This window comes from Lissotriton vulgaris, chromosome 4_1, assembly GCF_964263255.1.
Source record: "Lissotriton vulgaris chromosome 4_1, aLisVul1.2, whole genome shotgun sequence".
NCBI lineage: Eukaryota > Metazoa > Chordata > Amphibia > Caudata > Salamandridae > Lissotriton > Lissotriton vulgaris.
Genome location: NC_141691.1, coordinates 536,618,028 through 536,906,385, shown reverse-complemented (window position 1 = coordinate 536,906,385; position 288,358 = coordinate 536,618,028). Strand labels below are relative to the sequence as shown.

Sequence of the window (288,358 nt, the reverse complement as noted above, 5' to 3'; positions counted from 1 at the left end):
AGATAAGGAATAGCATAATAGGAGCCTTCGGTCTTGCCATAAAATTGTGACTGCCTGTCCTGGTGACAACATGGCGGTCATAGCGGAATGCTGAGACCAGTGGGTCGGCCAGCGGTTTGTAAAGGCATCCGGACGTGGCAGCAGTGTATTGAGGAAAACTGCTCTCGTCTGGTTGTCACCGCGCTGGCTGTGATTTGCTACCCTGAATTAAAGGTGTGTGCTGCAGCGTATTTGCAGACCTGCCACCGCGTGGCCTGGGGCTCTGGGAACGAGTGGAGGCTCTGCCGTCTCACTCCGTGGGGGGTCTGACTGGTGGCTGCGCGGCTGGCGAACTTCACCTTCATCCTTGCTCCGATCTCTTTGCGGCACGGCGTGAGGTGGGACGTTTTGGACTGTCTGCCAGTCTCTGCTGTCCTGGTGCAGAGACAAGACCGATGTGAGTAGGAGTTGCGGGCCGTGCCAGTGAGTATCATCGGCAGCGCATACTGGCTAAGTGTGGCCGGACTGCTGCGGGACATATTCTGCTGCTTTCTTCCTTCTATTGTTAAATAATGCACATTGGTCTGCCTGTTGCAGTGTTTACATTGGCAGAGTAACCGACGTGTCTGCCGCTTTGCTACTGCGACTTGAGGGCCTCAGGGTGCTGATACTGGCGCGAACGACACTGCTGCAGGAAGAAAAAAATGCCAGCTGCTAGCCCAGGGAGAGTGCGTCGGCTCATGTGCACATGGCCGAGGGAAGAGAGTGTTTAAAGCATTGTGATTGCTAACGATCCTGAGTGCGGACAGTACACCTCCTCAATTTCCATCGTTTTACACGTTCCAGTGCACCTGAGCAGTACGCATTGGAAATCTGGAGTGCAATTGCTGTACAGTTGGTGAGGGGCTGCCTCCAAGCGCGGTGCAGTGCAAAAATTAGCGGTGCAAGCCACTCTTGGGTTGTGTGATTGTGGAGTGGTGTGAGAGTGGGGTTGTTCTGTGGAGTACCAGGCAAGACAGCAACTATGTCTTTGACACCACTCCATGTGGGGATCACTGTTGGGGTCTTCCCTGCTAATGTCCAGGAAACACAGTGGGCATTGTGAGTGGATACTGTTCTTGTGATTGACCATGGGCAAGCCAGAAAAGCAACAGCAGGCCAAGCTACCCATCTAAGCTAAATGGCAGAAAAAGTCACAGATGCAGGATGCTTTGGATACCGAAACAGACCTAGAGACGGGCAGCAGTGCCAAACTAGAACACATGATGCTTGCCATGCAACAAAGTCTCCATACAATTGATAGTAAAATCGATCATTTAGGCAAAGTGTCCAATATCCACCATGAATATCATTCATCATCTAACAATCAAATGAGAAAGGATCACTTGTCCTGCTTTAACTTGGGTTTGCAGGTAGCATACTTCTGTCCCAATAAAAACCCCTCATGCATGTGTCTGTTGTTAAGCGAAAGCGGTATATCTTAATTCTCCGCCCCTTTAGACGCGTGAGTGCATAATCATTGGGTTGGTGGTTATGCAACCTCCACCAGGAGGAAAACCCTTTGGTTACAGCAGTAGTGATTAGTGATAGGGAAGTGCAGTGCTGTGAAATGGTAAAAAGGCGTGTCTACCCTGTGTTCCAAAACTTTAATCAAACAGGGTGCGAGACTATATTAAAATTAAGGTGTGTGTATTGAGACAGTTGAGGTATCTCACACACTAGTATTCATTGTTTTAAAAAGGTTGGCACATTTCAGCCCTAAGTCGCCAACATGGGTCAAGTGGGCTTTCTTCAGGACCAAAGTGAAGTGCAGAAAAAGAGACCAAGGGCGTCTCCGTGATAGTGATAACACTAGAACATGATTATATGTTCAAATGTAGTGGTTGGAGGGATCTGTTATTCCTTCTCTGTTAATGGTCCCGTAGGTACCTGTAATGAATAGAAAGACGTGGGTTTTTGGGGGGGTTCTGTGTGTAGGACAAACAAAAACATAGAGCTACTAATGCTAAAAAATGCTGTACTCTTTTGTATAGCAACCGGAAGATGGCAATACTTTTCATGGCACACAACTCTGTCTTTTAAGGTCAACTCACTCATACCTTTCGCAAAAGCACTGGTGTATCAGTCTAATTGGCAAATTTCACACTCATTCTTCAACCGTTTAGAACAGTAAGTTTCTTATGGATATATTTACTCCAAGGATGTAGGCAAACGTGTCTCCCTTTGGAGTAGGAAATCACTGTGAGATTCAGTATGCGTGTTTAACTAAGGAGCTAAAGATATGTCTCCTCTAGTTGAGAATGCATACAGCTTTTTGCTATTCCTCTATTCTAAAGAGTTCTGTTAATGTTTCTAAAAATCGGCTTTTACGCGCTTAGCACATTGAATGATAAAGCCCTTCACCTCCGGTATACAAAATGCCTGTATTCTTTAGTCCGATACTCACTATTTTTTTATGAAAAAAAATGGCCGCGTAATTTAGGACCATGAATTCACCCTCGTTAAACCCACAATGGCGTTTTACCTTATGTAAATCCGTGGCGTGCTGTCCACGGTGCACTCAATGGTCTTACTGTAAAGTATTGAACCTTTTAACAAATGCCCCTTCTCAAATTGTTTATTTGCAGGAGGGTCCTAAGACCTTCGAGTGCACCGTGGACAGCACGCCACGGATTTACATAAGGTAAAACGCCATTGTGGGTTTAACGAGGTGTAAGGGCTTTATCATTCAATGTGCTAAGTGCGTAAAAGCCGATTTTTGCTCATGGTTGACGAAGTATAGGGTCATACTGTGCAGGTAATGCAACGTCAAGAAAAACGTGCGTAGGTTGTGTGACGTTGCGCGCCCGGGAATGAAACCCGACTGGTCGGGCAACGCTACCAAGGGCAAAAGAGGATGCAACCTGTTAGCAATTAATTTGGCCAGTATTTTAACGTCAACATTAATTAACGAGAGGGGCCTGTAAGAGTCCAATTCGTCTTCCGATTTGCCCGGCTTTAGCACCATGACTATCATGGCCTCTCGCATCGAGGCGGGTAATTGCCCAGCCTCCAGTGCTTCCTCAAATACCGCCAGTACCTTAGGAGCTAGCTCCTCCACGTAAGCCTTGTAAAAAGCTGTGGTAAGGCCATCCGCGCCAGGGGCTTTGTCAAGTGGCAAACTCCTGATAACCTGGGCTACATCGTCAGCGGATATCGGGAGGTCCATATTTGTCCAGTACATGCCGTTAAGCCAGGCTAGGCTAATGGAATCGAGAAAGGACTCCTTTCCTTCCGGGCAAGCACTCTGGGTGGCGGTATACAGGGTAAAATAAAAGCCCCAAAAAACCTGTAAGATCTCCCTCTGGCCTCTGACTACAACACCAGCCGTGTCATGTATCTCGTGTATGTAGGTTTCAGTTCTAGATGGTCTGACCATAGCTGCTAGGGTGTGCCCCGGTCTATCCCCCTCCCCATACCTTCTGGCTTCTGCATATTTGCAGAGGAATTTAAGCTCCCATTGTGCCATTTCAGCGTATTCTAACAATTTATCCTTAAGCAGGCCAGCAGTTGTGCGGTCTCCCCCATTGTAGTATTGCGTCTCAATGGTTTTGATGTCAGACTCCAGGGACGCCAGTGTACCACGAATAGCCTTTAACACCCCCGCTTGACGAGCTATGCATTTATCACTGATTACTACTTTAAAGGCCTCCAATAAGGTGCCCTCTGTATCGACAGACCCTGTGTTAATCTGAAAGTAGTCCTCAATGTCATGTCGTATCTCCTCCTTGAAGGCTTCATCTAGTAGGGCATGTGGAGTGATATCTGCAACAGGCAAGGGACATGATCCGACAGGGATTTTGGCAGGTGCTTGACCGCCAAAGTGCAGATGGCCATGTCCCTGGACAGGAGCCAAAAGTCTAAGCGGGACCATGCATTGTGGTGATCTGAGATACAGGTACCTTCCCTCAATGATTTGTGTCTACTTCTCCAGATATCTACCAGGTCCCCTTCAGCTATTATTTCCTCCAGGGCCGCGGTGGCCGCGGGGTACAGGGTCCTGGCCGTGCCTTTCCTGTCTACCACATCACCAAGTATGGCATTAAAGTCTCCTCCCCATATAATCGAGTCACAGCCAGATGCTCTAATTCAGGACCATTTATCAGTGAAGAAATCAGGTGAGTCAGTCATATGGCTGAGTAAGCATGTCCCCATCTAGCGTGGCGGAGTCTGGGGGACTGCATGCTGTTTAAATGTGTTTCTTGTAAGATTCATATGGAGCTGAATTTAGGTAGCTTCAACAGTAAGCGTGCAGCTGCATTCTGTAAAATCTGCAGTTTGTGTATGACACTTTTTTGGCCCCAAGGTATAATGAGTTACAATAGTCGATTTTCGACAAGATCAATGCAGTGACTACCCTTTTCCTGAGAGACATCGGAATAAAGGGAAGAATTTTCCTAAGAATCTTAATCATATAGAAACAGGAAGACGTAATACTATTTACCTGTTTAGACAGGGAAGGCTGGTCATCTACTATAATCCACAGGTTCTTTACCTTTCCTACGGAACTAGGGCAGAGTCCTGCGAAGTCCGGCCATCAGGTTGTATTCCAGAGAGAGGAATCCCCTCCAAAGGTTAACACCTCCGTCTTTCCAGTGTTAAGCTTGAAACAATTACTCTGCATCCAATTGATGATATGGGCCATGCATGATTTAAAGCGAGATGGCAATATGTGTATAGTCTGCATAACAGATTGCTGTGAAGCCAAAGGAGCGAATAAGCTTTGCCAGTGGGGCTACATATATATTAAACAGGGTGGGCAAAAGTGCCGACCCCTGAGGTACTTCACATGGTATAAGAAAGGAAGGGGATTTGTGTTCATCTAAAATCACTGTTTGTTGTCTGTCTGCCAAGTATGTTTTAATGGTATCTGCTCCCTATCTATGATTCCTATTTCTGCAAACAGTTGAAGAAGTAAATGGTGGTCTACCTTATCAAACGCTGCAGATAAATCAAGCAATATCAGTATTGCCTTACTGCCCTGATCCAATTGTGTACATATGCTTTCAGTAGCTGCAATCAAACCAGTCTCAGTACTATGGCGTGATCTAAAACCATGTTGTGCTTGATCTAATATGTCGTGGATTTCTATAAATTTTACTAGCCTTTGTTGATTGCTTTTTCCAGCACTTTAGAAGGAAACTGTAAAGAGGTGATGGGACGAAAGTTCGCTACTTCAGTTGGATCCATGTTAGGCTTCTTCAGGATAAGTTTTATCAATGAATTTTTCCAATGCGTCGGAAAATGCCCTTGTTCTAGAATATTGTTGAAGAGTGGTGTCAGGACCTTAGCAATAACTTCTGGGGCCATATAAAAGACTGTAGCGGGGCATGGATTCAAGGGTGACCCTGAATGCATTGTCAGGATAAGATTTTCCACTTTCTCCTGAGTGAGTTGACTGAACTTTTCTAAGACTGTTTGATTGTTAAGAATGTCCTGTTTACGTTCAGTTAATCTCGGCTCGTTTATGTTGGTGGAGAATTCGTCGTAAACTTTTACGACTTTTTCTCGGAAAAAGTTTGCAAGTTGAACACAGAACTTTTTAGTAGATTTATAATGTATAGTGTTGGCAAATTCAGAAAGCCTGTGGACTGTTTTAAACAGTTCTCGGGAGGTATTTTTAGCAGCCATGTTTTTTTCCATAAAATACTTAGATTTAGCCTTATTTATAGCTTCCGTATATTTGGCTATGGCTGCCCCAAAGAGCTTTTTATCTTTTTCCGAACATTCTTTCCTCCAAAGCCTTTCTTTGGCATGTACAGCTATGGCATAGAATCTGATAGCATCGACCCAGGGCACACTATAACATCTACATAATAAAATCATAGCCATGTACCCAACTGAAATGTGACTGACAGGTAAGAACCAAACATCTTCACCCTTCCCACCCCCACCCACTCCAACCCCCCAATTAGGTTGGGAATTACCCCCCCAAATGCAACCCATAGAGCATTGAACATCAAAGTTGGGAGCCTTCCCTTGGAGGCGAAGCAATACCGGCAAACTACCTTGCATTGCACAAGGTGGTCGGAAGGTCTAAGGAGACCTCAGCACTCCCCAAACTATAACGATATAGGAAAACAAGGAGGGACTGTATGTGAATTAGACGTTGGACCTCTCTAAAGAGAACAGATAGTCAATTGTGGTCCATTGAATGGGAGTCAAGACATGGAACACACAATGATCATACGATACCCAGGTCAGTCATTGTCACTCAGAGCGCCGCCTCCGCTGCCGCCTGCTTCTTCTTGGTTGGCTTCCCCCCACATGTTTTGCAAATTTGAGTGCTGATTTGGCATCCGTGAAGAAATGAGGCCTCCCATCCACAGACACCTTCAGCTTCGCAGGGTACAGTAGAGAATAGGGGATCTGTGCCTGTAGTAAGATGCGCTTTGCAAGGAGGAATTATCGCCGTGCCGCCTGCACCGCTGGTGTAAAATAGGGTATTTCCCTTGTGCGTGATTTGGCCCTTCTCTCTAGCTAATCACAGGATGAGATCTCTGTCTTGATAGTTCAGTAGTTTGGCAATGATGGGCCTTGGCGCCATCTCCACAGAAGGCCTCGGACCCAGCGACCTGTGCACCCTTTCCACCACACACAGCGCAGAGAGATGTGGAGTAGGTCCGTGATAAATGTTTCCATCTTAGTGATGGCGGTCGTCTCCGGTATTCCTGTGACGCTTAGGTTATTGCGTCTCGACCTAGCCTCCAAGTCCTAATTTTTGGCGCGTATGATACCTACGATCTTATCCATTTGAAGCAGTTGCTCCTTAGTCTCAACTTGGAATTCATGACATTCTGTATGACGGTTCTCAAGCATATAAAGGTAATACAAACCTTTTAAAAAAGCCTATGATAAAATTTTTAGAAATGTTTACCGTGAAATAGATGAACTATGAAGTTGTTAAGAAACTGGATATTTTAAGTGAACACATTTTTATAGTATTTCGGTTAGGACAGGTCTGCCCTAAGAATGTCTGCTGCTATTGCTACCTACTTGAAGAAATGTTTTAAACTGTGAATTTTATAAATGGTGTTGTGTAATGTTTTATCTGTATACTTTTGAATTGTTTAAAGACTAAAGTCTAAATAAACATAATCTTGACTTGACTTGAAATGTGGGAGTATTTTGATTCCCCAGGATTTTAGTTGGACCTCTTCTGCTAAAATCCTCCTCACTGTTACCTCTCAGAGCTAGGTTGTCTTGGTTGTTTCTCTGCTTGAGAATTCTTTGATGGTTTTAAACTCTATTCTTTTGAGATCTGATGAGCTTATATCCGCCAAGCTGCTGATTGACTGATATAAGTGCAAGATGTTCCCTCTATTGAGGATATTCCCGCAGCCTCTGGACTTGAATTTAGGAATGAATAAGATTGATCAACTTTTTAGTTGTATGTTATTGATGGTTGGAAGTTTGGCCTGACCGGCCTGGCCCTCTTGGGGGTGGAGATTGGAAAAGCTAGCTTCTGACTGATATAAGTGCAAGATGTTCCCTCTATTGAGGATATCCCCGCAGCCTCTGGACTTGAATTTAGGAATGAATAAGATTCCAAGGGCTTCCCTGGCAGTGGAAGGAGCTTTGTTTGTGGAAGGTGAGTGTGCCTGTGTATTGTTGATTGAGATGGGGGGGTAGCTGTTGCTTGTGGTCTTCGCACTTGTATCCACTGGGTTGTCGGTTAACTTGGGCAATTCCCCTTCAGCCCTTCCTGACTCGAGTTGTGCCCCCCCCCAAGGATTTGGCTGTGACCAATTGACATGGTTTGTTGTCAACTTTTGGGTTCAGTTGTTTGGATGTTGGTCTATCAAATGGGCTATTTGTCCTTCACCCTGCTCTTTATAATTGGAAGTAGTCCATTAGATTCTTCTTCTTCTTTCTTTCTTTCCTCCTCTGCTTGTGGATGTGCTTCAGGTCCTCCTTTTGTAGACCGTGTTCAGATCTTGCTGTTCAGTTCCGTGTGTTATTGATTGTACACCTTCCAGTTGCTGGAGGTGATGACTTAGTTCTAGGTCTCAGTTTGGTTCTTTCGCTTTACAGTTTTTGTTGAGTCCTTCAGCCCTGATTTTCTCATTGGGGAGATCTTCTGTTGTATTAGCTGTGCTTGTCCATCTGTAACTTAAACAAGTAAGGGTCCTCGTGCCACTATGAGAATCCTTAGGAGGGTTTTTTTTCCATTTCTTGTTTTTGTTGACACTGTTCTGCCGGTTGATCCTTCTGTATTACCATGTATTTGGGCCTCTTGAGCTGTTATGCTTGTTGTGTTCGATAGTTTCTTAATGTCTCCCAAAAGCTCCCCCCTCACTGCTAGGAGAGTGGACAGTTTGTCTACTATGGCAAAGCAAGTACAATGAGTTTGCATTAACTGTGTTTCTTCCTGTGCCCTTTGGATCTAATTGGTCATATCTGATAGTCTGTGATCGATGTTTGTGATGTGGGAGGCCACTGAATTAAGGATGATTCGTTAAATATCTATCTTGTGAGAATGGTAATGCATTGATTTGATAGATAGTGTTCAATAAATAAGACCAGAGCTCTTCTATATCTAACCAATTCACTTCTTTGGTACGGTTTTGATGGACGAGGTTAGCCTCAGTCTGCCTTGAGACCGAGATGTGTGCAAGATCATGACAGTCTTGTTTGGGCATTATGTGAGCCTCAATATTGGCTGTTCCTGTGTTGAAGTCCTCCTCTCCTCCCAATTCTTGTGTCCTGATGTAGCCTACTAGGCAATATGGGGATGGATTGAGTGCTGTTCCGAGAGTGCCGGAATTTATGTAATTCGTAGTCTTTGGGTTGTGACGCTTTATTCCTATGTTGTCTTCGCCCTGTGATTTCCCTGCCCCATCGGTGCTGATTGGGGTGCACGGAATGACCTGATCGGTTTCTGAATGGAATAACCTTGTTCCCGTGCAACCTGTGCATCTAGTGGCATCTAGTTTTTGTTCCTCTTTATGGGGATGTTATGTTATGTATGTAAAACAATTTATACCGCGCACGTACACCGAGACGGTTTCTTGGCGCTCAAAACAGACATAACAAACTGAGGCAGGGAGCATTACTCAAAGGCCAGCTTAAAAAGGTGAGTTTTCAGGGTTTTACGGAACAAATCATAAGTAGGGCAGTGACGAAAGGGCACAGGAAGGGAATTCCAAAAAGTGGGGCCAAGAAAGGAGAACCGGAGGCCACCGTGTTTTTTTCGGCGAATCGGTGGAATGCAAAGAAGATTGTCAGCAGAGGATCGAAGGTTACGGGATGGGAGGTATCGCCTGAATTTGGAGGAAATGAACTCGGGGGCGTGATTGTGAAGGGACTTGAATACGGTGCAGCCAAGTTTGAAGGAGCACCGTTTGGCCACAGGGAGCCAGTGAAGGTTCTTCAGGAGTGGGGAGACATGCTGGTGTTTAGGTTGACGAAACACCAGGCGGGCCGCCTGGTTCTGGATTAGCTGAAGTTTTTGAAGCTGGTAGGCGGGGATACCCGCATACAAGATGTTAGAAAAGTCCACCCTGGAAATGACCAGGGCCAAGATGGTAAGAATGAGTGCCTCTCTGGTTAAGAATCTGCAGATCTTGCGAATCCTGCGCAGCTGGAAGAAGCAGGATGATGTGACTGCAGAGATCTGAGATTTCATAGATAAATCCTCCGAGATTATCACTCCGAGACTTTTCACGGGACTGACTGGACGAGGGGGGACGCCAAGGGAAGATGGCCAAAAGTTGTCATTCCAGGGGTTAGTGGAGCCGCCCACCAGAACGAGTTCCGTTTTGGACGGATTCAACTTAAGTTGGCTATGAGCCATCCAATCAGAAATATGTAACATTGTAGTTTGGATGTTAAGACCGGAGGTAAGGGAAGTGTCCAGGGGAAAGATCAATTGCAGATCATCTGCATAATTGTAAATGGTGGCGGGGGAGTGACGAAGGGACGCCAGAAGTGGTTGCATATATAAATTAAAAAGAAGCGGGGAGAGGGCTGAACCTTGGGGGACACCACAGGTGAGGGGAGAGAAAGGGGCGGAGAAAGTAGAGAGGTGAACAGCCTGGGAGCGGCCGTGTAAGAAAGAGCGAACCCACTCAAGGGCGGTCCCACGGATGCCGGCGTTGTTGACACGGTCGATCAAGATGGTGTGATCGACCGTGTCAAAAGCCGCCGACAGATCTAGCAAGACAAGAGCCTGGGGGATGTTATTGTCGGCGCCAGTTCTAAGAGTGTCCATCACTGCAGCAATCACCATCTCTGTAGAATGTAGTGGGCGAAAGCCAGCCTGATGAGGGTCCAAGAAGGAGGAAGTTTCCATAAAGGAGCTGAGGCACTTGGTTACATATGTCTCCAAGATCTTTCCCAAAAAGGGGAGGAGAGAGATAGGTCGGTAGTTACTCATCACAAGAGGGTCTGCGCTAGGCTTCTTCAGGATAGGTAACACAATGGCCTGCTTAAAAGCCTCAGGAACAACCCCTGATGTCAGCGAAGAGTTGAGAAGAGCCAGGGCAGGATCAGGGCAGCGCCCAAAGATTTCTTTAAAGATGTGAGGAGGGCAGCAATCCCTAGGGGAGCCAGAGCTAACTTTGTGGAGGAGGCTATGAAATTCCGTGGTAGAAATGGGAGGAAAGGTATGGAAGGTCTGAGCATTCTCAGAAGGGAGAGGGAAAGAGTTGGAGGAAGTAGGCGGGAGAATGTTATTTTTAATAGTAGAAATCTTGTCTAGAAAAAATGAGTTGAGCTCATCGCACAGAGCCTGGGTGGGAGCAGGCGGGAGGGTGATACGATCAGGGAGGGAGAGCTCATTGACGATAGAGAAGATGTCCTTAACTTTTGAAGCCGACTCCAGGATCCTGCATGAGAAGTAGGAGGTCTTGGCCACAAGGATAGAAGATTTGTATTTATTTAATAGAGTGATGAATTCAATCTTGAGTACGGGGTCGTACTTCTGGCGCCAGCGGCGTTCAGCCTGGCGGAGGGCCAGCTTATCAAGTTTGAGCTGGTCCGAGAACCAACGCTGAGCGTCGTGGGGGCGGGAGATTTTAATGGGCTTTGAAGGGGCTACAACATCAACAGCTGCCTTCAGCCAACGCTCGAGAGTAGAAGCTTGGAGGGAAACAGATTCAAGAACAGGAGGGGTTGAAGCTGCCAGGAGCGAATGGAGAGTAGTCATGTTGGCATTCTTCCAATTACGGGCCATGGTGCCAGCAGGGCGCAGAGGACGATGAAAACTGGGCAGGTTGACCGAAAAGGAAACAAGATAATGGTCGGACCAGGTGCAGGGGGTGACCAGGGGGGGCGAAGAGTCAAGATTAGCCAACCAGACCTGGTCAAGTATGTGACCCTTGCAGAGAGTGGGAGTGAAGATCAGCTGCTGATAATTCAGGCTGGTAAGAGTTTCTGTAAACAGTTCTGACAGTCGACTCTCTTGGGGATCAGAAGGCCAATAATTAAAATCACCCAAAATAAGAATTTTGGAGTGGTTTATGAGGAGCTGGGAAAGGAGTTCCCCAACTGACAAAGCAAAGGAGGGCATATAAGTGGGGGGTCTGTACATGACAACACAGGCAAGGGAGGTGGAGGGTGAGCGAAGCAGAATGACAAGGGTTTGGGAGTGAGGGATAGGGGTGCAATCTAGCATGGAAAAGACGTGTTCTTTGCGGATGATAGCCGCAACCCCGCCGCCAACTTGCCCTCCGGGGCGATTGACATGCAGGATGTAGTAGCCGTTGGGGAGAGCGGCGAGAATATCGGGTACAGAGTCTTCCGTCAGCCAGGTCTCTGACAGGAAGAGAATGTCTGCCTTAGTGTCATCTAATAGGTGGAAAATCTCGAGTTGATGTTTCACCATAGAGCGCGTATTAAGGTAAAGGATATTGAGGGTAGTGATAGAGGGAGTGGGGGAAAGGAAATCAGAAGGAACGGGATCAGGCGAGGAAGGCGGGGAAGGAAGCGCCGAGCAGGGGGAGTTAGAAATACTGCAATCATCAGCCCTCCTGACGGCCTCAGGGGGCAGCGGAACAAGGTGTTGTAGAGAGCATAGGTCAGCTGAAGAGTAGCGGAGCGTGGGGGCAGGGTGAGATACCGCTGGGCGCGACCCGGCGCGGACGGGCGCAGACGGGCAGGACTTTGGCTTGACTTCGGCGCGACGTCGGCGCTCCCGCTGCGCTCGTCCGCTGCGCTTCCGCCATTCCGGCATTTTATGTGGGAGGGGCGTTTAACCACTAGCCCGCTGACCTGCACTGTGTAAGGCAGGGCGGAAGTGGGGAAATGAGGCGGGTCAAAGGCGCTCTGCAAGCGACCCTCCGCACAAGCGGCACTCAGCCGAGGCGGACCGGGGTCTGGAGCGTGATTGAATCAGGTAGGCAGCACTCGCTAAGCGCGAGAATGGTAAAGCACTGAAGCGTGATAGAATTACAAAACACAATTTTAAAACACACGAAGCAAATGTAAAAAAAGCGGAGAGCCGCTTTGAAAGCTATTAGTCAGCTTAGCAAATTTAATAAAATGAGGCGAGTAGTCTGCACAGCCTGGGTCGCTGTGTCTGTCAATGGGGGCCCACGAGGCACAAGGATTTATACAAGATGATCAACAACCACTAGCCCGCTGACCTGCACTGTGTAAGGCAGGGCGGAAGTGGGGAAATGAGGCGGGTCAAAGGCGCTCTGCAAGCGACCCTCCGCACAAGCGGCACTCAGCCGAGGCGGACCGGGGTCTGGAGCGTGATTGAATCAGGTAGGCAGCACTCGCTAAGCGCGAGAATGGTAAAGCACTGAAGCGTGATAGAATTACAAAACACAATTTTAAAACACACGAAGCAAATGTAAAAAAAGCGGAGAGCCGCTTTGAAAGCTATTAGTCAGCTTAGCAAATTTAATAAAATGAGGCGAGTAGTCTGCACAGCCTGGGTCGCTGTGTCTGTCAATGGGGGCCCACGAGGCACAAGGATTTATACAAGATGATCAACAACCACTAGCCCGCTGACCTGCACTGTGTAAGGCAGGGCGGAAGTGGGGAAATGAGGCGGGTCAAAGGCGCTCTGCAAGCGACCCTCCGCACAAGCGGCACTCAGCCGAGGCGGACCGGGGTCTGGAGCGTGATTGAATCAGGTAGGCAGCACTCGCTAAGCGCGAGAATGGTAAAGCACTGAAGCGTGATAGAATTACAAAACACAATTTTAAAACACACGAAGCAAATGTAAAAAAAGCGGAGAGCCGCTTTGAAAGCTATTAGTCAGCTTAGCAAATTTAATAAAATGAGGCGAGTAGTCTGCACAGCCTGGGTCGCTGTGTCTGTGTCTGGGATATCGATGCTTTCTATCTTAGAGCCATATACAATGCTGAATAGACCCCATTGTTGGTTGTGGAAGAACCAGTGGAAATGGGTGTGATCATATTAGCTTTCTGCATTTTTGGGAGTTTTATGGGGTGGAAGTTGCTCTTCTTGGCAATACTGTAATAGTAGGTTCGAGCGGTGTACCTATGCCTGGCTCAGGCAGGGTGAAGATGTCTTCTGTTATTTGCCAGTTTTTTTCTGGGGTGTGCGTCCTTGTGGGGGATGCTTGCAGGGATGTACAGTCTCTCTTGATTGGGCGTCATTTGTTTTCTTTTGGGCTGACCATCCTTGATAGCCATCTGAGCTTTTGAAGGATTTGCCTGAATTCTCTCCCTATTCCATTCCTGGTTCTATCAGCTCTATTTTTTTACTTTTATGTCTGCTGCCACTGGACATAGAGGGGAAGGGAGAACATTTAAACTTTTGTTGCTGGAGCAAAGTGCGACCCCCACCTTCCACAATGAGAATTTAGTGTAGATCTTAAGCTGTTGGCTGCTTCTTGCCCCTCCAGTCCACTTTACCAGCCTCTGATGATAGTATGCGCTGTATTCCATCATTTTTTTCTCATTATTAGAGACCTTGTTGATGACTTTGCTCTTATTTTTTCATTTGCAGAGTATGGATGTGAACGACCATCTCTCCTTTCTAGATCTCACCTCTCTGCAGCCCGAAAGACTCTTTAAGATTTTTGGTTGCCCTTATGTATTAGATGGTGTGCCTTTCTTTACTCTGTTTGTCTGCCGGCCTTACCGGCCTCCTGATGCAATAAAGGCTAAGGTGTGATGTGCCGAAGCCGTGCTGCGCCATTTTGGGGATAGAGGCTTTTGCTCTCCCTGCCTCTACCTGCCTCTCTCTGGCTTCGCTTAGTCAGTAGAAGAGTGGAGCTGGGGCTCTGCTTCAGCTCAGCTCTGCTTCTGTGCAGTTCATTGTGTCCCTTCATTTTCTGCTGCCCCAATTGGTTGGTCAGTGTATAGGATTAAGCTGTAGGGGGTAGTGGGTTCAGCTGTCCTGAGCACTGAGCAAGGCTCACTGGGGCACCACAAGCGGCACTCAGACCTAGTTGGACAACCTCTGGGGAGCCTCCCAGGGCACACACTTGGTGGCAGCTAGGTAAGGCTGCCACGCTCACACTCCCCCACTTGCCTCAATGCCTTAATGCCGCACACAAATGGGTCTGCTCAAGCCCTGAGCCCTGACCACTTTGTCCGGGCGTGGCCCTCCTGGCTAAGGGGGCCAGGAGCCCAGGAGCCGGAAGGTAGAAAAGCAGAGGCAAAGCTGAGGCAAAAGCATATCAGCATAACGAGCAAGCTCCTACCGGCATGGGCCCAGAACTCCACAAGCCTCCCCCTCTCTAGTCGACCACATTGCAGTGTTATAAGGGTTGTACTCCGATCTTACAAAAGTGTTGCGGCTGGCAGGTGGCCGAAGCAACAGGCGGCAGATGGCAAGCGTCAAGCCACAAATAGTAAACAGCAAACAGCAGACACCAAGCAGCAGCTGCAGATCACAGCAGGCTATACGGGCTGTGCACCGGACAGCAGCAGAAAGTAGCTCCTCCCCTTCCTGGGCATCCAAGGTCTACCGCAAGACAGACTATAGGCACACAAGTGGAAGGGCAGAAAAATGTAAACTTTCTAAAATTGGAAGTTACTATATTGTAATTTCAAAATTGGCTTTATCATTAAAGAGGGCCTTTCATTACAATTCCAAAGACACCAAACATAACATAGCTACCAGCTCCCATTAGGAAATTATGCCTAATAATGTAATAATGAATCCCAAATGGTATCCCATGAGACGGGTAGGCATCCCAGAAATAAAAATACTAATTTAGTAGTTAGTTTTTAATACCAGGACATGTAAAACATAAAAGGCCAAGTTCCCCTTTTAATTGCACAGCACCCTGTTCAATGGGCTGCCTAAGGCCTACCTTACTCTTGACTTATATGTAATAAAAGGGGAGTGCAAGGCTTGACAAGTGGTTTTTAATGCAAAGTCAACATGGCAGTTTGAAGTTGCATTCAGGTTACAGTGGCACCTTTGATATGCTTTAAGGTGCTACTTAAGAGGGTGGCACAAAATATCCTGCAGGCATACTGGAAGCATTTAATTTAAAGGCCCTAGGTATATGGCATACCACTATACAAGGGACTCATACGTAAATTAAATATGCTAATCGAGTATAAGCCAATTTAACTATGGTTTGTGGGACTGAGTACAAGCACTTTACTGGTTAGCTGTGGTAAAATCCTACAGTCAACACAAACAAATTCAGCACAAATTGGAGGGCAAACACAAAACATTTGGGGGTGATCATGCAGATGGGGCCTGGTCCAACAGTGGTGTTTGATGTAATGATTGTGCCTTCTCATATCTCCCTGCCGACAAGTTCTTTTCCCCTTAAACTATCTGGGCAGCACCACAACATCTTACAGTACACTGGTGACACAGTGATACTTGACAGAACAGCTATTGATTTCCGAAGGAAGTTAAACCATTTAACTGATTACTCTGCACGCCATAACCTAAGCCTAAATAATGTAAACACTAAAGTGATCATCTTCGTTCAGAATATTCTCAAGAAGGGTAACTGATACCTCAACAACTCAAAGCTAAAATGGATTCTTAAAAACAAATACGTAGAAATATGGCTGAACGATGAGAGAGCTCACAAAAGTCAACTATAATCCATAAAACCACAGCTATGGCCCTGAATATAACTTTTTTAAAGCTAACAAACAAGATGTCGGGCACATCACTTAACCCTTTTTACAGCTTGTCGTGAGTAAAGTCATTCCAACATCCATCCTTGGCCAAACAATCTACCATTTAAAATGTGCTAAATGTTGAGATATTTACTGCATTACTTATGAAAACGCAGCACAGTTGGATGTTAATCAGCACATATGAAACCAATGAATCACAAAAGCTTTGGGCCATCCACTCATCCTTAAAAAGAAAAGATTATTAATTGGAATAGGATTCTGTGCAACACCTCTGAGGCTTCATCACTATGACTATCGGAGCGTTGGAAAAGAGGACGCATGCTGGTTATGCAAAAATTAAAGAGAATCATTACTTCGCATCATCTGCATTTGCAAAAAATTGGTTGGCCCATGACGAAAATACCTGTGGCATCCTTTAATGCTGTTAACGATTAAGAACTGTGAGGCTACAGTGAGAGCATGCCTGGGTGGACAGAGCCCCAGATGACTAGCGGCTTTTTAAAATTGCTTGACTTTGATTTATCCGAGGTCAAATTGTCTGATGTGTTTAAAGAGACGTACTTTGCTTTTGAGTCCTTTTATAGGGCTCATATATTTTTTATGGAATTTTGTAAAGATGTTCAACTGCATTGCAATGCAATGATTTTAAATAACTGTCCAATGAAAAACGCTGAAAGGCATTGTGTTTCTCATGTCCAGTCAATTTTGCTCTCCCATAGCAATCACTGTATATGAGATGTGTCCAATTGCTATTTGTGAACAGAGCTACCAAGTAGCCAACATGTCCTGGGCGACACCTTCAATTAGTGTTGACATTTTTAGCCAATACTATTTTGTATACTAGAATCTTTTAGTTTATGCTCACAATTTTAAGATTGAAATTGCAGGTTTCAGAATGCAATATACTAGACAGACTTGCAGATGTTGGTGATTCTATGTGCACATATGAGAATAATAAGTAATTGGGACAAACAATAATAGAATTGCATATCAAGAAGTTTTGCGCATATTGAGTGCAGAAATAACAAATACGCGTAGCAGGTTATGAAGCAATAATGTTATTTTCTAGCAAATGATGCCCATTTTCTCCTGGAAAATACAATGTTTTATTTTTTTGAAAACGTAAAGTAGGCATTAAAAGCTTAAATGTAACATATAAGTATGCTTCTGTCTATAGTTGGTGAGAATATGTTTGCAACAAAATAGAAGTACAAAATTACCATCACAAATGTATTTAAAAAATGCGACTAAAGCAGATTCAGAGAAGAGTTTTGGCAGATGTGCACTTGTGAAAAATCAAAATGGCATTACTCAGAGTGAAGAGGGCCAAAGAATAAATTGACTGAACCATTACTCCGTGCTGTATTCTGGGGTAAGTGCCCTAAAAGTGACAATGCCACCAAAACAACCAATGGATGAACAGCGCGGACCGCAAGCACTTATACTTTTGTTTATACCTAAAGCTATTTGTCGGCCAGACCCGAATCAATCTTAGAAAAAATGGTGGACTAGGCTAGCTCTGAAACCAAACCAGTGGCCGATCTGAAGGCCAGACAAGCTTTTGTTTCTCCACTGTGATGAAATGACTTCAGCAGTATTTATATATGTGTTTTGTGAGTGGCAAAGACATCATACATTCAACTTCTAAAAAAGTGGATTCTTTTTTTGGAGTGGGTGACTAACCATCTCATGGAATAATCATAACCCCTGTCAGGGTGCACCCCAAATATCACAAAATGAACTTAAACTCGAGACTCTATTAACTAAGGCACATGCTACTTAAGGTCATGTGTAAAACATTTTTACTGTAGTAAAACAACAATAAAGTAAAAACACCAAACAATAATAAGCACTGGTAAATGCATTAGGTTTCGCCGATGTGATTAATAATAAGCAGTTTTTTTGTTGTAAGTTGTAGCTTCCTGAGTGGCTGTACAATGTAAGGTACAGAAAACCTGCTAAAGTGTTTTGACTTGTTTATGTGCAAAAAGGCAATATAGTGTGCTGTTACTAGTGGTATAGTGCGGGTAAGTAATAATTTTTAAAAATTAAATGAAAGAGGGAAATAATATAATTACTTGATGTAATAGTAATATTATGTGTTTAGACGAGTTCTGACAACTTTTCTGTCTGGTGTCATTGCACCTGCTTCCGCATGAATAGGAAATACCGCAAACGATGTAAGGCTAAGGCATCTGCTTTACACAACTAAGTAACAAAAAATGCATTCCAGCTTACTGTTAGAAGCTGCCTGCCTTTTCCGTCAGAATAGATCTTACCTTGACAGTAAATGGCACATAAACCGTGTGAACAGCCTTAGTGGATGTAGTATAAAAGCATGCTGCCAGGGAAATAAAAACATTTTTTAACACAAAGTGGGAATGAACACAGTAATTCAGCAATGGGAACTGTTAAGAGCCCCCTTTTAAGATATTTTAAATTCAAGAGATTTCTCAAGCACAGTGCAAGTGCTGTGAAGGTGAAACCTAGAAATAAAGTCAAATGTAATGATCAATATGACACTAAAATGACAAATATCCAATAAGGGGAATCGGAAATATGACTTTTTAAAGTTTTAAGTGAAACCAGTGCAAACATCACTAAGTGCCGGTGATAGTCTATTGACACATTATACCGAGACCTAAATGCCCTTTGAGCACAACAGCAATGGATCCCGATGCTGGCTACACCAGGCAGGACTGCTTAGTCATAGATTTTACCTTCAGACTTAGCGTGTGACTTACACCTTACTGGATGGGTTACTTCGTCACAAATGTAACAGATATCCTGTCCGCTGTATTACAAATGCATTATATTCTATGGCCCTTGCAATTCTGCGTATGGGATATCTGCCATATTTGTGACACAATATCCCATCTGCCATGATATAAATCAGACCCTTAGTCTGCAAAATGGAAGGAAAATTCATTCAGTGGTGCGAATCAGCAGACAGTATTCAGTGAAGTTGATGCAAAGTCAGATAGCTATTGGTTTAGGCAGGAAAAGATTAGAGCTGAAAACATAATATTTCCCACCTGTCTAGGTTCAAACATCCCCAGATACCTTTTGTGCCTTCAGAGGGTCAAGATGTTCTCATTGGCAATTAGACAGTGACCTGGAGGTCCTTTAGTTACAGATGGGCAATGCAGCAGTCTGTATCTCATGAGGGCTTCACAAAGTCAGATACCTTCTCACTGAGAGTCAAGGAAGACAGATTTGCTCCTGCAGGTAAACTCCAGATTGTGCCTTTGCCTGATCACCTCTTGTGGTTGGTACCAATCCTCCAGCCTATAGAAGTCGGAATTTATTCCAAGACCAAAAACTTTGCATGAGTAAGTCCCTTTTTCCTCAACTCTTCACCTAAGGCTCACAGACTTCTAGAGAGCTTTTATTACTTTAGGGTTTGATCCAGCACAGAGCTCGAGCAGGATTCAGTGCTGGTCCATTTGGGACTGGACAACGGGGAATCAAGAAAAAGGGCAGCTGCCTGGGTCCTCTTCTTTGTTTTAGGTACAATAGAGAGCATATCCAGTACTTCAGCATTCCCCACACGTTACAGCAAGAAGGCCCTAGTCCTAACCTGATCCTTCACAGGTCCCAAAAGAGTGATGAGAAGGGTTCCTTAAGGTGTCACATTTAAAGTTTGCACTAGCCAGTAGGTGGGGGTTACACCTGGTTGCTCCCTAATCAATGGAGTAAAAGTTCTCAGGGGTAACTCTAATCACTTTCACAGCCTTACCTGTTTGCACTTGTAAGAAATTGGGCTATTAGTTGTGAAGCATGTGCATCCTTCACAAGTAGTAGGTCCACAATTGTCTTATTACCGGGATCCAAGTACCCCATCGCAGCACTTGACTCTCTCAGGGTTGTAAAGCAGCTGTTAGGAACACAGCCCCACCGCATCACCACTTTAGCACGAATTAGTGACAATATCTTTAAAAACAACAGATACAATTGTTCTATTGGCAGAGGTAGATAAATTTGCATAAGACACAACGCCTCTCCACAAACCCTGGAAAATATGCTGGAAATCAAATTGGAAAGTAGACTGACTTTTACTGCTCAGATGAATTCTGTGGTATCCTCAAGATTTTGTTTACTTTATCTACTTAAAAAAAATTGCTTCAGTCCCTCTTTTCTGAGCCACAACATTGCACCATGTTTAATGCTTTTATCTCAATTAGGTAGGACTTTGCCAGTGTTCTTTTTCTGGGCCTTCTGCATCCTGTTGGACATACTTTAAGTAATACAAAATCTGACAGACTTGTTTGCGTTCTTAAGAAGTATGACTCTGTGTCTGATGTTTTGAGTCATCTTCCAGTCTCACAAAAGTTATTGTTTAACCCCTTCAGTGCTGATGACGGCCGGGAGCAGTCATGGCACACAGTGCTCATGTGCTGATGAAGGCTCCTGGCCGTCATGGTCCCCACTCACGGGGAAAGGGCTGGTGCTCCCCCGCGGGTGTCCGATCTCCGTGATTCAAGTTGGGAAGGCCGCCGAAGACCTTCCCCTGCCTCCCCCACCGCCCCCCTGCCACGTCATCAGTGACGTCAGCGTGCGAGCCACGCTGACGTCATTTGCTGTTTACTTTCTGTTTCCCCAAAATGGTGGCTGCCATTTGTTTGCAGCGCGTTGGGTAAAACGGGTGAGTGTGATCACCGAGGAGAAACGATTCAAACAGAAGAGGCATCGTGGAAAAGCAAAGGGTGCAGCAGGAATGCCCACTAGACCCAGAGATTTTTTTTTGTTTGTTGTTGTTTGTTTTCTGTTTGGGGGAGCAGCCCCTTGGGCAAGGGTCGCTCCCCAAGGGGTGCAATTATTTTTACGGTGTCCGCCCCCCGGGGGGGTCATGGTATATATTTTTTTATTTTCTGGCTGCCTGGACCACTGATTTTGGCGCATATGGGGAGTGGCCCCTTGGGCAAGGGTCACTCCCCTTCGGGGGCATGTTTTTGGCTGTCTGCCCCCATAGGGGACAGATCAAGCAATTTTTTACGTTTTTGTAGGGCCCACTAGGCCACCAGGGATGTTTGTAAGAAGAGTGACCCCTTGGGCAAGGGTTACTCTCCATTTTGGGCTATTACGCAACATATTTGGCCCAGTAGACCACCAGGGATGTGTGATCACCGAGGAGAAGCGAGCATCTGGGTAAAACAAAGGGTGCAGCAGGAATGCCCACTAGACCCAGGGATTTTTTGTTTTTTTTTGTGTTTTCTGTTTGGGGGCGCGGCCCCTTGGGCAAGGGTCGCTCCCCAAGGGGTGCAATTATTTTTATGGTGTCCACCCCCCCGGCGGGGGCAGGGTATATATTTTTTATTTTCTGGCTGCCTGGACCACTGATTTTGGCGCATATGGGGAGTGGCCCCTTGGGCAAGGGTCACTCCCCTTCGGGGGCATGTTTTTGGCTGTCTGCCCCGATGGGGGGAAGATCAAGCTGTTTTATATGTTTTTGTAGGGCCCACTAGGCCACCAGTGATGTTTGTAAGGAGAGTGACCCCTTGGGCAAGGGTCACTCTCCATTCGGCTCACTAGACCACCAGGGATGTGTGTGGGAAGCGGCCCCTTGGGCAAGGGTCGTTCCCCAAGGGGTGCAATTAATTTTACGGTGTCCGCCCCCCCCCCCGGGGGGACAGGGTATATATTTCTTTATTTTCTGGCTCACTGGACCACTGATTTTAACGCAAATGGGGAGTGCCCCTTGAGCAAGGGTCACTCCCCTTTGGGCATGTTTTTGGCTGTCTGCCCCCATGGGGGCAGATCAAGCCATTTGTAACGTTTATGTAGGGCCCACTAGGCCACCAGGGATGTTTGTAAGGAGAGTAACCCCTTGGGCAAGGGTCACTCTCCAATGGGGGCTATTAGGCACCATATTTGGCCCAGTAGACCACCAGGGATGTGTGTGGGGAGGGGCCCCTTGGGCAAGGGTCGCTCCCTAAGGGATGCAATTTATTTTATGGTGTCTGCCCCCCCTCGGGGGGCAGGTTATATATTTCTTTATTTACTGGCCCACTGGACCACCAATGTAGGCGTATATGGGGAGTGGCCCCTTGGGCAAGGGTGACTCTCCTTTGGGGGCATGTTTTTGGCTGTCTGCCCCCATGGGGGTCAGATCAAGCCGTTTTTTTTTGTTTTTGTAGGGCCCACTAGGCCACCAGGGATTTTTGTAAGGAGAGTGACCCCTTGGGCAAGGGTCACTCTCCATTGGGGGCTATTACACACCACATTTGGCCAACTAGACCACCAGGGATGTGTGCGGGGAGCGGCCCCTTGGGCAAGGGTCGCTCCCCAAGGGATGCAATTCATTTTATGTTGTTCGCCCTCCCCTGGGGGGGGGGAGGTTAAATATTTATTTATTTACTGGACCACCAATGTAGCCATGTGTGGGGAGTGGCCCCTTGGGAAATTGTCACTTTCCGTTGGGGGCCCTCTCGCACCATATTTGGCCCACTAGACCACCAGGGATGTGTGTGGGGAGCGGCCCCTTCAGCATAGGGTCGCTCCCCAAGGGGTGCAATTTATTTTGGCATTGTCTGCCCCCCCGGGGGTGGGGCAGATTGAATGTTTGGTAATGTTTTGGCCCACTGGACCACCAATGAAGCCATGTGTGGGGGGTGGCCTCAAGGGCAAGGGTTGCTCCCCTTTTACAGGGGTGAATATTTTATTTATAATCTTAGGCCCACCTACCCCTTAGCTTAGCTGGTGTATTGTGTGTTGACTGGTGCAATATTTGAATATGTGATTGTAATGTTTTTTCTTCTCCTTTTTATTGTAGTGTAAAGCTTGTGATTCCAGTTTGCGGTTTCGCTGTGGTTGTTCTGCAGTTTTGCGTATTTGCATTTATTTGGTAAGAAAAACATTTTTGTAGGGTTTACTCCAAATGAGTATTATTGTTATGCGTAAATGCATTTTTTTGTAAGTGCTGTCATAATGGCTGTATTTCTGTTTGTGTTCTGAGCATGAAATTCTTTGCGATGTGTTTTGCGTTGTCTTATATGTGTGTTTTTTTTTCTTTTTAAGTGGGATATTGTTGATCCTTTCTGTGTCTGTGCAGAGTAGGTGGTGCTGAGTGTAGCTGCTTCTGTCAAGTGAGTGGTATAGTGTTGGAGTATATAGGGCTTTGAGATAAAGCAACATTGTGTTTATTTCTTTTTTTTCAAAGGATTTGTTGTTCACGTGTTTGACAAGTTACCTTTTTTAGTTAGCATTATGGCTAGCCATAGAATGACTGCTCAGCAGGTGATTGGTTTGCTTCTTGATTCTTCCTCTGAGCAGGATTATGAGGCTGACAGTGCGTCTGAGGGAGAGGAGGGAGGGGAAGATTCAGGCAGTGAGTTTTCTCTCCACATGGAATCATCGGATGATGACTCCACTCTCAGTGCAGACGAAGTGCCTGTTTTAGAGGAGGAGATTGATGTGCGGATGGTGCAAGAGACATCTGGATTGCTGCCTGGGGCTGCAAGCCTTCCCATTGGAAGTGCTGGACTCTGGGTTGATCCAAACATGGTGCAGCCGTTGTTGTCTGACTTTACTGGCTATGCAGGGTGTAGAGTAGATTGTGAACATTTGTTGCGTATACCGTTTTTTCAGTTGTTCATGGATTAAGTATATTTCCACATTTGTTGATTTTAATAACATTTTGTGCTCTGATAGCTACGTATTCGATCCTAGCTGTCTCTGGGTTTTTGGGGACACTCTCATGCGCAGCCGAGCCAGCGCTGCCGTAGGGAGGGCCAAAACTTTGCCGCCATCACCACCCACGAGACAATAGGCCACGCCCCTTTCATGAAGCCACACCCCCTCTCGGAACTACATAGTGCCACGCTGAACAACGAGCCGGCGCTGACATACAGCTACTCCTGAGGCAGAAGCCGGGGGTGATGTTCCTTACTGTACTAATCTTTTAATCCTTGCTCATTTTGCACTTTGCTTGATTTTAAAAACAAAGCCTTGCATATTTCCACATTTGTTGATTTTAATAACATTTTGTGCTCTGATAGCTACATAGTCGATCCTAGCTGTCTCTGGGTTTTTGGGGACACTCTCCTGCGCAGCCGAGCCAGCGCTGCCGTAGGGAGGGCCAAAACTTTGCCGCCATCAACACCCACGAGACAATAGGCCACGCCCCTTTCACGAAGCCACGCCCCCTCTTACTCCCCATAACAATGCTCACTCCTCAGAAGCGCAGCGGACGAGCGCAGCGGGTGCGCCCTCAGCACGCCGAAGACACGCCAAAGACAAGCCCGTCTGTGCCCGTCTGCGCCCGTCTGTGCCCGTCCGGGCCAGGACGGGGCACGGGGCAGAAGACTATGCTTCACCTACTCATATTAGGCTGGTAAGATCCCATAGTCAACTAAGAGCGCTACGCCCGATCACTAACACTAGGTGTACAACGCTCGAATTCCATAAAACTGGAGTTACCTCCTGCCCAAACTGCAACCTTACCCTTACCATTCGCCAACCTTATCCTGACGCTGCAAAGAGGCACAGGAAACGCAAACAGCGTCACGTTGACGTTGAGGCACAAGAATTCTTACTTTACAGTGCTAACTGCCGCTCACTACCCAAACACAAATTAGACATCTTTAACCTCCAACTGGAAGATAAACCTAGCGCTCTCTTCCTGACAGAAACGTGGCTACACAAGAGTGCTGGCCCAGACGTTGCTACTGCCCTTCCCGCCAACTATGCAATCATCAGGATAGATAGAAATAAACAACTAGGTGGCGGAATTGCAATCATTTTCAATAGAGACTTGAAATGTACGTTAGAATCAGCCGACATCCCTGACTGCGAAGCCGGCTCTTTTAAATTATCATTGAACCCGAACTTTACGATGTCTGGCCTATTGATATCAAATCTAGCCAATTATATCACCCCGTACTATATAGCCTCTAAAAACTTCTCACTTATCGGGGACCTTAATTTACATCTTGACGACCCCTCTATCTCCTTCTGCTCTAATTTGTTAGAGGATCTGACGGCCCTCAACCTGACCTTAGCCAACTCTGGACCTGCCCATAAAGCGGGCCATTTACTAGATCCCATTATTTCTAATATCAACGAGTTAAAATGGCACGATACCATCCCCATTTGCTGGTCTGACCACTATCTAGTAAAATTTAGCATCGATCTCCCACCTACTACCATTATGCAATCTGTTTTTTCAGCTACGTCCAGGAAAAACTGGAAATTACTGGACATGGCGAAACTCAACGCAGCACTCCACGAAAACCCTCCTACGAAAGGTCACAACATGGATAGCTTAGCAGTAGCTACCCAAAAATGGATCAGTGATGCCGCTGATCACTGCTTACCCACCCTTCATATCAAAGGAAACCTACACCGTCACTCTGCCCCATGGTTTAATGACCTTTTGAAAACTGAAAAATCTAAATGCAAGGCACTTGAGCATCAATGGCAAAAAGACTACGCCCCTGATGCAAAAAAGACCTACCATGCAGCGAGAAATCTATACCACACTGCTTGTGCGAAAGCGCGAGCTCTGTTTGTCTCAAACACCATCATGGAAGCTACCAATAAGCCGAAAACTCTGTTTAATAAAGTTAAAGAACTCGCAGGTGCACAAACCACAGCTACGGCTCCCCCTCTTAACACTCTCCAATGCCAAGATCTAGCCTGTTTCTTCACCGAAAAAATTGATAAAATCATCAGGGACATTAAAACTAACAACAATGAACCACCCCCTTTAGCCGACACGGAATATGCTCCCTCTTGTGAGAATACCTTGAACTTGGCCTCCCATCACGGTTAACATACTGAAAACCATTTTTACGACCATCAAATCCGGTTCCCCCAGGGGCCCGATTCCTATCAAAGTAATTAAACAACTGGATGATCGCTCCCTGGAAATCATTGTGGACACGCTCAATTCCTCGTTAGAACTTTCCACAGTTCCGGCCCTCTGGAAACACGCCATGATAATGCCACTGTTAAAGAAGCCCACAGCAAATCCAGAACTTCCGGCAAATTATAGACCCATATCTTTGCTCCCTGCTTTCGCCAAATGCTTAGAGAGACACGTCCACTCAGTCTTATCCACCTTTGCGGAAAACAACTCGCTCTTTGACCCTTTGCAATCAGGTTTTCAGGCTGGGTTCTCGACAGAAACCACCCTCCTAGGAGTTACAGAACATATCCGGAACCTCCTTGATAATGGTCAAACGGTCACGCTCGTGCTCTTAGACCTGAGCGCGGCCTTTGACACCATATCCCACGAAACACTCATCAAGGCGTTATACAGAAACGGTGTCCGTGGGAAAGCGCTCGAATGGATCCGGTCCTTCTTGGCTCAACGGACATTCCAAATTACATCCTCCTTGGCCTGCTCCGACACTTTCAAAGCCCCGCACGGAGTGCCACAGGGATCTATCTTGAGCCCTCTGTTTTTTAATCTTTACCTCAGACCCCTGGCCGACCTAGCGGAAAGATCCGGACTTACCCTCATGACCTATGCTGATGATTCCCAAATTATTTTCTCCCTATCAGAATCTTGCCCATCTCCGTCTCTCCTCAAAATAGGGCTTCAAAACATCCTGAATTGGATGACAAGAAATCAACTAAAGCTTAATGGAGACAAAACAGAGATTCTTCTCTTAGGGAAACAACGAGATCTCCGGAACCCCTCACACTGGCCCAACCAAATGGGCAATCTTCCCACCCCAGTTACTCAAGTACGTAATTTGGGAGTCATCATGGATAGCTCCCTCTCCATGAACCAACAGGCCAGCAAAGTTGATGGCCTATGCCTTACCATCATCAAATGGCTGAGGAAAATCCTCTGGATGCTGCCTTCCTCCACTCAAAAAACCGTAGTCATTGCCCTCATAACATCACGGCTTGACTACGGCAATATTCTGTACCTTGGTTCCAACAAAGCTGTAGTCAGTAGACTACAGCTTGTCCAAAACGCAGCTGTTCGACTATTGTGCAGAATCCCCAAAAATTTGGGAGTCTCGAGCTACCGCCGTGAACTCCACTGGCTTAGGGTAGAAAGCAGAATCCGTTTCAAAGCCCTGAACTACATGTTCAAAATCAAAGCTGGTACTGCACCCAAATACCTTCTAGCGTTGGCTCATCCTTACACTCCCAAGCGAAACCTTTGATCACAACCAGCTGCCAACTTCTGCGTACCAAGATTCAAACTGGCAAAAATGGGAGGCAGGTCTTTTGCCCACCTTGGACCATCCCTCTGGAATGCACTCCCTCCCTTCATTCGAAAGGAGGAAAACCATGCTAGGTTTAGAAGGCACGTAAAGACTTGGCTTTTCGAACAATAACTAGAATAGCCAGAAATTCCTTGCCCTCATTTTGCTCTGTCTCGGCGCCGGGAAACCCTTTTTAGGTAGCTGTTGCGCCTTACAAATGTAAAAAATAAATAAATAAATTTATGCATTTTTGGCAGAGATTGTTGAGCAGACTAATTTGTATGCGGAACAGTTTTTGACGGACAACAGCGCAAGACTTGGGGCCCACTCTAGAGCTACCCGGTGGACTCCCACAAATCTGGATGAGATGAAGAGGTTTTTGGGTTTGACTTTTTAGATGGGCTTGATAAGGAAGCCTTCCCTGGCTTCATTGGTCTTGCAGTCCCTTGATGGCAACGTCTATATTTTCTGCAGTTATGAGTTGTGATCGGTATTTACCTTTGCTTTGGATGCAGCATTTTGTTGATAATTCTTTGGCGTTGCCACAAGATCACCCTGACTGTGACCGCCATTTTAAGATTCGGCCTTTTATTGATCATTTTGTAGATTGATTTTTAGAGATCTATACTCCAGGCAAAGAAATATCTATTGATGAGTCTTTGGTCCTGTTCAAGGGCCGTTTGCTTTTTAGGCAGTACATTGGTAGCAAGAGGGCATGTTATGGAATTAAGCTCTATATGTTGTCTGAGAGTAGGACAGGATATGTCTGTAATTTACGGGTGTACACTGGTAAGGATTCCACTATTGACCCCCCTGGTTGTCCGTCCACTTTTGGACGGTCTGAGAAAATTGTGTGGGATCTTGCTAGACTGTTTAACAAAGGCCATCATTTGTACCTTGATAACGTCTACACTGGTTTGCCATTGTTTAAGGAGTTGTTCAAAGTGGACACTTTTTCCTGTGGCACAATCCTCTCTAACCGTACATGTTTTGCAAAAGAGCTTGCTTGCAAAAAGCTTCAGAGGGGACAATGCAGTGCCTTGCGGTGTGATGAACTGCTAGCTGTAAAAGTTGTCGACAGGAGGGATGTGTACATGCTGACTACCATGGAGAAGTGTGGCTCACTGGTTAGAGGAGTCATACCCTGAAGTGACTCCAGCGGATCCAGAACGCCTCGGCCAGACTCATCCTCGACATCCCACGACACAGCCACATCTCCGGACATCTGGGAGACCTGCATTGGCTCCCCATCAACAAAAGAATCACCTTCCGTCTCCTCACCCACGCACACAAAGCCCTACACGATCAAGGCCCGAGCTACCTCAACAACCGCATCAACTTCTACGCTCCCAAACGCCACCTCCGATCAGCCAGTCACGCCCTCGCCACCGTTCCCCGCATCTGAAGAACGACTACAGGAGGAAGGTCCTTCTCCTACCTGGCCGACAAAACCTGGAACTCCCTCCTGACCGATCTGCGCCTGACCCAAGACCACCTCTCCTTCAGGAAGAAACTCAAGACCTGGCTGTTCGAGCAGTAGCAGCACCCCCCCCCCCCCCCCCAAGCACCTTGAGACCCTCCGGGTAAGTAGTGCGCTCTATAAATGTCTTTGATTGATTGATTGAAGCAGAGGTCAGACCCGGGACCAGGGTTCAATTCCCGACGTGGCAGGGTCTTGAGCCCAATTGTCCACGGACTCGATAATTCTTGCTTCGGTGCCCACTCTACTCACGGGTTCACACTCTGCGACTCTGGACATTATGCTTGCTTTAATCTCCACAACGGCCCCCCACGGCGGGATGCCTGGCTTTCACCTTGGGGATGCCCAGTACGGGTTATCTCACAGGGAAAAGCCAAGACGGGTTCCCAAGGCAAGCGCCGAGATGCCCTAGGGTAAGTCGAGCGCTATATAAGAATACACATACATACATACATCCATGATGAAAGTACTACATCTCTGCCTGTTTGGGGTCAGGTTGCTGAAGTGCATAAACCTGTGTGCATTGTAGACTACTATAAGCACATGGGTGGTGTTGACAGAGTAGATCAGAAGTTAGAACCTTACACTGCTATTCGTAAGTCTTACATTTGGTATTAGAAGTTGGCCATCCATCTTTTAAATTTAGCAACTTTTAATGCTTTTGTTGTGTTCAAGGGGTGTTCTCCTGCGTCAATGTTGACTTTTGTTAAGTTTCAGGAGTTTGTGATAGGCAGCCTTGTTGTTGTGGAACAGGCACATGTGCCTAGAGTCGGAGTGGTGGAGGAAGTGGCTAGATTGCGAGATCACCACTTTCCTGATTACATTCCTTCCACGCCCAAAAAAAACAATCCCTGTAAGAGATGTAAAGTCTGCTATCGAAGAGATGTGTGGAAGGATACTCATATGCACTGTCCCGATTGTCCTTCTCATCCTGGGCTGTGTGTGCCCAGATGTTTCAGAATATATCACACTCAAAAGAAATTTTGGGAGCTACCGTGAGTCTAATGGTCTACTGCCTGATTTGTATGTTTTTTTTATTGGTAAGTCAGTTTCACCTGTGGCATTAGTATTTTGTTTTTTAGTTTCCGCTGTTTGTAGTTGTATTTTTGTATCTAGTTCCAAATGATTTGTAATTTCTTTCTTTGTTTTAAAAAAATTAATTTGGCGATGTGCGTGGACTGGTGTTTGGCTGGCGGCATGCAAGAACTAGTGTTTGGCTGGCAGTGTGCATGGACTTGTGTTTGGCTGGTAGTGTGTGTGGACTCGCGCTTGGCTGGCGGTGTGTGTAGACTGGAGCTTGGCTGGCGGTGTGCGTGGACTGTTGCTTGGCAGGTGGTGTGCGTGGACTGGTGCTTGGCTAGCGGTGTGCGTGGACTGGTGCTTGGCTGGCGGTGTGTATGGAGTGGTGCTTGGCTGGTGGTATGTTTGGAGTGGCGCTTGGCTGGTGGTGTGCATGGATTGGGGCTTGGCTGGCAGAGTGTGTGGATTGGTGCTAGGCTGACGATGTGCATGGCCTGGTGCTTGGATGGTGGTGTGGGTGGACTGGCGCTCGGCTGGCGGTATGGGAGTAGTTTCTTTCTGTTGGTCACTACACACGCTGCTAGCTGAGCACCACTCCACGCAGTCCATCACTTTGTATAGTTGCTGTGTCTGAAATGTGGGTGTGTGAAAGTGATGGGCCCTTGAATGCCGCTGTCTGCTGGTATGAGTGTTGTAAGTGTATAGGCCCACGACTGGCGGTGTGAATGTTTTGTATGTGTCACACGTATGAAAGGTGTATGAATGGTTTGTAAAGAGGTTGGTGCCTTGACGTGGCTTTACAGCTCACGAGCTGTGAGTCAATCGTTCAGTTTCTCATTCTTTCAATTATTAACAGTTCATTTAATTTTTGTGAAATGACTCGCTAATACAATTGCATATACTGAATCATCACTCACCCTAGTGCCAAATCCAACCAGTAGTATGTGTGTGTGTGCTTGAGGATTAGATGGCTGTGCAGTAATATTTGTCTTTTTTCTCTTTCTGAAGCAGGGTGTATCTTGTCCATTTTTGTGAATATTGTAATGTGTTGTATTTGCTCCCGGATGGTTTGCATGGTCTTGTGTGTATCAGGTATGAAAGGTGCGTGAAAGGCCTGTAAAACGGTTGGTGCCTTGTCGTGGCTTTACAGCTCCCAAGTATGAAGTCACTGGTTCGGTTCTTAAGCATTTAAATAATGACAGAGCATTTCATTTGTGTGAAATCTCTTGTTAAATAAATGCTATGTACTGAACCATCACTCGCCCTCGTCCCAAATCCAACCAGTATGTGTGTGTGTTTGAGGAATAGATAGCTGTGCTGGAATTTTTTTACTTTTGAGTGCCTCTGTTAAGGTGTACATTCCAGCTAAGAATAACCTACTAAATGTAGATATTATTGTTAAACCATGGGAGTATATGGTGATGTCTCTCTTGTGAATTCTAAGTAAATTTTTTATCCACAATGTCCTGCAAACTTGAAAATGTCTGTCACAATTTTCATGCAATATTGTCCCAAAAATTTTACGCAGTAGAACTGAACACATAATTAAGTCAAAACAATTTGATTTTGCAAGGGAGGTCACCTGGGTTTTTTGCCACGTCCTCGACGGCCATCTAGGTAAACCTACTAACCCACACATTTCTGAAAAGTAGATACCCGGGGGCTTCCAAGGAGGTATGGCTTGCGTGGATCCTATAACGTTCCTTTACCCAGAATCCCTTGCAAACCTCAATTTTAGCTGGAAAAAATCATTTTTTTCACACATTTTTGTGTGGGAAAGCGTGGCATCATTGGGCTCGCACAAATTTTCTCCCAACCAGCGTTCCCCGGGTCTCCTGATAAAAATGGCACCTCACTTGCGTGGGTGGCTCAAGGACCCGCAACAGGCAAAGGCCCAAAACCTAATGAGGCGACATCAAAATTACCTATCACATACCAAACTTCTTTTGTAAGGGGGTTTCCATGAGATTTTGGCCCGGGTCTCGGCGGCCATCTAGGGAAACCTACATAACCCACACATTCCTGCAAAGTAGACACGTGGGTACTTCCAAGGAGCTATGGCTTGCGTGAATCCTCCAACGTTCCTTTACCCAGAATCCATTGCAAACATCAATTTTAGCTGAAAAAGTCAGTTTTTTCACACATTTTTGTGTGGGAATGCGTGGCATCACTGGGCTCACACAAATTTCCTCCCAACCAGCGTTCCCCCGGGTCTCCTTATAAAAATGGCACCTCACTTGCGTGGGTGGCTCAAGGACCCGCAACAGGCAAAGGCCCAAAACCTAATGAGGCGACATCAAAATTACCTATCTGTAACACAGCGGGGTCGACACGAAGCATTGACTGTAATCAATATACGAATAGACAATTGTTAAACACTACCTCTCCCTCTCCACAGAACGTTGAAACGGAGGTAGACCCGCAATCCACACACTGGCCCTTTAACTCAGAATGGGTCTCGGAATGGGAGGAGTCTCGTCAGGACACGGAAACCTCATATGCTGGTACGGACGAATCAAGGGTGTGCTTGTTCACCCAGAACGAAGAAGGAGACGCGGAGGAGGACGGAAGCGGAGCGGAGCTAAGAAAGGATTTGGATGCGGAGGACGAACGGAGCGAGGAGAAAGAAGACGAGACCAGTGCAGTCCGAAGGGAGACCGGGTCCGAGGGAAGACCACCGAGAGACGGAGCCGAGGACGCAAAAGCGGAGACGCCAGGAGGCCACCGACACCACGAGCCGCCCAGCCATGCACCCGGGGGAGGTGTATGGCTTAACCAGGTGCGTGATAAGTTGAGGGGTTGGGTCGCTCGTAAGTTTGCAACGTCGGACTGAACCCGGGAACCCTAACTCCTTGGTGTGTTTCTTCCCTACCCCGAGCACAAACCCCTTCACCTCGGCAGCGTAAGAGCAGTGTGCTTCACGTGTGTTTGGTCCCGCACTCCCTTCCCTGTGATAACAAAAACAGAACGGGTACTGATACACCGTTTTCTTGCCTCTTCTCTTTCCGGTAATTGACGAGCACCACGGAAGTCGACGGAGACATCCCTCGGCGGACACCCGACCGGGGACGCAAATCAACCCCCCCCGATTCAGGCAACAGGAAAGGAGCGCGGAGCCGTTCTCCCCGACTTTCACGGACTATTAGAAAGAAAAGCTCAGATACTCTGTACAGTAAAATAAAACCGAGAACAACCCGAATCAGTGTATTGCCTATCCTTCCCCAGCCTGCTACAGTGGTGGAGAATGCGGGCATAGGCACCATCTGCGGAGTCAAGATGGAGACCGTGGTAGATCAGTTAGTTAAGGGTCAAGGACGAATTGAGTGGGTGCTAGAACAACACCTAGTATCTGCACAAGCCGACAGAGAGATACTAAAGAAAGCCATTGAGGAGAAACAACCATGGGTAGACCCAGTACAGAGGAGTGGGACAACAGAGAGAACCCTAACCCATGGAGCACCGGCTGTGTCCCTGCAAAAATATAGACAAGGAGAAGACCCCGACGCTTTTTTATTAAATTTCGAGAGGGCCGCAAGGGCCTGTGGTTGGCCAGTGGCAAAATGGCCATTCTTTTTGGCACCTCTCTTAGGGGGAGAGGCCCAGGCGGCGTACCAAGTGGCAAATCCAAGAGGAGACACCACCTATGTTGAAATTAAAAAAATAATCCTAGACCATTTGGGATTAGACCCCGAGGCATATCGCCTAAAATTCAGAAAAGAGAGAGGTGCAGTAGGGGAAAATCCCCAAACTCTATTCGTGAGATTAAAAATGGCAGCAGATAAATGGCTGACCCCCACGACCAGCACGAAAGAAGAAATACTGGACCGAATATACTTAGAACAATTTCTTGAGGCCCTTCCATATGCGACTCAAAAGTGGCTTCGCCAACATAACGATTTAACAACCACCCAAGCAGTGGAGATGGCCTCATCATTTACCCGGGCTCAACCTAAAAATTTTCCGTTTGAGATGGAAAAGAAGGGAGTGGGACGACTAGAGAAGCCGGCAGTACGGGGAAAAGAGACCACCCGTCCCCGTACGTGGAGGACTGAGAACATAACCATCCCAGGGCCACAATGCTTCGACTGTGGTCAATGGGGACACATTGCCCGGATGTGCCCCAAGAAAAGGAATGAGGAGGAGCCCATGGAGGTCGGGTACCTCCCCAGGGCGGTACTATTTTCAGCAGAGATGGGAGGCTCTTTCAGAGTAAGTGTTAACGTCAATGGTCATTCGTTATCAGCTTTGTTGGATTCAGGCTGCCGACAGTCGGTAGTACAATCCCCCTACGTCAGGACAGGGCAATATGTTCCCCAGGGGATAGTAAACATTAAATGTGTTCATGGGGATATCCGACCATACCCCATTGCTGACATTGTACTTGAACAGACTGGGGCACCCCCACAAACGGTAAGGGTAGGAGTAATGTCCAACCTCCCCGAAGATATAATAATTGGGACCGATAACCCTAGCTTCTTGAACATGTTTAAGGATAAACTCAAAACAGTGTGCCACACAAGGGGGGGGGGGGTAATACCCTAATGGAACGTACGCCTAGACTTAGCCTCCAAGTTGTGAAGTTGTCTAATAACGCAACGTCCCCCACTAAAGGTTCAGCAAGAGCAGCGGGTTATGACCTCTACAGTGCATATGATGATGTGGTTCCTGCCAAAGGGAAGTCGCTTATCAAAACAGACCTACAAGTAGCAGTCCCTCCCGGGTGCTATGGGAGAATTGCTCCACGATCAGGCATAGCAGCAAAGCATTTTATTGATGTAGGGGCTGGTGTTATTGACGAGGATTATAGAGGTAACGTTGCCATCCTACTGTTTAATTTTGGTACAGAACCCTTCCAAGTAAGAAAAGGAGATAGAGTGGCACAATTAATTTGTGAACGCATAGCTGAAACCAGGCTGGAGGTGCTCCGCCAGCTTGACGACACAGAAAGAGGCGCTAAGGGTTTTGGCTCGTCAGGGTCACGTCCACAGACTGCGAATTCGCTCCTGACACAGGATCCTTGGGTTATGGATAGAAGCTTTAAATTTGCGCAAATCAGTGATCCCACGCTGCTCAACGCATGGGAACAAGCACATCAGAGGGATGAAAACTCGAAAATTTTTCCAGGGTTCATTATCGATAATGACCTGTTGTATCGAATAAGTGGTGAGGGTCAGCCTGCACAACTATTGGTGCCTGTCTCCTTCAGAGAACAGGTCCTTTTTTTCGCTCACAGCCATCTCATCGCTGGGCACTCCGGCGCTGAGAAGACCACCCAAAACATCCTCAGGCAATTTTTTTGGCCCGGCATTTATAAGGATACCGAATCTTACTGCAAGTCCTGTGAAATTTGCCAAATGAAGAATATGGTTAGACCACAGGCTGTTCCTTTGCAACCTTTACCTGTCATTGGCAAACCTTTTGAGAGGGTTGGCATGGACCTTATCGGTCCTCTGCCTAAAACTAAAAAGAGGTTCCGACACATTTTAGTTGTGGTTGACTATGCCACACGCTTTCCCGAGGCTTTTCCGTTGTCCGTGGCCAATTCCAGACAGGTCGGGGACAAAATGATTGAGCTGTTTAGTCGGGTGGGGTTTCTGAAGGAGATTTTAACCGACCAGGGCACGCCTTTTGTGTCGAAATTAATGAAGGAGATTTGTGCCACCTTGGACGTCCACCAGATCCGTACGTCAGTTTACCATCCTCAGACGGACGGACTGGTGGAACGATACAACCGGACCATAAAATCCACCCTTCGTAAAATGATGGAGGTTAGTGGAGAAGATTGGGACCGGATGTTGCCTTTGGCACTTTACGCCATTAGGGCTCAGAGACAGAGTAGTCTGGGAGTGTCTGCCTTTGAAATGCTCTATGGCCGACAACCACGGTCGTTACTGGAAATGACCCGGGATGCCTGGATTAATGAACAGGGGGAGGAGGCAAAAGCTACTCTTGAGTACGCCAGGGACCTGAAGGCTAAACTGGCTAAATTGAGGGAATTGGCGTTGGACCATCTGGAGCTTAATCAACATAGACAGCAAACTAGTTACAACAAAGGGAAAAAATGGAGACATCTGGAAATAGGGGACTGGGCTTTGGTGCTGCTCCCATCCTCGTCCCACAAATTTAGGGCAGAGTGGATGGGCCCTTTTAAGGTGGTCGGGGTCATTGGCAGTACTAGTTATCAATTGCAGGTAACGGCACGAAAAAGGCAGTCTTATCACATAAATTTGCTGAAAAAGTGGTTAGGCCCTCCTCCTGTGGACGTCCATGTGACTAACACGTCAGGGGGTGGAGGTTCTACTATTGACATGCTTGTTCATAGTGAAGAACTCAAAGCCCGCCAACAGGAAGAATTGAGGGGGACTCTAGAGATTTATGGGGATGTTTTTTCCAACAAACCAGGGAGGACCTCACTAGCGGAACATTGTATTGATACCCCACCCAACAAAAAGGTCAGAATTAAACCTTACAGAGTCCCCGAAGCCAGAAGAGCGGCGATTAAGGCTGAAGTTGATGAAATGCTGCGATTGGGGGTGATTAGGCCATCGAAAAGCGATTGGTCTAGCCCCATTGTAATGGTCCCTAAACCCGATGGCAGCCGAAGGTTTTGCATGGACTTTCGGGCCCTTAATGACATTTCACTCTTCGACGCATATCCCATCCCTAGGGTGGACGAGTTGATTGAGCGACTAGGTCAGGCCAAATACATTTCTACCCTGGACTTAACAAAAGGGTATTGGCAGGTGCCTCTCTGACCCGAAGACATAAAAAAAACGGCGTTCTCTACAGAGGAGGGTCATTTTGAGTTCACGGTCCTTCCATTTGGCCTTCACGGGGCGCCTGCCACCTTTCAGCGCCTCATGAACACCGTTCTCGCAGGATTGTCGGATTTTACATCGGCTTACCTGGATGACATTGTCATTTACAGTCCGGATTGGCAGTCTCATCTACGACACCTGTCTGTGGTGCTAAAGGCGCTTCGGGAGGCTGGCCTCACTGTCAATGCTAAGAAGTGCAAACTAGCTTTTCACAAAGTTAAATACCTTGGATATGTCTTGGGACATGGCTTGATAGAACCTCAAATCGAGAAGGTTAGGGCCATTGCTGACACCCCATTCCCATCCACAAGACGGGAATTGCGTTCCTTTTTGGGCCTGGTGGGCTACTACAGACGCTTTATCCCACAGTTTGCGGACATTGCCGCCCCTCTAACTGACGCGCTGAAAAACGCCGGGCGAGCATCTTCACCTGTGCATCCCACCGTGCCGATGCATTTAGAGTTCTGAAGTCGGTGATTACCTCCACACCAGTTTTGGCTTCCCCTGATTTCACTCGGCCCTTCTCATTGCACACTGATGCTTCGGACTATGGGATTGGGGCGGTGCTCTCCCAGACCGGTCACGATGGCCTAGATCACCCAATTTTATATGTCAGCCGGAAACTGTTTCCTCGGGAATTAAAATATGCAACCGTCGAGAAGGAATGCCTGGCAATTAAATGGGCCATTGATAAACTGGCATATTACCTGGAAGGCCGGCGGTTTGAACTGTTTACAGACCACGCTCCCTTACTATGGATGGCACGCAATAAAGCTAATAATGCGAGAGTTTTGCGGTGGTTCCTCTCACTGCAACCATACTCCTTTTCCATCCATCACCGAAAAGGCTGTGACAATATTGGGGCAGACTTCTTATTCCGTCATCCACTCCCCGATCGTGAGTGTCCGGAGGGGGAGGTGTGTAACACAGCGGGGTCGACACGAAGCATTGACTGTAATCAATATACGAATAGACAATTGTTAAACACTACCTCTCCCTCTCCACAGAACGTTGAAACGGAGGTAGACCCGCAATCCACACACTGGCCCTTTAACTCAGAATGGGTCTCGGAATGGGAGGAGTCTCGTCAGGACACGGAAACCTCATATGCTGGTACGGACGAATCAAGGGTGTGCTTGTTCACCCAGAACGAAGAAGGAGACGCGGAGGAGGACGGAAGCGGAGCGGAGCTAAGAAAGGATTTGGATGCGGAGGACGAACGGAGCGAGGAGAAAGAAGACGAGACCAGTGCAGTCCGAAGGGAGACCGGGTCCGAGGGAAGACCACCGAGAGACGGAGCCGAGGACGCGAAAGCGGAGACGCCAGGAGGCCACCGACACCACGAGCCGCCCAGCCATACACCCGGGGGAGGTGTATGGCTTAACCAGGTGCGTGATAAGTTGAGGGGTTGGGTCGCTCGTAAGTTTGCAACGTCGGACTGAACCCGGGAACCCTAACTCCTTGGTGTGTTTCTTCCCTACCCCGAGCACAAACCCCTTCACCTCGGCAGCGTAAGAGCAGTGTGCTTCACGTGTGTTTGGTCCCTCACTCCCTTCCCTGTGATAACAAAAACAGAACGGGTACTGATACACCGTTTTCTTGCCTCTTCTCTTTCCGGTAATTGACGAGCACCACGGAAGTCGACGGAGACATCCCTCGGCGGACACCCGACCGGGGACGCATTCAGGTAACAGGAAAGGAGCGCGGAGCCGTTCTCCCCGACTTTCACGGACTATTAGAAAGAAAAGCTCAGATACTCTGTACAGTAAAATAAAACCGAGAACAACCCGAATCAGTGTATTGCCTATCCTTCCCCAGCCTGCTACACTATCACATACCAAACTTCTTTTGCAAGGGGGTTTCCATGAGATTTTGGCCCGGGTCTCGGCGGCCATCTAAGGAAACCTACATAACCCACACATTCCTGCAAAGTAGACACGTGGGGCGGGACTTCCAAGGAGCTATGGCTTGCGTGAATCCTCCAACGTTCCTTTACCCAGAATCCCTTGCAAACATCAATTTTAGCTGAAAAAATCAGTTTTCACACATTTTTGAGTGGGAATGCGTGGCATCACTGGGCTCACACAAATTTCCTCCCAACCAGCGTTCCCCCGGGTCTCCTTAAAAAAATGGCACCTCACTTGTGTGGGTGGCTCAAGGACCCGCAACAGGCAAGGGCCCAAAACCTAATGAGGCGACATCAAAATTACCTATCTCAAACCAACCTGGTTTTGCAAGGGGGTTCCCATGAGTTTTTGGCCATGGGGCTCGGTGGCCATCTAGGGAAACCTACCTAACCCACACATTTCTGGAAACTAGCCACCCAAGGGAGTCCAGCGAGGTATGGCTTGCGTGGGTCCCTCATCATTCTCCTACCCAGAATCCACTGCAAACATCAAACTTTGCTAAAAAATTCCCTTTTTTCTTACATTTCTGTGTGGTAAAGTTGTGGAATCTGCATGGATCCTCAAATTTCCTCTCACCCAGTGTTTCCCCAGGTCTCCCGATAAAAATGACACCTCACTTGCGTGGGTATGCATAGTGGCTGCAACAGGAAAAGGCCCAAATCGTACGGTGGAGACTTAGTAATTACCTATAGCAAAACTACCATTTTTTTAGGGGGGGGCATCTGTGTTTTTTTCCCCATGCTTGGGGGCCATCTTGGAAATCTACCAAAGCCAAACAGTTTTGAAAACTAGACACCCGGGGGAGTCCATCGAGGTATGGCATGCCTGGGTCCCCCCACGTTTTCCTACCCAGAATACCCTGCAAACCTTAAAATTAGGTTAAAAAAACACTTTTCCATACATTTTTGCGTGGGATCTCCGTGCCGGCACAAATGTCCTACCACCCAGCGTTCCTCTTGTTCTCCCGAGTAAAATGATATGTCAATTGTGTGGATGGGCCAAAGGCCTGTGACTAGGATGACCCCAAAACAGTAGAATTCTCAGTGCTTTCTTGTGAAGGGTGCGGGCTATGCGGTGCAGCAAGACAAGACTTTATTCACCTGATTTGCATCTGCCCGGCTCTCATACAGGAACGTCGGAACTGGTTGAAAGCCAAGTTCAAGCAGTTTGGAATACGTACCTGTAGGTCTGCGATTATACAAATATTATGCACCGCAGACCCGCAATTCATTTGTAGATCAATCAAATTTATTGAGTATTTTGGGAAAAAGCAAAGAACATTGGCAAAACCTTGAACTTGGAATTGTTATTTTTTACTCCAGAAAGACACTTGCTTTTACGCCCAATTTTAACTTTTATCATTTCACATTAGTGTAAATTCTCAGTGTGTTTTTAGCATATTATCATATTTGTATCTTTGTAATGGTTTTAATTAACTATACAATAAAGTACTCATTCATTCATTCAGTGCTTTCTTGTAAATACCGAACCCTACAATTTTTTAAAAATACAATTTTTTCAAAATACATTTTTAGCCTGTTCTGCTTTGGCCCACCCACACAAGTGACGTGTGGGTCCTTGAGCCACACACGCAAGTGAGGTAAGTGAGGTACCATTTTTTTGGGAGACCTGGGAGAACGCTGGGTGGGTGGAAATTTGTTGATCCACGCAGATTCCAGAACTTTCCACTACAGAAATGTGAGGAAAATGCATTTTTTTTGTCACTTTTTTAGCTTTGCAAGGCATTCTGGGTAACAGAACATGGTGGGAGGCAGTCGAGTCACCCCATCCTGTATTCCCCTGGGTTCTACTTTTCAAAAATGTATAGGTTTGCTAGGTTTCCCTAGGTGCCGGCAGAGCTGGATTCAAAAACTACAAGTAGGCACTTTGCCAAAAAAGGGCCAGTTTTCACTGCGAAATTGAGGTGCGACCACGTTGTGTTTTGCGCCGTTTCCTGTTGTAGGCACTAGGCAGGTGAGGTACCATTTTTCTCATAAGACTTTGGGGAACGCGGGATGTGTGGAAATTTGTTGATCCACGCAGATTCCAGAATTTTCCACCAAAGAAATGTGGGTAAAATGCAATTTTTTCCCAATTTTTTAGGTTTGCAAGGGATTCTGGGTAACAGAACCTGGTGGGAGGCAGTCGAGTGACTAGTGTCTAGTTTTCTAAAATGTATAGCTTTGCTAGGATTCCCTAGGTGCCGGCAGAGCTATGGTTCAAAAACTACAGGTAGGCACTTTTCCGGCAGAGCTAGGGTTCAAAAACTACAGGTAGACACTTTGCCTAAAAAGGGACAGTTTTCACTGCAAAATTGAGGTGCGACCACGTTGCGTTTTGCGCCGTTTCCTGTCGCAGTCACAAGATAGACCCAGGCAAGTGAGGTGCCATTTTTCTCATATGACTTTGGGGAACAGGAAGTGTGTGGAAATTTGTTGATCCAGGCAGATTCCAGAACTTTCCACCACGCAAATGTGAGGATAATGCGTTTTTTCCCACTTTTTTAGATTTGCAAGGGATTATGGGTAACAGAACCTGATGGGAGGCAGTCGAGTCACCCTATCCTGAATTCTCCCACTCACAGGCACTAGGCAGACCCAGGAACTTGAGGTACCATTTTTCTTATAATACTTTGGGGAAAGCGGGGTGGGTGGCAATGTGTTGATCGACGCAGATTCCAGAACTTTCCACCACAGAAATGTGAGGAAAATGTGTTTTTCCCCCAATTATTTAGGTTTGCAAGGGATTCTGGGTAACAGAACCTAGGGGGAGGCAGTTGATTCACCCCATCCTGAATTCCTCTGGGTGTCTAGTTTTCAAAAATGTATGGGTTTGCTAGGTTTCTCTAGGTGCCGGCAGAGCTAGGGTTAATAAACTACAGGTAGGCACTTTGCCAAAAAAGGGCCAGTTTTCACTGCGAAATTGAGGTGCGACCACGTTTCGTTTTGCGCCGTTTCCTGTCGCAGGCACTAGGCAGACCCAGGCAAGTGAGGTACCATTTTTCTCATAAGACTTTGGGGAATGCGGGGTGGGTGAACATTTGTTGATCCAAGCAGATTCCAGAACTTTCCACCACACAAATGTGAGGCAAATTTGTTTTTTCCCCAATTTTTTAGGTTTGCGAGGGATTATTGGTAACAAAACCTGGTGGGAGGCAGTCGAGTCACCCCATCCTGAATTCCCCTGGGTGTCTAAGTTTAAAAAATGCATAGGTTTGCTATGTTTCCCATAGCTAGGGTTAAAAAATCTACGGTAGGCACTTTGCCAAAAAAGAGCCAGTTTTCACTGTGAAATTGAGGTGCTACCATGTTGTGTTTTGTGCTGTTTCTTGTTGCTGGCACTAGGCAGACCCAGGCAAGTGAGGTACCATTTTTGTCATAAGACTTTGGGGAACGCAGTGTGAGTGGAAATTTGTTGATCCACGCAGATTCCAGAACTTTCCACCACGGGAATTTCTGGAAAATTCTTTTTTTTTGTCAATTATTTAGGTTTGCAAGGAATTCTGGGTAACAGAACCTGGTGGGAGGCAATCGAGTCACCCCATCTTGAATTTCCCTGGGTGTCTAGTTTTCAAACATGTAAAGGTTTGCTAGGTTTCCCTAGGTGCCGGCAGAGCTAGGGTTCACAAACTACAGGTAGGCACTTTGACAAAAAAGGGCCAGTTTTCACTGCGAAATTGAAGTGCTACCACGTTGCGTTTTGTGCCGTTTCCTGTCGCAAGCACTAGGCACACCCAGGCAAGTGAGGGACCATTTTTCTCATAAGACTTTGGGGAACGCGGAGTGGGTGGAAATTCGTTGATCCGCATAGATTGCAGGACTTTCCACCACAGAAATGTTTGGAAAATGCTTTTTTGTGTCAATTGTTTAGGTTTGCAATGAATTCTGGGTAACAGAACCTGGTGGGAGGCATTTGAGTCACCCCATCCTGATTTCCCCTATATGTCTAGTTTTCAAAAATGTATAGGTTTGCTATGTTTCCCTATGTGCCGGCCGAGCTAGGGGACAAAAGCTACAGATAGGCACTCTGCCAAAAAACTGTCATTTTTTTGTGCGAAATTGAGGTGCGACCACCTTTCGTTTTGCGCCGTTTCCTGTCGCAGGAACAGGGCCAACCCACACAAGTGAGGTACCATTTTTATCGGGAGACCTAGGGTAATTCATATTTGTAAAGCAACTGATATTCCTGTTGAGTTTGGTGCATTTCTGCCTTCCAAATGAAAGACATTTTGAAAAATGACCAATATTTCTCATGCTAGTATGAGTATTCCCAATTTTGAAAATGTGCAAATATGTACTGTTTCTAAACTCTATAATTTGTACCCAATTCAGAAATACATAGGTGCATTTCTTACAGATTTTCCCATGTATACATTTTCAAAGAATAATTGCTCTAAACCCGGTACGTAATAAAATTCCATTGCAAGTTGCTGCACAGTTTTTGGCTCTGGGTTCGTCGGGTTCTTGGTGAACCTACAAGTCCTATATATCCCCACAACCAGCAAATGTAACGGTATATTGCTTGCATAGAGTTGTTATAATTAAAAGAAGTTACAGGTGAAAACGCTGACACAAAAGGCTGTTTTTTTCAACTAATTTTAATTTTTTCCTATATTTAACTGTTAGTCTCTATAAAGAAACCATCATCTATTTAAACAAATGACCCCTTTCTAAATTCTGAATTTTGTCTACCTTAATAAAATGTATAGTTTTCCAGGATCCATTATTGCTTTCATACTCATTTATACCATTAACTGGAAGGAGGTTGGAAGCACTACAAATAGCAAAAATAGGCTATGTCCCAGAAAACTGCCAAAACTGTGTGAAAAATGTTGGTTCTCTGACAAAAGACTATAATTCCCTAAAAACTGGGAAAGTGGTGATTTCAGCCCTTTTTTGATAACATTTGCAGGGAAAACCCCAGATGCCTTCCTTTGCAGTCCGTTTTTCCAATTTTTCTGAAAAAAACAAACATTTTACTGTATTTTGCTTAATCTATGGGACCCCTCCAAAAGTAATCCACAAACCCTGGGCACCTTTAGAAGTCACATGATGTTGGAAGAAAAGGACCCAAACTTGGTGTGGATACCTTATGTGGTCAAAAAGGTACAGGGGCCAAAGCGCGCACTACCCAAAATCACCAAAAAAAGGTTTAGCACAGGAGGGGAAAAGGCCTAGCAGCGAAGGGGTTAAAATCCTTTGTATGTACCACTGAGGTGTGATTCTTCACCAGTCTAAGCTACTCTTGCTATTTGAAAAATACTTTCAAGGTGATCCAGTTCTCTTGTTTTAATCTAAGATCCTTTTGCTGGATCCCAAATATAGATGTTGCCAGTGTTAACCAATGAGTTCTGACAACAATCTGCCTCACTTCCCAGAGTGTGTCCCTGTCTGTACTAATTAGTCTTTTCCAGACAGGGTGAAACACTGGAGGGAAAGGAGAATGGAGGAGGGAGGGTTAGGGAGAGAGAGAGAGAGAGAGAGAGAGAGAGAGAGAGAGAAAAAGAGAGCAAGAGAGAGAGAGAGAGAGAAAGAAGCAACGTGTCCAACTCTTTTTTGGCATGGTTCTCTCAAGTATTAATCAATAACTTAATCAAGAGTTTGTACTGCACAACTTTTCAACCATGAGGGTCTCAAGGTGTGGGGGAAAGGAGGGGAGCAGATCTGTTTAAGTGCTGGGGTCATTCAAATAGCCAGGTCTTGAGGTAATTCCTGAACTGAGGTAGCCTGGAGATAGTCTGAGGTAAAGGGATGTGGTGTTCCATGCTCTGTTCCATCCAAGGTGCGCGCATGGGCAGGCAGCATGCACCTAAATCTCCTGGAGCGTGCATTGTAAATTACAAAGCGCACACAGGCAACTGAGGACCGTCGTGCCGCCGCTTTAAAAATCCATGCGGTTCAAAAACGGTCAGATTGTGACCCTTTTGGTAAGTAATCACGTCAAACGCTGCAATGAACATAATTACTTTAACAAAGGCACACAATCTGCCCTGCTGTTGTGCCGTATTAACAAATGAAGGGAAGCAAGTCTAAAAGCATGTAGTGCTTGTAGACTTGCTGCATTTCATTTGTGAATGGCAGACCAAGCAAGCAGGGACAGAGAGCCGGAATGGGTATCTCGAAGCAGAGGGTTGTTAGGGTGAAAGCATGGTTGCAGGCCCATTTGAGGTCTGTAGGTGGTGGCCTGTTTTTCGTAGCTGCAAAGACTAAAGTGGTGGGTTTTTGAAGACATAGGCGGGACCTGTAGAATGACAAGACCTGAGGATATGACTAGACTGGGAAGTCAGGAAACCAAGGGGAGAGGCCCTGGCCATGGTCTGCCTAGCCAAGCGAAGCAGGGGACATAAATAGATAAAATTGAATGTCCGAAGAAGATGAAGGAATTGTTTTATAGTCCAGTCAGTTAGCAATCAAAGCATGAAAGACAACCAAGCGGCAATGGGTGCCATGGGAATCAAGTGAGCTCCAATAAGAGTCTGTGAAAATTCTACTGAGGCCCTCGGTCTGCCCACAGAGGCTCCCATGGTGTACTACACATGGTCTTGTGGGCAGCCATTTCTGGAGCCCAGTGATGAGCACGGATGACATGTCACTGCATAACCTCTGTCTTGATACGCAGTGCTGCACTATGGTCTGGGAACTTTCAGTGGGTCATTTTCACTCAATGACTAGTTTGGCAACAATAAAAACAAGAAGTTGGGTTCATGTCCTCGCGCACAGGCGACTTGCTGCACACAGTTGCACACATGACAACATTTTAGGACAGTGACGTGGGAGATTTACAGTAAAAATCGGGATTATTACAGAAACGGAAGTCGATTTTTGTTGATAACATAATATTTTGATTGAAGGCAAACCTTTACATACATTGGAATCTAAGCTCATCTTGTCATAATGCCGTCATTCCAATTTTAGTGGCACGATTTGGCTAATACATATTTACTTTTTATTAACTAAATTAAGAATGTGCGTTCTTTATTCTTTTGGCTGTATTTTTAATTGTTAGTGATTCCACATTCAGCGTCTAACCCAAAATGAACTCTTGAGAGGTTGTGACTCAATGGGCCGCGTCACTCATGACATAATGTTCTAAATGACAGTGAATACATTTGCGGGAATGCCATGGCCCGGGACTGTCTGTATTAATGTAATTAGCCCCAGCTGTCTCTAAAAAGGACTAATCTGTGGGCTATGTCAGGAATATTTAGGCAGTCATTTTCCTTGACCATAGATACACCAGAGAGGACCTGGCATCATGCATATTAAATATAGCTGTCACTTAATGAAACACAGTCACTTACCTTCGGCCATAATTTTTCTGATTAATACCCTTTCTACCTGCAGATTGCTCACCTTTGAATCTCCCAGTTGCCAGGCTGATTCTGGGAACATCTGACTTCACCAGTAGGAGGCACTCTATCTCAACACCAAAAATGGAGTCATAGGGATGCTACTGGAGCCTACCCTCAACCGCAACATCTGTTCTCATCAGTGTTTAAGTGCGTCTCTCAAAATTGAGACAAATCATTTCTACAAGGAAATGGGTGCAGTGCTGTAAACTAAACTGCCATTTTTTATGCATTTCTTCTGAAAATTGGGTGGGAGGGTGGGTGGAAATCATTGAAGAATCTGCAGGTATGTAAAAGATCAATACCAAAGGTAAGTACCTTTTTTATTCTTATGGATATATCTGTCGGCAGATTCCTCAGCTTATAACATGCAACCTCCAAGAAATAACCGGGCAGGTGGGTCTGAAACAAATTTAAAAAAGAAAGTCCAGCAGGATTGAGCGGGTGAAGTAGCCATCCCCTCATAATCCAAACTAGTGTTGGGCAAAGTGTGGAGGGAGGTCCCTGTGGCTGCCATACAGATGTGTTCCACTGGCACTCCTCGAGCTAAAGCTGCACTGGAAGCCTTTAACTGGTGGAAGGAGGCTTGTAGCCTATTAGGTTGTTTCTTCTTGCCAAGGTGTAGGAGATCCTGGTGCACATTTTTCCTTTTACACCGCCTTGCCTTTTTGATGCCTGTGTACCTCAGGTATGTTGGAATGTTTTTTTTGTGTGTGTTAGGCATGCCAGATGACAACAAACGGAAGGCAGGCATGGTGGGATTTCATGCACATTTTCACCCAGAGTGCCCCATCAAGAGGGCCATTGATTTCATCTTCCCTTGTAATAGGGTATCTATGCACATGGGTCCTTCTTTCGGATTACCTACTCCACACAAAAGACAGCACCTACCAATTATCTGGTTACTACCCTACCTTAACTCACACTTTTAGTTCTTGCAAGAAGAGAGAGTAGTAGTCTCTTTGCTCCTGCTCCTTGGTGCAGAACTTTGTGCTGCCGGGTTACGATATCCGCTTCACAGGTCTGTACCTTCCGGTCTTGGCTCTCTGGGTATCTGAGGATCTCTGTAGTTCCATACAGCGAAGAACACCCCATTAAGAGGCACCGATGATCATCAAGGTGAACCCTTCTATAGAGCTCTGTGCATCTTTTTTTCTTGGCTGTGATTTTGGCGACACCACCAGTAACTTTCAAATTGAGGTTTAATAAATTAATCTATGAGCCAGGCATGAACCCCTACCTTGTTCAGTTGAAGTCACCTAAGATTCATTCAACCATCTACATTTGTAAGAAAGAAACACATATTGCTTTATTGGTTCTGTGAACTGTATACTTATGCAGCTATTTGTGTTGCTGGTGTGTGACATGAAATTCATACTCTATCTGCCAATGATGTCACTGGAGAATACATTACTACTTAGAAGTGGGTTACTTAAGCAGAATTCCTATTTTCTTTATTTCTATGCTTCAGTGATATATATTAGAACCGCTCGTTTATTTGGACTAAATAGTCACCCGTTACATTATTTCAGTTAAAAGGTGCGCACTTTGATAAAACAAAATATTTATAGCTTACACATTATAAAATAGCTTCTTTGTACTCTAAAGGAAAAGAGGAATGTTAAACACCCCGAGGCCTCCGAAATAAACAATAACATTTTAAATCAACTGAAACACAGGCCTAGTATTAAATTCCTGCTGACAGTGGAGTCCACAGATTTTTACTAACGTTGTGCCGGTGCAGGTGTAGCCAGAAAAGTGCAGCACCCCACTATCATTTCCGCTCCCAATGCTGGACCAACCCAAAGACTTTACCAGCAGGTATTCCTGATAAAACTGAATCAATTGTGACACTCAGTATTCAGTAATTCAGCATAGAAACCACAGATGTTCGATACAAAATATTACCATTGAGTTACATCAGAATGTGGACTGCAAATGTGTCCTTTCCTCATCCCATCTAGAGAGAGGTCACTGTTAGAGACAAGTGACCCTCCTTTTTTTCTATTTTTCACCCAAACTGAACCGTCAATACTTCCAAACTCTAAGAAAGGATATTTTGAATAGACTGTTTCTACACAAACTGGGGACCATTGCGAACCTGAACACTGCAACAGCCCATAAACAGGCTTGACCACTGCCGAGCACCATTTTTTTTGGCCCACTCTAAAGAAGCTGTCATCCGCTTGTTTGTGGATGACATGCCGGCGGAGGTGGACAGAGGCATTCCTTGAGCCCTCGTCCTCCTTGACCCAGCATTGGCCGGAGATGATGCACGGGTAGGGGGATTGTGATTGCAGTGGAGAGGGAAACAAATTAGATTAAAAAATAATCTCTTTAGAGTTGCTCTAAAGGGGCATTTCGCCTAAAAATCCCAAGATGCAAGAAAAAAAACATGGGTATCACATCCTTCTCTGTTCAAGCAGCCACACTTTGGAACTTTTTACCCCCCCAACATAAGATATCACCGACAACCACCTTATCTTCAGGAAACTACTCAAAAATTGGCTCTTCCCCACATAAGCACCAAACAGAAATTTACAGCATATCCCTCTGTATATAAGTATTTATTTTCACTATAGATATGTACCTATCTTGGTATATTGCTTTGATTAAAAACATGTAGAATATTTAAAAGCAAAACAATAAAAATCACCCTTGGTCTACATGTACTTGCTTCCATTGTGCATCTATGTACCTCCATGTACTTGGATCTGTGTGTCTGTTAGTTTTCTCCTGAAAAAGCATATCCAATGCACTACCCTACTTCACATCTTGTACCTTTATGAATATATTTAATCTCCATATATTTATCTCTTTTATGCATCTATTTGCTTTCAATGTACTTATGGATCTATATATTTTTAGCGCTTTCTTTTAATTTGGCATTTCCAATGCACTACCCTATTTCTCAGCCTATACCTCTCTTAATATATCTTCTAGCCCAACTTTCTGACTCATCTCAAACTACTTTCTACTACTCTTTCCAATGCACTACCCTATCTCTCACCCTATACATCTATCAATATATCCTCTACATCCACTTTCTCCTTTATCCCAAATCCCATACACTACTATGATCCCCAAAATAACCCTTTCTAGACTTTCTCCTATTATACCCCTCCTTGCATCATCTGACACCTCTTTTGTACTAAACCGATCCCCCAAAGCAAACCTCTCTAAACTCTTCCCTCTGCCTCTTCCCCTCCAAAACCCTTGTTTACTCATCCAAAAGCCTCCTCCTACTGCTATGATCTAAAAAAAAAAATATATATATATATATATATATATATATATATATATATATATATATATATATATATATATATATATATATATATATATATATATATATATATATTACTCTTCTATCCCTCCACCATCCTGTTCAATAAAAATAACAGACTTACATGTTTACTTTTCAAATTCCATATTCCACTATACTAACTCACCACTTATCCTTTATGAGTTCCAGAGTCGCGTGGTACTCACCAATAAAGCATTTTAACACTCCATCAGGGTTACAAGGGCTATTAAAACTGCAAAATGTTTTTTCCTTTTCCACCCCTCCCCTCCCCAACCCTTCTCAATCTAAATACCTAACTAACATATCCACGACTCAAATTAATTTCATGTATCACCATACTAATTCAACACTAATCCTTATGGGTTCCAGAGTAGCTTGCTACTCACCAAAAGAGCACTTCAAAACCCCATCAGGGGTAGCAAGCGATATATAAATACAAACCTCTTTTCCTCCTCTATCCTGCCACCTACCCTTCTTTATCCAAATAACTGAATACCTGAATAACATATCACCAATTAAATTAGTTCATATTTCACTATATCCAACATGTCCTCGCCCTATGAACAGAGCTCTTGTTGAGAATCATTAGTGAAATCTAATATTGGTAGCACTGTTGGAGTCCTGTGCTTTTATAAAGCCAAAGTGTACTTGCCTGTGTAACCAATTCATGTCATGGTGTGTCCAGAGATGGCCATCACTAATCTGCACCCACCTGGTGAAACACTCTAAAGACTTTGCAAGTGTACTCGCTTGTCGGAATGCATCTACCATGATGCCTAGGGCGACCCTGCTGGGAGGTGAAGCTGTGTGCTCCCACACCAATTTTTAACTTGAAGGCTCCCTCGAGCTGCAGTGGGCTGACGAGCTCATGGAGAGGCACCTGCGCGCCTGGAGAGATACTATGTTCCACGGATACGGCAGCCTGCTCAACAACCCCAAATAATGCCTAATCTCTGCTGATGACAGATAATAATCTAGAAAAACGTGTCCGGAGATGGCCAGCACTAATCTGCACTCACCTGGTGAAACACTCTAAAGACTTTGCAAGTGTACTCGCTTTTCGGACTGCATCTACCATGATGCTTAGGGCGACCCTGCTGGGAGGTGAAGCAGTGTGCTCCCACACCAATTTTCTACTTGAAGGCTCCCTCGAGCCGCTGTGGGCTGACGAGCTCTTGGAGAGGCACCTGCGCGCCTGGAGAGATACTACGTTCCACGGATATGGCAGCCTGCTCAGCAACCCCAAATATTGTCTAATCTCTGCAGATGACAGATAATAATCTAGAAACACGTGTCCAGAGATGGCCAGCACTAATCTGCACCCACCGGGTGAAACACTCCAAAGACTTTGCAAGTGTACTCGCTTGTCGGACTGCATCTACCATGATGCTTAGGGCGACCCTGCTGGGAGGTGAAGCAGTGTGCTACCACACCTATTTTCTACTTGAAGGCTTCCTTGAGCCGCTGTGGGCTGACAAGCTCGTGGAGAGGCACCGGCCCGCCTAGAGAGATACTACATTCCACAGATACGGCAGCCTGCTCAGCAACCCCAAATAATACCTAATCTCTGCTGATGACAGATAATAATCTAGAAACACGTGTCCAGAGATGGCCAGCACTAATCTGCACCCACCTGGTGAAACACTCTAAAGACTTTGCAAGTGTACTCGCTTGTCGGACTGCATTTACCATGATGCTTAGGGCGACCCTGCTGGGAGGTGAAGCAGCGAGCTCCCACACCAATTTTCCAGATGTCATGGTGTGTGTGTATGGAAATTGCAAACCTGCCTTAAGAGCCACCACGTGGCACTGTATGTGTGGAATGCACTGTATTTTCATTTATTTAGCAAAAGTTTGGAGTGATGTTGGCAGCAGTGCCTTGACCAACCCAAAACCATTTCAGTTAATGCCAGAGTGAAATACACACATTTTAATTATCTTCACCATACCTATCTCACCCCCTACAGACTGGTGTGCATGTACCCTACTGCCAGAGACATGTGTCCTGGATGCAGAGCCCAGGGAGCCACCTTTACCCACATGGTCTGAGCCTGCACCACCGTACAAGTATTCTGGTTAGAGGTGACTCTGGTTCTTACAGCGGCAGCAGATGCATTGGTGGAAGTTACCCCCCTCCACTTTCTTCTGGGAGTCACGAAATGTAATTTGACTCGTATGAATGTGAATAGATTCTTGGATCTTGCTCTGGGCTTGGCCAAACGAAAAATAGCCATGGCCTGAAAGGCGAAAACGGGCCCCAGGATTGACGCATGACTGTTGGACTTGAGGAGAGCACTGGTCTCAGGATGTATGAATCAGCAGAAGGCTGAGACAAGAGCATTGGCTCCTTCGAAACAAATCTCTGCGCAATGGTAGGAATATCTAACAGTAGTCGAAACAAAAAATGCAATGGGTGTCCTACCTGCCTGAACACATCTACATAGATGGTATCTCGGAGGGGTTACCTTCTCCTCCTGCCTGATTGCCCCCTTCCCCACTTCACCCTACCCTTCATGCTTGCCCTTTCTCCCCCTCTCGTAATAGTATTTATATTTACACAAACACATATATATATATATGTTTGTTATATTTATGCATGCTCTTTTCCTTGTGGTACACAACAGCACATGGCTCATCACACCCTTATGCCCAGAGACACTTTGCTTCCTATTGCACCAGACCGGTTTATTTATTTATTTCCTCTTACACTTTAATATTTGTTGTGTTTCTTCTGTGTGGATTCATAATTCATTACGCATATGTATGCAATATGTCGTAGAACTCAATTTATAGAGTGTTAACAGATTCTTCTGCTGGGAGGCTGATTGTAAACTGTTTATGTTTAATGGTGCTGCACTGCAGAGTGAAGCAGTGTGCTACGCCACCACAGTTGACCTGGAAATGTTATTTGGTTGAATGCTTCTTTACGCCCCTACCTGTGCCATTTGGTTACATCACAAATCTACAAAGTTAAAAATCTACCTTGATTGTTATGCAAATGTTTTGGATGATATTACATTGAAAAATTGAATAAGCATCATTTATGAAAAAAAAGTTTGGAGTGATGTTTGCACTGATATTTGTCACTGCACCCATAGGCACGGTCCGATTCTTGGTGCAAAAAGCATTTGCTGCAAGGCACAGAGACCCAACACTGCCGCACACTGGGGAAAAAAATTAGAGGGAACATTAAAGAAGGACTTTCCCCTGGTTCTGGTCAGTTGCCAGTGCGAGCTGGGTAGAGCAGAGGTATCTTTTTGGTGCGTGGAAGGAGAGGCGGCTGTTCAGGTATACTGGTCCGGCACTGAGAAAGGCCTTGTAAGCGTGGGTGAGGAGTTAGAAGATTATTCTTCTGTTTGCCGGGAGCCACTGGATTTCTTCGAGGTGTTGAGTGATATGGATGTGTTGAGGACCAGTCTGGCAGCACCTTTCTTGACATTCTGGATCTTGCAGAGGTTTTTCTGTGTAATTCCTGTGTCAAGTGCATTGCCTTAGCCGAGTCTGCTGCTGATGAGCACATGAGTGATGGTCTTACAGGATTTGGTGGGGATGCATCTGAGGGTCTTTTGCAGAAGGGGGAGGGTATTGAAACAGTGCCAAAGATACTGAGTTGATCAGGTAGCCCATAGTGAGCGATGCATCTAGTATGATGCAGAGGTTTAATTCTGGGCCTGTTGGGTGAGGGTAGTTCCTATCACAGAGGGCATGAGGTATTGTTCCATGTAGAGGGAAGGATTACAGGATGAGTACTTCTGTTTTGCCTAAGTTGAGTTTAACGTATCATCAATTGGTGGAGGGAGAGTGAGTAGAGATCCTTTCAATCTCCTTTCAATAATTATAAATCAATGTGGAAAGGATCACTGGTCCTGCATAACCAAGGTCTGCAGGTGGATCGGTAGGTGTCTCCCAAATAAAAGACCCTGATACACGTGTTTTTTCAGAGTCGTGCAGCGGTATATGATGTGTCCCCGCTTCTTGTAACACGTGTCCGTGCGTAATCCTTGGGTCAATTTTTGTTTGCACCCTCCGCCAGGAGGTTGCACAATTGGTTAAAACAGTAGTGATGGTGAATAAGTGAAATAGTGCTATAAAGGTGTTCTAAAATACCCGGACAGCCAGAGGTTCAACTTTAATATTTCTGGATTCGGGTAAAAGGTTAAGGCGTGTCGCTATGGAATTATTTAGGAATTCTAGCGCACTAATCATGTGAGGTTAAAAGTGGTCGACATGTTTCAGCCTTATCTGCCTATTGGTCAGTCAGCTTTCCTCAGGACCATAAAGTGATTAAGTGAAAAAAGGGAAAAGGTAAATTTGTAACCTGATTCGTTTTGTGGTAGTAGGTCACATTGTACCTGTAATAAAAGAAAAGGGAGATAGTGCAACCACATTTGTAGCGAATAAGTGGGGAAAGACACTTCAGCAATGTACAATGACATAGAGACACAGTTGAGAATTAAGAAGCATATTATTAAAAAACATATAATTAAAAACGAGTTGTGCAATACTAAACTCAGAGTCACATTCATATTAAGCGTCAACTTACTCATTCTCAAAATTCTATGCGGAATATTGTGATGTATAAATCCCAAAATTGTATTTAGGCGTCATGAGATCATTCCTTTATAGTGCCCTGATATTGAAAGCGCTATTTAATTTAATGTGCAATTCTATTGTTACATTGCCATGACGTCCAAGCCGCTAGTCAATTTTACTGTGTCATCACAATTATCTTAGACATTGGTATACTATGTAATACCTGTTCGAGTGTAGACTCTTACAATTATTTAAAAGTGCATGCATTCGTTATTAGACGGTACCAAGCACTCGTTCTACATGCATTTTGAAAACTGAACATGTGCATACTGCCGCTTATAGAATGTACCTCTACATTATGTAAGACCTGTCTCCTCGGGAACCAAGGCAGTTAGGAGGAGGCTTCACTGTTTTGGAGTGAGGAAAAAAAGGAAGATTAGTAAAGTTGTTTTAATACTTGCAGTTTACTCCATAACGAAAAGGACAATGTTCCTTGATACCTCTAGCCTTCAAACACCCGTTTGAAGAGTTACTCGAGTGTTTGTACTTATTAGTTGTGCTAAATTGTTATACCTAATTTTCAGATGAGAATTGTAATAATTTCTAGCTTGAAAATAGACACATGGAGTTTATGAGAATGTACTCTGTAAGCGCTCATTCGAAATTTTCTCATAATAACTCTTCAGTTTCCATTACTTTTCAATAAAAGAAGACAAGTTACACACTGGCGATTGATTCCGGGTCACCAAGGGCAGAGACAGCACAAGCACTTTTAACCTCACATGATTAGTGCGCTTGAATTCCTAAATAATTCCATAGCGACACGCCTTAACCTTTTACCCGAATCCAGAAATATTAAAGTTGAACCTCTGGCTGTCCGGGTATTTTAGAACACCTTTATTGCACTATTTCAATTATTCACCATCACTACTGTTTTAACCAATGGTACAACCTCCTGGCGGAGGGTGCAAACAAAAATTGACCCAAGGATTACGCACGGACACGTGTTACAAGAAGCGGGGACACATCATATACCGCTGCACGCCTCTGAAAAAACACGTGTATGAGGGTCTTTTATTTGGGAGACACCTACCGATCCACCTGCAGACCTTGGTTATGCAGGACCAGTGATCCTTTCCACATTGATTTATAATGAGTTGAGTTTAAGGCAGCTGTTTTATATCCAGGTGGTGACAGTTTTCATCACTTCTTGAAAGTTGTGCCTGCTGAAAGTGGATTCATTGGTGAGGGAGAGGATCATCTGTGTGTAGTCGGCGTAGGAGACAATGTTGATTCTTTGTTTCCTGATGATGCTTGCGAGATGAGCCATGTAGACCCTGTAGAGGGTAGGTCTGAGAGAGGAGCCCCGGGGCACTCCGCAGGTGGTCTTTGTCGGTTACGAGAAGTATGGTGGAAGTCTGACCTGTTGTGTTTTACCTGTGAGGAAGGATCAGATCCAGTCAAGGGCCTTGTCGTGGATGCCAGCATCATGGAGTCTAGTGGTTAGGATGCTGTGGGAGATGGTGTTGAATGCTGCTGAGAGGTCAAGGAGGATGAGGGCCGCGGTTTCACCCTGATCATGGAGGGAGCGGATGTTATCAGTGGTGGCAAGGAGGGCGGTCTCAGTGCATTCATGCAAGTGTTTGGGAAACATATCAGTAAGGAAAGAGAGTCAACTAAGCACAGCCACGCAACAATCGCAAAGCGGAGTCCAAGGAACAAGGTCAGTATAACTGGGAAAGTGGGTCAGAGAATCACATGGGTAAATCTGCAGTAAAACACTAGAGGTAAAATAGAATCAGAGCAGTAAGTTCAGAACAAACATGCCACAGGTCAAAGTGTTGGAGAGGAGGAAAGCCAGAGCTGTACAGAATCCAAACACCAGCTTAAGTTGCCAAGGAAGTCAAGGGAACCGAGGAACCATTCTGGGAAAAAAACAACAAAGGTGATGGACAGGAATGGTGAACGATCAGGGGACAGAGAACAGCCATTACAATAGGAAATTGCCAGTCATCATTTTAGAGCTTTCCTGAAGGTTAAATACTGCCTTCGCCTGCTGTTACCCAGAAGTCCAGACCTTAAACTCAGCAGACTGGCTTTTTGAGCCACCTTTGCCACTACAATAGAAGCACAGCTTCAAAGAGACAACATCTCCATCCTAATCAGTACTGATAGCAGTACATCCCCAGCATATTCAACTAAATGTTTCAAAACATGCCAAGTCTGCCTCTTACCCCTGACTTCTAATATTTTGTTTTCATAAAGCACTTCATTCACAGTTTTTGTGGTCTGTGTGTAAATAGAAGGTGATCATAAAGGGAAAAAATTGTGATCTTGATCCTTGCAGAGACTTGAGTTCATGACCTTCAGGTCAAACATCGGAAAAGAGCATTTGAGTCTCAGAAGTATCTCGCATACATGTGTGTTCAATTTATTATCCTTCAAACCTGAGTTATTTTAAGGAATGAACAACGTAGGCAATTGGCCAGGCCTCCAAATTTCAGGGCCCCCATGATAAATTGATAAATGTTTGCATAAAAATCAGATGTTTTCTTTTCAGTTTGGCAGCACCACATTTTCAAGCTGCAAAACCCTGCATTTTCAAGCAATTGGTTACAATTATATTACTTTTGCTCAGTAGCGAAGTGTTTAAGCGGTCCATCGTTTAAACCATCATTGGCTTTTGTTAAAGCGAAGCTCTTGCCAACTTTAGCTTATGCTACTGAAGTACAACATGGCAAGGAAGCAGCAGTCCTTCAGAGAATGCAAATCAAGGCATATAGAACAATTTTTGCTCTACCGGGAAATTCCTCTCCAGCGCAGATTCACCATTGAATTTGGTTTACTGCAACAACGTCTAGCAAAAATGTATGCGGCAATAAACCAATGGAACAAAATCTGTTTAAACTGCCAGAATCCGCTTAATAGCACCATTTTGGAAGCTCAAGAGAATAATTCACGATCGGTTTATCAAAAGTATTTGCAGTTATCAATAAAGTTAACAAAGGTTTTGGAGTTATGGAACCTGAATTTACCATTCACAACATTTCGACAACTAATCAATAAAGTAGCAAAAAGACACTCGTTAACGGAGGACAAAATTATATTCAGCAAGCGCTCTCATGCCTGGGTGGTACTGCAATCCTATACGATCTTACAACCAGCGACTTACTTGGACATAACGTACTCCATACATCTAAAAAGGAAATTGCTAGCAATACTTCTTGGGGCGCTAACGACTAATGCTGATCAACCCCTCTGGAAATATAGTGGTCCGTCGTCATGTACAATATGTGGTGATATGAAGCAGGGCTTTATTCACCTGATTTGTATGTGTCCTGCTTTAAAAATAAATTGTCTTTTATTGTTAAAAAATCCATTTAAAGAAAGGGGCATGCGCACCTGTAGGTCAGCTATACTAAAATGTCTTGATCCGCAAATTAATTGTAGATTGGTAAAGTTTTTATTTTTATATGAAAAATTAATTTGAACTTGTACTTTAAATGGTATTTTACTATAGAGATGAAACCTTTGATATTCTGTTTAATATTGTTTTATCTATTTGTAACTGGTTCTTCAGTGAAAAACCAATAAGTCTAACATGTATATACATTGGTGCTAATACTGTCTGGATATGATGTTATCAAAAGCTGTTTATTAATGGTAATAAAGATTTTATTATGTACAGCAAATTCTCCCCTGCAAACTGCTTAATTTTATTGGAATTGTAAGGGTTTAAATTAACTTAAACAATAACGACTTCTTCTTCTTTTCTTCTTCTTCTTACATTGTCAAATTATCTTTCTATTTCTCCTGCCTTACTTAACCCCACATATTCTACCCTACCCCTCCCTCTTTAGATATAATTCTCTCTACCTACCTCTACATCTCCATGGTTAGATCCTCAGAGAAAGTTAGAAATGTGCACTCTCAGATTTACATCAATGTACGAGTGTAGATTTGCAACTTTCCGGGACTCACAAACATTCCTAGAAATCCACATGGAAAGCTTCTACAAGCACCGATTTCCACATATATTCCAGGGAAGATGGCATTCCCATCCAGATAATATTCCATCTGTACAGAGTTCACCATTGCAAAAAGCTATGCTAAGTGGGTGGTGGATCCCCTGTGCAAACACACTTTTCGTTCCTTCTCACAGACAATATTGTTAGCCATGAAGAAACCCCTTTCCCCTTACCCCCACAAACTCAGGGGATCATTCATACCCCTTCCCACCCTGTCATGGTATTCCTGCCACTTGAAAAGTCTGGATAAATTAAGTTGTAGACTGGTTTAACTTATTCTGCGAAGCCTGGAATGTATGTTCTGCCAAAATGTAAGAATTCAAATATGGATTGAAGTTTCTTCAATGCGTTTGGTGGTTGTAAGACTGCACACTTTTCTAAGAAGTGTGTTGCAAGGCTTTTGCTTTCACTTCACAACTCCTTTAATCAGTACATTGCGGTGGGCAATCTTTAATTATTTTAAATTAAAATTGGAGCCCATGTGAACAAATCCCAGAACTATGTCATCTACTCTTCTCAAATGTTTAATTAGGTCATCACCTGTCAAATAATTGCCATCAACACACAACATTGCCTGATCCTCAAGTTCTTATAGAATGTCTGTAACTCTGGCTGAAAACAACCCAGGGCTGTTCTTATACCCCTGGGCCAAATGACAAAACTGCCATTGAGAACCCATGTGGAAAATGCTTCCTTCTTTCAGGTGCTATATTTTGGCAGAAAAATATCCGAGATATCTAATGTTGTTTTGAATTTATTACGCACTATTTCGTTCATTAGTACTTTGATGTGCGCATTTTGCGCTGTGAATGTTTGTGTAGCTGTATTTAGATGTCTATAATATAATTTTAGACAATATGAATGGTCAGGTTTCAAACAGAGGATGATTCATAGGAGAGGTGCACCTTTCTATTACACCTTGGTATTCAAGTTGTGTGAGAATCTCAAACTTATGTTTTAGCCTCATGTTTAATGGGGTATTGACTTTGAAGTTGTGGGGTTGACTTCAATGGTTTCTCATGATAAGGGAACCCGTCATATCTCCCCACATGGTTGCAGTATGATGCTAAAAACAGAGCTAATTCACACTCCTTGGCATATAAATACTTAACTGATTCTGGGACGAGGTCGGAAAAGGTAGGTAACATTTCCATTTCTCCCATAGGGCAATCCCTCATGAGTTCAAGTGCCTAATCCTTCTAAGCCCAAAAAATATTGTAGCTGAATGACAAGTTCTCCCAAAAGAGAACATTAATGTTTGGAGATGCGCCCCCCCCTCCAATTTGAGTTGCACCTCATACAAACGATGCAAAGCACTTACTGTGGTATCTGGTGTTTACACTTTCCATCAGGATATACTCAAAAAACAAGAGAAAGTCACTCTAGCCCAAAGTAAATTATGCTCTTTTTTCCTACCAGTCTGATATGTATTGAGAGAAAATAAAGAAATGTCCTTAAATAACCCTCACCCACCAGGGTTACCCCTTGGTGGCATGCTTCATCATAGGGTTCTTCCCATTTTGCTGCAGAATGGGGCGTGCTGCAACAGACGAGAACGTGAGAGCACTGATAGTGTTAGGATCTATCAGGTGAAAGAAAATAGGAGTAGGGGTGCTTATTGGAAACAAATGTATATATATATCTGGCTAGCAGCTATATAATATTTATTAGCACCTCTAGTCGATATGCCTAAAATAAGGAGAAAAAATAAACTCTATGGGTTCATGTCACTGGGTTTCTCTGGTGTCGATAGTGGCTGTGCCTTATTGGCAAGGCAGCATTAAGCCAATTAACGTGAATAATGCTGCCTTGTAAATAAGGCCCCCTTTCATGCTATGGTTAGCGTGAAAGGGGTGGGCAGTGGGTGTTGCAGTGGGCATTCCACAGCAACACCAATTTATTTTGACGCTATGTACAAGGATGGCATACATAGGAGACAGCAGCAACATTAAGATCAGGTAAAACCTGGTCTTAAGTTGGCGAAATGAGGAGAAGTGCACTATTACTCCTCGTTTTTGCTTTTTCCAAGTGTGCTACCTTGTGTAGCACACATGGAACCAGTTAAATGCCATAGATTGTTTATGTACAGGAAGGTGTCCCTGCCTGTACATAAACAATCCTTTAAAAAAAAATTGTGACTTTCATGTGTGCTGCATGAAGCAGCACACATTACAGTGACAGAATAGCATTTTAGGATTGTTTATGTGCAGGAAGGGACACCTTCCTTCACATAAACAATCCTCCCCTGCACACAGACACCCTTGTACAATTGTGCAAGGGTGTCTGTGTTGGCGCTAAGTTGCTAAATTTAGCTCCATGGCAGGGGGAAACGCAAGGCTACACCACATTCTTGTAAATATGGTACAGACTTGCATTTCATTGTACCTATCCCCCATAATGTCAAAATGATTGTAAATGCAAGTCCATAATGCCAAATAGCACAGGGGCGAGCCCCCGAGGACTTACTTCCTCAAGTCTGTACCCTCCCTCCCAAGGCTCGAAGGTGCCAGCGGGCAGAGACAGCCTACATTAAATAACTCTTGTCGGCTGACCACAGCAAGATGGCTGCTCACAGTGAAACAGCTGACTGGCTGAAAATCGAGACTTTATTTAAAAAAAGTGAAAAAGTTGAAAATTGAAATTGAAGAGCAATTGTTCTAAAATTTACATATAGCTTTTTTGGAAGTGCGTCAGGCCGAATGCTTTCTCTTTTTTTAAGCCTTAATTAATTCTGCAACTTCCTCTCTTGTAATCTCTTGAGTGAGCTCTTCTCTTTGTTCTTGAGATGCAGAGGAACTATTCTCATGTCCAATAAGATGTTAATCTGTTCTAATGTAGCTAAGCTCTCTTCAGAGTAAAGGTTATCAGAGAATTTTACAAACTCTTGTCTAATCTCTGTGTCCTCTGAACTACATGTAAGTTGATCTCCTCTTTGTATTTCTGCTACCCAGTTGCATGTTAATTCTGTTTTTTCTTTTTCAGGCTAGTAGCCTGCCACATCCTTCACCGTACTCATAATGTGAGAGTTTACTTGCCTCACATCTATCCCTAATAATTGCTTCTGGTATATCTGACAGATACTCTTTTTTGTTTTATTAGCATCTTCTATATTGGATATTTCCTGCTGGGTTTTCCTTTTAACTAATTCCTCTTTCAATGTTATTATTTCTCTTTCCAGCTGCTTGATGCGGGTCCTTAAGTTCTTATTTTTATATGCTGCAAGATGAATTATTTTCCCTTTTGTTAGAACTGGGGATCTCTAGTTGGCAGAGGTAGGTACCACTGTCCAAATAGGGAACCTTGCTTCTAGTCAGGGTAAGGAGGAACACTCTTTAAATAACCTCTGCTCACCCCCTTGGTAGCTTGGCACAAGCATTCAGGCTTATCCCAAAGCAATGTGTAAAGTATTTGTACCAACACTCACAGTACCATAGTGAAAACACCACAAACTGACTCCACAACAGTTTAGAAAAATAAAGGTGTTTCATCTAAACTACACAAGACCAAAAGAACAAAAATCCAACATACACAGTTCAAGAATATGGTTGCAAAAGAGTACTTAGGTTTAGCGATAAAATAATCCACAGTTGCGTCATGTTTTAGCTACAGTATCTTTGTTTAGCGATAAAAAGTTCCAAGCACAGAAGCTTTAGCAGTGAAAAACAAACGATGCGTTACTCCCGAGACCCTGGGGAGGCGTTAGCGACAATTCCGCTGGATTTAGCAGCGTGTAGCGACGAATCCGATCTGTATGGGGAGGAAGGGGATGACTTGTATGGATTCCGGTGTGTAGGTTCCGTAGGAAGTTTTCTCCGCCAAAGGCACGATGCGATGAATTTCGGGGCTTGCGACGACCTCCGGGGCGACGATGCGTGGTCCAGTGGCGATCTTCCTCTCGCAGCTCCTCAATGTGAAGGCTCTGCTACGATTCGCGCAGCGACGTGATGCGGTGATCTTCCTGCTAACAAAGGGTGCGACGTCTTCAGGACGATCTCGGTCTTCGTAGCTAAGGGAATTTTCTCGCTAGGCCGGGATTGCAATACATTTTCTGTAGCAAAGTCTCTCAAATCTTGGTTTCCAGCTTCCCAACACAGGTACAACTTCCAGAGGCACCACACATGGGCCACACTCTCCAGGAAGGACAGAACTCTCTCAGTAGGGTTCAGGGAAGCAGGGGGTGAAGTCCTTTTGTTCATGGGACTTTATAAAAGGGAGCCAGCTCTCTCTCAGGCCCTTGGAGATTCCTTCAAGCAAGGGGACACAGCAAAAACAAAGTCATTCCCCTCTCGATGGCAGCAAAGCAACAACAGGTCAGTCCAGCAGAGCAACAGCAGGACAGTCTTCCTTCTTCAGATTAAGCTTTCTCATTGGCAGAGGTTCGTTCTTGATTCCAGGATGATCTAATTTTCTGTAGTCAGGGGTCCTTTACTTAAACCCCTAAAAGTCTTTGTTCCCATTGTGCAGGAGGGTTCTGAGCCCGGTCTGAACCAGTTCTGAGTGTTCCTTGAGCACTTTGTTTTCCTGGCTTCTCCTTTTCTTTCACAGTGAGGGGCAGGGTCATCAGCTGCCCAGCAGGAGGTGGAGCCAGCATTGTGGAAGGCAGGCACAGCCCTATTCAGGCCCAGGTGCTATCTCCTTTCACCACTCAAGTTGCAAATGCAGTCATTCAGCCTAGGGCTGACTAAGCCAGCCTCCTGGGGAATCCCCAGCCCCTGTAACTCTCAAACCAGACAGTCAATTCACAAACAGGCCAAGGCACACAGAAAGATCAGACAAGAGAACAGCAAATTTCAAAAAGTGCTGTTCTAAAACACATGATTTAAAAACAACCTTTCCTAAAAGATGTGTTATTAAATTCAGGGATACTAGACTTTTATGTCCCATCTTGCTCCTATGGGATGATATGCTGTTAGCCACTGTGGCCAGCATCGCCGTTGATAGCATATGGGGCAAGATAGCCTTAACATAGTGAAAAACGAAAATGGCTGGAATTCACTACCAGAGCATATCACCTGCACAAATACATGCTCTACCTTTCACATACACTGCACCCTCCCCAGGGGGGTACCTTGGGCCTTCCATAGGGGTGACCAATATGCACAGAAAGGGAAGGGTTAGGCCTGGTCAGTGGGGACACTGACCAGGAGGACATGGCAGTTCACAGACTGCACACAGGCACTGTGGTGGCAGGCCTGAGACACCATTTTAGGGCAACTCATGTGAGTGGCACAATCAGTGCTGCAGGCCCACTAGTAACATTTATCATCACCAGCCCTGGCACACCCAGTGCACTTTACTAGGGACTTCTTGGTGATACAAATATGCCAATCATGTATATCCAATCACAATAACAATTTACACAGGGAGCACTTACACTCTGACACAGATCAGCAGTGGCAGAGTGTCCAAAGCATCTAAACCAGCTAAAACGAAATACAGCACAGCATCAAAAATACAGGAGGTAGAGGCAAAAAGATAGGGGGAAACCACACCAAAGATGCCAGGTCTAACACCTCTGATAAAAGGCTTTGTATGCATCCCATGCAATTTGTTTTGAGATCCCTTCTTTATTTAGCTGAAAGAATAGATCTGTCTCTTTTGTGAGTGATTCTATATGGGAGGAATACGTGAGAATAACTCTGTCTACTGTCCACCTTGAGCTGGATAGGGTGGATTTTAACAAGAGACGTAGTAAGACCGCCGAGATAGATGGACAGGTTATATGTTCTACCTTTTGGGTAATAGTTGTTAAGCTTCTATCTATCAGGAAAAAGTCTATCCTAGAAGAGGGTCCCAGTCTTTTGTTTGGAAATTTGAAACTATAGATCTATGGTTCTTATCTCCCTTATCTTTCCAAATATCTGTAATTGCTAGATCCTTAATGCATAAACTGTCCCACTCTCTCATTTTCAGTAAGTTAGGACTGTTCTTGACTGGGTGTCTATCCTCTTTCGGGTCTATTATTATATTGAAGTTGCCTCCCATTATTAGTGGTGACTGAGCTGTAAAAAGTTGGGAATATACCTTTTGAAGAGGCACCGGGTCATTCATATTGTGGCCATAGTATCCCACAATTCTATGAATTGTTGTATATCCTAACTTCCACTATCGCCTAACTTCCTTTTCTGTCCACTTCTGCTGAATCAATTTTCGCTTTCCTGGATTTTTTGAACAGGATCGCCACTCCCTTTGTGCAGCAATCTTTATTTGTGCATACACATGTATCCAGCCATTTCTGATATTTAAGTATTCTTACCCACTCTTCTTTTAACAGGTGTGTCTTTTGCAGTATTATTTCACTGTCAATTATTTTCAAGTATTCCCATATCTTCTGCCTTAGTTTTTTTATCCTAAGGCCATTTATATTCCAAGACAGAATAGTAACTCCCAGACGATCGATTCCTTCAGTAACATTTAAAGTGATCCCTGTGTTTCCTCTGGGATCTCTCAGGGGGCCCTTCCTCCTCTGTACTGCTTTTTATGGACTATTTTTAATTTGTATCCCTATTATGCTCCCCACCTTCTGCAATTTTAATTTTTGTGACATTTTTCTAAGTGACTCTTTTGCCTCTCCCCCCGCCTCCCCTCACCCCCCTCACCAACCTGGAGAAGCCTCCTCTTTCCTTTTTCTGGGCAAGATTCTGCCCTTTAGAGCTACTTACCCTACTGATGAGTTTATTTATTGTCTGTCCACCTTTTTAAGCATGGTCTTTTTGTTGTGCTTTTATGCGTTCTATAAAGCACTCAACCTCTTTCAGGTCTCTTATGTTATGCATCTTCTTCTCCCACAGAATTCTCAAGGAGACTGGGAAGCGCATGTGGACTGTTGTACCTAGAGATATCAATTGTAGCATGAGCTGACCCAGTTCCCATTGCCATTCTTGAGTTGTTTTGGAGATATCAGATCCAGTCATCTTTTGTGAAAGAACCTACCTTGAGGCCTTCATTTAAAATTCTATCTTTGAGGGTGTATGTTTTGAAGTTTATTAGAATTTTCCTCTGGTTTTATTTTTCCTTATTTTCCCTGTCCTAAATGGGTTGCGGTGTATTCTCTGGATGTTGTCTGGGAGGTTAACTGATTTGGCCAAGGGAATTATCTCCTCCAACTGTTTAAGTGTAAAACTTTTTAAATCCACCCCCTCGTGGCCTTCTAGAACATTGAGAATTCTGATATTATTCCTCTTGACTTGATTTTTCAGCGACTCCATTTTATGTCTGATATATTTTACTTTTGTCTTCAGCAGATTGATTTCCTTTTGGTTTACCTCCACTTTTCTATTCAGTGTATCCACTGCATTCTCTACCAGCGAAACTCTATTAGCATGTTGATCTTCTGGTCTAGGGCCTTGCACGCTTCCTGTATTCTTGTTTGGTTCTTTTCTGAAGTTGCAAAACTAGTCCTCATCTCTATCATCATTGTTTCCATTAACGTCTCAGTATTGGTTATCTGTGGTTGACTTTGATGTCAATCCAGTTGTTCTATAGATTATGAACAAAGTTTAATATATACCTTGTTCTCCAAACCTGGTTCCCGGTGCTCTATTGCCGATTGTGCCTGGTACCTGTTACTTTCCATTGTTTCTGGTGTTTCCTCTCTGGCCCCCTTTCTGCTCTGCATTGGGAGCCCTCTGTTTCTCCTGAACTTTAAAATAGGGCCTTAGGTAAGGTGTAACTTTCTGTTTATTACTTAGTCCAGGTCCAGGTGTTCCTTGTTTTGCTTGGCTTTCCCTGGACAGACGAGCTTGTGGTTGTCCTGATAAGTGAGCTTTTCTTTTTTTTGGTGCTTTTTGGGGCTTTATTAGTTCTAGTGGATTGTTCCTTCTGAAGCACTTGAGGCACTTTAACAAGAAGGTGTCTGATTCTGAAGCAGTAACAATTTTTCAGTCACCTGCCCCTGATCTGAGCCTAGGCTTATTATAGTGAAGGGGGGTGCAGGTTTTAATTTCCCACCCCCTGCAGAGCTCTCTGTTCCTGTCAATGTCCTGCCACATAGTGGGGATCCCAAGTCTTTGCTTCCCCCCACCCCTGAACCTGCAACTGATCACACGCACCCTCTCACTTACCCTTTTTTGTGGTGGTATTGCAGTCCTTGATATCCTCCTCTTTATTCCACAGCCGTGTATGTCTTTTTCTCACCTTCCTCGGTGTCAGGACGATAGCCGGGGTCCTTTCCTCTTGCAGCCAGAACCGGAGCTCTTCCCCGGAATGACACTCTTGTGGTGGCCCTCCTGGTGTTGCGGCATGCCGTAAATGCTTCTGCCCACACTCTGGCTGCCCTTACCACTCTAGGATGTGGGTCCACATTCATGCATAGTGTTTACCTCGTGAATCCTAGCTAACCTATCCTTCATCCTCCACTTCTGATCCTGCCATTTCTTTTTGCTGTTTGCTGCAGTGTATATCTCCAATTCCAAGTCATTCACCATGTTGGCTACCTCCTGTCATATGGCCATCCTCTCGATCCCATTGAGGGTATGTGGAGACACACCATGTTGTTCCCTGCAATAGTTTACTACGAATGTTGTCTCCTCCTTATTGAGATGTCTCTTCCTCTTGAGTGAGTTAACGTGGCATTCAGCTGTAGAAGTTGCCTGGATTCACAACATCTTGCAGCATAATGGGAAGAGGGCACAGCCCAGGATATAGCCTCTTTTTCTACACTACCGGTAGTAATGTGTGTCTAGTATGGGCTACTTTATTCAGGTAAATCCACTACCGTTGTATTTTTCAATTTTCAGTTCTACACAATACAGGCATTTATCTTCATCAGTACTGTGCAAGTTTGTTTGGCATGTTAATACCTAAAACTCATTTGTAACATTACTAGTATCATCCTTGAAGTTATTTTTTGAGTTATAAGTATCTTCACCCTCTCATGCAAGGGGGTGCATGTATACACTCCTATTGGTAGGAACATTCTCTTGCCACAACTACTGCATTGCATTTAGGAAGAATCTTATACCCAGGCATGGGCGTACATTTATATATGAGGAGATCTCCAAATGCAGAAATATCTTCAAGAATTTGGCATACATAGTTTGACGATCCTTTTCACATAAAAATATCTTTTGGGAGCTGTATGGTGGCTTAAAGAGAGCATAGCAAAATGCAACTGAGACCTACCATGTCTGTGAGGCTACAGAGGTCAACTGATGATATGATGTATAAAAATTTACACCGCCTTGTTCAGCCCCTGAATTAAATCTATTAGTAGTTAATATTTGGTATTGTGTGTATTCTGCTGCAGTCAGTTCAATTTATGGTGTCTATTTTCAGATGCTCTCTTTTGTCTGCTGTTCTGCAGATGTAATGTCTGTTTTTCAAAGCTTGTTGGTCTTACACAAAGTCTATTATTCATTGTCTGAGAAAGCAGCTTTTTTAATTCTAGTGCATGATGTTGCTACATCGTGTCCTAAGCTTCTCTCCTAGGTCAAGATGCTAACCTATACTAAATAATTTGGTTAATTTTCAACTCCACCAAGGATTGTTACTTTTTTAGTTTTATTTACAGTGGCATGCATAATCAATAGTGGGACCCATTGACCGAGCTGCACTCCTCCTTTCCCCACCTTGGAAGGTCCTGATTTTTTTTCTTGGTGGTATCGGAACTCCATTGCAACAGCAGTAGAGTGTCCGTACCTGACACCAGACAGTGATTCTCCTGCCTGATTTAAATGCTGGTGGACCTTTGGTTTAATCATTGCTGCTCTGCTCGGTCTCTGCCACAAACAAACCCTTTGTAGGCCCCACAGAGTAAGAGCCATCTGAGGTTGACCTCTAATTCTGCCTATCTAATTTAGAAGGCCTGAATTAGAGATCAGTTTTAATTACCTTTCACCACCAAGCAAGCATTTTAGTAAGGGTCAGTGAAAAATACTAAATGTATACCTCGCCTGGGAAGAGGGGGGAAGGTTTCCATGGTGAGGAGAGAATTATGGGCCAGATGTAGGTAAGTATATTTTACCGACTCATAAATACCGATTTTACAGATTCGGTATTTATGAATCGGTAAAATTGAAGGAGGGAGATTTAGGTAAATTCGGTATTTGAATTACCGAATCTGTAAAAATCGGTATTTACAGAATCGGTAAATACCGATTTGGAAATGCCCATTGATTCCTATGGGCCTTGAAGCCCATAGGAATCAATGGGCATTACCGAATCGGTATTTACTGATTCGGTAAATACCGAATCCTGCAAGAGTGCAGGGGGTGTCACTTTGACACCCTCTAGCACCCCAAATACAGGCATGTGTGCCATGTGGCACACAGACATGCCCTAAGGGCATGTCTGTCTGTCAGATGGAATAGGTGTGCATGCACAAATGCGCATGCACACCTGTATTCGGTATTGTACCACCCAATTGGATTGGGTGATAAAATACCGAATCTGTAAGGCCTTTGGGACTCAGAAGAGTCCCACCTACATCTGGCAGTTACCGAATTGGAAAAAATACTGAATCGGTATTTTACCGATTCGATAAATTTACCGAATAAGTAAAATAGGGCCCCTACATCACAAATACCCATTTACCGGTCGGTAACGGCCAAAATCGGCAGTTACCGGTCGGTAAATGGCCACCTACATCTGGCCCTATCTTCTTTATTTTAAAACAGAAAATCCTGCTTCATGATTTATTTATTTTTAATATAAAAAAGAAAGCATTATGCCGTACAGCTTCATCATGGTTGTCAGAGCAATGCATCAAACTAAAAAAAGCATTGACAAGAACCTCTGTGATGGCGGTTCCTGGCAATGCTTTAAAAAAAACGCAGGTTTGGAGATCATTTCATAACTGGGCAGGTGGAAGTGCCTTCAAGCAATGGAGTAAATTACTCTATTGTCCCGACTGCCAAACCTCTGCCTGCAAATTATAATTGCCCGCTAAATTAACAAAAGGAGGAACAGCTGTACAGGAATAATAATCAACGTTTGGACAGGAATGTTTCTTGCTGTAAATAAGCATGAACCCTGTTGTGAGTTCCTGGCTGCATATAAAATTGGCCTTTTTGCTTGCAACACACCAATCTAGCAGGTGTCATAAGGCCAAAGGCTGTTGTGTGAGTGTAAGGTCCAGAATTTTTTTTCATAGTCAGCAGAGGATTACTGTTTGACCCCTTTTTAAGTCACTTGGGGCCAGGTGTATGCAGGTAATCTTTTGCGATTATCAAATAGAGAATTTTTGCGATTCACTATTTGGTATTTGCAAACAACCATGTACAAATGTGTGCTTTACACATTTAGCGATTCCCAATGGGTTGCAAATTGAACTTCCTCATTAATATTCATGAAGTAGGTCTCGGTTTGTGACCCATTGGGAATCACAAAAATCACAGAAAAGATGGCCTGCTGGGGTCAGTGGACCACCATGTCTGTGATTGCTTTTCAATATCCACCATTTTTTGACTGGCACGCCTTTTGTTGATGGACTGGAGTAGATTTTGTAAGATTGTATATCCTGGAACAAAATGGTGCTGCATCATCTTTGAGTAGCTGACTCATATGCCCCAAAAGGTATTGGACAGATGCCGTTTATTTTACAAAAGGAAACTGTATATCACAAGAAATTGAATTATCAACAAACACACTTTGCAAACTTTTATGATGGAGTCTCACTGGCTCCAAATGCAATTTCTAGCATTTTTATATGTGACTCCAGCCTGTAAGCAGTAGGTGCAGTGCAGGTGCTCAAGGCATCAATGACAGTATCAGCCGTCAGTGAGCATACAGTAAGAGTTACAATGTTGTTCAAACAAGGATCGATTGGAAGCTTGCATTTATCAAACCCAGTGGAAGACCAAATTTGGTAGTCTTCTTGATAAAATGTGTATTAGTCACTACCAGGTCATTGTAATAGAAAATGAGCTACACATTCTTTGCAACTACATCCATTCTCAAGCTTTCCAAAAAATATGCAACCACATATCTACTCACAGTTATCTGTACCTACTTCCTTCTACTCAAACGTACCCACCCATGTATCTTTCTTTCCATCCAAAGACTTCATGCCTCCGTCTGCACACATCAATATTTTTATACTGATCCCCATGAATCCATCATCCACCTTCACCAATGTCTATGACCATTCATACCACGACCATTCAGGCAACAACCCCACTTGCAATAATTCAGCTATGCAGGTACAATCACCAGATATCACATTCACCAGTGTATGTACAATTACCATCAAGCCTTCTATCCACCCTTGTTTACCACCTCACAGTTATAAATCCAACAATTCACAATCAACCTCCATGTTTCCAAACATGTTTTCTGTGGTATGTGTGTGTGTACGTAAACATGGGCATTGTGTGTTCATATCAGTATATTTATCTGTGGGTCATATGACCAAGGAAATTCCCAATATCTTGTGAAACCTGATTTATCTAGAAGTTGGCTAGGATGCATTTTCTAAAAGCTGTGAGTTTGCCATGAAACTTTGATAAATGTGGGCAAAGAACTTTTGTACCAATTTATATGCTGCACCTGATGAAGCTAAGAGGAACAGGATCAGGTAAATACTACAGATTTAAAAGGAGTTTCAACATAGAGTAGCAATTTTGTCCTTCTTACAAACAAAGTTTATAATTTTAAATTTGTTTTAGCGGAATTTACCATTTAAATTTACAATTGTATTGTTGTGATGGCAACTGCATAATACACAGAATAGATTTTGACCTGAAGAGGTTTTTGTAATCTGATGCCCAAACCATATATTTTATTGTACAGCATCTCTTTCTTGAGATGCTCTTAATATTAAGAAATGTTCCTTGTAAAGCACTCATCTGCTCCATGGAGCAAAACAAAGATGTATCAAACCATTAAGTGACATACTTTATGGGAATATCTTGTTTTGCTATAATGTCAAGGTTTGCAGTTATTGCTTTTTCTAAAAACACACAGTGTTAGTATTACTCACTCTAACGGTACTCAATGTATCAACCTCAGAAGTGTTGCAGCCAATATATTACCTGACAGGATTTGAATGGGAATGGGTTATCTACTTATCACTCTAAATCAGCGGTTCTTAACATTTGGACTTCTGTGGACCACCACTGCACCTTTAGTAGAATCCGTGGATCCCCCACTGGGTCATTATTGGAAGCTGGGGTCCCCCAGTGTAAGCAATGTCCATGATTTGAAACTCAAACAATACGCAAAAATAATTACACGCCAAACAAATGCTCAAATATTTTGTTTATTTCACACTCCAATATAGAATATGTTTTTAAATGTTCGATTTTGCTTTTTCATTTGAATATTTATTATTCACTTGAATTTATTAATTTTAACATGGTTTCATTTTGTAAAACAGTCACAGATCTTGATCTTGTGGACCACCATGGGTCCTCGGACCACAGGTTAAGCACTACCACTCTAGATATCACTGTGGGGCACTTAATTCACTGAGAACGAAAGAGCATGAGTGCATTTGAACCAATTATTTATAGTCTTAATTTGCAATGTTTCTTATTTTGGTTATGTTGAGGGGAGGGGATTTTGATATTGTGGGATCTGATGATGCTGGCCAGTGGTGTCATGTAGATGTTGAACAGCATTGGGCTAAGAGAAGACCCTTGGGACAATACACAGATAGGATTTCTAGCTTCTGACATGCAGGGTGTGATTCTGACTTTCAGTGTTCTTCCTGTAAAGAAGAAGCGGATCGAAGCCTTGGTTGCCAGACTCATGAAGTCTTTTGTTCATGGTGGAGTGGGAGACCATGTTGAAAGTGGCTAAAAAGTTGAGCCAGAGGAGAGCCACTGTTTCTCCTTGCATGAAAAGCATCCTGATGTCATCTCTGGTTGCGATGAGTGTGGTTGCTAATCCAAGCATTTACTGCTACTTGTTGCCAGCCATCTAGGAAGGAGGACGTCGAGATGGAGGTTTTCAGGACATGGGTTAGTTTCCTGCTAATAGTTTGGGCGTCCATGTTGTAAATGTGGTGAGGGCATGGGTCATAGGTGATCCGGAGTGGATGGCTCTCATAATGCTTGTTGTGTCTTCCATGGTGATGATCTTCCAGGTGGACAGGATTCCTCTGGTGTGGTGTGTTGGTAGGCTGATGGAAAGACTGTGAGGGTCTGCTTGATGGTTGAAGTTGTGGTAAATGTTGGTATTTTGTCTCTGAAGTAGTCTGTTAATCTGTCACAGGGGTCCTGTGAGGGAGTGATGTTTTTTTATGAGGCAGAGTGTGAGATGAAATCTTTGACGATCACAAATATCTGCTTGTTGCTGTTGTTATATATGAGTTTGGCTAGGGCCTTACTTTTGGTTTCCTTGATCTGAGGATGGTATCGTCTTTGGGAAGCTAGGAAGGTATCATTGTTGGTCTCTGTTGTTCTGGTTCTCCATTTCGTCTCTAATCATTTGCAGTGTAATTTGGGGGCATATTATCAAGCCTGTGCGCTAAAATTATCGCCGCTTTATCGGACGAAAACGGCTGATAAAGCGGCGATTATGGGCTTGATAATATGCTCTGTGGAATTCCAATCGAAGCCCATGTTAGATGTCTTCACATCTAACATGTTCTTCGATTGGAATTCCATAGAGCATATTATCAAGCCCATTATCGCCGCTTTTTATCGGCCGTTTTCGGCCGATAAAGCGGCGATAATTTTAGCGCACAGGCTTGATAATATGCCCCTTGGTTGCTTGGAGTTCCTCTGAGTACCAGTTAACCTTCTTTCTGGCTCTTTTGTGCTGGCTGAGTTTGAAGGGTGCCAGTAAGCTGGTGCCATCTTGTAACTAATTGTTGAGTTGGGTGAGGAAAGCATTTATGTCTCCAGTTGGAATTGGTCTAGTCTTGCAAGGTACATGGACCCACTCTACTTCTGTGCTGCTGTTCCAGGTGCGGCTAGTCTGGCTGGTGTTGGTGGGCATCGTGAGGTGGTGGGTGATTATCTGGAAGTGAACAATGGAGTAGTTGGTCCAAGTAAAGGGTGTAGTAGCAGTAAACTCAACTCAATTGATGGTAGCAAAGACGGGGTTGAGGGTGTGTCTGGCAACTTATGTAGGATTGGTCACATGCTAGGTGAGTATGAGGATGCAAAGGCTCTTGAAAATGTTGTGACGCTGGGGTCGGTTGAGTCTTACAAGTTGAAGTTTTGTAGGCGCATGTAGAACTTGGAGTTCAAGGTGAGGGCAGTGACTCAGGGCCTGATTCACAGATGTAACTTAAGACAAATTCCTAAACTTACTAACATTTTGGTATTCACTGAAGGCTTTCCTAAATGCCTTCTGTGAATACAGAGAGTCTTAAAGTTAGGATTTTTCTCATGCTAGGAGCCCTAAAGTTAGGAGTCCTACTTTACTACTCCTAAACTGAGAAAAATCCTAATTTTTAGACTTTGGTTTCTTAGCCATATGATACTTTAAAATGGATAAAATATATACATACATATATACATTGGCTAAAAGGCTCAACTGGTGCTTCTAACTAAGCCTACCCCGGTGTACCTGACCTAAGCCTAATACTCGGGAAGGGACAAGTAAGTAGCGATGTTAAGTTAAGTTGGTTAAGATAATTTTGCCAAGAATCTGCATCAAGAATTCTCCTAAGGGTTTAGTCAGCTCCGTACCTTGGTAATAGAATGTGGGAGGTCTGGTATCTCTTTCCTCAGGACTCGAAATCCCAGCAACCCGCAAGGGTAGGCTGGAAACACCGGAGCTGGATTTTCTCGGCTGGAGAAAAAGACAGCGTCTCTCTCAGTGCGTCAAACAGGAGGGGCGGCTTCCGTGGGCACTCGCATCAGCTGGGCTCTCGGGCAAGTAGATGGCCGCTCTGCTCCAAACCACTGTGTTTTTGCTTAAGGCAACTGTTGGTATTTTATACCTGAAAGGTGCCGGGTTTGACGTAAGGTTCGACATAAGACACCACCCAGAACTAACAGTTCTTGCAGGACTTCAGGAGTTCTTGTTCAAATCAAAACAAAAGCAGGGCTGCTGGAGGCTTGGTTTGTTTAAAGAATGTGGTGTGCTTTTCTAGGAGTCGATAGGAGTAGACATGCTGTGCTTTGGATCGCATGGGCTATTACTGAATATGAATCTGATTCTTATGCCGTTGTCAGGACATTACTAATTATAACCTCACAAGGGCATAAATCGGGAATATCGAATTAGGGTCCTAGATAAGAACACGACAAAATGGCTTGCCTGCACTGCTGTTAAGTAGGTCCTGGGATGGGTGGGTGCGAGGCTACTGGGCAGGGCTCAGTGGAAGAGTGGGAGAGAAGGAGGGAAAGCACGGGAGGCACTGGTAAGGTGCAATTGGCGGAGGGAGGGGTGAGGGTGGTCGGAGGTTGGACAGGGAGAAAAGCACACAAGGCAAAATGGTAGAAAAAAAGAGAAACCAAAAGAGGCACAAAGGGTAATAAAATGGTAAGCAAAATGGACACAAAAAATAGAAAAGAGCAAGCAAAAGAGGATCAAAAGGGTGAAAAGTGAGCACAAAGATGTACAAAAAGTTGAAAGACAGAGGTTCAAGAGGTTCACAAGATGAGAGAGTTAAGCAAAAAGGGGCTCAAAAGGGAGAAAGAGATGGTGAGAATGTCAAAGAGAGAGTCAAGAGGTTAAAAAGGGTGAAGAAAGAAGCACAGAGAGGCACAGAGCTTTCAGCTGTACATCAATGATTTGTGGGGCTTTGCGTCCCTCTGCATCAGTTCTGAAGAAGCTCAAAGCTGAGTGGCAAGGCTTCAAAAGGCTTTGCTTTGCTCAGCTTCAGTTCTGATGAAACTCTCTTCTGGACAGTGAGGCTTTGCGGGGCTTTGCCATGCTCAGCTTTGGTTCCAATTAAGCTAGCAGTTGGACAGCAATGCTTTGTAGGGCTTCATATCACTCTGCATTGGTCCAAATGAAGCCCTCAGCTGGGTGGTGAGGCTTTGCGTGGCTTTGTGTCACTCTGTGTTGGAACTGGTACATCTTTCAGATGGGATGTGTGGAGCGGCCATGTGAGGGTTTGTGAGGCTCTGGTGAAGCCATTGATTTGGAGCTGCTCTACATTGTGAGGCTCTGATTCACTTTGCACTGGATCTGACATAACCTACAGTTAGTTAGGGAGGTGGTCTCTCTGATACCAGCCAGGGTACATGACCTGGGGAATATCTCCTGCGGATCAGGACTCACTCCAGCAGAGACCAGGCAGCACAGCTCAGGAAGGTCCAGTTGGTTCTGGTTACTGCAGGGCAGGCCTCTAAAAGGTTGTGGTGTCTCTGTAGGTCAAACAGGAGATCATTCAACTGACCCTTGTAGACATTCTGGGCACACTTGGATCAAGGCAAGAAAGTCTAATCTCCCCTCTCCAGAAAACAAGACAGTCCTTTACACAGCAGTGCAGTCATTCTGGCAGAGAGGCAGTCTTCCTGAATCCTCCACATGTCAGGGAACGTTATGATGAGTGGCTCTGGAGGTCCAATACCTATGCCTGGTGCTACCCTTTGTGTGGAGGAAGTCCCTGTCCCACACCCAAACCTGGTTCTAGAAAGGTCTTCCCCTTGTCAGTGCTCCAAACTGACTGGAGTGACAAAAGGCATGACAGGCCTTGAGTCAAGTTCTTTTGTGTGTTCTGTAGGCAAAGCTCTTTGATGAGTAATCAGGGCTGGTTACAGTGACTCCCCAGACATCCTGCCAGCATGGCTCATCTTGTCCACACATACGTCCCCTTCGTCTCACTGTCTTGAAGCAATACACAAACCCAAACAGCAGAGCAATTCACAGCCATGCAACCCAGGACACTGGCAGAAAGGCACAGTTGGCTTAGACAAGAAAATGGCAACTTTCTAAAAGTGGCATTTTCAGAATTGTGACTTAAAATCTGACTTTACGATTAAAGAGGTATTTAAATTACAATTTGTTTAAGTATAAAAAGAATATCTCCATCTGTGCACTCTATGAAATTAGAACGTATTAAATGTAATAAGGTAATCCTGTGTTAGTCAATTGGGAGAGTAGGACCATGCAATAGGGAAAAATTACTTTAGGAGGTTTTCATTGCCAGCACATGTATAACGTCTTTATGTACACATGGACTACTTTTTAACTACCATCCACCCTACTCTATGAACCTGTAGGGCCTACCTTACGGTTGACTTCTAATTATGAAAAAAGAAGTTTGGACAAAAGGTTTACTTTGTCAGGTCAAAATGGCAGTTTAAAACTGGATGCACAAGCTGCAATGGCAGGTCTGAGATACATTTTACAGTTCTTCGTTAGTGGGTGGCACAATGAGTGCTGCTGCCCATGAGTAGCATTTCATTTACAGGCACTGGCTACAGATAGTATCCTATATTAGGGACTTACAACTAAAATGAAATGTGCCAATTAGGTGTAGCACAATGTTACTATGTTTAAAGGAGAGAGTACAATCACTTTAGCACTGGTTAGCAGGAAAAGCGCACAAACTTCTAAAGCCCAAAAAAATATTCCAACAAACAGGAGGGGTGAAGGAAACAGGTTTGTGGAATACTGTGTCTAGGATATCAGGTCTAACAGAAGCTACTGGGGAAAAGAACTCCATCAAAAGGTATATGGTAGAAACCCAGCCAAACAATACTAGTAGTAACTTTACAGTTTCTGTTGAAGAGGCCTCTGACCCATCGTGTGAGGGGTTGGAGAATCATATATCCCACTGCTAGATGGGTATTCCTGCCTAGAATTGGGAAATACCATCCGGGTAGAGATATTTTCTGGGCATAAGTGGAAATCTATGTGTGCTGAGAACACAGCACATAGATTTGCCTTTGTGAATCCTGCTCATGATATTTAGTTGTCACAAACCAGAAGAAGGGATATACGCTTTCCAAAGCATGAGCTCATATGTTGGCTTTTGGGACTCGGAGTGAACAGTGATATGCAACTGGCTGGTGACCACTTCAGAAAAGGGATTACAACTATATTGGGCACATTGAATTACAAAGGAACAATATTCTTGAATTAAAAATTAAATATGGTACTAAAAACCACCACCTCACCCGGTGAAACTCAACTCACCCAAACTTCAGGACTTGCAAATACCCTTCCAAAAGCATATTTCTCTATTACCCACTCCAGAGAAACGTATCTCTTGCTTCTACCGAATGTAGCAAACAACTTGCATTGAATGCATCACTCCCTGTCTACCACGTACAACCTGCTCCTGAAAACCAGCATCACCTCTTGCTCTGGCATGCAAACCCTGGGACCACTGTCCACTACAATCCAATGTTCCCACTGCAAATAACTACCGCCATTACACATGTCCCCTTTCATCCATCCAGAACAGAAAACATAATATACAAAATGGAGAAAATGGCAGAAAAGGGCAAGATATTTTCATTTTTTTTTTTATTGAAATAGATCTGGTATTGACATAAATAAATACATTTCATCCATTCATATTTCTTTGCTAAAATCCATCCAGAATGAATAGTCCAGAGAAAGACAGTGTTTTACAGAGAAGAGAGATTAAAACAGAGGAAAAAAACACAAAAAAACAGCAAATTCATTAATCCAACTAGATCATATATCACCATCCCCTTGCTGGATCATGTCAAAATTATACCACATAAATTAACAGAGGATTGAGATTAAATAAGGGGAGTGACCCAGCCAGTAATTGGTCTCCAGGTAGCCTGCCCCCGCTCCCTCATCATTCTACCCCTGTGTGAATAAAGAGCGGATTCGATATTATACATCCCCAAAAGCCTGCCAGCCACATCTGATAAGACAGGGGTATTACGTCTTTCCAACCGGCAGCTAACAAAAGCGGGAAAACAGCTACACATATAAATATGAGAGCTTTGAGCTCCTTATTGAGGCCCAGGTTGCTGTTGGTTCCTGTTAAAAATGGGATTTCTGGTTGGCTAAGGCTTGCACCAAAGTCAGGCAGAAAACACCATTCTAAGTCAGGGCAAGGAAGTCACCCGCCAAGTTAACCCCTGCTCACCCTGGGTAGCTTGGCATGAGCAGTCAGGCTTATCTCAGAGGCGATGTGTAAGGCGTTTGCGCACGCACCCACCAGCAACAACATCCCAGGCCCCCCACAAAGGAACTCCACACAAGGTTATATAAAAATAGCCTTTGTATTATCAGAACACATCAGAATCATAATCACAGGATGTACATTGTGCCACGGGCAGAATTTACAGGCGATTATGTACATATAGGACCGGGCCACTGGACCACTGTCAGGATTAAGAACTTTAAGAACATAGCAATTGTAGCACACAACCAGTAACCACTGGTAAAAGGTAAGTACCACATGCGCAAACCTCGCGTTTGCACTCCCCACGCATCAGGAATTACCATGGACACACACATTCCCCATGCATTCCTATGGGAGGGCAGGCCAATCTCACACACGCACTCAGAGAGCGCACGCACTTTACACTGCGCCACATTGCTAAAGTGTGCAAAGACCAGAACTCATTATAATTATGTAACACTAAAAGGCAAAAAGTTCAGGGGTGAACCTGCCAGAAGGGCCAAGTCCAGCAGTTCCTATTACCATTAGGGTAGGGGATAGGTGGATCTTGACACCTAGCAGCCCCTCCCAAAATGTTTCGATCTCCCCCTTGAATACAGTCAACTTATCGCAGTAATAAAACATATGTAAAAGATTAGCTGGACACTCATGGCATCTTGGGCATTTGTCATCTTCTCTTTTACCCAAATCATACAGTTTGGCAGGGGTAAAATACAGATTAAATAGTGTCTTGTAGTGTTGGGCTTTCAGATTTGAAGACCGAAATACTCTATCGGCCAAGTGGAAAGATTTATATAGATCCACATCCGGATCAGCTAATTTGAGTTTGAGTTTGAGTTTAAAATTACTTATAGAGCGCACGTCTACCAGCGGTTTCTTGGCGCTACAGCTAACAGGATCCAGGGCTAGAAGGCTGGGGAAGCTGCAGGCGTATTATTCAAAGGACTTCGTGAACAAAAAGGTCTTCAGGTGTTTACGGAATAGTGGGTACAGAGTGATGGTACGAAGTTCAAGGGGAAGGGAGTTCCAGAGGGTCGGGGCAAGGGTGGCAAATTTTGAGCCTCCCCACTTCTTTCTCCGGTAGCGTGGGATGGTGAGGAGGGACTGGGAGGATGAGCGTAGTTCCCTGGTGGGAACGTATGGAACGATCTCGGAAGAGATGAACGCCGGTGCCAGGCCAAGTCGGGCCAAGAAGGTGATGGAGGCGAGCTTGAATTGGACCCTGGCTCGCACGGGGAGCCAGTGTAAAGATTTAAGAAGAGGGGTAGAGTGGTGAAATTTTGGAAGTTTGAAGGCCAGGCGGGCCGCCTGGTTTTGTATCTGCTGTAGGCGCAGCAAGCTATATGCAGGGATGCCGGCATATAGGGCGTTGCTGTAATCCAGGCGGGACACCACCATGGCCAGGATGATAAGCTTGAGAGCAGAGAAAGTGAAGAAACGAGACACCCTGCGTATAGTGCGCAGTGAAAGGAAAGAAGAATATACCACAGAGCTAACCTGGGAGTGAAGGGTGAGTTGAGAATTGAGTTTTATGCCTAGGGTTTTGACAGAGGAAGAGGGTACAGGAGAGGGGCCAAGAGAGGGGGGCCAGAAGAGAGAGGACCAGGGGCTGGATGAACCACCCGTCAACACCAGCTCGGTTTTGTCGGGGTTAAGTTTGAGGTGATTGTGGTTCATCCAGTCCCTGATATGGAGCATGACAGATTGAAAGTTTAGAACAGAAGAGGGGGAAGAGGATAGATTGAAAACATGCTGGAGGTCATCCGCATAATTAAATACGGCGACCTCCATCTGTTGGAGAGAAAAGATAAGAGGGGCGACATACAGATTGAACAGGAGGGGGGAAAGGGAAGGGCCTTGGGGAACCCCGCACTGGACTTTCCGGACGTCCGCTGTGAAGTCACCCAGGCGGACGGCCTGGGTGCGGTCGCTCAGGATGGAGGATAGCCAGACCAGAGCGGTCCCTCCGATCCCCGCCGCCTTGAAACGGGATAGCAAGATGGTGTGATCCACCGTGTCAAAGGCGGCTGAGAGATCGAGGAGCACTAGGGCCTGGCGCTGATTGGTATCCATACCCTCCCTGAGGTTGTCCAGAACCGAGATGACAACGGACTCCGTAGAGTGTGCGGGGCGGAAGCCGGCCTGGCGGGGGGCAAGAGCTCCATGCATCTCCACAAAGGAGCTCAGAGCGCAGGTGACATGGCACTCGAGCACCTTGGCCAAAAATGGCAAGAGGGAGATGGGGCGGAAATTGGCAGGGACAGAAGGGTCCGCCCCGGGTTTTTTCAGAACGGGCACAATAACCGCGGACTTCAAGGGGTTTGGAACTACGCCTTGAGCAAGAGAGCTATTGAGGAGGTGAAGGGCAGGTAACAAAGATATGGCGGAGAATGTGGGCCGGACAGGGGTCAAGCGGAGAACCAGATTTGACCAGAGGCACTAAGGAGGTCAGAGATTCCCTAGTGATGGGGGGAGGGTGGTGAGTTCACCCTTGGGAGGGGGACATTGGGGGTCAACAAAGGAGGGAGAAGGGGGAGGGATGTTGGCCTTGATGGTAGCAATTGTATGAATAAAGTAGTTGTTGAGGGAGTGGCAGAGTTCTTCGGACGGAGCGGGCTTAAGGGTTGTTCTGTCCGAGAACGCCAGGTTGTGGACGATCGTGAATATCTCCTTAGACTGGTTTTCCGCGGCTAAGATTTTGGAGGAGAAATATGATGTTTTGGCCTCCAAGATGTCTTTTTTATACTGGGTAAGGATGTTGGTATACTCCAGTTTTAGAGTGGGGCAATAGTTTCTCCTCCATGCCCGCTCCGCGCAGCGTACTTTTAGTTTGGTGGCTTTAAGCTCTTCGTTGAACCACCGGTTGGCGTCCTTCTCACGCTTGGAGGTGATGCGCTTGAGCGGGGCAACGGAATCGCGGCCAGAGGAGAGCCACTGGTCTATGGCCTCAACCTGGGAGAGAGTGGAGAGGCCCTGCAGGGAAGGAAGGGAGGAGGTAAGAAGGGAGGAGAGATTTTCGGGGTTAACTCGGCCCCATGATCGAACCCAGGTGTTTTTGGGGCGGGGGCTTAGCTGGGGGGTGAATAGGAAGGGAGAATGAAATCAGGTGGTGGTCAGACCATGAGCAAGGCGAAATGGAGAGAGATTCCACAGGGCAGTTCAGGGACCAGATCTGGTCAAGCGTATGACCTTTGATGTGGGTGGGGGAGTGAACATAGGATGTGAAGTTGAGGGATTGGAGGGTTTCGGAGAATTCATTAGAGGACGAACATTCAGCAGGGTCGGAGGGCCAGAAGTTGAAGTCGCCAAGAAGCAGAATGGAGGAGTTGTTGACTGTAATAGTGGCCAAGACTTCCAAGAAGTCAGGGAGAAACTGTAGAGGGGTTTGAGGAGGACTGTTGGTGAGAAAGCAGGTCAGGGGGGGAGAGGTGGAGGTGGTGCGAATCACCAGAAATTCGGTGGTCGCGATGTCAGGCAGGGATAGAATTTGAAAGGGAAGATCGGCACGTGCGATGACCGCCACGCCACCCCCGGCTCTGCCAGAAGGGCGGTCCGCCCTGAGGGCATAGTAAGTGGCCGGTAAGGTGGATAGTAGGGCGGGGAGGGAGTCATCGCAGAACCAGGTCTCCGTTAGGAAGAGAAGATCTGGGGCATGAAGATCCAGCAGGACCGAGAGTTCATGCGCATGGGCGACAGCGGACCGGGTGTTAAGATAAAAAGCCGTAAGGGCTTTGGGGGTTGATGGAGTAACGATGCTACAAGGCGAGAGAGTGGGGCCAACTGTAGGAAGGGGGATGTGAGGGGGGGTGGCGGGGGGAAGACCAAGGGAGGAAATGCAAGAGCAAGTGAAGGCCGTGATGGGCCAGGGTCTCTGGAGACTGCGTAGTTGGTCCGGGGTATAGGTGATGAGCGGGGCAGAGTGACGTGCCCCTTGCCCCGGACAGTCGCGTACGGGCGCAGACGGGCTTGCCTTAAGCGCGCCTTCGGCGCGCAATCGTCGCGCCCGCTGCGCTCGTCCGCTGTGCTTCCTACCAAGACACATGATTTATGTTGGATGGTCAGGGCGTTGGAGGGGGTGTGGCCAACAGAGGGGGCGTGTCTCGTGGCGCACCTCGCCCTCGGGAATGGCGACCAGGATGAGAAAAGTCGTTGCAGCGTGAGCCCGCTGTTTAAGGAGATGCCAGAGAGTGCAAGTAAGTCAGGTAGATTTTAAAAGCACAATGTCACAACAAATTTAGTTGCCCAGGTCATTTCGTTTTTTTCAAGGTCGTCATGTAGACTAGACACTAAATTACCATAGATCCTTTTAATTTTACATCCACCTCTTAACAGGTAGTCGATCATACTGATCTGATCACCTGGAGTAATCCGTGGACTGATGTTCTTTAGCAGACCAGAAATTCGCAGAAACTTAAAACCCTGACTTGATGGAATTCCAAATCTCTGCTGTATCTCTAAGAAGCTCAAGAGGTTATCTCCTTCATAGACGTGTCCTATTCTTTTGACCCCCTGTTGCTCCCATAATGCCCCCATCCTATCATTACTGATTTGTGGGAAAATGCTAGAATTCCATAAAGGTGTATAATGATTAATTTTAGGGATTACTAGCGTCTTTAGGATTCTTTTCCAGATTTCCCACAGACTATCAGAGACCTTGTAGCGCATCTTCTTATAATACCTCCTATTATTTTTAAATAGCAGGAGTCCCAGGGCCTCTCTGCCCAGCAACATTTCAATACAGATGGTATTTCTTGATTATCGTATCGAGTATCAGATATTTTCGACGCAGGCTTGAATAATATCACCATCTGGCTCAACAAGCAGGCCCATTGATAAAATCTAATACTAGGCAATGCCAGACCACCCCTTTGTTGTAGGAGTGACATAAATGTAATCTATCGTCTGACCTTATCGTACTGCCAGACAAAATTTATAAAAACTGACTCGATTGTTTTTGACATGGCTTCATCAATCAGATAGGGGATTGAGCGGAAGAGATAAAATATCTTGGACAGCATGGTCATTTTAAGTACATTTACTCTTCCTATTATAGAAAGGTGCAGGGCATCTATTCTCTTGAGATCTGTATTTATTGTTTTTATCAACGGATTAAAATGAGTTTTTACAATATCCGTTATTATGGAGCTAACCCTGACTCCCAGATAAACTGCTGAGTCTTGATACCTCTGATCCGCCCGTAGGATGTTTTTTTACATATTATCCGGGTTTTACTTTCATTTAGAAGGTAACCTGAGTTCCGACCAAACTCCTTAGCTATACCCGCTATCGGTACCATGGCTTTGTCAGGTTCTGGGGTGGTGATAGCGAGGTCATCCGCATACGCTAGCAGCTTGGTTTCGTAACTATTGCAAAGCATTGGTTTAATTTCCAAGTAATCTAATAGGTAACTTACCAGCGGATCTATATACATTGCAAAAAGAATGGGAGAACAGGGACACCCCTGACGCGTCCCCCTAGAGATACAGAATGGTTCAGAAGAGCCTCCCATTAATTGAATCCTAGCTTTCGGCTCGGAATAGATCGCCTTGATTGCTCCCGTAATGTTAGGGCCAAAGCCCCTTCGGTCCAAAATCCCCCACAGATACTTCCATGGAACACGGTCAAAGGCCTTTTCGGCATCTAGGAGGATCATGGCCATCCGTCCCTCTGTGGCAGCCTGGAAGTCAAATAACGAGCTAGCACGTCTAATATGGTCCGTGGTCCCACGGCCTGGGATGAACCCATGCTGCCACAGCGAAACCAAACGACCAATGAACCCCACAGCCTCTTGGCCAAGACCATTGCATATATCTTTGTGTCCGAGTTAATAAGGGATATTGGACGATAAGAGCCAGGTTTCTCCTTAGGTTTTCCATTTTTATGAAATACGACGATGTTTGTTTCTTTCCACGAGTGTGGTATCTCCCCAGAAAACATAATACCATTAAAAAGATTCAACAATATGGGAGCAATCTCATTCTGCAAACTTTTGTACACTTCGAGGGCTATTCTATCTGGCCCTGAGGCCTTCCCTGGTGCTAATTCCTGCAGTGCCTCGATCACCTCTTTTATATCTATATCCTCGTCAAGCCCCATTCTATCTACAGCGGGTAGCTGAGGACCGTCGTCTCTGAATTCTGAATCAGGGCAATTGAGTTGCATCTCTTCCGTGTTTAGCTTTTGATAGAATTTTCTAAACACCTTCATAATATCTTCTGGCTCTGTATAATTCTGGGTACCCTCTTCTATGTCAGTTATTACATTCCTATTAAAGCTCTGTCTTATTCTCAACGCTAAGAGTTTCCCTGCCTGTTCTCCTGTCTCATAGAGCCTACCCTTATGAGTCTGATAATCGTCTACCACTTTCTGTACTATCCCCTTACATAACTCTGCTTTTATGGCAAAGATCTTCTGCCAACTCTCAGTAGAGTCATTACCACAAATAATGTCCTCTATATGGCGTTCTTCACACTCAACCAGTTGGGCAGTTAATTTCTCCTTATCCTGGCGCTCTTTTTTTTTGAGTCTTGCGGAAAAACCTATAGTTTCTCCTACAGGGCAGCTTTAAATGCGTCCCAGAACCTATTTCTATTAGCACTATATTAGTTCATATCATAATATTCTATTGAACATTTCCTTAAGTGCTCTACTAATAATGGGTTGGCTGACAGCTTTTTCTCAAAGGTCCAGAGTGATTCCTAGCCGATATGCCAATATCATACTGCAGGATTAATGGGCTATGATCAGAAATGATTTTAGTAAGCTTTTTAATCCCAACCCTATTCAATTTCATAGAAGTTATTAGAAAATAGTCCAACTTAGTATATCTTGTATAGGGACATGAAAAATAGGTGTACCCATCCCTATTAGGCTCCTTGCTCCCCCAGACATCCACCAGCCCATGTGATTTTATTAACAAACTCAAGGCCGTCATAGATTGTGTTATTCGTCAGATCAGTAGAGATATTTAAATCTCCACATAAGATGATCAGCCTTGGCCAATTCATTAATTCTAGCTGCCAAAAATTAAAGACATCTTGGTCATCTTGGTTAGAGCCATAGATTGTACAAATTGTACATCCCATTTCAAGTTCTACCACTGCCCATCTCCCTAACCCATCTGTCAACTGGCGCCTAGCTTTAACCCCGATAGATTTAGCCAGTATTGCTACACCTCTGATTGTAGATGTCTGCGAAGAGCAGGCCAAGAGATCATAGCCCCTCAAACCCAATAGATGTTTTTTTGACCATGGGAGATGGGTCTCTTGCAGACATATCATATCAATCTGATTTGACCTGACAAAATAACTCAGGCTTTGCCTCTTCCTCCAGTCATTCAGACCCCCTATATTTATTGTACAAATTTTAATCATCTTCATATTCTAGTTAATTTCCTGCTAATTCGCCAAACCATATCTGGGTTAAATCCAAACAGCGGACAAAAACAGAAGCATCGCTATGGACAGAAAAAAAGGCATCACTGTATATAAAGCATACCAGGAATTTTTCTTTTTCTTCTCTTTTTTTCCCATTCCCTCCCCTCCCCTCAAACCCTCCTCCCCTCCCCATCCCCCCACCCAACACTCCCATCCCCTTAAATCCCTTACTCTACTGAGACGCTCAGAACTTGGTCTGGGCAGATGATGCGCGCAGCAGCAGCAAGCTGGAGCAGATAAATTCCTACTCTTAGATTCAACCCCTAAAATCCCATTATGACCATTACTTCATGGTAAACGAGTCACCCTACTACCTTAGCCTCCTGCTCACCCCTCCCTCCTTGCTCCTTCCTCCATTGAACCGTTAAAACCCTGACACAAGAAAGAAAACATGTGAGAAATGGAAGATGGAGAAACAAGAAAAATCACAACAAAACAGTGAGGACCCTTATTCCCAACACCCCCTGGATCTCATTACTCCTTCGGCACGTCTCTCATCGCAATTGACTTTTCTTATTTCTATTCAGTGTCCAAATAGTCTTTAGCTTTAATCTCCGAAGAGAAGTATCGGGTCTGTCCCTGGTGACTTACTTTGAGTTGCGCCGGATTAATGGAATAGTATTATCAGCTGCCTCAACCTCCAGCGTCTCTCCACTGTTGAGTGGCAGAAATCGAGACGGACGAAGAACAAGACCCCCTCGATTGACCTCCTTGCTTTTGGCCTGGCTTTCCCTGTTATAGTCTGTCTTAACAGGAAATTGGCCCGAAATATTAAAACTGCCCGGGGTTTGTCTCCTTCTTTAGCTTGTACTCGAGGTTTAAACGAAATGTGGTGGCCCTTTGGACCTCTGTCGCCCAGTTCATTCACTCAGCTCAGGGAAAGCAGACTTAAAAAGGTTGATTATGTATAATCTTCTGTCTTGTCCTTCAACCCCTTCAGGGATACCCAAGACTCTGAGGTTGTTCCTCCTCGGCCTGTTCTTGGATTCTTCCAACTTCCATTGGATGTCCCTGATTTGCGAGGTATGCAACTTGGCCTGGGCCATCGCGTTGGAAGCTTCTGCTTCCTTCTGCAACAATTCTCTCCTCCAGGTTTGATACTCTCTCTCCTATGTTAACACATACCTTAGAGTTTACCTTGTATCTTTCTCATCGCGGCCTGAGCTCTTCGGCTATCCTGACGTGTCTCCTTCCTATGAGAGAGGATAGCCTGATGTATCACTTCGAGGGTCAGTGGAGAGTCCCTAGTTTGGAGCTGGGGGATATCCGAACCTTGAGCTGACAGTAGGGTAGTAGAAGAATAATTCTACTTAAGGTCCCTCCCTCCATGACTCTGGCCAGCAGTTAATTTATGTTGTTTTAATCGTTATGGGGCGGTCCCCTTCATTTTCTTCTTCAGAGTCAGAGTCTAAGTTGCTGGTACCAGGAGAAGAGCTCTGATCTGACCATTCCCCCCATCTGAGAGTGAAAAAATAACAATTGCTAGGATATTTATCACCCTCGTGCGCATCTTTATCAGTGTGTACTACCTCTGTAGCCAGAGTCGTACTATTCATACTGTTCACTTCTTTTTCTATAATAACCGGCTGCTGCATTTCCTCATTGTGTGCTGGTTCATTTAGCCCCAGCATCACTTTGACTTAATCTTTATCTGCAGTCCCAGCACCAAATTGAACAGCAGATAGGGGGGTTGTTTTTTCCTTTGTTATATCATCACCAGCACCATTTTCACCATTATCACCATTGCCGTCATTCACTACTAACTGTCCATGATCCCCATCTATAACCAGGCCATCTGTTTGCAGAGCTGTTGAAACCGATAGAGGCATCCCTGGAGAGTCATGCACATTCGGGCTTACGCTCACCTCATTATCCTTTTCCTTTTGGCATTCCTCTCCCCATCTGGGTCTGTACTCATGCCTCTTTGCCCCGAGTAAGCATCTCCACTATAGACGCAGGCTGTAGTCGGGTCTTTGACGCAGTCTCGCCTTTTGAACGTCTCGCCAAGTTGGGCTAGGGAGTCTGCCCAGGGCCGGTCATCGTCCGGTCCTGTTGCTCTGGGACAGTGGCTGCCAGTGCTTCACCACGGATCCTGCGAGTCGCGGCGGCGCCCTTCGCACCAGCAGGGTTCACCTCGTTCTTCGGCATCATTCTTTCCCAACACTGAGAGCTCCCGGCGGCCAGGTGAGTCACCCACCTCAGGTACTGCAAAACCGCCCGCTCAATCAGCCGATGTCCGATACTCCACCGGGTCGGCCAGGGCGTGTTACAAACACTTCGTGACACCAGCATAGGGAGGAGGGGAGAGATTTTAATCCGCCTCAGCTCAGCTCACGGATGACTCGCGTATTTAGAAGTTAGAAGTTTCTCTCAGTAAATTGCCCCATAGCTTGCTGCTGCTGCTATTGACCTCCACGTGGTTGCCATCTTGCCTCAGGCGATAGGACTATCAGGGCAAGATATTTTCAAATGCAAGCTAATATTTGAAGTTTATCTCCAATAAATAAAAAAACATTTTAAATTGAGTTACCCTTCCGAATAAGTAGGAAATGTATTGTTAGACAAGCATGCAAGGAATGCAGCTGAGAAACTTGTCACAGACGCCTCACACATCTCAGTATACATGCTGGACCCTATTTTTATGTCCAACAACAGAGCCAAAACAACCATGTATCACAGCTTAACTGGACTAACCACTACAGTGTCCACTTCACCATCTCATCTACCAACACTGGCACCACGCCCCTTCAGCAGAACACGCAGAAACTGGAAAAAGGTATCAGAAGACCAGTGAAACAACTCTCTCAACTCCAACCTCCCAGACACAATACCAGACTCTAAACAGGCTGCTAAGAAATTCTCCCACTAGATCATAGAATCCACCGACATAATCACCCTGCCAAGCCAGACAAACCCAAAGCACTTGCCAGAAGATCCAGGTGGCTCTCTGAGGAGCTGAAATCCTCCACACACAACTGCCAGCAGCTAGAAAGCAAGTGGCATAATAGCTAAAAGAAAGTAGGCCATACCACCTTCAAAAGATCACTCAACCAGTACCACTGCATCTTGTGAGAAATAATGAAATACGCTTTAGCAGTACACATAGAAGCCACCACAACAAGGAGCTCTGCACCATTGTGAAGGAATTCTTAAAACCTGCAGCCACTGGGAATTATGTCACCCCCTCCCAAGAACTGTGTGACACCCTGCAGGACTTCTTCCACACAAGATCTCAGCCATCTACAGGAACTTCAAACCCGAACCCCTGCCACAGAAAGCATCAGTCCAGTCGCACCCATCAACACAAACCCTGAGTACCTGCTCACCCATTGGGACACTCTCATTAATAAAGCCTCAATGCCCATCATGAACTCCATGCACTCGGGTGCAACCACAGACCCATGTCCCCACCACATCTTCAACCTAGGTAGCAAGATGATTGGGACGAGCTCAAGAGTCCTGAACACATCCATCACCACTGCCTCCTTCCCTGAGGACTGGAAACACGCATAAGTGTTGTCCCCTCCTGAAGAAACAATCCGCTGACCAGACTGATCCAAAGAACTACTGGCCCATCTCACTGCTCCCCTTTCCGGCAAAGATTTTTGAAAAGGCAACCAACCAGCAAATCATTATACACTTGGAAGACCACAACCTTCTGGACCCCTTTCAGTCTGGATTCCGAGCATACCACAGCACCTTAACTGCCCTAATAGCAGCCACCGACGACATTAGGGCCCTCCTAGACTGCAGCAAATTAGCAGCACTCATCCCCCTAGACCTTTCAGCTGTCATCAACAATGTCTCCCACCCCATCATGATCAACTGATAGCACCAACTTGTATTCCAGGGAGACACCCTCAAATGGATTGCCTCATACCTCACTGAAAGAACCCAGAGAATCCATCTCCCACCAATCACCTCAGAATCCAAGGAGACAATATGCGGTGTCCCACAATGATCGTCCTTCAGCCCCACCTTCTTCAACACATACATGACCCCCTGGCCAACACCGTCCGATCGCACGGACACCACATCATCTCCAATGCTGATGACTTCCAGCTCATCTTCTCGCTGTCACGAGACTTCTCCACCATCAGAACCAACTTACCCAGATGTATGACAAATGTCAGTGACTAGATGAAGGAATACTGTTTCTAGCTCAACTTGGACAGGATTGAAGCTGTCATATTTCGTAACAAGACTTCGCCATGGAATGACACCGGATGCCTGCTGAACTCGGCCCTTTCCCCACCCCAACAGACCACACCCACAACCTCTGCAACATATTGGGCAGCAAGTTATCTATTTAGAAACAGGTAAATGCAGTCTCATCCATCTTCTTCCTCACCCTACGTATGCTCCATAAAATCTTCAGTTGGCTCTAAATTGACATCAGAAAGACCCTCACTCAAGCCGTTGTCACAGCAGGCTGGACTACGGTAACACTGTTTAAGTAGGAATCACGAAATGCCTTCCAAAAGACTACAGACAATACAAAACACAGATACAATACTTATCCCTGACCTCTAAAGATGGACTTACATCACCCGCACCTCAAGAAGCTACACTGGCTTCCGATCCAGATGAGATGCTAGTTCAAGATGCTGACCCATGCATACAAGTCCTGCTCAATGAAGGAACCGCATACCTCAACAAATAAATGACTTACACCAACCAATCAGACACCTGCAATTTACCTCCCTTTTCCTCGTAGACTGCCAATCCAACAATGGAGTATACTCCTTCTCTCACCACATGGCCAGAACCTAAAACAACCTCCACCTGCACCTTAGGAACAACATTTCACTCCAGGAATACAGAATAGGACTCAAGACAGGGTTGTTAAAATGAACAGAGCACTGCAAAGCAGCTAGCAACTCCAACACCTTGAGACCCTCAAGGGTGATTTGCCACACTTTATAATTCCTAATTTATTGATGGATTGATTGCGGAAGAGGCTCAGAAAATGTGGATTTCAATTACAAATTCACATTAGATATGTTGTCCCAATAATTCATATAGCTTAGTCTAAATTACCATTCTTTATTTACCTGAAGTTTCATACATATCGAAACTCTTGATATTGTTTTAATAAATGATACCATCACCCTCTAAGTTTCTGATGGAGTGTTTGTAGATTTCAGTACCGGTTTCTAGAATCACAGGTTCATAGTCATAGATAAGCTTGATGGATGATATAGGCAGTTCTGCCCTATGAATCTTATGATTGATTAAAAAAAGCTAGTCTTTAGAGATGACCCAGAAGTAACTGCTCCTCCTGATGCCCTGTATTAGACCATGAAGGTACTCAGATGTGTTTGGTCAGCCTTTCTTGAAGTGATCTACTAGCAGTACTCCAGGCATCTTAGGAATCTCTCTGAAAGATGCCACCAAAGATACAGCTCTAGCATTTTGCAAGTGTTTGGCCAGTCACCCAGTACATGATAACTCAGCTGAACATGGGCAAGCGGTGTCTAGGCTGTGTGCACTGAGCTACTTATTCTGCCACCAGTGTCACCGGGAATCATTAGGGGAGAGACCTGTCCCAGGTAGAGACAGATATAATTGGCAAAGAGAAAAGGCAAGGATCAGGTCAGTGTCTGTGAGCATTGCTTATCCTCTCAGTGTCAGGCTGGAGCCAATGGACACACTAGTCATTTCAGTTTTGGGACAATGTGTCAGTCCCCCTATGTCAGACTGGGGCACATCAGGATTCAAAAATAAAGTGTAAGATGCTTTTCATGTCAGGGTAGTGTTTCTGGCTTGGTTTGAGGGGGAGGATGGGTCCTCCACAAGGCAACACTGGGTCAGGATAGTGCAGAGCCTAAACATGGATTCAAGCTAGGGCCCAGCGCAAGCTCAGAGATGCCAGCAGGGGTAGAGCCAGTCTTACTGGGTCAACTGTATGGCAGGATGTTCAGTGCCATAGGGCTCACAGCAGCCTATGTGTTGCTGTGAGATGGAATATTTGATTGCAACAAATGTCTTGTGGGACTCACTTCCAATATTACCTCATGGGTAAATCCTAGGTATGTAACTCAATTAGGTTATGTTGTATATCAGTATCCCATTCAAATCTTATACAAGCATACATGAATACAGAACATGTTTCTCTAGTTTACAAAAAAACGTTGATTGCTTTTACAGATTACTATGCAATTTGTACAGTGTACAATTAGTGCAGACAATGCAGTGCTCCAACAGGGAACATACAAACATTGTTAAATTTTTTTTATTGGTGTCACATACTTCTCACCACTTTCTTCTATATCTATTACTCTGTCATTTTGTGCTTGTCAACTCTGGCATGCGCCCTGTTTATCCTTGTATTATATTCTAAATTCTGTATTACTGGGTGAACCTGTTGATTCTGTCCTGTGGCCAGTTGCTCCTGGACATTCACTTGAATGGACTTTTTTTGCCGTGCTGGAATAAATCAACTTCAACATTTCACTACTTGGACCTGGATTCATTTTAATATTGGTGACGAGTAGAAGAACCAATCTGTCATTTAGCAGCACAGGTACAGAGTGTTTTATTGGACCCATGGATTTAATTTCGAGTTTACTGCTGAATGGAAATACTTTCATGTACTGACTCAGTATATATACACTTCATCGTATTTTAATGCAGCTCTCCCTACATCCGTTATTATAGTTATTTATTCAATTTGTCTCAGCGTGTTGTGATTGCACCAGTGGCTGTTAATGTATGCACAAAGTGATTTGATTGCACCAGCGGCAGTTCGGAAACCTTAAACAGTGCTCACATTTATTACTAAGATTTTGCTCTTACAACCTTGTGTTTTGCCTTGGATATTGTGCACATTTCAAGATAATCAAGACATGTACTGTCATTCCGCTGTTGCAGGCATCTTTTAAAACTCAGCGTAATCCTCATTCATGGCTGCAATTCTCAAGTGCTCATTCTGCTTGTCACAGCTTTGTTTTTCGGACGTTACGAAAACAAGCTCTACTTCAACACGCACACTCAACGCTTGTCAACATCAAGTGCGCATTACGTCGGTGAAAGCCATTTTGGGTTGCTGTAGTTACCATATCAACATTCACTGAAGCTGAAACAGTAGCATTGCTCTGTTTTTAAATCAATTTCATAAAACAACAACGCATATATACTGCACACCTACAGTTTTGAAAAGTATTTCTTCCTCAAACAAACGAGTGGGACATTAATACAATTATCATAGTTTAAGTATCATAAGTTGTATATATATAGTCATATTTGTTTAGCAACAAAAGATTTTTGTTGATTTTAGTATTAGCAAAACATTATATTTTACCATAATATAATTAACCACAAAGCAATTTGATCCATCAGCAACATTTCTTCAACAAAAAGGAGATCCACCTATGCCGTGGACAAGGTGGAAAGAAGAATGTATTATGTACATAAAAGCTATAGATGGGGATTGTATGGGTTCTGAAAGGAAAAAGAGTATATTTTCACACTGTTTAGAATCTGAGGGACAAGTTTCTTTTCAGAACTTTACCTCAAATTGTTGCACCTATTGATGGAGGTGGGGATAACATGATTGTCTATACAGAAGCATTGATGAGAATGGAAAAGAGGTTCAAACCGGTCATGAGTACTGCATTGAATAGGTTTAAATTCAAAACTGGAGCAAAAAAAGAAGAAGAATCTTTTGATGACTTTTTAACCGCTTTAAGGGCACTATTGTTACACTGCAATTTTGGTACAATTACAGACAAAATTATAAGAGACCAAATAATTGTCCATGTTAAAAACAAGAAGATACAAGAGAAGTTATGGGTTATGGGTTATGGATGATCCAAGTTTTTTCTGAAGCAATTTCTGAAGCTAAAGCTTTAGAACAATCTGAGAAATGGATGGAATAGGTCAAACCGAATTCTCCCAAAACTGTTAAGGAAGAAGAGATTTGTGTTGTTAAATCCAAAATTGAGTTTAAGAATGAACATCATCAATCATTACCTCATAATAACACAAATTTTTAATTTAATAAGTTCAATTTGTCTCAGACTCATAAAAGAAATTATAATTTTTCTAATTACAATCTTAACATGTGTTATAGATGTGGTAATAGGTCTCATTTTGCTTCTTTTCCAGGATTTCCAGCTATTAATAGAGAATGCAAGAATTGTGCAAAGTTGGACATTTTAGCAGTATGTGTAGCGACAATAGGCATACATTTTCACAAGCACATGGAGCTGTGTCTTTATAAATCCAATAGAAATGATACCATTAAGGCTGATAATACATCTGATGTGAACAAAGGTTTTGTTGTGTCTATCGCTGATGGAGAATCTAATAATCAAATATCATCTCCAAAATGTGAATTTCTAATTTTAGGTGAACAATTGATGCTCATGGTGGGTTCTGGTTCACCATGGACAATCATCACACATCACTACTATGAAGAGAAATTAAGAAAGGTCATTAGTTATGACAAACTTCTACCCTCTGATATAATTGCAGAAAATGTTGACAAAACCAAAATAGAAGTTGATGGGTTCTTACATGTTGGATTACATTTCAAGAGTAGGTGTGCGTGTGGGAAATTATACATAACATAAAAAGGGGTGAATGTTTTAGGTTGGCGTGATCAGTGGAAACTAGGTGTGGTATTGAATCCTCATTCTTCTGAGCCAGTTTCTCTATGTGAAGAACATTTATTAAGTAGAGTTGCAATGATTAATAGTGGAGATAACAGTTTATGTGGAAGAGAAACCAAATTAATTTAAGTTTTGATAAAGTTTTTTGTGACAGGTTGGAGAAATTAAAACATTTCTCACACAAAATTGTATTGAAAGAGAACGTAGCTCCTGTTAAACAAAAAATCATAGGTGTTACAATCAACATTAGGAAAAAATTGAAGGAGATGTTAAAATATTTGTCTGATTAAGGAGTAATTGAAGCTAGTGAATCCTCTAAATGGGTTTCCCCATTGTTCTTGTTCGTAAACCTTACCAAAAACTTAAGAGTCTATGTGGACTTGAGGGCACTAAACTCAAATATTGTGATTGATTGTCACCCTCTACCCAATATTAATGAGGTAGTTAGCATGTTAGAGGGTGCACAGATATTTTCAACGCTAGACTTGCGATCAGCATACCACCAAATTGTATTGATGGAAGAATCGAAGAAATATACAGCATTTATTGCACTATTTAATTTGTGCCAATATACCAGGATGCCTTTTGTTTTAGCGTCAGTGTTTCAGAGGGTCATGTTTCACATTTGCAGGGATGTGGATGAATATGTCAAATGTTTCTAAGACGATATTTTGATATTTTCAAAAAATGAATCAGAACATATTCCACATTTAAATGAGGTTTGTAAGAGATTTGAGAGTCATGGACTCACTCTCAAGGCACACAAGTGTTAATTATTCAAACAGTTAGTTGAATATTTAGGACACACATTGTCGGTGGATGGGGTGATACCTAAAAAGTCTAATATTAATGCCATTGTTAAACTGCAACACCAGTCAACAAAGAACAACTCCTATCCTTTCCGGTATGAGTGAATACTCTAGCAAATTTGTAGAAAGTTTTGCTACTAAATTGGAACCGTTGGGAAAATTATTGAGACAGAATGTGAAATATGAATTGGAGGAAAAACAACAAAAAGCCTTTAAGTGCGTTAAAAAAATAAATCATACATGTCCCTACATTAAAACCATTCCATATAAAGAAAGAATGTATCATCTGGGTAGATGCAAGTTTATATGGCTTTGGAGGAGTTATTTCAGAGAGAGACGGTAAAGAAGAGTGGAATGTTGCCTTTGCGTCTCACATGTAAAGTGAGTGTGAGCGCAAATATGCAGTTATAGAGAAAGAACATCTTGCTTGTGTTTGGGCTGTTGAGCATTACAGACTCTATGTGTGGGGCAGTAAGTTCACTCTCAGAATGAATCATAAGCCATTAGTGAATATTTTATCTACAGGAGGCAATTGGGATTCTTCGGCTAGAACTGCTAGACTTACATTGAAATTGCAAGAATATAATTTCAAAACAGAGTATGTACCAGGAAAAAAAAGTCACAGATGATTTTCTTTCTCTGTTGCCATGCAACCTGGATATAGTATCTGCAGTCAAAGAATGTGATTTCATTGTTACCATTAATTAAGTGGTCCCTAAACAATTTCAAGGAATAACAGTAGAATCTTGGTGTAAGTATGAGCAATTGGATGACAGGTGGTGCGATTTGAAGAAGTGTATTATTGAAGGTTGGCGAAGGAGGATTTTGGTAAGGCCGGACTTGGTACCATTTGTTTATGTTTCAGGAGAGCTTTAATTAGAAGGAAGTTTAGTGTTTAAGTCTGGTAAATGCATTCTTTCAAAAGGTATGCAATATTTTATGCCTAATAATGCTCATAAAACCCATCCAGGTATATCATCTATGAAATTTGGTCAGAAGTTTTTTTTGGTGACCAGGCATAGATAAGTTCATTGATCGTGTGGTTAGAGAACGCAATGAATGTGTGTCTAGTGATAAGATGTTAAGTGTAAATGTTACTCCATTGAAAGTTGTCATGTGGCCTCAAGAACCATGGCAAACAGTTTGCTCTGGTCATAATAGATTACCATTCTAAGTGGCCAGAGGTAAAGTTTGTTCCAAAGGCCACCACAAATGCTGTTATTTGTTTTTTTAAAGAAGTTTTTCGCTTGTGAAGGTTGTCCTTCTACTCTAGTCATGGATAATGGTGTACAACTTACATCCATGGAAATGGAGGCATTTCTTAAAGATTGTGTTATAAAGCGTAAACTCACATCTCTGTATGAAGCACATGAGAATGGACAGGTAGAACACTTTAACAGGGTGCTCAAGACTTTTGTTAATGATTCTTTAAAATCTGGGAGTAGTTGAATGAGTTGTGTGTTAAGAGAACATTTGTGGAATTATCTCATTACACCTCATACCACAACTGAGGTAAGTCCTTTTAAACTCAAAGGAAGAGACCCTGTCCAGTGTGTGTCAATGGTGGTTCAAGAACAAATGTTAAAATAAATGTACAGATAAAGAATGTGTGCATAATACAGCAAAAAGAGTTGGAATGAACAGTTTAAAACTGCTAAATGGTATCAGCCAGGCTAGCTTGAATCCAGTGGCAAAGTTACCAAGGGACCCACATCTGGGTATACCCTGCCAACTTAGGGCGAACAAAGCAAAAACTGGGGGTGAGTGCTTGCATTGTTCAACACTCCGTCCATCATCCCCTTTGGTTTTACTTTGTTCGCCCTAAGTTGGCTGGGTATGCCCAGAAATGGGTCCCTTGCTCACTTTGCCACTGGATTCAAGCTAGCCTAGCTGAAGACTGCTGATTAGCCAGAAACCGGTTCCAGGATGCTTGCTTCCCTTCCAGCGAAGACATGGCTTTGCAGTTCGGGTTGGACTGTTCCCACGAGGCAAAGGGTCAGACTGATTTGCATATGGCAATGTCTGAACTGGGCTGGCGAAGTGAACTAAAGAATGATGATGTATTAAACCCAGATCAGTTGACTGTGGGTGAGTACTTCCAATGTTCAACACTCCATCCATCATACCCTTTGGTTTTGCTTTGTTTGCCCTAAGTTGACAGGGTATGCCCAGAGTGAGTTCCTTGCTCACTTTGCCACTGGATACAAGCTAAGCGTGGGCGTAAAATCCGTTTCACGGTGAATTTGCAGTTTTTTGACGATTTCGCGGTCCGCGAATCGTGCGAATGTACCCAATAATCCACAAATTCGCAAGCTACGAATTATTTTGCTTGGTCACGCTTGAAAAATACAATATCGCGCGCGCGGCGTTGTCTTACGGTGATTCTGAGTCCGCCGAGTTGTTTTTCTTCAGGTTTTGCGTGTGCGGCGCCATTATCGATCTTGCTGCGTGATTGCGTGAGAGTTTTTCGAACGCAACTACATTATCGCCGCTTGCCATCTTGCACGACAAGAGTTTGACAACGTGAGTATGTCATAAAAGCCCGCTACGGCGCGCAGCTGACTTCCGGCAGGAGATTCGAACAGCTCGCGTTCCCGAAATTGAAAAAATCGCAATTCTGCACAAGAAATCCACCGCAGGAAGCATGGACCTTGTGAAAATGATGATTTTGATCAGAATAACTCCTCAGATTGACATTTGACTGCACTTTTTGGTGCAAAAGTCCATTCTTTGGGGTGGGGTGGGAGGAATGAAGTGCCTCTGAGTCTCCAACTTCCTGTTCCTGTCCAGAAGGCTTCTCCCATTGCTTTGTGCATGTACTGGTCACTTTTCATTCGGCTGTTGAGCTGGAAGGATTACTTTCTGTGACTGCTGCTGGATTTGTATTTGAGGACTTTTTGGACTTTGGAGTTTGGATCACTTTGGACTTGAGATTTTACAAGTAAGTTGGTGTTGTTTGTTTGGGGCATTGCAATTGAGGCAACTACAGTTCTAAAACTTGTTTTCACAACTTTAACAAAATTTGTATTGTGGTGGGTAGCCACAGTATCCAGTAGGCCAAGGGTTAGTCATGGGTGCATGATACAACTGTTTCTGTGATTTGTTTTTTAACTTAATTCTCATTTATGTCATGGAATTTTAGCTCACTGTTATATGTTGTTTTTTTTTAAATTTTGGAGTGCCTGTAAAGCCTCACTAGCCAGTAGGCCCATGTGTAGTGAGTGGTGCATGGGCCTAGTCTTTCTGTGGGGTGTCTTGAATTTAAACATCATTGAGGGCATGGATGGCATGGGATTGTGGTGATTTTTGAGTATTTTTCGACTTTTTGGGGTGGTGTTGGGGCCTGGCCTTGTGGGTGGGGTCCATTTTGAGGCCTGGTGCAGGCAGGGCCTGGCCATGTGGTGGAGGTCAAGGAGCAATTTTTAAGCCAGGCAGTGTGCTCAGGCCTGCACCCCCTTTGCCTTGCTTTTTTCTACTATTATGCCCAGGGGTACTCAGTGGTGCATGGGCCTAGTCTTTCTCTGGGGTGTCTTGAATTTAAACATCATTCAGGGCATGGATGGCATGGGATTGTGGTGATTTTTGAGTGTTTTTCGACCTTTTGGGGTGGTGTTGGGGCCTGGCCATGTGGGTGGGGGCCATTTTGAGGCCTGGTATAGGCAGGGCCTGGCCATGTGGTGGGGGTCAAGGGGCCATTTTGAAGCCAGGCAGTGTGCTCAGGCCTGCACCAACTTTGCCTTGCTTTCAACCATTATGCCCAGGGGTACTCAGTGGTGCATGGGCCTAGTCTTTCTCTGGGGTGTCTGAATTTAAACATCATTGAGGGCATGGATGGCATGGGATTGTGGGGATTTTTGAGTGTTTTTTGACTTTTTGGGGTGGTGTTGGGGCCTGGCCATGTGGGTGGGAGCCGTTTTGAGGCCTGGGACAGGCAGGGCCTGGCCATGTGGTGGGGGTCAAGGGGTCATTTTGAAGCCAGGCAGTGTGCTCAGGCCTGCACCCACTATGCCTAGCTTTCAACCATTATGCCCAGGGGTACTCAGGGGTGCATGGGCCTAGTCTTTCTCTGGGGTGTATTAAATTTAAACATCATTGAGGGCATGGAGGGCATGGGATTGTGGTGATTTTTGAGTGTTTTTTGACTTTTTGGGATGGTGTTGGGGCCTGGCCATGTGGGTGGGGGCCATTTTGAGGCCTGGGACAGGCAGGGCCTGGCCATGTGGTGGGGGTCAAGGGGCCATTTTGAAGCCAGGCAGTGTGCTCAGGCCTGCACCCACTTTGCATTGCTTTCAACCATTATGCCCATGGGTACTGAGTGGTGCATGGGCCTAGTCGTTCTCTGGGGTGTCTTGAATTTAAACTTCATTGAGGGCATGGATGGCATGGGATTGTGGGAATTTTTGAGTGTTTTTCGACTTTTTGGGGTGTATAACTGATGTTCCTCTGGCTTCCATTGCTTTTAGGTGCACAAGAAAACCACCATTGCCAGGAGGAAGTACTGCAGCGGTGTGTGCAGAACAACGTCATGTGACGTCATGTGTGGCCACAGACAAGACAACTCTGCAACTCGTGCAACTGCTGCCTGCTGTTCTGACATCTCAAGAAGATGGCCCCAAAGAAAGTTGGCCGTAGCGCCTCAGCGAAAAAGTCGCCAGTGCTACTGCCAGTAAGAAGGAGCAGAAGAAGCAAGTGACACCACCTACCAAGGAGACTGGTGTGCCCACCAACACCTTTTTTGGGAAAAAAAACTACGCCTGCAGCAGCAGCTGTGTCCGCCGGGGCCCAAGCTGGAAGCAGCACCTCCGCTTCATTGGGCTCAGTGCCACCACGCCAAGTTAGGTCCAAGACCACCATGAGTGCTGCTGCGGCAGCCACTTTGGTTGTTGAATCACCATAGACCAGTGATCTGGGCTCATCACAAGAAAGTACCATCCAATCAACGCCGGGTGTAACTCAGCAGACGAGTGTTCAACAACCACAGCCACAAACACAGGTGCAACGTGTACAAGCGCAAGTACATGGGCAAGGAGAGGCGCAAGGAAAGGCGCATGGAGAGGTGCATGGAGAGGCACAAAGAGAGGCGCAAGTAGAGCTGCAAGGAGAGGTGCATGGACAGGTGCATGGAGAGGTGCAACTAGAGGTTCATGGAGCGGCACATCTGCCTACAACGCTTGTTCCTCCAGAAGTAGGGGCACTTCAGGAAATTGCTGTTCAAGAGGAGGTATTCGAGGAAGCCACTCCTCCTGATGATGATTATCCATTGTCTTCCAGATCCCAAGCAAGAAAAAGGTCAAGGAGGGATACTACAAGTTCTTCTTCAAACCCCCTTCCTTCTGATGATGTTGATGTTGATTGGAAGCCACCAATGCAGTTTGAGAGTGAGTCACCCCATGATGAGCCGACAAAGATAGCTAAGCCTAAAAGGAAGGCTCCCGCAAAGCTTCCACTTATGGGTGATGATGACGAACATGAAGTGGTATCTTCTGCTGCTGATGAACAGTCTGACGATGACCCAGTCATCACAGTCGTCACTCCAGCCCCAGCAGGCATGCAGCAGACAGAAATGTAAGCCCTAGCCGGAATGGCTGCTGAGCGGGATATGGGCGGCATGGCACTGGTACCACCAGCGTTAACTACAACACCAACACGACCTACAGTTTCCATCTTTTTTAGTCAGAAGGGCGAGCATGGACCTCCATCCAGCTCCACCTCAAGTAGTGGTGCTGTAAGAGAACAACAGAAATGAATTCAGCCACGCCCATCCTCCACTTCATCTGGCATTAAAAGTCAAAGTAGCACCTCCACCACCAGCATACATCACCAGTCCGCAGTTTAGGACTTCTTTACTGCTAGCACAAAGGCGGAAATCGTGGTTGTTTGTTCGATTTGTAAAACATCAGTTAGTCGGGGTAAGCTTGGTACCAACTATGGTACCGGAGGCCAGAAAGTTCATCTCAAGAAACACTACACTAACATTTGGGAAACACACATGGGGAACATCGAGGAAGTCAAAAGAAAAACAAATCCAAATGTATCCATTGATACTGAATCTGATGATGACGAGAATCTGATTGTGCAGGGGGGAAGTGAAGAAGTGACAGACATTTTTTCTGAAACACCCAGTACCTCTGGCAGCAGCACTGCAGTGGTATCGCCCACACTCTCTACCCCTGCAACATCTATGAGGCACACTAAGAGTGTTGGAGAGACACCAATGCGAAAAACTACATCAATGGGCCTAACTGGTTTGAAGAGGTCATCATCATCATCATCACGTAAAATTATCCAGCCCAACATTAGCGGAATGTCCTGGTCGGAGGCGCCATTTGAACGCAACCACCCAACGGTACGTCTGTATAATGCAAAGCTGGCTAAAATGCTAGCGCTGGACCTTCTCCTTTTTTCTTTTGTGGAAGGAGTGGGGTTTCTAGAATTAGTGGCAATAGTCTGCCCTAAATGGAAGGTTCCTAGCCAGTCCTATTTTGCCAGAGATGCAATTTCAGCACTACATCAAGATGTGCTGGGGCAGCTTTGCAGAAGAGTGCTGTTCACACTATCCACTTGACAACAGAATTGTGGACCAGTTGCCAAGCCCTTGATTACATGTGCATCACTACATACTGGGTGTCTTTTGCAGGGTCTTTTGCAGGGGTTAGAGACAAGTCAAGTGCAGTTGGAAACATGCAACGTTAGCCATGTTTGCCATGGAGAAAAGTCATACTGCAAAAAACATTTTAGATGAGTTTAACAGTAAGGTCTCTGAATGGCTGCAACCAAGAAATTGCATGGTTGGTTATGTTTCCACGGATAATGGCAGTAATATAGTTAAGGCCTTGCAGGACGGTGAATATTTCAGAGTGCCGTGTCTGGCGCACTGTATAAACCTGGTTGATCAAGATTTCCTGAAAAATGAAAACCAAGTCAAGAAGTTGCTGACCACCTGCTGAAGAATGTGCACACATTTCAGCCATTCTTTTAAAGCCCGGAAGGAGCTGAGGAGCAAAGTATGTGAATGCACGCAGGAAGAAGAGGACACCGACTTAGGTGACGGAAGTTCTTCTCTGTTACCTGACCTACTCCCGTCTCAAATCATGGAGTTGGAGGACGAGCTCTACTTCCCTGACACCGAGCCCTGAAAATGACTTACTTTTTTTCATCCTTATTCACTTTTATTCCTGTGTGTCTTTCTTTGTTTTGCAACTTTTACTACAACAACACTCTAATCACATAATCACAACAAGTTCATCAGCAGCACTGTCTTCATCTTATATTCTTTATTGATTTGAAGGGGCCGCAGTCTGCCTTCCTGAGGTTCACAAGTTCACAACTCAATCATGCTCCTTTATACTCTTCCTCCATACTCCCCCTATCCATTTCCCTCAAGGCAGATGGATGGATTACGACGAGTCCCCTCAAGTGGGACTGAAATTACTGACTGACTACATGCTTGCTAATTGCTGACAGAGTTACTTTTGATATTGACAGGAGAGGCTGCCCTGTGGGCCCTCACTTTCCAAAGAAGATGCGGACAAAAAGTAGAACAGGTAATGAATAATTAAGAAGATGGCATGCACTGGACAGCAATGGCTGTCTGGCTCTGATGAAACCAATTGCTGTTTGTTTTTTGTGCATGAAATGATGATTCATATGTCTTGTCCTAGTTATTATCTAATCTTTTATACAGTAAATGTGACTCATGTCAATCAACAACTTTCAATGTAACTCTGAAAATGAGTTTTTGCATTTTTGCTTTTTGCCTGTTTAGGGTTTTCTGCTTTTTTGCGGGTGGCTGTAGGGGTCTGGGGGCATAGCTCGGAAGGTCTAATATCGGAATCAAGTGTTTTGGACCAAATAGGAAGTGAAAAAGTTTTTACGTTTTTGTTCACTTGCCTGTCTTTGGGGTTCTGGTTGGGGAGCTTCTAGGTTTTTGTGGGTAGGTTTTTGGGTCTGGGAGCACTGCTGGCACAGTCTAATGTTGATTGCATTTGTTTTTCACGAAATCCATGGTAGAAAAGGGGAGTTAGGGCCTAGCTGCAGAGCGTATTTGGACTGAATTGAAGGTAGGCCCATTTTTGCTTTTTGCCTATTTGGGGTGTTCTGCTTTTTGGCGGGTGGCTGCAGGGGTCTGGGGGCATAGCTCGGAAGGTCTAATATCGGAATCAAGTGTTTTGAACCAAATCCATGGTGGCATTTTTTTTGCGTTTTTGCTCACTTGCCTGTCTTTGGGGTGCTGTTTGGGGGGCTTCCAGGTTTTTGTGGGTGGGTTTTGGGGTCTGGGAGCACTGCTGGCACAGTCTAATGTTGATTACATTTGTTTTTCAGGAAATCCATGGTGGAAAAGGGGAGTTAGGGCCTAGCTGCACAGCGTATTTGGACTGAATTTCAGGTAGGCCCGAAATTTGCTAAGTCTCACTTTTTGCGGTTTCGCTCTTTGTCTGTTTGGGGGGGTTAAACTTGTTTCCGCCTGGGTTGACGGGTCTGGGGGCATTGCTGTCAAGGTCTTATACCGGATAAAAGTGGTTTGGAGAAAATCGGAGGTGAAAAAGTTTTTCAATTTTCAGGCATTTTGCTCACTTTAGCGTTTTCGGGGGGCTGTTTCGGGGGTTCCTGGTGTTTGTGGGTGGGTTTTGGGGTCTTGGACCAACGCTGGGTATGGATACTTTTGATTGCAAGAGGTTTGAAGAAAATCCATGGTGGCAAAGTGGAGTCAAGGCCTAGTAAAAGAAAGCCTTTGACACTATTTTTAACTTAGGGCTTGTTAGGGTTAGCAGTATTGCATGTGTTTCGGGGAGTTCGAGATTTTGGCAACTGGGTTCTGGGGTCTACTCTTTGAGCACTTGTCAAGAAAGGTCTAATTATGGTTGCAAGTGGTTTGAAGAAAATCCATGGTGGGAAAGGGGGGATTTGGGCCTTCTTTACTTTCAAAGTACGTTTTGTCACCATTTTCCACTAGGCCTCAGACAGGTAGCAGTATCGCACGTTTTTTGTGAACTGATTATGGGTAATCTACATTTTAGCGTCGGTGTTTAAGGGTCTAAAAGCACTGCTGGGAAGGTCTAATTTTGTTCTAAAATCGTAGTTTACTCTACACCTAGCTTGAGGGGAAAGATCCGCAAAATTCGCCCATACTTATTTATCCTTCAAAAGGAGACTCAGAGTACGCCCTTTCGAAACTATTGTAATGTCGATTCTGAAACTGAAAGTGTGACTTTTTGCACTACACAGCTTACGTAACTTATATTTTTTTCTCAGTGGTGTTTTAATATCACTTTCTGTTTTTGCATCAACATTTACAGGGCGGCTTTCACCCTATGCAATGGAAAAAGGGATGAAGTCAGGCTTCACAGTAGCAACACAATTCAGCATCCGCCAGGCAGGCAGTGGACAGGGTGTCTTCTGGTCACCAACATTGATCGACGGAGCGTCAGATGGAACGGAGGAGTACCGCAAATAGGAGGAATGGCTTCATGCATGCAACTTCCCAAATTCAACAGGACAATTATAACAACATACAGTAACAGTATCCATTCATTTCTACTTATCTTTAAAGTAATGTTATTGCTGTGAACTTCTATGAGTGTGAATCTGCATTTCTTTTCTCTCTGCTTCTAAATTTGCTATGTTTTTGCAATGTTTAACAGTAATTTAATGTTCTAAGTGTTTATTCTCTCTGAGTGCAGAGAGGTAAGTGAAATGTTTGTTTATCACAATCAATGCCACAATGCTATCTACCAGAACCCATTACAAACCTACAGAGAAAAACAACTTGTTGGAAATTCTCAAGTTTCCACCCTAGACCACTGAGGGAGAACCTTCCCTATGGCCAGTATCTTCTGATACAGAGAAACTGCAGTGACATCAAGGACTACAAGATCCAAGCAACTGACCTCACCCAGAGATTAAAATCAAGAGGATATCCTGCTAAAACTCTGGAAAAAGGGAACAAACGTGCAAGGAATCAACCCCGAGAAGCCCTGTTAGAGGATACCATTAAAGAATCCAGAGACCTGCCACTTACATGTGTTACCACATATAGTTGCTTATGAGACTCAATGAAAAAATCAGTCAATAAACATTGGAAGATCATTACCAGTAACAACAAAACCTGGGAGAAACCACTCATTTCCTTCAAAAAGGGCAGGAGTTTAAAAGACTCCTTAGTACACACGGCCTAAAAAAAGACCCGTCCGTTCTTTCCAATGTGAGATCTGTCACTAGCGCTTGAGGTTTACCTCCAATAACTGGACACTACCCATGCTCAAACTGTAGTGTGTGCCATTTAACTTCCCACACCAAACAACTTGCCCTTGAACCAGGGAGAACTTTGATACAGAGAACACATACAAATTGTAATTCCACCAACGTGGTCTATCTTATCACTTGCCCCTGTCAGAAAAGATAAGTGGGAATTACCACTCGCAAAATAAAACAGCGAATTTGCGAACATCGCAGCAACATCAGATGCCGCAAAGTGACAACCAAAATGAGCGAACATTTCCTACAGCAAAACCACACTCCCAATGACCTCCACTGGACTAATATTGAACACATCTCGACTGACAGGAACACCACTAATGTCCTTTTCGAAAAAGAACAACGATGGGTGTACAGATTGGTTACACATCTAAATGGTGTACATGATTTGATTCCCTGGTCCTCTGTACTGAAACTTTAAACTACACTGAAACAGCCAAATGGCTGAATACTACCACACCCATACTAACTGATACTTTTCCTTGGACGTTTCTCTGCAAGCCAAAATCTTGTGCAATCCAATTAGACTCATTTCTAGAACACATGCACCCTTACGTATATACCATAGAGCTTAGCCTTCCATGTCTTCATACCAATGGCTCTTAAACATTTCTGACAACAAGTCCTTAATATTTTTGACAATAATGCCCAATCTGCATTTAACCATCTCCATTTCCATTAATTCATGATAGTTCCTTGACAGCATTTTTTCGCTCGTCATTTAACTTTCACTTAATGGAACCCATGTCTCATATATTTCTATTTTATTTCTCCATTTCAACCAGTGGAGTTTTTTACTATGTCCGTTCCCATTTAGTAACTTTATTTCTGCTCCTCTTCAATTGATAAAGTTTTTACTAACACCACACTCGAGTCGCACTAAGCTTGTGTTCCAAGCCTCAGTTTCACCATATTGGGTGATTGGATAACCCTCCGGTTACCATGCAGCTTGCATTCCAAGCCTCATTCTCGTTACCGCCTCCCTATTGGCTCACCCGCTACAGCATGGAACCTCCCCTCGCCGGTTCCTTTTTCTACCGATCTCCATTCCACGATCATCATCCACAAGGTCCGGTAGAGGGTGTTCCTAGGTGCTGAGCAGGTGCCAGGCGTTGCGGGAGTAAGATCCTTTACTCCTACCATCTTGAGCTAAGTATATTGCGATGCCTCGAGCATACTTTTCACACCACTTATGCCACATTTGTGATTTACTGTCCCCTCTACAGGGTGTGCCATTGTTGCCTCCACCCCCCTCCCGAGACCTATGGGGGTGGATCTTTTACCCAACAAGTGAGACAGCTTACCACTTGTTATTTTAACCAGCAGAGCTACCTTATAGTCTTTCATTGTAAATATTACAACTGGCCCTGCTTTTGCCTCATTGATCGCTAATCACGCGTGATGTTCTATAAGATTTACATGAACAAGCGGCCACTGTCCTTGGTCATAGTGCATGTCCACACGTCTGTCTGGTATCCAGACCAGTGTTTTTCCTGCACAACAGTACCTCCTATGACACTGTGGTCACGCATTTTGATTAGCCCTGAGCACAACAATACAGAGATCGTTTTCTGCAAAAAATTTGGCAGACAGATCTTACTAACTACATGTTTGTCTCTATATTTGTAAGTATGTCTTTCCTTCCAGACTATACAGGTTCCTCTCTATTTTGAGGTAAATCCCACACCTTGTTGGTTTGTTGTTTTTTGCACCTTTAAATTTTACACAATATTTTTACTTTGACGTCCTCTGGTAGGGTGGGACTTAGCGCGTCCATACCACTGAGGTACACTCCACATGGTCCTCAAGAAGCCCAGTAAACTACACATAACGGGCAGAAACATGTCGACCCCACTTTAAGTGGAAATATCCAAAACATTATTTGGTAATTTCCTACACATACCTTTTAACCATGTCAGGTTGACCACTGAATAAAGTTTTTGTGTGGTACACTACCTTGACATTCTTAACCCACTTTTTTTCACATCACTGTCTCGAAAAAACCCAGCTCCGTAGTATTCTGGCATTGTAGCACACCAGGGAGGCATTGGGCTTCTCCTGGTGAACCCGATGATGAAGCATGTCACCACCCAGGGTAGTGACTGAGGGCTTCCTTATAAACTCCAATGCAATGTATTAAGGTCCATCTTTTCTCTGCATTTGTGCTCACATATACTACATGCAACACTTTTTCTCGCTTAACACACAAAATATTTTCTAAAGGTATTCCACATAGAAATAGGGCCATGACAGTCATAGAGGCTGTAAAATAAACAAAGCATTACATTGTTAGCTATTGACGTACAATGTATTGTCAGATTATCATCTAGCAACTTTAAGCTAAACTGGCAGCAGGGGCTATCTATGTTTTCACTTTTTTCTGCATTCAATTTAGACATCAATTTAGGTGAATATAATAATGCAAATTTTGAGTTTTATTCATGATTGTACTATGTTACGGTCGACAACAGGTGTTTTTCATTTCACAGAACGACACTAATGGATCATCAGAGAAAAAAAAACTCAAGTCTTTAATACTTGTGCAATATAGTCTTAGCTCCAAGGTTGCAGAAACGATCCAGAGGATAAACACACAAGAAGCCCTGGAGTAGTTCTGAGAGGGCATGGTGGAAAAGACTATAGTCTGTGAAGACGGAGATACTCAGTCCTGTCAAGCACTTAGTCTAGTTCTGCCACTTGACTGAAGTTCGAAGAAGATCTTCAGGATTTAACTCAGGGAGTACAAGAGGGTCCGGAGCAGCTCTGTATCGGGGTTCAAGGATGAAGACGTCAAGGGAGCTGGTGCCACAGGAACCACAGGTTTGGATGCAAATGAAGGAGTCTGGAGCACTTCTTGGTTCTGGCAGGGGGTTGCAAGTGAGTGGGAAGGGTGAAGCTTGTCCTGCAGGGAGCAAGGTGGTTTGGTTTATGTACTCTTTAGAAGGCTCAATGCATGTAGCTAGATCACGTGGTGCATGTAGGGCACATGTCTGTATAGAGGGTTCTCAAACCTTGGGAAAAACACATGTTAGTAAACTCTGTTTGACCTTACAAAATGGGCAGGTGCAACTTGTTGATCACAACCAACAGGAAACAAATGTGTTGTTTTCACTTGAACGGGCATGATGGAAAACGACACCAAGGCCCCAGTAACACTTGGAGCAAGGCTTGCCATTGGCTTATTGGACCGTGGGGGAAGCATGCAGTGATTTGATGGAAAACCATACCAAGAACCTGGTAGCAGCAAGAGCAGTTAATCCATTGGTTCAAGTGCAATGGAATTATGGGTGCTGAAGAAACATCAGTAATAAGGGTGCCATGAAAGCATTGGTCATAAGGTTGGTAGAGAAACATCGGTTATGAGCGTGCTGGGAGAACATCGGTAAAGAGGATGCTGGGGAAATATCAGTGATGACAGCGCTGGGGGAACATCAGTTATGAGGGAGCTGGGGAAACATTGCTCATGAGGATGCTGGGGAAACATCAGTCATGAGGGTGTTGGGGGAACATACGCTATGAGGGTGCTGGGGGAACATCGGTCAGGAGGATGCTGGGGAAACAAAAATTATGATATTATAGCGTGCCATAAGGCGACATAGGGATAAAGCAACATGAGCCCTACACACTAGACCCCTATGCAGAGGGGCACAGGATGGGGTTGTGATGACAGAAAGGGAGCAGGATGGGACTGTGACAGCAATTATACACCACCCTCTAAGGTGGTAAAATAGCACTGATTGTGCTCTTCAACTAGTTTAGGCATCAATCCACCAAAAACTGTGGCATATATCATGTTTGAAATTAGCACTTGCAGTCCTAACGTCATATAGTACTCTCTTGCAAGAACGAAGCTCTGGTCCCGCAGATCACACACAGAGTGGCTTAATACTGGGAACTGATCTGCAGAGAGTACGTTTACATACTACTCACTAATGAGTAGAGCGTTCTTTCTAATGGCCAGAGAAGTAGTCTGTTGGGGATCTGCACAAATTGAAAATGCATCTATTGTTTCATTTTGAAAGCGCACAGTATCTTATTTTACGAGGCAATCCATTATGGTACATGTCATGTTTTTGTACAGAACATTTGTTTTTAAACTCTTTTACCCATATGTATTTTTGGATGTACAACTTCTAATAATGCATTTTGAAAAACACAAGCGTAGGACTGTAATTATAGTGAGCGCATACTTTTCCCTTTAATTGATGACAAAAACTCAATAAAACAGCGCAATTGGTTACTGCTGCACCTCATATCAAATATGAGTATACATTTACTTTGCACACTTCATACAGAAATATTAAAATCGTTTTGTTGCTTCTGTGCTACATTTATTGTGTTAAGCTACAAACATTCATCTTTAATAATGTTGGGACTATAAAACAAGTGAAGAACAAGTTGCTTTATCCTTCAGGAAGATTGCAAACTCTGGCAAGGTTTTTTCCAATCAGACATGGCGGCAGAAAACCCATGTGCATAAACGTCAAACCCACCTAATTAATGTAACGAGCTTTTTTGTTTAATAAGCATGAAATCGTCAGGTGAGGATATTCACTCTCCATTGGAAGGACATTTTTACATAGCTATTTCTGACAGCCCAGAGTTCGATGTTTTTGTCCGGAGATGAAAAAGCTTTTAAACTGCTTTCTCCTTGAAGGCGGCTGAAAAAGAATGTGTGAACGCACCCTTCACATTGTTAATGTGCAGGTCTGGCAGCGGTTGGCACAGAAGCCTGATGTCTCACTTGTTAGGCAGCTGTGCCTTATTATTTTGACCGTAAATGGAGGGGAGCAGCTGGAGGAGGAAATACACAACCTGTCTTTTCTGTGGACGCAGAATCAAAGACACGAGGTACATGCTGCTAACTAACGCTGCCACTCGCCTGTTCTGACGAATTCTCTGTTAGGAGGAATCTATGTGTCCTAAGGTTATTGATGTTTATCTGGGCATCTGGAAGGTAATTTTGATTCGTGAGTAATTTATGAAGCTGTCAACTGGGGAGGCATGGTGTTATGCAATCAAATAAAAATACAGTATTCATGTTCTTGCCCCAGAGCACAATAGGAAAGATCAACAAGGCACCCGGGGCCACATAAATCTGCAGCAGAAATGGGAAATTTTGCATATTGATTTCCATAGTTGAGAAGTGCAAATATGGTATTTACATGGCTCTCTGCTAAACTGCTCTGCTCTCCTGCAAATACCTGTTAACTGAACTCTTATGAGAGGTTTCCTTAGCTCAAAGATCACTACTGAAGTGTGAAATACACAAATTCGAATTTAGACAGCATTTCTCTCAACAACACAAAGCACAGCAGTCCCTCTAAACGTTTCTACTAAATAGCAGCCTTAGAAATAAGTACCATTTAGTGAAAATGAAATATTACAATTTTCTACAACATGGGACTATCAGTGTTAGAAATGGGGGTCTCTAGTTGGCAAAGGCTTGCACCTTTGTCCAAATAGGGTCCTGCCTTCCTAGTCAGGATAAGGGAGTTACACTCCCAAAATATGCTCTGCTGACCCCTTGGTAGCTTGGCACGAGCAGTCAGGCTTATCTTAGAGGCAGTGTGTAAAGCATTTGCACATAACCAACAGTAATACAGTGTAAAGACTCCACACCAGTTTATAAAAATATCCAAGATTTTTATATACTTAAGACAAGACCAAAAAAGCGTTAAAAATCCACTATACAGTACTTAAAAATCTTCAGTTGTCAAAATAACCATGAAAAACAGTTCCTTGATGTCGATAGCTCCATCTGGGGCTATCACGGTGTCTTGAGCAAACAAATCCAAACAGTTCTGGCTGACTGTGGCATCGTGGGCCAACTACGGTGTTGGGAAGACCCGTAAACAGTACCTTTTATAAATGCAGGGCATCGGCGACCTCTCGTTGAACTTCCGAAAGCACGGCGTCCACAGGCGTCGGTTCCAGAGGTAGGTGAAGGAGTCTCAGGCCCCCAAAGTCACATGTGTTGCAGGTTGAACGCCTCTCTGTTGAATTCAGGAGTGCTGGCATCGGCAGGTGTCAGGTGCTGCGGTGCAAAGTGAATGTGGTGCTTGACGCGGTGCTGGCAGGTCACGGTGCAAGAATCGTCATTGTAGTTGCTGAAGCGCTGTTGTCGGCTGACAAATTGGAGTCGATAGAACCGGCATCTGTAGGCCAAGGCTGCGCTGCGAGATCAGGGCGGTGCGTCATGTTACAAGCGGTGCCCCCAAACCACGGTGCAAGCAGCGGCACCGATTTCGGCATGGAGTGTCGTCGTCGGGGATACCAAGATGTCATCGTGAAGCGGGCCGGGGTGGAGTGTGTGCCCTCAGGTCATAGTGCAAGCAGCAGCTTGGTGGCAGTGTCAGCAGGCGTTGTCAGTGAGACTAGGGTCGTGGTGCGGCATTGAGGCAGTGCCCTTCATGGAGGGACACAGAGTCAGCAGTGGCATCCTGGACGGCATCAGGTTACTTTTTCTTCCGTTGCCACACAAAACACACAGTGACCAGTGCTGAGGGCGGAAGCACTTGAAGTTTTTGCTGTTCCTGAGACTTCTTGAACAGGGGGCAAGCTCTACCTCAAGCCCTTGGAAAAACTCACAAAAGAAGATTGCAGAAATTTCAATCCAGTCCTTTCACTGCCCAAGACAGAATCAGCCAGTGCGGGCCACCACAGCAAAGCACACAGCAAAGTGGTCGTTCCTCCTCAAAGCATCTCTAGTTCTTCTTCTTGGCAGTCTTCTTAGTCTCATGGCCTGGGGTTTGGGCCCTGTTAGAAATGGGGATCTCTATTGGCAGAGGTAGGTACCAAATATGGACCCTTGCTCTAGTCAGAGTAAGGGGGATACACACTTGGTAGCTTGGCACGAGCAGACATGCTTATCCCAAAGGCAATGTGTAAAGTATTTGTACAAAAACTCACATTAACAAAGTGAAAACACCACAAATGGACACCACATCAATTAGAACAATAAAATAATTTTATCTAAACTAAACAAGTCCAAAATGACAAAAATCCAACATACAAATACTCAGTAGAATGTCTTTAAAAAGGGATTTTGCAAAAATAAACTTGTAGATGATAAATGCGACACTTTAGTCTCAAAGTACCTGGGATGCGTAACGCAAAACAAATAAAAGGGGCGCAGAGAAGGCAATGCGTCAATTCTTCCTGCGCTCTGTTGCCTATGCGACAAGATGGTGCCTTGATGCGTTGCGGTGATCCGGTGCGATGCGACAAAATGGTGTCTCTGTTGCGATGCAACAATGTGGAGGCGATGCGTGCAAGCCCGCCTGCCGTGCGACGAACTCAGTGGTTTTCTGAGACGCAACAGGTCCTGCGACACGCTTTTCTGGTCATGCAACAATACCCTTGGTAATGGTGACACACTCCTCCAGTGTTGCGGTGGCGATCAGTGGTGGCGCGCTTCCTCAGGGAAGCGACGGCCCTTCGATACGCTTCGCAGTTGATGCGAAAGCACCCTCTGTGGCGGTGGCACGCTTCTCCAGTGATGCGATGGCGAACAGCGGCAGCCGCTTCACGCTTCCCACAGCAAAAAGGCCTCACGCACAGTTACTGGCCCTCCTGGCAGACTGGAACACCCAGCAAGGAAGTTCAGGGAAGCTGGTGGTGAAGTCCTTTTGTGCTTGGGACTTCAGAAACAGGAGGCCAGCTCTTTTCAGGCCCCTGGAAACTTTTCTTCAGATGGACAAAGCACACAGCAAAATCCTTCTTCAAGCAGGGGACACAGCACACAGCAAAGACCCTTGGTCCATTCCTCAGTAGAAACAGCAAATTGCAGGCCAACTCCAGACACACAGCAAGGGCAGCACTTCTCCTAAGCTGATCTTCTTTGGCAGGGATTCCTTTGATCACAAAGTAGTCTAAAGTTCAAGGGTTTTAGCTCTTATATTTATACCTCAAAGGTCTTTGTTCCCTATGTGTGAGGGGTCCTGGACATAGTCCAAATCAGTGCCGGGCGCACTCTGCCAGTGCATAACTACTTCTGTTGTCAGTGTGGGCCAGGGTCATCAGACGCACCACAGGAGGTGGAGCCAGCATTGTAGAAGGCAGGCACAGCCCTATTCAGGCCTAGGTCCTACTCCTCCCACCACTGCAGATAGGTCTATTCAGCCTATTCCTGACTCACCCAGACTCCTGAAGCCACCCCAGCCCCTGTCACTCTCAAACCAGACAGTCAATCCACAAACGGGCAGAGGAACACAGAAAGATTGAACAAGAATATAGCCACTTTCTAAGAGTGCTATTTTCAAACACAGAATTTAAAAAACATCCCTCTTAAAAGATCTGTTATTAAATTCTGAGTTCAGGGATACCGGACCCCAATTTTCCATCTCACTCCTATGGAAATATATGCAGGTAAACACGTTACACAGCATTTCCCATTCTGTCCTAAGGGCAAGATAGCCTTTCAATAGTGAAAAACGAAATTGGAAGTATTTCACTATCAGGACATGTTACCCAGACTAGTACATATCCTACCTTTCACATACACTGCACCCTACCCAGGGGGGTACTATGGGCCTACCATAGGGGTATCCAATGTGTAAGAAAAGGGAAGAGTCTGTTCTAGCCTGGCAAGTGGGTACACTGGCCAGGTCAACATGGCAGTTAGCAATCTGCGCACAGGCACTGCAGTGGCAGGCCTGAGACGTGTTTTCAGCACTACTCATTGGGGTGGCACAGTTAATGCTGCAAGCCCACTAGTAGCATTTAAATTACCAGCCCTAGCTCACTTGGTGCACTTTACTTGGGGCCTACTGGTAAAACAAATAAGTAGTAGTAGTAATTAATTTATTGTATAAGTTAATAAAAACCTTTACAAAAGGAAATTGTTCAAGATGAAAATTCATAAAAGAAATACACTACAATTTTATCATTTATTCAATCTATAAAAGAGGGTATGTGACAGGTTTGTCTAGCCCAGCGTTTCCTTTTCTGCAAGCTTGTGCCTTCCTCCGACTGAGTGTCTATTTCATCTAATCCGCTTGGGTTGGTCCCTAGTCCTAAACAGGTGATATAAAAACATGTATTTAATAAGAGCTTATATAATGCATTTATAAAAGTAGCATAATCAATAGTGTCATTTATCAGATTAAAGTCAATTATTATAATAGTGATGCTAGAGGTCTGTGGCCTTTCAAATGTCCAATTGTTTTCAATGTGATGAAAGGAAATTTTTTTGTGTCAGGCGTTTCTCCAGGAAATGAAGCCAATACCAGGGAATAGTGAGTCCTCGATTAGAGCTGTTTATGATACATCGGATCTCTTCAGTTTCGCCTCTACTGCCCCCATGAATTAGACAAACCGGCATTCCAGCTGTATGTCACCCCCTCCAAAGCAAGCCTTCACTGCTTACCTGCAGGTTCTTATCATCTTGATGTTAAAGATTGATTTAAAAAACAAACATCGTTCTGGGTCCAGACCGCAGCAGATACATAGAAGATGCGTGATGCTCTCTTCTGCTTTCCAGCACAAGCAGCACTTAGGTATTTTTGTGGATCGCTTCCATGGCGGCAGGTGTAGCAGGACAGGAAGAATTCCCAGTCGGAACTGGAGATATTTCTCTTTTAGTCTTCTGCTGGAGCCAGCACACAGATCCTTTTGCGGGCCAGGCTTTGCATAACTCTGCAGCATTCACCAGCCATGAGACCTTCCTCTGAGTGCTTCTTTGTCTTCCAGTGCTGAGAGCCTTTTTACTGTCTTATTTACCAAAGACTTAAAGCTGTTTAGCATTTCCGTAGTTGCCCAGCGCTCCTTCAGGCCTAGGCAGTTTATGGTTGCGGTCAGGTAATCTCTTGGGGTGCAGGCTTTGCTCGAGCTTATCCCTTTCCATAGATGGAAATTCAGTGAGCACTTATCAGCACTTCTAATCCTAAACCAGCATTTCACATAGGTGGCGTTTTGAGCTATTTTTTAAGACTATAGACCGATCTCCAGAGACATACTTTGGTAGACTGAAGATTATTCTTGTTGTTCTCATAACATTTTGTTCCAAAGTATCCTCATCTTTTCCCCTGAGGCTCTCGCTCCCGTAAGTGATGGCTGGTATTAACTTTGTTTGTAGAACTTGTAGTAAAGGAAAGAAACTTGGCCCTGCCGTTTTAAGTTTCAGAAATTTTAGAGCTACTGCAATGGAGTGTCCTCTCCTTTTTATGGCTTCTTTTTGTGGATTGAAAGTACCTTTCTCGTCAAGTATCATCCCTAAGTTATATTCCGTCATGACTTCCATGGGTGCACCTGCCAGATTCCACTGAAACCCATTTGTGTTCTTTTTCAGGTTGAAGCGCATAATCTTTGACTTGTCTAGGTTGATGGTTAAGCCGTAAGATGCTGCGTGATTGACAGTTGTTTTTAGCAAGTGCTAAATCCCGATTGGAGTTTGGCTAATTAGCACAACATCATTAGCATACAGTAGGTTAGAAAGTGACAACCCCCCTAGCCTGGGTGCCTGTGAGGTACTGTTGTTTAACTCTGATGTAAGGTCTTCCATAAACAGGTTAAAAAGCATGGTGGCCAAATCGCACCCGTGCTCCAGTCCATTGCAGTTGGTATTTTCCTTGACAGATAATCACTGGTTCCTATCTTTACTTGAACCCAAGTGTTGGTATGTTGGTGGATTCACTGCTTTAATAGCACTAATGGAATTTCCATCTTCGCTAGTTTAGCGCACAATTTATGCATGTTTATACTATCAAAAGCAGCAGAATAATCAGTGAAGCAGAAAAATAGGGGGGGATTTGCTGTTTTGGCGGCATCTATCAGTCGAGTCAGGGCAAGTAGATTTGTGATGGTCCCTTTGGAAAAGCCTGTCTGGTTGATGGGGATGAGGGCTATTTCATTTGCCCATGCTGTTAATTCGTCCAGAAGGAGACCAGCATAGTATTTTGCCTCAACATCAATTAGGGCAACACGTCTATAGCTGGTTGCTTTTTTCTTGTCTCTCTTCTTGTAAATTGGTGATATTATGGAGCCTTTCCAAGAATCAGGAATTCCGGACCCTTCTCCTATGATATTAAACACTGGTAATAATGCGGCCGCCCAATAGTTTGGTTCAGACTTGAATAGTATTAGGGGAATGCCTTTGGGGCCGGGTGCACCCTCTAGCCTACCTTTGGCTACTCGTGTTTTTTAATCTGCAGAATCGTGAAATGCAGATCTCTTGTTGAGCTCCTGTTTGAGTTTCCGTGGGGGTTCAGCTTGTCAGGCTGACTTGACTATGGTTGAGCTGTATCAGGGATTTCCCCATTTTGAGTTAAAGTTTTCCTGAAAGTGGCCTGCCCAAATTTTCTCTGTTGGGTGATAGTTGATACCCTGCATATTGCCATTACCTAGGCTATTTATTGTTCACCAAAATGTTGCGCTTAGATTTGTCTTTGAGTCAAACAAGAGCTTAGCCCAAACAGTATCTTCTGCTGTCCTTTTAGCTTGCCAGATCATTTTCTTCTTTGTTGCTTTTACCTGCGCAAGGGTTTTTTGTAAAGTTGTTTTGTTTCCCCTTTGTCTTAGCTTTCGTAAAGTTTTGTTTATTTCTTTGCTGAGTGTCTTCAAATTTGATATGTTGGAGATTGCTAGATGGTTATGTTTGTTTTTAGATTGCGATCTACAGTCTCGGTTTTGGGTGGTCCCTCTTCTTTTGGCAAATTGTTCCCCTCCTTATTTGGTCAATGTTTCCCAGCGGGCTTTCACATTGCTATGTTCCTCTGCTTGGTTTTCCCAGATATAATTAGCTATGGTTTGCAGTTTGTCTAGTTGGCTGGTTTTGCAGTTGAGCCTTCTGAAATTCACGGTGTAAACGATTGCTGAATCCTCCATTGGTAAGATTAGGGGCCTCCCCTTTATATGCATTGAGATTTCCTGGGGCTGGTGGTCGCTGTGCTCTTTTGTTCCAATCCTAAAACTAGAAATCCTACTAAACATTTGCAGAGTAACCAACATGTAGTCTATTGTAGAACTTGCCATTGCTTTATGGTAGGTTTCCAAAGGTGGTTGATCCTCCATAAAGCAACCATTTAATACTACAAGTCTCAAGTGTTCCATATCCTGTATAAAGTTCCTAGACTGGGCTGACAGTTTTATCTTTTTGCCCTGTTTTCGGATGGGAATCTTCCTTGCAGTAAGTTGTTCCTCCAGCACGTTGTCTCTTGTTTGTGATCCTAATAGATGCATGTTAAAATCACCGGCGAGTACAAGGTTAGTTGCTAGCTCTTCCGAGAGTAGCTTTGTTATTTCCGTGCCCACCATTTTAACTACTCTTGCTTCGTCTTGTGGGTGAATATAAACGTTTAGCACTATAATTTGTTGTTTAGCGTTGCCCTCCTCTAAGTCCAATGCAAGAATTTTGAGACTGTTTGCTGGGGTTAAAATTGAATTAAGTTCTCTTGTCCCCCTCATGGTGCTAATTGACGAATAGATAGAGAGGCCTCCCTTCAGGTGGCTAAATTTGGCTCCTTTGGTTGCTGGGAGGTGGTGAGTTTTGTAGCCAAGTAAGTGCTGAGGTTTTTCCAGCCACGTCTCCTGCATTAGAATTAAGTCAAAACCTTGGATATAGGAGAATAATTCTGTGCTCAATGCCTTGTTTCCTAGACCATTTTCATTCCAGTAGTATATTCGAAGTTGCGGGCCGCCCTCTGGGGCTTTGGTGGAGCTAAGTCAAGTGTCCTCTCCTTGTGAGTTTATTGTTCTAGCTAACCAGGTCCAGTCGTCCTGTGAGGGTTCTTCATCCTGGCTTTTCCTTTCTGATGAATGTATGTCCGTGCTCCGCACCCCTTTGAGAACTGATTGGACGCTCCTGGGATGTGGATACCCTGAATGAACGGGCCTGTTTCACATACGAGGGTCAGTTTAGCCTGGTTGTTGGTGTAAAAGTATTTCAATTCCCCATGCTTTTAATTGGGCACCCTCGGCGAGGATCCTCCTTGCTGTTTCCTCTGATTCCCAGTTTGCCTTGGTCATCTCTCTTCTTGAAAGCTCTTCATTGATTTTGAACTCAATTGCTTCACCATCCACTGAATTGATGTCTGCTAAGCTCCTGATTGATTGAATCAGATGGAGGATGTACCCTCTATTAAGAGTGTCCCCCTGGGCTCCCGATTTGAATTCAGGAATAAATAAGATTGCACGGCTCTTCTGGTTCATGGTATTGATGGGGGAATGCTTGATGTGGTTTAACTGGCCTGCTGGTAGGGGGCGATCGGTACAGCTGGCTGTGCCCCCAACAGCCTCCCTTTGCCCGACAAGCGAGTGGGCCAGTTTGTTGTTAGTTATGCAGGCAAGATTGCTGTTGCTGTCGATCAGAGTACTTTCTCTACCCGCAGTGCAGTTTTGCTTGGGCAGTTCTGCTCCAAGAACTTCCGCCTCTGGTTGTGGAGTCTACTGTGATGTCTCGGTGGTCTGCTTGTGTCCGACGTGTGTAAATGCCAGAGTGCTATTAGTTATGCAGGTCAGATTACTGTTTCTGCTGGTCGATGTGCTTTTGCATCCCATGAAGCGGTTTTGCTTGGCTCGTTTTAAGGCAGGAGCTTGCACTTCTTGTTCAGTTGTCTCCTTAGATGACTCGGAGGACGTCTCCTGGGAAGACTTTGTGGTTAAATGGCCCACTTTATTTTCTATTTTTGGCAAGGAGGGTTCAGAAGTAGCAATGTCGACCATACTTTTTGTCCCAGAATCCGGTCTATTAAGAGGAAAGTAGTCCGTTATGTTCTTCTTCCTGATTCTCCCTTTCCTCTTTTTCTTGTTGTTTTGGATCTGCTGCTCCTTGCCTTGCCTGTTTACTGTGCCTTGGATGTTCGGGCTTGGGCTAACAATGGTTTCCCTTCTGGCTGCTGCATGCGATCACTTTGTTATACGTTGTTGCTTGCTCCATTTTCTTTATTACCATCCCTGGTTAACCTTTCCGCCTAGGATAGCTCTGTTAGCTGGCCCCCAGCGGCAATTGTTGTGTTAAGCCTAGGTGAACTAGGGCGGATACTCGGTCCGTCCACCTTGGTCTGGGCCTTTAAGTAGGGAATGTCCCTACCCTTGCCCTCTGGTGCTATTTCTTTGCTGGTGAATGCCTCCATATTGTATTTTCTGAAGGTTTCTTGGGGGTTTTGTCCTGGCAGTGTTCGATAAGTTCCTAATGTCACTCACCAAATCCCCCATTGCTGCAGGGAGTGTGGACAGTTTGTCCACTATGGTACAGCAGGTACAGTGTGCTTGCTTTAATTGTGTTACCTCCGGCACCCTATGTATCATTTCAACCATGTTTGTAAGTCTATGATCAATATTAGCAACATGATTAGCAACTGAGTTGAGAATATATAATTGTATATCCATTTGAGTGAAATTGCATTGCCTTGATGGACAATTCCATTGTTTCCAGTAGGGACGGCCACAGCCTACCTGTGTCTAGGCCGTCCGATTCCTTGGGACGGATTTGGTGCCCACTTTGTGCCTAAGGGTGCCTAATACAAGAAGCTTTTAATGAGTCATATCGCTCTTGTTCTAGCCACGTATCAGGCCCGCTGCTATCGGGCTCAGAGTGTGGCACTACTGGTTCCCCCATTCCTGGGTCAAGATGTTTTCTGTTGGCTTTTTGGGAGATTTGTTCAATACATTGCCTGAAGATGCAATTGTAGTGTTACTTTTAGCATCTGGTCCGTTGCGCTAAATTCATCTTTTTGCCTTCCCCTTTTCTTCCGGGACTGTATGAAAGCCACAGGGCAACAAAATCCGTTTTAGGGAAGGTTGTTCTGAGGTTCCCTGGGCAATTGCGAAGGTGAGGCCACGCCCACGAGGAACATGGCGGCGGGATGAGAGCCGGTCGTGGCAGCACCGAGGAGTTTCCCTATGACTGGGATTAAGGTTGTGCATTAGCGAGAGATCGCAAGTTCCCCTATGTCAAGGTAAGCGGCAAATGTATTATGCCCCAAATTTGTCCCAGGTCAGACTAAGCCGGTTCCTCTTTCTTTTGCGAGGTTAACAGCTGATTTTGCGGGGATTACAGCAGACGGCGCTAGGACCTGCGCTCACCTAGACCCGCATGACGTGGGAGGTATCACTTTCTCCGGGAGAACGACGGCGGAGTTTATGGATCAGGTCGCGCTTTGCTCTAATTCAGCTCCAGCTTAGAGGACCGGCATGCGAGGGATCCCAGCATGTTTTACCCGGCGGACAGCATAATTACACTCCTGCGGTAAGGTGGGGAGTAAAGGGGGGATCAGTAACAAGTCCCCCGCCTTTGTTAATGAGGCAGGGTTATATGGAGCAAACATTATTAAAGGTCCCTGTCAAGAGTAATTTTTCTAAAGAGGCTCCGAAAATCGTGGAGAATCCCTCAGAACTAGACGTTGTGCCAGAGCAAGTGCAGAGGCAATTAGAGCCTGTTACAACAGTCTTAGTCACAGCAACTGCAGTAACTGCGCCAGGTGCTTTAAACTTAAGCCTGAAAACAAAAACACTGAAAAAAAGAACTACCCCCTCCCCTCCAAGGAGGAATGGGTACCAGTTGAGATCACGCCAAGAGTTGAAGGAGGGAGGGGCCCTGGACTTCGAAGAGAGAGAGAGACCCATGCCATTAACCCCCTGCAAAAGGAAAAACAAACGGGCAACTTCGGTAAAAAAGTCTAAAGGGTCTAATATAGACAAACAGGTGGTGAAGAACACTCCCTCGCTCAAATCCTACTTCAAAGTCAGGGATCAGTCTATGAGCTCTACCACACAAATAGAGGGAAGTGTTAACACAGTGCCTCTAAAAAATCGAATTGGGCCTTTGGAAAATGTATGTAACATGGAAGACGCCGGGTTGTTGGATCCCTTAAATGGAGGGGCAATAAGTGAAGAGGTTGGGGTTACAGAGACTTTGGTAATATCTGATTTAGAGCATCAACAGGTTCATTTGAATCTTTCAGAACATAAAATCTCTAACGTACCCCCCACACCTTTAACTTCCTCTTCCCTACCTCTCCCTCCCCCTTCCCCTGCTCCTTCTCATAAGACTCCGACCAGTGATAAAGCACCAGGCATACAAGACACCAGACCTAAGAAACTTCCTGTAACAGCTACGCCTTTACTAAATGGCTTAATAGGAACCCAAGAAGGAACTACGAACCAGGGTCCCCATAAATATAGAAACTTAGAGCCCGCCCCTTCCAGATCAAGAAGAGGATCAGAAGAATTAAGTGAGCAAGATAGTGACCGATTGGGACATCTTTTTCAGTCTTTAAGGGGGGACATGATGTCTAAATTTGAGATATCCGAGAATAATCAAAAGACAATACATGACAGATTCGACCTTTTGGAGTCCAAGTTAGACAATGTTATTTGCCGGACTGGGAAATTGGAAACGGAAGTGGCAACATTAAGTAAATCTGTACAAGGAAACTCATAAGATATAGATACCCTGAGAGCGCAAAACAGATCTCTGGTTACAGATGTTGAGAGATTGGAAACCCAGGCCATAAGAAACAACTTGAGGATTCTGAAGATTCCAGAGGGCGAGGAATTGGAAGACATTAAGGGTTTGTTTGTAGACTTCTCAGGGAAGGAGTCTTAAAAGACCGTCCTGATATAGATCTGGAGGCGGAAATCCAAAGAGTACACAGAGATCCCTTCAAGAGACACACAGATAGGAAAGCCCCTGGAAAGATATTGGTAAATTTCCAAACTTTCAGTGTCAAGGAGCTTATCTTAGGGAGAAGTCTGTCAAAAATTGATCTCCGTTATCGGTCCAACCCCTACCTCATCAGGTCAGACCTAGGAGCCAGAACTGCACAGAGACAATGAGAGCTCGGTACTAGAATGCCAGAATTGAGATCATTGGGAGCTCATGTGCAGATGAGGTTCCCCGCTCTACTCAGAATTATGTGGAAAAATAAGACTTACAGCTTCTCACAGCCTGATGAGGTAGATAATCTCTTAGGTCGTATGAGAGAAAATCAAGAAAATTAGTGAAGAATAAGACAAGATACTTATATTAGAGTTGGGTCTGAAAATGGGGTAAGGTATAAAGGAAAGGGAAAAAGGGAAAGACGGAACAAAATAGAGGAAAGGGGAAGGGAAGGGAGGTGGAAAAAAAGAAAGAAAAAAAAGAAAAAGAAAAGGGAAAAGGAAAGGTTTTTTTATTATTATTATTTTTTTCCTCTTTTTTTTGATTTAACATATGTTGTGATACAACACACCAATACACTGAAGAGGGAAGGGAAATCGCCAGCACTATACTTTACTCGCTATAAAAGATTAGCTTTATTTTGGATTCAGTCAGAGGATCCTCCTAGGAGCACCAAAGGCAAGGCCATCGTCTGGTATGTTGTGGGGGTTCCTCTGGGGGGAGGGTGTACACTGGGTTGAGGGAGCAGCGGGAGAAAAGATTTTAAAAAAAATCCTCATATATAGAAAAAAATCATTTACACACAGCTCAGGATGGGTATGAGATCATAGTCAGGTTATGAGTAAGGCATATAAGCTTAAAGCCCTTTCATGGAATATAAACGGACTGGGGGAAAAAAGGAAACAGACTCGGATCTGTGAATTCTTAAGAGACTCAGATGCGCATCTTATAATGCTTCAGGAGACCCATCTAGAGGCAGATATCTGTAGCTCACTTTTTATGAAATTGAGATGGGTGCAGGAAATTATATGCTCTAGGCAGACTGGGACAACAAGGGGGGTCTCCATTATAATTCGCGCAAATTGTGGCATATGTTTGAAAAAATACGAGACAGATCAGACAGGAAGATGGATAGTAGCAGCTATATCTATTCAAAATATCCCGTATACACTTGCAGTATACTATGGCCCAAACGACGATAACCCCGGCCCGCTTCTTAAGTTAGCGACAGTTTTACTAGGGACTACTGGCCCAGTAATTTTGGGAGGTGATTTTAACTTGGTTTTCGATCAGACACTAGATATAACTTCCAAAGCCAAGTATCACGCTCCCACTAAATCACTCTCTACCTTAGGCGGTATAATGAAAGACTTCAGCCTTCTAGACGTATGGAGGAAGAAATATAGATCTACACGGGGATTTACCTTCTACAGTAAAAAATACAAAAATTACTCAAGGATTGACCACTTTTTAGTTGATCAGCATCTCCTTACAGACATTAATTATCTCTCGTTTACACCCGTTGGGATGTCAGACATGCAGTTTTGGAAATGGTAATTTTACTAAACTTGAGTCCCTTAAAAACAAGATGGACCTTGGAAAGGTCATTGTTACTAAGTGACCAGGTAAAAAGAGATGTTAAAGAAAAAAACACAGTATTTTTCACAATAAATATAGGCTCCTCCACCCCTCAGGTTGTTTGGGAAACTTATAAGGCTTTTCTGAGAGGGGTCTTGAGTTCCCTAACTGCTCACAAAAGAAAGGTTATAAAAGCCAAGAGAAGGGAAGATCTGGCAGCAATAACCAGAAAAGATTCTGAGCTACAAAACGCCATCTTATCAAACTCCGAGAGGGTCCAGGTGTTAGAGAAGGAGCTTATAGAGTTACAACTTCAGCTTAAAGTCTGTGCTGAGAAAATTATTAAAGAAAAATGGGAGACCAGCAAATTAAAGAACTTCAAATATGGTGAAAAATGCGGAGCCCTCCTTGCCTGGAAATCTAGAGAGGAGAGAACTAAGAACAATATCAAAGTCTTAATACAAAGAGAGACAGGCGATTTGATCGAGGAAGATGCTGATATCAGAGAGGAAGCCAGGAGCTTCATGAAAAGCCTCTATACTGAAAATAAAGACCCTAAGTTAGAAGAGATAGAAACCTGGTTGCTCCAGTAAAACCTACCTCAAATTTCTGAATTGGATAAAAGATATCTAGAAAGCGAGATCACAGAGGGGGAAATATCAAACCAATTAAAGAAAATGAAGCGGGGGAAAGCGGCAGGCTCAGACGGGCTTCCGGGCGAGTTCTATCTAGATTACTTAGAACAACTGTCATCCTGACTCATTACACTCTTTAATCATTTACTATCTCATGGCTAGAGTATCCCCCCTTCTTGGGCTGAAGCCACAATAACGCTTATTGCAAAACCTAATAAAGACCCCAAGAAAATAGAGTCTTACAGGCCAATTTCTCTTTTAAACACAGATATGAAACTATATTCCGGAATCTTAGTGACTAGACTCGCGAAGATAATAAAATCTATATTCCATACTGATCAAAGAGGCTTCATTCCAGGGAGACAATTAAATGAACTAACTTTTCAAGTGATAGGGGCTATAGACTACGCTAAGGATAAAGGCCTCCCGTTAGCCTTGGTCGCGATAGACGCGGCCAAGGCCTTTGATCAGGTCAACTGGAATTATCTTTGGGCCACAATGACTGCATTTGAGTTCCCCCTAATATTTATAACGGGTATTAAATCACTGTATCATAACCCAATGGCAAACGTATTGGTTAACGGGGCATTATCTGATTGATTTGACATATCCCGAGGTACCAGACAGGGTTGCCCCTTATCTCTTCTTTTGTTTGATATTTATATGGAGCCTTTTGTTTGTGGTATTAGAAGCGACAATGTAATTCAACCTTTTAGGACGGCTAATTTGGAGTTAAAAACTGCCCTATATGCGGATGATCTCCTCTTATATACCTCTAACCACACTGAAGCTATACCCAGGCTATTTCACTTATCAGAAGAATTTGGAAAACTGTCAGGTTACCAAATTAACAAGGAGAAGACAGAGATAATGGGGTGGAATAATAATACTCCTATACAGGGGGCAAAACAAAAAATGTGATATTTGGGAATGTACTTAACTCAAGATTTAAAGAATATACCAATAACTAGTTGGCAGACTATTGTTAAAGCCATCACTAAAACATTAACGAGATGGGGCAATCTACCATTAAATATATATGGACGAGTTAATCTCATTAAAATGACTATACTCCCCAAATTGACCTTTCTTTATAATTCCATCCCTTTATCATTCTCATCAAAGGATATCACTAATCTCCAGGGCAAGATTGGATCTTTTATCTGGGCCTGTAAATCCTCTAGGATAGCCTTGAAAAAATTGAGGAGGGGTTTAAAAATCGGAGGTCTATCTCTACCGGACTTACTATTATATTGTCATGCTTTCCACTTTAAACATTTTAGGCTACTTGCAAACACACTAGATGCATCTTCACAGGGCCGTTTGTTCCAAGCTTTATTGTACGATCTACCTTATGGACATGATTTTTTTTTATTTAAGTTTGGCGACCAGAAATTCTTTAAAAAAATTCGTCTTAAGATCCTACAGACCGCACTTAAAAACTGGGGGTTTATCCGAAAGGTATTGGGAATTCCCTACTATCATACGTACACTCCAATATGGGATTCTCCGGGAATTCCTGCGTGTCTTCAAGATCAGCTCTCACATCCTTTGAGAATAGCTGGAATTCTGAAATGGGGGACTTATGGGTAGATTCGGGCCTTATGGACTGGAACTCCCTAACATTACTTACAAACGGGCTACTGACTAGATTTAAACTCTACCAATTATCTGCTTGGTGGTCAAGTCAGACCTTACAGCGGGAAAAAGATACTGGAATTTTGGATGCAATTTGTAGGGGGGGGGTGGATTAGAGAAGTCTCATTTTGGTATAAACTTTTAATTACTGATGAAGAGAATAATCTACATCTTGAACTGACAAGTTTATGGGGAAACATAATAGCTGAACTCCCTGAAGAGCGCAGTAAAATCTGGTCAGATTCTTTTACTTTATCCCAGAGACTCATTAAACCAGCCTATCTAAGGCGTAATCATTTATTTACAGCTTATAGAGTATATTGGACCCCGGCTAAATTATACAAGATAACGCAAAATAACTACTACTGTCCCCGCTGTAATCTCCTAGCAGCAGATGATATCCACATGTTTTTGGAGTGTCCGGAGATCCAGGAGTACTGGAGAGCGATAGTTGGCTTCCTGGGCGAGGTACTAACAACAACCATTTTATGTACACCCAGACTTGTATTTCTCGGTCTACCTTATGACTATAATATTAATAATATACATTCAGAGTTTATCTTCTATGTAGTGGTTATCGCCAGGAGAGAAATATGTAAAGAATGCAAGTCAGCTGCTCCTCCCAGATTTGCAGAGTGTCTAAAAAATATAATGGAAGTCTGTAAGATGGACATGGTCGGTCGCAATGGAAATATTGTGAATGTTTGGTCAAAACTGGAGGTCTGGTCTAACAAGTAAACGGTCAGATGATTATGCCAGAGGTTGTGTCGGTCCTGTCCTCCCCTGGCCTGAAGTATTCCATCATAGGTCAGGGGAGTTGGATAAGGAAACAACCTACCTCTGGGACATTCCTGTCCGCTAAGATACTGTCCCCGGGGCGGATTCAGAAATGACAGTATAAAAGGCGACAGCGAGACCCATCTAGAGCATACAAAATCTGGTGGCATATATGAGGACAAAAAAAAAAGAAAAAAAAAGTTTGTTCTGAGGTTCCCTGTGTCCTTAGCGGAGAAGGATGCTCTTCAGCCATTGATAATTGTTCTTCTCGTATCGTAGTGCGCTGTACAGTCTCTTTTGCAGTGTCAGAGACCGCCGTAGTTGAACTTAAAGAAGAAATGTCCGTAGCAGTAGTAGTTTGCCCCTCCTTGATATTTTTCGAATGCTTGGTGTTTGAATCTTCTCTTCCTGTCACTCCTGTCACCAAGAGTGCAAGTGGTTGGACTGTTTGTGATTCAGATGGCGCCCCAGAGACACTTGGCACAGCTTGAATTGAACCGACCAATGTTCCTCCCACGTTGGATTTTGTGGGAGTCAGAAGGTCTTTGTTGGGTGAGCCTGCTGTAGGTGTAGTTAGAATTGGCGCTTCTTCTAGATGGACCTCTAGGCACAGGGCGTCCCATTCTCCCTTCTAAGCCCCAACCCACGCCCTCTTTATCTTCTGTTTTTTTTATGTGCTGTTAATTGGAGTATTTTATAATGATATTGCAAATCACAGATGAGTTCCATATCCATGTAGAGGAATAAGGCTGAAGACAGGGATTATTTATAAGGTTAGGGAACTCTGAGGTGACTTGCAATATCCTTATTAGGTATGCCAGGGGATACCTTATCCCTTATAATACATGGTCACATTATCACTTTTTACACAAACCACTTATAACCTTGGTGTATAGGTCTTTCATGTGAACAAGTGAGCATGTTTGCAAACATGAATACAAATAAAACCTCTATTGTAAAATTAAACAAGACAAAAACATGTCAGATAATTGTTGTAAAACAGATATTAGAAACTGTTCAAAACAAGTAATTTAAGAAAAGTTGCAATAGCTCGAAATGTGTAGAAACATGTACAAATATTCTAGCTTTTCTGTATTTATTGAGTGCAATAAGCAAACATGTTCTCTCGGTTTGTCATAATGATTTAAAAACATAGCAGATAAAAGAGAAGCAACATTTCATGTACTGCTTTAAACAGCTGCTTCAAATATGCTCTGTGACCTGATCTGTTTTTACCTCGGTTGTTGGCTCTGGGAGCAGGCATTGTGATGTCAGAATTTGGGTGCAAACACTTATATCAGTGGAGTTCTAACGTTCGATTATAAAGAAACTAGAGACAAGCATTTATACAGGCATTGCAGAACCCCAAGTACTATCTACTATTTATTTCCATTGTTGAGGGAGTGGAAGGGCATCAAGGCTCACTCGAAGCCTGACTCGAAAAAAATATGTCTATGGGTAGGTCAGACTTATTCTTGTGGCATTAATAGCAGTGGCGGCTGGTGACATTTGAAAGCAGTGGGGCGTAAAAGTTGGGCATGACTAATAACATGCTGACATAACAAAACACTGTAATGTTCTGACTAACAGTCACTATTTTTAATCTAAACGTGATAACTACCTTTAACTGAGAAACTGTCCTAGCTAAAGTAACTATGGGTTTAGAAGGTAGTTTAATCAAGAAGGGATGCTGAGAACTGAACCAGGAAGGCAATCATTGATGCCTGTACTGAAAAGTATGTAATATGGAATTGGAAATACCTCCTAATTTAGCAGCACCCACTGCGTGCTCTTGCTCCATTAGTGTTTCCTCCTGGGCTGTGCTAATCGCAAATACTTGGTGAATTTATTTAACACTCCCTACTTTGAAAGCAGGGTTTTACAGCTTTTTTAATCCATTATTTAATTTAATTATTTTATTTTATTTTTTTATAGCGCGACCTCGACCCGAAGGTATCAGAGCCTTACCGTTACAAGTTGCTTTACTAACGGGCACATTCATTAGGCAGGGGGAGATTAAGTGATTTGCCCAGGATCACAGGATGTTGAGCGTCCATGAAGAGACATGACCCGGTTCCCTAGCTTAGAGTTCAACTGCTCTAACCGATCATAGGCCACATCCTCGCTTTAAGTTGTCATAAACAAGTCCATGGTGACAAAGATGCGTTCAGAGAACCCTAACAATGCTCAGACCATGAACCCTCCAGCAGCTCGCACTTTTAATTACTTTTAGCTGCGATTCTCCACTGGCAGGGGAGCTGATCAACCCCCATTAATTCAGTCACAGGCCGGCAGTCTTCCTGACTGTGCAAAGTTGTCAATGAAGAGTCTTGTAAAATGTACAGTCTTTAGGTTCTGACCATGGTGCCTTTGTGCCGCATTCTCTGCATGATTAGTGCCGTATTTTCAAAGTGGTGCAGATGGCTGGCCTCCCTCTGCACTCAGCCAGTGCTGTGTGCTTTGTTTCTTCAGCTAGGAGTAAATATGGTCAGAGGCGGCCTTTGGACGGATAGCACTGGGTGAAACCTAATTTGGAGCACTTTCCCACCTGTCGCCGGTCTTTTGGAAATTGGGAGGGGTTCACGTGGGGCTGGGGGTAAAGTGAGGGGATAAGAGTAAAGAGGGTCGTCGGGAGAAAAAAACAGACACAAGTAGAAATGCGTGCCAGTCCAGAGACAGCAACCCCTCATAATGTCCAGCATATGGTCGTCCAATCCAGCCCTAAATCCTTGCACACAGTCCCTCCGCCCCCACGCTGCACAGGGACCATCTCAGTCAGGCCCTTCTTTCCACAGATGTGGGGACCACTTCCGTCTAGCGGTCAGCCTTCCATGTTTGAGGCGGAATTACCTCCTATTCGGAAAACAATGTTGGTTAGTGCCTACCTTTCCAAAATGCCCCTCGCTGCCTCGCCAGTCTTTACTTTCATTAATTCTGCTCAGTCAGTACGTTGAGGGGCCCCTCCTACATAGGTGTTGCAGATTTTCCCTTCCATCTGAGTCTCCCCGTTCTAGGCCCCTGCGAGCCATGTAAGTGGAAACGACTTTTACTATACATACACCGGAAATAATCATCTATTAGAAAAGCACGACAAAAAATATACTTATGTTTCCTACCGAACAAAAAATACTTACTGTAGAGAGCATTAGCTGTATCAAATTAAAACAAGCTCCACTAAATAGGACCTTATTTTTTCTTACCTGAAGAGATTGTTGATATTGCCTTTTGCTATCTCTATTAGTATGTCATGTTTTTCTAGACAAAAAAATAGTTTAAAAAACACCACTTTATTCTTCTTTCTAGGACCACATTTGCCATACAAACAACAGGGTGTCGCCATGATAATCCTCTCCAGCCACACTTTGCGTTAATTTACTCCCAGTATATTTCACCCAGTCACGGCTCGCTCACAGTGGGGGCCAGGGGGGTGGGGATAAATAAAATAAAAAACTTACCTTGTCTTCACTTGACCGGGTCCGCACCATCTCTGCTCTGGGGTCCCGTTGGCGCCTAGACTAATTAGTAATGGCTGCCAACTTGCCGAGACACAGTAGTAGCCAATCCTGATGCTGCTCTCTTTAGAGGAGAGCTGCTCTCTAAAGAGAGTAGCATCAGGATTGGGCTGAGCATTAAAAAAACGTAGTTCGTTTTTTCAGCAATGGGGTACGTTGCATTAGGCAGGCAAACCCCTAATCGGTTGTTTTTTTAAAATCCACATAGTTTGCTAGTTAAAAAAGCCCTGCCGGGCAAACACCACATGCGCAGTGAGTGCGCACTGTGCCGGCACAGTCAGTCCAGCGCCACCCAGTGTCAGACAGTGCATACTACTGTCCAAGTCCATGACACACACCACGGCCGCAGGGCAATAATTATCGGGCAATTTATTCGAGCGGCGCGTTAATTTATAAAACTTTTATTAACGCGCCGCTCGAATAAATTGCCTGATAATTATAGGTGGGGCAACGCCCAAACGCCCTAATGGTAAAACCGCCACTGATTAATAGTTTACTCCTGAATTCCAGGAGTAAGCAAGAAGTACGCCTGGCTTTCACCTGGCTTACTCCATGAATTCAGAAATAAACTAGAACTATTTCACAACTATTCATAGACTAAGGCTAACATTCGAATGGATATTGTTAAGTTCGTAGAATGCATGTGCAAAACATCCAGTAAGCCAATTACCTTAATAATTTTTGGAGACAGTCATAAGACAAGACCCATCCATGTTAGCACACTTTTCAGTTCCCTAATAAATGGTTCACGGGCCGGTATCGCAGGCAGGGCTTTTGAAAGCTTTCAGTAACCTTCCGAAAAGTATTGTGCTATAAATAAGTCGGAGCTACGGACTGCTACAGCTGCCAGCTCGCACTTCCCAGTCCAGGCTGAGTCCGGGAAAAATGGAGTTGTTTCTTTCACCAAATGAAAAGGAGCGTAGAGGGGAAATGACTTTGATGCAGAGCGCGCCGTGAATACCAAGCAGAGCTTTCCCCTCGCCATCTGATGTATGAATAATCTTTCTTTGAAGCAGTGTAAATACCTAACCTTGAGTGTACTGCAGGCTCCCAGAGATGGAAGATAGGACGCCGAAGGCAGCATTCTCCAGGCCGCCGTGAAGAGCCGCATCCTCCCGGAACCCGGGACACGAATAAAGACCTCAGATGAGACAAGGGAAAATGCACCTCCGGGCTATAAGGCAGACAGAGATGGAAAAGGTAATTTGCGGTTAACGGATGGCGTCCGATTCATTATTTACAGCTTTTTTTTACAATAAGACATGAAAGCATTCAATAAAACCATGCATTGACAAGAATATCAACTCATATCTGTATGCAAGCGAGCGAACTACCTGACTCTTTGGAAGCCTTTTATTTGTGCTCGTTTGACTTGATTGGCATTTAGTGCAAGGTGCTTTATGCGAGGCAAGATACAAGTCTGCTGCATCACATCATGGGCCCCGGTGTTCAGTAAGCTTGGAGGCAACGTTTGTTGTCTTTGCGCGGAGTTTTACAGCTCCTGACAGAGGCCGGTGCCTGGCGGGCAACGCAGGCAGCTGAAGGTACATTTGTTTTTGCTACTTTACCACCTTGTTGGTAAATGGTTGCTCATCATAGAAACTTAGAAGGCATGTTCTGCTTTTGGGTGGAAATTAAGCAGCATTTGCTGACACAGCTGAAGTAAACAATCGAAAATAACACAAAAATAACCACAAAACAAGGTAACAATAAAAAACAACAATGGGCACAGTATAGCAACCCAGTCAAAATAAAATGCAAGACAGCTACAGCAGAACATAACAGCCTCACATTTCAAGAATGCAGCCCAGAAAAAGAGCTGCCTCAAAAACAACAAAAAACACCACCAATGCAAAATGCCGTACACCAAATATGCCACAACCTTCTTGTCACACAATACCACCTGAAAAAACGGTCTTCATAATATGGTGGCAAAGGTGTTTGCACCAAGCACAGCCTTAACTTACCACCAGGAACTTTTGGAGGCTCATTTTTTTCTTCTAAGGAATGGGAAGGTGTACCTGACGGGGTGAAGTGAACATCTTCAAATTCGAGATTCAAACTAGTCCAGTACAATGTAATCCAGCAGGTGTGCCTGACTCTGGTTAAGTTGGCATACTATTTACCCAGCACGTTCCTCCTTCTGCCCCTGATGTTCTGGACAGGGTGCTGACCTTATTCATATGCTCTGGGGGTGCCTCGTTTTAGACACCTACTGGTGGACCATTTTGGAGTCCTTGACTGCAGTTGCAGAGTGGCCCATTCCCAGAGATGTTGGTCAATTCTTGTTGGGAATACTACCGACCAAAGGAAAAAAAAGTTGAGCAGTAACTTTATCCTTCTAGGTGTTGTACTTGCTAAGAGGAGAGTAGCTATAAGGTGGCTGTCTCCTACAGCCCCAAAGGTGTCTGAATGGTTAAGAGGTTTGACTGAGTGGGTGTTGGCAGAGGCGAGTCATATGTGACACACTCGTAGGGGCATTGGGTTGGTGGATGACCTTCAGGCATGGTGGCAATGCTTGCTGAACTCCTAGAGCCCCCCATGCCATGCCCCCATGAGCTTGAGGTAGGAGGCTAGGTGGGGAGACATGAAGGTGCTAGCCACCTTGTGTCATGTCTGCATAGGATGATGTGGACTCGCAGCCCCTTTTGCACTGAGCCATTACCCCTTATGCTTTTTGTATCATAGCTGCATGTCTGTGTGGAGCAGGCTGGGGTGGCAGGGTTGTTCTTGTATTATCTTTGAACTAAATACTGAACTGTATAGCCTTGTCTTTCTTAAATGGCAATAAAAACTTATACTAGAAAAAAACTTCCCACCAAAGACATGAGAGGGTACCATTGAACGAAATTGTGATCACACCCAATATGTTTGGCTATCATTAAAAGTATATTACCTGACTGCTATGTTAAAAAATGCATTTGCAACACTCAAACTTCATTTCAAACTGAGGGTATACAAACAGCCTGTAAACATTTATATGAGCCATGCCATCTCACGGGAACCAAAAGCACTAAATTATAGGTGCACCCCAACCCCATGTCATGTGTAGGTCAAAAGAGGTAGTATGAGCCATGAGTCTTGGTATGCCCCGACTTGTTTGCCTGATGGTCCAGATGAAGTTCAATGCAAATGACTGAATGCCCCAGACTCCAGAACCATGGATACGTTACTCATTTTTTTAACTTTGCGTAGCATCAAGCAACTGGAGCTGAGCAGCCAAAATGTTGTCCCTGGAACAAACCCTAAATATAGATACTAGTGTTGATATCTGACGAAGGAGAAGGCATAAAATGTAGGAGAATATATGATACAAAACATAATATACAGTAGGGCTTCTGGTCTTCAGTTAAAACTGATCCTAACTGATAAAATATCAAAGCAAATATTTGCATTTCAAGAAAAACTGGAAAACACTGAATTTTGCTGCACTGTTGGATGCTCTTGCTATGACCAACTCAACACATGGTAAAAGCAACTTGATATGCTCTTGTGACCAACCACAGTTTTCCCAGTCCACAAGACCTGCTTCTACTCACATATTGTAAATATGGCTCACTTCATATATCTGCAGCGTACTGTTCACTGCATTTTGCTGTGTAATCGCCAGCTAAAAGCTCTGTTATCAGGATTGTGGAAACAAAGATTTTCTCAAACTGCCCTGCCCACAGCACATATATTAACTTAGAAAATCTAGAAGATACTGTATGAACTGTTGATGGTAGAACTTAGAAAGAAGATGCAAAAACTACAGGTGATGGACAGAATGCAGAACAATGTCATACATTCAACCCAGTACAGAGATCTGGTCCTAAATCCATCGCTTTTTTGCACTCCACAACACCCCAGTTCAGTCATGGCCATATGCAAATCAGTCTGACCCTGTGCCTCATGGGAACAGTCCAGCCCGAACTGCCAAGCCATGCCTTCCCTGGACCAGAAACCAGCTTCAGATGACCGGTTTCTGGCATTCCAGACGTCTTCAGCCCGGCTTGCTTGAATCCAGTGGTGTGGAGAGCATGGGACTCACTTTTGAGCATACCCATCCCACTCGGGGTGACAAATGCAAAAACCACAGGTGATGGACAGAATGCAGAACAATGTCATACATTCAACCCAGTACAGAGATCTGGGCCTAAATCCATCGTTTTTTTGCACTCCACATTACCCCAGTTCAGACATGGCCATATGCAAATCAGTCTGACCCTGTGCCTCATGGGAACAGTCCAGCCCGAACTGCCAAGCCATGCCTTCCCTGGACCGGAAACAAGCTTCCGAGGACCGGTTTCTGGCATTCCAGCCGTCTTCAGCCCGGCTTGCTTGAATCCAGTGGTGAGGAGTGCATGGGACTCACGTCTGAGCATACCCATCCCACTCGGGGTGACAAATGCAAAAACCACAGGTGATGGACAGAATGCAGAACAATGTCATACATTCAACCCAGTACAGAGATCTGAGCCTAAATCCATCGTTTTTTTGCACTCCACACCACCCCAGTTCAGACATGGCCATATGCAAATCAGTCTGACCCAGTGCCTCATGGGAACAGTCCTGCCCGAACTGCCAAGCCATGCCTTCCCTGGACTGGAAACAAGCTTCCGAGGACCGGTTTCTGGCATTCCAGCCATCTTCAGCCCGGCTTGCTTGAATCCAGTGGTGTGGAGTACATGGGACTCACGTCTGAGCATACCCATCCCACTCGGGGTGACAAATGCAAAAACCACAGGTGATGGCAAGAATGCAGAACAATGTCATACATTCAACCCAGTACAGAGATCTGGGCCTAAATCTATTGTTTTTTTGCACTCCACACCACCCCAGTTCAGACAGGGCCATATGCAAATCAGTCTGACCCTGTGCCTCATGGGAACAGTCCAGCCTGGACTGCCAAGGCATGCCTTCCCTGGACTGGAAACAAGCTTCCGAGGACCGGTTTCTGGCATTCCAGCCGTCTTCAGCCCGGCTTGCTTGAATCCAGTGGTGTGGAGTGCAAGGGACTCACGTCTGAGCATACCCATCCCACTCGGGGTGACAAATGCAAAAACCACAGGTGATGGACAGAATGCAGAACAATGTCATACATTCAACCCAGTACAGAGATCTGGGCGTAAAATCCATCGGCAGTTCGGGCTGGACTGTTCCCATGGGGCACAGGGTCAAGACTGATTTGCATATGGCTGGGTTCAAACTGGAATGGCATGGTGAGCAAAACACGATGGATTTAGGCCCAGATCCCTGTACTGGGGTGAATGTATGACACTGTTCTGCATTCTGTCCATCACCTGTTGTTTTTTGCATTTGTCACCCCGAGTGAGACGGGTATGCTCAGACATGAGTCCCGTGCTCTCCATGCCACTGGAATCAAGGTATCCAGGCTGATGAGGGCTGAAAGCCCGAAACCGGTCGTTGATGCTTGTTTCCAGTCCAGGGAGGACCTGGCTTGGCAGTTCGGGCTGGACTGTTCCCATGGGGCACAGGGTCAAGACTGATTTGCATATGGCTGGGTTCAAACTGGAATGGCATGGTGAGCAAAGAAACTATGGATTTAGGCCCAGATCCCTGTACTGGGGTGAATGTATGACATTGTTCTGCATTCTGTCCATCACCTGTTGTTTTTTGCATTTGTCACCCCGAGTGAGACGGGTATGCTCAGACGTGAGTCCCGTGCTCTCCATGCCACTGGAATCAAGCTATCCAGGCTGATGAGGGCTGAAAGCCCGAAACCGGTCCTTGGATGCTTGTTTCCAGTCCAGGGAGGACCTGGCTTTTCAGTTCGGGCTGGACTGTTCCCATGGGGCACAGGGTCAAGACTGATTTGCTTATGGCTGGGTTTTAACTGGAATGGCATGGTGAGCAAAAAAACAATGGATTTAGGCCCAGATCCCTGTACTGGGGTGAATGTATGACATTGTTCTGCATTCTGTCCATCACCTGTTGTTTTTTGCATTTGTCACCCCGAGTGAGACGGGTATGCTCAGACGTGAGTCCCGTGCTCTCCATGCCACTGGAATCAAGCTATCCAGGCTGATGAGGGCTGAAAGCCCGAAACCGGTCCTTGGATGCTTGTTTCCAGTCCAGGGAGGACCTGGCTTTTCAGTTCGGGCTGGACTGTTCCCATGGGGCACAGGGTCAAGACTGATTTGCTTATGGCTGGGTTTTAACTGGAATGGCATGGTGAGCAAAAAAACAATGGATTTAGGCCCAGATCCCTGTACTGGGGTGAATGTATGACATTGTTCTGCATTCTGTCCATCACCTGTTGTTTTTTGCATTTGTCACCCCGAGTGAGACGGGTATGCTCAGACGTGAGTCCCGTGCTCTCCATGCCACTGGAATCAAGCTATCCTGACTGATGAGGGCTGAAAGCCCGAGACCGGTCCTTGGATGCTTGTTTTCAGTCCAGGGAGGACCTGGCTTGGCAGTTCGGGCTGGACTGTTCCCATGGGGCACAGGGTCAAGACTGATTTGCATATGGCTGGGTTCAAACTGGAATGGCATAGTGAGTAAAAAAACGATGGATTTAGGCCTAGATCCCTGTACTGGGGTGAATGTATGACATTGTTCTGCATTCTGTCCATCACCTGTTGTTTTTTGCATTAGAAAGAAGATGCAGCCACTGCTCTCTGTGTCCTAGTATATGATGCAGACAACACAATTTAAGCAAACAAAGTTGCACGATCCATTCTGTGCTTGAGCACCTATGTAGAGCACATTCATGAAACATCCATAGGCTCAGCAAGTTCAACTTTCATTCCTACTGCTTACATATTAACATAAAGCTTGTAAATTATCGAGCTTATAAAAGGCTTGACACTTGGCAACATCACCTGAATCTACCATGAGTCCATTTATTGGAAGTTTAATAAGCAGTGCTCATTGTTATGTAAAGACTGAAAATGACTAGAGCAGTGCACATTACATGGAACACAAAGGTAATATGCCTTGAGTGCAGGTATACATTCCATGAACTTCTTTCAAATAAAAAAGACCACATGCTTGGTAAAAATCAATACATAGAAATTCCTTGTATTAACTTTCACGTAATCCCAAAATCACGGTGGTTTGGCCCAACAGTGTGAAAGAAATGTAATTCACAATGTGAACTGCACAGGCAACTGGCCCAAGACATCTTGCATGTCACAAATTTTCTTTACTACTTCAGATGCTTCTCATACATCAGCACAGTTTGCTATCATCACAGGCTCCATAGCTAACAGTGTGCACATTAATTCCTTGGAACAGATGTTCTTGACCATTTGACTTCTGCGAACCCGGCTGAATCCATGCTAGAAATCCCCGGCTGAGTCATTACTAAGGGCCATATGTATCAAGCCAAATTGACTTTGCAAACGCCGAAATTCTCAGAATTTTGGTGTTTGCGAATGCAATTTGGACAAATGGTATGTATCAAGGAAATCTGCTTTAAAAATAAGGAATCGCAAAATGTGCGATTCCTTATTTTGCGTTTGCATTTAAGGAATCGCAAATTTTGCGATTCCTTAAATGCAATGTAAGAAGCCAAAAAAATTGCTAATTGGCCTTAAGGAATCGCAAATTACCACCATCTTTTAGTTGGTGGTAAGTTGCAAATTCCTTTAAAAATGCATATTTTTGCATTTTTCAAAGTGCCATGTGACGCACTAACATGCCCTTAGGGCATGTATGTGCGCCACATGTGCACCCATGCATATTTCAGGGGTGCAACAGGGTGTCCTTTGGACAACCCTACACCCTTGAAATTATTCTCAATTTGCGATTAGCAAAATGCGAATCGCAAATTGAGAATTATTTCCCGTTCATTCCTGTGGGCCTCCTGGCCCATAGAAATGAATGGGAAAGTATTCCATAATTGTGATTCGCAATTTGCTAATCGCAATTAAGGAATTCTAAGGAATCACAAAAAAAATGCGATTTTGTACATACATACCCATTTGCGATTCTCAAATAGCGATTTCATAAAAATCGCTATTTGAGAATCGCAAATGGGTCTCTTGATACATATGGCCCCAAAATCCTAGGACCCTAAACCATGAAATTTGTACAATCTGAACATCAGAATGATACCCAAAGTACAGAAATGAGAATACATCCAATAAATACACAAATAATGAAATATTTTATGTAATTCACAAACATGCAGCTGAAAATGGCTGCAGTAATTAAGTTTGATCCCGCCAGCCTATAACACTTGACATAATCCTGTCAGAGTGGATTCCATCATGCTCCTGCTGCCTTGAGGGATTAGTGAGGTGCAGCAGGTCAGGTAAAGGGAGATAGAAAGTGGTTGTTGGTTTTGGTGCTTTTTGCGGGGTTATCCCTGAATTTTTTGCCTTCCTCCTAGTCTTTTTTCTGACCTGATGTTGGTGGTTTTTGGACTCTGGGAACTTTAGCACTGCTGTCCAGTGTAAAGTGCATATGCTCTCTGTGGTAAACATGGTAAGATTGGTCTATACCTGTTTGGTGTATTTAATTTACCTGTCAGTCCCTTATAAAGTGGTATCTCAGATACCCAGGGCCAGTAAATTAAATGCTACTGGTGGGCTGGCAACGCTGATTGGGCCACCCACCAAAGTATTCTTTCAAACCTGTCTAGTGCCTCTGACATTGCAGGGTCTGTGCGCACAGTTTACTATCACTGTGATGAGGCATGTTGTAGTGAAGGCAGGGCCCTGCTTGCGCACATTGCTATGTTAACATAGGTTTATTAGAAGTTTAAATACCATTTTGCCTTTTTGCCACCTTTGCACACAACACTGCATGTAGATGTTATAATTTTGACTGCGTGAATATCTTCACATGAGAATGGCTTGTTTTTTAACAACCCTAGACTCACAACGCAACCTTTGTCTGCACAGTGAGTGCTGAAGCCTCCAAGGTTATCATAACAATGTTAGCTGTTATTCAGGCTGATCGAGTCAAGCTGAGACACAACATGCACGCAAGCTGCAGCTAACTGAAATTCTGGCGCCTTTAACACCTTGGCTGCTAGGGGTTTTCCCGCTGCATGCTGGATCCTTTGAAATCCCATTGTTCATGACAAAGCCAGCTCGTCATAAGCGCAGGGCAGGTAACACCCATGACGAGCTGGCTTTGTCATCAGCACTGAAGGGGTTAATATTGCACTGCATGCATGATTTTAGGCACTTAGATAAAATCCGTTTCCAGAGAGAGAGAGCTTTTGCAGATCAATCAATCAATCAATCAAGACACTTTATAAGCACACTACATACCTGTTAGGGTATCAAGGCGCTGGAGGCGTGGGGGGTGCTGCTACTGATCGAAGAGCCAGGTCTTGAGGAGTCTTCTGAAGGCCAGTAGGTAGAAGGACTTGTGTCTTCCGTAGGTTGGTGGGGTCGGTGTTTCAGGTCTTGGCGGTGAGGTGGGAGAAGGATTTGCTGCTGGCGGTCATTCTTCCGATGTGAGGGACAGTGGCGAGGGTGTGGCTGCTGGAGCGGAGCTGGCAGGTGGGGGTGTGGAAGTTGAGTTGTTTGTTGAGGTAAGCTAGTCGGTCTTGTGGAGCTTGAAGGTTACCCTCTTGTTGACTGGGAGCCAGTGCAGGTCTCTCAGGTGGGGGGTGATGTGGCTGTGGCGGGCAATGTCGAGGATCAGGTGTGCTGAGGCGTTCTGGATGTGTTGCAGCCGTCTCAGGAGCTTTGCCGATGTTCCTCCATAGAGGGCGGTTCCGTAGTCCAGCCTGCTGGTGATGAGGGCCTGGGTGACTGCTTTTCTCGTTTCAGTGGGGATCCACTTGAAGATCCTGAGGAGCATTCGGAGGGTGTTGAAGCAAGATGAGGAGACAGCGTTGACCTGCATAGCCAAGGAGCGGGTGGCGTTGAAGATGACCCCTAGGTTGAGTGTGTGGTCAGTGGGTGTCAGTGCTGTTTCCAGTGCTGTCGGCCTCCAGGAGTCTTCCCAAGCTGAGGGGGTGGGGCTGAGGATGAGGACCTCTGTCTTGTCAGAGTTCAGCTTCAGTCGGCTGTTCTTCAACCGTTCAGTGACGTCCTTCATTCCTTTGTGGAATTTGGTTTTGGCATTGTGAGGGTCTTTAGTGAGGGAGATGATCAGCTGGGTGTCGTCGGCGTAGGAGATGATGTGGAGGTCATGCTTTCGGGCTACGTGGGCAAGGGTAGCCATGTAGATGATGAACAGCGTCTGGCTGGGGGAGGAGCCCTGGGGTATGCTGCAGATGATCTCATGGCTTTGGAGTGAAAGGGGGGAGGCGGACACTCTGCGTTCTGCCGGAGAGGAACAATGTGGTCCAGTCCAGGGCCTTCTCTTGGATTCTGGCGATGTGTAAGCGTGTTGTAGTGTATTGTGGAAGACCGTGTCGAAGGCGGCTGACAGGTCCAGGAGGATGAGGGCCGCTGTTTCTCCGTTGTCAAGCAGGGTCCTGATGTCATCGGACTCACCGATGAGGGCAGTTTTGGTGCTGTGGTTGCTGCAGAAACCTGACTGATATGGGTTCAGGATGTTGTTCTCCTCGAGGCAGCGGGTCAGTTGTTTGTTGACGATTTTCCCGGTGACCTTCGCCGGGAATGGAAGCAGGAAGATGGGTCAGAAGTTCTTGAGGTCCTTGGGATCTGCCTTTGGTTTCTTGAGTAAGGCGTTGATCTTGGTGTGCTTCCAGCTCTCCGGAAAGGTTGCTGTCTTGAAGGAGATGTTGATTGCTCTCCGGAGATGGTGTGCGATGGCTGTGCTGGCTTTGCTGAAGATGTGTGGAGGGCATGGGTCTAATGGAGATCCTGAGTGGATGGTGTTCATGATCTTGCTGGTGTCCTCGTCGTTGGCGCTGGTCCAGGATAGCAGGCGGTTGGTGCGCGTGGTGGTAGAGTGGGTGGAGTTTGTCGGGGTTGTCATGGCGCTGAAACTGTCATAGATGTCAGCAATCTTGCGGTGGAAGACGGTGGCCAGTGATTCGCACAGGTCTTGCGAAGGCGTGATGTTGTTGGTGTTGGAGCTGGTGTTGGAGAGTTCCTTCACGATGTTGAAGAGCTCTTTTCTGTTGTGCCTTGTTATCTAGGCGGTCCTTGAAGGAGGCCCTCTTGGTGGCTCTAATGAGTTAATGGTGTCTGCGGGTGGTGTTCTTGTGGGCTGTGTAGCTGTCCAGTGATCATTCGCGCAGCCAGTTCTTTTCTAATTTTTGGCATGTTCGCTTGGAGGCCTGGAGGTCTTCGGTGAACCATGCAGCTTTCTTGTTGGTGTGGCTGTTGGAGGGTGACTTGAGCAGGGCGAGGGTGTTGGCACAGTCTTAGATCCATTGTCTGAGGTTGCGGGCAGCGGTGTCGGGGTCGATGGAGTCAGCGGGCAGGTTCTGGGTGAGCGTGGCGATAAGCTGGTCTTCGGTGATTTTGCTCCCGCATCGTCGAGGCCTCTGTTGAGTACAGTGGTGCGTTGTGGGCTTCCTGAAGGTGAAATGGATGTAGTGGTGGTCTGGAATGTGTAGGTACCAAGGACCCCCTGATTATGTGGAATTCAAGATTCCTAGGTCAGGGAAAATAACTGATTGGTAATAAACAACCTAGGCAATCATAATTAAAATACAATATTGAACAAATATATTAATGGAAAAAAACTCTAATTGACTAGGGAAATAGTAATACAGCTTTCCTTTCTGTGTTTTTTTTCCCCTCTGTAGCTGTTTTAGGTCCGGCTCCTCATAATCAAATATCAGAGATCATACCTAATCGGACTGACTAATTTAGTAGTGAGTTCTAGGTAATTATACCCAAAATAAATGCTTGCCTTTTTTCTTATTTGACCAGCTATCTATTAATTTATATAAATGTACTAAAGAAATAAAGATTCAATCCTTGCTTTCTTGAGCTGTATATAGAATTAAATCTTGAGGGACCCATCAGGCCTATATATATAAAAAATGTTGTACATATGAATCGTTTAATACGAATAGGAAGCACTGGCCATAAAATAGAATTTTCTAACTACCACTAATTTTTCACAGCTCTAATATCTATTAAGCTGCTAATCAACTGAATCCTTCTATCAATTGGAATATACGTGCGAAGATAAGAAACCATTTAAGTCCAGTTTTAAACATAAGGATTTCAGATGTAAGTACTTAGGTGATAGATCCATCCTGTTCTAGACCAGATATAGAGCTCAAAAAGATCGTCCCGAGCATTTGCCTGTCTATTACCTTTTCCCCTAAATGTTTAGAACTAGACAGAGATATATACATATATAGAGATATGGTTCCAACCATTGGAACATTGATGAATGGGCTTATACATAAAATGTCCTATTGGCTTCATTCCCAATGGAATATTTACTAAATCGATCTCTCTGATTCCATCTTTTCTACCTCTTTTTCTTATATCCAGAGATGTATAGGAAATGAGACATATGAAGGTTTTTGTAAATAATCTTGTAAACAAAAGGGTAAATGAAGCTACCAGTTGATAAATGTATGTTTTTAGGCAATGCTAATGTTTTGTATAAAAAATGATTTTTTTAAGAAAAACTTTATGTAATTATTTCTATTTTTGTGTATTTTATAATTTTTATCCATAGAAAACACGTGGTTCCTCCAGAAGAAGGCGCTGGCCGCCGAAACGCGCGTCGAGATCTATTATGCCACTCTCTCATTTTTATGTAGTAAACAAATGAATAATTGTGTGCTATATTGATTCATATACTTTTTTAATAGACTCTGAGAGTGTTCCTGTGGACAATGACAATTCCTCCTCCTATTCCATTGGTACGGTCTCTGCGGGTAATCTTGTAGCCTTCCAGGATGGCTATGGCGATGTCGGGTGCTGAGGCGGGGTTCAACCAGGTCTCTGTCAGGAAGGGGACGTCCGTGTGGTAGAATCGAGAAGGTCCCTGAGTTTGACGCCGTGTTTGCGGGCAGAGCGGGTGTTGAGGAGTATGCAGTTGAGGTAGTTGGGTATCTTGGTTGGCGGTTTGGCTAGCCAGATGCTGGTGAATCTGCAGCTCCGGCAGGTGAAGGGTCCTTGGGTGTGCTTCGGGGTGGCCCAGTAGCAGGTGTGTTCTCGGCCGGTGTTGAGTGAGTGGAGGGTGCTGGCATCGTAGCTCAGTCAGGTGTCATTGCGACCGCTGGGACCAGGGGTGCTGGCATGGGCGCGGTCCAGGAGCAAATGGGTGCAGACGGTCTTGCCTTTGGCGCAACCGCCGCGCGCAGCCGCCATAAGAATGGGAGGTGGGAGGGAGGACCAGCTGGGAGGGGGGAAAGGTCGAACGGGCACCGGAGAAAGGAAAAACAAACATAAGCATGGGCAGGAGAAAAGAACTGAAAAAACAAAATGACGGTCACAAGCAGAATACAAGAAACAGTCACAGAGTGCAATTAAAAGAGGGAAGGGAAAACCTACATGGAAGGTGGGGCAGCGGGGTATGCAGCGGCGAGGGGACAGGAGGCGGACGGGCACAGGGAGATGGCAGAACAATCACAGGCAAATGCAGGAAAAACAGGCACTGAGACAAAAAAGCGGTCACATTACAAGAAGTAAAATTCGGACCCTGATGTGATTCACCTCTTCTGATCTGAGAGGTCTGCAGATCCTGATGGGATTCACCTCTGCTGATCTTAGAGGCATGGGGTTACCCATTCAAGCCTAAGAGACCTTCTATATTTTATGAAACTATGGGCCAGATGTAGGTTGCCAAATACCGGTTGGTAACGGCCGAAATTACCGAATTTCAGCAGTTACCGACCGGTATCTGGCATTTGGAATGTGGTTGGCATGATTGAAGGATTCGGTATTTTACTGAATCGGTAACTTAAGGAATCAATCAATTACTGAATTCTTAACATACAGATTTGGTAAATTACCGAATCCTTAATGTAGGAAGCACTCAAGTGAGTGCTTTCACATTTAAGGATGCAGTATTTACCACCAACTACAAGTTGGTGGTAAATAACGAAAACCGTTAAAAAAGCAATTTTGTGCTTTTTTAACAGTGCCATATGGCAGACATACATGCTGTTAGGGCATGTATGTGTCACATGTGCACCCCTTCACTATTCAGGGGTGCAACAGGGTGTCAATGTGACACCCTGCCACCCTTGTAAGTCTACCTCCTATTACCGATTCAGTATTTACCAAATCGGTAATTCTCATTCATTCCTATGGGCTTCCAGGCCCATAATGAATAATGAATAATAATAATAATAAATAATAATAATAATAATAATGAATGGGTAAATACTGAATTTTGCTGATTCTGTAAAATTTACTGAATCATTACCTACATACCATTTACCGATTCTAAAATTCAGGATTTAGAATCGGTAAATTATATTTACCTACATCTGGCCCTTAGTTCCTAGCTAGGGTGGGTGGCATACACTATAGGACCTGTTTCCACTATCATTACAATATGATTTCTCCTTTTGTGTTTTATGGAATTGTAACAATGCTGATCGTATTATTTTTAATCATATGCCTGCTTTTGTTAGCAAAAATACTGCATCTTAGAGCACATCGTTAAAATAAACATTTTAAACCTTATTGTGTCTCTTTTCACCCATATTGTGGACTGGTATGAGAATAACAAACAAAAGAGTGTTCCTAATTCCCACCATCCCTGAGAGTAACCTAAGTCGCATGTTCTGGATTGTCTAATCATTGGTACCATTTCTATAGGATGAAGAGCAAATGTGACACTGATGCTAATCGGTTAGGGGTTCTAAGTACTGAGGTGAGTTTTTTGGTCTACCCCAATTCACTGAGGTCCTAGGTCTCTGTGCACAGTTTTGTGTATGATCAGAGTCCCTGCAACAACATGAAGTGGGTGCCACGTCTGTGACTCCCCTTTTACCACATGCCAGTCACCCCTAAGGGAGGCCCTAGCTTGCCCTATGGACATGGTGCATTGTAGGTAAAAGGTAGGACATGCACCTTAATTTTGTGACATGTCCTGGTAGTGACAAACAGCTATTTTTGTTTCTCACTACTGTGAGGCTGGCCTTGCATAGGAATGCATTGGGGATTCCATGATAGGTTTGTCAGTGGTAATTCCTGATATGAGAGGAGCAGCGTGGTCAAGTTTGCTAAGTTTGGAATAGTGATAACGAATGCTGCATAATGGTGTGCACAGGTTTATTGTCACTATTTTAGAAATGCCACTTTTAGAAGTTGGCATTTCTGTGTGCTGTGCTTGTTTGTGACTGCCTGATGTGTACTGTATGTCTGGCTCTGGAGAGACAGGGATTGGGGAGGTGTTGTGGCTCCAGAGGTACTGGGTGAGTCAGCGCTAGGCTGAATAGGCAGATTTGCATTTTGAGTAGTGGGAGGAGTAGCCCCTGACCCAGAATCGGCCTTTGCTTACCTTGTACAATGCTGGCTCAGCCCCCCTGTGGTTTGGCTGGGGCAGGACCTGCCATGTCAAAGGGAACTGTTGAGCAATGTATAGACATGCCTGAGTACCCCCCACAACTGGTTTTGACTAGGTCCTGAGCCCTGTGCAGAATGAAGAACACAGAGAATCCCGGTATAAATATTGGGGCTGTGACCCCACGTGAGGTGTGCTACTTTGGACCTGCTGTGGAACTGGTGGCCGGCAGGCTGCTAGGTTGCCTGGAGGAACCGTTGTGGGACCCAGTTGCTGCTTCCTGGGGGTCCCTATGTACTGGGCTACCTGTGTCCAGCTCTGCTCCTGATGACTTTGGACTAATTGCCCTGAAGTACACATTCCGCACAGGGAGGGCTCTGCCCAGACTTTAGGGAGGCGATTGGCATTCAGCACGTAATGAAGCGCTTTTGCTTCTTTACCTTTGAGCCCAAGAAGTGGGCTCAACATTCCTAAGTGCGGCGGGCACTGTGGCCCAAAAACATCAAAATCAATGGAAACTTTTGCTCTGTGACATTGCGGCATCCGGGAAGCCAGGCGGGCTGCCTGGTTGTGGGTGGAGCCGTGCCATGCACTGGAAGCCAAGCAGAGCTGACCGGGCCTGGATGAGGGTGGAGCTCCCATGTCAAGGAGAGAGCCTCATGTCTAGTGCCCAGGAGGAGGCTCACTTCACGTTGCCAAGGAAGAGCCCATCGGCAGGGAATCCGGTCGGGGACTGCCGAGCGATGACGAGGGCGGAAATCAGGCAAGTTTGACCTGACCATGGTGCTGCTACCGTTAGGAGAGGGGGAGTCCTGCAGGTTGCCCGGAAATCAGCAGACAGAGGAAGTCAGGCGACGAGCACCTGGTTGTGGGCGGGCCCAGTTGAAGTTAGAGCCAGCGCCTTGTGGGTGCCCAAAGCTGGGAGACACCTCCAAGCCTACCCCACATAGGTGGGTGCCAAAGGACAATGGGGACTTCGCTCTATAGGGGAAGAGCCTGAATCCAGGCAGGAGCCTACCGCATCTTCGTATGTACAAGGAGAGGGGACCGAGCGAAGTGAGAAGAGGTCCTGTGGCCGGGTGCCTGCCAGGCACACTGTCAGTTCCTGATTTCTGCACAAGAGGAACCCCGGTGTGTGGGGCTGGAGGGGGAGCACTGTTGGTGCCCAGGTATTGGGTGCCTGATTTCTCCAAAAAGAGGAGCCCCGGGAAAGAGGGGCTCCCAATGCACTGTGGTGCCAGTTTCCACAGCTGCACCACAGCTGCACCACCAGAGGGCAGGCAGCTGCAATGTAGGGGCATTCTTTTTAGAAGCCCGGGGTGAGTTGCACCCCTGCCCCTTTCTCATTGCGCACATTTGTTGTGTCTGTACCGCAGCCAGGGGGGCCAGTGTGAAGGCCTTGTGAGGGCAAGTTAGCTCTAAGGGGACATTGCGGGCTGAGGCCAGGACAGGGCCCCTGCGTGGGAACACTGACTCGTGTGGTGCAAAGCTCTGAGGGAATTAATGCAGCTTACAAGTGTTACTGGGGTGCCTTGCCAAATGTGATGCGGCATGATGTGATTTATTCCTAATGTTGGAGTTCTGGACTTTTTGGTTCCGTCCAGAGGTGTCAGGGAACAACACCCAAAGACCCCGGAGTTCCACCTGCCTTGGTGCGCAAATGAACAGAAACACGGGCTTCTCGATGGTGGCGTCAAAGACCAAAGGTTTATTACTGCAGGGACACAGAAGTCACAGAAACCACACATGGGCAGATTCTAGGAGCCTGTTCGATTTGTACAAAGAGGGTTGCTCCTTATGTACTAAATTTTTAGCTGAGGGCGAATTCTTTACATGTAATACATTCTCGAAACCTTTGTGTCTAAAACAATAAATATTTGGCGTTACACAGTAACCATCGATAATATCTGATGCCAAACATTACGAAGAGGGGTTCCCACTAGTTCATCACAATCCCTTGTCAATTTTGTATTCAAGAGCCGGACCGCCTCATCGTAAATTTCGTTACCTCCCCCTAATAAAGATTCAGAAAGAAAGGAACGGAGCCAGGTGTGGAAGATAGAAAAGTGGGATAAGGGATGTTTGTGGGTTGTAAATGGGCAAGGCTACCGGCTTCGGCCGCCTAATCATGATCGGGACAATGGACACGAGAACCAGTTCAGTTGGGCTGGCCTCGGGCAGAGGAGGCAGCCTTTGTCGAGTCATGTAGCTACAGCGTGATCTGGTTTAAGGTGCACGTGTCATGAAAGAGGTGAATCTCCGGCTAAGGCTACGTGTCCTTAATCGAAATGAAGTGATCAGAGGTTATTGCGTATGTGAGGGCAAGGAACACAAAATGGCTGCCATGATCTAAGATGGATGCCGTGGGTAGATCAGAAATGTGTTCATAACAGGAGTACTCTTGCTCGTAGCATAGCGAAAACACCAGGATATGCTAAATGGATCATTTGCGGTTCGCTGATACCAATATTATGTATTTCCGACAACATTGAAAACACGGGTTCAAATCGTCACGGAACCTCAGACCCTCCTTTTGCCCTTACATAGGCAATTACTCAGTCTATGTCAGAATCTAGTTCTATGCTCATCAGGTCAGTGACATGCTGTTGTATCATCATCCTTTCTCGTGCCTTTTCTCCAAACGCAGGTGGTTTCCTAAAACAGGTTGCAGCACAAAGGCTACACAGGGCTGGACCACACTGGATAATCAGGCAGCATGAGAAGAGGAATACTAAGATGACACCAATGACCATTAGAACCTTCCATCCCCACGCTGATATCAGAGTCCAAAACCACTCCATGAAGGACCAGTTTCCCTTGTCTACATGAATAGAGTCGGAAATCTTGTGTAGCTTAGAGATCGCCTCGTAGACTGTTGGAGCATTATTAGGAATAAAGACACAGCAGCTCGATTGGATCATTCTGCATACCCCACCTCGATCTGCAAGTATAACATCTAGAACCATACGGTTCTGCAACGTCATGAGTCTATCTGCCTGAAGCTCAGCTGTCAAATTGCTAAGGGCACCAGCAGTTTCGGTAATAGTAAATTCAACTACCCGTGTTAGCTGACGTATGTTTCTACTATTGGCCATAGGCCCCCAGAACGGAAGGAAGCCTTTGAAGAAGTCTCCAGCTTCCTGACCAGCGGTATCTTCCTTGCTGAAGACACCTCTCGCTACTCTAGTCCTGTGGTAGTCAGATGAAGCAGTGTATGTTGGAGGCAACAATCGAGCAATATAACATGAACCTGAAAAGTCAGCAGGTAACCATGTATATGCTCGGTCTCGACAGATGAAGTAGGTACCCCTAGCAGTAAGGAAAGCAGGGGAAGAGTTAGCCGGAAACACATAAGTCTCTACGCACTCACTCCTCCCTAGCTGAGCTCTCGGATTTCTCCCATTACCTTGCAAACAGACCTGACCTCGGTGAGGTACGACCCAGATTGGAGTTGAGCTTTTACGCTTGCTTTCTCCCAAACTAAGGCGATACTCTGAAGAATTCCAACTTAAATATACTCTCAATTCGTCTCTAGGGTATGATGGAGTATTATTGACGTCCTTGATCATGTCAATAATTCCCTGGACTAAGGCTTTGTTGGCAGAGTTATATTTAGTGGAACGTGGTGGACGCGGAGGATAGGTTTCAAGGGCATAAGCAAAGATGGTTTGAAGGGCCTGAAATGATCCATTGTAGCTGAAAGGCAAAACCAGATAGGGAATGCCTTTATCCATAGTGTGGGGTATCAAGCCACACACCCAGCAGTCTGTAGTGTTAACTACCAGTTGGTGTTGGTGCAAGAGCTGTATAAAAGTGTTGTTAATGAATTCTGAGCGTCGAGCTTGCTCATGTTCAGGAAACGAGTGAAAAGAGTGTATAGAGGAAACAGTAGAAGTAACAGGATTAAGGGGAGGTACTGTAGTTACTGGCACAAAAATCAAACTTATACCGAAAACGATTCCACCCACCAACGTTATCAAAACAATTAAAAATGTAATGGCACATTGCATCAAAAAGCATTTGCTGTGAAGAATTCTGTAAAGTCTGTTTCTGCGAACATAAATCACATTTTCTCGTTGCAGCGCAGGAAGCTCCATCTTCTACAATCCGCTCGCGACCACTGATGATGTGTACGTAGATGAAAATGCCTCTATCAGCCCTGGGAGTTCCCAGAACCAACAGAAAGATCGACCTTATGTCAGACCCCCGCAGATTCAACTAGGCACACAGCCACGACCCTACGGCTACCCAGACGGCAAGGCAATTTTAAAAACAATAGAACAATAGCAAACTTCCTGGCTGAAGGCAAAAGTTCAATATTTCAAAATATCACAATAGGCAGTTGCCTGCTTTATTTGTCCATTTTACGAGGTCGTAAATTGTATCTTTGCTTAGCAGGTACTGTTTGATCGGCAAATAGCGTATCACTGGTAGCTGTTGCAGTGTTCAGGTTCGCAGGTGATAAAGGTTTTTCTGATGCAGGGGACAAATGTTCAGAGTTCAAAGGAGTCTTTTCAGGAGGAGAGTCAGATTTCGGAGTGTCAGTAATCAATTCGGCATCGCTGAAAGGGATGAACTTTGGTGTGCGTTCAAATTCGGAGGCACCAATTCCCTTCTTCACCCAGTCGTCGTAAGGAAGTGGCAAAGGTACACGCTTAACATGAGATGCGTGCACCCAATGCTTGCGACCAGCTACACGAACTGCTGTTCTCGTTGCAAGCAGGACCTGGAAAGGGCCGATGTATCTGGGCTGAAGATTCTTCGTCCTCGCGAAGTTCCGGATTACAATTTGGCCGCCGGGTTTCAGCTGATGCCCTGGACTCTCCGGAGGCTTTGGCAATGTATCGAAAACCTGTTGGTGAATAAGACTCAATTTAGCAGTCAAGTCGTAAAGGTAGTCGATCAACATAGGATATTCTAGAGAACAAAACTCTTTAGGTCTCAGCACACCCCAAATATTTGCCGGGCGGCCAAAAACGATCTCATACGGGCTAAGCCCCACTCTAGAATGTACAGTTGCTCTCGTTGATAATAAAGCCAAAGGAAGTGCGTCTGGCCAGGACAAACCTGTGGAGGCTTGAATTTTGGCTAGTTTTAGTTTGAGGGTGCCATTGTAACCCTCAACTAAACCAGCAGACTGGGGATGGTTTGACCTGTGAAACTTCTGTTTTATGTTCAGACCGGCACACACACTCTGCATAACTTTCCCTATGAACTCACTTCCGTTATCTGACCATACAATCCGTGGCATACCATATCTAGGGAAATATTCTTTGAGAAGAATTTTGGCAGTTGATAGGGCAGTATTGTCCTTTAGTGGGTATGCTTCGATCCATCTGGAAAAAGCACAAACTACCACCAGGACATATTTCAGATTATTACAGCGATCCATGTGAATGAAGTCTAACTGAATCACTTCAAAGGGGCAGGAAGGAGGAGCGAAGTGACCAGCAGGAGTTGGAGTTCCCTTGCCGGGATTATGCATCAGGCATACCATACAATTTTTCACCACTCTCTCTGCACACTTATTGATCCCATCATTCTTCCAGACTGGAGCCAACATCTTACAGATCCCTTTAGAACTTATATGCGCTACTCCATGCGCCATCGTCACCACTGCAAGCACATACGCATCAGGCAACATCCAACGCTGCTGTTCTGTCAAATCAATCCAACACCCATTCGAATCCAACTTGCCCGTACTCTCTCTCCATACACGTTTTTCCTCTTCAGTTGCCTCTTTCTGAATCTCTTTCACACTTTCCATTGTATCCTCACACATTCCAGATTCAGCAATCCACCTTGCGGACGTAGCAACATACATTCTACTCATCATGTCTCTAGCTGTCTGTTTAGTGGTCTCATCAGCAAAAGCATTCCCACGACCAACATCATCCGTGATTGCTTTATGAGCACTGCACTTCACAATCGCAACTTCAGTCGGCAAGGTTAGAGATTCCAACAGATCGTTAACTAGCTGACCATGTTGAATCTTAGTCCCATGGGACGTAATGAAACCTCTTTCTTTCCACAACCGGCCAAAACTATGGGCCACGCCAAATGCATACTGACTATCTGTAAAAACATTCACTCTCTTTCCCTTCGCTAAAACACACGCTCTGGTTAAAGCTATTAATTCTGCAGCTTGGGCAGAATTCTGACTCACTCTTGCAGTCTCCACAATCGTCTTCAAAGTCGTTACTGCGTAAGCAGCAGTCACATCACCATTCTCCAATTTAAAACATGACCCATCCACATACAACGTGCCATCTGGATCTGATAATGGAGTATCCTTTAAGTCAATACGTCCTTTTGTCTCTTCCTCCGTTCTACAACAACAATCATGTGGCTCGGAATCACTCGACTCTTGATTAGCCGGAAACAGCGTTGCTGGATTCAATACATTACATCTTTTGATCTGAATATGACTCGCTAGTAATGTCAGCTCGTAACCAGATAGTCTCGCACTGGTAAGGTGTTGTGTCTTGGTTCGGTTCATGAGTGTATCCACCGCATGAGGAACCATGACCACTAGCATGTTGTTCATCACCAAACCAGCAGATTGTCGAATGGAAGCCGCAGCTGCCGCTGTAGCTCTCAAACAACTAGGTAACACTCTAGCTACCGGATCCAATGTTGATGAGAAATACGCACAGGGGCGTTGTTTATCACCAAACTTCTGTGTCAGAACACTCAACGCGCAACCTTCTCTATCGTGAACGTAGAGCGTGAATGGCTTACTGTAATCGGGTGTACCCAATACAGGAGCTGAACACAATGCATTTCGTAACTCAGAAAAGCTCTCCTGACATTCATCAGACCATGGCACCGGACTCGGAACATTTTTCCCAGTCAAAGCTACCAATGGTTTCGCTAAAAGAGAAAAATTTGGGATCCACTGCCTACAGTAAGAGGTAATACCTAGAAAGGCACGTACTTCTCTCTGTGTGCGGGGAACACTCATCTGCGTAATTGCTTTTATTCTCTCTGGGGTCAACTTCCTTCCCTCCTTTGACAAGAGATGACCTAGGTAGGTCACTTCTTGGCAGCAGTATTGCATTTTTGAAGGTGATACCTTGTGATTCAAATTAGACAGATGATGCAATAACGAAACCGTAGCTGCTTTGCAAGTTTCCTTGTCATCGGCAGCCACTAGAAGATCATCTACATACTGCACTAGAGCAGAACCTGGAGGAAGGACAAAGGAATCTAACTGACTTTTTAATGCTTGACTGTAAATAGATGGGCTCTCACAGTAGCCCTGTGGAGCGCGTTTAAATCTGAAACTGCGACCTCCTAGACAGAAGCCGAAAATATCTCTGCTTTCCTCGGCTATCGGAATGCTAAAAAAGGCATTCTTCAAGTCGATAACTGAAAACCAAGTAGCTGTAGCAGGAATCAATGTTAACAAGGCAGTAATGTCTGGAACCACAGGAAACTGCGGGACCACAATCTTATTGACTTCTCTGAGGTCGATGACAAACCTATACACTGGAGGCTTTGTAGAATCAGTTCGTTTCAAAATCGGTAATACAGGACTATTACAAACATTCCCTCTAGTTTCTTCAACCACACCTTTCTTAATTAAATCTTGCACAATCAATAAAAGTGCACGCTCACCTTCACTAGATATTTTGTATTGAGGAATTCTTGGAAACTTCACATTTGCTTTCAAAGTTACTACATATGGTGGTATTTCTAAAAGGCCTACATCATTAGGACCAGTCGCCCAAAGAGAATCAGGGAGTGAACGCAGCTCTGGCGGGAGTGCATCCATTGACAAGTACATCGGAGAGGTGATTCTTTTACCCAATGTAAGCTGTACCCCTTCCGGAGAACAGTACAATGTCGCATATAGGCGTTTTAACAAGTCTAAACCAAGCAGATTTTCATTACAACCCGTCGTCAAAATCAGGGGTGCTTTCAATTGACACGGTCCAACAGAAATAGACAAAGGGCCAGATATGGGGTTGTAAACAGGGGCGCCTGAAAAACCTACGGAAACATTTGTTGAGCCAGACAAAGGTGCGCCAGGGAGTTTCGCATGAATGATAGAACTTTTTGCGGCACCAGTATCCAACAGAAACGGTTCGACTACACCTGATGTTGCTACTGCGACATAAGGCCCACTCTGATTCACTGGAACTGATACTACTCCCTCTCTCTGTCCATGGCTGTCCTAGTACCCATTTTGCTGAAATCCCTCATCCGCTTCACAATAGTCTTCAACAAGATATTGTTGAGATCTATTTTGCTGGGCTGACTGTCCATTTCGTTGATCAAAGTGATTGGAAGGACGATCATTCGTCTGTTGAGGCATAGCACCTCGCCCTCGACCTCTAGAATTCTGCACAAAACTACCACGACCTCTCTGAGCCGCTGCTGCATTATTTTGCGCTAAGATCGGACACTCATTCTTGTAGTGACCCTCTTTCTTACAGTACGCACACTGGTTCCACTGATATTGAGGCCTCGGTGAACTATAATCTGTTCTTTGATACGAATTCTGTTGCATATTAGTCTGATTCGTGCGAGGCGGATACGCCTGTTGCAAAAGAACTTTAGTTTTTAAATCTTTCGTTTTCTTGTCCGATTTCTCTTTTTCCTCTTTATCCCTATTTTCATAATACTGTGCAGTTGCGAGTATTTGCGCAGTTGTAGAAACAGCCCACGCACTCTCTGAATCCTTTAATTTATTGCATAACTCAGGTAACAAATTATGCACGAATTTATCGACAAACAGTCTCTGTCCTCCTTCTGTGCTCATATCTTGACCACTATGATCTACAAAAGTCTCTTCGAACCTCGTGAAGAAGTCGGAGACACTTTCGTCTTTCTTCTGCCTGCATGCGGATAACTTGTCCCAATTAACACGCAATGCGGGCATCAGAGTCTTCATTAGGTCTATTATCCTACCTGGAAGATTAGCAATTAGGGGTTCGGGTTTTGCACCACCTGTTTGCTGACCATCCGCTGCAATGATAGCTGCCCAATCACCACCTAGGGCAACTGGATGATTCTCTCTACGAATTTTAGCCCAAATTGGTTGCGGAACTACATTACCAAATAACATATCAATGTCCGCTAAGTTCATTATGCAAGCCTCAACTGTCTGTGTCAATTCCTTATAGTATCCAGCAGGATTCTTACGCGGGTCTGGCAAGGCCTGTTTTACTGCTAGCACTTCGGCTCGCTTCCACGGAATGTGTATCCATACTCTCTGGAATTGCGCCGGAGCAGCTACAACACCATTAAGAGCATCAGCTTGCACAGCTTCGCGCCAAATCGGAGGAACCTCCCTCATTGGATATTGGCGACTCAGCTTCGTCTTACCTTTCTCTAAATCTCTTGGTGAACGAAGAGATGGATCATTTCTAAAACTTAAGATCAGTTCCATCGCTTCTTCTATATTTTCACCTACTATCATACCTGCAGCAAACTCTTTCTGAACCTTAATTAAGTCTTCTAAATTCGATTCAACATCATCTTCTTCTATCTCCTCACGTAACAGCGAGCACATCTCATCAAAGACATACCGTTGCGTTGGTTCCTTCCACTGCATAAATGTATCTAGCACGTCTCTCGTACTATATCTCCTACTCTTCGAAATCCATCTGAGAGCCGTGGAATCTAAAATTCCCCGTTCCTCAGTGCTTGGATGCTGGCTGCGTCTCTGAACAGAGTCAGAAGTAGGAGTCTTAATTAGAGTTTTATAGAAAGGAGACAGAATGTTAGAAACAGAATCAGTGATTCTTCGACGAACGGAAAGTGGAGTCAACACACTCGCAGACGTAGAGAACACAGTAGAAGTAGGAACAGATAGCGGAACAGTAGAAGTATCGAGAAAAATAGTTTGTGGAGCAGTAGGTGTAAGCGAGACAGATACAGGTATAGAAGTCGGCAACCCAGGAGGAGGAGCCGTAGGAACATTCACATTAACCACAGGAGGTACAGGAACTTGATTCTGAGGGGCAGGAGCAGGAATACCAGGTTGTCCAGCAACCGGCAATTGAACGTTCGGTAAAGGTGGAGCCGTAGCACCTTGTGCATACGGTGGAGGTGACCGTAACAGATAAGACAACAGAGGATCGTTGTCGGGGTCCTCTAGTATCTTAGCTGTTTTCGATGGCAAGGCAGGATAGCACTTGTCGATCGCTAAATTATGCTCTCTAATGGCCACTTCTATGGCCTTCTCACACTCGTTATCTTGCAGCTTGCTCCAGAGTCAACTCTTCTTGCTCTTTCTGTTCTTGATTTAACCTCTTAATTTCTCTCTGTTTGGATTCCTTTCGCCAGTAACGGAAAGAATCAAACATTGCCGGCCGGGCTTTCTTCCTAAACAATTTCGCTTCTAAATTATCAAGAATTTCGGGTTCAAAACTACCATGCAGTGGCCAGCTAAGAACACCATCTTTCTCAGTGTATCGGACCCACACCTCATTATAAGATATAGGACCCACACCATGTTTACAGTACAAGTCATATAAGGGAGTCCCAATCGGAGGAACCAGACATGAGTCCTCCAATCGTGAGTCACTGTTGCAACCAAAGCACGACAACATACAATTTCTCCGACTTACCATTGTTTAGTCCGGAACACAAAACAAACAAAACACGAAACAGATATGTGCACCTGAACCAAGAAATTTTAGGCCTACCAAAACGAACTGATGTATCGATACCCAAACTGGACCAAATAGATTATCGTAACCAGAACAACCAATGATAATCTTACGAAACCAAACCAAACCAAGAACCAAAAAGGATTTTAACAACCCTCACGAAGTAACCAACTAGCAACCACTAAATACTTAACTGAGGCACTGAAGACGTCACCAAGGAGAAACCCGTCACGTTTCGCTGTACTAAGGACTGCACCTCGGGTCCAAGACAGGGCGACGGTCATGGCAACGGCCCACTGCAGCCGTCCTGAACGGGAACCCTCGTGGAAGAGAACTTCGGGCCACTTTGCGATATGCCGGGATCGATGAAGTGGGGCGCCTCCCTCAGGAATCTTCACACGAAGCTTCTCGAACTCTTCAGGCTTTTGGACCGGTACCGAATGACGTCGCCCCACGTTGGGCGCCAATTGGAGTTCTGGACTTTTTGGTTCCGTCCAGAGGTGTCAGGGAACAACACCCAAAGACCCCGGAGTTCCACCTGCCTTGGTGCGCAAATGAACAGAAACACGGGCTTCTCGATGGTGGCGTCAAAGACCAAAGGTTTATTACTGCAGGGACACAGAAGTCACAGAAACCACACATGGGCAGATTCTAGGAGCCTGTTCGATTTGTACAAAGAGGGTTGCTCCTTATATACTAAATTTTTAGCTGAGGGCGAATTCTTTACATGTAATACATTCTCGAAACCTTTGTGTCTAAAACAATAAATATTTGGCGTTACACAGTAACCATCGATAATATCTGATGCCAAACATTACGAAGAGGGGTTCCCACTAGTGCATCACAATCCCTTGTCAATTTTGTATTCAAGAGCCGGACCGCCTCATCGTAAATTTCGTTACCTCCCCCTAATAAAGATTCAGAAAGAAAGGAACGGAGCCAGGTGTGGAAGATAGAAAAGTGGGATAAGGGATGTTTGTGGGTTGTAAATGGGCAAGGCTACCGGCTTCGGCCGCCTAATCATGATCGGGACAATGGACACGAGAACCAGTTCAGTTGGGCTGGCCTCGGGCAGAGGAGGCAGCCTTTGTCGAGTCATGTAGCTACAGCGTGATCTGGTTTAAGGTGCACGTGTCATGAAAGAGGTGAATCTCCGGCTAAGGCTACGTGTCCTTAATCGAAATGAAGTGATCAGAGGTTATTGCGTATGTGAGGGCAAGGAACACAAAATGGCTGCCATGATCTAAGATGGATGCCGTGGGTAGATCAGAAATGTGTTCATAACAGGAGTACTCTTGCTCGTAGCATAGCGAAAACACCAGGATATGCTAAATGGATCATTTGCGGTTCGCTGATACCAATATTATGTATTTCCGACAACATTGAAAACACGGGTTCAAATCGTCACGGAACCTCAATGTGAGGATGCATAATGTGTTTATGCCCTGTGTTTATGCTGAGTACAGTATCGTACCAGTAGCTACTGGTTGTTTTATATTCACTACTTGAAATCTGATGGTTCTAACAGTGGCCCGACTGGCCCTGTAATGTATATAATCCCCTGTGAAGTATAATCTTGTGCCAGGTGGCACAGTGTACATTTGTGATTATGTTCTAATTTGTTTATGGATAATACAAAGTTTTTTCTTTATAACCTTGTGTGGAGTTTATTTTGTGATGTGCCTAGTGTGTCACTTCTGTGTGTGTGTGATGTGCAAACGCTTTACAAACGCTTTACACATTGCCTCTGGGATGAGCCTGACTGCTCATACCACTCTACCAAGAGGGTGAGCAGGGGTTATCTTTGACGTGTAACTCCTTTATCCTGACTAGAGTGGTGGTTTCTGCCTGGTTTAAGCGCAAGCCCTAACTAACCAGAAATCCTATTTCTAACAGTGGTATTACACAATATAATTGTGTATTCTATTTTCATTTTCAGAACTATCTTTTAGAAGACACACACACCTGTTTTTAATTTGAATTTCCTTACGTACACAATTTTCAAGTGCAGCTACCCTGAGGAAGTTCTAATGTGCTGTTCCCTTGAGAGATGGAAGCGCTTTGGCTGGTGAAGTGCTTTATTACATGTAATCAATTGGATTTGTACATATTATTGAACAACGGGCTGTCCACGGACTTGGTAGAGACAGCCCTACAGGGAACTGCAACAATTAGTTGGAGTTGAAAATCCTAGTGCCAGATATTGTGGTCAAAATCTAAATGTTATACAAAAGATGTGCACACAAAAACACTTTTTCCAGCTGTCTTCACGTTATGTATTTTGTTTCAGTACCTGAATGCCAAATATACTTGAGATCATTGTTAACCGTTTTCAGGGTAAATGCAGTTCTTGTTTATGCCAAATGTCTTGTCAGCGTGGTTAAAAGTGCTAATTCAATGGCTTGATTAGAAGTAATACATTGCAACGGATCAAATAGTGCTTCCTTGCTGCTGTTAAATTAATAATAGTAATTGATCAGTGGCAAGGGAGGGTGCTGTCACACAGCTTCATCTCCAAACCAGCCTACAACATCTGACATAATCTGTGTCGGAGTGAAGTCCCATATACTGCATCTTTGAGTGATTATTGAGGTGCAGTGGGGGAGCCCCTGGTGCCAGTGGCAGCACTCAGTGGCATAGCAAGGGCAGGTGGTATCCGGTGGGGACAATTTCTTGTCTCCCCCCGGCTTGACAAAATGGAAAAAAATATATGTTTAAAACACATATTTTTGCCATTTTGTCACCCCCCTCAGTGATGACACCTGGAGAGGACCGCACCACTGCACCCCCCTTCCTACGCCACTGTCAGCACTCTGCTTTTCTCCTTCAGGACTGGGGTGAGTGATTGGTGCTGCCCCAACTTTCCCTGCTACGCCCTGCATCCGAAGGGCCTGCTGGTATCGGCACGGCTCGGAGTGGCCTTGTACAGCCCTGTGAGGTGACGTCCAGGCTTCTGGACTGAGTTCTTGCACCACTGCCTAGGTCCTTGGGTTTCCCTGGCCTGGGGAGCTGACATAGGCCCTTCCCACTGTGGACTGCTCTGCGATGCACCCAACATGCCAACATTTCAGAAGAGCAAAGAGGGAGATTAAAAAAAAAAATCGGGAGAATGGGGCCTTGAATCGGGTTACTGTCATGTATGGGCTTTGGAAGTGTGCTGCTGCAGGATTGGACATTTGAAACACAAATGCACGTTTTTTTCATACCTTTCAGAAGCATGCAGCGCAATGGCAGGCAGAGAGAGGGTGATGCAAGTGTTGTGCACTGGCCTGGCAGGCTGCTGGCAGTGCATGCTCCCCCCCCCCACCCGTGTGACAGCCCGAGCTAAAACAGCTTCTTGTGCACACACACAGACCCCCTCCCCCCCCCTGCCCCTCCCCCCGCCAATACTTCACAGGTCTTTAAAAGACCATTCCCTTGTTAATTACGCTTTGTTAGTTTTCACCCCTTCCAGAGCCCCTGCATCGCCGATCTATTGCAGGAAGAATTGGCACTTTACACAATGCAAAGCCCTGTCAGCTGAAACCCCCGAGGAATCGGGTTTTTGCTTGCAGGAATCGGGAGGCGGGAGACTAGCTTCGAAATCGGTAGTCTCACGCCTGAATCGGGAGGGTTGGCATGTATGCCCTGTGCACCTTGCCATGTTGCATCCTATCTATATGCAGGAGAGTTAGGTCAGTGCAACCTTCGTGCGGCCTGTTTTTGTGGCAGCCGGGCTGCTGGAATTTGTTTCTGTGCTGCCACCTTGTCCCTCTTGACTCCCTGGTGCCCAGGGTGCCTACATGGATCTTCCCTGCTGTGTGCTGTTGAGTGGCTTTCCCAGTCCCATGCACTGGACCTTCTCCCTGGTAAATGACCTTTATTTTTCTCAATACACTCCTGCAGACATTGCTGTTATATTAAGTCCTTTACTTACTGTAATGTGGCGGGCCCTACATTAATTTAGCCTTTCTGCAATACAAAATAGGCACTGCGCTTGAAAACTAGAACTGCATCACAGTACCTTCTTGTGATTAGTTGAGCTACAAGGGCCACCCCTCATCTTTTACTTACAGGTTCACCAGCAGTTATTACGAAGAATAGGAGATAAAATAGTATCTAACAATATCACTATGTTGCCTGATGTTTGATGCTGGTTACCACTTTTTAACACCCTAACGGCATTCATTCCCAGTGGCTGTTCTTCTTGAAGGATATTGTTCTGTGTTCTATTCCTAGGTGCTACTAATCATGATTTGAAAGACTACGTAAATCACCCAAATGGCATTCTAGTGGCAGTGGTGTAATGAAACTTGAGGGGGCAGTCATGCAAGGTACATGAAGATCCCCCTCCGTACTGAATCAATAGCTCCCAGGCCAGTGTACTGTGCTAAGGAGTCGCCCTGCGGGGGCTGCGGGCCCTATGTTACGCCACTGTCTAGTGGTGATAGTCAACAGACTGTGTTGTCTTCACATGCAGGTATCCCAGAGTGTTAACAGTTGGAACACCGCAGCCTCAGCTATGCGTGTTCTGAAATTGCAAGCATAACCATGCTTGACTTAACCACCCATATGCCTTAACCAGGCGGTTAAGACATAAGCATGGTCTAGTTGCTGGCTGACTGGCAGAAGCAGGAATAGGAAGGACCATGAGAGGACACAATGTGGCGCAATTACGTAAGTGGGGTTTTGGGGGGTAGTTTGTATGGGTTGGTGGTAGTTTCAGGACTCTGGGTGGGGCCTTTTAGGGTTCAGGGCAGGGGACAGGAAAGGGGCAGTTCTCAGGCTGAGGTGGCAGTTGGGCTAGGTCAATAGGGAGGTGGGGGTAGGTCTATGGGCATGGGGTCTGGTTTTAGGGCTCAGGAAAGAGGGCTAGGGTAGGAATATTTTCTAGGGGTTGGGTTTATGGGATCAGGGCTGGGGACAGGAAAGGGGCAGTTTTCAGGCCGAGGGGAAATTTGACTTGGGCAGGGGGGAGGTGGAGGCATGTTTTATGGGTTAGGGCTACTTTTAGGGCTCAGGGAGGGGGGCTGTGGTCGGAGTTGTTTTTAAGGGGCTGCGTTTCAGGGCTCAGGGCAGGGGACAGTAAAGGGGTAGTTTTCAGGCTAAGGGGGCAGTTGGGCTAGGTCAGGGGGAGGTAGGGGTAAGTCTAAGGGCATGGCATTTAGTTTTAGGGCTCAGGAAGGGGGGCTGAGGTAGGGGTAGCTTTTAGAGGCTGGGATTTTGGGCTCAGGGCAGGAGACAGCAAAGGGGAAGTTTTCAGGCCAAGGGGCAGTTGGGCTGGGGCAGGTAGGAGTTGACAGTAGGTTTTAGGGAGTGTGGAGTTGGTTTTAAGGCTCAGGGAGGGGGAGTGGAGTCAGAATAGTTTTTTGGGGCTAGGTGGGTGGGTTTTAGTGATCAGGATAAGGGGGTTGGGTATTGTATAGGGTTGGGGCGAGTAGAATAGACTGCAGGAGGGGCTGAATTTTAGGGCTCAGGGCAGAGGGGCAGGAGTGTGATCTTTACCACACATGATCCTTTACCAATCAAGTCTTTACCATGAAATTGCCTGGTAAAGGCATGAGTGGTAAAGGCATGAATAGTAAAAACGTGGATGTGGTTAAGACCGCATGGTTCAGGCATGTGTTGTTACAGCATGGGTTGTTCCATCACACAACCATAACAGAATCCATGGTTTCTTCGGGACCAGCTCCTAACCTAGTATTCTCCTGACATACCCAACAAGATTCTGGCAGCAATTGTGAAGACCCGCACAGTGCTAGAGGCTAAAGTTAAAACATTGACAATTGACCTCTCCTTGCTACATGAGCACCATTGCAAACTGTCAGACAAGGTCAACGATAACTCAGATTCCCTCTCTGATCTGCACCTTTGCGCTGATGCCTTGTCACAAGAGCTAGAAGCCTTTACTGAACGAATGTGCTACATGAAGGAAAGGCTCAAGGATGAAAAGGGTAATTTCTGCTGCAATAATGAATGCATCATTGACCTGCCCGTGGGACTTGAATGTAACAACCTCACCGGCTACATAGAAAACTGATTGAGGGCTGATATATCTCCGGAAATTCTTTCTGAACTGTTAGTGGTAGAGCTTCCCCCAAGTGTTTCAGCATGAAGCCTCCTGCCTGTATCAGCCCAGGATTGTTAGCCAGAATTTTAAATTACTAAAACAGGGACGCTATCCTGATGGCTGCTAAGAGACATGATTGCATCAGTATTGAGAACACACGGATGATGGTTTTCTCCCTATACACCATTACAGTAAAGCACAAGCAATTTTAATTTGCGCATGTTAAAAGGAAGTTGAGAACATGTGCCTGGAATATGCGCTATTATTTCCAACAAAGCAGCTTATGTTGGATGGTCACTATGCACGTTTTTTCACTGAACATGATGCTGCTTCAGACTGGGCTAAGTCCTTCGTTAGGGGAAAGTTTGGATACCCTTCTGCCCTAATCTCCATTATGCATAAGCCAAGTGACAATAATCCTCAGGATCGCGTTGGGCAGTCACACTGCCCTTGATGCACAGGCTCTTCTAAATATCAAATACTTCAGAAACAATGAAAGGCAGTCTTAAAGGACCTGCCTTGCACCCCCACTTTAATAGACACCAACTCAATTGAAAGAGAAGACAACCTTATCACATACATTTAAGATATTAACCCCACACCTATGCTGTTGGTCACCCCACAAACATCTGATTAACTTATTTAGAGCAGGCATATCCTTCATTCATCCAATTCATTTTATGGTGTGATATGCAGAACATGTTATTTTGCTTAACAAGTTCATGGTGGCTCTTCCATAATCTCACTACTTATATGCAGTGTTGCCTTATACTCCTTATGCTGTACATGTACTAAAATGATATTTTTACTACAATAATAGGATTATATCTTGTACAGAGTTACCTTGGCCATTCAAGCTGTTGTCAGGGGACTCTTCCATTTAAGCATTTATAGCAGCAGGCTCTGTTAACACTGTAGATCAGCTGCCCATGCCCCTCCTTTACTACCTTGTCTTTCCTTCAACAGTGGAAATGTTAATTATTGCATGTATAGGATGTTACATTGGAAAGACATGCTTGGGGGACTGTCCTTTGGGGGTGGAAGGTTATTGTTTCTGTAGTTTACAAGGGCTAGTTTTGAAAAGTTTCCTTTGTATCATATAGTAGATGTGTATGTTGAGCATTTTCTAATGTTTTTTTCTATTTTAGAGAGCCTTTTAGATCCAAGACATGCGTCCCACGAAAGTGAGGTGGCATTTTTGTAGGGCAACTTGGGGAAATGCTGGTTAGAAGGAAATGTGTGGCTCCCCGCATATTCCAACGTTTTCCTCTCAGAAATGTGTGGAAAATGTGTGTTATTAAATAAAGTTTGAGGTTTGCAAAGGCTTCTGAGTAAAATTACCTCATTAGAGTCAAACAAGTCAACCCACCCTGGACTTCCCTGGTAGTCAAGTTTTCAAAAATGTCTAAGTTTTTCGAGGTGCCAGATGAGCTATGGTCCAAAATCCACAGCTAGCTATATTGCAAAAAAAGGTGCGTTTTCAGTGCAAACATTTGATATGTATGTGTTGAGTTTGGAGCACTTTCCTGTCACGAACACTAGGACAACAAACACATATAAGGTAGCATTTATGTCAGGAGACTTGGCAGAATGCTGAGTAATAGGAAATGTGAGGCTCCCCACACATTCCAGAACTTTTCTTCACAGAAAAAATGTGATTTTAGTCAAAGTTTGAGGTTTGCAAGGGATTCTGGGTAAAACAAATCTGGTGAGAGGCACACAAGTCACTTTACCCTGTGTTGCGTAAGTTACTAATTTGGCATAACTCTCGTAGGCCTAAAGGGGGTGTGACCTGCTAAAATGGCTGTTTAGACGTGTCTGCCGGCACTCCTGTTGGCAGCAGGGGAATCAGCAATAATCCTGTGGTGTATCACTAACACCGACCCCACCAAATGAGCAGAAAAAACAAAAGTTCTCTCCGGTGATCCTGAGGCGGAAGTGCCAGACACCTGGGTGGGCAGGCCGGCTCCTGGAAGATGGTGGTCCTGTGGACCCCCAGTGCCATATTACTCAGGCAGCAGGAGACGATACAGTAAGAATCTGGAGGTCCGCACCACCATGGCCGAGCAATCGGAGAGTCATCGCTGGAAGAACTTGGGACATAATGAAGACAACGGCTGGCGAGGGCAAGGCCAACAGTGCTAGAGATCGTTGTCGGGCAAAGCTCATGAAGAGATGGAGGGCCTTCACCTACTGAGTGAATGGCAGTGACTGTAAAAGGTGGTCAAGAGAAAGTTGCTACGAGAGGCTCGGAGCCGTAATCGATGCAGTGAAGAGCACTGCGGAAATTCTGGCTCCTGTGTGGGGGATCAGACTAAGCGAGGGGTCCTGAGGGGTACCGATGGGCAGCCTAAAGTGTGGGGTTGGAATATGATCAGAAGAGTGGCATGAGTCCAATGCAATGCGGGTGGCTTGTGGAAATGACGAACCACAGATGTGGCGCCGGCAGAAAGAGCCGATGAGAAACCCTGACTAAGAAGAACCAGAGTGGGTGAAGGACCGAGACGAGGAGGTCAAAAGTACCTAAGAAATTCCGGTGAGGAACCTGAATGCGCTCCCTCTTGGGCAGCATCCAGCAGTTCCACTATAGTCTGGAAGACACTGGCTTCCAAAAGTACTAAATTACTGAATATGTTGCTGGAAGTTACGGGAAAGTGGGGCAATGACTATATAAACCCCCAAAGATTATTTTGGCTCAGGGATGCGGATAGCATGAGCCGTGACAGCCAGAAAGGGACATCCAAACTATAGAATGGAGTCTGTCCCACTAGAAGGAGGCAGCAGCAAGTACAAAGAGACACCGAGAAGTAAGGGCCCAAGACTGAATGGGCGCCAATCTCTCCCAGGGACTGAGATCCAAATGGCCAAATGGCATGAAGAAAGAAGCAAGGGAATGACGGAACCTGAGTCCACGGACGGTGTTTAGACTACCCACAAAAAGAAAATTGGAGATAGTTGATATTTGTTGGAGACCCATAGTGTGGCCCATACAGGGCTAAGTAAAGGGATCTAGCACATTTGGTTACTGCAGGGGGCAACTATAGAAGAGGCAATAGATTGGTAGGCTCTCGCTGCCGAAGGAAGTGGTCACAAAATATTTGATCCCAGTGGTGAAGGCCAAGGAACAAACAGTGGTAGTCAAGATGAAAAGAGGGCCAATCATTATGGGACATGGAGATTAGTCCCTGTGCCTGAAAAGGAGCGCAATGGCAGTCTTGAACTGAGATGGAGAAAGAGACCAGTGGGGAAAACTCTAATTCTACAGGGAGGGTCAAGAATCACTGGGGACAGAGCTGCAGATGTGGTGGTGGGCCTCAGCCAGGCCTACCAGTGCTAGGGGTTCTCCCTTCTCTGCACATAGTCCTCAGACCATAGAACAGAAGTTGGCACAGAAACTGGAATAGAAAACAGAGTATTTATTAAACCTCTCGAGGTAGAACTACACCCACACAGCACCCTAAGGTAATTCATGGAGTAGCACACTGACTGGAAGGAGCTTGGTCCTTTTATACCCACACAGGGGCTCAAATAGAGGCGGTACAAGTGTAAAATGCTGTTTTAGGTACATATAAGGTCATACAGAAAATGCAGTGTCAGCAAGTAGGAAGAGTTAACAGTGGCTAGTTTCTGGCACACACATCCTGACAGTTACATACTACTAGCAGCTGCAAGGACAGCTGCAAACTCGACTGAGCATGATCGGAAGTGGAGGATGCTAAATATAGTTAGTTTCTAGGCAGATTTCAAGAGCAGTTAACAGGAAAGTAGGACAGAGCACAAAGTGAGCACATGGCAAACAAAATGGCTGCCAGAAATACAAAATGGGTTCCACACAACGGACAAGATAGTCTCTAAATTCAGAATGGCTTCTGCTAACTCTGACCCCGTCATTATTAAATTACAACACAGAGAGCATAGGGGAAGAACGGACATACCCAGGGGTATCTAGGTCACACGTGGCAGGGACTAGACTGCAGTACATTTGAAAAGCCATTGGATTATAACTGGCTGACAGAGGACCAAAAATGGTGAAAAACAGGGGCAACCAGGTGCAAGTCATTAAATCCCTGAATTACGTGCAATTCTTCCCCCAGTGTCCAGATCTGCAGGACATAAACTAGGAGAAGCAGGGGGAGGAAGAACAGCATCCCACTGAGCCAGATCCCTCTCTCACAGAAATACTGACGGCATTCCTTTCCACTCAAGGGGATATAGTGCACAGGATTGATGCATTTGCGATCAATGTCAACTTGTTGAGGTGTGACCTACATAAGGTATCCAACAGAGTGACCACCAATGGATAAAATGTGAATTCACTGCAAAAAAGGTTTGCTCCCTTAGAGACACGGTCATTGATCTACAAACATAAGTGGTAAAACTGGACAACCGTGCAGAGTATGCCAAAAGCAGAACACAGAGGAACAATTTAAGATGTGTGGGGTTCTTAGAGAAAGCCAAAAAGGCCCTCTGCCTAGTTGTTCCTGGAGAATTGGATTCTGAATGACTTGGCTCCCACACGACCTCCAAGTTTTATAATATGGAGAGAGCCCATAGAGAACAGGTCCCTCCACCTCGGACCCCACTGTGTGCTATCATAGCTCCATTTTTCAATTACCGGGACAGAGCCTCTATCCTGCAGGCTACCAGCTCGAATGGACTGCAACTATTTGAAGACCACCCCATCGCAATATACCCTGATTATAAGCAAAGAGTATAAGACCAAAGGAAGTCATTTTTGGCAGTTAAGTGATGGCTGCTAAACATTGGAGTAAAATATAGCCTCCATTACCCGGCCAAGCTCTGTGTGGACATAAGGGGAAAATCCTGTTTTTTTTTTTCAGCGGTGGAAGTGAGTAACGGGTTAGATAAAAATGGGCGGCCGGATTCCTGCTTGGTGCCCCCACAGGGTCTTCCAGATCATCACAGGGGGGGTGGCCTGACTAGAGACCAAAAATGTCCTAAACAGAGGAGACTTCGTAAGGCAAAGTAAGCCTGGGACAGATCTAAGTGCACCCTGATGGGACTTGTAGGTGGCAGAGACAGTGTCAAATTCAGAGGGGGAACCCAGGGTGTAATTATAGACTCCAATATATCACTTGACACTATGTGCTGAAAACAAGGAGCATGTTCATACCTGAGTAATCATTGTATACCACTTTTAATGACCTTCTGATGAGTTGGAATATATTGCCATTTAGAAACATGCTGATATTTGTTATTATTTTTCCTTTTTTCATCTATATTTCCTATTAATATATTATGGCTGTGGGCTGATTGTAATAGTGTGTAGTCTTTGATAACTATTGTTTGTATTTAATGTAATAAAACGTCGACGCATCTTTATAGGCCTACACCCTATTCTCTGTCCCGTTCTCTCTGACCTACCAATGAACTAACACTGTGAATTTAACAGTTTAAATATTGTTTTTGTACACAAATGTACTTATAGGGGTATGCTGTGATACCACAAGGGAGACTGTCTATAATCAATACAAGTCCCCTTCATGTTGTTCTAAATATTGGAGTTTCCAGACGAAAATCATTTTTCTGCAGTTTTTTCTTTCTCCTTTCAGATGAGCACTATCTTTCTACATACTGTTCTCTCTCGCTGATGATAACTGTGAAAACACTTTATAATGAAATAACTAACCATTCAAATATTTCTTTGGGTGACTGAATAAACTCATGTTATCAGTCCAATCTATTTTTGGAGTAGCCTTCTCCTTTTTGTGTGCCTCTGACCTTTTGTGCCTAATACTGTTTGAAATTACAATATCAGTTAATAGCACTCTGAGTCCTCTTGGTTCCCTTTTTAAAAAAATAGGGATAATAACTGATTGCTTTCAGGATGTTGGGATGTGGCCTCATGCTACTGCATTTAAATGTAGAGTAATTAATGGGGCCCAGAGCTTAACACATCATTTAAAATGGTCCCCGGGTACCCGATTTAGGCCAGGCGCTTTCCCTGATGTAAGGCCCACGATGCCTACCCTCACCTCAGACAAATTAAATTGTAGTTATAATTCCCTATCAAAAGGCACAGTATGGGTGGAGTCACTATTGTTTGCATAAATATTTGTGAAGTGAGCAACTCATTTCTGAGCTAGTATAGTTTGGCCCCTATCTGGTGCTGCTACCTCATTAAAAAGTGACTGTTTCACAACATTTCAAAAAGCTGAACTATCTCTAGAGCTACAGTCCTCCTTTAGCTGTTCCCAAGCTCTTTTAAGGGCACTCTTCCGGTTCCTGCTTGCTAGCGCATATAACGTTCTGTCCTCTTTTACTGATACTTTTGACTTTTGACCTTGGATTATGTTGGAGAGCCATCTTTAAATATTTGTAATCCTTTATACAGCTCTTGTTGAACCATTGAGGGCCATATCTATCTGGCCTTTTTACTTTTCCTAGTTAAGTCTGCTGCACCACTTTCCAAATATAAAAAAAAAATGAGTCAACAATAGCCTGATCATGGGAATATGATTGCAGGCATACTTCAAAATGAGAACTGCACACTTCTACCAAATTCCTCGTAAAATCCTCTGAGATGATTTTGCCCTATCCGATTTGCCAACCTTGCTCCTTCATTAAAATAGTTTCTTTATATGTGTTGGTGATATTATTCTTAAAATCATATTAGCCAAACTCAGCTATGAGTGGGTTGTGCTCACTATTAATATTCCACACTGTCCTGAACTTGATGAGGAAAGGTATGAGGCATGCGGACATAGAGAGAAAATCAGTGGTTGAATTGGTACTTCTACCTTTAAATGTGGTGACTAAACCCGGAGAATCACAATCTTCTTTGGTCAGAAGATTAATGAGGTTGAATTTTGGATAACTTAAAATGTTTCTTGATAGACGTGACTAAAATGGACCTGGTCTGGTTCCTCACATTGGCCTTGTTCTCTCCTATTACTACTGCTTGAGGAACAGGGATGTAGATTAAAATCAAATGCTCGCAAAATTATAGGCGAAAAAGCCCAATCCAATAGGGTCACTTCCCAGAATTTTATTGACTCAACTTCCAACTCTGCCACAGAGGAGGGTGAGTTATAGATGCTAATTACCAAGAACCTGACCTTATGTGGGGAAGATAGGAGGACACCCAGGATATTTACTGAGCCGAAGGGTACTAACAGCTAGATTCATCATAGTGCCGTTTTGCGAGTCCTTAATAGCGATTATTAAGGATTCGCTATTAAGGACTTGCAAAACGGGATTCATGTAGGAATCGCTAAATAAATTGCGATTTCTACACATTCTTTATTTGCGATTAGCAAATTGCTAATCGCAAAAAAGGAATAACTCCCCATTCATTCCTATGGGCCTAAAATGAATTTTTGTGCGGCACATATTCCCGGTGGGCGCAATACACAAGCTGATTACCTTTCTAGGTACCATCTGCTTTTTATCAAAGATGATTGTGATCATGATGCAGATGTCTCATTGCTGCAGTTGATGTTTGTTGTGTGGAGTCATTTAATGAACATGACTGGTTCATGGGAATGTTGTCTGATCGTGTACTTGGGAGAGTGAAACATTTAATTGTTAACTGCATGGTCAAAGGAAAAACACTTAGACAGTGATCTACAACCCTTTGCAAAAGTTTCAGATAAACTTACTTTGGAAGAGGGAGAGATGGTTATGCGTGGTGATAAATGTGTTCCTCCTGAGTCCCTCAGAAGTCAAATTATTAATGCTGGTCATGAGGGATACATGGGACAAACCAACACTAAGAAAAGAATTCAGGGTGTTTATTGGTGGCCTTCAATGGACCGCCAAATCAATGTTGTTGTGGAAGGTGGCATGACTTGTTGTACTAGTGATAAGATTATAAAAATTGCTTCACCACCAATACAACAGGATGAGGTACCGAATGGTCTGTGGTTGAAGTTAACCATCGACTTTGTGGGACCTTTTAATGGGCTTCCCAAAAAATTGTACGTTTGTGCTGGTTGTTGCTAATTATTTCAGGAAGTGGTGAGAGGTACATTTTATGATAGATCCCAATTCCAATGAAGTCATTAGATTTCTTCAAAGTCTTTTTGCCAGGGAAGGTTTTCCCAAAGAAATTGTGTCTGACAATGGGGTACAGTTTACCTCCAAAGAGATGTCTAATTTTCTGGTTCAGTGTGGTATCCCTCACAGACTTGTTGCCCTGTATCACCCACAGGCCAATGGTTTTATTGAGCGCACAAACCGTATCCCTGTTGAATATGTTCATAGGCTGTTTTATCCTGAGTTGACATTAAGGAAGTAGTCCAAAGTATGTTGTGGGCTCATTGCACTACACCGAGTGCAAGCTCAGATTCAAGTCCACTTTCTCTTCTCAGGGGAAAAGAAGCTTCCTTTCACATGTGTCCTGCTTGGATGAAAAGGTGGGGTTTGTTGTCAAAACACCAAAGGAGTCAAGACAACACTGACTCTCTGTCATCACCTTCTGTTCATACACAAAGAGGTGTTGGTTTCTCTTCACAGCCCACTGACCCAAAAGCGAGTGAGTTCAAGTCCACTTTTTCCGTAGGTGATTGGGTGAGGATTAAGTCTCCTCCTAATGTTCCCAAGGGGTTGGTAAAATGTGGTCCTCCGGTTAAAGTGGATGCTACATCACGCTTTGCTGTGAGAGTAAATGTTAAACATTGGTGAATTTGTCCAGATTCTACAAGATTCCCATGAAAGTTGTTATGCACCTTGGTTTGGACTCAGGAAACACTGATATTTTAGTTTCACCTCAGACGAAGACCACTATTAACAAAAGTACCTCTTTGAAATATGTTCCTCCACGCAGGAGTAATAGGAGAAGTGTTCTGCCGAATCGGTTAAATCTTTAACCAAGTTTTCTTCTGTTTTTGTATTTCACTTGTGCTGCTTGTGTTCTTTCTCTTATATTTTTTTATTCTTTTATGCTTCTCAGTTTTCTCCTGTTTTCCTTTTTCTTGCGATATGAATTGATAGGAAGGAGATGTTGTAAGAATTTCCTTTCAAGATGCTATGATGTCATTGTCATGACAATGGAATGCTGTTGTTTCAATCCCAGGGAAGACAGTTCCTGGAAGCTGTGGAGATGAACAGTCAATAAACTACTCGTTCTTGCACCTACCTGGATTTGCGTAATCACTACAGTTTCCCTAGATGGCGGCCTGCCCCGGGCCCCCAGGCGCCCCCCCAAAAAAACCAGGTAGTTTTGTTATGGATACTTTTGAAGTCTCCACAGTACGATTTGGGCAATTTCCTGTTACAGCCACCATGTTTACCCATACAAGTGAGGAACCATTTTTATCAGGAGACTTGGAGAAATGCTGGGTGGTAGGAAATTTGTGACAGCCCGTGAACTTACAACTTTCCCATAAAGAAATGTGAGAAAAAATTGATTTTTTCAACAAAAGTTAAGTTATGCTGGGGATTCTAGCTAGGGAAATGTTTGAGGACCAAGGCTAGCCATACCTTGCTAGACTCCATCAGGTGTGTAGGTTTTAGAAATTTGTGGGTTTGGTAGGTTATTGTAGGTGGCCGCCGAGCCTGGGGCTAAAAACTCATGGGACCCCCCTTGCAAAACCAGGTTGTTTTGTCATGGATAATTTTGATGTGACCTCAATAGGTTTTAGGCCCTTGCCTGTCATGGGTACTTCACCCACCCACTCAAATGAGGTACCATTGTTATCGGGAGACCTGAGGGAATGCTGTGTAGAAGGAAATTTGTGGATCCACACATATTCCAAAACTTTTCAACACCAAAATTTGATTTTTTTATCTAAATCTGAGGTTTGCAGGGGATTCCCAGTAGGGAAATGTTGGGGGACCCACACAAGCCATACCTTTCTGGACTCCCCAGGGTGTCTAGCTTTCTGAAATGTGTAGGTTTAGTAGGTTTCCCTAGATGGCCGCTGAGCTGAGGCTAAAAACTCAAGGAACCCTCCTTGCAAAACCAGGTTGTTTTGTGATAGGTAATTTTGATGTTGCCTCAATAGGTTTTGGGCCCTTGCCTGTCGCGAGTACTTAACCCACCACACAAGTGAGGTACCATTTTCCTTGGAAGACTTTGGGGAATGTGGGCTTGGTGGAATTTTGTGGATCCACACAGATTCCAGAACTTTCCCCACAGAAATGTGAGGAAAATGTTTTTTTTTTACAGATGTTGATGTTTGCAAATGATTGTTGGTAACAGAACCTGGTGAGAGCCAAACAAGTCACCCCATCCTGGATTCCCCTGGGGTGTCTAGTTTTAAAAAATGTACAGGTTTGCTAGGTTTCCCTATGTGCCGGCTGCTCTAGGGCCCAAAATCCAGGGGGCAGAAAGACTGGAATTTCTCTAGGGGGGTGTTGTCATGCCCATTTTGGGCAACCCCCACACCAACATGTATAAAAAAATCCATGGTTTCAAGTGGGATTTCTATATAACCTTCCCACTTAGGGTGACACATGCAAAAGAAACAATAGATGGAAGGAATGATGGGCAATGCAAAGATTTACCCCCAGTTACAAGGATCTGGGTTAAATACATAATTCTTTTGCTCACCACACCACCCCAGGTTGGACCCAGCCATATGCAAATCAGTCTCAACCCTGTTCCTTGAAGGAACAGTCCTGCCCGAAATTCCAAACCCGGTCCTCCCTAGACGGGAATCAGGCATCCTGGGACCTGTTTCAGGGCATCACCCTTCATCAGCCAGGCTGGCTTGAATCCAGTGGTGTAGTGAGCAAGGGCCATTGCCTGGGCATACCCTTCCCACTTAGGGAACAATGAGTTTACCACAGGTCTCTTGACTGAGAGCGATTGTTTGAATCAAACAGCATTCCTTCCATCGTTTGTTGCAATTACACATTTCACCCTAAGTGGGATGGGTATGCCCAGATGTGATCCCTCGCTCACTGTGACACTGGATTCCAGCTAGCCAGGCTGAGGAAGAAGGAAAATACTCCGAAACCGGTCTCAGGATACTTCTTTCCAGTCCAGGGAGGACCTGGCTTTGCAGATCGATCTGGACTGTTCCCAGGAGGCTCAGGGTCAAGACTGATTTGCATGTGGCGGGGTCCAAATTGGGGTGGTGAGTGGGCAAAGGACGATGGATTTAACCCAGATCTCTTGACTGGGGGATAATGTTTGCATCATTCCGCATTACATCCATCATTTGTTGCAGTTAAACTTTTTGCCCTCAGTGGGATGGGTAGGCCCAGACGTGGGTCCCTTGCTCACTGTGGAACTATATTTAAGCTAGCCTGGGTGATGAAGGGTGAAATAACCCAAAACCGGTCGTAGGATGCTTGATTCTGGTCGAGAGAGGACCTTGCTTGGAAGTTCGGTCTGGACTGTTCCCATGAGGCAAAGGGTCAATACTCATTTGCAAATGGCGGGGTCCAAACTGGGGTGGCGTAGTAGGCAAAAAGACAATAGATGTAACCCAGATTTCTTGACTGGGGAGAATGTTTGAATCATTCAGCATTCCATCCATCATTTGCTGCAGTTATACCTTTTGCCCGAAGTGGGAGGGTATGCCCAGACATGGGTCACTTGCTCGCTGTTCCACTGGATTCAAGCTAGCCTGGCTGATGAAGGGTGACATACCCCGAAACCAATCCCAGCTGCTTTTTCTGGTCCAGGGAAGACCTGGCTTGGCAATTTGGTCTAGACTGTTCCCATGAGGCACAGGGTCAAGCCTGATTTGCATATGGCTAGGATCCAAACTGGGGTGGCGTAGTGGGCAAAAGAAGGATTGATTTAACCCAGATCTCCTGACTTGGAGAGAATGTTTGAATCATTCAGCATTCGTTTCATCATTTGTTGCAGTTACACTTTTTGCCCTAAGTGGGATGGGTAGGCTCAGACTTGGGTCCCTTGCTCACTGTGACACTACATTCAAGCTAGCCTGGGTGAAGAAGGGTGACATACTCTGAAACCGGTACCAGGATGCATGATTATGGTCGAGGGAGGACCTGGTTTGGAAGTTCGGTCTGGACTGTTCCCATGAGGCACAGGGTCAATACTCATTTGCACATGGCTGGGTCCAAATTGGGGTGGCGTACTGGCCAAAGGACAATGGATTTACCCAGATCGCTTGACTGTGGGAGAATATTTTAATCAATCAGCATTCATCATCCATCATTTGTTGCAGTTAAACTTTTCGCCCTAAGTGGGATGGGTATTCCCAGACGTGGGTCCCTTGCTCACTGTGCCACTGGATTCAAGCTAGCCTGGCTGAAGAAGGGTGACATACCCCAAAACCGATCCCAGCATGCTTGTTTCCAGTCCATTGAGGACCTGGCTTGGCAGTTCGATCTGGACTGTTCCCATGAGGTACAGGGTTAAGACTGATTTGCATATGGCTGGATCTAAACTGGGGTGGTGGAGTGGGCAAAAGAATCATGGAATTAACCCAGATCTCTTGACTGGGGGAGAATCTTTAAATCAGTCAACATTATGTCCATCATTTGTTGCAGTTACACTTTTCAACCTAAGTGGGAGAGATATATCCAGATGTGGGTCCCTTGTGCCACTGGATTCGAGCCCGCCTGGCTGATGAAGTGCATCGTACCACGAAAATGGTCCCAGGATTCTTCTTTCCGGTCCAGGGAAGACCTGGCTTGGCAGTTCGGTCTGGACTTCTTCCATGCGGCACAGGGACAAGACTGATTTGCATATGGCTAGGGTCCAAACTGGGGTGGCATAGTGGGCAAAAGAACGATGGAGTTAACCCAGATCTCTTGACCTGGGGAGAATGTTTGAATCATTCAGCATTTCGTCTATCATTTGTTGCAGTGAATCAATACTTATACAGCATTCAGAGAAGTAGAAAAACATGAGTTGATAGCATCTGGAGGTACAAGAGCAAGCCTAACGTGATCTGGCAGCATGGCAGTGGAAGTTAGAGAGAGCTATGGTGAGGAAAGCGTCAATTATGGGTGTATCTGGACGGTTTCGGCCTGGAAAATAAATACAAGTTTGTTTTTAGTGTCAACCTGAAATCAAGGATGGAGGGTTGGTTGGTTCCGTTTTAATATATTTTTATTATTCAAGTTAAGCACACTTTATCCTGTACACGTTAATCTTTAACAACTGCAAATTTCATTAATCCATATTTCACAAATCAGATCTCAGATACGTATGCAATACATCATTCATCATATTGTCACTCATTTACCTATTTAAATAAAAATAATCAGGATTTTTTAACATTTCAATCAATCAAGAAAACAAAGCAAAGAGAAAAAAGAGGAAAAAAAGAAAACACCAAAAGGGGGATATTTTCCTATTGGTCACTACATTGCATCTCCTTCCATTTACTTAAGGGCTCCCAAATCCTTATACCTAAGCACCTTCCTCTCCTCCCCTTCCGTGCATAGATATTTTTCTCAATATTATATGAAGATAACAGATTTGCCAGCCAAATTTGAAATGCTGGGGAATTTTTATCAAGCCAAGCCCTAGCTATTACCAGTCTATAAACAGCCATAGCAACAAATAGGAATTCAGCATGCTGTTCCTGCTCACCCTTACCCAACCCTAGCAGAATCCAAGATGGTGTAAGAGTAATTTGTATATCCAAAGATCTCGTTAGAAACCCCTCTATCCCTTTAATCAATGAGTGTAGTTGAGGGCAATTACTGCTGTTCCCAGTAATTGATTGTATCCTATCCGCCTCCAATGAATTACATCGGGGACAGGTAGTTCCTGTATTACCACCCCATTTTGCTATCCTCGCCGGAGTATAATTAAGAAAATATAATGTCTTGTAGTGCTGAGACTGCAGAGGGGCTGCGCACAAAATTGTACGTCCTAAATTTAGAGACTCGAGAAATAGGGTGTTTTCATCTCCCAATTTCTCTGCCCATTTCGTGCTAAATTTCTCCAGATCATCCACCCTTCCCTTTATCAAAATTGCTGTTAGAGGGCACTGAACGTACGAGGGCACAGCCGTCACAAACTACATTTCCCAGCAAGTGTAGCGCCATGCGCGACGTGATCAGATTGCTTCCGGGTCACGTGGTCACAGCGCATATCAGCACGGAGACCGGGCAGGACGCTGCCGATTATTGTGTGCACCGGAGGCTGGAGTTTAGGAACCAGAGTTGTCGGCGGCTGGTAAGGGTGCCTTTGGCACCACCTTCGGAGTACTTTTGCTGAGCTTCCTTAACGCGCGTTTGTGGTGGAAGCAAACAACGTTTTTCCTTTGATTGCACGGGATCGTGCTTTGCAGGACTTTGAAACCCGTGTTCTGTTCGGGTTGTTGTGAGCATTCAGGTCGAGGGGGAGCTCACCCTTCTTATGGTACTTTATGGCCAAATTTACGAGTCAGTAGCTGGGGGCAAGAGTGATTTATATTGTCCCGGATTTTCAGTTATTCCTGACTTCATTGGTCTTTGGCATCGTGAAGGAGTCTTGTGTGATTGCTTCTGTCCATATCCTTCTTGTTGGGGAGTGACGTAACTCTCAGATTAACATTACGCTATTACCAGGAGTAATCGTATTATATGCTGTGGAACATGGAAAATGCCTTACAAAACAAGATGTTCGTGAACTACATGCTTTTCTTTTTCTTTACAGGAGTTGTGTATGAATTAAGAGATGCGTCTATGTTAGACAGGTAGTGTGCTTTATCTATGTTTCAAAGTGGAAATTGTAGAATACGTAGAGAACTGTCTGATACCCCTCATTGTTGTTTCAGCCTCCTGAAGTTTGAAGACTTCTTATACACAACTCCCATGTGAATTCCTATGTATTTTTCTTTACAGGTTGGTGGTAGCTCAAATTGATATACATTGTTATGAGAAGGAACACGCCTATAGTGGTTAGTAATTGCTTGTTTTTTCTCTCCTTGTGTGTTCAAAGGTCTCCCTCCCTGCTGTTCCCATCCTTTCATTCCTGGCTTTATCCCTTTTTTCCCTCGCTTAACCATCCTTTAGTCTGCGTAATATACATAGCAGATTTGGGGCGGTTTAGAGATGGATACTATTTGAGCATCGAACCAACGCTGAGGATTCGACTGGTCGCAGAACAATTGCATAAAATGACCTAATTGTGCGATCCCCCATCAGCTTAATTTTCTCCATTATTTCATTTTTATCAAAGCCTGCGGGACCTCCCACCTTCTTTTTGAAAAGGCTCCTGATCTGTAGATACTTAAAAAACCCTCTATTGTCCAGCCCATATGCATCTCGTAGGTCTGAGAACTGTGCAAATCCGTCATGGCAAAACAGGTCACCTATTTGCGTGACCCTCCTTGCTTTATCTATGTTTCAAAGTGGAAATTGTAGAATACGTAGAGAACTGTCTGATACCCCTCATTGTTGTTTCAGCCTCCTGAAGTTTGAAGACTTCTTATACACAACTCCCATGTTAATTCCTATGTATTTTTCTTTACAGGTTGGTGGTAGCTCAAATTGATATACATTGTTATGAGAAGGAACACGCCTATAGTGGTTAGTAATTGCTTGCTCTTCTCTCTCCTTGTGTCTTCAAAGGTCTCCCTCCCTGCTGTTCCCATCCTTTCGTTACTGGCTTTATCCCTTTTTTCCCTCGCTTAACCATCCTTTAGTCTGCGTAATATACATAGCAGATTTGGGGCGGTTTAGAGATGGATACTATTTGAGCATCGAACCAACCCTGAGGATTCGACTGGTCGCAGAACAATTGCATAAAATGACCTAATTGTGCGATCCCCAATCAGCTTAATTTTCTCCATTATTTCATTTTTATCAATGCCTGCAGGACCTCCCACCTTCTTTTTGAAAAGGCTCCTGATCTGTAGATACTTAAAAAACCCTCTATTGTCCAGCCCATATGCATCTCGTAGGTCTGAGAACTGTGCAAATCCGTCATGGCAAAACAGGTCACCTATTTGCGTGATCCTCCTTGCTGCCCACTCTGCCATTGTCTGATCAGCGAATATTTCAGTGGGGAATGATCTATTATTTATCAGAGACACGTATCTATTGTACCTTTGTGAGCGCCGCAGCTCCTCCTCCAACCGGCCCGTGATCGGCCTGCTGTTGCCTAGCGACCATACCCTTCCCTGCGTGCGGCTCTCCTGCGGCGTCCTCGAGGACGTTTTTGCCAGAATCCGTCATTCTCTGCACAACATCCAGCAGAGCCGTGCCTTTGATGTGAAATACCTCCGTTAAGGTGGGTTGCCGGAGCGTTACTTTCTTTCCCTCATCTTTCTGTGAGATTGAATCTTGAACTTTAGCTGCCTCCGCTGTGCTTGCCACATTCAAGCCTCTGGCCGAGCGGTTCTCAGGCATAGATTTCACTGGGACAGTCAACATCCCTCTAGACTCCGACTTTTTCTTTGTATTAAGGGCTGACACTTTCCGGATCGAACCTGGATGTTTTACATTTGTGTTTGTGCCGATCTCAGTCACCGGTGCAGGCGTTTTAACTGTAGCTATTTTCGCTTCTGGCTCAGCTACCTCTTTCTTCTTATCCTGACGCTGCGTACGGGGGGAATTTTGTAGAAATAAAGGACTGCTGTGTGCCCCAGCTCCCTCCTGAGCCTGCCCAAAAAGTACTTCACTCGGCCCCAGGACCGTTTTACCTCGCACAACCTCTGATTCCAAGTCAGCGAGTATCCAATAATGTTGCTTCGTAGAATTAGCTCAATCGCCATTAGGGAAGCACATCATGCCAACAAACTCAAGCTTGGCAGGAGAGGGAAAAAGTGCGACTGCCTAGCACAACCCTCGAGCGGCCATCTTGCCTCCCCGAGGGTTGGTTGGTTCCAAAGTTGAGTAAATTTAGAACGAAAATAAAACGTCTGCATTTTGTGGAGTGCATTGAATTAAGTATTCTTCTCCAGCCATGGGATTCCGTAAATCAAATTTTTAGAAATATATCCAAAACTAACATTTTCAATCCAACATTTTGTTGTTTGAAAAATAGCAAAAAGTGGCAAAAAATGTCCTGAAAATATTTGAGCTACTATAGACTCAAATAACACTCTATCCTAACAATTTCGCTCTAACAGCAGAAAGCTGCTCTGATTTAGCGACTTAATTATCAATAAAAGGTACTGGCCATCTGAGAAGAAATAGAAAGTTTTCAATTGTCTTCCAGTTGGATTCAACCCATGAACTACATGAAAACTGCTGGACCTTCTTTACTTTGATGCACCTCATTCGACAATACACTATGCTTTTGACTCACTGCCTAAACTCATAGCTAACACCTCTAAGTAAACCAGGATCCACCACTCCCTCTACTACATAAAACCATCAATGTTTCAAGTGATTGTAGTCACTGACATAAGGAAAGACAGAATCACACATATACTGACATTCAAAGGAAGTTGCAAATTATGATGCGCTAAATATTAATGACAAGACAGGTCGTTTTGTGACCCCTCTGAATGTAGAATCGGCGAGGCCTCTGATTAGTACATAGATCTCATTGCAAATTACACATTCTGGTTTTTGATTTGGGGCCCCAAATGTGTAGGCCTCTCTGTTCTCTGATTCTCTCTCTCCCCTTGCTCTCTCTTGCGCCCTCCCTCCTTCTGTCATGGCCCCTTTTCTCTACCTCTGGATGCAATTCACTGCTCTGTAGTACAGACTCTACTGCAAAAGTTAGAGGGCTCTCCCTTTTCAGTCCCATGTCTCCTGAAATAAAAACTCACGAACGCCTCGGCGAAGTGACAACTTTCTACTAAGAAATGGTTCATAATAAATTCGCTGAGCCTGCTTTGCATAAAACAGTGTGATTTCAAAGCAGGCCATCAAGGCTGACACATTATGCGGCAGATGCAGAACAAACAGTGCCAAGTCTAGGGACTCTTAAAATGCATGTTAATGGACTTTATAACAAACGTGTTTATGTGAGGAAACTGCCCATGTGTGCAAGCCGCGAGAGAAGAGAGGTCGCTCTTTGGAAGGCCTCATTGAAATGAAAATGGCCACGCTCCTATTTGTTGCTGTTCTCTGACATCTTTTCAAAGGGTTTTCTGCTGTCTAATGGAGTACGGTGAAATCGTCTGAATTAACATCATTAGGATAAAGGAGCTGAGAGTCTCATCTCGTAGCAGATGCAACACTCAAAGCAGCAGTGCAAGCACTGAGTGGGTTGGAGACACGGGCGGAGGGAGAGGAGGACAGGGAGAATGGAAAAGGTGGGTTAAAACACATCAACACTTCTTCTCGGGCTTTCTACTCGGTGTCTCATCTGACAAACTCACAGGGGCTCTAAGCTGCGGATCATTTTGTCTACATTTCGAATGTTCGGCTCTAGCCAAGAAAAAGTGGCCAGATTCCAGGAACTCATTTAACAAGCACCTAGGTGACAAACAACAAATGGGCTACTGGCTGGCTGTCACCATCTGCCCGAGCCACATTTCTGCTGGGGGCATCAGTCGCTCCCTTCTGCGCCCGGGGCAGAGGTGCAGCAATAATTAATACAGAGCACCCTATTTAGAATAAATCATTTTTGTAACTGTTTTTAAAACTCGTGTAATACCCAGCTACTATTGGTGTACATTATTAAGGACTAGCACTGGAATCACTGATATTATTTCCTGTGTCAAGTTTATTTTTATTTATGATTGCATAACTCGAAAGAGGTCCACATAAAGTCACAAAATTACATATATGAAAATGAGATAAAATTCTAATTTACAATTGATTAGACATAATAAAATATCCCACCCCATCATGAGATCAGACAATCATAAACAATTTCCATGGTTCAAAAGACTTTCATTTAGCAGGATTCCAACAAAGAGCAGCATGTTATGCAGAGCAGAATATAAAGTGACTTATGTGCCATCAGTGCATGGGTTTAGAAAGTATATATATATATATAGAGAGAGAGAGAGAGAGAATATTTCATATACCGCAACATTTCAAACAAACAACAAAAATTACTAATACATAGAAGAAAAAAAATTCCCAGACAAGAGACTATCAGCCTCTACACTAAACAGACTGATGCAACTTAATATAGTTTGGAAAAACTGTTTACATTTTTTTAATTACAAAACATTACAATAAGAGGATCATAAAGTGCTTATAGTACTGCTGAGGCTGAGAGGATAGATATTGTAAACATATTGACCTCAGACATTTCCTCCGACATAATAACAAAGCAGGACAGATACATGGTTAACAAACTGAGGGACATTTTTGCACAGGATACAGATCACTGATTAACCGTACCATTTAGCCAGGAGGGGATTTAAAGAAAGCATACCCTGCCTCAACAGTAACCAAAAATGGTGCACTCTATGAAATATAACCCTGTGCTTTATTTATCAAACAGGAATCAGCAGCCAGATAGTAACCCTTCTTTAAAGTACAGGCTTTCCTGTTCATATGAAAACTTAAGGAACAGGTGGCATGTATCAAAGTAGCTTTTAATTGGTGGAGCATAAAAATAAAAATCGAAGACTGGTCTAACTGCAACATATTTATTGTAATCATACAATTTCTAAAGATTAATGAATTTTCTTTTAGACTATCTAACATTTCTTTTCACAACCAGAACCTAAGAGTACTATGGTCACTCTTTGATGGACCCATGGCCCAACGCATTGCCCCTGCGAGGACCTGTGCCCAGATGCTTCTCAATCCAAAGTCAAGCCTGAGGGTGTCCTTAGAGAATGCTGCATTAACTGAGGCTAGGTTTTTAAGAATTTGACCTTCCACTGTAGAACCAGCTTTTTGAAGACCCCCTCTAGGAGAGTCAAAGCCAGCGGCGCATGGGACACCTAGAATCTACGGGTTCTTTTTGCTTAAATCATACATTACCAAAGAGACCAGGACAACCAGCCGTGGAGGGGAGTGAGTTATTTATTAGCTCGAGCTAAGGACAGGGTCCCAGAGTGGTACAAAGACAATTCTACGGAGACTGCTGCTTCAATCGGCAGCGCACACATACTTATAGCACTAGCCACGCCCATTTGCTCAATACATAGTTCCACATTTTGATAAGTTCCTCATCTGACAAGTTCTTTGTCAGTCTTATGGTGCAATCGTGGCCAGGGGACATCTGTCTCTGATTGCACAATGTACAAAGCCTTGCTCAATTGTGTGGTCACAGGGTGCAGCCTTGTGCTTCCTTGATCGGATGGTGTGGTCACGGGGCACAGCCTTGTGCTTCCTTGACCAGATGGTGTAGTCACAGGGCACAGGAGTGGTCGTGACAGGTGGAGTTACCAACAATGGACAGGATGTGGCTAAGTCTCTGACCCAACGGGGGGTGAGGCACACAGGCAGCTTCTCGGAATCGGCTCGACCACAAGGAGCGGGGGGTGTTGAGCAAGCTTCAACACGGACGTGAAAGGCAATTCTTCATCAGGTTGCTGAGAGCATGGCAACACGAAATGGAGTCTGTGGGTCATTTTAAATACAGTTCAACAGTTCCTTCTTTTGCCATGCAGAGGCAACAATCAGTCGTCATCCAGGTCAATGTCAATCATCTCCTGGACCTCTTTCTTGATCATCATCATGGCATTGTGATGGTGTGAATTCACTTGTTTGTGTGCCAAAGAGGTGGCACAGAGCCCACACAGCATGGGCAATGCATTGAACACAGAGGCAGCAGGAAAACAATACAGCTGCAATGATGGCAATGAAAATAATTATCTTCCATCCCCACTGAGATACCATGCTCCAAAACCAGCCTGTTAGGGACCATGAACCCTCATCCTGATGGATGTCGGAAGCAATCTTATGGAACTTCTGGAGTGCTTGAAAAACTGTTGGTGCATTATCAGGTATGTAAATGCAGCAACTTCTTTTGATCAATGTGCAGACTCCTCCATGATCCGCGAGTATTATGTCAAGCGCCATTCTGTTCTGTAAAGTCATGAGGCGGTCCGCTTGAAGTTCAGCCGTGATGTTACTGAGGGCACTGGCAGTCGTGTTGATGGTGCCTTTACCACCCTGGTGAGATGTTGGAGACTGCGACTATTGACCATAGGGCCCCAAAAGGGGAGAAACCCCTTAGCAAAGTCACCAAATTCTTGGCCAGCTGTGTCTTCAGTATCAATCACACCTCTCTTCTGGAAGTGGTGTTTTGCATTGGCTGTGTAGGAGGGGGGAGCAACCAAGCAATGTAACAGGTGCCTGCCCAAGACTTGGGCAGCCAGGTGTAGGCCTTGTTCCCACACACAAAATAGGTATTCAGTGAAGACACCAGAGCTGGGAGAGTCAAACCACTGAGCTGGAGTGTGTAGGCACAGCCCCTTTTTCCCCACTCATACTGTTCCATTGCTTTTCATGCAGTATTTTCCGGGATGTGGGTAGACAGGGAGATCCCTGAGAGGTGGCAGTCTTTTCTTTCCTCCACCATTGTAGATGTTCTATGGATAAAAAGACCCATGATTGTTCTCATATTCATTCTTTTTTGCTGAATCTTTATCCATGCTTGGCCACTCCGCAGCCATGATGGGGTGGAATGCTTGTCTGCTACTTCCCCAGGGATCATGTGGATGTGTCACCTGAATAGAATGCATCAAAGAACACTGTGTACCAGCCGTAGGCTGAACCTGCTCAAGAAAAAGGAGCAGGAATCCGGGACATCCCAGTGCTTGCCGTATAGGGCAGCAACCCACATACCCAACAGTTTGTTGTGTTCACCACAAGCTGGTGCTGGTGTAACATTTGAATGAAAGTGGCGCAGCTAGTCAACACAGCATCAAGTTTGTCCTGGTTGGAGGAATTGAACGCCCTATGTCACATTCGATATGCACCAGTAGAAACCATAGCAGACCCACCCCAAGCCCTTTCCAGCCCAATACTTCCCGTACATTTGCAGTCTAGCTCATTATTGAATGCAAACGATAACATTCTGGCTACCCCACCTTTATCCCCATCAGTAAAAGCAAACACTAAACAACTTGGGAACCCTAAAACTCCTATGGTCACAAGAAAGCGTTCCGGGGATAACTCCATGGGGAGGGAAGAAAAACTGCTAAAGCCTTGCACAAGTTCCTCACCGTCTGTCAGCACCCTACCTACAGCTTCCCAGGCCTGCGATAACACTGAATCCTTTGCACCCCCTACCAGGCAGCTCTTCTGGACCTGATTGAACGCCTGGTCACCTCTCTAATATCCCCTTTGACCACAAGAATCAACTCCCTAGGGGATAGGTTAAGGGATATAGAGACTTCAATTAGGGCACCGACTCAACCTAATAAGAACCTGGCAGGACTTAGCCAACCACGGCCCTTACCCGCTACCGTGGTTTCTAAGTTAGCTCCTAAAAGAAGTAGCATCCCTCTCGACAGACCTATGGTCCCACAGAACCGCCCATGTATCTCCTCGTCATCCGACATCGAGCCCACCACCACCAAGAGTATCTTCGCTGATGTAGGGGTGCCAAACGTTCCCACACCTTATGAGGAGAAAGCTACTAACCTAGATTATACTAAACATATACATTTGCCTCCAATGGCTGCCCCCTTTGTCTGTGTTCTCACTGGTGTTTTACCAATTACAAAGGGAAAAACCGAGAGATCAGAGGATCTAAAACACAAGGTCATCTATTGGCTGTCTGGGAACCGACCCTTGCCAGTGAACATTGATGGTGCCTTTGAAGTGTTAGAAGGGTGGGATGGCTCGGCCCCCTTCCAAAAGATCTCCCAGGCGACCTTGTGGAAATCGGACCCTTGCCGCCAGCAACCTAATTGGACCTCCCCTGCCTAACCTGGGGAAAGCTTGTTTTATCGCTGGTCCCTGCCTTCTGTCTCCCCCGCTGTCGCAGCCTGTGTCATCCCGGCGCGGCTGCCGAGCAGGGGAGACTACGAGCCCCAGTGTCCTTTGCGGCAGGAAGCCGCCTGATCCCGTTTCCGCGCCTGGAGGCGCCTTAAATTCAATCAGCAGCCCCGTGTCGCGGGACATGAGCGGGACGTGCGCCGGGCTAAGCCCGGGCAAAGGGCGGGCCCTCTGTGGCCCTTGGAGGCCTGAGGAGGACGGGACGGGCCACCCCCCTTGGTTCCTCGACAAGAGGAGGTACATCGATTTGAACTATACATTGACACTCTATGGACAGTTTATTTTCCCCTTAAAGCCATCATCATCGTTTATATAGTACCACACTGTATTATGACACGCAAGGGGACCAATAAGAAATCACCTTCACAGCACGACCCAGGTCAGGGGACCTTAAATTTTACTGTGACCAACAGAACATTGCCCACCTCTAGCGAAGCTGAGAATGACCCGCGCCAATCCATAGATACTAGGCAATCTCCCCCACTGATCCCTGATAGTCCGCAGAACTTGCCTTTTTGGGAGGAAATAAACACTTTGTGTGGCACTAAGTATGCCCCAGTGGTATCACCATCCCCCGTAAAGGGCATCAGCACCATTACCCCAATTAGGAAACCTTGTGACTCATCTTTACCATCCCAAAAAGACAATACCCAAGGTATTGCATTGTTTCAGGGCCCAAACGCTAAAAGGAAGCATGACGGGACTAATGACAGCGGGAATCATCCGAAAATACTAAAACTGTGCACTGGTCCTACATCGCCAGTCACTAACCCCACCTTAACTACGGTGGAGGCTAGAAAATGGGACGTCCAAGCATCTTCTCCCCGTTTCCCTTTATTGTCTCAGTTAGAGCTCTTGTTAAATTCTATCGTATTACCTTTGGTAGAAAAAATGAACGCCCTGGGTGATAGACTAACAGGTATTGAGAAAATCATTCAAGCCAACTCTCCACCAACCACTAAAGATCTATCTAGTGGGGGAAGAGCCCCTTCGCCAAATCAACTCTCCGTCCACTTCTAAGAAGGTAATACCCAACGGTTCTGACCTATTTATTGCCCCCAATGCTCCTTTGCCTATTAACATAAGTAAATATGCCCAAACCCCTCCACAATTTCCTAACAAAACCGCTACAACTGCCCCTAAAGTCGCCCCTAAATCTGGGTTTACTAAGTATACTGCTGCCGGAGTGGACCCAAACAGAGCAGCATCCATACACTTACCCCCAGAAGCCGCCCCATTTATCCTCGTTCTCTCAGGAATACCGGCACCCTCCCATGGGAAACCCGAAAGACGCCAGGAACTTTTAAATAAGGTCATATTCTGGCTATCTAAAAACAGACCACTCACACTCAATCACGACCGTGGAATCCTGTGTGTTAGAAGGGTTGGCTGGCTAGGGTCTTTAACCAAAGACATCAGCGGGGACTTGGTTCTAGTGAAATTTAGAAATAGGAACATTGTCCCCTATCTACGATCCAACCCGCCCCAAAAAGGAGACGGCCCCATATCTTTGTGGGACTTACATGATTTCTACCCAAGTACCCCATATATCCCGCCAATAAGATCAAAGGCAGACCATACCTTACTGCTGGAAAGGGGTCCTCATGCTCTCAGTGGTAGTAACTTTTTTGCATCTAAAAGACTTGATTCACGGTATAATAACTGTAACTGCTGATGAAATTGTATAAAGGGACAGCATTATGTATTAGCTTAGTTGGAAATCCCAATTTTAAACACAGCACGTTTTTAAATTTGGAAAGTACTTCAATAGTCTGGGCACATGTTTTTTAACTTGTAGTTATTTTAACCTGTAGATATATGACTGCATTGTATCACTGTCTGTATGTTTGCTGCCTTTTTAATTATGATTGTCTTTTATTTGTACGCTTTTATGATTTTGAAACAAAATCGAATAAAGCATTATCTGATCTGATCTGAATGAAAGTGTTGTTAAAGAAACCTGTCCTTCTGTTCTTCCCATGGGTGGGTAATTACACATGTTGATGAGGTGATTCTGTAGAGGTAGTAGGCTCAGGTGCTGCAAGGGCAGCGTGTATTACCCACTCGAGGCAGGCCAGTCCCAGTGAAATAGTCATTAGTACATTTAGACAGATCGAGTATCGGCTACGTATTGTCTTCATGTACTCTTGTTTCTTTATTTCTTTGCTCTTCAAGCTTTCAGTGTTCATTTTGTTCATCGTCTGCTTCACTTGGTCTTCCCTAGTTGCTGCTTGTGATTGGTGATTGCTTCACCGGTCAGTGATTCCGGCGGTCCTATTGGTACATTCCGGTCCGCTGTACCGGTTCCGGTCAAAATGCGCCGGTGTATCACAGCCCTGCAGCGATTTGTAGGACCATGTCAAGCAGAGGGCAGAGATCTTTGTCTCTTCAGTCGTTTTTTCAGGGTTGGAGGTTGTACCGGGTGGACCTGGGCGTTGTTTAATCAGGAAACAAAGGCTCTGGCTGTTGAGTATCCCGCAACCACAGATGTGGAGGAACGGCAGATTGCAGGATGTCATCGTCCTCTCGTTCAGATGAAGCCGAGGCAATGTTGGCGTCACTGGAGGGTACAAAGCACGAGACATTCTCACATTCATCGTCTCCCATGCCTACCTTGACCCACCAGTCGTATGGTAGCGGTAAAGGCACCTTCTTGCAGTGCACTCCGTGAATCCAGTTTTTTCTTCCTGCCACCTTCACTGCAGATCTGGTAGCCAGCAACACTTGCTGGGGCGGCTTCCACCTCGGCTCCAAGTTATTTGTTCTCTGGAAATTGCGGATGCAGACCCAGTCGCCTGGCTGGATGGTGTGACCAGGTGCCTCGGGTATGGGTGGCAGGACATCTTGTACATGACGATGAATGAGACGTAGGTTAGTGGTCAATTCATGTAAATATTCAATCAACAATGGGTATTCAATGTCGGAATATTTGTTTGGGCGGGGTATTCCCCAAACATTTGCTGGCCGACCAAACACTATCTCATACGGGGATAGTCCGGTACTGAAATGTGCAGTGGCTCTAGTTGATAGGAGGGCTAGGGGCAGGGCGTCCGGGCAAGACATTCCTGTGTCAACCTGGTTCTTTGCCATTTTTAATTTCAGTGTTCCATTGTGGCACTCAACCAAACCTGCTGACTGGAGGGGATTGGCGGAATGGAATTTCTGTCTGATCCCCATCCCTACACACACTTTGTTCATTATTTCCCCTGTAAAGTGGCTTTGGTTGTCGCTCCAGATAATTCTGGGCATCCCAAATCTGGGAAAAAGTTCCTTCAACAGTATTTTGGCAGTGCTTATAGCAGTGTTATCCTTAAGGGGGTAGGCCTCGGTCCACTTACTAAAGGCACACACAACTACCTCTTTAATCTTTCCATCTGTATGTAATCTATTTTTTGAATTTGGAGCACTTCAAAGGGTTAAGATGGGGGAGCAAAATTCCCAGCAGGTGTTGGTGTGCCTTTTCCCGGGTTATGCCTCAAACAAATCATGCAATTCCTGAGTAACCTTTCAGCATATTTTGGGATGTGTTTGTTTTGCCATACCGGAGCTAGCAATTTGCAAATACCTTTTGCACTAATGTGAGCTGGGCCATGAACCATAGTGACCACTGGCAAAACTTAGGCATCGGGTAACAACCATCGTTGTTGTTCAGACAGATCCGTCCAACAGCCATTCTCATTTAATAGGCCTGTTTGCTCTTCCCAGAGAGCCTTTTCTTCTCTGGTCACCTCTGCCTGTATTTCCTTCACATTCTCAATAGTATCCTCGTGCATCCCTTTCTCCGGTACCCAGTTTGAGGGGCCAGCTACTTACATATGGGCAAAGACATCTTTAGCTGTTACCTTTGCAGTCTGGTCAGCAAATGCATTACCCCTTCCTATGTCATCAGTTACTTTCTTGTGGGCGCTACATTTTACCACAGCTATCTTTGAAGGAAGAGTCAATGCTTCTAACATCCTGGTGACCAGATGACCATGCTGTATATTACTACTGTGAGAAGTAAAAAATCCCCTCTCAGCCCATAGAATATTAACACAAAATAATTCAACAGAAAGTTGTGTCACAGTAGCACTTGCAACTTGCAAGCATAGTACATAACATTTTTGGCATGTATTTATCTAACCTCCCACTTTGCCGGCCTCTGCTCTAACATTAATGGGAGTTTCAGGAATTCTACTAGCACTATATGGACTCACTACATTAGACTCAGACAGTACACCAGTCTTCTTCTCTCTTGTTTAGCAAAATTAGTATGTAAACTTGTGGAAGCCGGCATAATGCCAGCGCAGTCAGCTTGCTCCCAAGAAAAACAGATGCAAGCCATGATTACGCAGACTTGCGTTACTATTACCAGTCCAGTACATGCAGGTGGTGATTTGTGAGGCTCTTACTTTTCGATTACGGGTGGCACTGGCCATACTCTGTTGCAAGGGATACTGTTCAATTAATTTAACTTTCACCCTACCCTGTCCCTGACTACTACAAAAAGAAAATGAAGAAGATAATATGATCATATATCCCTTCACAGGATAGTTGCTTATATAGGGGATGACTTTAGGTGCTTTGTTTTTATTGATTGAGTGAACACCGATAGGCCACACATGAACGACAGAGTTGTAAAAAAATTATTAACAGAGGTAGTGAGTGGTCCCCGTAAATGCCGGAGGAAGTCACTTGTGAGTTGTGACTTGACTTGATAATGTGAACTATACAATAGATACACAATATATGCTGTGCTTGTAAACTTCTGTTAGTCAAGGGAGTATTCTGAAAAATGACAACTTCTACTTTCCTCGGCTTTGCTACTCTAGGTGTTACATGCTCATCAAAGTAACACTCTTCATCCAGTGACAGTCTACTCTGTCTACTCTGCAATGTACACCTATGCTATCTATGAGGAATATACCATCCAGTCATCCATCCAGTCAAAGTAAATGTCAATCATTCTTCTTAATGTCTCAACTGAACAAACCTTACTTTTTCTCTCCAAAAAACACCCTTTTCATTTATTTTTTTAACCGCCAGCCATGCATCGGTGCTTGACTTGCATTTGAATTTAAACCAAAGGGAGGCAAGATGGCGGTCTGGCCATAGACCGTAATGCAGCACTACACTTGAGCTCCGTCTGAGCTCTGCCAGGACCAGAGGAAAGACCACGGCTTCATCCTGTACCCTGTCCTTGGTGCATAGACCTGATCGGGAGAGGGGAATGCTTGCTTGGGTGTTTTCTTTGGACAAGTGAAAACGTATCTGCCTTTCTGCAGCGGCTGCCTTTTCATGCATATTGAGGCGTAATGGTTCCGGAGCCGTTACGAGGACTCCCAAGCTCGCACTTACCCCTGCTTGCTGCGCAATCACTGACTTCCTCTCATAACACCATCGCCTGTAGGATTGTGATCACTCCAGCGGGGTGTTCCCAGGGCTTCGCCTGACATCAAAGCTGCGGCCGCGGCCACAGTGTAGCCGTTCTACAGCAACACCTGTTCTCACCACAGAGGCGCTGTGCTACAATCTTGCTTTCTCCATCCGGATTCTTTTGGTGGAGTCGTTCAACTCACTAGCTATGCCCCCGAAGACCGCGTCTGCAGCATCAGCTGCAGCATCCCGAGTGAGAGTGGCGAAGGCTGCCAGAGTCCTTCGCAAGGAAGCAGAACGGCAGAACCTAGATGCAACGCTGGACGAGGGAGGTCCAGCCAGCACATCTCTCAAAAAGGGGAAATCCAAAAGCCAGAATCAGCGAACGCCCAAACAGCATTCCCCAAGGCACTCTCCGAGGCAGGATGTACTTGCCTCTAGAAGAAAGCTGAATACCACGGGGGGCTCAGTGATGGATCTATTCTTGAAAAAAAAGGGGGCGCAGTGTAAACCTGAGACTGATTTAGGAAAATCTATACCCCAGGAAGCATTGAATAGCTCTTCTAACATTGATAGTACACTGAATGCGGTTAATCCCGTGTGCAGCGTGGGGATGTCTGAGCCCTTGGAGCAACAATTGAACACCCCTACGAATTCCGCAACTGGAATTACATCCACTGCAATTGATCTTACCAGCACTCAGCTTGCTTCAGCCGAAAAAACTGTAAGTACCTCTGCTATAGCTGACCCTGAGCAGTGTATTCACTCTGATGGAACTGATGGAACTGTTGATTTACCTATTAATAAGGAGCAGGGTTTGGAAGGGCACTGCATGTCGTTTTCCGGAGAAGGTGGAAATGTATTGGGGTACAAACTGGAACAATTACTGCAATAGCCCGGACACAATCCACACTATTTCTACCGACATGCCCTCAGTGGTCATTGGCGCCGCTATGGTGAATAGCGCCACACAATATCCTGCGCTTGTCCCTACACCGGGTGTAAGCCCCTCAACCTCAAAGGTTAATTTACTCATTGAGGGGGATAAGGAACAAAGCGAGTTTTACTCCATTTCCGATGAGACTGGTGTTGAGGCTGTGGAGGAATGGTCAGAAGATTATCAGTCTACAGAGGGTTCGGAGGATGATATTGAGTCCGACTTCTTGCCCAGCACCTCAGAGGACAGCTATGGTGAAGAGAGCCTGAACGCGAACACTGTTAGAGCTAAAGTAAAGTCAATATCCAGAGTTAAACAGCATGGCCCAATTGATGGCCACCCTTTACCCAGGCCAACGTTGCGTATGAATCATGACAACTCTGGCACTCCCGAGATTCCTCAAACAGCTGTTGAGACCATATTACAGGCTATTGCCACTCACAGGGAAGAGACAGCCCTAGATAGTAAAAAATCCAGAGCAGCACTCCGAAAAATGTAAGGGGTGGTTAAGAAGCTCTCCAAAACCTGCAACCTTGTAGGCGAGAGAGTTACTGAGATGGAGGCCAGGGTTCTCTCGAATGAAAATGAGGCGACAGCGAACTCGGAAAAAATAAAACTTCGAGAAGCAGAATTATCCGACATAAAATGGAAGCTTGAAGATTTTGAGAATCGGCAACGCCGCAATAACCTTCGCATCTTAGGAATTCCGGAGAAAATGGAGGGTGAAAATGTACGGGCGTTTGTAATAAAGCTATTCAAGGAGTCTATGCCCGAAGTAAAGAACTGGAACTGGGATGTCGAAATCCAACGTGCCCATAGGATGCCGTTTAATATCCCTCTCAAACCCGGGGTATACCCTCGAGCAATCCTAGTTTACTTTGGGAACTTTTTGCTAAGGCATGGAAAGGGGGTTACAGAAAAAATCAAAAAATAATCAGGTTTACTAGCAAGAGACTTTTTGTGTAAGAATCATTGTCAATGTTATCAATGTTGTCAATACTGCCGCAGCTATTTAACTAAATTAAAAGTAATTAGTAAGGAGCCAGAGCAATGTGCTAAGCAATACTTATTGAACATTTTACAGCTAACTGTTCCTATACTATACTATAAGCAATGGGTAGGTTAAGTGTCCAAACATGGAATGTAGGGGGTCTTTTGTATGGCGATAAACGAAGTCGATTGGGTGAACTAATAAACGTATATCCTGTATATATTCTCTGTCTCCAAGAGACACATTTGCCTTGGGCAAAGAGATCCTCACTAAACATCAATGGGTATAATTTGTTGATAACATCTACCCAATCATCAAATATAAGGTGTGTAGCAATCCTAGCGAAAACACGTCTTGGTTTGGGAGTACGTAATCTTTCAGATCCCCACGGTAGTTGGGCCATTGTTAAACTTTCAACTGGTATTACTATTTGCACCATTTATGCTTCCAACCTTGATGATCCTGCAGTGTTTGAGGTGCTAGAATTTGAACTTGCCACCTGGCAGGGCCCACTAATTTTATGTGGCGACTTTAACATATCACTTCATCCACTGCTTTGTCACTCCGGTTTGAAACAGAAATATGTTGGTCGCAAACCTAAGGTATATCAGGCTCTTAAAAAACTGGTAGAAAGCTTCGGTTTAGTTGATGTATGGGTGCAAAATAATCCTCAGGACCCAGGTTATACATACTTCTCACATCCACATCAAAAACACGTCCGGATTGATTATATGTTGCTATCAATCATTATTAAACAAACCTCCGAAAATTATTTCAGAGCATAATTCACTTGTTCTCTTGACTACATATGGCGCCTCAATTACACAACAAAGACCTTGGTCATTTCACAGGAAGCTTCTGTCTAATAACGAATACATTACGTTTATTAAAAAATGGACAGAAGAATTTTTTAATATCAACCGGTTTAGTGCCTCAAGAAATATCGTGTGGAACTGCTTTAAATCCGCACTTAGGGGGGAAACCATAAGCTTTCAAAAAAAGGCCAGAAAGAAATTAAGAAATGAATATGAGCTAAAGGTTTCAGCCCTGGCTAAAGTCGAAGAAGAACACACCCTAATGATCTCGCAGGGACAAGATGCTAGCCGCTTGATGTATCAAGTAGCAGTTCTGAAATCTGAACTAAACTCCAGTCTCAGCCAAAAAGCCGCCCAAACGTATAGAACCCACAGGAAAAAAGTTTACGAGAGTGGTGAAAAGGTTGGCAGGCAGCTGGCACTCCGAACCCGTCAGAAGAATGTAATAAATAACATCCCCTCAATAACAGATAGCGGGCTGACGTACACCCAAGCGGCCGACATTATCTATCGGTTTCAACAATTTTATCAAAAATTGTATTTGGAGGAAACGACTGCAACCGAGAATGACATAGAAGGGTATCTCGATAATCTTCTTAATAATCCCAAAGCTGTGAGACTGCTAGATGACATTACCAGGGAAGAGCTAGAAACTGAAATCACACTTGCCGAGGTGATAGCTGCACTATCTTCACTAGCGCCCGGTAAAAAGGCCCAGACAAACTGCCAATCGACCTCTATAAAATTCTGGGTCATCAATTATGTCCCCTTCTTCGTGACTTATTTCTAGGGGTACAGTGGAATGGGGTTCCCCCAGAGTCCTGGGATGAGGCTAATATAATTGTTTTTCTGAAGAAAAGGGAAACCTCCCGAGCAACTAACCTCGTACCGCCCTATATCCTTAATCAATTCGGACTCCAAATTATATGCCAAAGTGATGGCAATCAGGCTCAGTGGGGTCATTGAGCACCTTGTCTCTCCGTGGCAGCATGGTTTCGTCCCGGGTAAGGGGACTACTGACCATATACGCCGTGCCATAGCCCTGTTCGATGCCATGTCTGCCGCGGGGAGTCCAATGTCAATGATCCTACTGGACGCCGAGAAAGCCTTCGATCGCGTCTCATGGAATTTTCTGTGGACAGTCTTGTATCGTAAAAATTTCGGTCCCAAATTTGTGAAATCAATCAAGTCTATGTATCTACGCCCCAAAGCTAAACTCCAAATGTTAGGATTAGAATCTGGATGTATCAACATTGCAAGAGGTATTAGGCAGGGGTGTCCATGTTCACCCCTGCTCTTTGCTCTGTATATCAATCCGCTAATTTTGAAATTTTGGGAGAGTAATATTATTAAACCAGTGCTCAGTGGTCATGTTGAGACAAAAGTATTGGCTTATGCCGATGATATTGCGGTCATTACACCGGACCCGATTGAGGCTATCCGTGAAATTGAGAAGCTGACAATAGAATACGGTAACTGTACTGACAACACTCTATGTTTGGATCAAAGGAAAGCCGAGAAGGCTATCTATCTTGGTGTAACCATCTGCTCTAACACTAAACAATTAGTGAAGCTTAATTTTGATCCTCTCCTTGTTAAGATAAAGACGGATCTGGACAGGATAAACAGTCTTCACCTTTCAATTATAGGCAGAGCCAATTTTCTAAAAATGAATGTGTTACCTAGATGTTTATATCTATTTCGAGCGATTCCTCTAGCTGTGGAGCATAAACATTATTACTGATTAATTCTCTTATGTCCAAATTTGTCTGGCATCATGGCAAGATCCGGAGATCTCATAGTCTCATGTCGCTTCCACTCCATAGAGGTGGCCTCACTATACCTAACATTATTTTTTTACCATTGGGCAGCATTTCTTAAACAACTCACCCCTTTAATTAACTTTCCAACTGAAGAAAGTATGATGGACAATGATCCAATACCTTCAATTTATGAGCTCTTAATTGGTCATGAAGCAAAAGGCTTATTTTTAAAACAAACCGAAGCAAAGTATTACAAGAAATTTAAGGGAGAAATCTTAATCAGTGCCTGGAAAATTTGGGATAAGATTACTAAGCATATGCAATTTGGGAAAATAAATCTGTATACACCTCTATGGCACACAAATCTAACACATGGTCTTGAGTTTGATCTAATCGCAAGGAAATGGGAAAGGCTGGGTATTAAAACTGTCAATGACTTTTTGCTAAATGACTTTGATACAACCTTTTCTGATCTGAAAATGAAATATGATTTGTCTAACGGAGATTTTCTCAAGTTTGCGCAAGTATTTGCTAAACTTAAAGCTAAAGAGTCGTTGATTTGTTTATCAAGAATTGAAATTATTGATTTTATGCTTAGAGTAAATACTAGAATAGGAACATTCTACAATATTCTTTTGACTAAAACTCATGATGACCTAGAAAAAATCGAAACAAAATGGGCGACTAAATTAAATAATCCTAATGTTGATCTAGATAGAGTTTTGGAGCTGAGCCACAATCTTTTCATGGCTAGCAATTTGAAAGCACAGCTTTTTAAAACCCTATTTGATCTCTATTATACCCCGGACAAACTGTTTGCTTGGAGTAAACGAGAGAATGACTTATGTCCCAGATGTTCACAAGGACCTGCGACTCTTATCCACATGTTTAGTAACTGCCCTGAGCTGGTTCCAATTAAAAGCATGATCTCTGCATTTTGGGAAGAGATATTTGGCCAGAAATTGCCTGAGTCGGAAACCCTCTTTTTACTGGGACATGATCACTCCTTAAAATTATCAAAAACCGAAGAAAGATTGTTCTTTATTGGCACAGCAGTATTAAGGTTAATTTTGTCTGCTCGCTGGAAAGAGCCCGACCCCCCCAGCTTTCAGATGTGGCTAGCCCGCTTTTTAGCGGTTTATAGCTATGAAGTGGCCATTTATGATACTAGGGGATATAAATCAAGGAAGCGGGGGGATGCAATCTGGCGACCAGTTACCAACTGGAAAGCAGGCCTAACCCCTGCCTCTGGGAATACCTGATTTGGCTGATTCCAACACATATTGTTTATAGCCCTGCTGGATCAAAATTGAGTACATATTACCCCAGCTTATACCTTCTCGTATTTCTTTTATCGCCCTGCTGTTTCTTATTTTTTCTTTTTTTTCTTCTTTTCATTCTCATTTAGTTAAGTATTTTTTAAGTGTTTATGCTGTATTTATAATTATTGCTCCATGGTGCTCCATGGTGTTGCTATTCTGGTATGTCTTTGTTTGTTTTATTATAATGTCTCTTGCTGCTTCCTGATTCAAATAATTTTTTTTTTTTTAAAAATGAATTTAAACCAAAGGATACATTGCGCACACATAAAGTTTCTGTTTCACCCACCCAGGCAGTCTTCTTTTCTTTCTCCTTCCACCCATCCTTGCTTCAGCCTTCAACCGGCCATGCATCAGATTCCCAGCCAACTGTGCCTGCATTCAAAAACACTTATCATTCTTTGACAGTCATTATTTAACTTGCTCGTCCTTCCTTACACCCTTCTTTCCTTTTTTTGTTCATCCCATCCATCAAGTTCATCTCTGACTTGGCTTCTCGATAAATCTTTAACAGCTGAGTTGAAGTCAAAATTAGAGGAGGCTATTGGTTACTCGTCAACTCCTGTCGCTAATGCTATTGCTAATGCGAAGTCAAGGATGACTGTCTTCTACCTGGTTGACAAAAACTTATTTCTAAATTTGTAAGTCTTCTTAGGAGTAAAGTGTACTGACTTGTACTGTACAACATATACACCCCTGCAGCGAGCCTACTCTGCAATCTCAATAAGGAAGGAATTTAACAGCTTAAGCTTACCACTGCCCACCACCACTGTGACATCCCCCACAGCAGTTCCCGCTGGCACCGCATCCGCCCCTGGAGTGACCGCCTCCGCAGTGGCCCCGGCACTGGTGGTGGGCTGTGCCGATGGTGTTATGCCTAAAAAATACATTTAATATTTTTAGATGCCATATACACCACTCCCTATTTTGTCTAGGAATGAAAAAATAATATGTTACTACATAAACAAATGTAATTATTTGTGACTCTCTAGTCTAAACAAAAAATTCCCCTTTCGGAAGGGGAGGGTGTTTTTTATTTATGCTGAGCCATAACATGCTACACTTTTTGCCACAACTGATGAATGCTTGCTTTTTAACACACACCATTTTTCTCATAACAGACAGAAGCTTCCCTTTTATGAACAAGAGCAAGATGTTACTCGGAGTCGTCATCATCACCACCAAGACTTTAAGTTCCAACCAGGTGAGGGCTCTCCCACAATTAATGTGTAAAATCAGCCACTGTTCAGTTTTAAAGAGTTCACCGTTTTTCTTATATGAATGAAGTTGATTTAAATAAATGTTTTTATATAATCCACGATTGAAATGTAATATACAGAGTACACACAGCTAGTTGTTTTATTTTTAATAAAGCTTTAAAACTTACATAGACTCTGTGGTTTTTGGTCATGAGTGAGTGAGCGAAAGGGTTTGCAATTTGCAAGCATGATTCCGTGACTCTGACTCCGTAGTCTTATGTTCTGGGTTGTATATTCATTGGGGATCGTCGCTGCATTTGGGAGCTAAATAATGACTCTGACACACTAGCTAGTCAGTAAGGAGATTGGGGGTTCAACTTCTGTTATGACTGAGGTATGTGAAAAGTCTAACTACGACTATTTTCACCATGCCCTATTTCTTATCCATAGTTCTGTATGTGCAGAATAGTCCCTGCAACAGTAGTAGTATGTCCTCCTATCCAATCAAAAAGTAAACTAGTATCGTATTCTTGTTGGCCATTGACATTTTATTGTTGGGAAGTGTCAAAGCATAAACATTAAGAAGACTTCAAAAGACATTATGGACAACCCAGAGGACTGCACTCAGTGCCTTGTGCTATTGCTGAATAGGAGTTTTGTTTAACATCTTTTGCCAACTGTGCAAGCTTAGCTAGCTACACAGGCAGACTAAATAAATAGTAGTAGCACAGAGAGTCATCGTCGAGGCAGGATAAGAATTCAGAAACAGTCTACAAGAAGATCAAAGACGATTTAGGAAAAAATAGAATTATGATGAACATTTGGATAAAATAGGTGCTGTAAAAGTTCGGGAAGTATAATTATTAATATTAGCATGAAAACTTACTGGGGCCAGCAGAAGAGCCCTTGGTGGACGGATCCTGGCCTTCCTGCTCCGCTGGCGCCGCCACTGCCACCTCTGTCCTCTTGCCCCTGGGAGAAGTTGATGTACATGAAAGAAAGACACAAACATGGATGATTGTTGTCAACGAAATCAAACGTTTCAAAAAAACAATAACAAATTATTTCGGGGAAATAAACAACAATTGCACTAAATGTATTGACCTATCTGATGTGGTCTACTAGGATATTTGTATTGCTGGATTCGCGGACCATCTACTTGGAAAGTTATGCAACTCACTAAACCAACTACAAAAAATGTTCTACTAGGACTGGCAGCACTCAGCAGCACGCAAAGTGACAGACACAGTCCGTCATGATTGCAGACCACCAAAAAATGTCCTACTAAATAACAAGTCATAATATACTCAACCTATCAATCCACCACCACTATCTCTTCTTAGTGGCAGGAGTACAAAGGAAGGACTGGACTTGAGTCTATAGTCTCTCTAGCATTAAACAGTTCTGTCAAGTACACTCATACATAATCACACAAGCCAAATGAGCACACAATTGAAAACAAGTAAGCATAGTAGCAGCACCACTGACTGAGCAGGCGAGCACCTGCAATCACAAAAGCTTTTGAAACATAATTTACCTGCAATGTAAACTGCAGCATTCTTTATTTTGCAATATAACACAGAGCAGAAGAAAACAAAGTAGTTATTAAAAAGCTACTAGTACTCACCAAGCCCAGGCGAAGTGACAACTTTCTACTAAGAAATGGTTCATAATAAATTCGCTGAGCCTGCTTTGCATAAAACAGTGTGATTTCAAAGCAGGCCATCAAGGCTGACACATTATGCGGCAGATGCAGAACAAACAGTGCCAAGTCTAGGGACTCTTAAAATGCATGTTAATGGACTTTATAACAAACGTGTTTATGTGAGGAAACTGCCCATGTGTGCAAGCCGCGCGAGAAGAGAGGCCGCTCTTTGGAAGGCCTCATTGAAATGAAAATGGCCACGCTCCTATTTGTTGCTGTACTCTGACATCTTTTCAAAGGGCTTTCTGCTGTCTAATGGAGTACGGTGAAATCGTCTGAATTAACATCATTAGGATAAAGGAGCTGAAAGTCTCATCTCGTAACAGATGCAACACTCAAAGCAGCAGTGCAAGCACTGAGTGGGTTGGAGACACGGGCGGAGGGAGAGGAGGACAGGGAGAATGGAAAAGGTGGGTTAAAACACATCAACACTTCTTCTCGGGCTTTCTACTCGGTGTCTCATCTGACAAGCTCACAGGGGCTCTAAGCTGCAGATCATTTTGTCTACATTTCGAATGTTCGGCTCTAGCCAAGAAAAAGTGGCCTCATTCCAGGAACTCGTTTAACAAGCACCTAGGTGACAAACAAATGGGCTACTGGCTGGCTGTCACCATCTGCCCGAGCCACATTTCTGTTGGGGGCATCTGACGTTCCCTTCTGCGCCCGGGGCAGAGGTGCAGCAATAATTAATGCAGAGTACCCTATTTAGAATAAATCATTTTTGTAACTGTTTTTAAAACTCGTGTAATACCCAGCTACTATTGGTGTACATTATTAAGGAGTAGCACTGGAATCACTGATATTATTTCCTGTGTCAAGTTTATTTTTATTTATGATTACATAACTCGAAAGAGGTCCACATAAAATCACAAAATTACATATATGATAATGAGATAAAATTCAAATTTATAATTGATTAGACATAATAAAATATCCCACCCCATCATGAGATCAGACAATCCTAAACAAGTTCCAAGGTTCAAAAGACTTTCATTTGGCAGGATTCCAACAAAGAGCAGCATGTTATATAAAGTGACTTATGTGCCATCAGTGCAGGGGTTTAGAAAGTATATATATATATATATATATATATATATATATATATATATATATATATATATATATATATATATATATATATATATAACCTACTGGCGATAGCCAGTAGGTATATATAGTTAGGATTTTTTTCCTATGGGATTTTTTAAAATTCTATGTCGAATAACTTTGGCTTATGAGGACAAAATTGGCTGAAATTTTCAGGAAAATGGAACATTTTGTTTCTGAGCAGCCCCTGAAAATTTGGGGGGGTTTCGTCAAGGGGGGGCCGAGAAAAAATGGGGGTCCCAAAACGTGTTTTTCCCATGCAATTTTCCATAGGGCGGTTGGCCTCACTTTTAGCCTGAACGGCTGAATGAATTTACACCAAACTTGGCAAAATTGTAGGGACTGGTAGCCCGATGTGCCTTTGCTATGTCTTAAGATATAGGCTCCAGTGGTTTTTACGAAAATTAACTTTGAAAAATATATATTGGGCTACATTGGGCTATATATATGTTGGAGCCCAAATGTAGCCCAATGTAGCCCAATGTAGCCCAAAGATGGCCCCCAGAGACAAAAAAAAACAAATGTAGCCCAAATATCAGCCAGATGTAGCCCAACTATAGCCCAATGGCAGATTGTCCCAGAGTGTTCTAAAGAACAACTAGAGTGCTAACAGTCCTACTTATTACAAAGGTATGGCACACCTGAAGCCATCTTGATTGGAATAAAGTGGTAACTCTTAAAACATTTATTTTAAAAAGGAACAAAATGAGGGGGTTAATTTTGCCATAGAAAGTATGATTAGCGAATATATGACGAAATCCCGCATACCATCAGTCCGCAAAAAAAATCCCGCATGTACTATTAGGCCGCAAATTAAAATAACATAAACTTTTAGAACGAATATGCCTTTAGCATACACTAAACAACTAAACTACCCTAAACCCTAAAACACTACCCCCAGCATGACCCTACACTACACAAACAGTACAACACTACCCTAAACCCTAAAACACTACCCCCAGCATGACCCTACACTACACAAACACTACAACACTACCCTAAACCCTAAAACACTACCCCCAGCATGACTCTACACTACGCAAACACTACAACACTACCCTAAACCCTAAAACACTACCCCCAGCATGACCCTACACTACGCAAACACTACAACACTACCCTAAACCCTAAAACACTACCCCCAGCATGACCCTACACTACGCAAACACTACAACACTACCCAAAACCCTAAAACACTACACCCCAGCATGACCCTACACTACGCAAACACTACAACACTACCCTAAACCCTAAAACACTACCCCCAGCATGACCCTACACTACGCAAACACTACAACACAACCCTAAACCCTAAAACACTACCCCCAGCATGACCCTACACTACGCAAACACTACAACATAACCCTAAACCCTAAAACACTACCCCCAGCATGACCCTACACTACGCAAACACTACAACACTAACCTAAATCCTAAAACACTACCCCCAGCATGACCCTACACTACGCAAACACTACAACACTACCCAAAACCCTAAAACACTACACCCCAGCATGACCCTACACTACGCAAACACTACAACACTACCCAAAACCCTAAAACACTACACCCCAGCATGACCCTACACTACGCAAACACTACAACACTACCCTAAACCCTAAAACACTACCCCCAGCATGACCCTACACTACGCAAACACTACAACACTACCCAAAACCCTAAAACACTACACCCCAGCATGACCCTACACTACGCAAACACTACAACACTACCCTGAACCCTAAAACACTACACCCCAGCATGACCCTACACTATGCAAACACTACAACACTACCCTGAACCCTAAAACACTACCCCCAGCATGACCCTACACTACGCAAACACTACAACACTACCCTGAACCCTAAAACACTACCCCCAGCATGACCCTACACTACGCAAACACTACAACACTACCCAAAACCCTAAAACACTACCCCCCAGCATGACCCTACACTACGGAAACACTACAGCACTACCCTAAATCCTAAAACACTACCCCCAGCATGACCCTACACTACGCAAACACTACAACACTACCCAAAACCCTAAAACACTACACCCCAGCATGACCCTACACTACGCAAACACTACAACACTACCCTAAACCCTAAAACACTACCCCCAGCATGACCCTACACTACGCAAACACTACAACACTACCCAAAACCCTAAAACACTACCCCCAGCATGACCCTACACTACGCAAACACTACAACACTACCCTAAACCCTAAAACACTACCCCCAGCATGACCCTACACTACGCAAACACTACAACACTACCCAAAACCCTAAAACACTACCCTCAGCATGACCCTACACTACGCAAACACTACAACACTACCCAAAACCCTAAAACACTACCCCCAGCATGACCCTACACTACGCAAACACTACAATACTACCCAAAACCCTAAAACACTACCCCCCAGCATGACCCTACACTACGCAAACACTACAACACTACCCAAAACCCTAAAACACTACACCCCAGCATGACCCTACACTACGCAAACACTACAACACTACCCAAAACCCTAAAACACTACACCCCAGCATGACCCTACACTACGCAAACACTACAACACTACCCAAAACCCTAAAACACTACACCCCAGCATGACCCTACACTACGCAAACACTACAACACTACCCAAAACCCTAAAACACTACCCCCAGCATGACCCTACACTACGCAAACACTACAACACTACCCAAAACCCTAAAACACTACACCCCAGCATGACCCTACACTACGCAAACACTACAACACTATCCTAAACCCTAAAACACTACGCCCAGCATGACCCTACACTACGCAAACACTACAACACTACCCTAAACCCTAAAACACTAGCCCCAGCATGACCCTACACTACGCAAACACTACAACACAACCCTGAACCCTAAAACACTACCCCCAGCATGACCCTACACTACGCAAACACTACAACACTACCCTGAACCCTAAAACACTACCCCCATTATGACCCTACACTACGCAAACACTACAACACAACCCTAAACCCTAAAACACTACCCCCAGCATGACCCTACACTAAACAACCACCACAACTCTACACTACACTGACACAACACTACACTACACAACACTACACTACACTACACAATCACTAACCCACGAAAAAATTAACTCAAACCCACTTACCTCTCTCGTCATCGTGGTTTTCACAACGCAAATGCATTTACCATACATGCCTTTAAAACGTAATTCTTTGGACAGGCATGCGCGATAAATGCACATGCGTTTTGAAAAAATGCGGGATAATGGTATGCGAGCTCAATGACCTTGCGGGATAATGGTATGCGAACTGAAAGTCTGCGGGATAAAAAATGCGGGAAAATGGCTGCAAACCATGATTAGCAGCAGACTTCCCTGGTGAGCACTAGCTTTACTACAGTGATCTAATGAGCAACTAGAGTGCTAACATTCAGAATTTATGGCAAATGTGTGACACATCTGAATGCCTTCTTGATAGAACCAAAGTAAACAAGCATTGAAAATGCAATAGATCTCGCCCTCGTTTAAGTTAAAGCCATTCTGTTTGTAATGAGGTGGCTTTTTAGCTTTGCTTTTATTAGTGTTTTTAAAACTTTAATGTAAATAACATGCATATGTATGCATATATGTATATGTATGCATGCATTTATATTTATATAGATATGCAGATTACATATGTTTATATATGTACATTACCTACTGGCGATAGCCAGTGGGTATATATAGTTAGGATTTTTTCTCTATGGGATTTCTGAAAATTCTATGTCTAATAACTTTGGCGTTTGTGGACGGAATTGGCTGAAATTTTCAGGAAAATGGCACATGTTTTTTCTGAGAAGCCCCTGAAAATTTGGTAGGGTTTCGTCAAGGGGGGGCCGAGAACAAAGGGGGGTCCCAAAACGCGTTTTTCCCATTCATATTTCCATAGGGCGGTTGGACTCACTTTTAGCTCGAACGGCTGAATAGATTTACATGAAACTTGGCAAAATTGTAGATATGGTTTGCCCGACGTGCCTTTGCTATGTCTCAATATATGTGCTCCAGTGGATTTTGAGAAATTAACGTTTAAAAAAATATATATATCTGTGACAGCGCTCCGGTTATCGCCCCGGTTCGCGTACCTGACGCGTAACGGAACTTCGCGAAGCGAATCTGATTGGCTCTCTGGTGTCTGTCAACATTCTAATCAAACCGGAGCGGCCGCCATCTTGTCTCTCGGTACGATCGAGAGACAAGATGTGGTGAAAAACGAAGGGGGAAATGAAGGAAAGGGGGCAAGGTAGACCACTCCTAACCCCCTAGGATTGATGAGGGGGATATTAAAGTGCCCCGCGGGGCAAAAAATGTTGCGATTTTACGCCGTAGAGGCGCATCCCGGTACGCGAACCGGGCAGCTCACCGGGCAGCTAACCGGGCAGCTAACCGGCAGCGTAGCTGTCAACATTGTAAACAGTCCGGAGCGGCCGCCATCTTGTCTCTTGGTAGGTTCGAGAGACAAGATGTGGTGAAAAAAGAAGGGGGAAATGAAGGAAAGGGGGCAAGGTAAACCCCTCCTGTCCCCCTAGGATTGATGAGGGGGATATTAAAGTCCCCCGCGATTTTTCGCGGTAGAGGCGCTTCCCGGTACGCGAACCGGGCAGCTAACCGGCAGCGTAACGGGAGTCCGCCATCTTGTGTTTTTGGAGCGTCCGGTTCGCGTACCGGGTAGCGTCCCGGTAAGCGTAACAAGGGGAAAACCAAGAGAAACTGTAAAAAAAAAATTAAGGGAATAGATTTCCAGCAAACTTGGCAAAATTGTAGGGACTGTTTGTTTGATGTGCCTTTGCAAGGCCTCAAGATATGTGCACGTGTGGATTTTGTCTAATTAAGGTTAAAAAAAATATATATATCTGTAAGCGTGCTCCGGCACGCTTACGTTACGGGTTTTGTTTGCGCTGCAGAACCGATACGTCACGGTTATGCGACGCGTCATGAGGCGTCTCACGTGGCTACGTGATACGTCACGTAATAAAGAATATATTTTACAGCTATAGATATTAGCTTTTAAAAAACCAATGAAATTCACTGAAAAAACCATAGGTTATAGAACATATATAGTTAGGAATTTGCATTTACAAAACCTTGAAAATTCACTGAAAAAACCATAGTTTAGAGACCATATATAGTTAGCTGGACATTTTATTGACATAAAACCAATGAAATTCCATATATAGTTAGTTGCACTAACTATATATCGCGCACCCGCAATCCACTGCTGATGATGTCACATATTACATCATTCATGACATGGTCAGTGACATCACTGATGACATCACTGATGACATCTCAAATGACATCACTGATGACATCACTGATGACATCTCAAATGACATCAGTGATGACATCATGACACACCAATACCAGTTACTACATACGCACTCACTGATTCCTACGTCTACACACACATTCACTCATTCACCCATACAATCACTCATACATACAGTCACTCATTATTACAACACTATCATATGCACTCATACACCTATGCAGACACTCACACACTGCCACTCATCCATGGAGTTACTCACACACCTAGTCAGTCCTGTAAAGAATCAATCACACTTCCATTTCCTCATCTATACAGTTAAACACAGAACACCATACTTCAGTGACATCACTGATGAGATCTCAAATGACATCACTGATGACATCTCAAATGACATCACTGATGACATCATGACACACCAATACCAGTTACTACATACGCACTCACTGGTTCCTACGTCTACACAAACATTCACTCATTCACCCATACAATCACTCATACATACAGTCACTCATTATTACAACACTATCATATGCACTCATACACCTAGTCAGTCCTGTGAAGAATCAATCACACTTCGATTTCCTCATCTATACAGTTAAACACAGAACACCATACTTTTCACACATATACTAACACATACTTACTCTCTTATACAATCACTGATACAAGTACACATTGATATGCACAGAGTCACACACCTCCCAGCCAGCCACACACACACTCAGTCTTCCATACATCCACTCATTCTTCAATATGTAAAACATATTTAAACTTTACAAAAACACACAGACACTAGATGATGTCATCAGTGATGTCATTTGAGATGTCATCAGTGATGTCATCAGTGATGTCATTTGAGATGTCATCAGTGATGTCATCAGTGATGTCACTGACCATGTCATGAATGATGTAATATGTGACATCATCAGCAGTGGATTGCGGGTGCGCGATATATAGTTAGTGCAACTAACTATATATGGAATTTCATTGGTTTTATGTCAATAAAATGTCCAGCTAACTATATATGGTCTCTAAACTATGGTTTTTTCAGTGAATTTTCAAGGTTTTGTAAATGCAAATTCCTAACTATATATGTTCTATAACCTATGGTTTTTTCAGTGAATATATATATATATATATATATATATATATATATATATATACATATATATATATATATATATATATATATTACCTACTGGCGGTCGCCAGTAGGTAGTTATAGTTAGGATAATTTTCAATGTTAAATCTCAACATTCTATTTTGAATAACTTTGGCGCCGGTTGACGAATCTGCCTGAAATTTTCAGGAAAATGGTCTCATGGCGGTCCGGTCCTTCCCTGAAAGTTTGGGGGGGATTCGTCAAGCGGGGGCCGAGATAAAAGGGGGGTCCCAAAACGCGTTTTCCCCATGTTAATTTCCATAGGGCGGTCGATTTCACTTTTAGCTCGAACGGCTGAATGGATTTCCACCAAACTTGGCAAAATTGTAGGGACTGTTAGCCTGATGTGCCTTTGCTATGTCTCAAGATATGTGCTTCAGTGGATTTTGAGAAATTAACGTTCAAAAAAATATATATATCTATAGGCGCTCTCCGGTGCGCGCACCGGTGAGCGCTCCCGGCGCGACACGCGACTTGCGCGCAGAAAGCTGGTTGGCTCTCAGTTGTCTGTAAACATTCTAAACAGTCCGGAGCGGCCGCCATCTTGTCTATCGGTAAAATCTAGTCATAAGAGGTGGCAAAAACAAAGGGTGGAATTGACCATAAGGGGGCAGGGTAGACCCCCCCTGACCCCCTAGGTTTGATATGGGGGCCATTAAAGGGCCCCGCGGGGCCTCAAATTTTTTTTTTTTTTTTCGATTTTCGCGGGGGAAGCGCCTGGTGCGCGCACCGGGGAGCGTATCGGGGAGGGTACTATGGAAAAATAATCACTTCAAAAATTGTATGTTTATGAATTGTTTTTTTTTTTATTTTTTTATTTTATGTAAGTACCTACATGTAGGTACTAATGAAGAGACTTAAATTTAATGTTCACCATCTTCTTTGTAGACATCTTGCATGTTGTTATTGTATTTTTTGTGGTATATGGAATTCATAATATAGTCTGTCTGGAAAGGAGAAACAGATCTTTTAAGCACTCCCTGAGAATTTCTAGGGGATCATGAGTAGTCTGTCCTGTTCACTTATGAAAATGAGGTGTAAAATATTCATATGAGATAATATAGTGGGAGAAAGGTAGTAACTATGAGTAAACTTACTATGTAACAGAAAAATAGTTGAACAGTATACTATAAGTCTCACTTTATATTTTAAACATTTTTGGTAATACTTCATGAATTACATATAAAAAAGAATATTGTCTGAAACAATTGAAATTATTAAAGATAAATTTATTCCTCTGATTCTTTTTCATAATTTAATAAAATTTCTAACATAATATTGTCCGGAATTTCCTCATAATTATATGTACATGATTCAATTTCTTCCAAACATTCTATAAACTGTTCATCCAAAGAGTCATCCATGAAATCAACTTCTTTTTTTTCATCTTCTGGTTTTTCCACCTTTACTTTGATAGAAGTATCATTTGCCTTATTTTCTCCTTCCATTTTCTTTCTGAAAATTGCATATAAATTAACTATATTAGTAGAGCTAGTATACTAGAGAAGCCTAACTCAATCCATAACTATTACAGAGAAGTCTATCTCTATCTCTAACTATTAAAGAGGGATAGCATATCACTAACAGAATATTTTTTAAGAAATAAACTTAACGTGTACAATATACTTCCATAATTAGAAGTTACCTTAGAGAAATTAGTTGAAGTTGTCAGTGAAATTTGTTTTCAAGTGTACTTCAGGAAGCAGTAGTCAAAATGGCTGTGTTTCCCTCTCTTCTTTTATATATATTCTTGTACTTAACCAATCAAACGTCAGGAAATAATCGTAGAAAATGAGAGATACTTTTTAATTGGTTGTAAATTCTAACATTACAAGTGTGTTTTTGTCATGTAATTTACCTCAGGATATTTAGACAGGCCTGTAGCCTAAATGTCTCAATGGAATTTCACCAAATTTGGGCAAATGGTAGGGACTGCTATGTAGTAGGGCGTATTCTATATTTGATGAAAGTGTCTCCATTGGGTTTTCCGTAAATTACTTTCCCACCTTTTTTTAACGAGCGCTTAGGGGTGCGCGCTCCTTTACGCGCACTGGCAGCGTTACGGGAGTCCTCCATTTTGTGTTTCGGAACAATCGAGACACAAGATGGAGGGTAAACAATGTTCGGAATGGATAGAAGGGGGAACTGTAGAGACTTCTTGACCCTCTAGGTTTTCTGAGGGGGGCTTAGGAGGCTCATAAACGTAAAAAAAAAAAAAAAAAATCTTTAATTTTTCGCGGGGGTAGCGCCTGGTGCGCGCACCTTTAAGCGTACCCGAAAGCGTACTTTGGTGAAAAATAGTGAAAAAAGTTAGAAAAAAATAAACGCTTTGAATGATCAGAGTTAGGGTAGCTCTGAAAAGAGCTTTTGGGTTCTGTGGTTGATTTAGGTACCTACAAGTAGGTTCCAATACACATTCTTAAATTCAGGAGGAATATTCTATTCCCCTCATCTGAGAAGTGCACTCCATCTCCTCTGTAGATGTCTTGCATGTTGTAACGCAAGTTATTATTGTATAATGAACCCATTCCATAGTCTCTCATGTAAGCAGAAACAGATTTATTTACATGTTTCCGTGCTTTCTCAAATTGTGGACCAAATTGGTTGGACCAGTTCCATTTCTGTCTTTGGCATATATTGGAATATACCAAGGCAGTGTGGGGAAAAAGTATCATCAATTGATGAAAGGTGTCCTTTAATAGCATTTCCAGACCTACCCCAGTTAATGTGCCTAGATCGTTTCCACCACAGTGCACAATTATAAGGTCAGGTTCTGGCAGATGCAAAAAGGTTTTCACCAATGGTATCAATTGGTGACATTTTAATCCTCTGTGGCCAATCCACTTGATTTCCACATTTGATAAATCAAGGTTATGAAAATTTCTGCTAGCTGCATACCTTTGAGCCCAGTGGATGTAGCTATGTCCAATAACCCAAACAGAGTACATGATGTGAGAAGGTTCTGGTCCAGTCAGATGAAGTGTGGGAATGAAATGGCAGTTGGAACAGTAGGAGTTCACAAAAAAATAATTGTGGAGTTTCTGTGCTCTTGAATCACTAGCAATGATTGGTGGATTCAGATAGTTGAAAACTGAAAGTTAGGGTGTATGGTTATGTTGTGTGAAAGAAGCAATTTGAATGGTTTAAAAAAAGTCACCAAAAGCAAAAATACCCTGTATAGGCTGCTGTATTGACAGGTCAAACATCCTTGCTGAGTTAATTTGCAACATTGTAAGATAAACTTTTGAACCTTACAGTTCAGTTAGGAGGGAGTTGCTATGGTAACAGATAGAAAGGTTTGAGAGGGGGATGGGTGTTGGTTTGATAATAGTGAGGGAAGAGTTTTCATTGGTTGAATTAAGGCATATGTGTACAAAGATAGAGATTTTCTATGCCAGTCTTGGTTTCAGTGTATTGAGAGCACACCTTTTCCTCTGCTAAAGAAAAATTGGTGTGTGTGTCTGACACTGTTTTCAATCTCCAAAAGCATTTCTAAAGGTAAGTAATGATTCATTTAATTTAGATAGAGATTTATTTTCTCTATGGAGAATATTTGGAAGCAGATAGTTATGTTTTAGAAGTGAAATTGTATGTTAGTATATAAATCCTGCGCAGTGTTTTTTACATGTTATTTAAAAATCGATTTTGGGTGCAAATGAATGGTATTTTTATTTGGCCTTTTTTATGATTGCCATGTGCAGTTGATGCATGACTTTAAACATGGGTAATAAGTGATGCACTGGTGGCGCCAGGCTTTTATAAATGAGGCCCTGACTTTGTTTGATGATATTGAGTGGTTGTAGTTAGGTTCTTTGCAGTGTTTCTTACATGTTATTGAAAAATCGATTTTTGGGTGCAATTGATTGGTATATGTATTTGGCCCTTATTTATGAATGCCATGTGCAGCTGATGCATGACTTTAAACATGGGTAATAAGTGACGCACTGGTGGCGCAAGGCTTTCATAAATAAGGCCCTGACTTTGTTTGATGATATTGAGTGGTTGTACTTAGGTTCTGTGCAGTGTTCCTTACATGTTATTCAAAAATCGATTTTTGGGTGCAATTGATTGGTATATGTATTTGGCCCTTATTTATGAATGCCATGTGAAGCTGATGCATGACTTTAAACATGGGTAATAAGTGACGCACTGGTGGCGCAAGGCTTTCATAAATAAGGCCCTGACTTTGTTTGATGATATTGATTGGTTGTACTTAGGTTCTGCGCCGTGTTTCTTACATGTTATTGAAAAATCGATTTTTGGGTGCAATTGATTAGTATATGTATTTTGCCCTAATTTATGATTGCCATGTGCAACTGATGCATGACTTTAAACATGGGTAATAAGTGACGCACTGGTGGCGCAAGGCTTTCATAAATAAGGCCTGACTTTGTTTGATGATATTGAGTGGTTGTACTTAGGTTCTGTGCAGTGTTCCTTACATGTTATTCAAAAATCGATTTTTGGGTGCAATTGATTGGTATATGTATTTGGCCCTTATTTATGATTGCCATGTGAAACTGATGCATGATTTTAAACATGGGTAATAAGTGACGCACTGGTGGCGCAAGGCTTTCATAAATAAGGCCCTGACTTTGTTTGATGATATTGATTGGTTGTACTTAGGTTCTGCGCCGTGTTTCTTACATGTTATTGAAAAATCGATTTTTGGGTGCAATTGATTGGTATATGTATTTTGCCCTAATTTATGATTGCCATGTGCAACTGATGCATGACTTTAAACATGGGTAATAAGTGACGCACTGGTGGCGCAAGGCTTTCATAAATAAGGCCCTGACTTTGTTTGATGATATTGAGTGGTTGTACTTAGGTTCAGCGCCGTGTTTCTTACATGTTATTGAAAAATCGATTTTTGGGTGCAATTGATTGGTATATGTATTTGGCCCTTATTTATGATTGCCATGTGCAACTGATGCATGATTTTAAACATGGGTAATAAGTGACCCACTGGTGGCGCAAGGCTTTCATAAATAAGGCCCTGACTTTGTTTGATGATATTGAGTGGTTGTACTTAGGTTCTGCGCCGTGTTTCTTACATGTTATTGAAAAATCGATTTTTGGGTGCAATTGATTGGTATATGTATTTGGCCCTTATTTATGATTGCCATGTGCAGCTGATGCATGACTTTAAACATGGGTAATAAGTGACGCACTGGTGGCGCAAGGCTTTCATAAATAAGGCTCTGACTTTGTTTGATGATATTGATTGGTTGTACATAGGTTCTGCACAGTGTTTCTTACATGTTATTCAAAAATCGATTTTTGGGTGCAATTGATTGGTATATGTATTTGGCCCTTATTTATGATTGCCATGTGCAGCTGATGCATGACTTTAAACATGGGTAATAAGTGACGCACTGGTGGCGCAAGGCTTTCATAAATAAGGCCCTGACTTTGTTTGATGATATTGATTGGTTGTACATAGGTTCTGCGCAGTGTTTCTTACATGTTATTCAAAAATCGATTTTTGGGTGCAATTGATTGGTATATGTATTTGGCCCTTATTTATGATTGCCATGTGCAGCTGATGCATGACTTTAAACATGGGTAATACGTGACGCACTGGTGGCGCAAGGCTTTCATAAATAAGGCCCTGACTTTGTTTGATGATATTGAGTGGTTGTACTTAGGTTTTGCGCAGTGTTTCTTACATGTTATTGAAAAATCGATTTTTGGGTGCAATTGATTGGTATATGTATTTTGCCCTAATTTATGATTGCCATGTGCAGCTGATGCATGACTTTAAACATGGGTAATACGTGACGCACTGGTGGCGCAAGGCTTTCATAAATAAGGCCCTGACTTTGTTTGATGATATTGATTGGTTGTACATAGGTTCTGCGTAGTGTTTCTTACATGTTATTCAAAAATCGATTTTTGGGTGCAATTGATTGGTATATGTATTTTGCCCTTATTTATGATTGCCATGTGCAACTGATGCATGACTCTAAACATGGGTAATAAGTGACGCACTGGTGGCGCAAGGCTTTCATAAATAAGGCCCTGACTTTGTTTGATGATATTGAGTGGTTGTACTTAGGTTCTGCGCCGTGTTTCTTACATGTTATTGAAAAATCGATTTTAGGGTGCAATTGATTGGTATATGTATTTTGCCCTAATTTATGATTGCCATGTGCAACTGATGCATGACTCTAAACATGGGTAATAAGTGACGCACTGGTGGCGCAAGGCTTTCATAAATAAGGCCCTGACTTTGTTTGATGATATTGAGTGGTTGTACTTAGGTTCAGCGCCGTGTTTCTTACATGTTATTGAAAAATCGATTTTTGGGTGCAATTGATTGGTATATGTATTTGGCCCTTATTTATGATTGCCATGTGCAACTGATGCATGATTTTAAACATGGGTAATAAGTGACCCACTGGTGGCGCAAGGCTTTCATAAATAAGGCCCTGACTTTGTTTGATGATATTGAGTGGTTGTACTTAGGTTCTGCGCCGTGTTTCTTACATGTTATTGAAAAATCGATTTTTGGGTGCAATTGATTGGTATATGTATTTGGCCCTTATTTATGATTGCCATGTGCAGCTGATGCATGACTTTAAACATGGGTAATAAGTGACGCACTGGTGGCGCAAGGCTTTCATAAATAAGGCCCTGACTTTGTTTGATGATATTGATTGGTTGTACATAGGTTCTGCGCCGTGTTTCTTACATGTTATTGAAAAATCGATTTTACGGTGCAATTGATTGGTATATGTATTTGGCCCTTATTTATGATTGCCATGTGCAACTGATGCATGACTTTAAACATGGGTAATAAGTGACACACTGGTGGCGCAAGGCTTTCATAAATAAGGCCCTGACTTTGTTTGATGATATTGATTGGTTGTACATAGGTTCTGCACAGTGTTTCTTACATGTTATTCAAAAATCGATTTTTGGGTGCAATTGATTGGTATATGTATTTGGCCCTTATTTATGATTGCCATGTGCAGCCGATGCAAAACTTTAAACATGGGTAATAAGTGACGCACTGGTGGCGCAAGGCCTTTATAAATCAGACCCTGACTTTGTTTGATGATATTGAGTGGTTGTACTTAGGTTTTGCGCAGTGTTTCTTACATGTTATTGAAAAATCGATTTTTGGGTGCAATTGATTGGTATTTGCATTTGGCCCTTATTTATGAATGCCATGTGCAGCTGATGCTTGACTTTAAACATGGGTAATAAGTGACGCACTGGTGGCGCAAGGCCTTTAAAAATAAAGCCATGAGTTGCTATTGTATAAACTTAAATATGTTGCAATTTATTGTTTATATTGTTTGCTTTTTAACATTACTTTGTTGTTTGCTAATAGTGGTCTTTCATGTGTTTTTTTAACAGAACAACAGATTCAAATCAACTTCTGAAAAGGAAGCAAAAATGCCTTCAAGGCAAAGAAATATCAAAAATACCATACGGAAAAGGAGAACATCAACAACAGAGTTTATGGAATCCTCTTCAACAACTACTTCAAAAAACACCAGAAAAGCTTCTGGTAAACCAATTAAGTCTTTTCTTCGCAACATATGTCGTAGGAAAAAAAATGAAATTGCTAATGTGAATATACAGAAAAAGTCAACAAATCTAAAAAGGAAAGAGAAGCCCACAAAAAATGTTTCCATTGGACCAGGAGAGAAGAGAATGGTTAGCAATAGAAGGGTAAATGTTTTTAGGGACATTCGTAGGCGAATGTTTCGCAATAGGGTAGTTTTAAATTTGCTAAAAAATGAAAAGAAAAGTAAACTAAAAGCTGCTTTTTACAAGAAAAAGAAAAGTGTAGAAAAGATTGTTGATCAGGCTTTTGAAGTTAAGAAAAAATTATTTATTTTAATAATCAATAGAATTAGGATACTTAATAAGGCAATGGATGTTTTCAAATCGAACAGTAGATGGAAAAGAATTATTAATCGGAGTAATTTTTGTGAAGTATTTTCTGGTGAATGGATGCATAGTTCAAGTTCTGAGCCTTTTTTTAATGAGGAGAGTTACTTTCAGGAAAATGATTTGGTGCATGCAGTTGACACCAGTGGTCGTGCATATGAGGTGAAAGATAGTTGTGTGATGGAAAAAGAGAAACTTGTATCTAGAGATGCAGAAGAGGTGTTAGCTGATGAAGTTTTAGGGAGACGTACTAAGGGTCCAGTGTACACATGGAAATGCAGTAGTATTTGTAGTGTGCGACAGGAATCAATTGATTTGCTTCGAAATTTCTTACGTACATATAGTAAAAAAAGTCTCAAACAAAAAATGAAGATCCTGCAAGAGTTAGATCCTTGCAGAGTGAGAGAAAGCACAGGTTTGCAAGGGCATTCACTAGCATGTCTTTCTAGAAAAGTTTGTCGGAGTGTTTTTCATCATTTTAGGATGTTAGCAGTGCATCATAATAACGTAAGGAAATTAGTGAGGAAGTTGTATTATGCAAAAAGTCCTGCACTTAAGCTTAAACAGTTAAATAGTGCTCTTTTGCATGGATCTGAAGTGGATGTGAAGACTATTTGTGAAGAAATTGAGTTTTGTTATTTTGGGAACAAAGAGGACAGTGTAGAAATAGATATAGTAATGGATGGTAATGCAGAAGATAATGGACAAATTTCAAGTATTGAAAAGTTTGATGAGGAAATTATCAAGTTTAAGGTGAAATCAAGTGAGAGGCCTAATGTAACTTGTGTGTGTTGTCGACGGACTCATTATAAAATTCAGACTAGGTTAGTTGATTTATATGCAAAAAGTGAATTGGAAAATAATAGTGAATGGGAGGATTTTGTAAGTTATTTGTTGGTGGAGAATTCTTTTGATTTGAGTTTGGATCAGCGTATTTGCACTTATTGTTTGAAAAAATTAAATGAAAATAGAATGCCTGCAAGAGCAGTTTATAATAATCTTCAGTTGATAGATATTCCTTCTGAATTGATGGATCTAAATACTTATGAATCTATTTTGATTCAATGTGTCCATCCTTTTCAGGCTATTGTACGCATGGAGCCTAAGACAGGGAAATTGCCTCCATCAGATTTACTGAGAGGATTAAAGGGAAGAGTTGTTTATTTGCCTCTAGATGTAAAGAAAAATATTAATACAATTGGTGTAGAAAGAGTAGAAGAAGATCCTTTAGTTATTCTAGTTAATGGGGTTCCAACAAAGAGTAAGAAAATTTGGCAAGATTTAGTGGATGTTAAAAAAGTCAAGAAGGCAACGTTGTATTTAGTTAAAAACAATGAGTACTACAAACATGTAAGTGTTGGAGTAGAGGAAACAGCTACAGAAGAAGATAGTGATTCTTCAGTTGGTCAAATTGAAAAAGTTGATGTGTCTAGAACTGAAGAAATATATGAACATTATACTGTTCATCCTTTGCATTCCAAAGAAGTAATGGGAAATGCAATTGACTTGTTTCAAATGAAGGCAGCAAAAGGAAGTCCCATTAGTGTATGGGAAGAAAGTTTGGAAGCTCGTTGTTTTCCACAATTATTTCCAACAGGTTGTGGTGGACGATATGATGATCGACCAGTTCAAATTCCTGCAGCTGAATACCGGACTCTAAGATTATATGCAGAAGATCCAAGGTTTCGTCAATGCATTCCATATTTATTTCATCTACTGTTTGAAAGTGATTTGTCTGGGCTTTCTTATGCAGTTAATCATATATTAAAAAGTGGACCTCATTTGCAAAATGTATGTGCAAGGGACTTTATGGAGAAAGTTAATCTGCAAGACAGTATTTTGGAATCTCAGCTAATCAATCTCATGGCATGTCAACGTGGAACCAACGAGTATTGGTTTCGTCGTCATGGAGAATTGAAATGTATGCTAAGAAACTTAGGAACTCCTACATGGTTCCTCACTCTTAGCTGTGCTGAGTATGCATGGGACGATTTACTTCAATTTCTACGAGAGGCAAATGAAAACATACCAAATATAGAATTGAAAACACCAGGAGAACTGTGTTCTTTAGATCCAGTGAATGTTTGCAGATATTTTAATCATAGATTTGAAGCTATGATGTCTTTTATTACCAACAAAAAAAATCCTCCCCTTGGAGAGGTTTTGGATTTCTTTTGGAGGAAGGAATATCAAGCGAGAGGTGCTCCTCATATACATATGTTGTTGTGGATTAAAGATGCACCCAAATTTGGATCAGATTCAGATGAAACAGTGATGAGTTTCATTGAAGAGTATTCAACATGTGCTGTTCCAAAATCTACTGAAGAAAACAATTTAAGGCAACAAGTTTTACGTTTTCAATCTCATCGTTGTGGAAAGTACTGTCGTCGAAAATTTAAAAACAAGGAAAAGTACTACACGAAATGTCGTTTTGCATTTCCTCGACCAGTGATTTCTAAGGGAAGAGTAAATAATTTGATGTCATCTCTACGACATACTGTGACGAGAAAATCTCCCAAAAACACATATAATTTGAAAAGAAATGAAGAATCTAAGTACATCAACGATTACAACCCAGTGATTTTGTCCATGTGGAATGCTAACATGGATATTCAGTTCGTTGCTGACAACTCTATTGCTGTGGCTCGATATGTGACATCTTACATCACCAAAAAAGAAAAGACAGAACTGAAGGAAATGTGGGAGGACATTTCACATGAAAAGAGTCTAAGCAAGAAATTATACAGTTTCAGTCTGAAGATGTTGTCGCATCGAGAAATTGGAGCATATGAATGTTCTGATCGGTTATCATCAGCAAGTCTCTATGCCAAATCAAGAACAATCATTTGGGTGAGTCTTGGTCTTGCTGCAACACGAAACCGAGTTTTGAAATCTGTACAAGAAATTGAATATTTGGCGGAAAAAGAACCAAACAGTACAGATATTTTGAAGACAAATATGTTGGATACATACTATCCAAATAGAAGTACTCACCTTGAGAACACATGTTTGTATGAAGTTCTTCAAAACTACAGTTATAAGAGGAACATCACAGAAGATATCAATAATGGAAAATATGCACTCATTGGCTATGAAGGATGTCTAGTGAAGCAGAAAAAAGGCCATTTGATTAATCATCGAAAATTGAGTTGTGAAGTTCCAGACAAAAGAGAATTTTACTATTTAGCTCTTTTGCAACTCTTTAAGCCATGGCGTACAGAAGAGGAACTACTTGGAGATTTTCTCTGTTATGAAGACTCTTTTAATGCAACTAAGGATACCATAGAATGTCCTATTTTTCTAAATTATCTGCAAATGTTGAATGAAGAAATGGAGCAAGAAACCACAATTGCTGAAGAGATAGCTAGAAACAGTTCTCAAGATAGTCAGAGTTCTACTTCATTGAGCCAGGATCCACTAGGAGGACCAATTATCCAAAATGAAGCTGCCACTGCCATGGATGAGGTGGAAAGAGCTATGGAACAAGCTCAAGAGGATGGAGTTAACTTAGAAGATTTGGTAACGCAACTAAACATTGAGCAGAAAAAGATATATGATGAAGTCACAGAGCAGATTGAACATGGATTCAGACATGAGAAAAAAGAGTGCTCATGTATATTATTTGACCCTGTCCGACTGTATGTAAGTGGAGAAGCGGGGACAGGAAAAAGTTTTCTAATTAAAGCCGTTGCAAGTTATCTGCAGAAAAGGACTGATTCACCACTGTCTTGTGTTGTAACTGCTCCAACTGGTCTGGCAGCACATAACATTAAAGGGATTACTCTACATCGTTTATGGAAAGGGGCGACCAACTCGGTCCCCCCGAACGTATGGCCGAGTGCCTCGATCCCCCCGGGAAGCCATTTTTGGGCGGGAGGCGCGCCTCAGCTGGTATGCCCGAAGCGGCGTAGCTGGGGCGCGCTCGTTCCCGCCCTAGAGTGGGCTGGCCTAGACACCGACGCAGCCAGCCACGCCCTCGGGGCAGGCAGGGGCGGGTATACGCCCGCCCTGAAGACGGATAAAAAGGGACGCAAGACCAGAAGACATCCTCTTGTTCTTGTGCTCTGAAGCTGCACCTCCTCGCTGCACGTGAGCTCGGGACAGAACGAAGAGCCAATTTTGAGCGTTTTAATCTCTCTTTTTGTCTTCTAGATACTTCGTCTGTAAAGATGCCCAAGAAAGGCGCGAAGAGAATGTCGACTGACCAGTTGGTTCGGGCCCTCATGAAGGACATGTCCGAAATTAAGAAACGGTTGGCGGAGCGAGACGGCGAGGAGGGATCGGGGCGTCCACCGGCCGGAGGGAAGCTGAAGAGGCCGAGAAGGGGGCCGGTCGGGGGAGACGTCCCGGTTCCCTGTTCCCCGCTCGAGGCGCCAGCCCCGGTACCGGCCCCGGTACCGAAGGAGGGGAATCCGATTCCCGTAGTAGTCACCCCGACATCCGCTGAAGATATGCCTCCCGAGTTGGCGGCACAGTTGGCGGCGTGGTTGGGGGACAGTAGCGAGGGCGCCACGGCTGCCGAAGCGCAAGCACTCATTAAACAGTTGCGCGAGAAACGTGATACAGCCAAGGTGCCCGCGCCGGATGCGGTGATAGACAAGCCACGAGTGGCAGAGGCAGCGTCCGGTGCAGGTAAGCGGCCATTGCCGATCGCAAGAGATGAGTCAACACCCTCTCGTAGAGAAAAGTTGGGGCAACATGTTCCTTTGGCAATAAAGGAAAAGATTTGGGCGGGGGAATACGTAAACATTTTCTCCTTGCTCGTGGATCATTACGAGGTTGAAACTGTCAAGGGCCAAAAGGATCTGATGCATCCAAGTGTTTGGCGCGCAAAAATGGCCGCCTTTAAAGTGAATGAGAATATTGGCAACTGGGGTAATGCTTGGGGAATTTTTACGTCAATTTTGGGGGAACGTAGGCCTGAATTGCTTCCTGAATTTCCAGTATATCAGTCACGAATTATGGGGTACTCGACATCGCACCAAGGTAACCAATGGTTCTGTTATGACAACCTTTTCAGGAAAGCGATGGAGCATAACAAAAGTTTAACCTGGGACTGTTACGATTCTTTGACATGGAATAAAATGAAAGAGTCGGGGATGTTGAAAGTGCCGTTGGTGGGGAGTACTGTTGGTGAGTCCTCCCGCCAAAATGGGGGGACGCCCTTTCGGTCGGGTACGGGTACAGACGATTACCCGAGACCCGCCGGCAATACAGGGAAGAGGGGTTTCTGTTTCAATTTTAACAAAAGTAAATGTACTAGGCCCCCAGGATCTTGTAAATTCAAACACGAATGTAGTGGTTGTGGGGCACCCCATCCTGAGTCCTCGTGCAGAGCCAAATCGGGTGAAAATGGGGGTAGAGGGGGCGCCAAACAGGTCTAATATAGTCCGAGGGGCGCCTTTACCAACCCCGATTGATACCCTGGCGATGATTCCCTGGCTCAGCGAATACCCAGATCGTACCTCTGCTGGGGTGCTACGAAACGGTTTTTCATATGGTTTCCGCATCCCGGTGGGGAACTTTCAGGGTGTCGGGACGTGCAAAAACCAACTTTCCGTCTTGCAGCATACGACTGTAGTACAGGATAAGATCCGGAAAGAGGTTACCCGAGGTCGGGTTGCCGGCCCGTTTAGTGTTCCCCCGGTACAGAATTTTGTCTGTTCTCCGTTAGGGGTGGTCCCCAAGAAGGACCCAGGTGAGTTTCGATTGATTCACAATTTATCAGCTCCTCATGGCCTTTCTGTAAACAACGCAATTGATCCAGAGATATGTTCGGTGCGGTACGCATCATTCGATGAGGCCGTAGCCATTTTGAATCGCCTGGGGCCCGGGACGCTGATGGCGAAATCAGATATCGAGTCAGCATTCCGTTTGCTCCCGGTATACCCGGAAGACCAACGTCTTTTGGGATTCATGTTTCAAGGTTCGTATTACATGGATAGGTGTATGCCGATGGGGTGCTCTATATCTTGTGCATATTTCGAGAAATTCAGTAGTTTTCTACAATGGGTTTACACGGAGAAAACGGGTTTTCGAAATGTGATGCATTACCTCGATGACTTTCTGTTCCTTGGGGCCGCTGGGGATGATGAATGTGCCCGGGCCTTGACTGAATTTTGTGTTTTAATGAATCAATTTGGTGTGCCATTGGCACCAGGTAAAACTGTGGGTCCCACGACTTGCCTCGAGTTTCTCGGGATCGAGTTGGACTCTAGTGAGGGTTGTTTTCGTTTACCAGCTGCCAAAGTGTCGAAATTCAGGGCAGCCCTGCAAATGTGTATTATTGCATCTAAAGTTACGCTGCATCAATTGCAGCAATTGGTGGGGAAGTTGAATTTTGCCCTAAGGGTGATCCCGATGGCCCGCCCCTTCTCCCGTTCGATTGCCCAGGCGATGGTCGGCCTAAAAGAGGGTCATCATCGCACGAGATTATCGGCCGAGGTCCGCCAAGACATGCGTATTTGGTTAGCATTTTTGGCGGATTTCAATGGTCGAGTCGTCTGGAACAAACCGGCCTTGTCCTCTGAAGAACTTGGTCTATGGACGGATTCAGCGGGAAGCATGGGTTTCGGCGCCATCTTCGGCACAAAATGGTCGGCACAAAGGTGGCCAACATGGTGGCATGAAGAGGGGCTGAGAGTAATATTGCTTTCCTTGAACTGTTTCCCATTTTGGTGGCCCTCAGAACCTGGCCCGATGGATTCAAAAATCACTCTGTCATATTTTGGTCTGACAATATGACCGTTGTAGAATGCATCAATAGTCAGGCAGCACGTTGTAAAATGATTTTAAGGCTGCTTAAAGAAATTGTCTTACTGTGTATGCAACTGAACGTGGTATTCAGAGCAAAACATGTCCCAGGGGTGATGAATCAGGCTGCTGATGCACTCTCTCGTTTTCAAATGCAGGCTTTCTCGGGTTTCCTTCCCTCAGCGGACCCAGAGCCAGCACCCTTTCCCGAAGCTCTCTGGTCTCTCGGTGCCCCGAACTTCGTTACCTCGTGGGAGAGAGTCTAGCACCAAGGACGAGGAAGGCATACGAAGGGGCGTTTCGGGCTTATTTAGCCTTTTTGGGGACTGAGAGAGGGGGACTTTGGGGGCATGAGGATTGGGTAGTACATTTTCTGATGTCCTTGCGTAAGGCTGGGAAGTCGGTGGCTACAGCCCAGAGGCATCGTGCTGCCATTTCCTTTGTTGCCAGGGCTCATAATATCCAGGACCCGACAGCGTCTTTTGTGGTACAGAAAGCGCTGCGTGGGTGGCAACGCCTTGAGGGTCGCAAAGTAGATGAGAGGCGCCCGATAGGTCTGGATAGGTTGTCCCAGTTGCTGGCCACACTCCCCGCCACATGCTCGTCTCAGTTCGAGGCCTGTTTGTTCCGAGCTGCTTTTACGCTTGCATTTCACGGGGCAATGAGGATAAGTGAGCTGGTAGCAAGGAGCAAGCGGGATGTGCTGGGGGGTTTGTGCCGGGAACACGTTCAGATCAGGGGTGAGACGATGACTGTATCCTTTGTCAAGTCAAAAACCGATCAAAGTGGGGTGGGAGACTGCATAGTCATTCGCAGGATCCCAGGGTCTTCCATGTGTCCGGTGAAGTGTTTAGAAGATTACCTAGCACGAAGGGTGGCATCATGGGGGGGGACATTGTTGAGACACGCGGACGCCACCCCACTGACGAAGTTTCAGTTTCAGCGGGTGCTCGCGATGTCAATTACCGCAGCGGGCTTGGACCCGGGTGAGTTTGGGACCCATTCCTTTCGGATAGGGGCTGCCACTGAAGCTACAGCCAGGGGTCTTAATGTGGAACAAGTAAAACGAGTGGGGCGTTGGTCCTCCAATTGTTATAAGAGGTATGTGCGGTTGCACATGTTGTGAAGCTGTAATAATGTACTCACGCTTCTTGTCTTTTGTTTGGTTTTCAGTTACGCAAGCCTTCGAGGCGGGGCGGACTATGCAGTCGACCCAACACCAGGCCAGCGGTCAGACATCACCGGCTGTGAGAAAGGAGGTGTGGGTCGTGGGCCACTCATACGTGAGGCGTGCCGCAGACGTATTCGAAGCAGGTGACATGATTCACGTAGCTGGGGAATACGGGTACAGAATGTCCTTCTACGGAAGGGGCGGTCTCTGTATTGACCAGTTTCAGGCATTCTTTGAAGGTTTGTTAGGGCGGACGAGGTCACCGCCGTCTATAGTCATAGTACATTTAGGGGGCAATGATTTGGTCACCACCGGTAGACGACTTCTCCTGGAGGCAATGCTTTCCACTGTAAGTTGGTTAGCGAGGAAAGTTCCGGGGTGCATAATTGCGTGGTCTCATATGATCCCACGAAAAGTGTGGCGGGGGGCTATTTCGATCCCTGCTTTGAACCATTCTGTTAGAAAACTTAATAACAAAGTGAGTAGGTTGTTTCGTTCCAGGACATTGCATTCTATCTCGCACGGTTGTATTAATGATGACAGTATGTATCTGGGGGATGGTGTGCATTTGTCTCGGGTAGGAAATGAGTTACTCATAGGAGACTTCTTAGCATGGTTAAAAACGTTGGAACATGACCTTTAGCTAGGAGTTTTGTGGGGGGCCCGGATAGCCGGTCAACTATCCGGGCCTGTGGCGGTAAGGTCATGATCGGTGAGCACTAATTAGTAGATCCCTATGAGTGGGCGTCACCCAACACGGATGGGAGCGCTCGGGAGAGGTGGCCATTGGCCCCTCAATGGGGAGGCGGTCCCTTCTAAGGATGGGTCGCCGGAAGTAAAGGAAAGGCGGTCAAGGCCCCTTCCTTTGTAGGAGGGGTTACAGCCCCCTCCTGGGGAATTTCCCGGGGCCAGTGACATCTGCGACGGCAGATGCGGTAAGTTGTGTGGGGTTGGGATAAGGTCTACGGTACCTTCTAGATACCTCACACGAGTATTCGAACGACCTTTAACTGGCGTCGAGTCTTTAGGTGCCCCCGTCAAGTCAAGGGAAATTGGTAATAGTTGCACTTGAGGTACGCCTCCGTGCTGTCGCCCAGCCCAAGTGGGAGGGGTAAGTCTGGTTAGGGATCTTGACACCGGTTATGACCTTGCCGTTGGCCCTTAAACGTTAGGTTGTACAATTTCAATATGTCAAGAAATGTTTTGTAGGATGCTAGTTCGGCTAGGAGAACCTCTGTATTAGAGAATCTGTTAAGGTTAGCCAAACATCGCAATATGGTAATGAAATTGTACATAACATGAAACGTTTAATGTTTTAATTTTGTTTCAATAAATACGGCCGGGATGGTCACTCCATCCCACTTCCAAAAACTTCAAGAACTGTTTCCGGTTTCCCTCCTTTTGGGGATTGTGTTGAGAGGGGGTGGCGGGTATCTCGGCCATATGGAAAGGGGCGACCAACTCGGTCCCCCCGAACGTATGGCCGAGTGCCTCGATCCCCCCGGGAAGCCATTTTTGGGCGGGAGGCGCGCCTCAGCTGGTATGCCCGAAGCGGCGTAGCTGGGGCGCGCTCGTTCCCGCCCTAGAGTGGGCTGGCCTAGACACCGACGCAGCCAGCCACGCCCTCGGGGCAGGCAGGGGCGGGTATACGCCCGCCCTGAAGACGGATAAAAAGGGACGCAAGACCAGAAGACATCCTCTTGTTCTTGTGCTCTGAAGCTGCACCTCCTCGCTGCACGTGAGCTCGGGACAGAACGAAGAGCCAATTTTGACCCACCCACCAGCCCCTGAAGACAGCCAGTTGTGTATAATAAAGTTGATTAATTTTGCTTCGGTTTTCGTATACAGGTTGTAGTGCCATGTTGATGTTGAGTTAATAAAGAATGGTCGTTTTGAGTATGTTTGCCATTAAAGATATTCAGTTTAGTGTTGAATTTTGAATGCATGCTCTTTCGGTCATAGTGGCCAATGTATTCGTAGGTTAATTTGCACTGTCGTATTTATTTTGGTAGGCGGTAAGGTCATGATCGGTGAGCACTAATTAGTAGATCCCTATGAGTGGGCGTCACCCAACACGGATGGGAGCGCTCGGGAGAGGTGGCCATTGGCCCCTCAATGGGGAGGCGGTCCCTTCTAAGGATGGGTCGCCGGAAGTAAAGGAAAGGCGGTCAAGGCCCCTTCCTTTGTAGGAGGGGTTACAGCCCCCTCCTGGGGAATTTCCCGGGGCCAGTGACATCTGCGACGGCAGATGCGGTAAGTTGTGTGGGGTTGGGATAAGGTCTACGGTACCTTCTAGATACCTCACACGAGTATTCGAACGACCTTTAACTGGCGTCGAGTCTTTAGGTGCCCCCGTCAAGTCAAGGGAAATTGGTAATAGTTGCACTTGAGGTACGCCTCCGTGCTGTCGCCCAGCCCAAGTGGGAGGGGTAAGTCTGGTTAGGGATCTTGACACCGGTTATGACCTTGCCGTTGGCCCTTAAACGTTAGGTTGTACAATTTCAATATGTCAAGAAATGTTTTGTAGGATGCTAGTTCGGCTAGGAGAACCTCTGTATTAGAGAATCTGTTAAGGTTAGCCAAACATCGCAATATGGTAATGAAATTGTACATAACATGAAACGTTTAATGTTTTAATTTTGTTTCAATAAATACGGCCGGGATGGTCACTCCATCCCACTTCCAAAAACTTCAAGAACTGTTTCCGGTTTCCCTCCTTTTGGGGATTGTGTTGAGAGGGGGTGGCGGGTATCTCGGCCATATTGATGCTGCCAGTTGAACATGATAATAAATTGCATTACAACAAGCTATCTGGAGATGCGTGTTCTGAAGTTTCAAGAGTCTTGAAGAAAATGAAACTTCTTATCATAGATGAAGTAAGCATGGTCTCAAATCTAATGCTTGCTTTTGTGCATTTGAGAATGCAAGAAATTCTTAAAACAGACTATGATGTGTTATTTGGAGGAAAACACATTATTGTTTTTGGAGATCTATTGCAGTTGACTCCAGTAAAAGGACAACCAGTGTTTAAAATGCTCACGCATGAAGATACCAGGAAGTCCCTTGGAAGCATTGGAAATGTTAATATATGGCTAAATTTTAAATATGCTGAACTGCTTCAAAATATGCGACAGGCCAAGGATGAAGATTATAAAAATATTCTACAAGATGTAAGAATTGGAAAAATGACTGAGAAAGGGAAAAAAGCTTTGCATAGTCGATTAATTTCAAATTTGTATCCAAATGAAAACATTCTTCCAGAGAATATTTTTAAAAAAATGACTGAGAAGAAATCTGGGATATGTTTGATGCCAACTCTGCAAGAATGTTCCATCTTCAACCAAAAAATGTTAGACTTAGAAAATGAAGAGATTGTGAAACTGGAAGCAATAGATAAAATAGAGCATATGGGTGCAACAATTGTTTTGTCAGAAAATTTGAAAACTAAATTGCATTCATTGGAGAAAAGTATTTCAAAAACAGCTGGTTTTGAAAAGACTCTGAATGTGTGTTTAAATTGTCGTATCATTTTGAGAAGGAATTTAAATGTTGAAAGCGGTCTGGTAAATGGAGCAATGGGTTATGTTGTTGATTTTGTGAATTACAGAAATAGAGATGGAATTGAATTTTTAAAAATAAAATTTGATGGCATTGAACAAGTACAACAAATAAGTCGTTGTTCTGCTAGATTTTTACTTGTAAAAGACTTATATGTTCGCCGAAAACAGTTTCCTGTTTGTTTGGCGTATGCAGTGACAATTCATAAATCTCAAGGTTTAAGTGTAGATAGTGCATTGGTGAACATTGGAAGATCTGTGTTTAAAGAGGGTATGGCATATGTGGCATTATCTCGAGTCAGAACTTTATCAGGATTGTACTTGATTGCGTGTGATGAGACAAAGATTTCTGCCGATCTAGATTGTGTTAAAGAATACAATAGGTTAAGAAGAGAGTATGCTCCACATTTGCCTCAATATCCTCTGTTTGAAAAACGTGTGGTAGGCCGAAAAAGAAGAAATGAGGATAATTGTAGTGAGGTAGTTGCAAAAAGACAAAAAGTAGAGAAAACTGTAATTGAAAACAGGAAGAAAAAGAATTGTGGAGAAAATGTTGTTGGATTTCAGTTTGAAAACAGTTCTGGTGTCAACTGCTATGCTAATGTAGTGGTTAATGTTGTTTTTTTTCTTAAAAGTTTACAAGAACAGATTGTTGAAAATCGGGATCAAAGATTGTGTGGTTTATTGAATTCTGTGTTTCAGAAATGTAGCAGTGTTACAGCACAAATAGAAAGTGTAACAGAAATTCGAAATATTTTAGATTTGTGTTCTGGTCAAGATAAATTTTCACAGAACATTCAGCAGGATTGTCAGGAATTTTTAATGTATATGTTTGGTGTTTTGGAAGATGAAGGTGTAGATGTAGATAATCTTTTCAGTCTTTCTTATCAATGGCAGCATGACTGCCACAATTGTAGTTTATCAAGTACTACTACAATAGACACTGAAAGATTTATATATTTGACTTTACCAGACTGTAAATCAGTGTCTTTTAAAAATCTAGTTAAAGCAGCAGATCATAATATGGTGTGTACCCAATGTAACTGTACAATGCTGTCCACATTATTTATACAAAGGTATGGGCAGTATATTATTTTAGTTTTCCAACGATGTAGACCTGATGGAACTAAATTGACAACTTCTATCAAAAATTTTGTGGCTTCTCAGTTATCAATTTCTGGAAGGACCTTTACAACTGAAGCTATTATTTATCATGATGGATCTTCGACCACCTCAGGACATTATACATGCTACTTAAAATCTGAAAATGGATGGAGTTACTGCAATGATTCTCATTTAACTTATAAACAACGTTTGCCTTATGACTCTACAAATTCTTATCTAGTGTTTTTAAAACCAAAGTTTTAGTAAAGGGAATTGGCCTTTGAAGACGGGAATAGTTAATAAAAGTTAGTTAGTTAGTTAGTTAATCTAATATTTGAAATTATTTATCTCATGTAGATACTTTAAGTGGATCTCAAAGTAAAAAATACTGATATATCTGACACAAATTGGCCGTGAGGAAAATGTAAGATATGATGTTGTTAGATCTTTTTTCATAGGAAGTTGATGAAATCGAAGTTATAGAGCACAGCAGACTTTTTTCACCAAAAGGACCTTCACTATCTGCAATCTCATGTAGATACTTTAAGTGGATCTCAAAGTAAAAAATACTGATATATCTGACACAAATTGGCCGTGAGGAAAGTGTAACATATGATGTTGTTAGATCTTTTTTCATAGGAAGTCGATGAAATGGAAGTTATAGAGCACAGCAGACTTTTTTCCACCAAAAGGACCTTCACTATCTGCAATTTGGTCTCACGGAAAAGTAAGTGAATCAAAGATTAGTGTACTTATATGAGATGTATGTTTGAATGGGTTTTTTTAAACACAATCTTTTAGATTGTGTTTTTTTTTTCCCGCTGTTATATGATGAAGACTTTGATCTCACTAATTTAAGTGAAATTCAATATATTCTGAGAACAGCAAAAATAAATAATGTAACATATTGTAGAAGTTATTGTGTAGTTTGCATTGTGTAATTTATATTGTGTTCACATTGTCTTATACTCATTTTCTTTTTCACCCTTATTTACCTCTCTTTACTAATTTACACTCTTTTTTCATCGCTGTTTCTTTAGTGCACTTCATTCACAACTTCTTAATCTAATAGGAACTGTCTGCATTTCCTCTGTTCCTTCCACCACTTTTTATCTTTTTCATATTCTCACAGTACCACTGCTTTAGTTTCCTAACCCTCTCTTTCTTTTTCTCCTTTTTTTTTCTTTCGCATCCATTGTACTGTAGTTCACTTAGTTCTTCCTTTTGTCTTTCTGTGTACTTACTCTCTCACTCCTGTTTTATCCATCGTTCTATACTAACTTCATTCCTTTCATCCCTTCACTCTGTTACTTTACTTCACTCACTCTCAATCATCTTCTATTCCTCTTTTTTATTTATAGTTTCTCAATCAGACTTCTCTCCTTTTCACTCATTTTTCTTTTATTTTCTTATCTTTACTGATTTTGATTTGATATCTTACATTCTTTTAGTATCTTATTTACCTTTAGGAATTTGTTCTCTTTCTATTTCTTTTTCCTTTTTTTTTCTCTTTCTACATTACTTTCTTTCTGTTTTTGTATCCTTCACTATTGCATCATTTCTTAGTAAACTTTTGTAGATTTTTAAACCTCATGAACTGTTGCTTCTATTTTATTATATATTTTTAAGAAATTATAACGTGTTTTTTCTTTTATCTTTCATAGATACAAGTTTGCATTGATTATATGGTAAGTGTGTTTACAAAATCTTTTTTGTTATCACCTTTTGTTTTATTTTCACTATTTTTCTGTCACCCTACCGCACCCCTATTTCCTTACTTTGCTTCCCTCACTTATTCTTTTGTTCCATGTTTACTTCCGACCACATTCAATTTCTTTCAGTACTTCTGCCTATGCACACTCCTTCACTTACCTTTTTTACTGGTTCACTTAGTCCCTTTGTGACAGTCCTACTTTTACTCTCTCTCTTGTTTGTCTCTATTACTCCCCATGTGTTACCCTTATTCACTTACATGTACCCTCTTTCACCCCTCTTTACTTATATTCACTGATATTTACTTTCCCTCAATCACTGCTATTCTTTTCCTCTGATTCCGTCACTACCTGACATTCCCATACTTAACTGTCCTTCTTTTTACTTTCAACATCCATTTACAATCTCCCTTAACCTCTGCTTTAGTCTTCTTCCTATTTCTTCTTTCTTTTGCTCCCTTATTCATTTTTCTTTTCTCAGTTACTTCCTTTTACACTTTTTATCTGTCTTACTATCTATTACACAGTCCCTCCTTCATTTTTTTTTTCTTTTTTTTTGTTAGTGCGCTGACGGTACGCGCACCGGTGCGCGCACCGAAAGCGAAATATAAAAAAAAATATTTTAAATTAAAAATATTATCTCAATATACATTATAGTGTTCATTTTTACAAAAACATACTTTAGCAATTCACTAAAAAACACATAGGTATGAGTATGAATAAAAAGTTAGGAATTAGCATTTAAAAAACCTATGAAATTCACTGAAAAAACCATAGGTTTCACACCAGTTATAGTTAGGAATTAGCATTTAAAAAACCTATGAAATTCACTGAAAAAACCATAGGTTTCACACCAGTTATAGTTAGGAATTAGCATTTAAAAAACCTATTAAATTCACTGAAAAAACCATAGGTTTCACACCAGTTATAGTTAGCTGGAAATTTTACTGATATAAAACCATTGAAATTCCCACGTTATAGTTAGTCGGACTCACTATAACTTGCGCGTGCAATGCACTGCTGATGACATCACATATTACATCACTCATGACATGGTCAGTGACATCACTCATGACACCATCCTTGTGACATAGTGACAGACCTCCTTTTAGTGTAATGTAACCCTTGAGACACATATTCAAAAATAGAAACTGAAATTTTAAAAAAAATGGAGATACCTATATCAGTTACAACAAGCAATTCAGTAATTCCACTATCTATATACACATCCACTCATTCACCAACAGTTCTATATAGTCACTCATACATATACTCACTCATCATATGAAGTGATACACCTATACATCCTGTTACACACCGACATTCATCCAAAAGTTACTCACACACATATTCACACGTGCAAATAAACTATTGGACATCCATTTATTTGAATATAGAGTTATACACACACTTCCACCTTACTTCTATTTAAAATTACACATATTTATTCTCTTAAACAATCACTTATAGAAACACATACTTATTTAAACAGGAACTCTTACAATCTCTTACTCTCACATATACTCACTTATATACATCAATATTCATATATACTAGATTAAAACATATGTAGTTACTGATAAAGACACTAGTGAGACAGTCATTCACTCACTAACAAACACATATAGACACTCATCCACCCATACAGTCCTGTACATATGTTGTCTTCAAAACACATACAAACAAAGAGTCAGTCACTCATGCATCTATGTGCTAAGTAATACCCCCACCAAACCATATAGACACTCATACTGATACTAATAAAAATATCTAATAACCCATATACATACACATGAGTGGATGTGTATTAGATGGTGGTATTACTGAATTGGTTGTTGTAACTGGTATGGGTATATCCACTTTTTTGAAAATATTAGTTTCTATTTTTGAATATGTGTTTCAAGGGTTACATTACACTAAAAGGAGGTCTGTCACTCTGTCGCAAGGATGATGTCATCAGTGATGTCATGAGTGATGTCACTGACCATGTCATGAGTGATGTAATATGTGATGTCATCAGCAGTGCATTGCACGCGCAAGTTATAGTGAGTCCGACTAACTATAACGTGGGAATTTCAATGGTTTTATATCAGTAAAATTTCCAGCTAACTATAACTGGTGTGAAACCTATGGTTTTTTCAGTGAATTTAATAGGTTTTTTAAATGCTAATTCCTAACTATAACTGGTGTGAAACCTATGGTTTTTTCAGTGAATATATATATATATATATATATATATATATATATATATATATATTCACTGAAAAAACCATAGGTTATAGACCATATATAGTTAGGAATTTGCATTTACAAAACCTTGAAAATTCACTGAAAAACCATAGGTTAGAGACCATATATAGTTAGCTGGACATTTTATTGACATAAAACCAATGAAATTCCATATATAGTTAGTTGCACTAACTATATATCGCGCACCCGCAATCCACTGCTGATGATGTCACATATTACATCATTCATGACATGGTCAGTGACATCACTGATGACATCACTGATGACATCTCAAATGACATCACTGATGACATCACTGATGACATCTCAAATGACATCATCTAGTGTCTGTGTGTTTTTGTAAAGTTTAAATATGTTTTACATATTGAAGAATGAGTGGATGTATGGAAGACTGAGTGTGTGTGTGGCTGGCTGGGAGGTGTGTGACTCTGTGCATATCAATGTGTACTTGTATCAGTGATTGTATAAGAGAGTAAGTATGTGTTAGTATATGTGTGAAAAGTATGGTGTTCTGTGTTTAACTGTATAGATGAGGAAATCGAAGTGTGATTGATTCTTCACAGGACTGACTAGGTGTATGAGTGCATATGATAGTGTTGTAATAATGAGTGACTGTATGTATGAGTGATTGTATGGGTGAATGAGTGAATGTGTGTGTAGACGTAGGAATCAGTGAGTGCGTATGTAGTAACTGGTATTGGTGTGTCATGATGTCATCAGTGATGTCATTTGAGATGTCATCAGTGATGTCATTTGAGATGTCATCAGTGATGTCATCAGTGATGTCATCAGTGATGTCACTGAAGTATGGTGTTCTGTGTTTAACTGTATAGATGAGGAAATGGAAGTGTGATTGATTCTTTACAGGACTGACTAGGTGTGTGAGTAACTCCATGGATGAGTGGCAGTGTGTGAGTGTCTGCATAGGTGTATGAGTGCATATGATAGTGTTGTAATAATGAGTGACTGTATGTATGAGTGATTGTATGGGTGAATGAGTGAATGTGTGTGTAGACGTAGGAATCAGTGAGTGCGTATGTAGTAACTGGTATTGGTGTGTCATGATGTCATCAGTGATGTCATTTGAGATGTCATCAGTGATGTCATCAGTGATGTCATTTGAGATGTCATCAGTGATGTCATCAGTGATGTCACTGACCATGTCATGAATGATGTAATATGTGACATCATCAGCAGTGGATTGCGGGTGCGCGATATATAGTTAGTGCAACTAACTATATATGGAATTTCATTGGTTTTATGTCAATAAAATGTCCAGCTAACTATATATGGTCTCTAACCTATGGTTTTTCAGTGAATTTTCAAGGTTTTGTAAATGCAAATTCCTAACTATATATGGTCTATAACCTATGGTTTTTTCAGTGAATTTCATTGGTTTTTTAAAAGCTAATATCTATAGCTGTAAAATATATTCTTTATTACGTGACGTATCACGTAGCCACGTGAGACGCCTCATGGCGCGTCGCATAACCATGACGTATCGGCTCTGCAGCGCAAATAAAACCCGTAACGTAAGCGTGCCGGAGCACGCTTACAGATATATATATATTTTTTAACCTTAATTAGACAAAATCCACACGTGCACATATCTTGAGGCCTTGCAAAGGCACATCAAACAAACAGTCCCTACAATTTTGCCAAGTTTGCTGGAAATCTATTCCCTTAATTTTTTTTTTACTGTTTCTCTTGGTTTTCCCCTTGTTACGCTTACCGGGACGCTACCCGGTAAGCGAACCGGACGCTCCAAAAACACAAGATGGCGGACTCCCGTTACGCTGCCGGTTAGCTGCCCGGTTCGCGTACCGGGAAGCGCCTCTACCGCGAAAAATCGCGGGGGACTTTAATATCCCCCTCATCAATCCTAGGGGGTCAGGAGGGGTTTACCTTGCCCCCTTTCCTTCATCTCCCCCTTCTTTTTTCACCACATCTTGTCTCTCGAACCTACCGAGAGACAAGATGGCGGCCGCTCCGGACTGTTTACAATGTTGACAGCTACGCTGCCGGTTAGCTGCCCGGTTAGCTGCCCGGTGAGCTGCCCGGTGAGCTGCCCGGTGAGCTGCCCGGTTCGCGTACCGGGACGCGCCTCTACGGCGTAAAATCGCAAAAAAAAAAAATATATATTTTTTGCCCCGCGGGGCACTTTAATATCCCCCTCATCAATCCTAGGGGGTCAGGAGTGGTCTACCTTGCCCCCTTTCCTTCATTTCCCCCTTCGTTTTTCACCACATCTTGTCTCTCGATCGTACCGAGAGACAAGATGGCGGCCCCTCCGGACTGTTTAGAATGTTGACAGACACCGGAGAGCCAATCAGCTTCGCTTCGCGAAGTTCCGTTACGCGTCAGGTACGCGAACCGGGGCGCTAACCGGACCGCTGTCACAGATATATATATTTTTTTAAACGTTCATTTCTCAAAATCCACTGGAGCACATATATTGAGACATAGCAAAGGCACGTCGGGCAAACCATATCTACAATTTTGCCAAGTTTCATGTAAATCTATTCAGCCGTTCGAGCTAAAAGTGAGTCCAACCGCCCTATGGAAAAATGAATGGGAAAAACGCGTTTTGGGACCCCCCTTTTTTCTCGGCCCCCCTTGACGAACCCCCCCCCAAATTTTCAGGGGCTGCTCAGAAACAAAATGTGCCATTTTCCTGAAATTTTCAGCCAATTCCGTCCACAAACGCCAAAGTTATTAGACATAGAATTTTCAGAAATCCCATAGAGAAAAAATCCTAACTATATATACCCACTGGCTATCGCCAGTAGGTAATATACATATATAAACATATATAATCTGCATATCTATATAAATATAAATGCATGCATACATATACATATATGCATACATATGCATGTTATTTACATGAAAGTTTTAAAAACACTAATAAAAGCAAAGCTAAAAAGCCACCTCATTACAAACAGAATGGCTTTAACTTAAACGAGGGCGAGATCTATTGCATTTTCAATGCTTGTTTACTTTGGTTCTACCAAGAAGGCATTCAGATGTGTCACACATTTGCCATAAATTCTGAATGTTAGCACTCTAGTTGCTCATTAGATCACTGTAGTAAAGCTAGTGCTCACCAGGGAAGTCTGCTGCTAATCATGGTTTGCAGCCATTTTCCCGCATTTTTTATCCCGCAGACTTTCAGTCCGCATACCATTATCCCGCAAGGTCATTGACCTCGCATACCATTATCCCGCATTGTTTCAAAACGCATGTGCATTTATCGCGCATGCCTTTACAAAGAATTACGTTTTAAAGGCATGTATGGTAAATGCATTTGCGTTGTGAAAACCACGATGACGAGAGAGGTAAGTGGGTTTGTGTTAATTTTTTCGTGGGTTAGTGATTGTGTAGTGTATTGTAGTGTTGTGTAGTGTAGTGTTGTGTTAGTGTAGTGTAGAGTTGTGGTGGTTGTTTAGTGTAGGGTTATGCTGGGGGTAGTGTTTTAGGGTTTAGGGTTGTGTTGTAGTGTTTGCGTAGTGTAGGGTCATGCTGGGGGTCGTGTTTTAGGGTTTAGGGTAGTGTTGTAGTGTTTGCATAGTGTAGGGTCATGCTGGGGGTAGTGTTTTAGGGTTTAGGGTTGTGTTGTAGTGTTTGCGTAGTGTAGGGTCATGCTGGGGCTAGTGTTTTAGGGTTTAGGATAGTGTTGTAGTGTTTGCGTAGTGTAGGGTCATGCTGGGGGTAGTGTTTTAGGGTTTTGGGTAGTGTTGTAGTGTTTGCGTAGTGTAGGGTCATGCTGGGGGTAGTGTTTTAGGGTTTTGGGTAGTGTTGTAGTGTTTGCGTAGTGTAGGGTCATGCTGGGGTGTAGTATTTTAGGGTTTAGGGTAGTGTTGTAGTGTTTGCGTAGTGTAGGGTCATGCTGGGGGTAGTGTTTTAGGGTTTTGGGTAGTGTTGTAGTGTTTGCGTAGTGTAGGGTCATGCTGGGGGTAGTGTTTTAGGGTTTTGGGTAGTGTTGTAGTGTTTGCGTAGTGTAGGGTCATGCTGGGGGTAGTGTTTTAGGGTTTTGGGTAGTGTTGTAGTGTTTGCGTAGTGTAGGGTCATGCTGGGGTGTAGTGTTTTAGGGTTTTGGGTAGTGTTGTAGTGTTTGCGTAGTGTAGGGTCATGCTGGGGTGTAGTGTTTTGGGATTTTGGGTAGTGTTGTAGTGTTTGCGTAGTGTAGGGTCATGCTGGGGGTAGTGTTTTAGGGTTTTGGGTAGTGTTGTAGTGTTTGCGTAGTGTAGGGTCATGCTGGGGGTAGTATTTTAGGGTTTTGGGTAGTGTTGTAGTGTTTGCGTAGTGTAGGGTCATGCTGGGGGTAGTGTTTTAGGGTTTTGGGTAGTGTTGTAGTGTTTGCGTAGTGTAGGGTCATGCTGGGGTGTAGTGTTTTAGGGTTTTGGGTAGTGTTGTAGTGTTTGCGTAGTGTAGGGTCATGCTGGGGTGTAGTGTTTTGGGATTTTGGGTAGTGTTGTAGTGTTTGCGTAGTGTAGGGTCATGCTGGGGGTAGTGTTTTAGGGTTTTGGGTAGTGTTGTAGTGTTTGCGTAGTGTAGTATCATGCTGGGGCTAGTGTTTTAGGGTTTTGGGTAGTGTTGTAGTGTTTGCGTAGTGTAGGGTCATGCTGGGGGGTAGTGTTTTAGGGTTTTGGGTAGTGTTGTAGTGTTTGCGTAGTGTAGGGTCATGCTGGGGGTAGTGTTTTAGGGTTTTGGGTAGTGTTGTAGTGTTTGCGTAGTGTAGGGTCATGCCGGGGGTAGTGTTTTAGGGTTTACAGTAGTGTTGTAGTGTTTGCGTAGTGTAGGGTCATGCTGGGGGTAGTGTTTTAGGGTTTAGGGTAGTGTTGTAGTGTTTGCGTAGTGTAGGGTCATGCTGGGGTGTAGTGTTTTAGGGTTTTGGGTAGTGTTGTAGTGTTTGCGTAGCGTAGGGTCATGCTGGGGGTAGTGTTTTAGGGTTTACGGTAGTGTTGTAGTGTTTGCGTAGTGTAGGGTCATGCTGGGGGTAGTGTTTTAGGGTTTAGGGTTGTGTTGTAGTGTTTGCGTAGTGTAGGGTCATGCTGGGGGTAGTGTTTTAGGGTTTAGGGTTGTGTTGTAGTGTTTGTGTAGTGTAGGGTCATGCTGGGGTGTAGTGTTTTAGGGTTTTGGGTAGTGTTGTAGTGTTTGCGTAGTGTAGGGTCATGCTGGGGGTAGTGTTTTAGGGTTTTGGGTAGTGTTGTAGTGTTTGCGTAGTGTAGGGTCATGCCGGGGGTAGTGTTTTAGGGTTTACAGTAGTGTTGTAGTGTTTGCGTAGTGTAGGGTCATGCTGGGGGTAGTGTTTTAGGGTTTAGGGTAGTGTTGTAGTGTTTGCGTAGTGTAGGGTCATGCTGGGGTGTAGTGTTTTAGGGTTTTGGGTAGTGTTGTAGTGTTTGCGTAGCGTAGGGTCATGCTGGGGGTAGTGTTTTAGGGTTTACGGTAGTGTTGTAGTGTTTGCGTAGTGTAGGGTCATGCTGGGGGTAGTGTTTTAGGGTTTAGGGTTGTGTTGTAGTGTTTGCGTAGTGTAGGGTCATGCTGGGGGTAGGGTTTTAGGGTTTAGGGTAGTGTTGTAGTGTTTGCGTAGTGTAGGGTCATGCTGGGGTGTAGTGTTTTAGGGTTTTGGGTAGTGTTGTAGTGTTTGCGTAGTGTAGGGTCATGCTGGGGGTAGTGTTTTAGGGTTTAGGGTAGTGTTGTAGTGTTTGTGTAGTGTAGGGTCATGCTGGGGGTAGTGTTTTAGGGTTTAGGGTAGTGTTGTACTGTTTGTGTAGTGTAGGGTCATGCTGGGGGTAGTGTTTTAGGGTTTAGGGTAGTGTTGTAGTGTTTGCGTAGTGTAGGGTCATGCTGGGGTGTAGTGTTTTAGGGTTTTGGGTAGTGTTGTAGTGTTTGCGTAGCGTAGGGTCATGCCGGGGGTAGTGTTTTAGGGTTTACGGTAGTGTTGTAGTGTTTGCGTAGTGTAGGGTCATGCTGGGGGTAGTGTTTTAGGGTTTAGGGTTGTGTTGTAGTGTTTGCGTAGTGTAGGGTCATGCTGGGGGTAGGGTTTTAGGGTTTAGGGTAGTGTTGTAGTGTTTGCGTAGTGTAGGGTCATGCTGGGGTGTAGTGTTTTAGGGTTTTGGGTAGTGTTGTAGTGTTTGCGTAGTGTAGGGTCATGCTGGGGGTAGTGTTTTAGGGTTTAGGGTTGTGTTGTAGTGTTTGCGTAGTGTAGGGTCATGCTGGGGGTAGTGTTTTAGGGTTTAGGGTAGTGTTGTAGTGTTTGCGTAGTGTAGGGTCATGCTGGGGGTAGTGTTTTAGGGTTTAGGGTTGTGTTGTAGTGTTTGCGTAGTGTAGGGTCATGCTGGGGCTAGTGTTTTAGGGTTTAGGGTAGTGTTGTAGTGTTTGCGTAGTGTAGGGTCATGCTGGGCGTAGTGTTTTAGGGTTTAGGATAGTGTTGTAGTGTTTGCGTAGTGTAGGGTCATGCTGGGGGTAGTGTTTTAGGGTTTTGGGTAGTGTTGTAGTGTTTGCGTAGTGTAGGGTCATGCTGGGGTGTAGTATTTTAGGGTTTAGGGTAGTGTTGTAGTGTTTGCGTAGTGTAGGGTCATGCTGGGGGTTGTGTTTTAGGGTTTTGGGTAGTGTTGTAGTGTTTGCGTAGTGTAGGGTCATGCTGGGGTGTAGTGTTTTGGGGTTTTGGGTAGTGTTGTAGTGTTTGCGTAGTGTAGGGTCATGCTGGGGGTAGTGTTTTAGGGTTTTGGGTAGTGTTGTAGTGTTTGCGTAGTGTAGGGTCATGCTGGGGGGTAGTGTTTTAGGGTTTTGGGTAGTGTTGTAGTGTTTGCGTAGTGTAGGGTCATGCTGGGGGTAGTGTTTTAGGGTTTTGGGTAGTGTTGTAGTGTTTGCGTAGTGTAGGGTCATGCTGGGGGTAGTGTTTTAGGGTTTACGGTAGTGTTGTAGTGTTTGCGTAGTGTAGGGTCATGCTGGGGGTAGTGTTTTAGGGTTTAGGGTAGTGTTGTAGTGTTTGCGTAGTGTAGGGTCATGCTGGGGTGTAGTGTTTTAGGGTTTTGGGTAGTGTTGTAGTGTTTGCGTAGCGTAGGGTCATGCTGGGGGTAGTGTTTTAGGGTTTACGGTAGTGTTGTAGTGTTTGCGTAGTGTAGGGTCATGCTGGGGGTAGTGTTTTAGGGTTTAGGGTTGTGTTGTAGTGTTTGCGTAGTGTAGGGTCATGCTGGGGTGTAGTATTTTAGGGTTTAGGGTAGTGTTGTAGTGTTTGCGTAGTGTAGGGTCATGCTGGGGGTAGTATTTTAGGGTTTTGGGTAGTGTTGTAGTGTTTGCGTAGTGTAGGGTCATGCTGGGGGTAGTGTTTTAGGGTTTTGGGTAGTGTTGTAGTGTTTGCGTAGTGTAGGGTCATGCTGGGGTGTAGTGTTTTAGGGTTTTGGGTAGTGTTGTAGTGTTTGCGTAGTGTAGGGTCATGCTGGGGTGTAGTGTTTTGGGATTTTGGGTAGTGTTGTAGTGTTTGCGTAGTGTAGGGTCATGCTGGGGGTAGTGTTTTAGGGTTTTGGGTAGTGTTGTAGTGTTTGCGTAGTGTAGTATCATGCTGGGGCTAGTGTTTTAGGGTTTTGGGTAGTGTTGTAGTGTTTGCGTAGTGTAGGGTCATGCTGGGGGGTAGTGTTTTAGGGTTTTGGGTAGTGTTGTAGTGTTTGCGTAGTGTAGGGTCATGCTGGGGGTAGTGTTTTAGGGTTTAGGGTAGTGTTGTAGTGTTTGCGTAGTGTAGGGTCATGCTGGGGTGTAGTGTTTTAGGGTTTTGGGTAGTGTTGTAGTGTTTGCGTAGCGTAGGGTCATGCTGGGGGTAGTGTTTTAGGGTTTACGGTAGTGTTGTAGTGTTTGCGTAGTGTAGGGTCATGCTGGGGGTAGTGTTTTAGGGTTTAGGGTTGTGTTGTAGTGTTTGCGTAGTGTAGGGTCATGCTGGGGTGTAGTATTTTAGGGTTTAGGGTAGTGTTGTAGTGTTTGCGTAGTGTAGGGTCATGCTGGGGGTAGTATTTTAGGGTTTTGGGTAGTGTTGTAGTGTTTGCGTAGTGTAGGGTCATGCTGGGGGTAGTGTTTTAGGGTTTTGGGTAGTGTTGTAGTGTTTGCGTAGTGTAGGGTCATGCTGGGGTGTAGTGTTTTAGGGTTTTGGGTAGTGTTGTAGTGTTTGCGTAGTGTAGGGTCATGCTGGGGTGTAGTGTTTTGGGATTTTGGGTAGTGTTGTAGTGTTTGCGTAGTGTAGGGTCATGCTGGGGGTAGTGTTTTAGGGTTTTGGGTAGTGTTGTAGTATTTGCGTAGTGTAGTATCATGCTGGGGCTAGTGTTTTAGGGTTTTGGGTAGTGTTGTAGTGTTTGCGTAGTGTAGGGTCATGCTGGGGGGTAGTGTTTTAGGGTTTTGGGTAGTGTTGTAGTGTTTGCGTAGTGTAGGGTCATGCTGGGGGTAGTGTTTTAGGGTTTTGGGTAGTGTTGTAGTGTTTGCGTAGTGTAGGGTCATGCCGGGGGTAGTGTTTTAGGGTTTACAGTAGTGTTGTAGTGTTTGCGTAGTGTAGGGTCATGCTGGGGGTAGTGTTTTAGGGTTTAGGGTAGTGTTGTAGTGTTTGCGTAGTGTAGGGTCATGCTGGGGTGTAGTGTTTTAGGGTTTTGGGTAGTGTTGTAGTGTTTGCGTAGCGTAGGGTCATGCTGGGGGTAGTGTTTTAGGGTTTACGGTAGTGTTGTAGTGTTTGCGTAGTGTAGGGTCATGCTGGGGGTAGTGTTTTAGGGTTTAGGGTTGTGTTGTAGTGTTTGCGTAGTGTAGGGTCATGCTGGGGGTAGTGTTTTAGGGTTTAGGGTTGTGTTGTAGTGTTTGTGTAGTGTAGGGTCATGCTGGGGTGTAGTGTTTTAGGGTTTTGGGTAGTGTTGTAGTGTTTGCGTAGTGTAGGGTCATGCTGGGGGTAGTGTTTTAGGGTTTTGGGTAGTGTTGTAGTGTTTGCGTAGTGTAGGGTCATGCCGGGGGTAGTGTTTTAGGGTTTACAGTAGTGTTGTAGTGTTTGCGTAGTGTAGGGTCATGCTGGGGGTAGTGTTTTAGGGTTTAGGGTAGTGTTGTAGTGTTTGCGTAGTGTAGGGTCATGCTGGGGTGTAGTGTTTTAGGGTTTTGGGTAGTGTTGTAGTGTTTGCGTAGCGTAGGGTCATGCTGGGGGTAGTGTTTTAGGGTTTACGGTAGTGTTGTAGTGTTTGCGTAGTGTAGGGTCATGCTGGGGGTAGTGTTTTAGGGTTTAGGGTTGTGTTGTAGTGTTTGCGTAGCGTAGGGTCATGCTGGGGGTAGTGTTTTAGGGTTTAGGGTTGTGTTGTAGTGTTTGTGTAGTGTAGGGTCATGCTGGGGGTAGGGTTTTAGGGTTTAGGGTAGTGTTGTAGTGTTTGCGTAGTGTAGGGTCATGCTGGGGTGTAGTGTTTTAGGGTTTTGGGTAGTGTTGTAGTGTTTGCGTAGTGTAGGGTCATCCTGGGGGTAGTGTTTTAGGGTTTAGGGTAGTGTTGTAGTGTTTGTGTAGTGTAGGGTCATGCTGGGGGTAGTGTTTTAGGGTTTAGGGTAGTGTTGTACTGTTTGTGTAGTGTAGGGTCATGCTGGGGGTAGTGTTTTAGGGTTTAGGGTAGTGTTGTAGTGTTTGCGTAGTGTAGGGTCATGCTGGGGTGTAGTGTTTTAGGGTTTTGGGTAGTGTTGTAGTGTTTGCGTAGCGTAGGGTCATGCTGGGGGTAGTGTTTTAGGGTTTACGGTAGTGTTGTAGTGTTTGCGTAGTGTAGGGTCATGCTGGGGGTAGTGTTTTAGGGTTTAGGGTTGTGTTGTAGTGTTTGCGTAGTGTAGGGTCATGCTGGGGGTAGGGTTTTAGGGTTTAGGGTAGTGTTGTAGTGTTTGCGTAGTGTAGGGTCATGCTGGGGTGTAGTGTTTTAGGGTTTTGGGTAGTGTTGTAGTGTTTGCGTAGTGTAGGGTCATGCTGGGGGTAGTGTTTTAGGGTTTAGGGTTGTGTTGTAGTGTTTGCGTAGTGTAGGGTCATGCTGGGGGTAGTGTTTTAGGGTTTAGGGTAGTGTTGTAGTGTTTGCGTAGTGTAGGGTCATGCTGGGGGTAGTGTTTTAGGGTTTAGGGTTGTGTTGTAGTGTTTGCGTAGTGTAGGGTCATGCTGGGGCTAGTGTTTTAGGGTTTAGGGTAGTGTTGTAGTGTTTGCGTAGTGTAGGGTCATGCTGGGCGTAGTGTTTTAGGGTTTAGGATAGTGTTGTAGTGTTTGCGTAGTGTAGGGTCATGCTGGGGGTAGTGTTTTAGGGTTTTGGGTAGTGTTGTAGTGTTTGCGTAGTGTAGGGTCATGCTGGGGTGTAGTATTTTAGGGTTTAGGGTAGTGTTGTAGTGTTTGCGTAGTGTAGGGTCATGCTGGGGGTTGTGTTTTAGGGTTTTGGGTAGTGTTGTAGTGTTTGCGTAGTGTAGGGTCATGCTGGGGTGTAGTGTTTTGGGGTTTTGGGTAGTGTTGTAGTGTTTGCGTAGTGTAGGGTCATGCTGGGGGTAGTGTTTTAGGGTTTTGGGTAGTGTTGTAGTGTTTGCGTAGTGTAGTATCATGCTGGGGCTAGTGTTTTAGGGTTTTGGGTAGTGTTGTAGTGTTTGCGTAGTGTAGGGTCATGCTGGGGGGTAGTGTTTTAGGGTTTTGGGTAGTGTTGTAGTGTTTGCGTAGTGTAGGGTCATGCTGGGGGTAGTGTTTTAGGGTTTTGGGTAGTGTTGTAGTGTTTGCGTAGTGTAGGGTCATGCTGGGGGTAGTGTTTTAGGGTTTACGGTAGTGTTGTAGTGTTTGCGTAGTGTAGGGTCATGCTGGGGGTAGTGTTTTAGGGTTTAGGGTAGTGTTGTAGTGTTTGCGTAGTGTAGGGTCATGCTGGGGTGTAGTGTTTTAGGGTTTTGGGTAGTGTTGTAGTGTTTGCGTAGCGTAGGGTCATGCTGGGGGTAGTGTTTTAGGGTTTACGGTAGTGTTGTAGTGTTTGCGTAGTGTAGGGTCATGCTGGGGGTAGTGTTTTAGGGTTTAGGGTTGTGTTGTAGTGTTTGCGTAGTGTAGGGTCATGCTGGGGGTAGTGTTTTAGGGTTTAGGGTTGTGTTGTAGTGTTTGTGTAGTGTAGGGTCATGCTGGGGGTAGGGTTTTAGGGTTTAGGGTAGTGTTGTAGTGTTTGCGTAGTGTAGGGTCATGCTGGGGGTAGTGTTTTAGGGTTTAGGGTAGTGTTGTAGTGTTTGTGTAGTGTAGGGTCATTCTGGGGGTAGTGTTTTAGGGTTTAGGGTAGTGTTGTACTGTTTGTGTAGTGTAGGGTCATGCTGGGGGTAGTGTTTTAGGGTTTAGGGTAGTTTAGTTGTTTAGTGTATGCTAAAGGCATATTCGTTCTAAAAGTTTTCGTTATTTTAATTTGCGGCCTAATAGTACATGCAGGATTTCGTCATATATTCGCTAATCATACTTTCTATGGCAAAATGAACCCCCTCATTTTGTTCCTTTTTAAATTAAATGTTTTAAGAGTTACCACTTTATTCCAATCAAGATGGCTTCAGGTGTGCCATACCTTTGTAATAAGTAGGACTGTTAGCACTCTAGTTGTTCTTTAGAACACTCTGGGACATTCTGTCATTGGGCTATAGTTGGGCTACATCTTGCTGATATTTGGGCTACATTTGTTTTCTTGTCTCTGGTGGCCATCTTTGGGCTACATTGGGCTACATTGGGCTACATTTGGGCTCCAACATATATATAGCCCAATGTAGCCCAATATATATTTTTCAAAGTTAATTTTTGTGAAAACCGCTGGAGCCTATATCTTGAGACATAGCAAAGGCACATCGGGCTACCAGTCCCTACAATTTTGCCAAGTTTGGTGTAAATCCATTCAGCCGTTCAGGCTAAAAGTGAGGCCAACCGCCCCTATGGAAAATTGCATGGGAAAAACACGTTTTGGGACCCCCCTTTTTTCTCGGCCCCCCCTTGACGAAACCCCCCCAAATTTTCAGGGGCCGCTCAGAAACAAAATGTTCCATTTTCATGAAAATTTCAGCCAATTCTGTCCTTAAACGCCAAAGTTATTCGACATAGAATTTTCAAAAATCCCATAGGAAAAAAATCCTAACTATATATACCTACTGGCTATCGCCAGTAGGTAATATATATATATATATATATATATATATATATATATTACCTACTGGCGGTCGCCAGTAGGTATATATAGTTAGGATTTTTTCCCTATGGGATTTCTGAAAATTCTATGCCTAATAACTTTGGCGTTTGTGGACGGAATTGGCTGAAATTTTCAGGAAAATGGCACATTTTGTTTCTGAGCAGGCCTTAAAAATTTGGGGGGGGTTTGTGGAGGGGGGGCCGAGAAAAAAGGGGGGTCCCAAAACGCGTTTTTCCATGTTAATTTCCATAGGGCGGTTGGACTCACTTTTAGCCCGAACGGCTGAATGGATTTGCACGAAACTTGGCAAAATTGCAGGGACTGTTAGCCCGATGTGCCTTTGCTAGGTCTCAATATATGTGCTTCAGTGGATTTTGAGAAATTAACGTTTAAATCAAGATATATATCTGTAACAGCGCTCCGGGCAGCGATCCGGTTAGCGAACTTTTCGCGTATCGGAACTTTGCGATGCGAAACTGATTGGCCCTCCGGTGTCTGTCAACATTCTAAACAGTCCGGAGCGGCCGCCATCTTGTCTCCCGGTAGGATCGAGAGACAAGAGGAGGCCAAAACAAAGGGGGAAATTACCATAAGGGGGCATAGTAGATCCTCGTTGACCCCCTAGGTTTTATGTGGAGGTTTTAAAAGGGCCTAGGAGGGTCCAAAAAAAAAAAAAATTTTTTTTTTGCGTGGTAAGCGCCAAGTTCACGAACCGGAAAGCGTTCTGGGCAGCGAACTTTAAGGATAAAAGAATGATAGACTTTTCTAATACTGTATGTTAATTATTTGTTGTTTTTGTTCGTTTTTTTATTTATTTATTTATTTTGATTTAAAAAAAAATTATTTATTATTTTCATAGTTCATTAAAACTTCCAGCATTATATCATCTGGTATCTCGTCAAACATGGATGTTTCTGTCTCTTGTAAGGTTTGAATAAATTGTTCGTCAAAAGATTGATCCATAAAATCTTCATCCACATTTTCTTCAGTTACAATGTCTTCGGATGTAATCTCGAAGGAAACATTAGTTTTTTCTTGCTCCCCTTCCATTTTTTTGCTGTAAATTGCATAAAAAAAATAATTATATTAGAAGAGTTAGGGCACTGTTGGGTTTAAGTTCAGACAGGTAGTTCTGTTTTTTTAACAGTGAAGTTAAAGTAAGTACATTCATAATTATAGCAGAGAAGTGTAAGTCAATCAATAAATATAACAGAGGAGTCTATCTGTATCTATAACTATAGCAGGGGGACAGTAAATAATTATCAAAAAACGTTTTTACAAATTAATTTAAAGTGCCACTTACAAATTATCAATTTAATTTACAGGGAGGTGAACAGGCTCTTGAAATGTAGTTCAGGAAGTAGTAGTCAAAATGGCTGTGTTTCCTTCTCTTCCTTTATATATATTCAGGTACATAACCAATCAAATGTCAGGAAAAAAAATTTGAAAATGAAAGTAACATTTTCATTGGTTGTCAATTCCAACACTTCAGATGTGTTTTGTGAAGTAATTTACCTCACGGTACTTAGAGAGGTCTACAGGCTTAATGGCTAAATGGAATTTCAATCAAATTTGTGAAAATGAAAGGGATTGTTATGTAGTATGAGCTAATCTATATTTGGTGAGAGTGTCTCTAGTCGTTTTTCTGTAAATTACTTTCCCACCTTTTTTTTAGGACCGCTTTCCGGGAAGCGGCCCGGTTCGCGAACCTTAAGCGTCACGGGAGTCCACCATTTTGTGTTTCGGTCGCATTAAGATACAAGATGGAGGGCAAATAATGTTTAGAATGGGTAGAAGGGGTCATGGTAGACTTATCTTGACCCTCTAGGTTTTCTGAGGGTGGCTGAGGAGGCTTATATGTGCGGAAAAAAACATTTTTGTAAAAAATTCCGCGAGGTTAGCTTTCGGTTCGCGAACCGGGTAGCGCCCCGGGGAGCGTATTTTGTGGAAAATTAGTGAAAAAAGTTAGAAAAAAATAATAATTGTGAGTGATCAGATGAAGGGTAGCTCTGAGAAGAGCTTTTGGGTTTATGGTACATTTAGGTACTTATAAGTAGGTACCAATGCACAGTCTTAAATTCAGAATGAAAATTCTGTTGCCCTCATCTGAGAAGTGAACTCCATCTCCTCTGTAGATATCTTGCATGTAGTAACGCAAGTTATTGTTGTACAGAGAGCCCATTCCATGGTCTCTCATGAAAGCTGAAACAGATTTGTTTACATGTTTCCTCGCTTTCTCAATTTGTGGACAAAATTGGTTGGACCACCTCCATTTCTGTCTTTGGCATATATTGGAATATACCAAGGCAGTTTGAGGAAAAAGTGCCATTAATTGCTCAAAGGTGTCCTTTAAAAGCATTTCCAGACCTACCCCTGTCAAAGTGCCCAAATCATTACCTCCACAGTGCACTATTAACAGGTCAGGTTTTGGCAAATGCATAAAGGTTTTCACCAATGGTATCAATTGGTGACATTTTAATCCTCTTTGGCCCAACCACTTAATTTCCACATCTTGTAAATTGAGGTTAGGTAAATTTCTGTTCTCAGCATACCTTTGAGCCCAGTGGATGTAACTATGTCCAACAATCCAGACCTTAAACATGGTGGGAGAAGGTTGTTCTGCAGTCAGATGAAGTGTTGTAATGAAAGGGCAGTTGAAACAGTAGGAGTTTCTAAAGAAAAAAAAGTGTGGATTTGCAATGCTAATGAATCATTAGCAGTGATTGGTGCATTTCCATTTCTGAAAACAGAAAGTTAGGGTGCATGGATGTGTTCTTTGAAACATGTAATTTGAATGGTCAAGGAAGAAACATTTCATGAAAGATTGCACTGGATACGCAGGTGCACTGAGAGTTCAGAGTTCAATTGAAACATTGTTGTGTGATTTGCAAACATGAGAGGTCTTCCAGGAGGTGGTTGCTATGGAAAAAAGGCAGAGAGGGCAGAGGGGGGAAGGGTTTTGATTTGAAAAAAGTGAGGGAAGAGGTATGATTGGCTAATATGAGAGATATGTGAAATGAATATCTGTATTTCTGTGCTTTCAATAGCTGCAGCCTTTGGAGTGCATCCTTTTTCTTCTGCTGAAGACAATTTGGTGTATTTCTGAGACTGTTTTCAAAACTCAAAAAATATTTGCTAAGGTGAGAAAAGATTTATTTAATTTAGATAGAGAATAGTATGATTTAAGGAGAAAATGATGAAGAAAGCTGTGTTTTTAAAATGTGGTTTTGTCTCTAGTGATATACTAATAGAATTAGTTTCTTTGAGAAATTGTAATTGCATATTCGGTGTAGCATTCTGGCATGCAGTAACACAAGTTATTGTGGTACATGGAGCCCATTCCATGGTCTGTTATGTAAGCTGAAACAGATATGTTGTTTTTAAAATCGATTTAAGAAATCAATTACATTTCTGGATATGTACTGCTAGAGCTTCATAGGTTGTTTTGAGCCATATTTATAAGGCATTTGAGTGTCTTTGATGTTATGTTTTCCTTTTAAAATGTAAAGTGTTCCTCATGGGGCAAGTGTCTTGTAAATACGCTCCCACTTGCGCTTGGCAAATTTAGATTTTGATTATGGGAGTTACCTAGCCATGTTAATAGTGTCCCAAAAATGGTGCTAGGGCATTCCAGAAAACACTTTCATGTGTCTCAAGGACATTTTTAGTCATTTCTTCATGAATGCAGGTATACAATTGATTTATATGCTGTGTTTAAAAACGAATTTTGAAATCAATTACATTTCTGGATATGTACTGTTAGAGCTTCATAGGTTGTTTGGGGTCATATTTAGAAGGCATTTTAGTGTCTTTGATGTTATTTTTCCCTTTTTAAATGGAAAGCGTTCCTCATGGGGCCCTGAGCAGTTCTTAGCCATGTTATTTAATGGGAAGTGGATAACATGGCTAAGAGCATTTGCTGGAAAATGCATGAATATCGCTGACTTTTCTGCGATATTCATGCATTGCGGCCGTTTTTTTTCGCATTTGCGAGCAGTTCTTAGCCATGTTATCCAATGGGAGGTGGATAACATGGCTAAGAGCATTTGCTGGAAAATGCATGAATATCGCTGACTTTTCTGCGATATTCATGCATTGCGGCCGTTTTTTTTCGCATTTGCGAGCAGTTCTTAGCCATGTTATCCAATGGGAGGTGGATAACATGGCTAAGAGCATTTGCTGGATAATGCATGAATATCGTTGACTTTTCAGCGATATTCATGCATTGCGGCCGTTTTTAATCGCATTTGTGATAAACAATTACATTTCTTGATATGTACTGTTAGAGCTTCATAGGTTGTTTGGGGTCATATTTAGAAGGCATTTTAGTGTCTTTGATGTTATGTTTACCTTTTTAAATGGAAAGCGTTCCTCTTGGGGCAAGTGTCTTGTAAATACGCTCCCACTTGCGCTTGGCAAATTTAGATTTTGATTATGGGAGTTACCTAGCCATGTTAATAGTGTCCCAAAAATGGTGCTAGGGCATTCCAGAAATCACTTTCATGTGTCTCAAGGACATTTTTAGTCATTTCTTCATGAATGCAGGTATACAATTGATTTATATGCTGTGTTTAAAAACGAATTTTGAAATCAATTACATTTCTGGATATGTACTGTTAGAGCTTCATAGGTTGTTTGGGGTCATATTTAGAAGGCATTTTAGTGTCTTTGATGTTATTTTTCCCTTTTTAAATGGAAAGCGTTCCTCATGGGGCCCTGAGCAGTTCTTAGCCATGTTATTTAATGGGAAGTGGATAACATGGCTAAGAGCATTTGCTGGAAAATGCATGAATATCGCTGACTTTTCTGCGATATTCATGCATTGCGGCCGTTTTTTTTCGCATTTGCGAGCAGTTCTTAGCCATGTTATCCAATGGGAGGTGGATAACATGGCTAAGAGCATTTGCTGGAAAATGCATGAATATCGCTGACTTTTCTGCGATATTCATGCATTGCGGCCGTTTTTTTTCGCATTTGCGAGCAGTTCTTAGCCATGTTATCCAATGGGAGGTGGATAACATGGCTAAGAGCATTTGCTGGATAATGCATGAATATCGTTGACTTTTCAGCGATATTCATGCATTGCGGCCGTTTTTAATCGCATTTGTGATAAACAATTACATTTCTTGATATGTACTGTTAGAGCTTCATAGGTTGTTTGGGGTCATATTTAGAAGGCATTTTAGTGTCTTTGATGTTATGTTTACCTTTTTAAATGGAAAGCGTTCCTCTTGGGGCAAGTGTCTTGTAAATACGCTCCCACTTGCGCTTGGCAAATTTAGATTTTGATTATGGGAGTTACCTAGCCATGTTAATAGTGTCCCAAAAATGGTGCTAGGGCATTCCAGAAATCACTTTCATGTGTCTCAAGGACATTTTTAGTCATTTCTTCATGAATGCAGGTATACAATTGATTTATATGTTGTGTTTAAAAACGAATTTTGAAATCAATTAAATTTCAGGATATGTACTGTTAGAGCTTCATAGGTTGTTTGGGGTCATATTTAGAAGGCATTTTACTGTCTTTGATGTTATTTTTCCCTTTTTAAATGGAAAGCGTTCCTCATGGGGCCCTGAGCAGTTCTTAGCCATGTTATTTAATAGGAAGTGGATAACATGGCTAAGAGCATTTGCTGGAAAATGCATGAATATCGCTGACTTTTCTGCGATATTCATGCATAGCAGCCGTTTTTTTTCCCATTTGCAAGCACTTCTTAGCCATGTTATCCAATGGGAGGTGGATAACATGGCTAAGAGCATTTGCTTCAAAGGTTGTTTGGGGTCATACACCATTTTTGGGAAATTATTAACATGCCTATGTAACTCCCATAATCAAAATCTAAATTTGCCAACCGCAGGTGGGAGTGTATTTACAAGAAATTTGCACCATGAAGAACGTAAAATAGCATAATAGACACTCAAATGCCTTATAAATATGACCCAAAACATCTTATGAAGCACTAGCAGTGCATATTTCCAGAAATGTATTGGTTTTCATTTAATGATTTACTTCATTGGTAGGCCTTCACATGTTTTTTTACCTTGGTTTTTTTCAGTGAAAATCTTATCTGCAACCATGTGTTGGCCTCACCTCAAATAAACAAAACAGGTGATGGACTGAATGTGGATCAATGACACACATTCACCCCAGTCTAAAGATCTGGGCCTAAACAAATCTTTAGATAGGCTACATCTTATCGTCATCCTGAATTAATCATTTAAAATATTAGGGAGTGATTTATGATTGTTGTATGCCTGTTTTGTACCATTGAGTGTCATTTTTGTGATGTAGTGCTGGTGGAAAACATTTGCTATGTTAAATAATTAGTAGGGCATTAAGTTTTAGATGACTGTTATTTATTTACTGTTTGGTAATAGTGGTTAATAACATTTTATATTATATTTTTCCACAGATTCAACTGCAGATTCTTTCATAGTTTGGAAAATGCCTACAAAAAGTAGAATAAGAAAGGCTAGAAAACGTCAAAGACAGCAGGATGATGTTTTATTGCAGCAGTCCTCTTCCCCAAATACTTGTCAAAACACCAAGAAAGGTCCGGGTAAGACCACGAAATCATTCTTAAGAAATATTTGTAGTAAAAAAAGTTTTGCTCAAAAAAATGTTTCAGTCCACAAAAAGAAAAGTAATTTAAATGGAAAGGAGAGACCCATCACAAATGTTACTGGTAGAGGAAGAGATAACTCTGTGCATGATAGTAGAAGGAAACAACAGTTTAGGGACATTCGAAATCGAATGTTCCGTAATAGGATATTAGTTAATTTATTGAAAAATATTAAAAAGAAAGGCCAACAGAAAGCGGCATTTTATAAGAAGAAGAAAAATGTAGAGAAAATTATTGATCATGCTTTTGAAATTAGGCGAAAGTTGTTTATTTTGGTAATCAATAGAATTAGGAAACTAAGCAAGGTAATTTCTGATTTCAAAACAAAAAGTAGATGGAAGAGAGTAGTAAATCGTACTAACTTTTGTGAAGTTTTTTCCGGAGAATGGATGCATAGTTCAAGTTGTGAGGCATTTTTTAATGAGGAGAGTTATTTTCAGGATAATGATTTGGTGTTTGCAGTTGACACCAGTGGTCGAGCTTATGAAGTGAAGGATGGTTGTCCAGTTGAAAAAGAACAACTTGTGACAACAGAGACAGAAGAGGCGCTAAGTGATGAGGTTTTAGGAAGACGTCCTAAGGGTCCTGTGTACATTTGGAAGTGTAGTTCTATTTGCAGTGTGCGACAGGTTTCCATCAATTTGCTTTGTGATTTTATACGGACATTTAATAAGAAAAGTTTGAAGCAGAAAATGAAGTTGTTGCAAGATTTAGATCCTTGCAGAGTGAGACAAATGACAGGTTTGCGTGGTCATTCACTGGCTTGTCTTTCCAGGAGAGTATGCCAGAGTGTTTTTCATCATTTCAGGATGCTAGCAGTGCATCATAATAAAGTGAGAAAATTAGTGAGAATGTTGTATTATGCTAAGAGTCCAGCAATTATGCTTAAACAATTATGTGCTGCTCTTTTGCATGGTTCTGAAATAGATGTGAAGAATATTTGTGAAGAAATTGAGTTTTGTTACTTTGGTAGTAAAGATGAGAATGTTCAAATTGACCCTGAAGTAGAGGGTAATGTTGAAGATAATGTACAGGTTTCCAGTACAGATTATTTTCAGAAGGAAATTGCCACGTTTCAGATGAAATCAAGTGAGAGGCCTAATTTCACTTGTGTATGTTGTCGACGCACTTATTATAAGAATCAGACTAAGTTAGTGGATTTATATGCAAAAAGTGAAAGGGAAAATAATAGTGAATGGAAGGATTTTGCCACATACTTGATGGTAGAAAATTGTTTTGATTTGGGAGTGGACCAACGTGTGTGTACTTATTGTTGTAACAAATTAAACCAAAACCAGATGCCTGCTAGGGCGGTTCATAATAATCTGGAATTGGTTGAGATTCCTTCAGAATTGAAGGATTTAAATACTTATGAATCTATTTTGATTCAAAGTATCCATCCCTTTCAGGCTATTGTAAGAATGGAGCCAAAGACAGGGAAGTTGCCTCCAGCAGATTTACAGAGAGGATTAAAGGGAAGAGTTGTTTATTTGCCTCTAGATTTGAACAAAAACATTAACACAATTGGAGTTGATAAAGTGGAAGAGGAACCTCTGGTTATCTTGGTTAATGGGGTTCCGACAAAGAATAAGAAAATATGGCAAGATTTAGTGGATGTTAGGAAAGTGAAAAATGCAACTTTGTATTTGAAGAAAAATAATAAGTACTATAAGAATGTATATGTTGCAGAAGAGGAAGTAAGTGATGAAGAGGATAGCGTTTTGTGTGCTGGCCAAATTGAGAAAGTAGAGGTGTCTAATAGTGAAGAAATATATGAACATTATAGTGTTCATCCTTTGCATTCCAAGGAAGTCATGGGGAATGCAGTTGAGTTGTTTCAAATGAAACAAGCGAAAGGGAGTCCCATTAGTGTTTGGGAGGAAAGTTTGGAAGCTCGGTGTTTCCCACAGCTATTTCCCACAGGTCAAGGAGGAAGATATGATGAGCGACCTCATCAAATTCCTGCGTCTGAATACCGGACTTTACGATTGTATGCAGAAGATCCTAGGTTTCGGCAATGCATTCCCTATTTGTTTCATCTCTTGTTTGAAAGCGATCTGTCAGGACTGTCATATGCAGTGAACCACATTTTAAAAAGTGGTATACAGATGCAAAACATCTCGGCAAGTGACTTTATGCATAAAGTCAATGTCCAAGACAGTATTTTGGATTCTCACTTAATTAATCTCATGGCGTGTCAGCGTGGTACTAATGAGTACTGGTACCGTCGTCATGGTGATTTAAAATGTATGCTGAGGAACTTAGGAACTCCAACATGGTTCCTCACTCTGAGCTGTGCCGAGTATGGCTGGGAAGACTTACTTGAATTTCTACGAGAGGCAAATGGAAATATTGAAAACATTGAATTCAAGACACCTGGAGAACTGTGTTCTTTGGATCCAGTGAATGTATGCAGGTACTTCAATCATAGATTTGAAGCTATGATGTCTTTCATCACAAATAAAAAGAATCCACCTCTTTGAGAGGTGTTGGATTTCTTCTGGAGAAAGGAGTACCAAGCAAGAGGTGCCCCTCATATACATATGTTGTTGTGGATCAAGGATGCACCTAAATTTGGAACAGATCCGGATGACTTAGTGATGAATTTCATAGAACAGTATTCTACGTGTGCTGTTCCAAACGCAACGGAGAAGAAAAGTCTAAGAGAACAAGTTCTACATTTCCAAAGCCATCGTTGTGGAAAGTACTGTCGTCGTAAATTCAGAAACAAGGACAAGTTCTACACCAAATGTCGTTTCAACTTTCCACGACCGGTGATTTCTAAAGGAAGAGTGAACAGTTTGATGTCTTCGCTGCGACATAATGTGACGAGGAAATCACCCAAGAATACATACAATTTGAAAAGGAACGAAGAGTCCAAGTACATCAATGACTACAACCCAGTGATTTTGTCCATGTGGAATGCTAACATGGATATACAGTTTGTGGCTGACAACTGTATGGCTGTGGCTCGGTGTGTGACATCTTACATCACCAAAAAAGAAAAGACCGAACTGAAGGATATGTGGGAGGACATTTCCCATGAAAAGAGCCTCAGCAAGAAGTTGTACAGTTTCAGTCTGAAGATGTTGTCGCATCGAGAAATCGGAGCTTACGAATGTTCTGATCGATTGTCTTCAGCAAGTCTCTATGCCAAATCCAGGAGTCTCGTTTGGGCGAGTCTTGGTCTTGCTGCAACGCGAAATCGAGTTCTAAAACCTGTCCGGGAAATTGAGTATTTGGCAGAAAAGGAACCAAACAGTACCGACATTTTGAAGACCAACATGTTGGATACATATTATCCAAATCGAAGCAGTCACCTTGAGAATGTTTGTCTATATGAGGTTCTCCAAAAATATATATTCAAGAGGAACATCAAAGAAGATATTGAGAAAGGAGTGTATGCTGTAATTGGAAGTGAGGGATGCCTGGTCAAGCAAAGAAAATGCCAATTAGTAAACCATCGAAAATTGAGTGGTGAATCTCCAGAAAAAAAGGAGTTTTTTTATTTAGCACTTTTGCAACTTTTCAAGCCTTGGCGTGCAGAAGAGGAACTGCTTGGAGATTTCCTCTGTTACGAAGACTCTTTCAATGCAGCCAAGGAGTCCATAGAATGTCCTGCTTTTTCTAAATATCAAGAAATGCTAACTTTGGAAATTGAGCAGGAAGCAACGATTGCAGCCGAGATTGCCAGAGACAGTTCTCAGGACAGTCAGAGTTCTGTTTCATTGAGTCAAGATCCACTTGGAGGACCTATTATCGAAAATGAAGCTGCCACTGCTATGAATGAAGTAGAAAGAGCCATGGCACATGCTCAGGAGGATTCAGTTAACTTAGAAGACTTGGAAAAACAACTCAACGTTGAGCAGAGGAAAATATATGATGAAGTTACCAAGGAAATTGAGCACGGATTAAGTCATGAGAAGAACAAGTGCTCATGTACATCGTTGAAGCCTGTCCGACTGTACGTGAGTGGAGAAGCGGGAACTGGAAAAAGTTTCCTCATTAAAGCAATCTCTTGTTATTTGCAGGAAAGGACTGAGTCATCGCTGTCTTGTGTTGTCACCGCTCCTACTGGACTGGCAGCACATAACATTAAAGGTATTACTTTGCATCGTCTACTGATGCTGCCGGTGGAGCATGACAACAAATTACAATACAACAAGTTATCTGGAGATGCTTGCTGTGAAGTTTCAAGAGTCTTGAGGAAAATGAAACTACTTATCATTGACGAAGTAAGCATGGTTTCCAATGTCATGCTTGCCTTTGTGCATTTGAGAATGCAAGAAGTACTTAAAACTGAATATGATGTGTTATTTGGTGGGAAACACATCATTGTTTTCGGAGATCTTCTGCAGCTGACACCAGTAAAAGGTCAACCCGTGTTCAAAATACTCACGCATGAAGATACCAGGAAGTGCCTAGGGAGCATTGGCAACGTCAATATATGGTTAAACTTCAATTATGCTGAACTGCATCAAAATATGCGTCAGGCAAAGGATGAAGATTACAAGAATATTCTACAAGATATTAGAATTGGAAAAGTGACCGAGCATGGGAAAGAAGCTTTAAATGCACGATTACTGTCAAATTTATATCCCAAACAAGAGATTGTGCCTGAGAATATTTTTCAGAAAATTACTGAGAAGAAATCCGGGATATGTCTCATGCCAACTCTTGCAGAATGTGCCATCTTCAACAACAAAATGTTGAATTTAGAAAAGCAAGAGATTGTGAAACTTGAAGCTATCGACAAATTAGAGCATATGGGATCAACAATTATTTTGTCAGACAATTTGAAATCAAAATTGGATTCATTAGAGAAGACTATATCTAAAACAGCGGGTTTTGAAAAGACTTTGAATGTGTGTTTAAATTGCCGAATCATTTTGAGAAGGAATTTACATGTAGAAAGAGGTCTGGTAAATGGATCAATGGGTAATGTTGTTGATTTTGAGAAATACAGAAATAGAGATGGAATAGAATTTTTAAGAATTAAATTTGATGGCATTGAGGAAGTACAGCAAATTGGTCGTTGTTCTGCTAGGTTTTTGCTTGTTAAAGACTTATATGTTCGCCGTAAACAGTTTCCTGTTTGCTTGGCATATGCGGTGACAATCCATAAATCGCAAGGTTTAAGTGTAGACTGTGCATTGGTGAATATTGGCAGTTCTGTGTTCAAGGAGGGTATGGCATATGTGGCATTGTCACGAGTTAGAACTTTATCGGGATTGTACTTGATTGACTGTGATGTCACAAACATTTGTGCGGATCTAGATTGTGTTAAGGAATACAATAGGTTAAGAAGAGAGTATGCGCCACATTTGCCTCAATATCCTTTGTTTGAGAAACGTGTGGTAGGCCGGAAACGTAGAAATAGCAGTAATAGTAGGGAGGTTGTTGCAAAAAGACTAAAAGTCAATGAACCGAAAATTGTTAGCAGAAAGAAAGTGGATTCTGTTGAAGATGTTGTCGGTTTTCAATTTGAAAACAGTTCTGGTGTCAACTGCTATGCAAATGTAGTGGTTAATGTTCTCTTTTCACTAGAGAGTTTAAAAGAACAGATTCTGTTGAATTCAGAACAAATTTTATGCTGTTTGTTGAATTCTGTTTTCGAGAAATGTAGCACTGATCGAACAAAAGTAGAAAGTGTGTCTGAAGTTCGTTATCTGTTAGATGAATGTTCAGGTCAAACAGACTTCTCTGAAAATAATCAGCAAGATTGTCAGGAGTTTTTAATGTATATGCTTGATATATTGCAAGCTGAGGGTGTAGATGTAGATCACCTGTTTGGGCTTTCTTATCAATGGCAGCATGACTGCGAGAATTGTAGGGTATCAAGTACTACTAGTGTAGACTCAGAAAGATTTATATATTTAACTTTGCCAGACAGTAAATCAGTCTCCTTTAATAAGCTAGTAAATGCAGCGGATCACAACATGGAGTGTAGCCTATGTAAATCTGAAATGATGTCAACATTACTTACACGTAGATATGGACAGTATGTCATTTTAATGATGCAACGATGTAGGCCTGATGGATCAAAATTGTCAACTTTAATAAAAAAAATTTGTGGCTTCTCAGCTTTCAATATCAGGAAGGACTTTTGTAACTGTAGCAATTATCTATCACGATGGTCCTCAACAACTTCAGGACATTATACAGCTTATTTAAAGTCTCGAAACGGCTGGTCATTCTGCAATGATTCCGTTGTAACTTTCAAAAAAAAATTGCCGTTTGACCTTAAAAATTCTTACCTGGTGTTTTTAAAACCAAAATTTTAAAGAAAGAATCTCGGGATTTCCTGTGAAGAATTGCAAAAGGTTCATGAAGTTGAGGGAATGTAAGTCTGCAATGCTGTCTAGATTATTGGTCCAAAACTTTTAATTATAATGTCATTTTGTAAAATCCGACTATATAAACCTGATGCAAGTAAGTCTGCTTCATAGTAAGCAGTATCAGTGTCATAGGAAAAGGAGAACATGAGTGACAAAGAAGGGTAAGATATTAGTAGTCCAGGATTGTGAAAATTATCTTAAATGTTTTCTTTTTGAAAGTTGCGAAAATAGAAAATGACGGGATTTGATTGGAAGAATTACAAGACTTGTGAATAGCTGCAACATGATTTGGCCAAGTGGAAACATGTGGTAGAATGTGAGAAGTCTTTTCTTGTATGTAACATATTTTTCGAATCGTTGGAGGTTTTCTTTCAGAAAGTGGCGGGCTGACAATATTTATAGCACAACACAGTGGACGCTGTTCATAGGACATCCTTCGACGTCATTAAAAGTAAGTTAATTTTAAGGAGTTTTGAATTCAGATTTCTTATGTTGAATGGGTTTTTTAAACACAATCATTTTGATTGTGTTTTTTTTTCCCCGCTGTTACATGATGAATACCTTCAAGTCACTGATTTAAGTGAAATTTGATACATTCTGAGAACAGCAAAAATAAACCATTTAACATGTATAATCAATGTTCTGCTTTTTGTACTTATGATATACATTTAGAAATGTGAGGTAGATATGGAGAAACTGAGTCTTCTGTAAGTGTCAATTTTAATGCTTCCAGTGCTGTACTTCTGGGTACTGTTTTTTTAAAAAAAAAAATGAATAGGCCTCACCTCAAAGAAAGCTCTTGAAAGCACACATCTTATTTGCATCCTAAAACAATCATTTAAAATGTTAGACACAATTTTATGATGGCTTTACATCTTTTTTGCGCTGCTATTGCATCACTATTGTGAGACATTAGCAGTGCAAAAGAAGCACCATGTTCCAAAATAGGCCTCAGTTCATCAACATCAAGATACAGTTTGTTTAAAATATATATGTTTAGGATTGTGTAGGGGACGTAGAGAAGCAGAGGCTTCTGTAAATGTCAAAGTTGTTGAAAAACTGTTTGTTCTTGAACCTTTTCCCTTGTCTTTTCTAATTTTTAAATACATGTTTTAATATTTTTGGAAATGTTTGTTCTCTCTTTTACAGATTGAAAGTATGAAAAAATATTTTAAAAAGGTAACAAGAATTATAAGGTAAATGTTTTCTACTCTTTTTACCCACAATGCACTGCTGATGATGGCACTGACCATGTCATGAATGATGTAATAAGAGGACATGACTTACTTCATTGGTAGGCCTTCACATGCATTATCTGCTCTGTATTCTTCAACAAGTGTAAAATTGATCTGTAACCCTGAGTAGGTCTCACCTTAAACAAACCTCAGGACAGATCACACCTTATCGTCATCCTGAATTAATAAATAGATCTATTAAACAGTATCTCTGGTTTACTCCCTATAGCTGTCTTTCTTTTAACATTACTCTCTGTTTACTTCCCTTATACTAACTCTTCTTTTTTTAAAAAAAATATTTTTTTGGTTCGCTTCAAGTTCGCGAACCGGGCAGCGAACGGGAAAGCGAACCAAAAGAAATAGAGCTTGCCAGAGTGATAAACATTCTAGCAATTTTATTTGAAAGGGGAGGTAGTTCTGAAAAGAACTTTTTTTTTTTGTTTTTGTTGTTTTATTTATTTATTTTTTTTTCTGAACATTTTTTGATTTTTTTGTATTTTTAGAACAGTTTTATGTTTTTTTTGTGTTTTTTATGGAGGGGAAACAACAAAAAAACAGGCATTGAAAAGGGCTCAACAGGAGCAAAAAAAAAATTACTGCTTGGGTGGGTTAGGGCACTTATGGTTTTCGTACACCATATTGATCAAGTTCACACTCATGTTCCCATATGACAGCATAGCACCACAATATATACAGGTAAACTTCATGTGTTTGAAGTTTGGCTGAATGTTTGGCACAGTTTCCTGTGCCTCTCTTCCTGTCAAAGATATAGTTGACGTTGATCGGGCCACAGGAGTTGTCGGGGGATTATCTTGTAGGTCCCTCAACTCTGCCCGGCTGTAGTTTAAGGGATGCCACCTGGCCATATGGCGATGCATAGTATAGTTGCCCAAACTATACTTTTTCTCTGTGCCTCTAGACAATCTGTATTTACAGATGAGGCAGGTGGCATATTTAGCATTGACCTTCTTTTCCCCTGGAGGGATGGAAAAAAACTGCCATATGAAACTTGTTTTCCTTCTAGAAACACGGGGCAACTCCTGTATAAATTCTGGTTCATCTCTATCCTCTTCTTCTTGTTCCTCCTCTTCCTCCTCTCTGTTGGAGATGAATTGACTTGGTGGTCCTCTCTTCTTATGAGGAGGTGGAGGTGGTGGTGGGGGTGCACCAGCTGCAGCAAGTATAGAAGCCATTGCTGAACTCCAGGAAAATGGTCTTTCTCTCACCAAGATGAAAGTCAGAGTGAGGAAAGAAGGAGGGGTTTACATGATTTGGGAAAAGCAAAAGTTCTGAACCAATGAAAAGTGTTATTTTTAGGTCACATGACCTAGTCATACATCATTTGGAAACCAAAAGTGAAATGAACCAATGAAAAGTTTGATAAACAAGTCACATGACCTGTTCCGCTTACGTTACGCGGTGCGCGCCGCGTCCCGGATCGCTTCCGGTTCGCGGTCCGGAGCACTTCCGGGAGCGCTAACGCGGCGCGTCATTAGACGCATTACGCGACAACGTGATACGTCGCGCTTCCGCGACGCGTCACAGTTGCGCTAACGTAACGTTTACCGGTTCGCGGACTACGTCGCGGCATCAAGATGAGCTAACGGAAAGCTTCCCGGTTCGCGAACTGGAAGCGAAGAAAAAAAATATTGAAAAAAAAATTATTAATAAACATCTAAAATATATTTTAAGATTTAAAGAAGAATACATTTTACAGCTACAGATGTTAGCTTTTAAAAAACCAATGAAATTCACAGAAAAAACCATAGGTTATAGACCATATATAGTTAGGAATTTGCATTTACAAAACCTTGAAAATTCACTGAAAAAACCATAGGTTATAGACCATATATAGTTAGGGATTTGCATTTACAAAACCTTATTTTACTCGCATAAAACCATTGAAATTCCATATATAGTTAGTTGCGCTAACTATATATCGCGCACCCGCAATCCACTGCTGATGATGTCACATATTACATCATTCATGACATGGTCAGTGACATCACTGATGACATCACTGATGACATCTCAAATGACGTCACTGATGACATCACTGATGACATCTCAAATGACATCACTGATGACATCTCAAATGACATCACTGATGACATCTCATTTGATATTACTGATCACATCACTGATGATATCATTCATGTGATAATACGATGAACCTCTTCAGACTCTAATATAACCTTACATACAATCAGTGTAAACAGACACTCACAGACTGTCACTCATCCATGGAGTTACTCACACACCTAGTTAGTCATGCAAAGAATCAATCACACCTCCATTTCCTCAACTATACAGTTATACAAACTTTACTTATTCAAACATATACTAACACATATTTACTCTCTTATACAATCCCTGATACAAGTTCACAATGATCCATACAGCCACTCACACATTCACTGGCTCTTATGCACAGTTATTTATATATGTCAACTCTCACATGTACTGTGTTTTACATATGTACTTACTTTGACATGTAGCACTGAGATATCCATTCACTCACCAATACACTCATGCACACAGTCAACCGCCCATACAGCTGTTTCCACATGCACTTTTGAACCCATACATCTAGTGAATCAACTGCTCACACATCTATGCACAGAGTCATACACCTCCCAGCCACCCACACACACACTCAGTCTCCCATACAAATACTTGGGCAACCAATGAATATCCCATATAGTTACTCATATAGCTACTTATCAACACATGCAGCAGTTTACAGAACAACAGACATAATAATGCACAAATTAAGACAGTTTAGTCACTAACCCATGCACTCAGTGAGACACATTTAATCACTTACTCATACAGTCAGTCATGCACCTACTAAATCCTTCATCCAGACGCTTATACATCCACTCATTCTTCAATATGTAAGACATATTTACACTTTACAGAAACATACAGTCACTGGATGTTGTCATCAGTGATGTCATCAGTGATGTCACTGACCATGTCATGAATGATGTAATATGTGACATCATCAGCAGTGGATTGCGGGTGCGCGATATATAGTTAGCGCAACTAACTATATATGGAATTTCAATGGTTTTATGCGAGTAAAATAAGGTTTTGTAAATGCAAATCCCTAACTATATATGGTCTATAACCTATGGTTTTTTCAGTGAATTTTCAAGGTTTTGTAAATGCAAATTCCTAACTATATATGGTCTATAACCTATGGTTTTTTCTGTGAATATATATATATATATGACGGGTTTCTTCTCACTAAAGAAGACATAGGCCGGAGGGGAGTTTTGAAGGAACAGCTAGCTTTATTTAGGATGATGCCAGCAGCGGCGAATGCATTTCGGTCAACAGACCTTCGTCAGTGCCCAATACTGTGTCCTTTCCCTGTGTTGCTCCTCCTGCTTAAAATACGTGACTGCACTCCTTGCTCCTCCCCCTAATGCTGTAGGCACACCTGAGCAGCTCCAATTTAGTCAACAGAACTGCAATTCCCAGCATGCACAATTTCGGCAAGAACCTGGTCAGTGGCGTGGGGGTGAACTCGACAATAGGTCCGTGCTTGTCACAGGTGAGTCGGAAGGGGCTGTTCACATCGCCCCCAATATCGCAGTCATTCCTCTTTGTCCCCTCACTACTGCCATAGCCATTACGTCGATGCTGAAAATAACGAAGTAGCTGCCAAATGCGAGGCGGACTGCTAATGGAGATGAAATACCTCCTTCCTCGCACATCAGCATCATGTATCTGGCGGGCTCCGACTCCTGTTGATCCCTAAACTTCAGTGTACGCTGGGACAGCGGAACGCCAGAATTGGAGTCAAGTCTCTTCCACGTGGCAGGGCCTTCTGGATTGCGCTTCTGGCCGGCGCAATATATATGACGGGTTTCTTCTCACCAAAGAAGACATAGGTGAGGTTCCGTGACGATTTGAACCCGTGTTTTCAATATTGTCGTAAATACATAATTTTGGTGTCAGTGAACCGCAAATGATCCATTTAGCATATCCTGGTGTTTTCGCTATGCTACGAGCAAGAGCACTCCTGTTATGAACACATTTCTGATCTACCCATGGCATCCATCTTAGATTACGGCAGCCATTTTGTATTTCTTGCCCTCACATAGTCAATGGACACACAGTGACCTCTTTCACTTAAGGACACGTAAGCTTTAGCCGGCGATTCACCTTGTTAGTGACACGTGCACCTTAGGACAAAAACATGCCATGGCCGCATGACTCGACAGAAGCTGCCTCCTCTGCCTGAGGCCAGTCCTGCTATACTGGTTCTCGTGTTCGTTGGCCTGATCATGATTAGGCGGCCGAAGCTGGTAGCCTTGCCCATTTTACAACCCACAAACATCTCTTATCCTGCTTTTCTATCTTTTGCACCTGGCTCTGCTCCTTTCCTTCTGGGCCTTTATTAGGGGGAGGTAACGAAATTTACGATGAGGCGGTCCGGCTCTTGAATGAAAAGTTGACATGGGATTATGATGGAATAGTGGGAAACCCTCGTTCGTAATGTTTTGACATCAGATATTGTTGACGATTCCTGTGCAACGCCAAATATTTATTGTTTAAGATGCAAAGGTTTAGAAATGTACTAAGCATGTAAAGAATTTGCCCCAAGCTTAAAATTTAGTATATAAGGAGCAATCCACTATGTACACATCGAACAGGCTCCTAGATACTGCCCGTGTGTAGTTTCTGTGACTTCTGTGTCCCTGCAGTAATAAACCTTTGGTCTTTGATGCCACCATCGAGAAGCCCGTGTTTCTGTTTATTTGTGCACCGAGACAGGTAGAACTCCGGGGTCTTCGGGTGTTATCCCTGACACCTCTGGACGGAACCAAAAAGTCCAGAACTCCATAGGCCGGAGGGGAGTTTTGAAGGAACAGCTAGCTTTATTTAGGATGATGCCAGCAGCGGCGAATGCATTTCGGTCAACAGACCTTCGTCAGCGCCCAATACTGTGTCCTTTTCCTGTGTTGCTCCTCCTGCTTGAAATACGTGACTGCACTCCTTGCTCCTCCCCCTAATGCTGTAGGCACACCTGAGCAGCTCCAATTTAGTCCACAGAACTGCAATTCCCAGCATGCACAATTTCGGCAAGAACCTGGTCAGTGGCGTGGGGGTGAACTCGACAATAGTTCCGTGCTTGTCACAGGTGAGTCGGAAGGGGCTGTTCGCATCGCCCCCAATATCGCAGTCATTCCTCTTTGTCCCCTCACTACTGCCATAGCCATTACGTCGATGCTGAAAATAACGAAGTAGCTGCCAAATGCGAGGCGGACTGCTAATGGAGATGAAATACCTCCTTCCTCGCACATTAGCATCATGTATCTGGCAGGCTCCGACTTCTGTTGATCCCTCAACTTCAGTGTACGCTGGGACAGCGGAACGCCAGAATTGGAGTTGAGTCTCTTCCACGTGGCAGGGCCTTCTGGATTGCGCTTCTGGCCAGCGCAATATATATGACGGGTTTCTTCTCACCAAAGAAGACATAGGCCGGAGGGGAGTTTTGAAGGAACAGCTAGCTTTATTTAGGATGATGCCAGCAGCGGCGAATGCATTTCGGTCAACAGACCTTCGTCAGCACCCAATACTGTGTCCTTTCCCTGTGTTGCTCCTCCTGCTTGAAATACGTGACTGCACTCCTTGCTCCTCCCCCTAATGCTGTAGGCACACCTGAGCAGCTCCAATTTAGTCCACAGAACTGTAATTCCCAGCATGCACAATTTCGGCAAGAACCTGGTCAGTGGCGTGGGGGTGAACTCGACAATAGGTCCGTGCTTGTCACAGGTGAGTCGGAATTGGCTGTTCACATCGCCCCCAATATCGCAGTCATGACTCTTTGTCCCCTCACTACTGCCATAGCCCTTACGTCAATGCTGAAAATAACGAAGTAGCTGCCAAATGCGAGGCGGATTGCTAATGGAGATGAAATACCTGCTTCCTCGCACATCCGCATCATGTATCTGGCGGGCTCCGACTCCTGTTGATCCCTCAACTTCAGTGTACGCTGGGACAGCGGAACGCCAGAATTGGAGTCGAGTCTCTTCCAAGTGGCAGGGCCTTCTGGATTGCGCTTCTGGCCGGCGCAATATATATGACGGGTTTCTTATCACCAAAGAAGACATAGGCCGGAGGGGAGTTTTGAAGGAACAGCTAGCTTTATTTAGGATGATGCCAGCAGCGGCGAATGCATTTCGGTCAACAGACCTTCGTCAGCGCCCAATACTGTGTCCTTTCCCTGTGTTGCTCCTCCTGCTTGAAATACGTGACTGCACTCCTTGCTCCTCCCCCTAATGCTGTAGGCACACCTGAGCAGCTCCAATTTAGTCCACAGAACTGCAATTCCCAGCATGCACAATTTCGGCAAGAACCTGGTCAGTGGCGTGGGGGTGAACTCGACAATAGGTCCGTGCTTGTCAAAGGTGAGTCGGAAGGGGCTGTTCACATCGCACCCCAATATCGCAGTCATTCCTTTTTGTCCCCTCACTACTGCCATAGCCATTACGTCAATGCTAAAAATAACGAAGTAGCTGCCAAATGCGAGGCGGACTGCTAATGGAGATGAAATACCTCCTTCCTCGCACATCAGCATCATGTATCTGGCGGGCTCCGACTTCTGTTGATCCCTCAACTTCAGTGTACGCTGGGACAGCGGAACGCCAGAATTGGAGTTGAGTCTCTTCCACGTGGCACCGCCTTCTGGATTGCTCTTCTGGCCGGCGCAGTATATATGACGGGTTTCTTCTCACCAAAGAAGACATAGGCCGGAGGGGAGTTTTGAAGGAACAGCTAGCTTTATTTAGGATGATGCCTGCAGCGGCGAATGCATTTCGGTCAACAGACCTTCGTCAGTGCCCAATACTGTGTCCTTTCCCTGTGTTGCTCCTCCTGCTTGAAATACGTGACTGCACTCCTTGCTCCTCCCCCTAATGCTGTAGGCACACCTGAGCAGCTCCAATTTAGTCCACAGAACTGTAATTCCCAGCATGCACAATTTCGGCAAGAACCTGGTCAGTGGCGTGGGGGTGAACTCGACAATAGGTCCGTGCTTGTCACAGGTGAGTCGGAAGGGGCTGTTCACATCGCCCCCAATATCGCAGTCATGACTCTTTGTCCCCTCACTACTGCCATAGCCATTACGTTGATGCTGAAAATAACGAAGTAGCTGCCAAATGCGAGGCGGATTGCTAATGGAGATGAAATACCTGCTTCCTCGCACATCCGCATCATGTATCTGGCGGGCTCCGACTTCTGTTGATCCCTCAACTTCAGTGTACGCTGGGACAGCGGAACGCCAGAATTGGAGTTGAGTCTCTTCCACGTGGCACCGCCTTCTGGATTGCGCTTCTGGCCGGCGCAGTATATATGACGGGTTTCTTCTCACCAAAGAAGACATAGGCCGGAGGGGAGTTTTGAAGGAACAGCTAGCTTTATTTAGGATGATGCCAGCAGCGGCGAATGCATTTCGGTCAACAGACCTTCGTCAGCGCCCAATACTGTGTCCTTTCCCTGTGTTGCTCCTCCTGCTTGAAATACGTGACTGCACTCCTTGCTCCTCCCCCTAATGCTGTAGGCACACCTGAGCAGCTCCAATTTAGTCCACAGAACTGCAATTCCCAGCATGCACAATTTCGGCAAGAACCTGGTCAGTGGCGTGGGGGTGAACTCGACAATAGGTCCGTGCTTGTCAAAGGTGAGTCGGAAGGGGCTGTTCACATCGCACCCCAATATCGCAGTCATTCCTCTTTGTTCCCTCACTACTGCCATAGCCATTACGTCAATGCTAAAAATAACAAAGTAGCTGCCAAATGCGAGGCGGACTGCTAATGGAGATGAAATACCTCCTTCCTCGCACATCAGCATCATGTATCTGGCGGGCTCCGACTTCTGTTGATCCCTCAACTTCAGTGTACGCTGGGACAGCGAACGCCAGAATTGGAGTTGAGTCTCTTCCACGTGGCACCGCCTTCTGGATTGCGCTTCTGGCCGGCGCAGTATATATGACGGGTTTCTTCTCACCAAAGAAGACATAGGCCGGAGGGGAGTTTTGAAGGAACAGCTAGCTTTATTTAGGATGATGCCTGCAGCGGCGAATGCATTTCGGTCAACAGACCTTCGTCAGTGCCCAATACTGTGTCCTTTCCCTGTGTTGCTCCTCCTGCTTGAAATACGTGACTGCACTCCTTGCTCCTCCCCCTAATGCTGTAGGCACACCTGAGCAGCTCCAATTTAGTCCACAGAACTGCAATTCCCAGCATGCACAATTTCGGCAAGAACCTGGTCAGTGGCGTGGGGGTGAACTCGACAATAGGTCCGTGCTTGTCACAGGTGAGTCGGAAGGGGCTGTTCACATCGCCCCCAATATCGCAGTCATGACTCTTTGTCCCCTCACTACTGCCATAGCCATTACGTCGATGCTGAAAATAACGAAGTAGCTGCCAAATGCGAGGTGGATTGCTAATGGAGATGAAATACCTGCTTCCTCGCACATCCGCATCATGTATCTGGCGGGCTCCGACTCCTGTTGATCCCTCAACTTCAGTGTACGCTGGGACAGCGGAACGCCAGAATTGGAGTCGAGTCTCTTCCACGTGGCAGGGCCTTCTGGATTGCGCTTCTGGCCGGCGCAATATATATGACGGGTTTCTTATCACCAAAGAAGACATAGGCCGGAGGGGAGTTTTGAAGGAACAGCTAGCTTTATTTAGGATGATGCCAGCAGCGGCGAATGCATTTCGGTCAACAGACCTTCGTCAGCGCCCAATACTCTGTCCTTTCCCTGTGTTGCTCCTCCTGCTTGAAATACGTGACTGCACTCCTTGCTCCTCCCCCTAATGCTGTAGGCACACCTGAGCAGCTCCAATTTAGTCCACAGAACTGTAATTCCCAGCATGCACAATTTCGGCAAGAACCTGGTCAGTGGCGTGGGGGTGAACTCGACAATAGGTCCGTGCTTGTCACAGGTGAGTCGGAATTGGCTGTTCACATCGCCCCCAATATCGCAGTCATGACTCTTTGTCCCCTCACTACTGCCATAGCCCTTACGTCAATGCTGAAAATAACGAAGTAGCTGCCAAATGCGAGGCGGATTGCTAATGGAGATGAAATACCTGCTTCCTCGCACATCCGCATCATGTATCTGGCGGGCTCCGACTCCTGTTGATCCCTCAACTTCAGTGTACGCTGGGACAGCGGAACGCCAGAATTGGAGTCGAGTCTCTTCCAAGTGGCAGGGCCTTCTGGATTGCGCTTCTGGCCGGCGCAATATATATGACGGGTTTCTTATCACCAAAGAAGACATAGGCCGGAGGGGAGTTTTGAAGGAACAGCTAGCTTTATTTAGGATGATGCCAGCAGCGGCGAATGCATTTCGGTCAACAGACCTTCGTCAGCGCCCAATACTGTGTCCTTTCCCTGTGTTGCTCCTCCTGCTTGAAATACGTGACTGCACTCCTTGCTCCTCCCCCTAATGCTGTAGGCACACCTGAGCAGCTCCAATTTAGTCCACAGAACTGCAATTCCCAGCATGCACAATTTCGGCAAGAACCTGGTCAGTGGCGTGGGGGTGAACTCGACAATAGGTCCGTGCTTGTCAAAGGTGAGTCGGAAGGGGCTGTTCACATCGCACCCCAATATCGCAGTCATTCCTTTTTGTCCCCTCACTACTGCCATAGCCATTACGTCAATGCTAAAAATAACGAAGTAGCTGCCAAATGCGAGGCGGACTGCTAATGGAGATGAAATACCTCCTTCCTCGCACATCAGCATCATGTATCTGGCGGGCTCCGACTTCTGTTGATCCCTCAACTTCAGTGTACGCTGGGACAGCGGAACGCCAGAATTGGAGTTGAGTCTCTTCCACGTGGCACCGCCTTCTGGATTGCTCTTCTGGCCGGCGCAGTATATATGACGGGTTTCTTCTCACCAAAGAAGACATAGGCCGGAGGGGAGTTTTGAAGGAACAGCTAGCTTTATTTAGGATGATGCCTGCAGCGGCGAATGCATTTCGGTCAACAGACCTTCGTCAGTGCCCAATACTGTGTCCTTTCCCTGTGTTGCTCCTCCTGCTTGAAATACGTGACTGCACTCCTTGCTCCTCCCCCTAATGCTGTAGGCACACCTGAGCAGCTCCAATTTAGTCCACAGAACTGTAATTCCCAGCATGCACAATTTCGGCAAGAACCTGGTCAGTGGCGTGGGGGTGAACTCGACAATAGGTCCGTGCTTGTCACAGGTGAGTCGGAAGGGGCTGTTCACATCGCCCCCAATATCGCAGTCATGACTCTTTGTCCCCTCACTACTGCCATAGCCATTACGTTGATGCTGAAAATAACGAAGTAGCTGCCAAATGCGAGGCGGATTGCTAATGGAGATGAAATACCTGCTTCCTCGCACATCCGCATCATGTATCTGGCGGGCTCCGACTTCTGTTGATCCCTCAACTTCAGTGTACGCTGGGACAGCGGAACGCCAGAATTGGAGTTGAGTCTCTTCCACGTGGCACCGCCTTCTGGATTGCGCTTCTGGCCGGCGCAGTATATATGACGGGTTTCTTCTCACCAAAGAAGACATAGGCCGGAGGGGAGTTTTGAAGGAACAGCTAGCTTTATTTAGGATGATGCCAGCAGCGGCGAATGCATTTCGGTCAACAGACCTTCGTCAGCGCCCAATACTGTGTCCTTTCCCTGTGTTGCTCCTCCTGCTTGAAATACGTGACTGCACTCCTTGCTCCTCCCCCTAATGCTGTAGGCACACCTGAGCAGCTCCAATTTAGTCCACAGAACTGCAATTCCCAGCATGCACAATTTCGGCAAGAACCTGGTCAGTGGCGTGGGGGTGAACTCGACAATAGGTCCGTGCTTGTCAAAGGTGAGTCGGAAGGGGCTGTTCACATCGCACCCCAATATCGCAGTCATTCCTCTTTGTTCCCTCACTACTGCCATAGCCATTACGTCAATGCTAAAAATAACAAAGTAGCTGCCAAATGCGAGGCGGACTGCTAATGGAGATGAAATACCTCCTTCCTCGCACATCAGCATCATGTATCTGGCGGGCTCCGACTTCTGTTGATCCCTCAACTTCAGTGTACGCTGGGACAGCGAACGCCAGAATTGGAGTTGAGTCTCTTCCACGTGGCACCGCCTTCTGGATTGCGCTTCTGGCCGGCGCAGTATATATGACGGGTTTCTTCTCACCAAAGAAGACATAGGCCGGAGGGGAGTTTTGAAGGAACAGCTAGCTTTATTTAGGATGATGCCTGCAGCGGCGAATGCATTTCGGTCAACAGACCTTCGTCAGTGCCCAATACTGTGTCCTTTCCCTGTGTTGCTCCTCCTGCTTGAAATACGTGACTGCACTCCTTGCTCCTCCCCCTAATGCTGTAGGCACACCTGAGCAGCTCCAATTTAGTCCACAGAACTGCAATTCCCAGCATGCACAATTTCGGCAAGAACCTGGTCAGTGGCGTGGGGGTGAACTCGACAATAGGTCCGTGCTTGTCACAGGTGAGTCGGAAGGGGCTGTTCACATCGCCCCCAATATCGCAGTCATGACTCTTTGTCCCCTCACTACTGCCATAGCCATTACGTCGATGCTGAAAATAACGAAGTAGCTGCCAAATGCGAGGTGGATTGCTAATGGAGATGAAATACCTGCTTCCTCGCACATCCGCATCATGTATCTGGCGGGCTCCGACTCCTGTTGATCCCTCAACTTCAGTGTACGCTGGGACAGCGGAACGCCAGAATTGGAGTCGAGTCTCTTCCACGTGGCAGGGCCTTCTGGATTGCGCTTCTGGCCGGCGCAATATATATGACGGGTTTCTTATCACCAAAGAAGACATAGGCCGGAGGGGAGTTTTGAAGGAACAGCTAGCTTTATTTAGGATGATGCCAGCAGCGGCGAATGCATTTCGGTCAACAGACCTTCGTCAGCGCCCAATACTCTGTCCTTTCCCTGTGTTGCTCCTCCTGCTTGAAATACGTGACTGCACTCCTTGCTCCTCCCCCTAATGCTGTAGGCACACCTGAGCAGCTCCAATTTAGTCCACAGAACTGCAATTCCCAGCATGCACAATTTCGGCAAGAACCTGGTCAGTGGCGTGGGGGTGAACTCGACAATAGGTCCGTGCTTGTCACAGGTGAGTCGGAAGGGGCTGTTCACATCGCCCCCAATATCGCAGTCATTCCTCTTTGTCCCCTCACTACTGCCATAGCCATTAAGTCGATGCTGAAAATAACGAAGTAGCTGCCAAATGCGAGGCGGACTGCTAATGGAGATGAAATACCTCCTTCCTCGCACATCAGCATCATGTATCTGGCGGGCTCCGACTCCTGTTGATCCCTCAACTTCAGTGTACGCTGGGACAGCGGAACACCAGAATTGGAGTTGAGTCTCTTCCACGTGGCAGGGCCTTTTGGATTGCACTTCCGGCCGTGCAATATATATGACGGGTTTCTTCTCACCAAAGAAGACATAGGCCGGAGGGGAGTTTTGAAGGAACAGCTAGCTTTATTTAGGATGATGCCAGCAGCGGCGAATGCATTTCGGTCAACAGACCTTCGTCAGCGGCCAATACTGTGTCCTTTCCCTGTGTTGCTCCTCCTGCTTGAAATACGTGACTGCACACCTTGCTCCTCCCCCTAATGCTGTAGGCACACCTGAGCAGCTCCAATATATATATATATATATATATATAGAGAGAGAGAGAATAATTCATATACCGCAACATTTCAAACAAACAACAAAAATTACTAATACATAGAAGAAAAAAAATTCCCAGACAAGAGACTATCAGCCTCTACACTAAACAGACTGATGCAACTTAATATAGTTTGGAAAAAATGTTTACATCTTTTTTAATTTCAAAACATTTCAATAAGAGGATCATAAAGTGCTTATAGTACTGCTGAGGCTGAGAGGATAGATAATGTAAACATATTGGCCTCAGTCATTTCCTCCGACATAATAACAAAGCAGGACAGATACATGGTTAACAAACTGAGGGACATTTTTGCACAGGTTACAGATCACTGATAAATCGTACCATTTAGCCAGGAGGGGATTTAAAGGAAGCATACCCTGCCTCGACAGTAACCAAAAATGGCGCACTCTATGAAATATAACCCTGTTCTTTATTTATCAAACAGGAATCAGCAGCCAGATAGTAACCCTTCTTTAAAGTACAGGCTTTCCTGTTCATATGAAAACTTAAGGAATAGGTGGCATGCATCAAAGTAGCTTTTAATTGGTGGAGCATAAAAGTAAAAATCGAAGACTGGTCTAACTGCAACAGATTTATTGCAATCATACAATTTCTAAAGATTAATGATTTTTCTTTTAGACTATCTAACATTCCTTTTCACAACCAGAACCTAAGAGTACTATGGTCACTCTTTTATGGACCCATGGCCCAACGCATTGCCCCTGCGAGGACCTGTGCCCAGATGCTTCTCAATCCAAAGTCAAGCCTGAGGGTGTCCTTAGAGAATGCTGCATTAACTGAGGCCAGGTTTTTAAGAATTTGACCTTCCACTGTAGAACCAGCTTTTTGAAGACCCCCCCCCCTAGGAGAGTCAAAGCCAGCGGTGCATGGGACACCTAGAATCTACGGGTTCTTTTTGCTTAAATCATACATTACCAAAGAGATCAAGACAACCAGCCGTGGAGGGAAGTGAGTTATTTATTAGCTCGAGCTAAGGACAGGGTCCCAGAATGGTACAAAGACAATTCTACGGAGACTGCTGCTTTAATCCGCAGCGCACACATACTTATAGCGCTAGCCACGCCCATTTGCACAATACATAGTTCCACATTTTGATAAGTTCCTCATCTGACAAGTTCTTCGTCAGTCTTATGGTGCAATCGTGGCCAGGGGACATCTGTCTCTGATTGCACAATGTACAAAGCCTTGCTCAATTGTGTGGTCACAGGGTGCAGCCTTGTGCTTCCTTGATCGGATGGTGTGGTCACGGGGCACAGCCTTGTGCTTCCTTGACCAGATGTTGTGGTCACAGGGCACAGGAGTGGTTGTGACAGGTGGAGTTACCAACAATGGACAGGATGTGGCTACGTCTCTGACACAACTGGGGGGGTGAGGCACACAGACAGCTTCTCGGAATCGGCTCGACCACAAGGAGCGGGGGGTGTTGAGCAAGCTTCAACAGGGACGTGAAAAGTAATTCTTCATCAGGTTGCCGAGAGCATGGCAACACAAAATGGAGTCGTGTGGGTCATTTTAAATACAGTTCAACAGTCCCTCCTTTTGCCATGCAGAGGCAACAATCAGTCGTCATCCAGGTCAATGTCAATCATCTCCTGGACCTCTTTCTTGATCATCATCATGGCATTGTGATGGTGTGAATTCACTTGTTTGTGTGCCAAAGAGGTGGCACAGCGCCCACACAGCGTGGGCATGCATTGAACACAGAGGCAGCAGGAGAACAATACGGCTGCAATGATGGCAATGAAAATAATTATCTTCCATCCCCACTGAGATACCATGCTCCAAAACCAGCCTGTTAGGGACCATGAACCCTCATCCTGATGGATGTCGGAAGCAATCTTATGGAGCTTCTGGATTTCTTGATAAACTGTTGGTGCATTATCAGGTATGTAAATGCAGCAACTTCTTTTAATCAATGTGCAGACTCCTCCATGATCCGCTAGTATTATGTCAAGCGCCATTCTGTTCTGTAAAGTCATGAGACGGTCTGCTTGAAGTTCAGCCGTGATGTTACTGAGGGCACCGGCAGTCGCGTTGATGGTGCCTTTACCACCCTGGTGAGATGTTGGAGACTGCGACTATAGACCATAGGGCCCCAAAAGGGGAGGAACCCCTCAGCAAAGTCACCAAATTCTTGGCCAGCTGTGTCTTCAGTATCAATCACACCTCTATTCTGGAAGTGGTGTTTTGCATCGGCTGTGTAGGTGGGGGGAGCAACCAAGCAATGTAACAGGTGCCTGCCCAAGACTTGGGAAGCCAGGTGTAGGCCTTGTTCCCACACACAAAATAGGTATTCAGTGAAGACACCAGAGCTGGGAGAGTCGAACCACTGAGCTGGAGCGTGTAGGCGCAGCCACTTTTCCCCACTCATACTGTTCCATTGCTTTTCATGCAGTATTTTCCGGGATGTGGGTAGACAGGGAGATCCCTGAGAGGTGGCAGTCTTTTCTTTCCCCCACCATTGTAGATGTTCTATGGATAAAAAGACCCATGATTGTTCTCATATTCATTCTTTTTTGCTGAATCTTTATCCATACTTGGCCACTCCGCAGCCATGATGGGGTGGAATGCTTGTCTGCTACTTCCCCAGGGATCATGTGGATGTGTCACCTGAATAGAATGCATCAAAGAACACAGTGTACCAGCCGTAGGCTGAACCATTTCAAGAAAAAAGGAGCAGGAATCAGGGACATCCCAGTGCTTGCAGTATGGGGCAGCAACCCACATACCCAACAGTTTGTTGCGTTCACCACAAGCTGGTGCTGGTGTAACATTTGAATGAAAGTGGCGCAGCTAGTCGACACAGCATCAAGTTTGTCCTGGTTGGAGGAATTGAACGCCCTATGTCACATTCGATATGCACCAGTAGAAACCATAGCAGACCCACCTCAAGCCCTTTACAGCCCAATACTTCCCGTACATTTGCAGTCTAGCTCATTATTGAACGCAAACGATAACATTCTGGCTACCCCACCCTTATCCCCGTCAGTAAAAGCAAACACTAAACAACTTGGGAACCCTAAAACTCTTATGGTCACAAGAAAGCGTTCCAGGGATAACTCCATGGGGAGGGAAGCAAAACTGCTAAAGCCTTGCACAAGTTCCTCACCGTCCGTCAGCACCCTACCTACAGCTTTCCAAGCCTGCGATAACACTGAACCCTTTGCACCCCCCTACCAGGCAGCTCTTCTGGACCAGATTGAACGCCTGGTCACCTCTCTAATATCCCCTTTGACCACAAGAATCAACTCCCTAGGGGACAGGTTAAGGGATATAGAGACTTCAATTAGGGCACCGACTCAACCTAATAAGAACCTGGCAGGACTTAGCCAACCACAGCCCTTACCCGCTACTGTGGTTTCTAAGTTAGCTCCTCAAAGAAGTAGCATCCCTCTCAACAGACCTATGGTCCCACAGAACCGCCCATGTATCTCCTCGTCATCCGACATCGAGCCCACTACCACCAAGAGTATCTTCGCAGATGTAGGGGTGCCAAACGTTCCCACACCTTATGGGGAGAAAGCTAGTAACCTAGATTATACTAAACATATACATTTGCCTCTAATGGCCGCCCCCTTTGTCTGTGTTCTCACTGGTGTTTTACCAATTACAAAGGGAAAAACCGAGAGATCAGAGGATCTAAAACACAAGGTCATCTATTGGCTGTCTAGGAACCGACCCTTGCCAGTGAACATTGATGGTGCCATTCGAAGTGTTAGAAGGGTGGGATGGCTCGGCCCCCTTCCAAAAGATCTCCCAGGCGACCTTGTGGGAAACGGACCCTTGCCGCCAGCAACCTAATCGGACCTCCCGTACTTCACCTGGGGAAAGCTTGTTTTACCGCTGGTCCCTGCCTTCTGTCTCCCCCCGCTGTCGCAGCCTGTGACATCCCGGCACGGCCGCGGAGCGGGGGAGGCTACGACCCCAAGTGTCCTCTGCGGCAGGAAGCCGCCTGATCCCGTTTCCACGCCTGGAGGCGCCTTAAATTCAATCAGCAGCCCCGCGTCGCGGGACGTGAGCGGGACATGCGCCGGGCTAAGCCCGGGCAAAGGGCGGGCCCTCTGTGGCCCTCGGAGGCCCTCGGAGGACGGGACAGGCCACCCCCCTTGGTTCTTCGACAAGTGGAGTTACATCGATTTGAACTATACATTGACACTCTAAGGACAGTTTATTTTCCCCTTAAAGCCATCATCATCGTTTATATAGTACCACACTGTATAATGACACGCAAGGGGACCAATAAGAAATCACCTTCACAGCGCGACCCAGGTCAGGTCACCTTAAATTTTACTGTGACCAATAGAACATTGCCCACCTCTAGTGAAGCTGAGAATGACCCGCGCCAATCCATAGATACTAGGAAATCTCCTCCACTGATCCCTGATAGTCCCCAGAACTTGCCTTTTTGGGAGGAAATAAATGCTTTTTGTAGCACTAAGTATACCCCAGTGGTATCACCATCCCCCGTAAAAGGCATCAGTACCATTACCCCAATTAGGAAACCTTGTGACTCATCTTTACCATCCCAAAAAGACAATACCCAAGGTACTGCATTGTTTCAGGGCCCAAACGCTAAAAGGAAGCATGACGGGACTAATGACAGCGGGAATCATCCGAAAATACTAAAACTGTGCGCTGGTCCTACATCGCCAGTCACTAACCCCACCTTAACTACGGTGGAGGCTGGAAAATGTGACGACCAAGCATCTTCTCCCCGTTTCCCTTTATTGTCTCAGTTAGAGCTATTGTTAAATTCTATCGTATTACCTTTGGTAGAAAAAATTAACGCCCTGGGTGATAGACTAACAGGTATTGAGAAAATCATTCAAGCCAACTCTCCACCAACCACTAAAGATCTATTTAGTGGGGGAAGAGCCCCTTCGCCAACTACCATAAGAAAAGAGAAAACCACTAAAATCAACGCTCCGTCCACTTCTAAGAAGGTAATACCCAACGGTTCTGACCTATTTATTGCCCCCAATGCTCCTTTGCCTATTAACATAAGTAAATATGCCAAAACCCCTCCACAATTTCCTAACAAAACTGCTACAACTGCCCCTAAAGTCGCCCCCAAATCTGGGTTTACTAAGTATACTGCTGCCAGAGTGGACCCAAACAGAGCAGCTTCCATACACTTACCCCCAGAAGCCGCCTCATTTGTCCTCGTTCTCTCAGGAATACTGGCACTCTCCCACGGGAAACCCGAAAGATGCCAGGAACTTTTAAATAAGGTCATATTCTGGCTATCTAAAAACAGACAACTCACACTCAATCACGACCGTGGAATCCTGTGTGTTAGAAGGGTGGGCTGGCTAGGGTCTTTAACCAAAGACATCAGCGGGGACTTGGTTCTAGTGAAATTTAGAAATAGGAACATTGTCCCCTATCTACGATCCAACCCGCCCCAAAAAAGAGACGGCCCCATATCTGTGTGGGACTTACATGATTTCTACCCAAGTACCCCATATATCCCGCCAATAAGATCAAAGGCAGACCATACCCTACTGCTGGAAAGGGGTCCTCATGCTCTAAGTGGTAGTAACTTTTTTGCATCTAAGAGACTTGATTCGCGGTATAATAACTGTAACTGCTGATGAAATTGTATAAAGGGACAGCATCATGTATTAGCTTAGTTGGAAATCCCAATTTTAAACACAGCACGTTTTAAAATGTGGAAAGTACTTTAATAGTCTGGGCACATGTTTTTTAACTTGTAGTTATTTTAACCTGTAGATATTTGACTGCATTGTATCACTGTCTGTATGTTTGCTGCCTTTTTAATTATGATTGTCTTTTATTTGTACGCTTTTATGATTTTGAAACAAAATCGAATAAAGCATTATCTGATCTGATCTGAATGAAAGTGTTGTTAAAGAAACTTGTCCTTCTGTTCTTCCCATGGGTGGGTAATGACACATGTTGATGAGGTGATTCTGTAGAGGTAGTAGGCTCAGGTGCTGCAAGGGCAGCATGTATTACCCACTCGAGGCAGGCCAGTCCCAGTGAAATAGTCATTAGTACATTTAGACAGATCGAGTACCGGCTACGTATTGTCTTTATGTACTCTTGTTTCTTTATTTCTTTGCTCTTCAAGCATTCAGTGTTCATTTTGTTCATCGTCTGCTTCACTTGGTCTTCCCTAGTTGCTGCCTGTGATTGGTGGTTGCTTCACCGGTCAGTGATTCCGGCGGTCCTATTGGCACGTTCCAATCCGCTTTACCGGTTCCGGTCAAAATGCGCCGGTGTATCACAGCCCTGCAGCGATTTGTAGGACCATGTCAAGCAGAGGGCAGAGACCTTTGTCTCTTTAGTTGTTTTTTTCTGGGTTGGAGGTTGTACCGGGTGGACCTGGGCGTTGTTTATTCAGGAAACAAAGACTCTGGCTTTTGAGCATCCCGCAACCACAGATGTGGAGGAACGGCAGATTGCAGGATGTCGTCGTCCTCTCGTTCAGATGAAGCCCAGGCAATGTTGGCGTCACTGAAGGGTACTAAGCACGGGACTTTCTCACATTCATCGTCTCCCATGCCTTCCTTGACCCACCAGTCGTATGGTAGCGGTAGAGGCACCTTCTTGCAGTGCACTCCGTGCACCCAGTTTTTTCTTCCTGCCACCTTCACTGCAGACCTGGTAGCCAGCAACACTTGCTGGGGCGGCTTCCACCTCGGCTCCAAGTTCTTTGTTCTCTGGAAATTGCGGATGCAGACCCAGTCGCCTGGCTGGATGGTGTGACCAGGTCCCTCGGGTTTGGGTGGCACGACATCTTGTACATGACGATGAATGAGACGTAGGTTAGTGGTCAATTCATGTAAATAATCAATCAACAATGGGTATTCAATGTCGGAATATTTGTTTGGGCAGGGTACTCCCCAAACATTTGCTGGCCGACCAAACACTATCTCATATGGGGATAGTCCGGTACGGGAATGTGCAGTGGCTCTAGTTGATAGGAGGGCTAGGGGCAGGGCGTCCGGGCAAGACATTCCTGTGTCAACCTGGATCTTTGCCATTTTTAATTTCAGTGTTCTATTGTGGCACTCAACCAGACCTGCTGACTGGGGGGGATTGGCGGAATGAAATTTCTGTCTGATCCCCATCCCTACACACACTTTGTTCATTATTTCCCCTGTAAAGTGGCTTTGGTTGTCGCTCCAGATAATTCTGGGCATCCCAAATCTGGGAAAAAATTCCTTCAACAGTATTTTGGCAGTGCTTATAGCAGTGTTATCCTTAAGGGGGTAGGCCTCGGTCCACTTATTAAAGGCACACACAACTACCAGGACACATCGGAGATTGTTGCATCTTTCCATCTGTATGTAATCTGATGGGAGAACTTCAAAGGGTTAAGATGGGGGTGCAAAATTCCCAGCAGGTGTTGGTGTGCTTTTTCCCGGGTTATGCCTCAAACAAATCATGCAATTCCTGACTAACTTTTCAGCATATTTTGGGATGTGTTTGTTTTGCCATACCGGAGCTAGCAATTTGCAAATACCTTTTGCACTAATGTGAGCTGGGCCATGAACCATAGTGACCACTGGCAAAACATAGACATCGGGTAACAACCATCGTTGTTGTTCAGACAGATCCGTCCAACAGCCATTCTCATTTAATAGGCCTGTTTGCTCTTCCCAGAGAGCCTTTTCTTCTCTGGTCGCCTCTGCCTGTATTTCCTTCACATTCTCAATAGTATCCTCATGCATCCCTTTCTCCGGTACCCAGTTTGAGGGGCCAGCTACATACATAGGGCAAAGACATCTTTAGCTGTTACCTTTGCAGTCTGGTCAGCAAATGCATTACCCCTTCCTATGTCATCAGTTACTTTCTTGTGGGCGCTACATTTTACCACAGCTATCTTTGAAGGAAGAGTCAATGCTTCTAACATCCTACTGACCAGATGACTATGCTGTATATTACTACTGTGAGAAGTAAAAAATCCCCTCTCAGCCCATAGTCGCCCAGAATATTAACACAAAATAATTCAACAGACAGTTGTGTCACAGTAGCACTTGCAACTTGCAAGCACAGTACATAACATTTGTGGCATGTATTTATCTCACCTCCCACTTTGCCGGCCTCTGCTCTAACATTAATGGGAGTTTCAGGAATTCTACTAGCACTATATGGACTCACTACATTAGACTCAGACAGTACACCAGTCTTCTTCTCTCTTGTTTAGCAAAATTAGTATGTAAACTTGTGGAAGCCGGCATAATGCCAGCGCAGTCAGCTTGCTCCCAAGAAAAACAGACGCAAGTCATGATGACGCAGACTTGCGTTACTATTACCAGTCCAGTACATGCAGGTGGTGAATGGTGAAGCTCTTACTTTTCGATTACGGGTGGCACTGGCCATACTCTGTTACAAGGGACACTGTTCAATTAATTTAACTTTCACCCTGCCCTGTCCCTGACTACTACAAAAAGAAAATGAAGAAGATAATATGATCATATATCCCTTCACAGGATAGTTGCCTATATAATAGATGACTTTAGGTGCTTTGTTTTTATTGATTGAGTGAACACCGATAGGCCACACATGAATGACAGAGTTGTAAAAAAATTATTAACAGAGGTAGTGAGTGGTCACCGTAATTGCCGGAGGAAGTCACTTGTGAGTTGTGACTTGACTTGATAATGTGAACTATACAATAGATACACAATATATTCTGTGCTTGTAAACTTCTGTTAGTCAAGGGAGTATTCTGAAAAATGACAACTTCTACTTTCCTCGACTTTGCTACTCTGGGTGTTACATGCTCATCAAAGTAACGCTCTTCATCCAGTGACAGTCTACTCTGTCTACTCTGCAATGTACACCTATGCTATCTATGAGGAATATACCATCCAGTCATCCATCCAGTCAAAGTAAATGCCAATCATTCTTCTTAATGTCTCAACTGAACAAACCTTACTTTTTCTCTCCAAAAAACACCCTTTTTATTATTTTTTTTAACCGCCAGCCATGCATTGGTGCTTGACTTGCATTTGAATTTGAACCAAATGATATATTGCGCACACATAAAGTTTCTGTTTCACCCACCCAGGCAGCCTTCTTTTCTTTCTCCTTCCACCCATCCTTGCTTCAGCCTTCAACCGGCCATGCATCAGATTCCCAGCCAACTGTGCCTGCATTCAAAAACACTTATCATTCTTTGACAGTCATTATTTAACTCACTCGTCCTTCCTTACACCCTTCTTTCCCTTTTTTGTTCATCCCATCCATCAAGTTCATCTCTGACTTGGCTTCTCGATAAATCTTTAACAGCTGAGTTGAAGTCAAAATTAGAGGAGGTTATTGGTTACTCGTCAACTCCTGCCGCTAATGCTATTGCTAATGCGAAGTCAAGGGTGACTGTCTTCTACCTGGTTGACAAAAACGTATTTCTAAATTTGTACGTCTTCTTAGGAATAAAGTGTACTTACTTGTACTGTACAACATATACACCCCTGCAGCGAGCCTACTCTGCAATCTCAATAAGGAAGGAATTTAACAGCTTAAGCTTACCACTGCCCGCCCCCACAGCAGTTCCCGCTGGCAACGCATCCGCCCCTGGAGTGACCGCCTCCGCAGTGGCCCCGGCACTGGTGGTGGGCTGTGCCGATGGTGTTATGCCTAGAAAATACATTTAATATTTTTAGATGCCATATACAACACTCCCTATTTTGTCTAGGAATGAAAAAATAATATGTTACTACATAAACAAATGTAATTATTTGTGACTCTCTAGTCTAAACAAAAAAATTCCCCTTTCGGAAAGGGAGGGTGTTTTTTATTTATGCTTAGCCATAACATGCTACACTTTTTGGCACAACTGATGAATGCTTGCTTTTTAACATGCACCATTTTTCTCATAACAGACAGAAGCTTCCCTTTTACGAACAAGAGCAAGATGTTACTCGGAGTCGTCATCATCACCACCAAGACTTTAAGTTCCAACCAGGTGAGGGCTCTCCCACAATTAATGTGTAAAATCAGCCACTGTTCAGTTTTAAAGAGTTCACCGTTTTTCTTATATGAATGAAGTTGATTTAAATAAATGTTTTTTTATAATCCACGATTGAAATGTAATATACAGAGTACACACAGCTAGTTGTTTTATTTTTAATAAAGTTTTAAAACTTACATAGACTCTGTGGTTTTTGGTCATGAGTGAGCGAGCGAAAGGGTTTGCAATTTGCAAGCATGATTCAGTGACTCAGACTCCGTAGTCTTATGTTCTGGGTTGTATATTCATTGGGGATAGTTGCTGCATTTGGGAGCTAAATAATGACTCTGATACACTAGCTAGTCAGTAAGGAGATTGGGGGTTCAACTTCTGTTATGACTGAGGTATGTGGAAAGTCTAACTGCGCCTATTTTCACCAATGCCCTATTTCTTATCCATAGTTCTGTATGTGCAGAATAGTCCCTGCAACAGTAGTAGTATGTCCTCCTATCCAATCAAAAAGTAAACTAGAATCGTATTCTTGTTGGCCATTGACATTTTATTGTTGGGAAGTGTCAAAGCATAAACATAAAGAAGACTTCAAAAGACATTATGGACAACCCAGAGGACTGCACTCAGTGCCTTGTGTCATTGCTGAATAGGAGTTTTGTTTAACACCTTTTGCCAACTGTGCAAGCTTAGCTAGCTACACAGGCAGACTAAAAAAATAGTAGTAGCACAGAGAGTCATCGTAGAGGCAGGATAAGAATTCAGAAACAGTCTACAAGAAGATCAAAGACGATTTAGGAAAAATAAGAATTATGATGATTATTTGGATTAAATAGGTGCTGTAAAAGTTTGGGAAGTATAATTATTAATATTAGCATGAAAACTTACTGGGGCCAGCAGAAGAGCCCTCGGCGGACGGATCCAGGCCTTCCTGCTCTGCTGGCGCCGCCACTGCCACCTCTGTCTTTTGCCCCTGGGAGAAGCTGATGTACATGAAAGAAAGACACAAACATGGATGATTGTTGTTAACGAAATCAAACGTTTAAAAAAAACAATAACAAATTATTTCGGGGAAATAAACAACAATTGCACTAAATTTATTGACCTATCTGATGTGGTCTACTAGGATATTTGTATTTCTGTATTCGGGGACCGTCTACTTGGAAAGTTATGTAGCTCACTAAACCAACTACAAAAATGTTCTACTAGGACTGGCAGCACTCAGCAGCACGCGAAGTGACAGACACAGTCCGTCATGATTGCAGACCACCAAAAAATTTCCTACTAAATAACAAGTCATAATATACTCAACCTATCAATCCACCACCACTATCTCTTCTTAGTGGCAGGAGAACAAAGGAAGGACTGGACTTGAGTCTATAGTCTCTCTAGCATTAAACAGTTCTGTCAAGTACACTCATACATAATCACTCAAGCCAAATAAGCACAAAATTGAAAACAAGTAAGCATAGTAGCAGCACCACTGACTGAGCAGGCGAGCACCTGCAATCACAGAAGCTTTTGAAACATAATTTACCTGCAATGTAAACAGCAGCATTCTTTGTTTTTGCAATATAACACAGAGCAGAAGAAAACAAAGTTGTTATTTAAAAGCTACTAGTACTCACCAAGCCCAGGGATCTCCACGGCAAGCAGGTTGAGCAGGTCTTGTTCCCGGTCCAGGATGTTGGACCACCAGTTCGTTACCTGCTTGTAGGTGCGCCGGACCCCAGACTCCCGGTACATGGCCCGGCACATCTTCCCCCATAGCTAGCGACGCTCCCGGAGGACATACCCGGTACCGGGCCTGCCTCGACAGTCTTAGGGAGGTGGCGCTGTACAAAGAAGACCTGTGCGGCCACCTCCACCATGCTAAAGATCTCCCTAGGACTTACTGCTTGCCCCCTTAACCACCCACAAGGGAGCCAGCTACAGGGTGCGGGAGTCTTCCCCTTCTACTTGCCGGCTCCCTTTGCCATGGTCCTGGGTCACAGAAAGGAAAAATAGGAAAGAATAGGGAAAAAAAGTAAAGGAAAGAGAGAGCTAAACAAAAAACTGAAAAAAGTAGGTATCAAAGTAACAAAAAGTTGAAAAAAACACAAAATATAGATGTAGAAATATAGAGAGATAGATAGATGAGTAAAAAGATCAAAAAAAGTTCAAACGAACAAAGGATTACAAAGATTAAAGCTGGATTGAAAAAGCATGCCCAGAACTATAGCAATGAATAAAAAACAAGATGGCTGCGCCCATTGCAACCACGTGGGTAAGTTCGCGCAATATTTCCCCCGCGAGCACGCAAAAACGGACACAAACACGCAATCGCGCCCCGTAAGTAGGAAATGCACAACGCGAGCATTCAACTAGGGACCGGAAACAGAAATACGCAACGCAAGCATAATGCCCGCGCCCATAGAAGACCGCATGGGTACGTTTGCGGTAGCCGCGCTGAAAAAAACTTGAGCGAACACGCAAAAATAAAAAAATCCTCAATTTCGCAAAAGTTCGCGGATTTTGCGGACCGCAAGCACGCTTTTGCACGAATTCACATATTGCCAAATAAAGTTACTAAATATGGCATCAAATGTTTTGATAATGGAGCCTTCAATTTCCACTGGAAGTGCCCTAAATGAGTATAATATCTTGAGGAGCATAACCATCTTAAGGACGTTAATCCTCACTATGATGGTCAAATGCAATGAATTCATCCGTCTGAGATCCACTGATATTTTATTGGTCACTGGGTTAAAGTTGATTTTTCTGATTCAATCTACTTCCAGAGTAATCTTATCCCCAAGATAGATGGCCGTGGGTACTCGCCTATTATCCAGAAAGTTAATACTATCAGTGCTTCATATCTGGGTTTTAGTTTTATTTGGTAGATATCCGGATGCCTGTTCAAATGTGATAGCCATGGCTTCAATTTCCTTTATTGCTTTATTTGGGTTTGATGTTAAAACTGCAATATCATAAGCGTAGGCTAGCACTTTGGTTTCAAACCCCTGTGTTACAACCAGAATAATGGCTTGATTCACCATAATCTGTTGAATATAATGGTCAATATATAAAGCAAATAGGATTGGGGAGCAGGGACATCCCTGCCTTGTCCCCCTTCCCATTCTTATGCTCTCGGATTCGCTGCCCACCAGTTGAAGTTTTGCATACAGTGCCCTATACATTGCTTGAATTGCTGAACCAACACTTGGGCCGAATCCCTTAGCAGCCAGAACCCCCATAAATATTCCCATGCCACTCAGTCAAATGCTTTTTCCCCGTCCAGGAGGATCATAGCCAGATTTCCGTTGGTTTTCTTAGCAATATCAAATAAAGCAGTTGTGTCCATGCCAGAAATAAACCTATGTTACCAAGGGGGAAAAAGACTGGCTATGAACCCCTATGGCAGACTGCTAGAGTAGACTTTTGCATCTGCATTAATAAGCGAGATGGGTCTATATGAGGTAGGCATATTGGGTGGTTTATCTTTTTTGGGGAAAATAATAATATTAGTCCCCCTCCAAGATTCCGGCAGACACCCAGAATATTGCACCCCCAAAAATAAATCCAGCAACATAGAAGCTAATTGTGTTTGAAAAACTTTGTAGAATTCCAGCGGGCTCCTATCCAGGCCCACTGCTTTTCCTGATGCTACTTGCTGTATTGCTATTTGCACTTCCTCCAATACTAATTCAATCTCCAGCTTATGGCTTTCGCCCCTGCCCAATATCCTACCTTCTTGATATTGAAACACCCTTGTAGTCTTTCCAGAGGGCCCTACTCCTCCTCGGGGTAAAGATCTTGATAAAATTTGTGAAACATAGTAACTATATCCGCTGGATCTGTATATGTTTTCCCCCCATTTGTAATTGAGGGTGTCTGACTCTTTACCACTTTTTGTCTTGTCTTTAAGGCAATAAATATCCCTACTGTTTCCCAAAACTCATACCTCTCTGACCTGTGTACCTGGTATTCTAATGCTGCTTTTTGAGAGAAGTATGCACTTATATCGCCTTGAATTCTGTGATGTCCAACTGTGTAGTATGTGCTACACAAACAGATGATGGACGGAATGCTGAATAAATCATCCATTCATCCCCAGTCAAGAGATCTGGGTTAAATCCATTGTACTGGGTTGAATGTATGACAGTGTTCTGTATTCTGTACATCATTTATCACCTTGAGTGGGACGGGTATGCCCAGACGTGGGTCCCTTGCTCTCCATGCCAGTGGAGTCAAACTATCCTGGCTGATGAGGGCTGAAAGCCCAAAACCAGTCCTAGGACTCTTGTTTCCAGTCCAGGTAGGACCTGGCCTGGCAGTTCGGACTGAACTGTTTCTATTGGGCGCAGGGTCAAGACTTATTTGTATATGGCTGGGTCCAAACTGGAATGGCATGGTGAGCAAAAAAACGATTGATTTAGGCGCAGATCTCTGTACTGGGTAGTAGCCACCCCCCCCCCAGTATTTTAGCCAAATGTTTTCTAAGTCCTGAAGCTCAGCTCGCAGCTGCTTACTCTTCAACTCCTGTTGTTGTCTTTTGTATGAGACAAAGCTGACCATTTCCCCCCTCAGCCCTTCCTTAAACGCATCCCATACCATATTGCTCGATACACTAGGGGGCATATTACCAACAACTAGCGATAATTATCGCTATGTTGGTTTAGCGGCGATATATTTTTATTCCTGAGCTGCGACGATTTTTATCGCTTAGGAACCTTGCTATTTTCAAGGTTTATCTCCTAAACGATAAAAATCGGCCGAAATGCATGAATATCGCTGAAAAGTCAGCGATATTCATGCATTACCGAGCTAATGCTCTTAGCCAGGTTATCCACCTACCATTGGATAACATGGCTAAGAACGTCTCAGGGGCAGGTTTTAGCTTTTGGAGATATTTGGGCTTAGCGCGAATATCTCCATAAGAGATAGCGATGTTAGCGACTGTTTCCAGTCACTAACATCTTGGCACGCCCACTTTGCATGTCATTAGTGATAAATATCACTGACATGCAAAGCGGGGCCCAAGATGGTCACTATCTCCTACTAGCTGTCGCTAACTGGTGTTAGCGACAGCTAAGTAATAGGGAGACCATTTTATCTCCGCTTTCTTGGCTTTTAAAGCCAAAAAAGCAGAGATAAAGCCCCTTGATAATATGCCCCTAGATCTATTCGTATTTGAAAAATCTGGTATCCACTTTTTAAAATGCCCAACAAAGTCTAAGTCAACCGACAGTTTCCGATCAGATGTCCATTGGCGGTGCTGTGGTTGAATGAGTCGAGCCATTATCTCTAGAATCATAGGATTATGATCCAACATTAATTTTGTCAACATTTCTATCCCTACCCTATCCAAAGTCTGATTTGTTACAAAAAGAATCCAACCAGACATATTTTTTATGTGAACATGAGAAATAAGTGTACCCGGCATCCGGAGAACACTTAGTATCCCATACATCTGTTAACTCATAAGAGATGTCAAGGCTCTGTATACTCTGGGTTCCCGTCCTTGATATCTACTTGTCCCAGAGCTTCCCACTCCTAGTTGAATATTAAAATCACCACACATAATGAGGGGGGTGGGCCAAGTTACAAGTTCTAGTTCCAAATCTTCTAATACCTTTGGCTCATCTTGCATTGAGCCGTAAACCGTACCTATTATTATTCCTAGCTCTGATTCTACCAGGGCCCACCTCCTTCCAGTATAGCAAATCTCTGTTTAACCAATCCTATTCTTTTTTTTGCTAAAATGTCCACTGCTCAATTGTTAGCACTTTGAGATGAGCATGCCAATAGAGAGTACCCCATGCCAAAATCTGTCCCCGTTTATCCCACAATATATGTGACTCCTGAGACAGACAATATCAGTGGGAATATATTTTATCATCTCCATGACCCTATACCTCTTGCTCCTATCCACAAAGCCTCTGATATTAACAGAACAGATAGTGATTTTACGCATTTGGTCTTATGAGTATCCCTTCCTGATTTTACCTCCAAGCCTCTTCTCCCACCCATGGTAGGGGCAGTTTATTTCAATTTCTGTTGCTATCTTTATTCGGTTACATTCCTGCTTTGCTATCCTTTTTTGTTTCATCACTGAGATTTTTACCCCATTTTTCTACACCTACATGCCCCTTCCCACATAATTCCATCCTGTTCCCAATCCCTTGCCCCACCCTTTCCCTAGCCCATCCTGCCTCCCCGTCCCTCCCCACTGTGCCCCCCATCTTCCACCCCCTCTTAAGGAAGGAACCAGACCTCAGGGGAAACAAGATGGCACCCGCCTGAGGCTGTTGTAGCGGACTTGCCAGTAACACTGTGAAAATGGGCAGAGGGGAGAAGGATTAAATCACCCACCGGAAGAAAAGAACAAATGCCCCTGGATACTGAAGTCATTACCACTCTCACTAAATCTTCATCTGGGCTAGGAGGCTGCCCAGGGGGCGCGCTGTTGTTGGAGTACTGTACCGCTCTCGAGCAGCTATTGAGACTGGTTCTCACCTCCGCTGACTGTCCGCATTGCTGTGCTAGGGTGGTTGAGTTGATGGCTCCCAAGATCGCCACAAAGGGGAAGCAGGCTGCACCCCTGACGACAACCGCAGAAATGACAGGTTGCAAAGCAAATCAAGGTCCTAGACGGACACCTCTGCCACTGAAGCTGGTTCCCGGGAGCGAAATGACAGATGAAATGGGAAGAGGCAGGGTTTCCTCGGGACGACATCTCCCGGGTTCTACAGTGCTAGAGCTGCTATGTGCTCCAAGTGGGAGACAAGTTGCTGTTATAGAGGCTCAGGGTCCTAGTGAAGAACGGATGCAGGGGAGCGGATCAGAGAGTGTTAAGGATATCATGCAACATACCAGTACGGTGGAAGAGCTACACTCAGAGGCAGGGAGTGTAAGTACTATTAAGGAGGGGGGAACACTGATGAAAAGTATTGCTAAATCATTGGATATTTCTCTGCAGGAGAGTCCAGGACATGCTGTAATTTCTTGTGAATGAGGGATAACAGCTTACTGAAGGGGGAGTACTAAGGGGACACTCATCTGACTTGGGCCCCCAGCTCTTAAAATAAATCAGGAAATGGATGCTATCAGTTTAACCCAAGTTCAGGATGTATATATCATACATACAAATTTTGAGGTAGAGCTACACCCTGGTGATTGTTTCTTCTCCCTGTCTGATGGCCCAGAGTAGTCGACTGACGGCTTAGGATCCTCTGTAGCCTCAAGCGATAACGATAGTGATCCAGATGCAGTGGGGGAATCTCTCTTTGTGACAGCACGTCGGACTGGGGGAAAGAGAATGGGGCATCATATGCAGAAGGCTGTTAGTTTGAAATGGGATTACCCTTTAACTGACTCTCTGATTACTGGTCAAACAATAAAACAGCATGATACTCTTGACTCACATCCTCCAACATCAGAAACTGTCCTGCAAATGATTTTTCAACATCGAGAGGAAACCCGGGCGGATGCATGTAAAGCACAGCATGCGGCAAAAAAATGTACAGGGAGCCATAAGAAAATTGACTAAAACTTGCAATACCATAGGGGAGTGCATGACAGTACTTGACCCCCCCCCCCCCGAATCAGCAATCTTGAGAATGAGGTGGCTGATAAACTCACGTATTCTAAGGAACAAGAGAAGCAGATTACGGATATCCAATGGAAATTGGAGGACAATGAAAATTGACAATGGGGGAATAACCTGCAGCTTCTGGGAATTCCACAAGGGAAGGAAGGAACAGATATCAGAAGCTAGATCCTGGATCTCTTTCAGCAAGCATTCCTGTAGCTCTCAGACTATCATTGGTACCAAGAAGTACAACGTGGACATAGGACACCATTTACAGTGAGACATCCAGTCAGGGAGGGGACCAAACCAAGGGCCGTTCTAGTCTTGTTTGGGAATGTTCTTTTAAGGCAGGAGGTATTTAAAAAAGCTAGAGCTGAGGCTCGGAGGAATGTTGGGGATGTGTCATTTTTTGTGAGACCGGACTTTTGTCATGCCATTGTCGAAGGTGGTGACTTTGCCAGCTAATTTAGCTGTTCCAAGATAAGGGCACCAATGCTTTCCTCAACAATCCACAATCCGGCATCCATAAAAGTGGTTTAGCATGACACAAGGAGGTTTTTTACCTCAGAGATCAAAGCTAATGAGTATTTGATAGGGTTAAAGTCAGAACATTCTAATGGCTTAGGGCTAAATCAGTCTAAGGAGAAGGTAGGGGAGGTTTAGGAAGGGATCTAAGTATCTCAGTAAATCATATGTTTCTTCTTTTTCTTTTTGTTGTTGCCTCTTCGTCTCTTTCTCTCTTTCAGTACAATGGGGTGATCTCCTTCTCTAGGGCTGTTAAAGTGTATTGAAAATTCACGGTGTTGGCAATTTGCTCCTCATCACTCAACAGAAAGCCTTATTGTTTCAAAAGGACGTGGCACTTACATCTGGTCGAGAAACCTTTTAACTGCAGGTTACAAGGAAGTCCAGCGAAATAGAGTCGCTTTTAAGCACTAACCTCCCTCAGCATTTTGGTAAACTTGTGCATCGCATGTTTTACATTTCTATCACTGCTGGCATAGTGCACTTTTTTAAAGCAATCTGGACTGGCTTAGTCAGTACCTTCCAGAAACTCTTGAGTGATTCAGGCTTTCATAGATTTTCTATTTTCTTGTGTTTCAGCTGGCATACACTAGGTGTTATCCTAATTTGGTCCTATTTTTGCTGCACCGCAATAGATGTTCCATTTTCAAGTCCACTGATAATGGAATTAGCACACAATACAATTAATTGGAACCCCTTTGCTCCAGAAACTGAACACTGACTGCTCTCTGTCTTTCAGACCTGCCTGGTTTACCTGTGGGCAACCTGCGTTTCATTGCCTTTGGTGTCCCTTTCTGTGGGCACTCGATGTTCATCTTTCAATGGAATTGACTGTTCTTATGAACATGGACCTGTTGATGAGTTCGATAAGGTCCCATTTCTGGAGATATCCCATGAACTTACAGTTGCTTCAAGAGGATGTTATAAGCTACTCGCTTCTTGGGAAATTAGG

The 288,358-nt window shown here is 44.0% G+C and overlaps 1 protein-coding gene across 1 annotated transcript; it reads left to right on the top strand.

Annotated features, from left to right (window-relative positions):
- Positions 1–32,996: 32,996 nt before the first annotated feature.
- On the top strand, positions 32,997–37,980 carry LOC147721203 (uncharacterized). The gene is made up of 2 exons (XM_086966805.1): positions 32,997–33,929; positions 37,546–37,980. The coding sequence occupies exons 1-2, from the start codon at positions 32,997–32,999 to the stop codon at positions 37,978–37,980; spliced, it is 1,368 nt and encodes a 455-aa protein (XP_086822931.1).
- Positions 37,981–288,358: the final 250,378 nt, after the last annotated feature.

Coding starts and splice junctions, on each gene's coding strand:
- LOC147721203 (XM_086966805.1), top strand. CDS start 32,997: ATGGAGACCGTGGTAGATCAGTTAGTTAAGGGTCAAGGACGAATTGAG. Junction 33,930..37,545: donor AGATGGGAGGCTCTTTCAGA/GTAAGTGTTAAC, acceptor CCCTCTCCACAG/AACGTTGAAACGGAGGTAGA.